Source organism: Anomaloglossus baeobatrachus, chromosome 5 (assembly GCF_048569485.1).
Source record: "Anomaloglossus baeobatrachus isolate aAnoBae1 chromosome 5, aAnoBae1.hap1, whole genome shotgun sequence".
Classification (NCBI taxonomy): Eukaryota; Metazoa; Chordata; class Amphibia; order Anura; family Aromobatidae; genus Anomaloglossus; species Anomaloglossus baeobatrachus.
The window spans coordinates 184205413-184493770 of record NC_134357.1 but is presented as its reverse complement, the minus strand read 5'-3'; the positions used below and the strand labels follow the sequence as shown (position 1 = coordinate 184493770).

General features: G+C 45.6%; 1 protein-coding gene across 1 annotated transcript; it reads left to right on the top strand.

Annotated features, from left to right (window-relative positions):
• The first annotated feature begins 49688 nt into the window (after positions 1-49688).
• On the top strand, positions 49689-275108 carry LOC142309851 (mannose-binding protein A-like). Its single transcript, XM_075347307.1, has 8 exons — positions 49689-49851; positions 115846-115935; positions 116043-116091; positions 117085-117102; positions 131536-131546; positions 205219-205233; positions 217975-218061; positions 274735-275108. Exons 1-8 carry the CDS (start codon positions 49689-49691, stop codon positions 275106-275108), a joined length of 807 nt encoding a protein of 268 aa, XP_075203422.1.
• Positions 275109-288358: the final 13250 nt, after the last annotated feature.

Below are 288358 nucleotides of genomic sequence, written 5' to 3'. Positions count from 1 at the left end.
CCTCTGCATGACACCCTCCTGCTCTGTTTTTAATAAGCCATAATGATAGCAAAAAATGCTGCCATTTAGTGGCATACAAGAACTGGCTGTTGCACTTTAATTAGTGTCCCACTGGTGCAAATCTATTTGCAGCACCTCTGCATGACACCCTCATGCACATTTTGCTACGCTAATTTTATAGCAAACTCAGGGAATTCCTTGCTGCACTTGATCATTCGGAGGAATAGAAAGTGAGGCTTCCTTTATCTTTTCCTTCTGTTCATAGACAGCATCTCCAAGTCCACACCCGAAGAGCAATTTCTCCTCCACGTCTAAGTGTGGAGAGGCAGCTAGTGCGCATGCGTGTGCCGATTTACCCCAGCCGCAGCCTAACTACAGTGTTTCGCCAAGTGAGTATGCTCAGCCTGACTGTGCCATTCCTGAGGCTAAGTCTTCATTTCGGGATACAGCGCATGCTCCCACACTTAGTGCGAAAAGCCTCTTTGCACAGGTACTTGCACTCCGTGCCGGGTCTAAGTCCTGTGTTGTGCCTTAACACCATGCTAAAGCTGATAGTCTTTTTTCAGAGACTGTATTTCATGCTACTGAGCATTCTCAGGCACTTACTGCATCAGAGACTAGGTCCGGTAATGAACTCTTTGGCACTGCCTCTGATGTGGGGGGCCCATATAGACCACAGGGCATCAGGTGTCCTGACGATGTGGCCAGGCCACTCCCAAATGGCTTGCAGAGGCCCGCCCCTATGACTTGTCACCTCATTATTGATGGTCAGACGATGACTGGTGAGGTGTTTGTGTCGTGGCAGCCATGAGGTCATTATTGAAGTTGTGGTTCCAAATAGGACGCTAGTTATGCCACTCATGACGTGTCACTCTGGCTTTGTCTTCAGGAGGTGCATTGTGGTCCACCCTGGTTTGGGGCGGACCCAGGTTATAAAACGGGCTGGAGCCAACAAGGAGGTGCACAGTCTTCTATTATGCTCCGAAAGAGCACACCTCCATGTGTTGAACCCATTGCGGCTTTAGACCAGAGGTAGGCAGGGATAGGGAGTCGATGCAGGCCGCCACCACAGTTGGTAACGCAGAACGGTTAAGACCTGCTCCTGTACTACAAGTCCTGCTTGTGCAGCCCAGTGGCATTAACATGCCTGCTGCTGCTGATGCGCCTGCTGTCCACAGGTGTGGCCCCAATGCACACGGTCAGCGTACTGAATGGCCCCTGTGATGTTAACAGGGAGTTCCTGGGCTGGGTGGGCGTGTGGACCCTGTGACGCTAACAGGGCTCCCAGTCTCCAGATCCGAGTGGCGTCTAACTCGGTTCAGGCAACTATTAGTTTCATATCACACAGATCTGTATCCTCCACCTAACCTTCCAGTTGCCAACCTCTCCTTTTCCATCTGGGAGCACGGTGGACATTGACTGCTGATGGGGATATATACCTTTCTCTTTCTTTTCTTATTAATTTTCGTTATATAGCGGTAACATAGTATATACCACCTTATCCAAATCTGCCAGTCCCACCGTAACAGATGGTGTTTCTTCATCAAATGTTACTTTTGCTTAAACACCAAACCCACGGACAAAAACTTTTTTCCCCTTTCCAACACAACTGTTCCCCTTTCCACCAGCATCTGTCCTTTTTCAACTCATTTGGTATATGACCAAAAGTGCAACTCTGCAGGGACACCGTACTCAACGCCATCTCAGCACAGCAGCCAGCCCTCGGTCCCTCAGATGTGGACAAGTAAAAGACCATTTCCTCCTATCCATGACAAAGCGTTGAGATTCACTCTGTGCAGCACTGGTGTTTACTGGAAAAGCAGATCTAAGAATCCGTACCACCTTCTGCAGATACTCCTGTATACGTGCGTCCCTTTCTATGGCAGGAATTATTTCGCCAAATTTTGTCTTGTACCAGGGATCTAACAGTGTGGCAACCCAGTAGTTAGCATTACTTCGAATTCGTACAATCCGAGGGTCATGTTGTAGGTAGTGCAGCAAGAAGGCGCTCATGTGTCTTGTGCATCCAGGAGGACCAAGTCCTTGGTGTGTTGGTGGCAAAGAGGTGAGAATCGTGCCTCCTTCCTCTGCCCTCTCCCCCCAACCTTGCACAACCGAAATGTGAGCAAGCTCTCACTCATCTGCTGAGTCTTTCAAGCCCATCGCCAGTTTGTCCTCCATTTCTTCATGGGCTCCTGCACCTTCCTCAACAATTTTTGCTGATACTATGCGCTGTGAGGTAGCGTGGTCGGCTGCGCAGCAGAAGACACGGGATCCAGGCATTAAGGTTCACAGCACACGGTTTAATGTCCAAACAAAATACACAACAATATACATGTGCCTCTCCAGCAGAGAACTCAGGGAGTTCTGTTCACTCCCTCACACCCGGCACACCTGCCCTTGTTCCTGTTTCCATTTAACCCTTCCCTCAGCCTGTAGGGAAACAGCATTAACCCTAGAGTGGATTTACTTTCTATCATGGAGTGAGCACAACCGGGGCGAGACCTACCGGCCGTCATAGATAACCCCGGTCACAGTCTCACATACCCCCCCCTCAGTTCAAGCGTGCGGGGTTGAACTCCCGCCATCAAACACGGGCCGCGGGACAAGGCATCGGCGTTGCCCTGCAACCCACCGGCCCTATGTTCAACCGTAAACCGGAAGTTCTGCAGAGAAAGGAACCACCGGGTAACCCGGGCATTCCGTTCCTTGGCGGACCTCATCCAGACCAGTGGAGAGTGATCCGTCACCAAGCGAAACTGCCGTCCCAGCATGTAATAGCGTAGGGACTCCAAGGCCCACTTGATCGCCAGGCACTCCTTCTCCACTACGCTATAATTCCGCTCGGGAGGGGTGAGCTTCCTACTTAAGAAGGTGACGGGGTGTTCCTCCCCCTGAACCACCTGAGACAACACTGCCCCCAGGCCGACCTCTGAGGCGTCAGTCTGTACTATGAACTCCTTCCAGAAATCAGGGTGTACGAGAATGGGCTGTCCGCACAGGACCCCCTTCAGGGCCCGGAAGGAGTCCTCGGCCTGCGGAGTCCAGTGCACCATGACGGACTTCTTGCCTTTGAGAAGGTCCGTCAAGGGGGCTGATAGTCCCGCAAAATCCTTTACAAACCTCCTGTAGTACCCCACGATACCCAGGAAGGCCCTAACCTGCTTCGTGGTCAGGGGTCTAGGCCACTTCTGGATCGCCTCAACCTTGTTAATTTGGGGCTTAATCACTCCTTGGCCTATCACGTAGCCCAAGTAGCGGGCTTCCGTGAGTCCCAACGCACATTTCTTGGGATTGGCTGTCAATCCGGCTGTTCGAAGCGCGTCCACCACCGCTTGTACCTGTTCCAAGTGGGTCTGCCAATCAGAGCTGTAAATAATGATGTCATCAAGGTACGCTGATGCATACGCCTGGTGGGGTTCCAGCACTAAGTCCATCAACCTCTGGAACGTGGCCGGAGCGCCATGTAACCCAAAAGGCAAGACAACATAGTGGAAGAGACCCTCCGGTGTAACAAAAGCGGTTTTCTCCTTGGCGGACTCCGTCAGTGGCACCTGCCAGTACCCCTTGGTCAGGTCGAGCGTGGTAAAATATCGCGCCTGTCCCAGCCTATCAATCAGCTCATCCACCCGGGGCATGGGGTAGAGATCGAACTTGGATATTTCGTTCAATCTCCTAAAGTCATTGCAGAACCTTAAGGAGCCATCGGGTTTTGGTATTAGGACAATCGGACTAGCCCATTCACTCCGGGATTTTTCGATGACCCCCAGGCGTAACATTGTCTTTACTTCCTCCGATATGGCTTGTCGTCGAGCCTCCGGTACCCGGTATGACTTCAGGCGTACCTTCAGGTGGGGCTCGGTGACAATGTCATGTCGTATCAGAGTGGTCCTACCGGGCAGCTCGGAGAAGACATCGGGGTTCTGCTGAACCAACCGTCTAGCCTCTCACCTCTGAGTCTTGGTGAGGGCTTCTCCAATCCTTACTTCCGGTTCGTCCTCTCCGGAGGTCGCTGGAGCCGGAGGTGAACGACCCGAAGAGGATGGAGATGGGGAAAAAACAGCCATCAGGCTTTCCCGTTCCTGCCAAGGTTTTAATAGGTTGACATGGTATATTTGTTCAGGTTTCCGCCTACCGGGCTGCAATACCTTATAGTTGACCACCCCGACTCTTTCCTTTATCTCGTAGGGGCCTTGCCACTGAGCCAGGAATTTACTCTCCGCCGTGGGGATTAATACCAACACCCGATCCCCGGGTTTAAAGGTCCGCACGGTGGCTTGTCTATTGTAGCGGCCGCTTTGTGCGGCCTGAGCCTCCTGTAAATGCTCCTTCACAATTGGCATGACCGCGCTTATGCGGTTCTGCATACCCAAAATGTGTTCAATCACACTTTTATGGGGGGTGGGCTCTCGCTCCCATGTTTCCTTTGCCAGGTCCAACAATCCCCGGGGATGTCGCCCGTATAACAATTCAAAAGGCGAAAACCCCGTGGATGCCTGTGGCACCTCATGGATGGCAAACATCAAATAGGGAAGCATCATATCCCAGTCTTTCCCGTCTTTTGAAATTACCCTTTTGAGCATGGTTTTCAGGGTTTTATTGAAACGCTCGACTAAACCGTCCGTTTGAGGATGATACACAAACGTACGCAACTGCTTGATCTGGAGTAGCCGGCATAGCTCTTTGGTCACTTTAGACATGAATGGGGTCCCCTGATCCGTAAGGATCTCCTTGGGCAACCCCACCCGGCAGAACACAGCAAACAACTCCCGAGCTATAAGCTTTGCTGCAGTATGTCTGAGAGGTATCGCCTCGGGATACCGGGTGGCATAGTCAACGATCACTAGGATGTGTTGGTGCCCTCGAGCGGACTTTACGAGGGGCCCCACCAGATCCATCCCTATCCGTTCAAAAGGGACTTCTATAATGGGTAACGGTACCAACGGACTGCGAAAATGGGTCAGGGGTGCGGTAAGCTGACACTCCGGGCAGGTTTCGCAGAACCGTTTTACCTCCCCAAAGACTCCGGGCCAATAGAACCTTTGCAATATTCGCTCCTGTGTTTTCTTGACCCCTAGGTGGCCACTCATCAGGTGTTTATGAGCCAAGTCGAGGACCCGCCGGCGATACGGCTGGGGCACCACCAACTGCTCTACCCCCACGCCCCGTATTTCATCTACCCGGTAGAGTAAATCCTGCTTAAGAGCGAAATGGGGGTACCTTACCTGGGCACCGAGCAGCTGTGCCACCCCGTCAATTACTGTCACCCGACTCCGGGCATGTATTAATGTAGGGTCCTGGAGTTGGGCAGTCCCAAACGTATCCGGGGACGCCTCCAACTCCGGGATGGGTTCGACCGTCTCAGCCTCTCCTGCCAATACCTCTAGGGGCGACCTATCGGGTTCACATTCTGTTGCTATCATGGGGACCCCTACGGCAGGTGTCCCGGATTCAGGATTGTAGGGCTCAGGTCCCGGACTGACCAATATCTGAGGAGACTTAGGGGGTCCCTTCCATAAAGTCCAAAAATAGGGCAGATCCCTTCCTAGGATCACGTCATAGGGAAGAGTGTTAAGAAGTCCCACCTCATGTTGCACCTGACCGCAAGGTGCTGTGATGGTGAAAATCCCTGTGGGATAGTCTCGGCGGTCCCCATGTATGCAAACCACCCCCAAGGTACGTCCTGTGGCCTTTACTTTAGCCTTCAAGGTGGATCGCACAAGGGTCACTAAGCTTCCGGAATCCAACAATCCTGTAACCGGACATCCATTCACCTGTATTTGGCACAAGTGGGGCTCCGTCTCTGGGGAGACCAGGTCAGCGGTACACACCACCTGAGCATACATTGAACCCCGCCGGGTAACCCCACAATCCATGGGCTCCGTGGTGAGTGGACACTGGGCTTCCATATGTCCCACCCGCTGGCATCGCCAACATCTAATGGGGACGGAAACCCCCTTGACGGGTTGTCGTTTAGGGTACAGAACCTTCCGGACCTCAGGAATGGCGGCCGTGGCCTCAGACGGGACGGTAGGGGACTCCTGCACCGGTGTCGGCGGTGGGTCCTTGGCCCTAGGCTTGGAGGGGCCGGACCGACGGGCGGTACGCAAAGTCTCAGTGTCCCGTATCAAGTCCTGCGTAGCCACATGCCGCTCTACCAGGGACACTAATTGGTCGAGGGTACTCGGGTCACCCTGTCCTATTCACCGTTGAACGGTGACGGGTAAAGTGCGCACAAAACGATCCACTACTACCCTTTCCACCATTTGCGCCGGGCTCAGAGTGTCAGGCTGCAACCACTTTTTTACAAGATGCAACAAGTCATAGGCCTGGGAGCGTGCGGGTTTGGCTTCCTCATAGAACCACTGATTTACCCGCTGAGCCCGTACATAGGTATTCACCCCCAACCGAGCCAGTATTTCGGCTTTCAGGGTCACATAGTCAATGGCGTCCTCGGTACAGAGGTCCAGGTACGCTTTTTGGGGTTCCCCCGTCAGATAGGGTGACAATACCTCAGCCCACTGGGGGGTCGGCAGCTTTTCCCGCTTGGCCACCCGCTCAAACACCGCCAGGAACGCTTCCACATCATCCCCCGGGGTCATCTTTTGCAACGCTTGTCTCACCGCTTTCCGGACGCTGCCGTCGTCACCCGGTCCCGGGGTTGTTGCTGCCGGTCCGGCCCGGATCGACTTGGCCAGGAGAACCATCTGTTCTTGATGTCTTTGTTCCTGCAATTGCAAGACTTGCTGCTGACGTGCATTGGCCTGAACCAGCTGTTCTTGGTGCCTTGTGTCCTGCTTTTGCAAGGATTGCTGCTGACGTTCCAACGCCCGGAGCAGGTGTGCATTGGTCTGTTGCTGCTGTGCATTAGCCTGAGCCAGCTGCTTTAGTATGTCCTCCATGGCGTCACCGGGTTTGGGCTGTAGTATAGCCGCTCGAATCCAGGACATGTGCTACTGGGTCACCAGGGATGGATGCTACACCTCACCGGCTGGCATGCCCGCCGATTCTCCACCATATGTGAGGTAGCGTGGTCGGCTGCGCAGCAGAAGACACAGGATCCAGGCATTAAGGTTCACAGCACACGGTTTAATGTCCAAACAAAAGTCCACAACAATATACATGTGCCTCTCCAGCAGAGAACTCAGGGAGTTCTGTTCACTCCCTCACACCCGGCACACCTGCCCATGTTCCTGTTTCCATTTAACCCTTCCCTCAGCCTGTAGGGAAACAGCATTAACCCTAGAGTGGATTTACTTTCTATCATGGAGTGAGCACAACCGGGGCGAGACCTACCGGCCGTCATAGATAACCCCGGTCACAGTCACACAGCGCCCTTGTTAATCCCTCTCCCCCACCATGACTGCCGGTCACCATCTGGACCTTGTAGATCTTATTATCCCTTCTGCATATGACTCCTCCTGTACTTCCTCCCCTTCCTCTTGGACCAACACCTGACTCTGAATAATGCTTACAGTGTGCTCCATCTTGTAAATGACCAGAATTGTCACGCTGAGAATGGTATCGCCAGTGCTAAACATCTTTGTCGACATTTGTAAACTGTGTAGAAGGGTGCATAGGTCCTTGATCTGACACCACTCCAGCAGCGTGATCTGCACCACCTCTGGATCAAGTTAGCCCAGGGTATACGTCAGACCGTATTTCAGCAGGGCTCTGCAGTGCTGCCACAGACGCTGCAACATGTGCAGATTCCAATTCCTGCATGTCGGAACATCGCATTTCCAGCGTTTAACCACCAGACCCTAAGACTTCAGGAGCGATGAAAGTTGTTGAGCTGCTGGGTGCGAAGGATGAAAGTGAGCACATAGCAGCGTGCCCGCTGCACAAGGCCATGTAGGCCGGGATGGTATTTTAAAAATTGCTGGAGAATCAGATTCAACACGTGAGCCATACAAGGCACGTGTGTCATTTTGCCCTGCAGAAGGGCCGCAGACAGGTTTGCATCATTGCCGCACACGGCTGTTAAGTCACCAACGTAGTCCACTCAATCAATTTGTACTCCGGTCGCCAGGTGACAACGTGTTCCTTTCGTGCATAGTGCTGATGATGGGAAAGGAGTCGATGCCAACGGCGCAGGTGGACGCAAGTTATGGTCACCCACTGGGTTGCGTTACCTTGACAGATACAGAACCACAGGCTGAATGTAGGTGGTGGGTATCTCACAGATGAAGTACCATCATTCAGCTACAACCAATGGGAAGACACCACACCCTTTTTTAGGCCCCTCCTGTCTGCAGACCACTGCCAGACAAAGCTATGAACCTCTTGTTACTGTTACCCCCAGTTCAGTTTTATGATTTTGTGTACTTGTTACCTGACTACTTTTCCTGCTTGCTGTTTATGTACCTCATTGGCCGATCCGCATTTCACCTCTGCTTGTTTTCTGATTAAGTCCTGGCCATCCCATTCTGTTCCTCTTCCTCAATTAATGTTTTTGACTCTGCATGACTACTATTCTCTGGAACTGCAGCCTTCCACAGGTATTGATCAACTTGGGCCCTGTGTAATTCCAAATCACTGCATAGGGGTTAAAGGGTTTCAGGGTTCTGGGTGTCCAGCTTGGTGAGTGGCTTGCCTCTAGCCTATCCTTTACAGCCCATCTGAGTGTGTCAATCCAGGCAGGCGTTACACCGTGCCCTCTGCAGAAGGCCACGTAGGCCGGGAGAGTGTTTAAAAAATTGCTGGACAACCAGGTTCAACACATGAGCCATACAAGGCACGTGTGTCACATTGCCCTGAAGAAGGGTCGCAGACTGGTTTGCATCATTGTCGCACCCGACCTTCCCTGGCTGCTGGTTGAGTAGAGACAACCATTGATGAAACTCGGTCTCACTCTCCAGAGCTTACCGTCCACAACTCCTCAGCGGTGTGACTCACATTTCCCAGACATTTCTAAGTAAAGAGTCGACCGCATCATGCTGTTGAGCTGTGCTGCCAGCATAGTAAGGAGGTGTGTGGGATTCCTTGGGCGCAGTTACAAGGAAGGGTGGCCTGACCACACAGGGTTTGGGCCGAGGTGGAGGACCCACACGAGGTTGAGGAGGCAGAAGCAGTGGAGGAACTTGTACATACAGAGGAAGGATTGACACACAAGTCGTGGGGACGGCAAGACTTCAACAGCAAACCCTTCTCCATCTCTCACCATAGTTACCCAGTGCCCAGTCAGCAACATGTAACTCCCCTGTCTATGCTTACTGGTCCAAGTATCTGTGGTGAAATACACCCTGTCACACACAGAGTTTCTCAAGGAATCGGTGAGGTTGTGTGTGACCTGCTGTGGTAGCGCGGGCACGCCTTTCTTGGAGAAGGAGTGACGACTGGCCATCGGCTCTTGGGGCACTGAAATCGGCATAAGGTCTCGAAAATCCTCGGTCTCAAAAGGGTGTAAAGGCAGCCTTTCTGTTGCCAACAAGTTGCAGATGATGAAACTCAACCTCTTAGGCATGTCATGCCCTTCGAAAATCATGTAAAACACAGCGAGGGGACTCCAACCACAGTCTCCCTCGTTTCCACTAATTGGGCCACACACACCCCACTTGACTGGCATCAGTTGACCGCCCTTTTGAAAAAGAAAAAGATGCTTTGCATGAAGCACTCTCAAAAATACGCATGCCTTTCAACACCCCTGGATGACCCAGGGGAAGAAAAGTCTTCTGAGAGCCATGACTTGTTCATCTTGGTTCTTTTACAAACACAGCGAGGGGACTCCAACCACAGTCTCCCTCGTTGCCACTAATTGGGCCACACACACCCCACTTGACTGGCATCAGTTGACCCCCCTTTTGAAAAAGAAAAAGATGCTTTGCATGAAGCACTCTCAAAAATTCGCGTGCCTTTCACCTCCCCTGGATGACCCAGGGGAAGAAAAGTCCTCTGAGAGCCATGACTTGTTCATCTTGGTTCTTTTACAAACACAGCGAGGGGACTCCAACCACAGTCTCCCTCGTTGCCACTAATTGGGCCACACACACCCCACTTGACTGGCATCAGTTGACCCCCCTTTTGAAAAAGAAAAAGATGCTTTGCATGAAGCACTCTCAAAAATACGCGTGCCTTTCACCACCCCTGGATGACCCAGGGGAAGAAAAGTCCTCTGAGAGCCATGACTTTTTCATCTTGGTTCTTTTACAAACACAGCGAGGGGACTCCAACCACAGTCTCCCTCGTTGCCACTAATTGGGCCACACACACCCCACTTGACTGGCATCAGTTGACCCCCCTTTTGAAAAAGAAAAAGATGCTTTGCATGAAGCACTCTCAAAAATATGCGTGCCTTTCACCACCCCTGGATGACTTAGGGGAAGAAAAGTCCTCTGAGAGCCGTGACTTGTTCATCTTGGTTCTTTTACAAACACAGCGAGGGGACTCCAACCACAGTCTCCCTCGTTGCCACTAATTGGGCCACCCACACCCCACTTGACTGGCATCAGTTGACCCCCCTTTTAAAAAGAAAAAGATGCTTTGCATGAAGCACTCTCAAAAATACGCGTGCCTTTCACCTCCGCTGGATGACCCAGGGGAAGAAAAGTCCTCTGAGAGCCATGACTTGTTCATCTTGGTTCTTTTACAAACACAGCGAGGGGACTCCAACCACAGTCTCCCTCGTTGCCACTAATTGGCCAACACACACCCCACTTGACTGGCATCAGTTGACCCCCCTTTTGAAAAAGAAAAAGATGCTTTGCATGAAGCACTCTCAAAAATACGCGTGCCTTTCACCACCCCTGGATGACCCAGGGGAAGAAAAGTCCTCTGAGAGCCATGACTTGTTCATCTTGGTTCTTTTACAAACACAGCGAGGGGACTCCAACCACAGTCTCCCTCGTTGCCACTAATTGGGCCACACACATCCAACTTGACTGGTATCAGTTGACCCCCCTTTTGAAAAAGAAAAAGATGCTTTGCATGAAGCACTCTCAAAAATACGCGTGAATTTCACCACCCCTGGATGACCCAGGGGAAGAAAAGTCCTCTGAGAGCCATGACTTGTTTATCTTGGTTCTTTTACAAACACAGCAAGGGGACTCCAACTACAGTCTCCCTTGTTGCCACTAATTGGGCCACACACACCCCACTTGACTGGCATCAGTTGACCGCCCTTTTGAAAAAGAAAAAGATGCTTTGCATGAAGCACTCTCAAAAATATGCGTGCCTTTCACCTCCCCTGGATGACCCAGGGGAAGAAAAGTCCTCTGAGAGCCATGACTTGTTCATCTTGGTTCTTTTACAAACACAGCGAGGGGACTCCAACCACAGTCTCCCTCGTTGCCACTAATTGGGCCACACACACCCCACTTGACTGGCATCAGTTGACCCCCCTTTTGAAAAAGAAAAAGATGCTTTGCATGAAGCACTCTCAAAAATACGCGTGCCTTTCACCTCCCCTGGATGAGCCAGGGGAAGAAAAGTCCTCTGAGAGCCATGTCCACATTGTCAATGAACAGACACGTGTGCTTATCTGCCAGCAGACCCCCAGCAGCACTGAAGACAGGTTTCGAGAGAACGCTGGCTGCAGGACACGACAAGATCCCCAAGGCGTACGTGGCAAGCTCAGGCAATTTATCCCGATTGGAAGCCTAAAATGAGCAGGGCTCAAGTTGCACAGTAATGGCATCGACGTTTCCTTGCATATACTCATATATCTGTGTCTTCCCCTCTTTTTCCTTATCCTGCTCTTTTGTTTTCGCATGAGTATATGTCCTTGTCACTTTCCCATGTGTTTGTGTTGTGTTGTGAGTTGTTTGTCACCTTTTGGACACCTTTGAGGGTGTTTTCTAGGTGTTTTTATGTGTTTGTGATTGCCTGCCATTGTTTCCTATGCGGTTCGAGTTCAGTTCGTCGAACGTTCGACGAACTGAACTCGAACGAGACCTCCGTTCGACGAACCGAACTCGAGCCAAACCACGACCGATTCGCTCATCTCTAGAGGCAACCCACAAAGAGTACATACTATCCGTTGTGGATTTTTTGTTGAAACACAATTTTTTTAGCTTCATCCATGAGTTTATTTACAATCAGTGCCCTATGGGAGCGAGTTTTTCTTGCTCGCTTCCAAATCTTTATATGTCATGGTGGGAAGAGAGATAAATACATACACCTCACAACTCATTTCTACCTAATATCAAATGGTATGCAAGGTACATTGATGACCTTGTTATGGTCTGGGGAGGGAGGAACACACATGATATCAGTGTTACTCTAAATGCATTTGAGAATTATATCAACAACAACAGCCTTAAGTTACAATTTACGTTGGATCGCCATACCAACATTGCACCCTATTTACACATTCAGCTAAAAGGGGAGGATGCAACAGGTCATATACACACTACTTTATATAGGAAGCCTATTAGTGGGAACACTATTCTACTTGCTAGCAGTAGCCATACTGAACACACTAGGCGAAATTTACCTGTCCACGAATTTTTAAGAGCCTGTTCAACTGACACAGCTTACTATCAAGAGAGAGATCACATTAAAACACACCTACATCAACGTGGATATTTCAATAGAGTTCTAAATAGAGCAAATAGAATTACTAATGGTAGATCCAGAACCGATTTACTCGAGGACAAACAAAGATGAAATCTTCGGAACAATAAAATCACTTTCTCTACTCCATATAGTAAAGACTTTGGGAGCATTAAACAAATTTTCCTAAGATTTACCCACATATTATATCAGGATCCTACTTTAGCCAAGATTTTGGCCAATGGGGTTAATGTGGTAGCAAGGAGATCCAAGAATATTGGTAATATTGTATCCCCAAGTCTTTACCGGGCTGAGAAGCCAAACAATATGTGGCTAAAGATGATCAGATCCGACAAATGTGGAACAAATCATAGTCATTTATGTTGTTATATGGACAAAACATTGTCTTTTCAAGATAATCAAGGCAATAACTATAACATCACTTCTTTTATTAATTGCTCCACGACATATGTGGTATATAAGGCCACATGCTCCCTATGTAATAATATTATGTGGGGTGTACCTCGAGACCCTTGCGGAGACGTATATTCGAGCATACCAGTGTTTCAGCATCTTCACACTTTGCGTTTCCGGACCAGGGAAAGAACAATACATCTATGTCTGGATTAACCAAGCATTTTAAAGAACAGCACAATGGAGACTTTTCCCATCTCAAAGTGGTCAATATTGAAAGGGTGAATAGCCCCCATCGGGGTGGTGATTGGTTCCAGCTATTACTTTATGCGGAAGCGAAGTGGATAATGAGATTGGATGCTCGGCAGCCAAATGGTCTAAATTATCGTTCAGATTTGCGATATATATATATATATTATAATTGCTGTGATACCTATATTTTTATCTCCTTCCCTCCTCTCCCCCTTTTTTTTTCTCTTAGTTTGCTTGATTGAATAATGGTCTTCCCCAGCTGTAATGCTCTGCTCCCTCCTAGCAGGAAATAGGTGTTTCCCTGTTTTCTCCAATGGCCTGTCTTAAGATATTTAACATGTGTCATTTTCATGCATACTCACCTATGATTAAGGACTGGTTTTTATTTCACGTTCAAAACGCGTAAGGTTTTCTTATGCATGTCCTCTCACCTTATGGATCCTTTGAAGATTTTCAATGTCCAATAAAGCTTTTTGAATTTTAATTTATGGATTCTCAGTGCATGGTCCACTTTTTTCAATCATTTTCAATATAAAATCCCCTGTCTTCAGACACACACCTCATGACCTCTCCTGCTCCCACCTACTAACACTCGCTGATTCTTTTCACTAGTGGTCTCCATATCTCTCCAACTGCCGGCCATCCTCACCACATCCCCAGAGTCATTGGAAGACCTCATCCACGATATACAATGACTTTCTACAACCTTTCTCAACTCATACCCATTCACACAGTCCCCATTTCCCCAGTACTTCTAAAAGGAGCTCTGTGGAACACACACACTCTCTCTGCAACAAACTTTTATACATCCATGATTTTTTCATCACAGCCTATCCCACTGCACTTTTTTTATGGTGGTTTCCATCTTTCTCACACCCCCTCCCCAACAACAAGAATGGTGGAGTAGTTGGTTTTCTCCTGTCGGATAACTGCTCCTTCAGCCCAATTCCACTGACACCTGCCTTTACCTAACATGAAACCTTCAAAAGGTACCTGAAGACCTAGCTCTTCCGACAAGCATACTGTAAAGTATTGTAAGCATACTGTAAGTAGAGATTTGATGTTCCTTTCCCCTGTGTGTCCTGATGAAGGGAGCAGAGTCACCTGAAACGCGTTGACATGTGCATGAAAATAAAGAAACATTAATCCTATCTCCAATCCTTTTTGGTCATTGGCGTGGTGTTGAAAACCCATCTCTATTACTTTCTGCTATCTGACAAGCATACTGTAGCGCCCTTGACTACATCAGGGTGCTACAGGAAACTGCATCCTGTCACCTCAGGGTGCAGGGCCTACCCCTCATGGTTCCAGGTTCCCATCAACAGTGTCACTGACATCCGTACTACAAATCCCAACCACACCTCACACCAGGGCTGGACAGACACACCACCAGTGGGTTGGTCAAGTTGAAGCACGACCGCCCACCTAGGGGTCAGGCAGACTGGTGGGAGGGAGGAAGTCAGTTAGGAGTCAGCTCTCAAAGTGAGAGGGAGTTGAGTGGTAGCCTTCAGAGAGTGAGGAGCAGGGGAGTTGGAGCTTCCAGGGAGGTGACAGGTTGGGTCGCAGACAGTGGTCCAGGACTACAGGAGTCGGGGACCAGTATTAGGAACACTGGACAGGAGTGTAACAGATGCAGTCTAGGAGGACTGTTGGCACCAGAAAGCCCAGCCACCATACCGGTACCGAGCACGGTGGGGTACAGGACCCTAGATCAGGGAAGAGCTTCAAGCACCTTGGTAATTAACCTGTGGAGGCACCAGCACACCGTGGGGGATGGGGTTCTCCAAAAGACACAACCTATTAAAATCCCAAGTGCCAGCCACCAATAGCACAGCTGCCATGCACACGGGTAGTGGGGCCTCGACAGCTTCAAGCCGAGGGGCCACAACGGTCAATCAATTTGTGCACGGAGACATGGCTCCGGACTTACCAATTGACACTGGTGGGAGCGGGACCTGGACGGGCTCCCCCGTAGAGACTGCGATGCCTAGAGACCTTTGTTTACCATCTGTGTGAGTGTCTGCTTAATCCACCTGATCCAGCACCACGAAACCATGACAGGGGTCAGTAATCTGACCCCTGCACCCTGCTTGTCAAGGCCAAGCCACCCGTTCACCAAATCCCCACTGTCCGGGGCCATCCCTACCTGCGGAGGGACTGACACCTGGCTGCCCCCACACCATCTGCCCCGGTAATCCCTTTACTGCAACCCGCAGGTGGCGTCACGAACATTCATCCCCTGTAAATACCCCCTTTACATTTGAAGTGGCCACGAGCCCCGGCTCCAGAGACTCTTGAGCCACAGCAACCCCGGATCCGAGCAGTTCGACTGCTGTTAGGGCGGCACACTACAACTTATAATAACCCTCAGTCCACCATACCGCTATATGACCAGCTCTACCCTCAACTACTGTATCGTAACCCATCCCCTGTAGACTGTGATCCCCCACGGTCATGGTTCCCTTTCCTTCTTTACCAGTCCGTGCCTTGTATTGTTAATAAGTATTGTACTTGTTTTATTATGTATACCTCTTTTTCACATGTAAAGCGCCATGGAATAAATGGAGCTATAATAATAATAATAAAAATAATAATAATAATAAAAAAAAAATAATAATAGTAATTTATGGGGCCAACAGATTGCATATGGGAGAGTAAAAGCTGTTAGTTGTGGCATGTGTAGGAGTAAATAATTTTTTACATGACCTTAACTGCAAGACAGAGGGCTGGCTGCTGTGCTGAGAGAGGGTGGAGTACGATGTACACTACAAATTGGTGGACTGTGAGGGAGGTGCACGTGGAGATGTTATGGTGTGTTGAGAAAGATATGGTGTGCTCTTTGTCTCAGATCAGTCAAAAACAGCAGGCATGACCACGTCCATAACAGCTAACAGGCTCTCACTCACCCCGGCTGTGTCGAGTACACAACTAGAGGTTCCGCGGCCGGAGACCTATGTGAGAACACTTGCCATGGTGACAGAGGAGGATGGGGTGGCCGATGGTTGGCGAGGCCCGCTAGGCCATATTTTAGAGCAGTAAAATTCCCTAAATAATCATGTTGCATGCGCATGTGCCGGTTCATGCATGGAAAACTCATATTATTGGAATTTGGACTTTCTAGGCTCTCCACCCGGACTCGGGCACAGGCGATACCGCAGATGTTACTGCAGGTAATGTGCAGTGGTGCAGGACTTAATTATCTCCCTTTGCTATACGTCTTGTTGTTTTTCGGTCCTTGTTGCACACTGCTTTATATTACCGGGACTTTGTGCTATTAGCGGTTTTCTTAAATACCTGCCTGTAAAAAGCCCTGTGTCATGGAGGATATGGAGAGTAGTGGAGTGGTACTGTCCACTACCACGGGCTTGTTAGCTGGACGTGCTGATGCTGGCTCCTTTTTTGGAGATTGTAATTTTAAAAAAGACACCGAAGTGTTGGGTGTGAAAACTCTGGAATTTCAGATTCAGAATCTGGCGGAGAAAGAAGTCAGACTGTTTTGGACTATACAATCCCTGCAATCATATGTGGATTGTGACCGTGTGCCGCGTGGACTCCGGGTTATAAAAACTCTTTCCCATTTTCAGGAGGATTCCACGTTTACTGCACAGTGGGAAGGCATTCAATTGGAATGTTCTAAAAAATTATTGCAGTTGGTTTTGGATAAGAACAAACATAATTATACCACCTTGGTTGCTGAATTAGACACATTGAAGCATGACACCCGGGCACGGATGTCTGCAGATGATTGGAATGTGTTTAATCAGAGGCTGGACAAACGATTGGTGACTGTGCAGACTGAGATTAAGTATAGGAAAAGAGAAAAGTTTCTTAGGGACAAGAAGAATTATGAAAAGAAACAGATCTTTTGTTGGACAAAAGATGGGGCACGGAATTATAGGCAGAGAGCACATATAAAAAAACGCGGTAATGTTGGCTCTAATAGGGGTTACTGGACCACGGACTCAGAATCAAGTGGTTCTGAGGACGTGGCCCCGGGCCCCTCTGGCATTAGTACCCATAGTGTTGCACCTACCACCCCTTTAGGAAGAGGATCCGACGGGGGGGTAGGAAGAGGCACAAGAAGTCGAGGCCACAAGAGAAAGTCTGTAACTTGGAGGAATTAGGTGTTCAACCTACTTCATGTCCACCTGCTGACACGATCATCAATTTAACATCCCATGTCCTTACCCCAGACATGATTTCTGTATTAACCAAGGGTTTTAAGTTTTGCATTCCTGATAGTTTTGATTTCGCTGAATTTAAGGTGGATCTTTTTAAAGCCATTAGAAAGATTCACCTATACAAACATTTCCAGGCAATGCCTGATATATCTACAGAAGTACCGGCTGGGCATGTTCCCTGTAGTATAGCTGGTCCCCAGGTTGGTTTGATGGGAGCTTTTGATTCTGATGTCCTTCAAGACGCTAGATTATTACTCAGTTTGAGTGATCCGGATTCTATATCTGATACTGTTAGTAGTAACACCGACCCAATGGTGGATAGATTTACCAAAGGGGTGAAATCAGATTTTTGTCCCCCTACTGTACCAGGAAATGTAATCGATCTATACCAGGAGGCTGTCTTGAAGGATATCGAATCTTTGGTGTATCCTAAACCAATTCTAAATTTAAGCCGGAATGAACAGGCAGCGATAAGTGTCATGCAGGGCTGGGAGGACACGGTGTTCCGGGAGGCTGATAAGGGGGGGCAACGTTGTCCTCCTGCCCAGGCATGATTATATCAAGGAATGCAATAGACAGTTGACGGATGAATCTACCTACTCTCCCCTCCCTGCAAATCCTATCCAGGGTTTTAAAAAGTCTTTGGTGCGGTTGTTGGACAAATATGTGGGGCTGGGATTTCTGTCTCGCCCACAGGCCGATAAGTTAATTCCTCCCTTTCCCACTAAGCCCCATTGGTACTACATACCAAAAGTACACAAGAGCAGGGATAATCCACCGGGCCGTCCAATAGTGGCTGGCATCGGCTCCCTTACGGAGCCGTTGTCGCACTATTTGGACTGGCTCCTTAGACCCATCATGTGTCATATCCCCTCTTATGTAAAAGACAGCGGTGACTTTTTGACACTGCTGAAGGGTATGTCTTGGCAAGAAGGCTTTTCTCTCACCTCGATTGATGTGGAGAGTTTGTATACCCGTATCCCTCAAAAAATGGGTATACAGACGGTTAAAGACATGGTGGCTCAGACAGGAAAAGACGCGTTGTTTTGCAATTTCATTGAGGAAGCCCTTGATTTCGTTTTGTCTAAAAACGCTTTTATGTTTTTGGACCGGTGGTACTTGCAGTGCAGGGGTACCGCTATGGGTACCCCTGTCTCTTGTGCCATGGCCAATATTTTTTTGGGCTCCTTTGAAAGCAAATACATTTTTTCTGATACTAACCCCTTTCTGAAATACATCCGCCATTTTCTGAGGTATGTGGACGACATATTCATAGTGTGGGCGGGCACTGAGACCCTCTTTGCTGACTTTGTGGCATACCTTAACATCTGCAACACTATGAATATGTCCTTCACCTCCTCGTTTGGTGGCGATATCCTCAATTTTTTGAATATTGAGGTTTCCATTAAAGATGGAGACATTCAGACACGATTGTTCAGAAAACCGACAGCGTCAAATTCCCTATTACACTATCAGAGTGCCCACCCACTCCACACTAAGACAGGTTTGCCCTATAGTCAATTCCTGAGAGTACGAAGGGCAAATAGTTCAGAGGAATCTTGTTTTCAACAGTCTCAGGAGTTGAAAACTAGATTGCAACAAAGAGGTTACCCAAAAAAACTAGTTGATTCGGCCTGTGAGAGAGCCAGATCCGATAGCACCACTGCTGCCCAAAAAAATCGCACCAAAAAAGGCATGGAGGTTGTGGATAGATTTGTCTTCAGCTTCAAATTTGGACCCATGGAGCACGCTATTAGGAATGCTCTTTGCAGAAATTGGCACATTTTAAAAAGTGATCCCGCCTTGTCTGAAAGAACAGGTTCCAATCCTGTGGTGTCGTTCAGACGATGCGGTAATTTGCGAGACAAACTTGTGAAGAACAGACTTACTAGTCCAGCAACATGGCTGAATAGATGCTGCCCACCGGGAAATTACCAGTGTGGTCAATGCCATTTTTGTAATTTACATTTAACTGGTCGTTCTTTACAGGTAGGCTCGCATTTGCACAGTGTCCACCAATTTATTTCATGCAAAACCAAGTTTGTGGTCTATGTAGTTCTCTGCCCTTGTGGCAGGTTCTACATAGGCAAAACTATCAGGTGCTTATATATACGATTCAGGGAGCATTATGGTTCAATAACATAAGGGAAAGAATCCCCCAGATTAATCACACATATCCAGGAATGTCATGACAGTAATCCTAACATTTTACGTTTTGCCGGCCTCAAGAGAGTCTCTCTCCCTTCTAAGGGGGGCGACCTGCATAAATTATTACTGCAAGAAGAGGCTAGATTGATCATTAATTATGGGGCACAAAGCCCACAAGGGTTAAACGACCGTGTGGATCTGGCTATATTCCTGTGATACATTTTTACATTTTTGTTTTCTAATACTTCTGGTGTCTATACATTGTTTGTTATTTATGTAAATTTTGTAAACTGGTTCATATAAAGTGACATATGTTTACATTTTATATTCACTTTTATATATACAAATCTCCTGTTGTTGTTTTTTTATGTGGCCTCTGGCAACCTGTGAGCACTCCTTTAAAAGGGGTGTTGCCGTAGCTCCACATGTGGACCCGTGGAAGCCCAATTTGTGGGCGAAACGGCCGTCGTCCAGTCTTGAGGAGCCAGCTCACAGTGTGCCTCCGGCTTTCTACTATGCACGTGTTTGAATAAAAGAAAATCCTTCACAGCGGACAGAGTGCGGTCATCCTTTATTCTCACCTTTATCCATGGATTTTGTTCTATGACGAGCACCCCGCTTCTGGATTGTTGGACTTTCTAGGCTCTCCACCCGGACTCGGGCACAGGCGATACTGCAGACGTTACTGCAGGTAATGTGCAGTGGTGCAGGACTTAATTATCTCCCTTTGCTATTATTGGAATTTCTGCCTCTACTGACTTGTTGTTTACAAAGTTGGAAGATAAAGTGAGTTAAGTCATGTTTTGCAGTCTCAAAAAAAGTCCAGGCTAGGCAATTCTTGCTGCCCATGTGAACTGCAACCCCGGAAGTGCTGCAGTTGGTTGGTGTTGAGGATGCAGTTCTTGTCATGGCTGCGTCACTCTTTGGCTGTGCGATAAGCCACAACGGAACCTTCTTGTCTTCCTCCTCCTCCACCTCCTCTGCTGAGGTACTCACGTTCATGCCTCTGGGTTCACACCCAGTGGGAGGTAGAACCTCATTGTCATCCTCTCTGTTATCCCACTCCTCACTCAGTCACCATCCTCCTCTTCCTACCCAGGCATTGCCACCAGTTTGGTAGTATGCTTTGGGTAATTGTCCATTTGGAAGACCCATTTTAGCCTAAGCTTTAAGTTCCTGGCTGATGTCTTGAGATAATGCTTCAGTATTGTTACATAATCTTCTTTTTTCTTCATGAGGCCATCTAATTTTTTTTTAAGTGCACTAGTCCCTCCTGCAGCAAAACAACCCCACAATTTGATACTGCTACCCCCATGTTTCACAGTGGGGATGGTGCTCCTAGGCTTTAAAGCTTCTCCCTTTTTCCTTCAAACATAACGATGATCATTATGGAAAAAGAGTTCAATTTTAAATTCATCAGACCACAGCACATTTCCAAAAATGAAGGGGTTTGTTCCTGTGTGTATTTGCAAACATTAACCTGGCTTTTTTATATTTCTTTTGGAGTTATGGCTTTTTCTTGGCAGAGTGGCTTTTCAGATCATGTTAATACGGTACTTTTTTCACTGTGGAATTATACAATCTTACCAGCTTCCACCAGCATCTTCACAAGGTCTTTTGCCTTTGTTCTTGCGTTGACATGTGAATGTCTGACCAAAGCATGTTTATCCTTGGTACACAGAACCCGTTTCCTTCCTGAGCAGTATGATGGCTGGACATTTCCATCTTTTTTGTACATGCGCATAATAGTTTGTACTGATGAACAACGGAACTTCCGGTATCTAGAAATTGTACCCAAGGATGAACCAGACTTTTGCAAGTCCACAATTCTCTTCCTGAGATCTTGGCTGATTTCTTTTGACTTTCCTTCCCATGATGCTACACAAAGAAGCAGTGTGTTTCAGGTGTGCATTAAAATACATCCACAAGTGTGTCTCTAATTAACTCAATAAACCAGAATCAGAAGCTTCCAAAGACATGGCATTATCATATGGGCTGTCCCACAGTGTTTAAAAACATAGTACTTTTAGTGTATGCAAACTTTTGAGTTTGCAAAAAGTAATAAAAATGCATTAAAACATTCTTTCTCTAATAATTCTGGCATTTAGCAAAGATCCAGATCTTCTGCTTCTTTTTCAAATTTGGGTACTGTTGAGCAGATTTGCCTCCCCCTGAGGAACTACCCAACTAGGATGGCTTTAATTCTGGTATGATGATAGCTATATTCAGCATGCAAATGAGAGTTGACTGAGGTGGGATTCCTGAAGACATCTGACTGTATCTGTGAATTTTCATCAACTTCAACAGTGATGTTCAGGAAGTCCACATTTTCTCTGCTGCTGATGTGAATCAATTTTAAAGTGAAATCGTTGTTGTTGAGCTGGATCATGAACCACTGCAGCTCATCCTCACTACTCTGTCAAATAAAGAAAATGTTGTTTATGTACCGTAACTGCATTTTCACTTGGTTCACGGTCTGTGCATCCTCATCTCCAAAAAATTCCATCTCCTAGTACCCCAAGAATATAGGAGGTTGGCATACAAGGGCACACACAGGCCGCGCCCATTGCGGTTCCCTGTTTTTGTACATAGAACTGATCCTTAAACACAAAATTATTGTGAGGGAGGATGAACTCCAACAGCTTGATTACTTCCTCACATATTTGGCCATTAAAGTTGCTGGTCCCCAGGAAGAAGCGGACCACCTCAACACCTTGTCTATGGTCAATGCAGGTATATAATTTTTGCCATCTGATGTCACTAGATGCATATCCTTTTCCAGGAATATACTATCAATTCTATTTAATAAATTGGTTGTATCTTGCTTGTAAGCTGGAAGCATTTCTGCTAAAGGCTTAAAATAATAATCAATGAACTTACAAACAGGACTAGAAACTAGAGACAATGGGCAGTCCTGGGGGTTCTAAAATTCTGTATTTTCAGAATGAAATATATTGTGAAAACCTTTGGGTGTTTAGTCATCAATCCCTGATATATTTTCTAGATGGTGAAAATGAAAAAAAAAATGTGTTTTTAGTGCGCTGCTGATCATGTACACTGGCAAAATTTCAGATGTAAAAACTTTAGATGTGAAAACTTTTTTTTTTGACAACTACGTATTACAAGGACGATCTGTTATCTTCCTCAGGTGTCTTTCTTTTTTTGTGTCATATATTTTCCTGGGGATAACTCCTTGAATGAAAACATCATATAAGATGGTATCCAATTTAGCTGAAAAGTCCCCTGTAGGGTTTGAAGTCAATTTAACATATGTTGCCTTTCCCTTCAAGTATTTAAAGCCTTCTCTTTGGCCATAATACATTGTTTACCTCCTTGTCTGCAGGTTTTAGGAGTACATTATCATATGATTGTAAATCTTTTTCTGTAAATTGCTTTGCTTTGAGCATAAGGTAAATAATCCGTCTAATTGAGATCTTCTTGAAGTCTCATGTAACAAGTTCAGTGAAGAGCTCATCAGCTGGACAAATCGACAAGAGGGGAAACGTCATGGATTTTGGATATACTGCCTTGGGGAATCTAGATTTGCCTCCTGTTATTCTTCCAGAAAAATTTCCAGTGCTTTTTCTCCTTGGTCTTCAGATGGGGATTCAGATGTTCCAGGGTCCTTATTATGTATTTTTTTCAAAATTAATTTTCTAGAAAATAAATTAATATCCTTAATTGCTGTAAATAAATCAAATTTATTAGTGGGAGAAAATGTTAATCCTCTCTATAATACTTCTCTGTGTGTTATTTACTTTTCTGTTCTGATAAGTTAATTACCTCTAATTTATTCTTGTTTTTATATCTTTTTCCCTGTTGGTTATACTGGTTCATCTTTTCCCTACCAAATTGTTTTTTCTGAGTAGATCTGAGAACCATGGAATTGGTGGGCTGTGGCTCAGTTGTAATTGAGCCCTCATTGGAAGTATATGATATGATAGACCCAGAGTTAGATGGTCTTCTCAATCCTTTACTACTTTGTTTCTGATGCCACCCGTACACACAATTTTGATTGAAATCACTTATATCCCTCTGAAATTTTTTTAACCTTCCTCTCACATATAGTTCTTTTCCATTTACGAAAATCTTCTTCAAGTTCCCCATTCAATTGACTGAGCTTCATGAGTGATAGATTTTTTTGAAGTTCCTCAATTTCAGTACCAATCTCCGATAATGTTTTTTTTTTTTATTTAATTGGACCAACAGTCCCATGAAGCCTTTTGAGCATGTATTTGCAGTAGCTTCCCACTTACCCCTGAAGGATTTATTAGTTGTATCAAAAGATGGGAAAACTTGCACCCTAAGGCCCCTAGGGATTACATTCTTTTCTAAGTATTTTTCTAAAAATGTCCTATTCCATCATACCTTCTCTGCAGCAATTCCTTACATCTATGAATAGAGTTATGAGCATCCTTGTTATCATGTGTTAAAACCAAAGCTGCATCATCACTGAAAACTTCGCTAATTTTGTATAGCCACACTTGTTCACGTGCTCGGTGATCTGTTTTTTGTTTAGTACTGGAGGCTGTGCAGAATACAGAAATAATAATAATATTACAAATTTGCATATTATTCATGAACTATAAAAATTAACAATTTTATTGAAAATGTATTTTAAAACTTTTTTTCTTTTTTCTGTGTATGAATCACAGTCTAAGTATGCTTCAGACCCCATGAAACAGACAAATATTACAATGTTTAAGAATCTTTTTTGAGATACAAGTATGGTATATCAATTCTCAGGAGTTTTCACTACAACTATTAAATAATGGTATATAATCTCCAAGTGGTAAAGGGACTTTCACCGTCAGAGTATCTTGGAGTTTTAATGTAAAATATAACCTTTATTATGTAAAATTTAAATATTAAATGTACCTATAGTGCACAATACAAGACACCAGTAAGGCTACTTTCACACTTGCGATGAATGGCATCCGTTGCATTGCGTTGTGTGACGGATGCAACGGATGCGTTGCATATAGTGGCACAACAGATACAACGGATCATACAAAAGAACGCAATCCATTATAGTTTTTTTTTTCTTGACTTTACACATCTGGGCATGCGCAGTTGTGTAAAGACGGTTGTGTTAACGGAATCTGTCAAATGACGGATTCTAACGGAATCCGCCACCATAGGCGTCCATTCCAAAAACAACGGACGCCAATGGAATCCTGCAGGTTGCATTTTTTTGACACTTCGTCAAGCGCAGAAAAACGCTACATGTAGCATTCCATCCACCAGGCGGATTCAACGCAGCGTCGACTGACAGATGCAACGCAAGGCCATCCGTTGCTATCCGTAGCTAATAAAAGTCTATGAGGAATAAAACGGTTTCCTGCAATAGTTACCATAATTCCTCAAGGTGGTGGATAGCAACGGATAGCAATAAAGACATGCCGTACATACCTTATTGTGAACTAAAGTGCGCGTATTTCTACAGCAGGTTGACGAGGCCAGGCCCAAAAATCGATCAATATGTCAATAAATGATAGTGGCTGGGCCAATATGGTCCTTAGCTGGGAAATTTAATCATTTGTTCTTATATGCCGGCATCAATTAATTTCTGGTAATGAATACATCCACCACAATTTCAATAAATATTGAGTACTAGTATGCCCAGCACTCACCTAACTAATTATTTTATAAGGTACTAACAGGACTGTTACAAAGACGCTATGCTGTAATATACTCCTTCTCTGTGAGTGCCTGTACACATTGGTGTGGCTCCCATTGAAATCAATGTAAACGGGGGTGTTGGTACATCCCACATTAATGCATTTTAAAAAACGCCCCGGTTAGTTTGCGGTGCATTACTGATTAGACCACCAAGATTGCCTAATATTGGGATATATCTCTCCTCTGCAAATGCCTGCAGGCAAATGCATGACCTAGATGTGAGATCCAGTCACAGATACTTGAACCCTGCTGCTATGTTCCAAATAACTAATTGCTGTGCCAACTAAAGTGCTTGTGCTCATGTGCTATGCCGGCGTCCTATCTACTAATATGCCATATATCTTATTAATAAGTATGACACGCTGCCCCAATACCCCTGATGATTCATGGCAGATATAAACAACATATTGAAGAAACGCGTAGGGCAGAGCACGTGAACACAAGTGTGACGCCCCTGGACTAGTCCAGGGTGTCACAGGGAACTGCACTATTCTCTATCCTTGGTGCAGGGCCCACCCTCCTTGGTTCCGGGGTCCGCAACAGTGATTCTGTACTAACAGCACAAATCCTAGTCACCCAAACACTACACTTGTCAGGCACACCAGGGGCGTGGTTCCAGCTGGGAAAGGAACCGCCCACCTATGAGTCAGACAGGCTGGTGGGAGGAGTCAGTTAGACAGTTGGTAGTAACTGAAAAAGAGAGAGGACCTGGGGATTAAGAGCTCCCTGAGGAGAGCCTGGCTGGGTCGCAGACAGTGGCCTGTACTTGACGGCTCAGAGATTAGCGGCGTCAGCACAGCGGAGGGATAGGACTTCCCACACAGAGCAGTCACAGAAAATCCCACGTGCCAGCTGCTAAGAGCAGGTCCCAATTAAAAAGAGGGACGGGACCGGAAGGTTTCAAGCCAACGGGGCCAGGGACACACACAGTATACAGTGTATGGAGGAAGGCTCCAGTCCACCACAGAATCACTGAAAGGGACCACCGCACGTGCAGTCACCGAGTGCAGCAGTACCAAGAGACTTTGTTTACCTCAGAGTCTGTGTCCACTGAATGCGTCATCACACCTGAGTGAATACCCTGGCTCCCCAGCGCCCTGCCGGCCCTATATCAATATAGGCTGTTCCTACCTATTCCCTACCCTGAGTCCCGGGGCCCCTACCTGCGGAGGGAATCACCACCAGGCTGCCCCAACACCATCAGCCCCGGCACTCCCATACAGCAGCGGCGGTATTCCTTATTACCGCACACCGCAGGTGGCGTCACAAATATTCTCCCCCGTAAAAAACCTTTTTGTTTTTCATCAAAGTGTCTGCCGAGCAGTCCGACTGCTGCTAGGGCGTCACACATTGATTTTTGGCGTCACGAACAGGATTGGACTGGACCCACTAACCTGGGTGACGTGCGCCTTCTCCAAAACTGTTGAGCCCAAAGTGAAAAAAAAAAAAAAAAATTCAGTTGCCGCCATCTTGCTGCTGAAAACCAAGGGGGCATAGAAAGATGTCGGCGCCGGGTGAAGCGAGCGCAGCGGCAGTTCCCCCTCAAGATCAAGGTGACATGGACGCACGAGCGACCGCGCAGATAATGCCAATGACTTTACCGTATGTGCCAGGCGCTACCTGGCTACCACAATATGATGGTTCCCCTGACACTCTGCAAGGATTCAAAAGAAAAATCCGCACACTCCTGGATATGTTTGGGATGAATGACCGGCAGCAAGCGTCTGTACTACTCGGCCAGTTATCAGGCGCCGCAGAGCTGGAGGCGGAGACCTGGACAGATCAGGACCGGGCCTCAGTAACTGCCATTTTTGAACGTCTGCGACTTTCCTTTGAAAACCGCACTGAGGCAGAACTCCGGATAAAGTTTTACAACTGCAAGCAGCGCCCACAAGAAAGCATTAGAGACTATGCTCTGAGGCTGCAATCAGCGCTACGGACTCTCAAACTAACCATTCCCATCAGTGAAGCTGAAGGAAACAAGGTGCTTGTTGAACAGTTTCTGCAAGGCCTGGGGTCAGTGGAGGACCGCAAGCAGCTACGGCTGTGGACTCTGGAATATCCTGCAATGGACTTTGCTGTTTTAAAAGACCGAGCCATCAAGGCTTTGCAAACCCCAGAGCCAACTGATTCTCCTGCTACGTCCTGGCAAGCCGGCACTTCTCCTCTACATGTGCCACCTCCTGTTAGAGCACTGCCAGAGCCAAAGACCCCAGCAGCGCCTGCAGGCGATACCAGTGATTTGTCTTTACAGGTGCAGCAGCTGAGCAGTGATGTTGCAAGGATCCTAGAGGCAATGCAGCTCAAGCCCAAGACCAAGCCGGCGGAGAAGATCCAGCTTGCTAACTGCCCAGATGACGTCCCTTGGATGAGAGGGAGGACCTCGACATACAGAGGAAGGAACCGTGACCGGTATGAAAACCTTGTTTGTTATAGGTGCAACAAGACTGGTCACTACGCCCGTTATTGTCCTTTAAACGGGCCACCCCTGGGGCCAAGGGCCACTCCCCAGGACTAAATCAACAAGGCCCAGCAGACTGGCGGGAGCGGTATGTTGGAGGAAGGACCATCGTTTCCATCACCTTGGATGGGATTCCGACTTCAGCACTTCTTGATACCGGCTCCCAGGTAACAACTATACCCCAAGTACTGTATACCAAATTCTGGTCAACTGAGGAACTCGCCCCACCGGACAATGACCTCACCATTTATGCTGTAAATGGTTTACCAGTAACACAACTCGGGTTCAAGGAGGTAACCATCAAGGTGGGCAGGGTGGAGTTAGCACGCCAAGGACTCATAGTAGTGCAGAATGACCCTAGTGACCGGAACCCTAAGATGATTTTGGGGACTAATGTTATTGAGAATTGTATGGGGGAAGTATTGTTTCTTCTCCAACAGCTCTCTGAAACTGCAGGAACGGGACGCCAGAGGGTCCTGCAAAGAGAGATTCGAGACCTCCAGCAGAGGCAACAGGTAAATTTGTCTGGTGGGGAAATTGGCGGTGTACGGGTAATGGATGCAGCTCCTGTGGTAGTGCCCCCACGGAGTGAGATGATGATATGGTGCAGGGCAGCTGTAGGCTCCCGTGGACAGAATTACCAGGCAGTGGTAGAGGCCCTACCTTCAGAGCACTGGTCTACAGTACTGACAGCCAGAGGGGTAGTCGATGTCCGTAAGGGGAGAGTGCCCGTGCGAGTGTTGAATTGCGGGGAGGAAGAGGTTAGACTGCCCAGGTATGCTACCATAGCCAAATTGTACACTGTGAGTGAGAATTTCATCCAGACAGTAAAGTCCTCAGCCACACCAGATCAGTCAGCCACAGACAGTTCCCAGATTCAGCAAGAACAGTGGTGTCAAGAGTTACATGTAGGTACTGACTCCACTCCACTACATCAAAAACAAGGGGTCTACAGGGTGGTTCAGGAGTATGAGCAAGTGTTTAGTAAACACCCATTAGACTTTGGGAGGGTGAAAGGGGTTCAGCATCATATACCCACAGGCATTCATCCACCTATAAAGGAAAGGTATAGGCCCATACCACCTGCTCACTACCAGTGTGCCAAAGACATGCTGAGAAGTATGAAGGAGGCTGGGGTCATCCGTGATAGTTGCAGCCCCTGGGCAGCCCCGCTAGTCCTAGTGAAGAAGAAAGACGGCACTATGAGGATGTGCGTGGACTATAGGAGAATTAACAACATCACACATAAGGATGCCTATCCACTGCCCAGAATTGAAGAGTCCTTGACTGCATTAAGATCTGCAAATTACTTCTCTACCCTTGACCTCACTAGTGGTTATTGGCAAGTGTCCGTTGCTGAGGAGGATCGCGAGAAGACCGCCTTTGCCACCCCGATGGGATTATGTGAATTTAACAGCATGCCATTCGGGCTGTGCAATGCACCTGGTACGTTTCAACGACTCATGGAGAGCTGTTTAGGCCATTGCAACTTCGAGACTGTCCTGCTGTACCTGGACGACGTAATTGTATATTCCAAGACCTATGAGGAGCATCTGGGACATCTGGCAGAAGTATTTGAAGCCCTTTCCAGGTACGGGATGAAACTAAAACCCTCCAAATGTCACCTGCTGAAGCCCAAAGTCCAATACCTGGGGCATGTGGTAAGTGCCGAAGGTGTGGCTCCGGACCCTGAGAAAATCACAGCTATCCAGAACTGGCCCAGGCCTCAGAACATCAAAGAGGTGCGCCAATTCCTGGGATTGATGGGGTACTACCGGAGGTTCGTGAAAGGCTATACCAAGATGGCATCCCCCTTACAAGATCTCCTAGTCGGACAAAGAAAGCACGGCAAGACTTCTGGCTCTCCATTCACATGGGGTGAGGAGCAGGAGAAGTCCTTCAAGTGGATGAAGTCAGCTTTGACAGGAGATGAGATTCTGGCATATCCTGACTATAACCTCCCATTTGTGCTGTACACTGATGCCAGCAACGTGGGGCTGGGAGCTGTTCTATCCCAGGTACAGGATGGCAAGGAAAAGGTGATTGCATACGCCAGCAGGAAACTCCGTCCAACAGAAAGAAATCCTGAGAACTATAGTTCTTTCAAGCTGGAGTTCTTAGCACTTGTTTGGGCAGTGACAGAGAAGTTTAAGCATTACCTGGCTTCTGCAAAATTCACCGTATATACAGACAATAACCCGTTGACACACCTGGACACGGCGAAGCTTGGAGCTTTGGAGCAGCGGTGCGTAGCACGACTGGCAAATTACGATTTCACTATAAAGTACAGGGCTGGTCGCAAGAACGCTAACGCTGATGCGTTGTCCAGGATGCCCCAGTTGTGTGATGATGGGAGGCATGAAGATGACCTGGAGGAGATTGAGATACCTGCTTTCCATCGCCCTACTGATAGAGTGAAACCCCGATATTATAGTGATCAGCAAGAGGCGACCTTCAACCCATTGCCCCACCATGGTTGGCAAGAAGCCCAAGATAATGACCCTGCAATCAGATTGATAAAGGCATTGATATCCGAGGCTGATTCACACCTTGAACCAGATGCTCCAGAAGAAGCTAAGAAATTGTGGAAAGAAAGAAGTCGTCTGTGTTTCCATGGAGGCAAGTTGTGCAGAAGTCTCATTAATCCAAAAACGCATGAGAGAATATGCCAGATAGTAATACCCACAGCATATGCACCAGTGGTGTTGGAGGCCTATCATGATAGAGCTGGGCACTTTGGTTGGAAGAAGTTGGAAATGTTGCTGAGAAGTCGCTTTTATTGGACTGGGATGAGAGATACCATAGAAGCTTGGTGCAGGAACTGTGGTCCATGTACATTAAGGAGAAAAGATAGCACCAGTCAGCGAGCGCCATTGCAACCAATAGTAACTACCCAGCCTCTAGAACTCGTTGCCTTAGACCACGTCAAGCTCACACCAAGCAGGAATGGGTACACCTATGCACTCACCATAGTAGATCACTATTCAAGATTCCTGGTGGTGGTACCTGTCAAAGATCTAACTGCCAGCACTGCGGCAAAGGCTTTCCAGGCACATTTCTGCAGACCCCACGGTTACCCAGATCACGTCCTAACAGATCAAGGTCCCGCTTTTGAAGCAGAAATCTTCCAGGAATTTTGTAAATTGTATGGGTGTAAGAAGATACGCACTGCCCCCTACCACGCACAAACAAATGGGATGTGTGAGAAGATGAACTATGTAGTCATCAACCTGCTGAAAACTCTACCCCTTGAGGAGCGGAACGAGTGGCCTGAAAAATTGCCAGATCTTGTGGACATGTACAATAGTATTCCTGTGAGTTCCACTAAATGCACACCCGCTTATCTCATGAGGGCTAGACCTGGGAGACTGCCAGTGGATCTGGAGATGGAAGTTGAGATGCCTGAAGTTTATTCCCCAAATGCAGATTGGGATACCAAGCGTAGAGCTCAATACAGGCAAATTCAAGAGTATGTCGAGGAGAATCTGGACCAAAGTAGGGAAAAGCAAGAAAGAAGCTTTAACAAGCAAGCCCAAGCCCCTCCATTTTCACCAGGAGAAGTGGTCTTAAAAAGAAAAAGAAAGATGCATAAACTGGACGACCAGTGGGAAAGAGAGCCATATGTGGTCCAGCCTTCCAATTTCAACAACCAGAAGACCTGTCTTGTCAGCAAGGACCAAGGAAGAACCACAGCTGTAATTTCCCGTGACCACTTGAAAAAGTGCCCTGAACCCCTGAACATCCAGAAGGAAGAACAGCCCCAACCTCAAGTGACTGAGAAAAAGAAGAGAGTGATCCACACCATCCTAGGTGACTTCCCGGAAGATTGGCCTATGTACAATGGAGCAGTGATTGTGCCTGTACTCACATTCCCGCAACCCGCGGAAGAACCAGAACCAAGGAGGCCTGAAATCATTGCACCTAGAGAAGTACCCATACCAGCACCACGAACACGTAGATTACCACCTACAACACCTAGCACCAGTAGTGGGGAACAGGTAGTAGCAAACACCACAGTACAAGGGTTAGAGGGAAGCCAGGAGCTGAGAAGGTCCACCCGTGTGAACTTTGGTCAGCCCCCACATAGGTTCAGAGATGAGGAATGGTAGCGGAACCCGGCTACTCTACCCTAATGTAAATAGTCTAAATATAGAGTAAATTTAAAAATGTTTAGTATTTTCCATGCTTTTAATTCTACTATTTTCCATGCTAAAGATAGTCATGTAAGACATGTTGATATAGAGTGTTGATAAGAAGAATGTTGATTTTATTTTAATTACCTGGATTCATGACCTGATTGACGACCAATGATAAATTTTATTGAAAATGGACCTTTGGCTACAGGACTGGTGGTAGCCAGCACGAACTGGTGCTATTGTAAATGGTTATTTCCCATTCATAGCCACGGACTGCATCCCCACCTACAGGAGAAGACACAGATGGAGGAGAGACCTGGGAGACATATGGTATATAAGTATAAGTCTGTACGCTATAAGGTTGTGGTTCTGAACACCTACTATATATCTTGTACTCATAGATCTTTGCATGTGCCTAATGCATTACCGTACTTTATCCTATATGTTTGGATTATTGGGACAGACTTTTTAATTGTGCCACTTTTCATAGCAGAGCTCCCAGAGTCTTTATCGCCATAATAAGTGAGGGATGTGTATTGATTTAGGTCCATGGTCCGCCGACTTCAGTTTCATTCTCTTGGCTATATATGTTGATGGTATGGGTCTTTCTGGATGTGCTGAATCAAAACCTCTATGATGGGTTGGTACTTAGATCGCGTCCCTGTAAAGGATACTGATGATAGTGTGGGCTGTTACCATGCATTTTTACTTCGCCGTCCGTAAATCCAGATCTGGTAAATCCTCAGGGTATGATATTTGCCACCTCGAAAATAAACATCTATACTTTTTCACGTATTCTTGCTATGTTGCTACCTCTGTACATTGTGTCCTTTAGAAGTATTCTAGTGAGGAAAGAGGGTTACAAGTGCTTATCCAACACTGTATCCCTTCCTGAACAGGTGATGGTTAATGTGCATGACTAGGTATGGTCTTTAGTCACTTATGGGGTATATACATTTCCCTAATGATATATCACTGTGCAATTTAACCAGCCTTCTCCTCTGCACATTCCCCATTCCCTGTGAATCTACTTGGATCCAAGGATTCCACAATGGATTTGGAATCCTTGAGATCAGTGGATATTCTGAAGGGTTAAATCCATTGTGTTATTTCTCTGACCTCTGACCATCTGTAATATACTGCTTAATCATTCATGGATATCATCCTATAACACAGTGTTATGATAACTTGCTCATGACGTTTAGAACTGATACAGCCTAAATGGCTAATTGTATACCGTCTTAAAACGCCGCTTCTGTATAAGCTAATACACCAACTGAATAACGCTATACGCTGTGTCTATTTGCACTTTGATAAGTGCTTAATACGTCTACATCCAGCGCATGCGCAGTAACGAACGATGGGCGGGGACCCACATGTCATGTGACTAAACCAAGATGGCGGCCGCCATCGGAACAGTGCAAACGCACACATCCCCTCAGCTGCTCTGGTGAGTGCTAATTTTCGTCCTTTATATGGGGCACACAAGGTAACTGTGCACTGCCTTTTTTCTTTTCCCCTGAGGAAGCCACCATTACAGGTGGCGATACGCGTGGGGTACCATGCCAGGACCCTTTTGACTCTCCTCCTTACCTGTACTTAACATTTCTGCCAGTTATTTCGGGTAGTAAGTATAGGTTTTTGCTCTGGGCAAAGAAACATTGCCCTAATCTGCCTTATAGGGTTGTAGTAGTTTTCTACCATCTATAGATAGGGCTGCTGGTAATTTATCTGAGTGTTCAGGACCCTGTTATGGGCCGTGTTACTTAAGCCTGTCCATCACCACCATTTATTATCGGCTGTTTGTGCACATTTTTGAGGGCAAGACTGGTATTGATAAATTGCCCTGCTTAACTGTGCTGCATATGTTAATGTGGACTGATATATCATTATGCATGTATGCAATAGGGTGCCGAGTATAAATTTTGCTATTGGCTCATGTATTGCATATTTATAACTGGTATCTGCACAGTCTAATTTGTATTGCATATATAACTACTGATTAGTGTGTACTATTAATATGGCTTACTAAACACCAAATATTGATTTACAACTATTGGTCCATTTATTAAGCAATTTATGGTCCCTACTTAAACACTGTACACCAGCATGTTTATACTATGACGGGACATTATTTTCTGTCTTTTGGAGAGTCTGACATTATTTAAATATACGTTGTGACTTTATTGTAATGTTTCCTGGCAGGTTGGTCATCATGCCTCTGGCTTTTTAAATGTTTTTATCATGTCTTTGTGTGCCTCACTTTTATGTGGGGATGTATGATACGTTTTTGTTGCAATAAAGAATCATTTCCTATTCATTCTATGGTGTTGTGATCCCTTCATGGTATACCTTTCTCGTTGTTAGTCTCCATTTCTTGTATACCAGGAGATCCCACCAGGTGGTGCCCTTCCTCTATTTATTGGTCTCTTCGCTGGGTGTCTTGACACCATTTCTGGAAGGAGGCACACCTTCACCAAATATTGGTGATATTCTCTCTTGTTTATATATTTACGAATTGAGGTAATTGATTCTTTGTTGCAACTATTTTAGTCACATGGACCTAGCAGCAAGGGAGGCGGCTTGGTCCAACCAGTCATCTGATATTTTTGGTGCTCATGTGAGCTCTGGAGTTAATAGTGGATCTGCCAATCCACAAGACGAGAACCAACAGCTCATGCAGGACCTAATCAACCTGCATAAAAGAGTAACCAAAGTATGGTGGAATATTAGAACTCTGGAGGAGTATAAAAAACTTAAGATCACACCCAGAGGCTTAAGAGTTCAGATATTCCCAGCATGGGAGACGGATGCACAGTTCAAAATTATTTGGGAGCAAGGATTACAAACATGCTCATATATCCTTTTGGACATGCTGATTGAGCATGACCGCTCATTGCTCACACAGCTAAAAGAAGAAATTAATAATAAAGAACACATATTACGCCAGCTTGATACACAGGCAATAGTGATACCTTTTCAAAATAAACTGAAAGGTATCCTCGATAGCTTCGAAAAGGACATAATTAAGGGTAAGCAACGCAAGTTTCAGCGTGACAAGGCTGATTACGCCGAGAACAGGGCCTATAGGTGGTCACATAAGGGTAACAGACGTAGACAAGCTAATCGGGAACCCGAGACTGCCCTGGTAGTGTCAGAACCCTCCACGAGTGATTTTTTATCCACCGACACAAGCGATCAAGAAGGCGTACCAGGAGGGGCCGTCGGAAGACAAAATACCAGGAGAAAGGGCCGGAGAGCTCATCCGTGGCAGTCGCCCCCCCAGAGGGAGACAAGGAGCAGGAGACGCAATTGGTGACAGGTAATATGAGTGATCTCCAAATAGTGAATCTCTCTGACTATCAATTATCTGAAGCCGAAAGTAATCTACTTGCCAGGGGCCTGTCTTTCGCACCCATGAATAGGATGGACAAATTTACTGTCACCAAAGATTTGTATCTTTTTTGCAGACAACTCACTTTTAAATACCTTTACAGCCGACCAGAACTTATTAACACGCTACCGCCCGAAGATCGGCAGGTGTTCAGCGACCTCCTGGAGCTTTTGGAGGAGAACGAAAGGGATATAGGTAAGAAAATTCCCTTTACGGGACGACTTTTGTCACAAGCCACACCCCCTCTAAGTCTCTGTCCCGCTGTGGGTATTTTCTTTAACAAAGTCTGTAAGGATATTGATAAGCTAAAACCTGATAACAACAGAGCCAACAATCTTACTATAGGCGAGAGACAGACCTTATCTAAATTAAGCAACCATAAGGAGTTCCTTATAAAGGAGGCAGATAAGGGGGGGAATGTGGTCCTATGGCCGACAGATATGTATGTGAAGGAAGCTAAGAGACAACTCTCTAATAGAGAGTGTTACATGGTGCTACCATCAGACCCCACTAGCACGTTCAAGCAGAATCTGGATAGATTCTTGTCCGCAGCCCATGAACAAGAAATTATCACCCTCAAAGAAAAGAATTTTCTAACAACTAAATTCCCGGTAACACCAACTTTCTACAGGCTACCTAAAATCCATAAGGGCCGCACAGAACCCCCGGGTAGGCCAATAGTTTCAGGGATTGGTGGCCTCTTTGAAAGGCCGTGTATTTATCTGGATTTTTATCTCCAGCCCCTGGCACAATCCTTACCCTCCTACATAAGGGACTCTACCCACCTAATTGAACATCTTGCTAAAATTGAAGTTCCATCTGATGTCTTCTTAGTGACTCTCGATGTCGAGTCACTATATACCTCTATCCACCATGAGTTGGGTTCACAGGCAGTCTCGTTCTTTCTAGATCACAGAACGACTGGCAATAGAAAGCACGATTCTTTCATTTTGGACCTCCTCCATCTGGTATTGAACAAGAATTACTTTCTTTTCGATAGAACTTACTACCGCCAGACGTCTGGGACCGCTATGGGGGCTTGCTGTGCGCCACCCTATGCTAATATCTTTTTGGGGTGGTGGGAGGAGACACATGTCTACATTTTGCAGTCCTATAAAACTCATGTGGTCCGGTGGCTAAGATACATTGATGACATCCTGTTCATCTGGTCGGGCGCTTTGACAGATTGTGAGGACTTCCTAGCTACTTTGAATGACAACACGCTCAACATTAAGCTAACCTACAACATAGCGATAGAGACAGTGGAATTCCTAGATCTTCAAATCTCCAGGGTTGGGACGACAATCGGTACCACCCTTTATCGCAAACCAACGGCCACGAATAGCTTATTGCATTATAGCAGCTTCCACCCTGTACATGTTAAAAATGGGATACCAAAGGGACAATTCATGAGAGTGAAAAGGAATTGCAGTGAAAACATCAACTTTGAATCTCATGCTTCCGATCTGACCAACAGATTTCGCAAGAGGGGGTACCCGAAGAAAGTGGTCGCCGAGGCTCTGCAGATCTGTAGAACTACCACACGGCAAACTCTACTACAACCGAAAAACCGACAAAAACAAACAACAGTGAGTATCATAACTCCTTTCAATAACCAGTGGCAAGACCTGTATGGGCTCTTACAGGACAACTGGGACATTTTGCTCAGTGACAAAAAACTGATTCCCTTCATTGGTGATAAACCGAGATTGGTGGCAAGACGAGCACAGAATTTGAGGGGGATACTCACAAAGAGCCATTTCAAGAGACCTACACAGAGTTTAGGAACAGGTGTCAGATTGAAGGGAACTTTTCCCTGTGGGTCCTGCACAGTCTGTCCCCACATGGTGGCTAATGATCATGTCTCCTTACCAATTTTTCCTAGGCGAATCAACTGTGGCGCCTATTACAACTGCCGTACAAGAAACGCTATCTACATCTTGATTTGTGGCTGCCCTAAAGTCTATGTTGGCGAAACAACTCAAGAGGTAAGGAGGAGGTTACAGCAACATTTTTCAAATATCAACACGGCTGATGCGGACCTGAAGAAGGGCAAAGTACTTACCTCAGTGGCTTCCCATTTTCTTACATACCACGGGGGACGCCATACTACGGTCAGGGTGATGATTGTGGATTCGGTTAGCCAAAGTATTAGAGGTGGGAACGTAACCAAGGAGCTGTTACGGAAAGAGTCTAGGTGGATTTATACACTTAGAAGCCTGGCTCCCCATGGCCTGAATGAAGAGTTACTTTACACCGGCTTCTATAACATCATCTGATATTTCCTTCATATGTCTCCTCATTCTCCAGGTCCTTTCCCAGTTGGAATTTGTACAGGAAGAAAAGAGAGTAATAACGACAAAAGAAGGAAAGGAAGAAAAAGGAAGTACATCAGGAGAAAAGGAGAAGAGGAGAATGAATATAAGATGAGAGGCAGAAGAAGAATGAGAGAGAGAGAGAAAAAAGAAATATCAAAGGGAGAGAGAAGGAAAAGAACCCAAGGATATCTGCTCTATTTTGGAGAAGAACTATCACCAAGGACTCTTGTCTAGGAATTGAAACTTCACGAATGGGTTCGATAGGTGAAGAAAATAGTTTGGGTTGCATTTCACAAGTCAGGATACTTATGGGAAGTAAACTAAGTACATATTTTTGTGTATATCTTGGCTGTGAGACTGGACACTGTACATAGTGTCTTTTGACATTGGTCACGGCCCTGTAAGCCTCTCAACCGGTAGCCTGGCTTAGCCGATATATCTCAAATGGAGCTTGACTGTCTTCTCTTCATATATTTTCCCTCAGTATAAGTCTGTACGCTATAAGGTTGTGGTTCTGAACACCTACTATATATCTTGTACTCATAGATCTTTGCATGTGCCTAATGCATTACCGTACTTTATCCTATATGTTTGGATTATTGGGACAGACTTTTTAATTGTGCCACTTTTCATAGCAGAGCTCCCAGAGTCTTTATCGCCATAATAAGTGAGGGATGTGTATTGATTTAGGTCCATGGTCCGCCGACTTCAGTTTCATTCTCTTGGCTATATATGTTGATGGTATGGGTCTTTCTGGATGTGCTGAATCAAAACCTCTATGATGGGTTGGTACTTAGATCGCGTCCCTGTAAAGGATACTGATGATAGTGTGGGCTGTTACCATGCATTTTTACTTCGCCGTCCGTAAATCCAGATCTGGTAAATCCTCAGGGTATGATATTTGCCACCTCGAAAATAAACATCTATACTTTTTCACGTATTCTTGCTATGTTGCTACCTCTGTACATTGTGTCCTTTAGAAGTGTTCTAGTGAGGAAAGAGGGTTACAAGTGCTTATCCAACACTGTATCCCTTCCTGAACAGGTGATGGTTAATGTGCATGACTAGGTATGGTCTTTAGTCACTTATGGGGTATATACATTTCCCTAATGATATATCACTGTGCAATTTAACCAGCCTTCTCCTCTGCACATTCCCCATTCCCTGTGAATCTACTTGGATCCAAGGATTCCACAATGGATTTGGAATCCTTGAGATCAGTGGATATTCTGAAGGGTTAAATCCATTGTGTTATTTCTCTGACCTCTGACCATCTGTAATATACTGCTTAATCATTCATGGATATCATCCTATAACACAGTGTTATGATAACTTGCTCATGACGTTTAGAACTGATACAGCCTAAATGGCTAATTGTATACCGTCTTAAAACGCCGCTTCTGTATAAGCTAATACACCAACTGAATAACGCTATACGCTGTGTCTATTTGCACTTTGATAAGTGCTTAATACGTCTACATCCAGCGCATGCGCAGTAACGAACGATGGGCGGTGACCCACATGTCATGTGACTAAACCAAGATGGCGGCCGCCATCGGAACAGTGCAAACGCACACATCCCCTCAGCTGCTCTGGTGAGTGCTAATTTTCGTCCTTTATATGGGGCACACAAGGTAACTGTGCACTGCCTTTTTTCTTTTCCCCTGAGGAAGCCACCATTACAGGTGGCGATACGCGTGGGGTACCATGCCAGGACCCTTTTGACTCTCCTCCTTACCTGTACTTAACATTTCTGCCAGTTATTTCGGGTAGTAAGTATAGGTTTTTGCTCTGGGCAAAGAAACATTGCCCTAATCTGCCTTATAGGGTTGTAGTAGTTTTCTACCATCTATAGATAGGGCTGCTGGTAATTTATCTGAGTGTTCAGGACCCTGTTATGGGCCGTGTTACTTAAGCCTGTCCATCACCACCATTTATTATCGGCTGTTTGTGCACATTTTTGAGGGCAAGACTGGTATTGATAAATTGCCCTGCTTAACTGTGCTGCATATGTTAATGTGGACTGATATATCATTATGCATGTATGCAATAGGGTGCCGAGTATAAATTTTGCTATTGGCTCATGTATTGCATATTTATAACTGGTATCTGCACAGTCTAATTTGTATTGCATATATAACTACTGATTAGTGTGTACTATTAATATGGCTTACTAAACACCAAATATTGATTTACAACTATTGGTCCATTTATTAAGCAATTTATGGTCCCTACTTAAACACTGTACACCAGCATGTTTATACTATGACGGGACATTATTTTCTGTCTTTTGGAGAGTCTGACATTATTTAAATATACGTTGTGACTTTATTGTAATGTTTCCTGGCAGGTTGGTCATCATGCCTCTGGCTTTTTAAATGTTTTTATCATGTCTTTGTGTGCCTCACTTTTATGTGGGGATGTATGATACGTTTTTGTTGCAATAAAGAATCATTTCCTATTCATTCTATGGTGTTGTGATCCCTTCATGGTATACCTTTCTCGTTGTTAGTCTCCATTTTCTTGTATACCAGGAGATCCCACCAGGTGGTGCCCTTCCTCTATTTATTGGTTATTTCCCATTCATAGCCACGGACTGCATCCCCACCTACAGGAGAAGACACAGATGGAGGAGAGACCTGGGAGACATATGGCCCAGGTCTGGCCACCAACAGGAGCGGTGGCTTGCCTCCTTTTGGAACTTTGGGGGTGGGATGAAGGATTGGGAAAGCGAAACGTTGGGTTCAAGTGCCTCCCCTGCGTGGGATGGATAGATATGTTTTTCTTATTAAAATGTTCACTTTTTGCAGATAAAAATAAACACTCTGGGTGCACTGTAGCTCGGGGACGAGCTACGTTTAACCAAGGGGGAATGTGACGCCCCTGGACTAGTCCAGGGTGTCACAGGGAACTGCACTATTCTCTATCCTTGGTGCAGGGCCCACCCTCCTTGGTTCCGGGGTCCGCAACAGTGATTCTGTACTAACAGCACAAATCCTAGTCACCCAAACACTACACTTGTCAGGCACACCAGGGGCGTGGTTCCAGCTGGGAAAGGAACCGCCCACCTATGAGTCAGACAGGCTGGTGGGAGGAGTCAGTTAGACAGTTGGTAGTAACTGAAAAAGAGAGAGGACCTGGGGATTAAGAGCTCCCTGAGGAGAGCCTGGCTGGGTCGCAGACAGTGGCCTGTACTTGACGGCTCAGAGATTAGCGGCGTCAGCACAGCGGAGGGATAGGACTTCCCACACAGAGCAGTCACAGAAAATCCCACGTGCCAGCTGCTAAGAGCAGGTCCCAATTAAAAAGAGGGACGGGACCCGAAGGTTTCAAGCCAACGGGGCCAGGGACACACACAGTATACAGTGTATGGAGGAAGGCTCCAGTCCACCACAGAATCACTGAAAGGGACCACCGCACGTGCAGTCACCGAGTGCAGCAGTACCAAGAGACTTTGTTTACCTCAGAGTCTGTGTCCACTGAATGCGTCATCACACCTGAGTGAGTACCCTGGCTCCCCAGCGCCCTGCCGGCCCTATATCAATATAGGCTGTTCCTACCTATTCCCTACCCTGAGTCCCGGGGCCCCTACCTGCGGAGGGAATCACCACCAGGCTGCCCCAACACTATCAGCCCCGGCACTCCCATACAGCAGCGGCGGTATTCCTTATTACCGCACACCGCAGGTGGCGTCACAAATATTCTCCCCCGTAAAAAACCTTTTTGTTTTTCATCAAAGTGTCTGCCGAGCAGTCCGACTGCTGCTAGGGCGTCACACAAGCACATTGGCACGGCACTTAGCACAGCACTTAGTTATTTGGAACGTAGCATCAGGGTTCAAGTATCTGTGGCTGGATCTCACATCTAGGTCATGCATTTGCAGGCAGGCATTTCCAGAGGAGAGATATATCCCAATATTAGGCAATCTTGGTGGTCAAATCAGTAATGCACCGCATACTAACTGGGGAGCTTTTTAAAATGCATTAATGCAGGATGTACTAACACCCCTGTTTACATTGATTTCCATGGGAGCCAAACCAATGTGTACAGGCACTCACTGAGGAGGAGTATATTACAGCATAGCATCTTTGCAACAGTCCTGTTAGTACCTTATAAAATATTTAGATACGTAATTGCTGGGAATACTAGTACTCCATATTTATTGAAAGTGTGGTGGAGGTATTCATTACCGGAACTTATTTGTTGCCGGCATATAAGAACAAATGAAGGTGTGTCACCCCAAGGGATGCCGCTCCAGCTTCAGGGATGCCACAGGACCTTCTTCTGTATATTTGGCAACAGGTAAGTTAGTTTTTATTATCGGGACACCACTCATGGTTTGCGGTCATGGTTATGGGTGACCGCCACTGCAGGTTTAATGAACGTCTGGGGCTGATGGGGTCTGCAGTCAGATGGTGTAGCCTCCCGTGAGTGAGGCTAGCCCCAGGGGCTTGGGTGTGTAAGGTAATGGGTCTCAGAGTAATTCAGGCAAAGTCCAAAAGTCTTTAACTGGTTTTTACTCACTTTAGTTGTTTCTGGGAGTTCACCCGGGCAATGTTGCAATAAACCAGGTAGAACCAGGTATCCTTTGGGCCAGTCTGAGGGTAACAGGTAGCTTGCCTTCCTAGCACTTCTGTTTTCGGATAACCCCCTGACCTGAAGTACCGTGGGGGTCTATCCAGGGAGTAGCTACTGCCTTTTCTCTCCTTTTTGGACCGTTTGCCAGCAGCTAAGGTGGACCAGGTGAGATGGCTTCTGTCTCTGTCTCCTTATGGGTCCCTGCGTTGCTGCTGAGGCTCAGACTCTGAAGGTTGGTGAGGTACTTGTAGTTCCCCTCACTGGTAGGTTTAGCAGATAGTTACACTGGAGTCTGCTCTAGTGACCTGTACCCCATGTGTGCCTAGTCACCAGGAGCACCTCTTTTCTCTGACTACCTTGGACCGTTCTCCCCCGCCAACTGTCACTACACCGCTCAGGGTCTGACTAGTGGCAGCGCCCGCGTCTCCTTGGCGACCGGCGCGCTCCACTGCCTGACTAGTTCCACTACTTTCTTTCTGACAACCTCTGCACTTTAGCTCTCAGCCCCTCCACTCCACCTCTTGAAAAAAATTGAAGGCTAGCCCTCCTCTGGAGACTACCCAAGGGTCCACTCTAAAGGTGTGGGAGAACTGGTTGCTATGTTTCTGTGCATGCACACCTCATTCTGGCCTTTAGGATTACCTGGAAGTACTGTCCCAGCATGGGTGCAGTACTCAGTGGTGCCTGACCAGGTCAGGGGCGCTACAATTACATTTCCCAACTAAGGACCACATTGGCCCAGCCACTATCGTTTATTGACCTATTGATCCATTTTTGGGCCCGGCCTAATCAACCTGCTGTAGAAATACATGTGCTTTTCTTCAGCAGAGTGTATGGAGGCATGTGACCAAACAGTTCCTTCATATATGGTGGTTTCCTCCACTCTGCTGAAGAAGCCGCCTACACGATACGTGTGTGCAGGACGGGTTGGTACATTACCATTGTGCCCAGTTACTTGGACTTTTTGATTGTCTTTTTCTATGGGTGAGTTGCTACATGCAGGGTATTTAACCCTTCACTACTGAATATATTTACTCTTGATAAATCACTCATAGAATATTATTTTGTGCTGGATTTAGTTATATACCAATACTTAATATTGAAGAACTATATTTATATATAGAAAACGGTCTATTTCATTAACCATCTTCACATCCAGTACAGGACACATGGTTATTCTCCCCCTTTTTAGGAGTCCCCTAAAATAATCATTTTTTGTAACATGATGTTTTTAAATGTTATTTTGTTTGTGAATTTTTTTAAAAAAATGTATACATTTTGAATATAGCACTCCTTGTGTGTGTATTTCATTTTTCATAAGTGGAGCCATATTGGCCTGGGCTATTCAGGCCTTTGTCTCACTTGTGGTTTGGCATCTAGGTGCTGGCAAGGAAGCATGTGAGAATCTTCTGCTACACTTTTTGGTTATCTAGAAATGATAATTAATTGCTAAATACTCTATATACAGTACATACACAATGTTTTATCTATCTGGGGATAGCTAATTTCAGTTACCTGCTCACATGAGGGGATGCTGTTGTTTCAATAATCCAAGCCTTTGAATCATAATTCATAACCCCATTAACAACAATTCCCATTTTGGCAAATACAGTTATAACATTCAAGCAAAATTCAATTCTACTCACATTTATTCGCTCTTATCTGATTGCTACATTTGGATTAGTAAAATAGGTGTGAAAAAAGTAAAATGGTAAGATATGTACTTATTTTTAAAATATATTTTTAAATATTGCCATTGTTGCCAAAAAAGGGAGATGACCAGCAATGGTTTGCAGGTATGAGGGTCTGCTGATAAGTCTTTGGCTTTACCCAGAAAGAAACAAGATAGGATGATGAAACTTTACATTTATTCCACATACTCTCCACTGATGCCAACACACTTCTTACATCGGCATTCCAAGTTTTGTAATCCTATCAAAAAGAAGGATTTCGGTTGTGCCTCAAACCAGGCATCCGTAGCAGCCATGGTATCTGTCACGCTTCCCGGTCCCCGTGCCCCGCTCTCCGGTCCCCGTGGCCCGCTCTCTTCCCGGCGGCGTCCCCTGCTCACCACTCCGGTCCCGGCCTCTTCTTCCTCGCCTGCGCCCTCCATGTGTCCTGCTTCCCGCTCCCGGCGCCTCTCTGCGACGTGGGACACTCACCCGGGCACTCCTGCTTCCTCTGCACCGCTCCCTGGACTGGCTTCCGGCACACGGGCCTTGCGCATGCGCATTAGGGCGCGCGCGCGGTCATTGACCCTCTCTTAAAGGGCCAGCACCCAGAAACAGGAAATTGCATAGACAGGTACAGGGTATATTAGAATTCTCTTTCCTGGTGGGCGGGGCCTGTTCTACGTGTTTAGTAAGCTAGGAGTTCAGGTCCCCGTATTGCTGTGTCCAGTATTAACCCCTGTCTGTCTCGCAGAGCCTGTCCTGCCACGCCAGCTGGTCCTGACCACGTCCGTTCCAGTACTACTGACGGTGACTTTGGCGGAAGTTCCACCACCTCTGCAGCTCCGCCAGTCTCCAGTCCCTGGCTCCGTTTGGTGACCCGTCTCCTCGCTCAGCAGGTTCTGGATTCAGTCTGACCCTTCAACCCGGCCTCGGACCCTGAGCCTCGTCACCCGGACTACCGTCTAGAACTCCGTGTTCTCAGCGACATCTACTTTCCAGCTCTCCTACGGACTGGCTTGCTACCAATAGTGCTTCGGCTGCCGTGCATCAAGACCCTTTGGCGGGGTGACCGGCCTGGCTGCCTCACCAGAGGAACCCGGTGTACGGTCCAGTGTTTCCACCACCCGGACATAACAGTATCAGAAATGGTGTGAAGTTTGGTACCCTTGAGGTGTTGTGTTTCTTCAGGTTTGGAAACAGATGATAGTTGGAGGGAGCTATATCTGGTGAATAAAGTGGGTGGTCAACCAGCTGGAAGCCCAGCTCTGCCAGTTTTGCCAAGGTCGCTTGTGCCGTGTGAGCGGAGGCGTTGTCTTGTAGGAACAAGATTCCTTTGGACAGCTTGCCGTGCCTTTTGACCTTCAGAGCTGCCTTCAATTGGTCCAAAAGTTCAATGTAATACCTTGCATTGTTGGTGGAGCCCTTTTGAAGGTAGTCCACTAGCAGCATGCCCTCCTTATCCCAGAACACAGACGCCATCACCTTCGTGGCTGATTTTTGCACCCTGTACGTCTTTAGACGAGGAGAACCACTATGCCTCCACTCTTTTGACTGCTCCTTGTTTTCAGGGTCATACAAATAAATCCAGGTCTCATTCATAGTGACCAGTCGATCCAGGAAGTTCTTATCAGTCTGGAAACGCTAACAAATGCACTAGGAAGTTTTCACTTGCATGCTTCTCTGATCTGTTGTCAAACATTTGGGGACCCACTTTGCAGATAGCTTCCTCATGTCCAAATGTTCATGGATAAAGATACAAACACGTCTACGGGAAATGCCCATGATGTCTGCTATTTGTTTAGCTGAAATTCGTTAATTCTCCAGTATGAGGTTGTGTACAGCATCGACGATCTCCAGAACAACAACCACTCTTGGTCGTCCAGGACATACCTCATCATTGGTACCGAAGTGGCCCGTTTTAGATTTAGCAACCCAGTTCTTAACTGTGGAATATGAAGAGCACTGATCCCCCATTGTCTGCGACATATCACCATGAATTGGCTCTGTGGACTTTCTTTGCAGAGACAAGAATTTCATCACTCCTCTGCTCTCAGTTGCTGTGAATATCACATTAGACTCGGCCATTTTGTTTTCCCGCGTGCGTAGAACACTGTTGCCATAAGCAACAAACACAAAATTTTGAAAACATATATTAGACACATAGGGCTTTCATGTGAAGTAAGATTTGTTACCATAGAAACAAAAAAAGATCATAAAGCCAAAGATTTATCAGCAGCCCCTCATATATGTCCCAAAAATTAGTACCTTCAACAGGGCTCTGTGTTGGTGTGTCATGTAAGGTTGTAAAATTGAACTATTAAAACAAGTGGGCTAAAGAATGAGAACATTTTGAAACACAAACACTTTGTGAGGAAGACATGCATTTAAATATCTGGAACATTGGGAATTTTATTTTTTATATTTTATGAAAAAAAACCTCATTGCTTATAACTGTGTTTTTTTTGTTATTTTATGCAGCACTGATGCCAAGTCAACAGCGCTGCAGTCAATCAGTGAGTTCAAGAGCTTTGTGTGGCATCAACTCAGGCAGAGTAATTGGCTCCGATGCTGTTGATATTACAAGATCATTGCAGAGAGTAACAGACAGCAGTGGCTGAGAATTAGCAGTGGACCCAGGAACGGTGATTAAAGCACAGTTTGTTTAAAAACACACTGCAGGAAGGAGTCATTAACCCCTTCACTACCTGTTTTTCTGTTTTTCGTTTTTCCCTCCCCTTCTTCCAAGAGCCATAGATTTTTTATTTTTTTTTTCAATGTAGCCATATGAGGGCTTGTTTTTTACAGGACAAGTTGCACTTTAGAAAGACATCATTCACTATGACATATTGTACTGAAAAATGGGGAAAAAATTCCAAGTGTGGTGAAATTACAAAAAAAGTGGATTTTTACTATTGTTTTTTTATTTATCATGTTTATTATATGGTAGTACTGACTAGGCAATATGATTTCCCAGGTCAGCACGAGTTTGTGGATAGCAAATATGTATAGTTTTACCTTTAGCTAAGTGGTGAAAAAAAATCTGAAATTTGTCAAAAAAATAATTGTGCTTTTGTTGCTTTTTTCCAATACTCATAGGATTCTCATTTTTTTTAACTGGGTCTGTGTAACTGGTTATTTTTGGTGCCTTGGGCTGATGTTTTGATCGTCTGTTATTGCATTTTATAGCAATATTGCAACAACCAGAAATCCATAATTCTGGCATTTTGTTTGTTTCTTGCTACGCTCTTTACTAATCAGATTCATTTATTTTAAATTGACATTTGTGATCACGGTGATAACAAATATGTGTGTTATTGTTATTGTCTTATTTTCAATGGAGCAAATGGGGGTAATTTGAACTTTTTTTTTATTTTTTCCTTTAAAAACTTTTTTAAAAAAACTGTTTTATTGATTTTACAACTTGAAGCTCTCATTGTCTAATTGCTCTGAACAGCAGAAATGCTGATCTCCTATGAGCCCGGGCACTCAGCCAGTATTCTGTGGAAGTTCATCATGACTGACAGGAGTCATCAGCTGACCTCCATCTGTCATCACAACCCATCGGCGCCACTTGATCACATCACAGGACCACTGATGGTGGCGTGGAATGGCGCTCTCTCTTCCGCAGAGTGTTAAATCCCGCTATCAGAGATTGGCAGAGTTATTCAACTACTTAACAGGCGAGGGGGGGTCTATGATAGCAGCACATGTTGACTGCTCAGATCAGCTGATATGTGCATGGAAAAATGTGGGCTCACCACGCAAGCCTGCATTAAAGTGGCAGACACAGCTTTGGACGTACAGCTACACGTCCAAGGTGGTGAAGGGGTTAAAATTGCAAATCATTTAGAGTGCTATATGAATTAAAAAATTGTGGTCTCATTAAATATGGAAAAAGTGGTTGACTGCAGTGTATCACAAAGGAATTAACTCATAGTGATGGAGACTTTGCAGACAGTACATCATCACTTATCTCTATCTTTCCCAATTGTTCACAGACTACCACTCCCATTTTCCATGTTCTTTGGAATTGCAATAGTATACCAGTTGAATACTATAAAACTGCCCTATTGGCTACATAAGATCATATGATGTCATTGCTGCAAGCCCGCACGGCAGAACCTGGCATCACGTGAGCCTGATCTCTGGCTGATGCAATCTTCAGCAATGTGTGAAATGTCAAGATTTGTGCAGATCAAATAAAAGTTATTTAAATGCCAAAAGCTACAAATTTTAAGAAAATTTACTAGAAGTAGTGATAGGCAAACTTGCACATATTCGGGATTGGCGGGACTAACCAGACTTTAAAAAAAAAAAAAATCAATTCCAGTCCAGAATTGATCCCGGATATCTGGCCAGATCTCCGTCCCCATATAAGTCTATGGGGAACAGAATCCAGTGCTTAAAGATGGTGGTAGAAGGGATAGAGTTATTAGAACAAGCGTGCTATACTTACTGAGTCTCTGGCACCACTGTAACTGCTTTTGGGCAGCTCACATTTTTTACAGGGCTACTTATTTACCTTCATGTGTATTCACTGCTTCACTGGTCAACCAGCAGTCCTCATATCTGTTATTGCTTGCTGTCAGATGCACCCCTACCCTGTTTGTTAGTGTCTGACTGCTTGTGATCACAGACCCTGTCTGTGTATCACTATTGTGGTATAAAAATAAATAAATTGGTGTAGAGTCCCCCCGTATTATGATACTCAGCCCAGATAAAGCATATGGCTACAAGCTACAGCCCCAAGCCGTGCACTTATCTTGGCTGTGTATCAAAACAAGAGGAACCGCATGCAGCTTTTTTAAATTATTTATATAATTCATTTAGAAAAGTGGTGTATTGTCCCCCTCAATTTTGATACCCAGCCAAGATAAAGCCCATTAGTTTTGATAATCCTGACACTTTACTCGGATATTCAAAATTGCCCAGGTGGGATGGCAATCAGGGTAATAAAGAGTTAATAACAGCCCACAGCTACCAGTAAGCCTTAGCTTGGTAATGGGAGGTGTCTATGATACACCCCATTACTAATCTGTAAGTGAAAAGAAATAAGCACAAACACTCAAACAATCCTTTATTTTTATTAGAATACAAAAAACTCACCCTCTAACCAATTTACTTACACCCAAAACACCCATGTACGACGTTATGTATACAAGGTCGCATGATGATTCCAGCTCTGCTACATCTGAAGTGACAGGGAGTGGCCATAGAACATGACCACCCGTTGTGAGCTTCAGGCAGAAAATTAATGACCAGCAAAATCAGCTGTGATATCTCAGGTTATTTGTGGTTACAGCTGGAGCTTCCCACTGTCCTCCACCTGTGATCACAGATTACCTGACTTCAGGTGACCTCAGTAAAGTCAGTGACCTCATCTCCAGTCTCGGGTCAGACACCCAGATACTTTTTAAACCGCGCGGATCTGGATTTTTCCAGTCCTGGTCTGCCCATCACTAACTGGACGTCAAGTCACTGTGGATCAATTCCATGATTTCTTATGCAAAGTAATTTTCATTTTTATATTTGTCTTTGCTTGACATGGTTTTAACTATTAACACACAAAATAGCATATTTAACTTTTTTTTTGAGTTTTAGAACATATAGTGATCTTGACCTTACAACGACCTGTGACATTTTTTCAAAGTATAACATATTTTTACAAAAAAGAAAAAAAAAATCCTTTTATTGACCTTTCCAGCTCAAAGTTCACCGAGATACCTAAAAGAAATCGATAATCTGCCATATAAAAAACAATTCTGTCAATCTACTTGTCACATTTGGGTTTGTTGCAGGTTAAGTTCTTAGTGGAAAATTTGAACAATATATATTTTTTTGTTTTTTTAAGTAAAGTAGCCAAAGCTAAATAGGGTATAGTTTATTTGATTTAATTGAAAATCCACAATAATATAAAATATTGTACAATTAATTAGATTTATTTCCATTTAGGTAAGCCATGGTTTTCCGTGGCTGGAACTTCAGCTTTATAGCTGCAATATCTATAATGTTATTCAATGGTTCTCTATCAGAGTCACCTGTGTGCTCTGTAATCCAAGGACTACCGGGTCTCAATGGACGGGACGGAAGAGACGGCACGCATGGATTAAAAGGAGATCGAGGTAAGAAATCTAGAGAGACTGAAATTGCAAATAGTCACTCTTCTTCTTTATCTCTTCTAGTTAAATACTTAAGAAAAGGTCCTAAAAGTCAAGTATGAGATATTGAGTGATGATCTTTACTTTTTGGCTATGTTTGAATTGTATCAATAACAATTTTTGCATCATAATTTTTATGTGCTAAAAAGATTGGAAAAAAATAAAATATATTCTTGTTCAACATACTTTGAATGTCGGAAGGTAAGCTATGTCACAGCTTTTTATACATGAATGTAAAGACTGTTTAGCCTGTGATAAGTAGTTTCCTGATTTTCTCTGCAAAGATTTAGTTGAAAAAATGTGAAATAACTAGCTTTCAATGGAAAACAAATTTAGACATTTGTTTAACCCTTTCGGGACCTTTTTTTAATTTTTTCCCTTTTGATTTTTCCTCCCCTGTTTGGAAGAGCCCAAACTGTTTTTTATTTTTCTATCAATATAGCCTTAGGAGAACTTGTTTTTTGTGACATAAATTGGAACCATGTACTTTAAAAAATCATGCGCTGAGAAATGTGAAAAATTCCAAGTGGAGTGATATTGTGAAAAAAAAAATACACTTCCATCATGGATTTTAGGGATTTGCTTTTGCGCCGTTCATTGTGCAGTAGAAATAATTTGATAACATGATTCTCCACGTCAATACAATTACAGTGATCCAGAACCTGAATAGTTTTTTTTCATATTTTATAGTAACAAATAGTAAAAAAAAATTGTAAAAATAAAGTTTGTGTTTTGAACTTCTGAGATCCTTAAAGTATTTATTTTTCTGTCAAAGGATGTGTTTTTTTTGTGTGCCAAGGATCTATATAATGTTTGGGGTATATATGACAAATTGAACACTCTCTATTGCAATTTTTTAACAACGTTCACTGGACACTGCAAATCTGCAGGGTTTTTTTTCACTGTCAGTATTTAACATGTATTTTAGTTTTATATTTTGATAAAATAAAGACTTATGGACATGGAAATAAATATATCTTATTTTCATTTAATTATTCATACATTTTTTACAATTCTTCCCACATTTTTAGTACTTTTAGGACACTTTATCCTACAATCCTTTATTCTCTTTATATACAGTATATATACAGTATATGTATATGCTGTACCACTGCATAGGTGTATATATAGTATAATATATATTACAATTTGTGTGCTCCTTTGAACCTCAACTTAAAGTGGGCCTAGGTCCTGAGACTCCCTTAAATAAATCACAAGACCTCTAAGAAGCCCACAACTCAAAAGACATGAGCTCAGAGAAAGCCCATGATCTTCTACTGCTGTGAATCTGCTCTCCTGTTGGTGAGACTCTCACCTATCTTCTCAGAATTAAAAAACCTAAAACATAGGGGTTTTTTTTGTTAAGTTTAGTTAAGGCCTCTTTCCCATGAATGTGTTTCTGGTGTATGTGACACCTGTTTTTGGTCTGTTGTTTTCCGGCTGCATGGATGACAAAGGCCAATACAAGTTTGTAGGTCTGTCTGTGAAAAACAGGTACAGCCCATGGGTGGCATCCATGAGCTGTAGGTGTTTAACATTGAAAGCATACTGTAGGTGAAGGTTTATAAGATCTTTATTTCTTTAGCAATCAGTGAAAAACACAGATAATACATGAATAACTCAAGGCTCATACACACATGCAAAATACTCTACTGTACAGATGGAAAAAAAGGACTGTGTCAAGCATACATGTTTTACACACATGTGTGAATGGGGCATAAAAGGAACCTGTTATGTCAAAAATTTCTAGTAACCTGCAGATATAATATTGACCTGCAGGTTAGCAATATTCTACAACTGCCCAGTCACTGCACTGAAAGCTATCGGGAGGAAATGAACTTTATCTCTTCCAACAACCTCCGCTTTTAGACATGCAAACCAGTTTCCCTCACTGCTCAATACAAGGTGAGCTGCAGTTGTAAGCATGTCATGGCACTAATTGACAGCCAGCTCTGTATTGCATCAGTACTGTCACTCAGTATCGGGATGTCATTTTAGAGCAAACTCACTACGTACTGAGCTGTGACTGAAGATGCTCACAATGCGTTTCTATGATTGAAAGTGTGAGGCTGTGTAAGGGGGTGTAAGGCTCGGCCACCCCACACCTGTGTGTCTACTGTGTGTAAAATGTAATGTTTAAAGTTTATGATATGGAGTAATTTATTTAAGCGGCCACTAGGTGGCCGCAATGTGTAAGATGCTTCCCTGGTACTCCTGGGCTAGAAAGAGTTGAGAGTGCTTTACACGCTGCGACATTGCTACCGATATATCGTTGGGGTCACATTGTTAGTGACGCAAATCCGGCGCCGGTAGCGACATCGTAGCGAGTGACACCAAGGAGTGACGATCAACGATCGCAAAATCATTAAAAAACGGTGATCGTTGACACGTAGCTCTGTTCCTTAATATCGCTGCTGCCATAGGTACGATGTTATTCGTCGTTCCTGCGGCATCATACATCGCTACGCATGACACCGCAGGAACGAAGAACATCTCCTTACCTGTGTCCACCAGCAATGCGGAAGGAAAGAGGTGGGCGGGATGTTACGTACCGGTCATCTCCGCCCCTCCGCTACTATTGGCCGGCCGCTTAGTGACGCAGCAGTGAAGTCGCAATGACGCCGAACGCACCTCCCCCTTGAGGGAGGGATTGTTCGGTGGTCACACCGACGTTGCTGTAAAAGTATGTGCGTGTGATGCTGCCGTAGCAATAATGTTCGCTACGGCAGCTATCACCAAAAGTCGCACGAGCGACAGGGGCGGGTGCTATCGCGCTCGCATCGCTAGCAATCGCTAGTGATGTTGCAGCGCATAAAGTACCCTTTAGTGAAGGGGAGGGGCTTAGTTTGAAAAAGAGCAGTTAAGAAGTCAGTTGGTGAAGAGAGAGTGAGAGAGAGTGATAGACTGTGTCTGTGAGAGACATGGTGAAGGAAAATCCTAATAACTTTAATTTGGCGTGAACTGGGATGAATCCGGCTACCAGACACACAGTGCAGCCCGGGAGGTGGCCATTCCCTAGTGGACACCTAACAAATCCCCTCAGTCAGCAAAAGGTCAGTGGGCCCATGAGAGAGAAGTAGGCCCTGATTGACCAGAAAGACGGTTGAGTCTGCTATGGATAGTGAAGCTGAAGGGAAGGAAGAGGAGCTGAGGGACCTCAACGGGAGCCTAAGTACCAGGGAAGTGATGGTCAGGAAATATTTATAAATTATCCGTTACTATTGGTAACCCCTTCAGGGAACAAGATTTTGACCACCTTAGGCAAGATAATAAACAGTACTTGATGATGACAAGTAAAGACGTTTGGTTGACAGAACCTGTGACTGTGTCAGTGCTTGTGACGCATGTAGAAAAGGTATGCTTATTACTGTATTGCACTAAAGTGGCGGTTGGGGTGCAGAGGAAGAACACTGGGCTGCGCAGCAGCCAAACAGCAGGCTCTGCCATGACTATAATGGCCCTCAAGTGTAAGGGGGTGTAAGGCTTGTCTGAACTACACCTGCGTGTCTACTGTGTGTAAAATGTAATGTTTAAAGTTGATGTTATGGTGTAATGTGTTTAAGCAGCAACTAGGTGGCCACAATGTGTAAGCTACTTCCTTGGTACTCCCGGGCTAGAGAGAGTTAGTGAAGGGAAGGGGCATAATTTGAAAAAGAGCGGTTAAGAAGTCAGTTGGTGAAGAAAGTCCCTGAGGGACAGCGACACACTGCGTCTGTGAGACGCGTGGTGGAGTAAAATCCCAATAACTTTAATTTGGTGTGACCTTCTGGGTCGAATCTGGGTGCCAGACACACAGTGCAGCCCGGCTGGTGGCCATTCACTGGCGGAGACCTAACAAATCCCCTCAGTCAGCGAAAGGTCAGTAGGAAAAAAATAAATAAACCTAAAGTATAAAGACTAGGGTACCTCACGCATATAGACCATAAACAACTAAATACCCATAAAAATATATATTTATTAGTATCAATTAAAAACTCTCAAATCCAACAGACAGTCAAAACATACAAAGTGCATGTAATGTGTAGGTACACACTCGGTGGAAAAGTATAGGAAATGTTGTAGAGGGGTCTGAGGTAGGTTTGTGGTGCCCCATTCCTCATCGGCTCGCCCTCACTGTTCCTAACTACCTAGTTATATATCCACCACCAAGATAAAGAAGTGCAAAGTGCAATAAAATCAGCACAAGATTATCAGACATAGCAACAATTATACACACAAAAATGGTTAGGACGGAAACTATTAAAGTAATGTATAGACTCTACCAACTGATATAGCTATATCCCAAACTAGGGACAATAACTAATATCTCGGGGTCAGTGCCTTGTATGTATTTGCGATGCCCTGGCAAAACCAGGTAGTCACAGTTAGGCCCCTGCATAACACCTTCCCTCATTAGGAAACACACAGCCAACCTAGAAACCCTAGTCACTCCCCCCTTAGGAAAAGATAGACACACCAGTGGGCATGACCAGGCAGTTGGAACATGCCCACCAAGGGGTCCAGACAGCCCAGGGCAGGAAAGCAGCAGTTCAGTTAAGCTTTGGAGTTCAGTTTGGAGAGGAGTGTGGGCTGGAGCTAGGGGTAGCTCCAGAAGTGAAGTCCAAGTTGAACGGTACCAGGGTAGGAGCCCTGGTGCCGCTGGCTAGGAGGCAGACGGTGATCTCCGTCAGTAGGAGATGGGAAGACGGCTCGGTGGAACTGAGGTGGACCGGGACAGGGTTGTAGCCTGCCGGTACCGACACGGGGAACCGAACCGGAAACCGTAGCACAAAGGGGGGTACTCAGACCCTGAAGCGAGGACCAGAAACAACTGGAGCTGGTTAATTAACCGATTGAGGCCAGGACTAGAGGTCCTGTCCCACCCAAAGTCCCTCATAGAAGACAACAGCCCACCGATTAGGGATAAGAGGTCACCACCAGGGCCCATAGATCCCACGGGCCAGCATCTGCGGGCACGACTCTTTAGGCCACATCCAGCCGGGAGCGGGCTCCTGAGTTTCACACTAGGAAAGTCTATCCTACATACAGCAGTGCAGGAAAATGATAGAGACCACCAGCCGGATGGGGGACCAGAACGCAACTGGCCGCGGCACCGGCCACCATCACCTTGGTTTACTAGACACTTGTGTATTTTACTAACTGTGAGTACACCAGCACCCCCTGCAGTCGCCATCCCCTGCATGCACTAACCGGGTCCCCGGGCCACCATCCCTGCCCACTGAGGAATTAACAACTTGCTGCACGACATCTCCCTCAGGTGCCCCGTAACAGCAGCGGTGGTGTCCCACCTCACCACACACCGTGGGTGGTGTCACGAACTTAATACGGCCCAGCCCGTACATATACGACCCCCCATTTATTCGGTGTGTCCGCGAGACCCCACCTCTGAAGGCCCGGATCCGAGCAGCAACCGGCTGCTGGAACGGGGCGGCACATATTTAATATTCACCCATCGTTCATCAAACGCATTTCCTCCCACTATTGGCTGGGGTTCGTCAGGGGAATTGAACAAAAGACAGCTGGGAGCGGTCGCATCCCAAACGTCATATAATGTAGCCTATAGAGAATAATGAGGAAAGACAGTAAGCCTTTAAATTCCTCCCAATAAATCTCAGAGTGCCAATTGTGTAGATATCTTACGTTAGATTGTTACTATGTCCAGTCACAATGTCCCGTGGGGCCCACTCATATGGGTTCAGGAGGTATATACCTCTTTCCTATTTTTGCTGCCGCCCACGCTTGTTTTCAAATGACTTAAAAAAGCTCCAGGGGCATTCTCACCCTGGAAACGCCCATGGCTTCTGGATTCCATCGCATGTAAGACGCAAGTCAAGCTCATCATGTAGTTACCTTCCCTCCGCACAAGGCGGGTCATGTGATTCCCAGATGAGGAGGTAAGCGGTTGGAACGCAAAATGCGTTCCAGCATCCGTGCAGTGGATGTTACCTCCTGTCACTCTTCCCGGTTCCCGTGCCCCGCTCTCCGGTTCCCGACGGCGTCCCCTGCTCACCACTCCGGTCCCGGCTTCCTCTCCCTCGCCTGCACTCCCCATGTGTCCTGCTCCCCGCTCCCGGCGCTCCTCTGCGACGCAGGACACACTGCCGGGCACTCCTGCTTCTTCTGCACCGCTTCCTGTACTGGCTTCTGGCACACGGACCTCGCGCATGCGCATTAGGGCGCGCGTGCGGTCATTGACCCTCTCTTAAAGGGCCAGCACCTAGAAACAGGATATTGCATAGACAGGTACAGGGTATATTAGGATTCTCTTTCCTGGTGGGCGGGGCCTGTTCTACGTGTTTAGTAAGCTAGGAGTTCAGGTCCCCGTATTGCTTTGCCCAGTATTAACCCCTGTTTGTCTCGCAGAGCCTGTCCTGCCACGCCAGCCGGTCCTGACCACGTCCGTTCCAGTACTCCTGACAGTGACTTCGGCTGATGTTCCACCACCTCTTCAGCTCCGCCAGTCTCCGGTCCCTGGCTCCGTTTGGTGACCTGTCCTCTCGCTCAGCTGGTTCCGGATTCCGCCTGACCCTACAACCCGGCCTCGGACCCTGAGCCTCGTCACCCGGACTACCGTCTAGAACTCTGTGTTCCCAGAGACATCTACTTTCCAGCTCTCATACGGACTGTCGTGCTACCAGTAGTGCTTCGGCTGCCGTGCATCAAGGCCCTCTGGCGGGGTGACCGGCCTGGCTGCCTCACCAGGGGAATCCGGTGTATGGTCCAGTGTTTCCACCACCCATACGTAACAGCTAGAACAGGCCATGGATCCCGCCGAAGCACTAGCATCCCAGCTGGCTGGATTGCAGCAGGAACTCGGACGACAACGTGAGACCCAATCCCGTATGTTGGCCTTCATGACATCCGTGGACACCCGCCTGAATACGCTGCAAGCGACTGCCACGTCTCTGGCGCCTCAATCCACGTCCGCAGCTCCCGTGGCAGCCTCCTCGGATACTTCCAAACTCCGTTTGGCCTCACCACCCCGGTACGCCGGAGATCCCAAGACCTGCAGGGGATTCATAAATCAGTGCTCCCTCCATTTCAAGCTGCTGCCGCACCTTTTTGCCTCTGACCAAGCCAAGGTCGTGTTCGTGATGTCCCATCTAGAGGGAGAGGCACTGGCCTGGATGAACCCCTTGTGGGAGAAGGAGGATCCGGTAACCACCAACATCCAGGAATTCCTGCAGGCTTTTCGTATTACCTTTGACGAGCCCGGACGCGCCTCCGCGTCCGCCTAATCGCTCCTCAGGCTACGTCAGGGGACTTTGACGGTGGGCCAGTATGCCATCCGCTTCCGCACCTTGGCCTCAGAATTAGGGTGGAACAATGAGGCCCTAACCGCCGCCTTCTGGGAGGGACTCTCGGGCCGTATTAAGGATGAGCTGGCTGGTCGTGACGTGCCTTCCACCCTGGATGCTCTGATCGCTCTAGCGACCCGAGTGGATCTTCGCTTTCAGGAACGATCCAAAGAGGTGTCCCGCGAGAGGCGTCCGATACGGCACTCCTCCCCACCACTGAAGTCCACCACTCCCCAGTCGGCGTCATCTGGCGCTTCTGCCCACGAGCCCATGCAGATCGACCGCCTGAGGCAGTCTGAGCAATGCCGAGCAGAACGACTAGCAAAGGGTCTCTGCTTCTACTGCGGAGATGGCACACACCTGCTACGCTCCTGTCCCGAGAAGCCGGGAAACTCCAAAGCTTAGGCTTGGTAGGAGAGGCCACCCTAGGTGCTGGGACTCTCTCAGACTCCGTTACATGGACTGTTCAAGTGACTACAGAAGAGACCCGGTTCACGGCAGAGGCGTATCTCAATTCTGGAGCAGCAGGCAACTTCATCCAGCAGGCTACGGTGGATAAGTACCAGGTGCCTGTTCTCCCACTAGAAAAACTGCTGGTGATCGCCTCTGTAGATGGGAGACCCCTCTCTGACACCGTCTCGTTGATCACCAAGCCTGTGGAATTACGGATCGGTGCCCTGCACACCGAGAAAATCACCTTCTATGTCCTCCCGCGCATGTCTCATCAGATCCTGCTGGGACTCCAATGGTTACGGGCACACGAACCGTCGGTCAGCTGGAGTACAAGTGAAATTACCCGATGGGGTTCCTCGTGTCATGATAGATTCCTGAAATCCATACAGCCCATCCGACGACCTCCGGTTCCAGAGTCTCTACCAGGACTGCCTTCTGTCTACTGGTCCTTTATGGACATTTTTGATAAAAAGGAGTCAGAGGTACTACCGCCTCATCGTCCCTACGACTGTGCCATCGACTTACTGCCGGGAACTACACCTCCTAGAGGAAGGATATACCCCTTGTCCCCTGCTGAAACACGAGCCATGTCTGCCTATATCACCGAGAGCCTGGCAAAGGGGTTCATTCGGAGATCTTCATCCCCTGCCGAAGCAGGTTTTTTCTTCGTCAAGAAGAAGGAAGGTGATCTGTGCCCCTGCATTGACTACCGGGGATTAAACCAGATCACTGTAAAAAATAAATACCCTCTGCCGCTCATCCCCGAACTATTCGATCGGCTCCGAGGAGCTCGTGTATTCACCAAGTTGGATCTCCGTGGTGCCTATAACCTGGTTCGCATTCGCTCTGGAGACGAATGGAAGACCGCATTCAACACTCGGGATGGGCACTACGAGTATTGTGTAATGCCCTTTGGTCTGTGTAATGCTCCGGCAGTCTTCCAAGAACTGGTGAACGACGTGTTCAGAGACCTACTCTATGTCTGTGTCGTGGTGTATCTGGATGACATCCTGGTCTTCTCTCCGGACCTACAGACCCACAGAGAGAACGTGCAGCTAGTATTCCAAAGGCTTAGAGAAAACTGTCTGTACGCCAAGTACGAGAAGTGCGTCTTTGAAAAGTCATCTCTTCCCTTCCTGGGTTATGTAATCTCTGACACTGGCCTGCAGATGGACCCAGAGAAAGTGTCTTCCATCCTCAACTGGCCTCCTCCTTCCAGACTGAAGGCCATCCAACGCTTCCTCGGCTTTGCTAACTATTATCGTCAATTCATCCCGCACTTCTCTGCCCTGACTGCGCCCCTCTCTGCCTTGACCAAGAAGGGAGCAAATCGTAAGGACTGGCCACCTGCGGCCGATGCCGCATTCTGCTCTTTGAAACAGACGTTTGCCTCTTCCCCGGTTCTCCATCGCCCTGAATTGAACCGACAGTTCACCTTGGAGGTGGATGCCTCCTCCTCAGGGGCCGGGGCAGTGCTAATGCAGAAATCCTCCACCGGGAGGATGGTCACTTGCGGATTCTTCTCCAAGAGCTTCTCGGCACCCGAACGCAACTACACCATCGGTGATCGAGAGCTACTGGCCATCAAGCTGGCCTTGGAGGAATTGTGCTACCTCCTGGAGGGAGCAGTATACCCCGTGATCATCTACACGGACCACAAGAACCTGGAGTACCTACGGTAAGCCCAAAGACTGAACCTGTGACAAGCCCGCTGGTCCTTGTTTTTTGCTCGGTTTGATTTCCAACTCCATTTTCGGCCCGCGGATAAGAACGTGCGGACAGACGCCTTGTCTAGGTCCTTCGTGCCCGTGGAGCAGGAGGAGGAGACGTTCCAGCCCATCATCAGCCCCAGTAAAGTTATTCCGGTGGCCCCTGTCACTCTGGCTCAGATACCCCCTGGGAAGACCTATGTCTCAGATACTGACAAACAAAGAGTCCTACACTGGGGCCATGCTTCAAAAATCGCCGGCCATGCTGGTCAGAAGAAGACTTGGAGTACGATTGTCCGTCACTATTGGTGGCCGTCCCTCCGTAAAGACGTCGCAACCTTCGTCTCAGCCTGCCCATCCTGTGCCCGGGACAAGACCCCCAAGCACCTGCCATATGGTCGTCTTCTGCCTCTGCCCATTCCCTCCGTTCCATGGCAACACATTGCAATGGACTTTATTACGGACTTACCCTTGTCCTCCGGACACAAGGTCATATGGGTTGTGGTGGACCGTTTCTCAAAGATGGCTCACTTCGTTCCCATGGGTGGGCTGCCCTCTGCCCAGGAGCTCGCTGACTCCTTCATACAACACATATTCCGATTGCATGGCTTTCCTGCACACATTGTGTCCGACAGAGGAACTCAGTTTACCTCGCGCTTCTGGAGGGCCCTCAGCAAACATCTGGGAGTATCCCTGGACTTTTCTTCGACCTACCACCCTCAGTCGAATGGCCAAGTGGAACGAGTCAATCAGATCCTGACCTCCTTCCTGCACCACTACGTCAACATCCATCACGACGATTGGTCCACGCTCCTTCCTTGGGCTGAATTCCTCTCCCTTCCAGGTCGTTTACGGACTTCAGCCTTCCGTCCCGTTACCAGTATCCTCGGCTTCAGATGTCCCTGCTGCAGATGCTCTAGTCCGGGACTTCTCAGCTATATGGAACTCTGTCAAGACTTCCCTTGAGCGTGCTTCCTTGCAGATGAAGAGACATGCGGACAAGAGGCGTCTGGATCCCCCGTGTTTCTCTCCAGGTGATCTGGTCTGGCTTGCCTCCAAATATGTCCGATTGAAGCTACCATCGTACAAGTTGGGTCCTCGTTACATCGGGCCGTTTAAAGTCATCAGCAAGATCAATGCAGTCTCCTACAAGCTGCAGCTCCCGGCCACGATGCGGATACCCAACTCCTTCCATGTCTCCTTGCTCAAGCCTGTTGTCCTTGGTCCCTTCTCCGCTGGTGCCAGTACCGCTCCCCCTCCCATCGCTGACGATGACATCTATGTGGTAAGGGATATCGTGGCCATGAAGACCATGCGAGGTCGGCAATGCTTCCTGGTGGACTGGGCGGGTTATGGCCCCAAGGATAGGTCCTGGGAGACCCGGGAGAATGTTGGCACTCCTCTGATACGTGCCTTCCTGTCCCGGTTGCGAGGAGGGGGTCGTGGGGGAGGGGGTACTGTCACGCTTCCCGGTTCCCGTGCCCCGCTCTCCGGTTCCCGACGGCGTCCCCTGCTCACCACTCCGGTCCCGGCTTCCTCTCCCTTGCCTGCACTCCCCATGTGTCCTGCTCCCCACTCCCGGCGCTCCTCTGCGACGCAGGACACACTGCCGGGCACTCCTGCTTCTTCTGCACCGCTTCCTGTACTGGCTTCTGGCACACGGGCCTCGCGCATGTGCATTAGGGCGCGCGCGCGGTCATTGACCCTCTCTTAAAGGGCCAGCACCTAGAAACAGGATATTGCATAGACAGGTACAGGGTATATTAGGATTCTCTTTCCTGGTGGGCGGGGACTGTTCTACGTGTTTAGTAAGCTAGGAGTTCAGGTCCCCGTATAGCTTTGCCCAGTATTAACCCCTGTTTGTCTCGCAGAGCCTGTCCTGTCACGCCAGCCGGTCCTGACCACGTCCGTTCCAGTACTCTTGACAGTGACTTCGGCTGATGTTCCACCACCTCTTCAGCTCCGCCAGTCTCCGGTCCCTGGCTCCGTTTGGTGACCTGTCCTCTCGCTCAGCTGGTTCCGGATTCCGCCTGACCCTACAACCCGGCCTCGGACCCTGAGCCTCGTCACCCGGACTACCGTCTAGAACTCTGTGTTCCCAGGGACATCTACTTTCCAGCTCTCATACGGACTGTCGTGCTACCAGTAGTGCTTTGGCTGCCGTGCATCAAGTCCCTCTGGCGGGGTGACCGGCCTGGCTGCCTCACCAGGGGAATCCGGTGTACGGTCCAGTGTTTCCACCACCCGGACGTAACACCTCCCCTCCATACCAGGGCGGGTCATGTGATTCCCAGATGAGGAAGTAAGCAGTTGGAACGCTATATGCGTTACAGCATCCATGTGGTGGATGTTACCCCACGTATCACGTAGGTGGGCTTTGATAAAGATCCCTGCCTGTAACAGTGACACATCACAGACGGTCCGGATCTCTAGGCATTAATTAGCATACATGTAATGAAATTAGTGAGTGCAAGTAGGCTATAATCAATCCATTACTTAAACATGTAAAAGGGCCATTCTAGAGACAGATGTAAAATCTGTAGAATGAAAGTTATAATATATAACAAATAAAGAGGATTTAGGTATAGGAAAGTCATATCTAATATATAAAGCTGAATGTGTTTGTGTGTGTGTGTGTGTGTGTGTGTGTGTGTGTGTGTGTGTGTGTGTGTCCGGGATTGTCATCTGCACCATCGCAGCTACAGCCACAAAATTTTGCACACTCACATGTCTGGACCCCGAGAGCGTCATAGGCTATGCTTTGAGGGGAAATTTTAACCCCGCTCTTTGCAGTTATTCACCAAAAAACCTGCCTCCATTAAAGCGAATGGAGCTGGGAGCCACAATGCAGCCAGAACTTCAGAAGAATGCGCAGCCACGCCCTTAAATGGAATGTTGGCGTGTCACAATGCAGCCAGGGAAAGAGACAGACAGGGAAAGAGGCAGACACAGACAGGGTAAGAAATAGACATAGACAGGGTAAGAGACAGACACAAAGAGACAGACACAGACAAAGAGACAGACTTACAGGGAAAGAGACAGACAGGGAAAGAGAGGGAAAGAGAGAGACAGATTAAGAGACAGACACAGACAGGTAAAGAGACATACAAAGAGACAGATACAGGGAAACAGACAGGGAAAGAAAGGGAAAGAGACAGACAGGGTAAGAGACAGACAGGGAAAGAGAGGGAAAGAGAGGGAAACAGACAGACAGAGAAAGAGACAGACAGGTAAAGTGACAGAGATAGATAGACAGACAGAGAAAGGGATAGATAGATAGACAGGGAAAGAGATTGAGACAGACGGAGAAAGAGACAGAGACAGTCAGAGACAGACAGACAAAGAGATAGAGAGAGAGACAGAGAGATATATACAGAGGGGGAGACAGACATTATAATTACATTTATATCTATTTGTTTTGTGGTTTTTGTGTGCAGAATACATTTTTGTTAATACATTCTATTTTGTTAACAGCAGTTATTAACCTGGGTCAAGCCGGGTAGTACAGCTAGTATTAAATAAAAAAACAAAGAATAGGGTAGGATATAAATGTTATATCCACTCTATACTCAATAGATAATTTATAACTTGCGACCCTCTCAATGGTATCATATAGCATTATAAACATAGAGATAAGATATCAATAAATTGAAAAAAACCTAGCATGTTTAATGTATATATCTTCAGGAGTTATCAGATATCATTGCCACTCCTGATATTGTTAAAGACCACTAAATAGGGGAAATGGCCGAAATTGCCAAAATAAAGGCTGGCATTTATGTACAACAATATTTTGTCAGTATAGAGATGGATATGAGTGAAGACAAGAATTTTATCATTAAAAAAAGCTGTGAAAGTTGAGCTGTTCATTCAGTCCATTAGGACTTACTGTGTTGAGCAAAAATGTCCATCTTGCCTTTATCTGGAGAATTTTCCTATTCCAATCTCCCCGTCTGATAGACCTCGGTACGACCTCTATTGCTTGGAAGGATATAGACTTTATATCCCCTTTATGTACTTGCAGGACATGGCGTGCTAGGGGAGTGTCCCGTTTGTGTCTTATGTCGCCCATATGTTCGCTAATGTGTACTCTAAACTTTCTCTTTGTTTTTCCTACATAGTTCAATGGACATTTGCAGGTATAAAGGTATACTATTCCTTCGGTCTTACAGGTTGCAAAGTCTCTAATCTGAAATCTCCTACCAATGTGTACACTAGAGAACATCTGAGACTGATTAATGAGTGGACAGAAACTATAGGAGCCACAGCGGAACGTTCCCATCGGTCTTCTATCCAGCCAAGTACCTTTCTTGTTAGGTGGAACAAAATGACTGTGTGTGACATAGTCTTTAACGGACTTACCCCTTATGTATGTCACACTAGGATGAGGGGATATGAAGTCTTTAATGCCGGGATCAGCCAATAGTATCCCCCAATGGTTTTTTTAGAATAGACTAAATACTGTCATTTTGACCGTCAAAGGTACCTATCAGACGGGTGATTGGAGAAGATTCATTCCCAGGTCTAGGTAGTAATACGCCCTCCCGATTGCTATGATTGGCAAATTTAAAGGTAGGCTCGATGACATCAGTCTGTATCATGAAATCTTTTTTAAGTGCTTCAGCTTTCTGGTGGAAATCTGATAAGGACGAAAAGTTCCTCCTGAGACGCAAGAACTGCCCCTTAGGGATACCCTTTTTCAGGGCCGGGGGATGATAGCTCTCCCATCTCAGAAGGTTGTTCGTTGCAGTAGGTTTGCGGTAAATAGTTGTTGATAGGGTTCGTGAAGGGTCTCTAATAATCTGGAGGTCAAGAAAGGCAGGTTTTTCAATCCCCACCTCATATGTGAATTTCAGTCCTATGTTGTTGTTATTCAGGTGTCCTATAAACTCTCCAAACAAGGGTAAACTTCCAGTCCAGAGGACGAGGATGTCATCTATGTATCTCCCCCAGAATGAAATATACGGGGTCCAGATGACATCCTCTTCACGGAACACTATTCTATCCTCCCACCAGCCCAAGAACACATTTGCATATGATGGGGCACATGAATTCCCCATCATGGTGCCCCTGAGCTGGCGGTAGACCTTGCCTCCAAAAAGGAAGTAATTATGATTCAAGATGAAATCAAGTAGTTCCAGAATAAGATGGCTATGTACCTTAAGATGGTTGCCCCTTGTTGCAAGGTAGAACGCATTTTGCGTTCCAACTGCTTACCTCCTCATCTGGGAATCACATGACCCGCCTTGTGCAAAGAGGAAGTAACTACGTGATGAGCTTGACTTGCGTCCTCCATGCGATGGGATCCGGAAGCCATGGTCGTTTCTAGTGTAAGAACGCCCCTGGAGCTTTCTTAAGTCATTTGAAAACAAGCGTGGGCGACAGCAACAATAGGAAGGAGTTATCTACCTCCTATACCCATATGAGGGGGCCCCACGGGACATTGTGACCGGGCATAGTAACAAGCTGAGGTAAGATATCTACACAATTGGCACTCTGAAATTTATTGGGAGGAATTTAAAAGCTTACTGTCTTTCCTCATTATTCCCTATAGGTTACACTATATGAAATTTGGGATGCGATCGCTCCCAGCTGTCCTTTGTTCAATTCCCCTGATGAACCCCAGCCAATAGTGGGGGGAAACGTGGTGGGTAAACGATGGGTGAATATTAAATACATTTATAAAACACTAGGCACGGCACTACTTTGTGCTAATAAGGATGGGAGAATCCTGATATTTGACTACTCCATTGTAACCCAGGAGGACTACCAACCAAAGTAGGATACCCAGTAGATTACTGGGGACGGTTTATTACATACCTCATATTGTTTTCCAATAAAACATCTAGTAATAATTGGTATTTTGAGCATTTACTTATTTTGCCTATGACTAATACTGTGGTAACTCTGAGAGTTTTGTACAATTTGTATCTATTCTACATATCTAAGAGAGGAGGAACTAAGGCACTGACCCCGAGATATTAGTTATTGTCCCTAGTTTGGGATATAGCTATATCAGTTGGTAGAGTCTATACATTGCTTTAATAGTCTCCTAACCATTTTTTTTGTGTGTATAATTGTTGCTGTGTCTGATAATCTTGTGCTGATTTTATTGCACTTTTCACCTCTTTATCTTGGTGGTGGATATATAACTAGGTAGTTAGGAACAGTGAGGGCGAGCCACCGAGGAATGGGGGTACCACAAATCTAGGGTGCTTAAAGCCCCATTGTTAGGTAGGACACAGATAAGGAACAGATATATCCCCTTTGGTCCATATAACATTAACCTATCTTATATACCTACCTCAGACCCCTCTACAAAATTTCCTATACCTTTCCACCGAGTGTGTACCTACACATTACATGCACTTTGTATGCTTTGACTGTCTGTTGGATTTGAGAGTTTTTAATTGATACTAATAAATATATATTTTTATGGGTATTTAGTTGTTTATGAAAGGTCAGTAGACCCTTGAGAGAGAAGTAGGTCTTGACTGACCGGAAAGACGGTTGAGTCTGCCGTGGATAGTGAAGCTGAAAGGAAGGAAGAGAAGCTGAAGAACCCCAACGGGAGCCTAAGAACTAGGGAATTTATAAATTATCAGCTGCTATTAGTAACCCCTTCAGGAAAAAAGATTGTGCCCGCCTCAGGCAAGATAAACTGTATGATCTATATAAAACTGTAAGTTTTATATAGATCAATAAATCTCCAAAGTATAGACAGTAAACTACCTATATCTCAATCACTGGTCTGTATCAAAGTGCCAGGTGCATCAAGTAACCACAAGGAAGAACATTGCTGTTTTTAGTGAAAATGTACCTACCATAAAGTGCAAGTGCCAGCAAAAAATGCCCAAATGACCGGATCACAAGGCAAAAGCTTCCCCCCAACCCACCAACACGTGTTTTGCCTTTGGGAGACCGTTTGTAGCTTTATCAGGGAGGGAGAGAAAATGTCTGAAAAGTTTCCTTGAATGCTCTCTCTTCACTAAAATAATGCCAAACTTGGGGCTGCTTACTGTGGGTCAGCACATTGTGGGCTCAGAAGAAGAGGGAGCATTTGGAAGTGCAGATTTCACTGAATTTTATTTGGGGGTGGCAGATGATGGGCCTGAGTGGGGGCTTGTTTTGTGTAGGATAAGTTTGGGTTTTTACTTATAACATTTTAGGGTATGTAACATTTTTTGATTGGTTTCAGTATACAGCTGGAATCACATTGTTCCGTGTTTCAAATGAAACCTCCAATGGAACCACTCACTTTAATGAGGCAGATGGAGACAACTCACTTTAATGAGGTAGATGGAGACACTTTGTACTCCGCTTGATGTCTGTTTCACTGGAATCCTTCTTTTTTAGGCATACACAGAACCATGGTCATCCATATTTGTGCACTAAAATGATGCCTAAATTGAAGCGGAATCAGACCAGACAAAGTCCAAAGTGGCATCATCTGCCTCATTACCTCAGATACCACTGAGACCAGATGAAGTCCAACGTGGCATCATCTGCCTCATTATAGTGAGTGGTTTTGTTGGGGGGTTTGTGTGATTCATGATTTTTGGGATTTACATGGAAACTCTGACATAAACGTTCAGCAGAGAGTGCAGGATAAATGTGAGCTAAAGATAATTTTGATTTATGAGAGATAGAATGAACAAACAGACAGCAGTACAAGAATAGTTCTTATTTTTATTATTGTGTGGTTCACTGTGCGCAATAAGAGATAAGATGGCTTTATACGTCAGGTAGACTCAATTACAGCGATATCAGATATATATTTTTTTATGTTCTGTTACTATCACATACTAAAAATGCTTTTTAAAATAGTTTTTCCGTCACAATATTTTCAGAGCTGTAGCTTTTTAATTTTTTTGGTGAACCCTGTATGAGGGCTTATTTTTTGTTCAACAATTTGGAGATTTTTTTAGTCCCACTTTGGGACAACATTTTTTTAATGTTTTTTATTCAGATATTTCAGATGCAGAATGAACAAATAACAGCAATTCAGTTAATGTTTTTTTGTATATTTTTTTGGGCTATTCACTGTGCAATAAAAGTGATAACACCAATTTATTCTTCGGGGTAGTATTATTTATATAGATATAATATAGATATTTATATTATATATTTATATTTTTTATACTGTGGTACCTTTACACACTAAAAACAATGTTTTACAAAATATTTTGTTTTGCATCGCCTAAGAGCTGTAACTTTATTTTTTCCCAATGAGGCATATCAAGGCTTGTTTGGTTTGGGATGGTTTGGCATTTTTTATTTAAACTATTTTTTTAACATATGACTTTTTGCACTTTGTACTAAATTTTTTGTGTGTCAGTATGATGAACAAGTGACATTTTTGGCATATTTTTGTGCTTTTTTTCCCGACTTTTTTATTTCACTCTCTTTACTTTTTCTTTTAAGGGTACTTTACGCGCTGCACCATCGCTAGCAATTGCTATCGATGTTGTGCGCGATAGCATCCGCCCCCATCGTATGTGCGATATTGTGTGATCGCTGGCGTAGCGAACATTATCGCAACTGCAGCGTCATACGCACATACCTTGACAGCGACGTCGCTATGACCGCCGAACAATCCCTCCTTCAAGGGGGAGTGGCGTTCGGCGTCAGAGACGTCACTGCCATGTCACTAAGCGGCCGGCTAATAGAAGCGGAGGGGCGGAGATGAGCAGGATGTAACATCCCACCCACCTCCTTCCTTCCGCATTGACGATGGATGCAGGTAAGGAGATGTTCGTTGCTCCGGCGGTGTCACAAATAACGATGTGTGATGCTGCAGGAATGACGAACAACATCATACCGGTGGCAGCAGCGATATAAAGGAAATGAACAACGTGTCAATGATCACCGTTTTGGAACGATTTTGTGATCGTTGCTCATTAGTGTTATACGCTGCGATGTCGCTACCGGCGCCGGATGTGCGTCACTAACGACGTGACCCCGAAGATATATCAGTAGCGATGTCGCAGCGTGTAAGGTACCCCTAAGTCCCACTGTGTGTCATAAATATTTTTCTCTTTGATCACTAGTCTCATACTTGTGTACTGTAGCACTTGAGACCTGTCAATGACTCACTGACAACCTATTAGACCCTTTTTATAGTAGGATCTAGCAAGTCACCATAGCACTGAATACATCAGATGACCTCAGGGTACCATGGCAACAGTTGGCACTTGTGATTATGATCACGGGAGGTTGACTATGTCAAAGGGGTTCTATTAACCATCTTTTAATTACTTAGATAATGACTGTGGTATTTAAAGGATTAATCGGCCACGAACAGTTCCAAAACCATTGGGGGCCAATGCCCAGAAATGTCAGCTGTCATATACAGCCATCACCCATGGGAATTTTGCCCGTTGGGAGCATGCAATTCACTTATTCCTCAGTGTTGTTAAAAAGCAGTGCTGAGGAATAATGCTCCAGAATAATTGCGGTTAAAAGGCGTATCGGCGGTCAGCAAGAGGTTAAAGATTGTGATTGTTCAATATAAAGCACAGATAAATCAAGATACCTAATAGGTGACATAATTTCTGATTGGAGCTTTTCTCATCCTTTATTTCTTCATCTGGTCTTGATACTATGATAACGTTTCAAAGTAGGGATCCTCTCTGCAGACTTCCCTCTTTTTTGTCTTGAACAGCACACCAGCACACCACAACAGGGTGATATTAACCCCTTACCAATATCCATTGTACATGTATGGTACAAATCAATAGCAGGTGGATAGAGGCTGCTCCTAGGAGACGCTCACCCAATATCTGACAAGTAATGACATTTAACAGAGCTCCGTCTGTGACTATTAACATGATAAATGCTGCTGTCAAGCTCTTGCATGGTGGTTTCCTCATTCTGCGTGCCCACTGGCGCTCTCGTGATGCGATTGTGTAGCACAAAAGAGTGGTTATGACAGTTGGGGGTCTGATAAAGATCTCCATGACTATCATTACAGAGATTCTTTGAAACCCAGCCTGTGGCCAAGATTCAAAGTATACTGTGATTTCTTATTTCTAATAAATAGGAATCTGTCTATTCTTTTGTCTTTATTTTTTGCCCCTTCCATAATCTTTGCTGGATAATTATTTTCTTTTAGCTGGTCACCTATTTTTGCTGAATTAAAAATATTATTCTTCTATACAGCTCCTCCTCATACTCATTATCTGGCATGTGCTGTGGCACTTTTGCATGTGCTGCTATCAGCTCAAGCTCTAGCTGCCAGATTTCGGAACAGAAAACATAATTATGGTCCCAACAATTATATAATTTTTATTCTTGAATTCTGCTTATTGCCAGGTGACCTTTCAGATAGTCATTGTCCACAGGAAGAGATCGCCTTTAATCCCTTCACGACATCTGCCATACCTGTATGGTGCAAGTCAGAAGCGTATGAATCAAGCGGGCTCAAAGGGAGATATTTAGAGCTGATCGAACCCCCAAAAAACTGGGGCCGGCGGATTCACTGACAGACTTAAAAATAAGTCCCATCCGCTCCGGAATCCGGTGCCCATATAAGTAAATGGGGACCGGAATCTGGTGACTAAAAACGTTTGTGGAGGGGATGGAGGATAGGAGCGCGCACGGTGTACTCAATGACATGGCGGCACACTTCTTCCGGGTCACACTTTTCTCTTCCGGAGCCGACAATTCAATATTCATTGATTTGACCGCCCACTGGCACGTGTCATTGGTTGCAGTTAGACATGCCCCCACCCTGAGTGGCAGGGGGCAGCTGACTGCAACCAATCACAAGTGGCAGCACGGCCGGTAGGCGGGGAAAGCAGTGTATCTGTCGCAAGTGTGACTCCGGCTTTTTTTTAAATTTTTTTTATTTAAATAAATAATTAAAAAACCCAACTTGTGGTCCCCCCTAATTATCATCCCCAGCCATGATAATGCCGGCTGGGGGCTGGTATTTCAGCCCGCAGCCGCCCGATATTGCCGCATCTATTAGATGTGGCAATCCCGGTACATTACCGGCTCTTCCCGGAGGCATGATGTGGTGCCAGTCGGGGTAATAGGTTTGTGATCGCACGGGCGTCTGTGAGATACCCGCATCACAAACCTGTAAATGAATGTAAATAAACAAACACAGAGAAAAATCCTTTATTTAGAATATAGTACAAACGCACCCTCGTTCACCACTTTATTACCCCAACACCCTGCAGCTCCAGCGTAATCCACACGTCCCACGGAGACACATCCTGCTCTGCTACATGTCACAGCTAGCAGCTGTAAAGCACGGCTGCCAGTTCTGAGTGTAAACACTGACTGAGCAGAGGCTGTGACAGGCTGGGCTGTGACATTCTCTCCTCTGCAGCTCCAACCCCTCCCCTCCTCAGTGCCGGCCCACCCCCCGCAGCAGAGGGCCGCTCTCACTGACCTCAGTGGCAGGGACACTCGGATGACACTCGGCTCTGCTGTACTGCCAGCGTGAGCCGTGTCATGCGAGCGAATCGAACCAGTGCACGCGGAGACAAACAGTGGAGGAGATGGGGAGAAAGTGCTCCTTCTGCAATTGCAAGATCGCATCACAGTCGCATGACCCTCGGCTGACACCCGCAGCAGGTACGCAAGTGTACAAGAGCCCTCAGAAGTGTGCGGGTGATGATATGTCAGACTCGTGCGGGTCTGACATGGCATCACCCGTCACAGTCTGCCACTATCTGAACATGAGCTTGCATGTACCTAGAAACACATGCACGCTCCTGTCAGAAGTGTGTGCGGATGATGCAATGTCAGACTCGTGCGGGTGTGACATGACATCATACTGCACAGTCTGCCACTGTCTTAATATGAGCGTGCATGTACCTAGAAACACATGTACGCTCCTGTCAGAAGTGTGTGCGGGTGATGCAATGTCAGACTCGTGCAGGTCTGACATGACATCATACCGCACAGTCTTCCACTATCTGAACATGAGCGTGCATGTACCTAGAAACACATGTACGCTCCTGTCAGAAGTGTGTGTAGGTGATGCAATGTCAGACTCGTGCGAGTCTGACATGACATCATACCGCACAGTTTGCCACTGTCTGAACATGAGCGTGCATGTACCTAGAAACACATGCACACTCCTGTCAGATGTGTGTGCGGCTCTGCTGTGATGTCAGACTTGTGGGAGTCCCTCGCAAGTTTGACTGCTGCCTAAGATAAGCAGCATGCATTTTTTTTGTTTTTTTTTTTAATTTAAATAATTTTTAAAAAAAAACAACGTGTAGTCCCCCCCAATTTTCATCCCCAGCCATGATAACGCCGGCTAGGAGCTGGTATATTCTCAGCCCGCAGCCATCCCGGTATTGCCGCATCTATTAGATGTGACAATTCCGGTGCGATATCGGCTCATCTTGATTGTCCTGGTGCGGTGGCAATCGAGGTAATAGCAGGGGTTAATAACAGCGCACGGCTGCTACTAAACACTAGGTTTGTGATCGCACAGGCGTCTGTGAGACACCCGCATCACAAACCTGTAAATTACAGTACATAAAGAAGACACAGAGAAATCCTTTATTTGGAATAAAGTACAAACGCAGCCACCTCCTTCACCACTTTATTACCCCAACACTCTGCAGCTCAGACGTAATCCACACGAGATCCAGCGAAGACATATCCAGCTCTGCTACATGTCAGAGCAAGCAGCCATAGAGCACGACTGCCCGCTCTGACTGTACCCTATTACTTAGATAAACTAGAAAAGAGAAACGCTGATAGGGTTTTACCAGATAAAACACACGGTTAGCAAATGGTAAATGCACTCACAGATTGAGGTTGTGAGAGGTCACAACCACCACAGATAGCATGAGATAATGGCAGCTGCAGCGGCCCCACGTGTTTCAGACTTCAAAGTGGAGAGGGAGAAGGGGTTAAACCTGCGCAATCCGCCAGTAATCCAGAAGGAGATGTTGATAAATTAAACAATCTTTTATTCCATGGGTCTATGCGTTTCAAGGTCTAAGACCTCTTCTTCAGGACCAGTAAATCCACACCAGGTGTTGATTTACTGGTCCTGAAGAAGAGGTCTTAGACCTTGAAACGCGTAGACCCATGGAATAAAAGATTGTTTAATTTATTAACATCTCCTTCTGGATTACTGGCGGATTGCGCGGGTTTAACCCCTTCTCCCTCTCCACTTTGAAGTCTGTACCCTATTACTGAGCCACGATAAGCGATGACTGTATGGCAGAGCTGTCACAGGCTGAGGGGCGCGTCAGCCAGGAACCAATCACAGATGAGAGGACGGCCGGTGGGCAGGGAAAACACGGAAAGCTGTGTGTATGCAATGGACAGTATAGAAAGTGAATGCGCGACCGGGAAGCAGTGTGCCACCATGATATCGAGTCTCGGTAAGTATGAAATGCTAATTTATTTCTGATTTTGTTCACTTTTTATTGATTGCCGAATCCGGATCGTGCACCCAGAACCCCGCGCCCGGGTGCAGCACAGATATAGTGCTGAAACCGCGCGGATCCGGACTTTTACAGTCTGGATCCGCTCAGCACTAGAGATATTGCTCCATACTTGGCATGTAATGGCTGTTTGTTACATCCAGGAACCATCTCAAACTTTACAACTGTGACAACGGCCTTTAATGTGACTTGTTCGTGGGATGCGGATGGCTTGGATAACAGCTTTGGGTGTGCTGAAGAACTCTCCACCATGGAGCTCCATTGCCTGGGGCTGGCTTCATAGGAGACCATGATTTAAACTACCGTATATATAGAAATGTTTTGGCATTGCTGTATAAAGCTTAAGCAAACCAATGACTGCAGGTTATAGTCTCCTAAGGGAACTCATAAATACAGTGAAAAGTAAAAAAATGTTTAAAAATATATTAAAAAAATACATTAACCCTTCACCCCCGGGCGATATTCCATTTGTCGTTTTCATTTTTTCAGCTCCTTTCAAGAATTATAACTTTTTATATAGTTCCGTCAAAATAGCCATATGAGGGCTTGTTTTATGTGGGATAATTTGTACTTTTGAACTACACCATTCATTGTGCCCCACATTGTCCTGGAAAACGGGAATAAAATTATTAGAAAAACTGCAATTGCACAAATGTTTTTTGAGTTTTTTATTTACTATGTTTACCATTTTGAAAAACTGAACTGGCAATATGATTTCCCAGGTCAGTACGAGTTTGTAGATACCAAAGATACAAAGTTTTACTTTATATTTGTGAAAAAAAATCAGAAGTTCATAAAAAAAAAGAATTGCACTTTTGTTGCCATTTTCTGAGAACCGTAGCATTTTCATTTTTCATAATCTGGGGTCAGTGATGACTTCTTTTTTCATCTTGAGTTTTTAATTATACCATTTTTGTGCAGATGCACTGTTTGATCGCATGTTATTGCATTTTAATGCAATGTTGCGACGAACAAAAATCTGTAATTTTGGTGTTTGGAATTGTTTTCTTCCTACACGGATAGCAATCAGATTAACTGGTTGTATATTTTGATAGATTGAGCATTTCTGAATGCGGCCATACCAAATACAGTATATGTATTTTTTATTGTTTTATTTTCAATTGGGCAAAAGAGGAGTGATTTCAGCATTTAGGTTTTTTCAAATATTTAATATAATTTATACTTTTTAAAACTCTTTTCTTTTACCTTTTTTACTGATTTTACTATTCCCCCTAGGGGAATGTATTGTTACACTATCCGATCACTTCTACTGATCAGAGTGATGTCAGTGCTCTGCCAGCATTAAGGGTATGTGCGCACGTTGCTTTTTACCTGCTTTTTACCTGCTTTTTTGCTGCTTTTTCTTCTGCGCTGTTTAATGCCAAAATGGATGTGTTCTTCTATTCAAGCAAAGTCTATGGGAATTTGGGTTTCTTGTTCACACTATGTTGGTCAAAATGCTGCCTTTTTGTGGCAGAACTTTGGTCAAAAACTCAGCTTTTCAAAGAAGCAACATGTCAATTGTTTTTGCCATTTGGGTTTTGCACTGCAAAGCTGAGTTTTTGACCAAAGTTCTGCCACAAAAAGGCAGCATTTTGAACAACATAGTGTGAACAAGAAACCCAAATTCCCATAGACTTTGCTTGAATAGAAGAACACATCCATTTTGGCATTAAACAGCGCAGAAGAAAAAGCAGCAAAAAAGCAGGTAAAAAGCAGGTAAAAAGCAACGTGTGCACATACCCTATCAGGAATAAAATCATGGCAGTGACAGAAATCATCAGCTGACCCCGCGCTGCCATGCCAATAAATTGGTGCCCCATGATCATGTCAAGGGGCTGCAAATGGTGGCGGGGAATGGCGCAATCCCCACATGAGCGCATTAGATTGCACTGTCAGAGTTTGACAGCCCGATCTAAGGGGTTAAAAAGCGAAGGTATATCAGAGATCCATCTGTGCCTGTTAGCCTCACATTTCTGCTGGTCAAATGAGCAGACATGTGCAGGGATTACAGCAGACTCGTAATTGACATACATGGCTAAGGACTTACCAGTACGTCCTTGGTCACGAAGCGGCTTAAAGTTTAAAACACATCCTCTTTCTTACATTAACCCTTTTAATGCCTAGCATGTTTTCACCTTCATCACCAGGCCATTTTTCCAATTCTGAAAATTCTTCACTTTATGAAGTAATAACTCTGGAACACTTTAACAGATCCCAGTGACTTTTTTTTGACATATTGCACATCATGCTGGTGGTAAATTTAGGACGATATTTTTTTTGTGATTATTTGTGAAAATATCTGAAATTTGGCAACAATTTTGAACATTTTGCAATTTTCAAACTTTGAATTTTTATGATCTTAAACCAGAGATATGTGTCACACAAGTTAGTTAATAATTAACATTTCCCACATGTCTCTTTTACATCAGTGCAATTTTTAAACTATGATTTTTTTTTTGTTAGGAAGTTAGAAGGGTTCAAAGTTTATGTATAATTTTTCCAACTTGTACAAAATCATTTTTTTAGAGACCACATCACATTTGAAGTGACTTTGAGAGGCCTAGGTAACAGAAAATACCCAAAAGTGACACCATTCTAAAAATTACTCCCCTCAAAGTACTCAAAATCACATCTTAATCAACAAGTTTATTACTCTTTAGATGGAGGAGGAGGAGATAAAGCAATATGGAAGTAAAAAATGAACATTTTATTTTTTCCCACAAAAATGTCACTTTAGCCCCAAATATTTCATTTTTACAAGGGTTACAAGACAAAAATGTACCATACAATTTGTTTTGCAATTTCTGTTGAGTACTATGATACCTCATATGTGGTGGAGATCTACTTTTTGGGCACACGGCAAGGCTTGGAAGGGAAGGAACACCATTTGAATTTTAAGTCTGCTTTACATGTTACGATTCTGCATACGATATCGTATGCGATCGTAACCGCCCCCATCGTATGTGCGGCACGTTCAGTTTTGTTGAATGTGCCGTACAAACGATTAACCCCATCGCACCTACTTACCCGTCCATACGACCTTAATGTGGGCGGCGAACGTCCACTTCCTGGAGTGGGAGGGACGTTTGGCGTCACATGGACGTCACGCAGCAGCCGGCCAATAGAAGCGGAGAGGCGGAGATGAGTGGGACATAAACATCCCGCCCACCTCCTTCCTTCCGCATTGCTGGCCGGGAGCCGCAGGATGCAGGTAAGATCTGTTCATCATTCCCGAAGTGTCACACACTGAGATGTGTGCTGCCCCGGGTACGATGAACAACCTGACGTTCAATTCATGAGGAATGAATGACGTGCATGCGATGAACGTTTTACCGTTCATTCGCAATCGCATGTAGCTGTTACACACTACAATGTACCTTACGATGCCGGATGTGTGTCACTTACGACGTGACCCTGCCGACACATCGTAAGATATATTGTAGTGTGTAAAGTGGGCTTCAGAGCTCAAAATTGTCTGGAATCGATAGCAGATGCCATGTCACGTTTTGAGAGCCCCTGATGTGCCTTAACAGTGAACCTCCACAAAATTGAACCCATTTTGGAAACTAGGCACTTCAAGGAAATTTTACCACAGAATTTCTATTTCAACCAGATAGCTTTTTCACAAAGGTAACAGGATAAAATGCATTATGTTTGGGCACATGGCAGTGCTCGGAAGGGGAGAAGTGCCATCTTACTGGAAAATTGGTTGGAATAGTTAGCGAACACCATGTCGAGTTTGGAGAGCCCCTGATATGCTTAAATTATGGAGCTCCTCCACAAATGACCCCCTTTTGAAACTAGACCCCTTAAAGAATATATCTAGATGGTTGGTGAGCACCTTGAACCTCTAAGTGCTTCACACAATGTTAAAACGTTAAACCATGAAAATGAAAAAATATTTTTTTTTACCACAAAATGTCGCTTTAACCACACAACCACAAATATTTCATTTTCACAAAGGTAACAGAAAATAATGGACCATATAATTTATTGTGCAATTTCTCCAGAATACGCCAATACCCCATATGTGGTAGAAAAATACTATTGAGGCACAGTGCAAAGTGAAGAAGAGAAGCTGTGCCATATTTGAGTTCAAATGGTTTGCGGGTGCCATGTCACATTGGCAAAGCCCGTAAGGTGCATAAATAATAGCACACCCCCACAAGTGAGCTTATTTGGAAACTAGAACCCGCCAGTAATTTATTTACATGCTTGATGAGAACCTGGAACCTACAGGTGCTTCACAAAATTGTATAACGTTGAGCCATGAAAATGAAAAAAATAAATTTTTTTAACCACAAAAAAGTTGCTTTAACCCCAAATATTTCAAATTTACTAGGATAACAGGAGATAATTGACCATATAATTTGTTGTACAATTTAAATTGAGAATGGCAATGCCCTTAACGTGGTTGAAAAATACTTTTGAGGCACAGTATAAAGTGAAGAAAAGGAGTGCCATATATCAGTTGAATTGATTAGGTGGTGCCATTGTCATGCTTGGTATGGGGAAGTGCCAAGCAAATGGTGAAAGGGAAGGGAAACCCTGTGTCTAGAAAAGGGAGAGATGGTGACCCCTGACCAAACCTACTGCTGGTCCCTGGGGTCCCTCACCAGTTTAGATAGGTTCTTTATTTATTAAATAATTCATAGTACATATAGATATATATTTCTTTTGCTGATATAACAGAAGTGTATATTTGTCTGTGTAATTCTGGTACTGCATTGCATCATGCAAGAGACAGAGCTTTCTAAGAAGAACATCACCAACTGTCACTTAACACTAGAAGTCCCAGGAATTTCGAGCTCCATAGGGTTCCAATGGTAGAAATGTTAAATGACCCCTCTCTGGAACTTCTAGCGTTAAAGCTATGAATACCTCACCATGTGACACACAGAGGGGCTCGCTTCACTCTGGAGGGTCGATGCTGCAGCAGCACTTGTGAGAGCTGCAGGAAGATTCTCGATGAAGCATATGTGCTAGACTTCATTAGGGCACTATGGCCTACACTATTTAAAGGATTCAAGCAAGGATAAATATAACTCAGCAACATGGGTACATAAAGGGTAAAAATCTTTTCTCATAGTAAGACTCCTAAAACTTAACTTTTACTGATAATAAAATCTAAAAGACCATCGGTCACATAAAAATACAAACATAAAAAACAACAACCACAGCCACATGGGTATTGGGTCACAAAGCTCAAGAAGGCCCAATCCCATGCGAGGCACATATAGTAACACAAATTCCCAGAGGCCACTATTCAATATCTATATATATTTTGTAGCACTCTTATAATATTTCCTAGGTACTTTCTATGGGGAACCTCCCCGTCGGAGAGAACCGGGATTCAATTGTGAGGAAAAAAGTGATAACTAAGCAATATCACTTTTTAGTAATGGAGTGAGAAAACATCATTTATATGGCAGACATCATTTATTACATACCATTCTCTGCTGTTAATGATATAGAAAGATCTCACCCAATTGTAGATTCATCCACTGATTCCCAGTATAGGACTACCGCATCAGGTTTGACCCTCTAATACATCAGTCATCACCTGTCTGTCCTTCCCAGGAAACAGTTTGATGTGAAGATCAAGATCGCCCCTTCTCAACACATTTTGTGCAGATTAATTTCTTTACTCCATTACTCCCAACGCGTTTTGTAGTTTATTACTCATTAGGGGAGTTTTGTTAATAACCTTTGATGATTAACAGCCTTTGATAATCTGCATACAATCTTGGGCTTCAATAGGGAAACAACAGGATTCCCAATAAGTCCAATATACCATTTTTGTGCAAATAAAGAATCAACAGCGTGTTCAAAATTCCACTTACCGCTCCTGTATCACATATTCATATGTATTCTGTGCCGCACTCGTGGCCATGGGCGCCGCCATTTTATAGGTATCGCTCATGCCCACTGAGCATCGATGTAGAAGGAGTTCTGTCCGGGATCTCACGTTCCAATCATGTGATCCCAACTCCTCCCACCTTGCCGTGTGATTTCTAGAGCGCGTCTCCTGCATCCTGCTCCAAGATAAGGTCACACTTCTCCCTTTGTCATAGGCGACGGCCCCCTCGCATCATCAGTAAGCAGTAGAGATGAGCGAACCAGTCCCGGTTCGGCTCGAGGTCGGTTCGCCGAACGGAGGTCCCGTTCAAGTTCGGTTCGTCGAACGTTCGACGAACCGAACTCGAACTGCATAGAAAACAATGGCAGGCATTCAAAAACACATAAAAACACCTAGAAAACACCTTCAAAGGTGTCCAAAAGGTGATAAACAACTCACAACACAACACAAACACATGGGAAAGTGACAAGGACATATACTCATGCGAAAACAAAACAGCTGGACAAGGAAAAAGAGGAGGATACACAGATATATGAGTATATGCAAGGAAACATCGATGCCATTACTGTGCAACTTGAGCCCTGCTCATTTTAGGCTTCCAATCTGGATAAATTGCCTGAGCTCGCCACGTACGCCTTGGGGATCTTGTGTCCTGCAGCCAGCATTCTCTCGGAACCTGTCTTCAGTGCTGCTGGGGGTCTGCTGGCAGATAAGCACAGGTGTCTGTCCACTGACAATGTGGACATGGCTCTCAGAGGACTTTTCTTCCCCTGGGTCAGCCAGGGGACAGGAAAGGCACGCGTATTTTTGAGAGTGCTTCATGCAAAGCATCTTTTTCTTTTTCAAAAGGGGAGTCAACTGATGCCAGTCAAGTGGGGTGTGTGTGGCACAATTAGTGGCAACGAGGGAGACTGTGGTTGGAGTCCCCTCGCTGTGTTTCTAAAAGAACCAAGATGAACAAGTCATGGCTCTCAGAGGACTTTTCTTCCCCTGGGTCAGCCAGGGGATGGGAAAGGCCCGCGTATTTTTGAGAGTGCTTCATGCAAAGCATCTTTTTCATCTTGAAAATTGGGTCAACTGATGCCAGTCAAGTGGGGTGTGTGTGGCCCAATTAGTGGCAATGAGGGAGACTGTGGTTGGAGTCCCCTCGCTGTGTTTCTAAAAGAACCAAGATGAACAAGTCATGGCTCTCAGAGGACTTTTCTTCCCCTGGGTCAGCCAGGGGAGGCGAAAGGCACGCGTATTTTTGAGAGTGCTTCATGCAAAGCATCTTTTTCATCTTGAAAATTGGGTCAACTGATGCCAGTCAAGTGGGGTGTGTGTGGCCCAATTAGTGGCAACGAGGGAGACTGTGGTTGGAGTCCCCTCGCTGTGTTTCTAAAAGAACCAAGATGAACAAGTCATGGCTCTCAGAGGACTTTTCTTCCCCTGGGTCAGCCAGGGGAGGCGAAAGGCATGCGTATTTTTGAGAGTGCTTCATGCAAAGCATCTTTTTCATCTTGAAAATTGGGTCAACTGATGCCAGTCAAGTGGGGTGTGTGTGTGGCCCAATTAGTGGCAATGAGGGAGACTGTGGTTGGAGTCCCCTCGCTGTGTTTCTAAAAGAACCAAGATGAACAAGTCATGGCTCTCAGAGGACTTTTCTTCCCCTGGGTCAGCCAGGGGACGGGAAAGGCACGCGTATTTTTGATAGTGCTTCATGCAAAGCATCTTTTCCTTTTTCAAAAGGGGGGTCAACTGATGCCAGTCAAGTGGGGTGTGTGTGGCACAATTAGTGGCAACGAGGGAGACTGTGGTTGGAGTCCCCTCGCTGTGTTTCTAAAAGAACCAAGATGAACAAGTCATGGCTCTCAGAGGACTTTTCATCCCCTGGGTCAGCCAGGGGACGGGAAAGGCACGCGTATTTTTGATAGTGCTTCATGCAAAGCATCTTTTTCTTTTTCAAAAGGGGGGTCAACTGATGCCAGTCAAGTGGAGTGTGTGTGTGGCCCAATTAGTGGCAACGAGGGAGACTGTGGTTGGAGTCCCCTCGCTGTGTTTCTAAAAGAACCAAGATGAACAAGTCATGGCTCTCAGAGGACTTTTCTTCCCCTGGGTCAGCCAGGGGACGGGAAAGGCATGCGTATTTTTGATAGTGCTTCATGCAAAGCTTCTTTTTCTTTTTCAAAAGGGGGGTCAACTGATGCCAGTCAAGTGGGGTATGTGTGGCACAATTAGTGGCAACGAGGGAGACTGTGGTTGGAGTCCCCTCGCTATGTTTTACATGATTTTCGAAGGGCATGACATGCCTAAGAGGTTGAGTTTCATCATCTGCAACTTGTTGGCAACAGAAAGGCTGCCTTTACACCCTTTTGAGACCGAGGATTTTCGAGACCTTATGCCCATTGCAGCGCCCCAAGAGCCGATGGCCAGTCGTCACTCCTTCTCCAAGAAAGGCGTGCCCGCGCTACCACAGTAGGTCGCACACAACCTCACCGATTCCTTGAGAAACTCTGTGTGTGACAGGGTGCATTTCAACACAGATACTTGGACCAGTAAGCATGGACAGGGGAGTTACATGTTGCTGACTGGGCACTGGATAACTATGGTGAGAGATGGAGAAGGGTTTGCTGTACAAGTCTTGCCGTCCCCACGACTTGTGTGTCAATCCTTCCTCTGTATGTACAAGTTCCTCCACTGCTTCTGCCTCCTCAACCTCGTGTGGGTCCTCCACCTCGGCCCAAACCCTGTGTGGTCAGGCCACCCTTCCTTGTAACTGCGCCCAAGGAATCCCACACACCTCCTTACTATGCTGGCAGCACAGCTCAAGGCCATCAGGCGGTCAAATGTTTACTTTGAAATGTAGGGGAAATGTGAGACACCGCTGAGGAATTGTGGACGGTTAGCTCTGGAGAGTGAGACCGAGTTTCATCAATGGTTGTCTCCACTCAACCAGCAGTCAGGGAAGGTCGGGTGCGACAATGATGCAAACCAGTCTGCGACCCTTCTTCAGGGCAATGTGACACACGTGCCTTGTATGGCTCACGTGTTGAACCTGGTTGTCCAGCAATTTTTAAAACACTATCCCGGCCTACATGGCCTTCTGCAGAGGGCACGGTGTAACGCCTGCCTTGATCGACACACTCAGATGGGTTGTAAAGGATAGGCTAGAGGCAAGCCACTCACCAAGCTGGACACCCAGAACCTTGAAACCCTTTAACCCCTATACAGTGATTTGGAATTACACAGGGCCCAAGTTGATCAATACCTGTGGAAGGCTGCAGTTCCAGAGAATAGTAGTCATGCAGGGTCAAAAACATTAATTGAGGAAGAGGAACAGAATGGGATGGCCAGGACTTAATCAGAAAACAAGCAGAGGTGAAATGCGGATCGGCCAACGAGGTACATAAACAGCAAGCAGGAAACGTAGTCAGGTAACAAGCACACAAACTCATAAAACTGAACTAGGGGTAACAGTAACAAGAGGTTCATAGCTTTGTCTGGCAGTGGTCTGCAGACAGGAGGGGCCTAAAAAAGGGTGTGGTGTCTTCCCATTGGGACCAGAGTACAAATTGATTGAGTGGACTACGTTGGTGACTTAACAGCCGTGTGCGGCAATGATGCAAACCTGTCTGCGGCCCTTCGTCAGGGCAATCTGACACACGGGCCTTGTATGGCTCACGTGTTGAATCTGATTCTCCAGCAATTTTTAAAATACCATCCCGGCCTACATGGCCTTGTGCAGCGGGCACGCTGCTATGTGCTCACTTTCATCCTTCGCACCCAGCAGCTCAACAACTTTCATCGCTCCGGAAGTCTTAGGGTCTGGCGGTTAAACGCCGGAAATGCGATGTTCCGACACGCAGGAATTGGAATCTGCACATGTTGCAGCGTGTGTGGCAGCACCGCAGAGCCCTGCTGAAATACGGTATGACGTATACCCTGGGCTAACTTGATCCAGAGGTGGTGCAGATCACGCTGCTGGAGTGGTGTCAGATCAAGGACCTATGCACCCTTCTACACAGTTTACAAATGTCGACGAAGATGTTTAGCACTAGCGATGCCATTCTCAGCATGACAATTCTGGTCATCTACAAGATGGAGCACACTGTAAGCATTATTCGGAGTCAGGTGTTGTTCCAAGAGGAAGGGGAGGAAGTACAGGAGGAGTCATATGCAGAAGGGATAATAAGATCTACAAGGTCCATACGTTGAGCGGCACCTAGGCGGCAGTCATGGTGGGGGATAGGGATTAACAAGGGCGCATAGTATCAGCAAAAATTGTTGAGGAAGGTGCAGGAGCCATGAAGAAATTGAGGACAAACTTGCGATGGGCATGGAAGACTCAGCAGATGAGTGAGAGCTTGCTCACATTTTGGTTGTGCGAGGTTGGGGGGAGAGGGCAGAGGAAGGAGGCACGATTCTCACCTCTCTGCCACCAACACACCAAGGACTTGGTCCTCCTGGATGCACAAGACACATGAGCGTCTTCTTACTGCGCTACCTACAACATGACCCTCGGATTGTACGAATTCGAAGTAATGCTAACTACTGGGTTGCCACACTGTTAGATCCTCGGTACAAGACAAAATTTGGCGAAATAATTCCTGCCATAGAAAGGGACGCACGTGTACAGGAGTATCTTCAGAAGGTGGTACTCAATCTTCGATCTGCTTTTCCAGTAAACACCAGTGCTGCACAGAGTGAATCTCAACGGTTTTTCCTGGATAGGAGGAAATGGTCTTTTACTTGTCCACATCTGAGGGACCGAGGGCTGGCTGTTGTGCTGAGATGGCATTGAGTACGGTGTCCCTGCAGAGTTGCACTTTTGGTCATATACAAAATGAGTTGAAAAAGGACAGATGCTGGTGAAAAGGGGAACAGGTGTGTTGGAAAGGGGAAAAAAGTTTTGGTCCGTGGGTTTGGTGGTTAAGCAAAAGTAACATTTGATGAAGAAACACCATCTGTTACGGTGGGACTGGCAGATTTGGATAAGGTGGTATATACTATGTTACCGCTATATAACGAAAATTAATATGAAAAGAAAGAGAAAGGTATATATCCCCATCAGCAGTCAGTGTCCACCGTGCTCCCAGATGGAAAAGGAGAGGTTGGCAACTGGAAGGTTCGGTGGAGGATACAGAGCTGTGTGGCTATGAAACTAATAGTAGCCTGAACAAACGTAGAGCCACTCGGATCTTGAGACTGGGAGCCCTGTTAGCGTAACAGGGTCCACACGCCCACCCAGCCCAGGAACTCCCTGTTAACATCACAAGGGCCATTCAGGACACTGACCGTGTGCATTGGGGCCACACCTGTGAACAGCAGGCGCATCAGCAGCAGCAGGCCTGTTAATGCCACTGGGCTGCACAAGCAGGACTTGTAGGACAGGAGCTGGTCTTAACCGTTCTGCGTTACCAACTGTGGTGGCGGCCTGCATCGACGCCCTATCCCTGCCTACTTCTGGCCTAAAGCCGCAATGGGTTCAACACATGGAGGTGTGCTCTTTCGGAGCATAATAGAAGACTGCGCACCTCCTTGTTGTCTCCAGCCCCTTTTTTAACCTGGGTCCGCCACAAACCAGGGTGGACCACAATGCACCTCCTGGAGACAAAAGCAGAGTGATACGTCATGAGTGGCATAACTAGCGTCCTATTTGGAACCGCAACTTCAATGATGACCTCATGGCTGTCATGACCCAAACACCTCACCAGTCATCGTCTGACCATCAATAATGCGGTGACAAGTCATAGGGGCGGGCCTCTGCTAGCCATTTAGGAGTGGCCTGGCCACATCGTCAGGACACCTGATGCCCTGTGGTCTAAATGGGCACCCCACATCAGGGGCAGGGCCAAAGAGTTCATTACCGGACCTAGTTTCTGATGCAGTAAGTGCCTGACCATGGTCAGTTGCATGAAATACAGTCTCTGAAAAAAGACTATCAGCTTTAGCATGGTGTCTAGGCACAACACAGGACTTAGACCCCGCACGGAGTGCAAGTACCTGTGCAAAGAGGCTTTTCGCACTAAGTGTGGGAGCATGCGCTGTAGCCCAAAATGAAGACTTAGCGTCAGGAATGGCACAGTCAGGCTGAGCATACTCACTAGGCGAAACACTGGAGTTAGGCTGCGACTGGGGTAAATCGGCACACGCATGCGCACTAGCTGCCTCTCCACACTTAGACGTGGAGGAGAAAGCAGCCAGCTGGACAACCCGAGGCACAGGCCTAAATGGCAGCTGATGCCTGGGCGCAACTGAAACAAGCAGGCTGCTTGCGTTTAAGGCATCACCGTTTTGTAACAACAAATAACATCAAAAAGAACAGGTGTACTTCTTCCCATGGATAACTGATATGATCCCTTTTTCATGGACACGACCATCGCTAACAAATGTAGATGAGGCCAAATCAGCAGCTGCTTCAATGGATCTGAATTGCTCCATAAAGTGGCCTCTCCTCCACCCCAATTTCAAGATCCCAAATACTCCATTCCTCTGTGGTGTCAATCCAATCGCACTTGCTTCCTAACAGCTCTCAAGTTTCCACCAGCCCTGCTGAGTATGGGGTGACAGAGATGGTTGAGTTTGCATAGCTGTTCAGTCGCACTATAGCCTGGGAATCAGAGGTCTGCTCCAAAGCTTCAATGAGTACAGACAAGGAAGTTATTATTATTTTTATTATTATTGATTTATAGAGCACCATTGATTCCATGGTGCTGTACATGAGAAGGGGGTTACATACAGAATACATATACAAGTAACTATAGACAGACTGGTACAGAGGGAAGAGGGCCCTGCCCTTGCGGGATTACATTCTAAAGGATTTTTGGGAGGAGACAGTAGGAGTTGTTTAGGTTGAGCGTCAAGTACGTATGGTGATGGTGTCATTGAAGGTTATAGTCATTTCTGAACAGAGGAGTTTTCAGATTCAGTTTGAAGCTTGCGTGTGTAGCATATAATCGAACGTGTTGAGGTAGCGAGTTCCATGAGACAGGGGAAATGATCTGCGCAGATAGCCTGAAGCTTTGTGACTGGGATCCAGGCCCCGATGAAGAAGGTGCTGTGCCTAATCTACACCCTCATTTCCAAAAATTAAATCCTCCTTGTGGAGACAATGGGGAACATGATGAGGAGCACAGATACCTGATTGGAAGGACAACTTTACTATTCGGTCAGGGCAGGAAGAGGTTGTCTCGGAGGACTCAGGACGAGGGGAATGAAAACACACAGGGTTATTGATGAGGTTGGAGACAACACTTACTGTCAAACCAAAGTCAGCCAGTCGATGAGGTCAGCAGAGGAGGTGGAGGAGGATGCTACTGACGACGAGGTTACGTTGCGTCTTCCTGGCCAGAGACAAAGTACTGGAAGCACGTCAACAACTGAATCCTGGACCACAACTTTGACTCTGAGCAGATGTCGTGTTGGCTATGCAGGTTGCATGGGCTGTAAGCCTTTCCTAGCCTGTGAATTTTTGGACATCGCAAAGGATCACCAAAGTCATGTAATCTGTAAGATTTGTCAACAATCTGTAAGTAGAAGGCAAAAACTCACACTTTTGAGTACTTCCTCCATGAAGTATCACATGGATATGAATTGACAGCGTGAAGGTGTATTGCTCAGCTTTAGCAACTGTCAACGCAATATGCTTATTTGTCGTTCATTGCATGCATTGTTGCAGACTACACACAAGGGGCTGCTGTTTTTTTGGATCTGCCTTTGGTCACTATAGCAATATAAAATTGCTCTTCGGGTGTGGACTTGGAGATGCTGTCTATGAACAGAAGGAAAAGCTAAAGGTGTGTGTTACAGCAAGGAGCCACCGCGGAAACACTTCGTTCAATTGTGAGGGGAGTTGTGTTGTACTTTGATGATGAGCACTGTAACGTCAGTGAGCAGCATCCTGTGCCACAGACCAACATTCTTACGGTGCTGTCTATACTGTTTACCGTGAGAGGAGCGTAAAGTCTGTATTTCTGGCAACTGGACATCACAGTACCCGGGTACGGTAGGCTGTGCCCAGACAATAATGCGGGCACGCAACACTTTGATTTATTAGCAAAACACATATCTGTTCTGGGTAGGCCGACTATATAGACAATAAGACTTGCTGCCTCTGCACTGTCAAATTGTCACGTACAGTTTAAATCATAGAGGGACAGCAACACATGTTTGCATTGACTGTTGCTTTTCAAGATTTCCATGACTGTGTTGCAGAGCTGTGTGGTTTGCATTCACACTGTTATCATCTGCAATATCTGTGAGGCTTCAGCTAACAAGGGTATTCAGGGGGGTCATGTGTTTTGTCTATGTTTAGGTAGATAACTTGTAAGCTCTTGTGATGCGCCACTGGTAAGTCGTGTTCGCACACACACACACACACACACACACACACACACACACACGCACAAACACACAATTACTGCTACACAGAGGGATTAGCAGGTAGTAGGCAACAGAATAGATTGTTCAATTATTTTAAATGTATGCATGGTTCTTATTGTTTGTTTTGGTAAAGTTAAACAATCATTTATCAACCCAACTGCCTAGAGTCCTTTTCCTTTTGCCTGGTTTTGCTGCATACTGGGGAGCCCACCCTGTACACGACTTAAAATGAAGCATAAGTCGCAATGTGAATTTCACTGTACTACAATGCGGCCTAGCGTGCCTGTGCAACCACCGCCTGCCCCATCAAGTGCATCTGCGTGCTCTTCATCCTCTGTGACTGTGGGGACAGCAGTCACACATGGTTTTTCACACTGAACTTCCACTCCTTAACCCGCAACAGGGAGTGTGATTGGCAGGTCATCACTTGTGTTGGAAGTGGAAACAGAACGTATTGTTGAGCTGTCAGACATCGAGAGAACCATCATTGGATGCAGGCTACATTATATCCACGCCTGCACCTTCGTCACAGATTGCCTGGACTACCTGCAGTTAATAATTGCATTCCAGAAATGGAAAGGAGTGTAGAATGCACATGTGTTGTACCTTGCTTGGCAGCAAAGGAACACTAACTTAGTATTCCAGACAATTTTCGGAAGGCAGAAAAAGAGTCAGCTCTTTGTGCAAATTAAATAGCGTGGCAAAAGTGGACAGATGGGTACAGTGTCCGTGTTCTGTGGGTACCAGGACAGTAAAAGAAGCCTCACTTTCTATCCCTCCTAATGATCAAATGCAGCTAGGAATTCCCTGAGTTTGCTATAAAATTAGCATAGCTAAATGTGCAGGAGGGTGTCATGCAGAGGTGCTAGAAATAGCTTGGCACCAGTGGGGCACTAATGGAATACAACAGCCAGTTCTATGATGCCACTAAATGGCAGTATTTTTTGCTATCATTATAGCTTATTAAAAACAGAGCAGGATGGTGTCATGCAGAGGTGCTGCACATAGATTTGCACTAGTGGGGCACTAATGGAGTACAACAGCCACTTCTTGTATGCCACTAGGTACACTGAGTGTTTGCTAGTATAATGGCTTAGTAACAATGAGTTTGAGTGTGCAATGCAGGCAGACGTGCTGCAAAAATCTTTGCACTAGTGGGACTATAGCAAAGTCCAATAGCCACGTTTAGGATGCCACTAGGTACACTGAGTGTTTGCTAGTATAATGGCTTAGTAACAATGAGTTTGAGTGTGCAATGCAGGCAGACGTGCTGCAAATATCTTTGCACTAGTGGGACTAGACAAAAGTCCAATAGCCACGTTTAGAATGCCACTAGGTACACTGACTGTTTGCTAGTATAATGGCTTAGTTAAAAAGAGTTTGAGTGTGCAATGCAGGCAGACGTGCTGCAAATATCTTTGCACTAGTGGGACTATAGCAAAGTCCAATAGCCACGTTTAGGATGCCACTGGGTACACTGAGTGTTTGCTAGTATAATGGCTTAGTTAAAAAGAGTTTGAGTGTGCAATGCAGGCAGACGTGCTGCAAATATCTTTGCACTAGTGGGACTAGACAAAAGTCCAATAGCCACGTTTAGAATGCCACTAGGTACACTGACTGTTTGCTAGTATAATGGCTTAGTTATAATGAGTTGGAGTGTGCAATGCAGGCAGAGGTGCTGCAAATATCTTTGCACTAGTGGGACTGGACAAAAGTCCAATAGCCACGTTTAGAATGCCACTAGGTACACTGACTGTTTGCTAGTATAATGGCTTAGTTAAAAAGAGTTTGAGTGTGCAATGCAGGCAGACGTGCTGCAAATATCTTTGCACTAGTGTGACTAGACAAAAGTCCAATAGCCACGTTTAGGATGCCACTAGGCACACTGACTGTTTGCTAGTATAATGGCTTAGTGAAAAAGAGTTTGAGTGTGCAATGCAGGCAGACGTGCTGCAAATATCTTTGCACTAGTGGGACTATAGCAAAGTCCAATAGCCACGTTTAGGATGCCACTAGGTACACTGAATGTTTGCTAGTATAATGGCTTAGTTAAAAAGAGTTTGAGTGTGCAATGCAGCCAGACGTGCTGCAAATATCTTTCCACTAGTGGGACTAGACAAAAGTCCAATAGCCACGTTTAGAATGCCACTAGGTACACTGAGTGTTTGCTAGTATAATGGCTTAGTTATAATGAGTTGGAGTGTCCAATGCAGGCAGAGGTGCTGCAAATATCTTTGCACTAATGGGACTAGACAAAAGTCCAATAGCCACGTTTAGAATGCCACTAGGTACACTGACTGTTTGCTAGTATAATGGCTTAGTTAAAAAGAGTTTGAGTGTGCAATACAGGCAGATGTGCTGCAAATATCTTTGCACTAGTGTGACTAGACAAAAGTCCAATAGCCACGTTTAGGATGCCACTAGGTACACTGAGTGTTTGCTAGTATAATGGCTTAGTTAAAAAGAGTTTGAGTGTGCAATGCAGGCAGACGTGCTGCAAATATCTTTGCACTAGTGGGACTAGACAAAAGTCCAATAGCCACGTTTAGAATGCCACTAGGTACACTGAGTGTTTGCTAGTATAATGGCTTAGTTATAATGAGTTGGAGTGTGCAATGCAGGCAGAGGTACTGCAAATATCTTTGCACTAGTGGGACTAGACAAAAGTCCAATAGCCACGTTTAGAATGCCACTAGGTACACTGACTGTTTGCTAGTATAATGGCTTAGCTAAAAAGAGTTTGAGTGTGCAATGCAGGCAGACGTGCTGAAAACATCTTTGCACTAGTGTGACTAGACAAAAGTCCAATACCCACGTTTAGGATGCCACTAGGCACACTGACTGTTTGCTAGTATAATGGCTTAGTGAAAAAGAGTTTGAGTGTGCAATGCAGGCAGACGTGCTGCAAATATCTTTGCACTAGTGGGACTATAGCAAAGTCCAATAGCCACGTTTAGGATGCCACTAGGTACACTGAATGTTTGCTAGTATAATGGCTTAGTTAAAAAGAGTTTGAGTGTGCAATGCAGCCAGACGTGCTGCAAATATCTTTCCACTAGTGGGACTAAACAAAAGTCCAATAGCCACGTTTAGAATGCCACTAGGTACACTGAGTGTTTGCTAGTATAATGGCTTAGTTATAATGAGTTGGAGTGTCCAATGCAGGCAGAGGTGCTGCAAATATCTTTGCACTAATGGGACTAGACAAAAGTCCAATAGCCACGTTTAGAATGCCACTAGGTACACTGACTGTTTGCTAGTATAATGGCTTAGTTAAAAAGAGTTTGAGTGTGCAATACAGGCAGATGTGCTGCAAATATCTTTGCACTAGTGTGACTAGACAAAAGTCCAATAGCCACGTTTAGGATGCCACTAGGTACACTGAGTGTTTGCTAGTATAATGGCTTAGTTAAAAAGAGTTTGAGTGTGCAATGCAGGCAGACGTGCTGCAAATATCTTTGCACTAGTGGGACTAGACAAAAGTCCAATAGCCACGTTTAGAATGCCACTAGGTACACTGAGTGTTTGCTAGTATAATGGCTTAGTTATAATGAGTTGGAGTGTGCAATGCAGGCAGAGGTGCTGCAAATATCTTTGCACTAGTGGGACTAGACAAAAGTCCAATAGCCACGTTTAGAATGCCACTAGGTACACTGACTGTTTGCTAGTATAATGGCTTAGCTAAAAAGAGTTTGAGTGTGCAATGCAGGCAGACGTGCTGAAAACATCTTTGCACTAGTGTGACTAGACAAAAGTCCAATACCCACGTTTAGGATGCCACTCGGTACACTGACTGTTTGCTAGTATAATGGCTTAGTTAAAAAGAGTTGGAGTGTGCAATGCAGGCAGAGGTGCTGCAAATATCTTTGCACTAGTGGGACTATAGCAAAGTCCAATAGCCACGTTTAGGATGCCACTAGGTACACTGAGTGTTTGCTAGTATAATGGCTTAGTTAAAAAGAGTTGGAGTGTGCAATGCAGGCAAAGGTGCTGCAAATATCTTTGCACTAGTGGGACTATAGCAAAGTCCAATAGCCACGTTTAGGATGCCACTAGGTACACTGAGTGTTTGCTAGTATAATGGCTTAGTTAAAAAGAGTTTGAGTGTGCAATGCAGGCAGAGGTGCTGCAAATATCTTTGCACTAGTGGGACTAGACAAAAGTCCAATAGCCACGTTTAGAATGCCACTAGGTACACTGAGTGTTTGCTAGTATAATGGCTTAGTAACAATGAGTTTGAGTGCTCAATGCAGGCAGACGTGCTGCAAATATCTTTGCACTAGTGGGACTAGACAAAAGTCCAATAGCCACGTTTAGAATGCCACTAGGTACACTGAGTGTTTGCTAGTATAATGGCTTAGTTATAATGAGTTGGAGTGTGCAATGCAGGCAGAGGTGCTGCAAATATCTTTGCACTAGTGGGACTATAGCAAAGTCCAATAGCCACGTTTAGGATGCCACTAGGTACACTGAGTGTTTGCTAGTATAATGGCTTAGTTATAATGTGTTGGAGTGTGCAATGCAGGCAGAGGTGCTGCAAATATCTTTGCACTAGTGGGACTATAGCAAAGTCCAATAGCCACGTTTAGGATGCCACTAGGTACACTGACTGTTTGCTAGTATAATGGCTTAGTTAAAAAGAGTTTGAGTGTGCAATGCAGGCAGAGGTGCTGCAAATATCTTTGCACTAGTGGGACTATAGCAAAGTCCAATAGCCACGTTTAGGATGCCACTAGGTACACTGAGTGTTTGCTAGTATAATGGCTTAGTAACAATGAGTTTGAGTGTGCAATGCAGGCAGACGTGCTGCAAATATCTTTGCACTAGTGGGACTAGACAAAAGTCCAATAGCCACGTTTAGAATGCCACTAGGTACACTGAGTGTTTGCTAGTATAATGGCTTAGTTATAATGAGTTGGAGTGTGCAATGCAGGCAGAGGTGCTGCAAATATCTTTGCACTAGTGGGACTAGACAAAAGTCCAATAGCCACGTTTAGAATGCCACTAGGTACACTGACTGTTTGCTAGTATAATGGCTTAGTTAAAAAGAGTTTGAGTGTGCAATGCAGGCAGACGTGCTGCAAATATCTTTGCACTAGTGTGACTAGACAAAAGTCCAATAGCCACGTTTCGGATGCCACTAGGTACACTGACTGTTTGCTAGTATAGTGGCTTAGTTAAAAAGAGTTTGAGTGTGCAATGCAGGCAGACGTGCTGCAAATATCTTTTCACTAGTGTGACTAGACAAAAGTCCATTAGCCACGTTTAGGATGCCACTAGGTACACTGACTGTTTGCTAGTATAATGGCTTAGTTAAAAAGAGTTTGAGTGTGCAATGCAGGCAGACGTGCTGCAAATATCTTTGCACTAGTGTGACTAGACAAAAGTCCAATAGCCACGTTTAGGATGCCACTAGGTACACTGACTGTTTGCTAGTATAATGGCTTAGTTAAAAAGAGTTTGAGTGTGCAATGCAGGCAGAGGTGCTGCAAATATCTTTGCACTAGTGGGACTATAGCAAAGTCCAATAGCCACGTTTAGAATGCCACTAGGTACACTGACTGTTTGTTAGTATAATGGCTTAGTAACAATGAGTTTGAGTGTGCAATGCAGGCAGACGTGCTGCAAATATCTTTGCACTAGTGGGACTAGACAAAACTCCAATAGCCACGTTTAGAATGCTACTAGGTACACTGAGTGTTTGCTAGTATAATGGCTTAGTAACAATGAGTTTGAGTGTGCAATGCAGGCAGACGTGCTGCAAATATCTTTGCACTAGTGTGACTAGACAAAAGTCCAATAGCCACATTTAGAATGCCACTAGGTACACTGAGTGTTTGCTAGTATAATGGCTTAGTTATAATGAGTTTGAGTGTGCAATGCAGGCAGAGGTGCTGCAAATATGTTTGCACTAGTGGGACTATAGCAAAGTGCAATAGCCACGTTTAGGATGCCACTAGGTACACTGACTGTTTGCTAGTATAATGGCTTAGTTAAAAAGAGTTTGAGTGTGCAATGCAGGCAGAGGTGCTGCAAATATCTTTGCAATAGTGGGACTATAGCAAAGTCCAATAGCCACGTTTAGGATGCCACTAGGTACACTGAGTGTTTGCTAGTATAATGGCTTAGTAACAATGAGTTTGAGTGTGCAATGCAGGCAGACGTGCTGCAAATATCTTTGCACTAGTGGGACTAGACAAAAGTCCAATAGCCACGTTTAGAATGCCACTAGGTACACTGAGTGTTTGCTAGTATAATGGCTTAGTTATAATGAGTTGGAGTGTGCAATGCAGGCAGAGGTGCTGCAAATATCTTTGCACTAGTGGGACTAGACAAAAGTCCAATAGCCACGTTTAGAATGCCACTAGGTACACTGACTGTTTGCTAGTATAATGGCTTAGTTAAAAAGAGTTTGAGTGTGCAATGCAGGCAGACGTGCTGCAAATATCTTTGCACTAGTGTGACTAGACAAAAGTCCAATAGCCACGTTTAGGATGCCACTAGGTACACTGACTGTTTGCTAGTATAGTGGCTTAGTTAAAAAGAGTTTGAGTGTGCAATGCAGGCAGACGTGCTGCAAATATCTTTTCACTAGTGTGACTAGACAAAAGTCCAATAGCCACGTTTAGGATGCCACTAGGTACACTGACTGTTTGCTAGTATAATGGCTTAGTTAAAAAGAGTTTGAGTGTGCAATGCAGGCAGACGTGCTGCAAATATCTTTGCACTAGTGTGACTAGACAAAAGTCCAATAGCCACGTTTAGGATGCCACTAGGTACACTGACTGTTTGCTAGTATAATGGCTTAGTTAAAAAGAGTTTGAGTGTGCAATGCAGGCAGAGGTGCTGCAAATATCTTTGCACTAGTGGGACTATAGCAAAGTCCAATAGCCACGTTTAGAATGCCACTAGGTACACTGACTGTTTGTTAGTATAATGGCTTAGTAACAATGAGTTTGAGTGTGCAATGCAGGCAGACGTGCTGCAAATATCTTTGCACTAGTGGGACTAGACAAAAGTCCAATAGCCACGTTTAGAATGCTACTAGGTACACTGAGTGTTTGCTAGTATAATGGCTTAGTAACAATGAGTTTGAGTGTGCAATGCAGGCAGACGTGCTGCAAATATCTTTGCACTAGTGTGACTAGACAAAAGTCCAATAGCCACATTTAGAATGCCACTAGGTACACTGAGTGTTTGCTAGTATAATGGCTTAGTTATAATGAGTTGGAGTGTGCAATGCAGGCAGAGGTGCTGCAAATATCTTTGCACTAGTGGGACTAGACAAAAGTCCAATAGCCACGTTTAGAATGCCACTAGGTACATTGAGTGTTTGCTAGTATAATGGCTTAGTAACAATGAGTTTGAGTGTGCAATGCAGGCAGATGTGCTGCAAATATCTTTGCACTAGTGGGACTAGACAAAAGTCCAATAGCCACGTTTAGAATGCCACTAGGTACACTGAGTTTTTGCTAGTATAATGGCTTAGTTATAATGAGTTGGAGTGTGCAATGCAGGCAGAGGTGCTGCAAATATCTTTGCACTAGTGGGACTATAGCAAAGTCCAATAGCCACGTTTAGGATGCCACTAGGTACACTGAGTGTTTGCTAGTATAATGGCTTAGTTATAATGTGTTGGAGTGTGCAATGCAGGCAGAGGTGCTGCAAATATCTTTGCACTAGTGGGACTATAGCAAAGTCCAATAGCCACGTTTAGGATGCCACTAGGTACACTGAGTGTTTGCTAGTATAATGGCTTAGTTATAATGTGTTGGAGTGTGCAATACAGGCAGAGGTGCTGCAAATATCTTTGCACTAGTGGGACTATAGCAAAGTCCAATAGCCACGTTTAGGATGCCACTAGGTACACTGACTGTTTGCTAGTATAATGGCTTAGTTATAAAGAGTTATAGTGTGCAATGCAGGCAGAGGTGCTGCAAATATCTTTGCACTAGTGGGACTATAGCAAAGTCCAATAGCCACGTTTAGGATGCCACTAGGTACACTGAGTGTTTGCTAGTATAATGGCTTAGTAACAATGAGTTTGAGTGTGCAATGCAGGCAGACGTGCTGCAAATATCTTTGCACTAGTGGGACTAGACAAAAGTCCAATAGCCACGTTTAGAATGCCACGAGGTACACTGAGTGTTTGCTAGTATAATGGCTTAGTTATAATGAGTTGGAGTGTGCAATGCAGGCAGAGGTGCTGCAAATATCTTTGCACTAGTGGGACTAGACAAAAGTCCAATAGCCACGTTTAGAATGCCACTAGGTACACTGACTGTTTGCTAGTATAATGGCTTAGTTAAAAAGAGTTTGAGTGTGCAATGCAGGCAGACGTGCTGCAAATATCTTTGCACTAGTGTGACTAGACAAAAGTCCAATAGCCACGTTTAGGATGCCACTAGGTACACTGACTGTTTGCTAGTATAATGGCTTAGTTAAAAAGAGTTTGAGTGTGCAATGCAGGCAGAGGTGCTGCAAATATCTTTGCACTAGTGGGACTATAGCAAAGTCCAATAGCCACGTTTAGAATGCCACTAGGTACACTGACTGTTTGTTAGTATAATGGCTTAGTAACAATGAGTTTGAGTGTGCAATGCAGGCAGACGTGCTGCAAATATCTTTGCACTAGTGGGACTAGACAAAAGTCCAATAGCCACGTTTAGGATGCAACTAGGTACACTGACTGTTTGCTAGTATAATGGCTTAGTTAAAATGAGTTTGAGTGTGCAATGCAGGCAGACGTGCTGCAAATATCTTTGCACTAGTGTGACTAGACAAAAGTCCAATAGCCACGTTTAGGATGCCACTAGGTACACCGACTGTTTGCTAGTATAATGGCTTAGTTAAAAAGAGTTTGAGTGTGCAATGCAGGCAGACGTGCTGCAAATATCTTTGCACTAGTGTGACTAGACAAAAGTCCAATAGCCACGTTTAGGATGCCACTGGGTACACTGACTGTTTGCTTGTATAATGGCTTAGTTAAAAAGAGTTTCAGTGTGCAATGCAGGCAGACGTGCTGCAAATATCTTTGCACTAGTGTGACTAGACAAAAGTCCAATAGCCACGTTTAGGATGCCACTAGGTACACTGACTGTTTGCTAGTATAATGGCTTAGTTAAAAAGAGTTGGAGTGTGCAATGCAGGTAGACGTGCTGCAAATATCTTTGCACTAGTGTGACTAGACAAAAGTCCAATAGCCACGTTTAGGATGCCACTAGGTACACTGACTGTTTGCTAGTATAATGGCTTAGTTAAAAAGAGTTGGAGTGTGCAATGCAGGCAGACGTGCTGCAAATATCTTTGCACTAGTGTGACTAGACAAAAGTCCAATAGCCACGTTTAGGATGCAACTAGGTACACTGACTGTTTGCTAGTATAATGGCTTAGTTAAAAAGAGTTTGAGTGTGCAATGCAGGCAGACGTGCTGCAAATATCTTTGCACTAGTGTGACTAGACAAAAGTCCAATAGCCACGTTTAGGATGCCACTAGGTACACTGACTGTTTGCTTGTATAATGGCTTAGTTAAAAAGAGTTGGAGTGTGCAATGCAGGCAGACGTGCTGCAAATATCTTTGCACTAGTGTGACTAGACAAAAGTCCAATAGCCACGTTTAGGATGCAACTAGGTACACTGACTGTTTGCTAGTATAATGGCTTAGTTAAAAAGAGTTTGAGTGTGCAATGCAGGCAGACGTGCTGCAAATATCTTTGCACTAGTGTGACTAGACAAAAGTCCAATAGCCACGTTTAGGATGCCACTGGGTACACTGACTGTTTGCTTGTATAATGGCTTAGTTAAAAAGAGTTTGAGTGTGCAATGCAGGCAGACGTGCTGCAAATATCTTTGCACTAGTGTGACTAGACAAAAGTCCAATAGCCACGTTTAGGATGCCACTAGGTACACTGACTGTTTGCTAGTATAATGGCTTAGTTAAAAAGAGTTGGAGTGTGCAATGCAGGTAGACGTGCTGCAAATATCTTTGCACTAGTGGGACTATAGCAAAGTCCAATAGCCACGTTTAGGATGCCACTAGGTACACTGAGTGTTTGCTAGTATAATGGCTTAGTTAAAAAGAGTTGGAGTGTGCAATTCAGGCAGAGGTGCTGCAAATATCTTTGCACTAGTGGGACTATAGCAAAGTCCAATAGCCACGTTTAGGATGCCACTAGGTACACTGAGTGTTTGCTAGTATAATGGCTTAGTTAAAAAGAGTTTGAGTGTGCAATGCAGGCAGACGTGCTGCAAATATCTTTGCACTAGTGTGACTAGACAAAAGTCCAATAGCCACGTTTAGGATGCCACTAGGTACACTGAGTGTTTGCTAGTATAATGGCTTAGTTATAATGAGTTGGAGTGTGCAGAGGACAGGAGGGTACAGTGCCAGGATTGTGGGGCTCTGGGTAGAGGAATGGAAGCCTGCCTTTCTATTCCCTCCTAATGGGGAAATGCAGCGACGAATTCCCTGACCTTAGCTATACAGACGCTGTCTGTTTTCAGGACCTGTCACCTATGGCTCTGACCCTGCCGGTACGAGCCCTGAAAAGGACTGATAGAAAGTGCTCTCCCTAAGCTGTCCAGCGCTGTGGATGGAGCGCATACAGCTGTATCGGCGATAGGATTTAGGACGGAGCTGCGCCAGTGATGTCTGACACCAAGGATGCAGAAGGCAGATAATGGCGTCCTGGAGGAAAATGTCCGGTTTTATAATGCAGGGACATGTGACATGGACATCCTATCACACATGCCGTTGCTTCTCTGGCTAAAAGTCCTCTTAGCTGTGTGTGTCTGGGATTGGCTGACATGCTGGCCCGCCCCACTATACGCGCGCGCTTAGGGAAGGAAGACAAGGAAAAAAAAAAAATGGCGATCGCCATTATACAAACAGCAGTGATCTGAAGGCGCTGTCCCCGCACACTATACACTGAAATTTCATAATAGTGTGAGTCACAGAGTGACTTACACTATTACAGCGGAAAGCCAGCTAGGAATTAGCTGTTTTTTTGCTGCTAGAACCGTTCTCGAACGTTTCTAGAACTATCGAGCTTTTGCAAAAAGCTCGAGTTCTAGTTCGATCTAGAACAGGCCCCAAAATCACTCGAGCCTAGAACTGGAGAACCTCGAACCGCGCTCAACTCTAGTAAGCAGCTGAGACGCAGGCTTGCATTTCACAGCCGTTCATCACTTGTATCGGCTTTATAAACACCACTTATGCCTATAATTTCTCATGCATTGGGATAAATTATAAATCCTTAAGTGCCATATCCTTTTCGAAACCTAACAATAGGCATATTTTCCTCTTTTTAGAAACACTGACAGTGCATAAATATATTCTCATCAGAACTGAGAACTCTAATAATCTATATAAAAGATAGGGTATAGCCACACTCATAGAGTGTAACCTCATACTCAAAAAACTCACTATATCTTCTAATATCCTAATCTAATCAGACTTTTATGTTTAAGTGGGCCTAATGGGCTATTGTCATAGTTTTATTAGTGTTTATACTGATATGAGATGTGCCTATATATATATATATATATATATATATATAGGAGAAACACCCAAACCAACACCACTATAAGTGAGCCCTCCATGCTCACCCTAAGGCTTCTGCCACACTCACGTGAAATTCACGCACGTGCCGAGAGACACGTATTTTCCCTGCGTGTTGCGTGCAGGTAAGTACGTGTCTCTGGTACGTGCGTGACACGTGTGTTCTACGTGTGCTATCCGCGATAGCACACGTAGAACCGGTAATTATTATACTCACCTGGTCCTTCCTGATGTCCGCGCTGCTGTCCGTGGTGCTGATCCTCGGTCTCCAGCCCTCCCGTCTCCCCGCTGCTGCTGCTGCCAGGCAGTGAAGTGAATATTCAATGAGAATAATGAGCGGCGGTCGGCAGCAAGAAGCAGCAGCGGCAGAGACAGGAGGGCTGGAGAAGGTGAGTTAATGTTTTGTTTTTTTTTCACTGACATGTGTGTTTTCTCCGGCGCGTGTCACACGGGACCACATCCACACTACACCCGTGTGGTACGGGTGCGGGCCGTGTGACACCCGTGCTGCCGGTGAAAAAACGGACATGTCAGCGCTTTGAAAAGCGCACACACGTACAAACACACACGGACACACGTTCCGTGTGGTTTTACGTGTGTGTGCCTGCTACCATAGGGTAGCATTGCTGTACGTGTCTCCGTGCCGCCGGTACGTGTAAAAAATGCCAAACACGTACCGGAGGCACGGATGTGTGGCACTAGCCTAAAACTCACATCTCCATGTAACCTAATCCACGGAGGTTGGCACCGTAAGACCTAACACGATAATGGCGCCCCCGCTCCTTGGCAGCTGTGCCTCCTGTACTTACCCTCCACAGCTAACATGCACCTACAAAGGGAGTAAAGGATAGATTCTCATTTAAACCTTTTGGCACCAATGTATTTAGTCTATATATCCAGAAACACTCCTTTCGCAAAAGGAGGTTGTCCCAGTTTCCTCCTCTACAGGGTGGCTCTATACAGTCAATCCCCATAATTGAGATAAGTGTGATGGGATTGGGAGTGTGCCACCCTGGCAAAACCAGGGTGTCACAGAGGTCTGCATACATCTTTTTGGTGCAGATCTCCCTCTCCCTTGGGGAGTTTCCCACACCAATACACACCAGCCAATCAGACCCCACTCGCTCCCTCCTCAGGAAAACAGGAGGGGGAGAGAGGAGCTTGGAGAGAGCAGAGTGTAGTTTTCAGTCAGTCTGCAGGAGGAGAGAAGTCTGGAAGCAGCTCCGGTGGGAGCTAGGAGAAGTGGTAGTGAGGGCCTCAGGAATAGGCCAGCCGCTTGTGGGACCCGAAGTGGACCGGGAGAGGGTAGTTGCCCCCCCGGTGCCGACTGTCGGGACCCTGTCCAGACCTGTGTACGGAGCAGACACAGACACCAGGCAGGAGTAAAACACATGAATTACACACACGGGTGTGGGACCCGTCCTCACAGCAGCCGTGGGCACCAGTTACCAGCAACTTGGTTAATTCTTGGACTCGTGTCAGTTATTGCCTTATACTGTGAGTACTCCTGCACCACCCGGTCCAAGCCGCGGACTGCACCCGTTACTCCCCAATCCATCACACCTGGGTCCTGGGACATCAACACCCTACCCGTGGAGGGAAAATCACCACCTTGCTTCCCATTACCATCCCCGGGATCCTGTGACCGGCAGCGGCGGTGCTCCATTACCTCACCGCACACCACGGGTGGCGTCACGGAACATAGACTACCAAATCTCCTCTGTATATAATCACCCTTTTGTTGTGGTGTCTGGGATCACAGACCGGGTCACGCCACCGTGATACCTTCAGAAGCAACCCCTTGGCCCGGATCTGAGTACCCCCTATCCCTGGGCGACATAGGAGGAGTTGGGATCACATGATTGGAACGTGAGATCCCGGACAGAACTTTTCCTACATTGGTGCTCAGTGGGCATGCGCGATACCTATAAAATGGCGGCACGCATGGCCACGAGCGTGGCACAGAATACATATGAATATGTGAGACAGGAGCGGTTGGCGGAATTTTGACACGCTGTTGATTCTTTATTTGCACAAATATGGTATATTGGACTTATTGGGAATCCTGTTGTTTCCCTATTGTAGCCCAAGATTGTATGCAGAATATCAAAGGCTGTTAATCACCGAAAGTTATTACCAAAACTCCCCTGATGAGTAATAAAATACGAAATGCGTCGGGAATAAAGGAGTAAAGAAATTAATCTGAACAAAATGTGTTGAGAAGGGGCGATCTTGATCTTCACATCAAACTGTTTCCTGGGAAGGACAGACAGGTGATGACTGATGTATTAGAGGGTCAAACCTGATGCGGTAGTCCTATACTGGGAATCAGTGGATGAATCTACAATTGGGTGAGATCTTTCTATATCATTAACAGCAGAGAATGGTATGTAATAAATGATGTCTGCCATATAAATGATGTTTTCTCACTCCATTACTAAAAAGTGATATTGCTTAGTTATCACTTTTTTCCTCACAATTGAATCCTGGTTCTCTCTGAAGGGGCATTTCCCCATAGAAAGTACCTAGGAAATATTATGAGTGTTACAAAATATATATAGATATTGAATAGTGGCCTCTGGGAATTTGTGTTACTATATGTGCCTCGCATGGGATTGAGCCTTCTTGAGCTTTGTGACCCAATACCCATGTGGCTGTGGTTGTTGTTTTTTATGTTTGTTTTTTTATGTGACCGATGGTCTTTTAGATTTTATCAGTAAAAGTTAAGTTTTAGGAGTCTTTCTATGAGAAAAGATTTTTTCCCTTTATGTACCCATGTTGCTGAGCTATATTGATATTGATTTATGGGAAATTGTTCTTTGAAACATCCAGCTGAATATTATAAGCAAGGATAAATGAAAGAAGAAACAAACATTATTGATTTAATAGAGAAATGGACTATTATCCACTAGAATCTCAAAGCTAAAGGACAAAACTATTTTTCCTTTTCTGTAACTGATCAACATACAATGAACTCTTTTAATTTTGTCAAATATTTTTATTCTATATAAAATACAACTATTTATTTTTAAATTTTAAGTCTATATTTCCTCTGCCTCATCACATACTTACTTAAAGGGAACCTGTCCTGTCAGGTCCAATATGCACTCAGACCACGAGCAGTTCTGGGTGCATATTGCTAATTGTATCTAGTAGCATAGATAAAGAGATCTTTAGAAAAAGTATTTCTAAAAATCTTATATCATATGCTAATGAGGCCAGCGACTAAGGCTATGTGCACATGCTGCGTTTTTTTGACGCTGCGTTTTTGTGCGTTTTTGGCCGCTAAAAACGCACAAAAACGCACCCACGGCAAATAAAGGCGGCAAAAACGCATGCGTTTTTACCACGATTTGGTGCATTTTTGGCTGCGTTTTGCTGCGTTCCTGATCTCTGCATTTTGCTGCGTTTTTCCAATGCATTGTATGGGTAAGTTCACACAGTGCGTTTTTCGCGGCGTTTTTGCGCAGTTTTCGGGTGCGTTTTTGCTCAGAAAACTGCATGACTTTGCTTCCCCAGCAAAGTCTATGAGTTTTCATTTTTGCTGTCTGCACACAGCGTTTTTTTTCAGCTGCGTTTTTGTTGTGCCACAAAAACGCTGCATGTCAATTATTCCCGCGCTTTTCACTGCGCTTTTCATCCATTGAGTGCAATGGGATGTTGAAAGACGCAATGAGAAACGCAAATAGGTGCGTTTTGGTGCGTTTTAGTGCGTTTCTAAGACCAAAAACACAGCTATAAACGCAGGAGGTGGGTAGTAAAGTGACATGTACAGGAAGAGGATTCCTTCTGTCAGTAAACACAGAAGCGTGAATCCTCCCGGTACCATCACCGCTGCGTCCACCTCCCATCCTGTGCATGTATGCTGCCGTGCGGCGCCATGTCTGGGCGGGAGGTGGAAGCGGCTGCGAAATCAAAAGTGAAAAAAAAGTAGAAAAAAAAAGTCATACTCACCTGTCTGCAGACTCCCGGTGCCATGCCCGCTCCCATCTCCTCCCGGTACCACCGCTCCGGGTGTGTGCAGTCTGCCCGGGTACGTATGCCTGCAGGATGCAGGACCTGGCGATGGATCACCTGATGCAGTCACCTGACGCGTCAGCTGATCTTAAGTCTCGGGGTGACGCCAGCGGCTGGCCGGTGTAACCTATCAGCGGATGCGTCAGGAGACTTCATCCCTGATTACCAGCAGCTCCTGCAGCGATCGGACGGGATCAAACTCGCTCTAGGAGCTGCCGGTAATAAGCACATAAGTGAGTATTTTTTTTTGCACCGATGCATCTGCTTATTGTATAAACGGCTTTTATACAATCAGCTGATCTGTGATGTTATTCAGGCACTTGAACCTCACACATCATCTGATCGCTTTGCCTTCCAGCAACCGATCAGATGATATTGGATCCGGATTGGACGGTGCGGGACCCTTGACCCAGGATAACTGCGGAGGGGGGTTCTTTATTTCAATAAAGATGGAGTCACTAATTGTGTTGTGTTTTATTTCTAATAAAAATATTTTTCTGTGTGTTGTGGTTTTTTTATCTTTACTAGAAATTCATGGTGGCCATGTCTAATATTGGCGTGACACCATGAATTTCGGGCTTAGGGCCAGCTGATAATATACAGCTAGCCTTAACCCCATTATTACCCAGTGAGCCACCCGGCATCAGGGCAGCTGGAAGAGTTGGATACAGCGCCAGAAGATGGCGCTTCTATGAAAGCGCCATTTTCTGGGGTGGCTGCGGACTGCAATTCACAGCGGGGGTGCCCAGAAAGCATGAGCACCCTGCACTGTGGATTCCAATCCCCAGCTGCCTAGTTGTACACGGCTGGACACAAAAATTAGGCGAAGCTCACGTCATTTTTTTTTTTAATTATTTCATGAAATTCATGAAATAATTAAAAAAAAGGGCTTCTCTATATTTTTGGTTCCCAGCCGGGTACAAATAGGTAGCTGGGGGTTGGGGGCAGCCCATACCTGCCTGCTGTACCCGGCTAGCATACAAAAATATGGCGAAGCCCACGTCATTTTTTTTGTTTGGGGGGGCAAATAAATCCTGCATACAGTCCTGGAAGGAGGATGCTGAGTCTTGTAGTTCGACAGCTGCTGTCTGCTCTCCTGCATACACTATTGGATGGAGGATGCTGAGCCTTGTAGTTCGACAGCTGCTGTCTGCTCTCCTGCATACACTATTGGATGGAGGATGCTGAGCCTTGTAGGTCTGCTCCCCCTGACTCTCCCTCCAGCATACAGTCCTGGATGGAGCATGCTGAGCCTTGTAATTCTGCAGCTGCTGTCTGCTCTCCTGCATACACTATTGGATGGAGTATGCTGAGCCTTGTAGTTCTGCAGCTGTCTGCTCTCCTGCATATACTTGTGGAGAATGAAGAACATATTGAAGAAGGAAATGACATCAGACCTTTTTTTTTTTGTTCACTGATAAAAAACGCATAAACACGCAGTGAGCAAAAACGCACCAAATCGCGGCAAAAACGCGTGCGTTTTGTGCCGCGTTTTTTGACGCGGGTGCGCTTTTGTGCGTTTTTTGACGCAAAAAACGCACAAAAATGCAGCGTCAAAAAAACGCAGTGTGTGAACCTAGCTTATGGGGGGAAAACGCAGAAAAACGCAGGAAAGAATTGACATGTCCATTTTTTTTTTTTTTTTTAAGCTCAAAAACGCAGCTTAAAAAAAAAGTTGTGTGCGGACAGCAAAAATGAAAACTTATAGACTTTGCTGGAGAAGCAAAGTCATGCAGTTTTGAGGCCAAAAACGCACCCGAAAAACGCGCAAAAACGCACTGTGTGAACTTACTCTAATCGTGAGGACGTTACTTCCTCCGACTAGAAGCCCTCTTATCATGTTAGTACTCTCACAGGGGCATGCTAACATGCTATTCAATACAGCATCACCAGCAGTGATTTACGTACCTGTGTCCACTGTGAACGCTGAGCTAAATGCTCGGCACTTCCGGTCATGCGCAATATGAAGCCGGCTTCAGACAGTGTGAGGCATTCAGCTCAGCGTTCACCACAGACACAGGTATGTGCATCACCTCTGGTGATTCTGCATTGAATAGCTTGTTAGCACGCTCCTGTGGGTGTACTAACATAAGAGGGTGGGTAGTTGGAGGAAGTAACGCCCTCACAACTAGTCATTGGCCTCATTAGCATATGATATAAGATCTTGAAGCCCTGTGCACATGGTGCATTTTCGTGGCATTGTGACCTCTTTTTTTGGGTGCAGTTTGTGGTCCTAAACTGTATGCAGTCCTTGCCCAGCAAATTCTATGAGACTTCAGAAAGACTGTGTGCACGTTGCTTCTTTTTTGCCTGCAGTTTTGGTTGTAGAAAAAAAAAACCAGCATGTAATTTCTTTTGGCCTTGCGTGCATGCTGCTTTTTTTGCAGCTTTTTTGGTGCAATTTTGGGTACAGTTTGTACAGTACTGTACTGTAAACTGCATGTATGACCTTTCCCAGCAAAGTCAATGAGAAATTCGAAAGGCTGTTTCTTTTTTGCCTCAAAGTTTGGTTGCAGAAAAAAGAAGCAACATGTCACTTCTTTTCTGCATTTTTCCCTGTGTTTTGCCATTGACAATGTTAAAAAACACAGAGGCAAAAACACACCAAAATGTGGCATTAGTTTTTTTATGCGTTTTTTTCGGCCAGAGATGTGTTTTTCTGCCAGAGGGTGCGTTTTTCGATAACAAACAAAAATGCAGTGTGTGCACAAACTCTTTCTGCTCTCTTTTTTTTCCTTGCATTTTGCCATTGAAAATGTAAAAAAAATGCAGGGGCAAAAATGCACCGAAAATGCGTCAAAAAAACATGTGTTTTTTCTGCTAGACTTGTGTTTTTATGCCAGAGGGTGTGTTTTTCGCTGGAGAAACTGCAGTGTGTAGATCTCTTTATCTATGATTACGTATACAGGGACTGTTTTAGGCAGGGATTAGCAATATTCACCCAGAACTGCTCATGGTTCTGGGTGCATATTGCACCTGACAGGTTCCCTTTAAAAAAATAAGTCATATATTTTTTAACAGCGTCGAGCCGGATGCCTGACACAAGGAGGACACACTGGGTGAAAATGCATGAACTACTTATACATAGATGACTCAGGTAGAAGTTCAGCAAAGTTTCAGCAATGATACTACAGATGAGTACAAGAATACAAAAAATTCCAAGGCACCGAGAAGCACACTTTTTTTCTTCTGTATGCTGGAACAAATAAAGATTTCTAAACGGAGAGGAGCTTCTCGGTGCCTTGGCATTTTTTGGATTCTTTCCAAAGTTGCAGCTGGTGGAGAGCTGCACCAAGCAGCATGAGCGGCGGAGTGGTGCATGGGATACTGTTGGTAATAGATGAGTACAAGCTACCTGCTTGCAACCAGAGCTTGAATGAACTGAATAATATCACCAGCACAAGTCCAGGGAATATGGAAATATTTAAGCACAAGGAGAATACTGATAATCAACAGCTGGATGAAATGAGAATACTGAAAATTAGCAGCTGGATGGAAAGAGAGCTCCTGAAGAGCAAGAGGCTGGGGCATCTCCCTGATCCTCAAATAGCTTCCTCTCCAGGTATGGGCACAAAGCCAAGATGTCCACCCCTTTCTGCAAAATGGGTAACGAATTCACATGATCACTACCATCAGGAAAGCTTTGGGATAATGCATATGCTTTGGCATTTTTAATCCCTAGATGGTAAGTGACAGTAAAATTAAACCTGCTAAATAACAAAGACCATCTAGCCTACCTGGGATTAAAAAGTTTGTCAGACTCAAGAAATAACTTTTTTATGGTCTATGATTACCGTAATGGTATGAACTGCCCCCTCCAGCTAATGGCACCATTCTCCAAAAGCTAACTTAATTGCCAAGAGTTCTCTATTGCCAATGTGGCGCCCTGGACAAGCCAGGTCGTCACAGAACAATACCAACACACCCCACACTCCCGGTCAGGCACACCAAAGTCAGACAAAAACCCTTGTTGCCTCCAGCCAGGGACTGATGTTCACACCAGGAGGTGGGCCAGGCGGTTGGTCCCGCCCACCGAGGAGTTCACAGTCCTGGAGGCGGGAAAAGTAAAAAGACTAGTTTTGGAAGTGAAAGTGTGAGGAGTGAAGTGGCAGTTAAGCAGAAAGAAGTTGGTCCGGGTGTGTGGCCCGGACGGATCAGCAAGGTTGGCAGACGGTGGTGACCGTCTGCAGGAGTGGCCTATTGGAGCTAACCGTAGGGACCGTGGACGGGCGGTGGCCCGGCGGTACCGGACCGGTACGCAAAGAGAAGCCAGCACCATCCGGCAGGGGCTTACGGACCCCGGCAAGGCTAGGAGTCGCCGTGAATTTGCCAAATCCGTTAGCGAAGGGAACCTCCTGGGTTTCCCAGCAGCCAAGTCCCGACAGAAGGCAACAGTCCAACCGAGAGAGGGAAACACAGTCACCGCCAAGGCTAAAGTTCCCAGGGCCAGAGCCTGCGGGCAAAAGGGGCTCCTTCAGCACCCATCCAAGCTGGGGAGCAGGTTACCGGTGGGAACCCATTGGAACCGTACACGTTACACAGGTGCAGGGAAAGGCAGTCACCATCAACCTGCCGGGAGGAGAAACACTGCAGCCGTCTGTGGGACCCGTCCATCCAGCCGTTTGTTTTACCGAAGACTCTGTGTACATCATTGGCTGAGTGAGTACCACCATGCCGTACGGTACAGCGCTGCTCCCGCGACCCTGCACTTCACCAGGCCCCGTAACCCGCCTGCCATCCATCCCTACCCCATCACCGGGCCCCGGGACAACCAACCCCCTACCCACGGAGGGGAGAACTAACATCCAGGCTGCTCCCTGTCATCGCTCCCGGGATGCCCCGTCCAGAGCAGCGGTGGTGTCACCAATCTCACCACAACCGTGGGTGGCGTCACGGACAATATCCAATCCCCACAATCCCCACCCTTTTCACTCACGGGCGAGGAGCGCCGCTCGAGTCCCCGGGATCCGGCCCACCGCTAGAGCCACCACCGAGCTGCGGCAGCCGCAGCAGCAGCGGCCAGACCCGAGCAGTGGGAAAGCGCAGCGTCCCCTCCCTCACCCGCGACACCAACATCATAGTTTATCTCAGCCGAGGACAATTTCTTGGAAAACAAAGCACATAGAAGCCTTTTACCAGAAGACAGACCATGTGATAACACAGCCCCAAACAAACCTCAGATGTATCAAGCTCCCCAATAAAAGGCTGCAAAACATCAGGCTGAGTATAGGTGCAGTGAAAAGGAAAAAGCCTGCAGGGTGGAGTCTGGCCATTTAGAGAAAGGCGATTTAGAGAAATCCAACCCTTTCTTTGTCATGTCAGTGAGAGGTTTTACAATTACAAAACAGTTTTGAATAAAGTTCCAGTAAAAATTGGTAAACCCCAGAAAGCACTGTAACGCTTTCAAGTTTGCTGGACAATCCAAGTCAAGTACAGCATGGAGCTTCCCTGTATTTATCTGATAACCTGAAGCAGACAACAGGTATCCAAAAATTTGCACCTCTTGGACAGCGAAAACACACTTCTCCAGTTTGGGGTACAGTTTGTTATCTTTCAAGATTTATAACACCTGTTTAATATGTACCTTATGTGTCTCCATATCGGATGAGTAGATCAAGATATTGTCCAAGTAAACCACCCCAATCTGCCCACCAAATGGTGAAAAATAAAATTCACAAAATGCTGTAAAATGGCAGAGGCATTATTGAGACGAAATGGCATGACCAGACTTTCAAAATGACGCTCAGGTGTATTGAAAGCTGTTTTCCATTCATCCCCTTCTCTGATTCTAACCAGATTGTAGGCCCCCCTTAAATCCAACTTGGAGAACCAGTTAGCTGCTATAATCTGGTTGAATAAATTCGGAATCAGAGAAAGAGAATAAGGGTTTCAGACGGTGACCTGATTCAATTCCCGAAAATCCAAACAAGGGCAGAGACCTTCAATCTTTCTTCTTAACAAAAAAGAACCTTGCTGCCACGGGCACAGAAGAGGTTCTGACGTGTCTCTTCTCCAGACTGTCAGCAATGTAATCTTTCATGTCCTGTCTCTCTGGGCCAGAAATATTATACAGTCTGTACTTGAGAAGTTTTGCTCTAGGAAGCAGATTAATGGGACCATCATATACACGATGGGGAGGAAAATACTGATACCCCCTCTTCGAAAATACATCCTCAATTCCAGACAAAAATGCAGGTAAGGTCTCTGTACAGACCGCAGAGAGAGAAGGGTTCGGGCAATTATCAAAACAGTATTTTCCCCACTCCACAATTCCCCTGAATTGCTAATCCACTACTGGATTATGTTTCACCAACTAGCATAGACCCAGTACAATGGGACTGGGAAGGCCTTCTAGGACATAGCAAGAAATTACTTCATAATGAAGTGGTCCTACTCTCAGATTTATATCATGTGCCATCTGTGTCGGACATCTCTAAGCAAGCATCTTTGAGTCAATGGCATAGATGGAGATGGGCTTAGCCAATGCACTGCAAGTAAGCCCATGAGTTCTTACAAACAGTGCATCCACTGAATTCTGCTACACTGCTCCACTGTCCACAAACAAATTTTCTCAGTCTTGCTCTCTAGGAGCACCCCTGCTGTCAGGACAAAGCAAATATTACATGTGGAAGACAAACACATACCTGATTGTCCATCTCTACACCACAAAGGGTAAACTGAGTTCCAGATGATTCTTAGAAATTGAGTGCCAGTCTCCAATAAAATTACCCTCTTTACCACAAAAAGCAACACCCCTTCTTTTTGCAGATTTTAGTGGGAACATGCAAAATAGTGACTCCCCCTAGCTGCATGGGCTCCTCCAAACCCATAAGTGCTGGTTCACCTCCAGATCTTTCCCCGACAATGGGATACTGCCCCAAGAAAGGATTTCTAGGGAGAATGGTCTAACCAGTGTATCCTGAAGTCGTCTGTCCACACATATAGCCAAGGACATGGCAGCCTCCAAAAACTGAAGAGAGAGAAATATGAAGGCATCTTTCAATTTGTCTGAAAAGCCTTGACAGAATTGGCTTCAGAGAGCTGAGTCATTCCATTTAGTGTTGTTGCACATCTACAAAATTCTGAACAATAAGTCTCTGCTGACTGATCCCCATGCTGGTGGCGACGCAGCCTGGACTCAGCCAAGGAGACTTAAAGCCGCTTTACACTCTGCGATATCGTTACCGATATCGCTAGCATGCGTACCCGCCCCCTTTGTTTGTGCGACACGGGCAAATCGCTGCCCGTGGCGCACAACATCGCTCAGACCTGTCACACTACTTACCTGCCTAGCGACGTCGCTGTGACCGGCAAACCGCTTCCTTTCTAAGGGGGCGGTTCGTTTGGTGTCACAGCGACGTCACTAAGCGGGCGCCCAATAGAAGCGTAGGGGTGGAGATGAGCGGGACGTAACATCGCGCCCACCTCCTTCCTTCCTCATTGTGGGCAGCCGCAGGTAAGGTGAGGTTCCTCATTCCTGTGGTGTCACACATAGCGATGTGTGCTGCCGCAGGAACGATGAATAATATCGTACACGCAGCAGCAACGATAATTGGGAATAGGCGGGGCATGTCACCGATTAGCGATTTTTAACGTTTTTGCGATGATTCAAAATCGCTCATAGGTGTCACATGCAACGACATCGCTAAAGCGGCTGGATGTGCGTCACAAATTCCGTGACCCCAACAAGATCGCTTGAGCGATGTCGTAGCGTGTAAAGCGGCCTTTAGTTGGGAATTACGATCATCATAGATGAGACTTAAGGTCTCAAAAAATTAATCCACCAACCAGAGACAACCAGAGCCATGTGGCAAAGAGAAGGCCCAGGATTGTCGATCCCCTTGCAAAAGTGAGATCACAATCCTCACCCACTGTTCCTCATCTATAGAGAAGTAAGGCTGAAGCATAAAGCGCAGTTTACAGGCCTCTTTAAAAACAAAATAAAATGTCATTACTCCCTGCAAACCTGTCTGGAAGAGCAATTTTGGGCTCCAGCTGAAACTGCCAACCCGCAAATTCCGCAACATTAGGAGTCATCGATTGCTGTTGCTATTGAAGAGCTGTCCAAAGCCCTGCTACATCTAGGGACAGACCCTGCAGCCGCTGAGCCAAAACCGCAACGGGATCCATGAGAAAAAAAAACACTTGAGGTTTTTTTTTATGTACGGCTGGTGACAATGTCACACTAAGTATGGGGAAGTAGCAAGCGAACAGCAAAAGGGAAGAAAAACTCTGTGTCCAGGGAAGGCGAAGATTGTGACCCCTAACCAAACCAACCGCTGGTCCTTGGGGTCCCTCACCACCCTAAATAGGTTACACACCTATGCACCAAGTTAGATACCTGACCTTAGGTATCCCTAGTGTGGGATCCTAAGTAGGGAACGGGTGGGATGAGCTCTTCGTCAACAACATTAAATGCTAAAGAAGACACAAGGAGGACACAAAGGGGAAAATGCATGAACTACTCATCCAAAAATGGCTCAGGTAGAAGTTCAGCAAAGTTTCAGTAACAATACTACAGATGAGTACAAGCCACCTGCTTGCAACTAAAGCTTAAATGAAGTGAATAATATCACCAGCACAAGTCTATAGCCTGCTTTACACCCTATGATCCAGCATACGATATCATATGCGATCGTACCCGCCCCCATCGTATGTGCGGCACATTCAATTTGTTGAATGTGCCGCACAAACGATTAACCCCCGTCACACGTACTTACCCGTCCATACGACCTCGATGTGGGCGGCGAACGTCCACTTCCTGGAGTGGGAGGGACGTTTGGCGTCACATCGACGTCACGCGGCAGCCGGCCAATAGAAGCGGAGGGGCGGAGATGAGACGTAAACATCCCGCCCACCTCTTTCCTTCCGCATTGCCGGCTGGAGCCGGGGGAGGCAGGTAAGATCTGTTCAATGTTCCCGGGGTGTCCCACACTGCGATGTGTGCTGCCACGGGAACATTGAACAACCCAACATGCAATTCGTCAGGATTCAACGACGTGTATGCGATGAACGTTTTAACGTTCAATTGCAATCGCACGTACCTGTCACACACTGCAATGTACCTTACGATGCCGAATGTGCGTCACTTACGACATGAGCCCGCCGACACATCGTAAGATATATGGTAGCGTGTAAAGCGGGCTTAAGGAAGATGGGAGCATTTAAGCACAAGGAGAACACTGGTAATCAGCATATAGATGGAAGGAGAGCTCAGCTGGGCTCTAAAGTGAAAGAGGTGAAAACCCAGCAGGAAAGCTACCTACGGTAGTACAATGAATACTAACAGCAGGAATAGAAAGTCAGGAAGCATTTTGCACAAAAACAAAATCAGATGACGGCCTGTCACACGTGACACACCTGTGACAGCGATGTCACATTGGCAGAGTTGCTGAGGTGCCAGAACAGCAGAAATCTCCCACAAGTGACATCATTTTACAAGCTACACCCTCAATGATTTCATCTAGGGGGGCATTGAGTATATTTACACCACATTTATGTCACAAAAGTTTACACTATTGGGTGGTTAACAAAAAATAATTACATCTTTACCACTAAAATATTGTTTTAACCCCAGATTTCCAATTTTCACAAGAGGAATAGGTAAAAAGGCCCCATAGTGTGTTAAACAATTTCTTCGGAATGTGAAAATAGTCCACATGTAACTGTATATTACTGTTTGACCGCACCACAGGGATTGGGAGGGAAGAAGCGCCATTTAATATTTAGAGCACAGATTTTCCTAAAATAGTATGCGGACTCCAGTTGCAGAGCTCTGAAGTGCCGTAAGAGAAGAAATCCCCTCAAATGATAACATTTTGGAAATTACACCTCTCTGGGAATTCATCTATGGTCATAGTGATAATTTAGTCTCTGGAAAACACCCATGGAGTAAAATGCAGTAAATATTGCAGAATTAGAATTTGCCAAAAAGTCCTTGTGGTGACCAGTACATTGTAGTGCCCATACAGTGTGCCCAGCTCGTGCTTCTGGAGACCTAAACCCCATTAATTAAGCAGACTCTGCTCAATACAACAATGGAAGATATGTGGATTTGAGAGTGCAGATTTTGCTGGATTTGTTTTTTGAGGATAGCCATAGTGTTTTTTGAGAGCCTTTGTGTTAACGTGGAAGCCCCATATATTTCCACTAACAGATTACTGACTTGAGTGAACACTTGTGTTTTTGTCAGTTGAGGTAAATGGTATTTGCTGACAAATTTAGTACAGAACATTTTGGATCAGTTCACATTTATGCTGTGATCTATGCTGATGACTTACATTAGGGTTTCCATCTACATCTCCAAAATACGTGAAACAGGTGAAACCCCCAATGGATCCATTCACTATAAGGCACGTACTGTACATGCTAAATTTCTGCAACGATTTGGCAGCACATGTGCGCTGCAACTCGCTGCAGAAACACTGCTTAATGGATGCAGTGTGTTTGCAGCATAGATACCAATTTCATGCGCTCTGGATGCTGCCTCTCCCATGGACAGAGTGGGAGTAGCATCCAAAGCGCACGAAAGACGTGACATGCTGCATTTTTAAACGCAGTGATTTTGTCAAATTTTTGACACTCAAATTGCTGCGTTCAGAAAAGCATCATGCGCATGGATTATGCACAATCTTCATAGATTGTGCAGGGGACACAGGACGCATGCATTTACGCTGCAATGCTAAACGCAGCATAAATGCATGTAATTATGCTACTTGCGCACATGTCCTTATGAGGCAGCAGTTACTCTGAACTCTGTTTGGCCTCTGTTCACTTCAGCAGTGTCCGTCTTTTCAAATGTACCTAAAATTGTTGATGATCATACTTTTGTGCACGCCTAAAATGATGGGTAAAAAGATGGACACCGTCGAACCACAGACCACAAGGGAGATCAAAGTGACATTCTCTGCCTCAGTACAGTGAATTTTCTGTTAGGAATTTTGTCTGAATCATGTTTTTCAGAAAATTAGAGTATGTGCCCACGATTTTCCCAAGCTGAATACTGGACAGATTGTCAGTTTACGTTGTGGAGAAAAGAAGCACAGTGAGCATGAGATTTCTATAAATCTCATATACTGTGCTTGTACTGCACAACACAGCATTTTGGATGCAGCAAAAACATGCTGCTTCCAAAACTCTATTATTCCTGATCATGGGCACACACTCATACACGTAATCCCCGGTGTTAGCGCTTAGCGTAGAGTGCAAGATAAATATAAGACACACCATACTGCGATCTTTGGGGGGCAGAATCAACATCAATTGAAGATTTGACTTTATTTATTTTTTACTACATTCACCTTACGGTATAAATGATTAGGTGGCTTTATTCATCCAGTCAGTACGGTTATAGGGATACCAGATTTATTTATTTGTTGTTAGGTTTGGTTACTATCATGGTAAAAATGCTTTTCTACAAAATAAAGGATTTTGCATTACTGAATCTTAAAGGCTATAGTTTGGGGTTTTTTGCCAACATAGTCATTTGAGGGCTTGATTTTTGCTCGATAACTTAATTTAATGGTACCATATTGGATTTTTAAAGGTACCACATTAGACCACATCATATATTTTGATTGCTTTCTATTCCACTTTTTGTAAAGCAGAATCAAGAAGAAATAGCAATACTGGAATATTTTTATTCTATGCAGTTTGCTGTACCGTAAAAGTGATAAAACAGCTTCATTCTTCCAGTCAGCTAGATTACAGCGATACCACATATATACAGTTTTTTAGGTTTTGCCGTTTTTACACCATAAAAACTATTTTATAGAGAAAAAACAGTATATTGCTGTTTTCTGAAAGCTATAACTTTTTTATTTTTTTGCTGATTTAACTGTATTGTGGCTTGTTTTTTGCGGAACAAGATGACGTTTTCAGCGGTACCATTTTGTTGTGTTTTATTCCATTTTTTTATCAGCTGTATGGTGAAAAGACCTTTTTTATTCACTGAAGGGGTTAAATATGTGACAGTTTTACAGATCAGGTTGTTATGGACACGAAATTACTAAATGTGTACTTTTTTTTTTTACACCAAATTATGTTTTTTTTTCTTCACTGCAATATCACAAAAAGAGCTGTAATAAGCGATCAAAGTGTCATATCTGTGCCAAAATAGCATCAATAATAAAGATCCCTCACCCTGCAAAAAAGGCCATCACACAACTTATCATAATTGTTTATTTTTTCATTTTATTTATTTATTTTTTTTTTACAAATCACTAAAATTCCTGATATGTTTGGCATTGCCGTAATTGTACTGATGAGGAGAATCATGTTAGGTCATTTTTACCACATAAAGTATGCCGTAAAAACAATTGCCAAAAAACAATGCCAAACTTGCATTTTTTCACAATTTCACGATTCTTGGATTTGATTTTTCATTTTGTTGTACATGTTTGGTAAAAAGAAGGGTATCTTTCTAAGTACAACTTATCCTAGAAACACAAGTCCTCAGACACCTCTGTATACAGAAATCTGGAAAAAAAAAACCATTTTGGTGTGGAAGAAGGTGAGAAAAAAATAAAAATTCAAAGACGGAAATTGCTCACTTCATTAAGGAGTTAAAGAGGTTGATGATGTATCTGTAGGATCACACCTGTCACCATAACTGATCAACTGAAATCTGCTCTGGGCCAGATAGTGTCTACTGGACTCTATAGGCCCCTTTACACACTGAGACTTTCTAGCGATCCCACCAGCGAACCCAACAACACAACAGGGATCCGGACCTGCAAAACGACCTAGCTAGTCATTGGGGACGTTGTAAAGCAGCTTTTTGAAAGGGAAGTCGCTAACGAAGTCGCTGTAAAGTCCCCTTTACACACTGAGACTTTCTAGTGATCATGCTGCACAGCGGGAAACAAAGGACCAAAGAATGGTCCTGAACGATTTGTAGCGATCAGCAACTTCACAGCAGGGCCAGGTCGCTGATGTGTTTCACACACTGCAATGTCGCTGGGGAGGTCGCTATAACGTCACAAAACCGGTGACGTTACAGCGATGTCGTTTGCGATGTTGCAGTGTGTAAAGCCACCTTATCTCTTGTTCAACTGATAGGTCATCTATTGTTTAATTCCAGAAAGATCTTTTATGGCACAAAGAACAACAGTTCTCCATTGATACTTACCATTGTTTCACTTTAAATTAGTAAACAATGGAATGGCTGGGAATCATGTTACTATTTTCCTCTAGTTTTAAATGATTTATCCTACTGTATGATATATGGTAAAGGTCTTAAAAAAAATCAAGTATAACATTTGTTTTGTTTAGGATCTCCCGGAGAGCCAGGAACTCCAGGAGTAAGGGGTAGCGCTGGACCTCCAGGAAAAGAAGGTCCTAAAGGAAATGCTGGATTTAGCGGTACCTTAGTATTTCAAAATATTTTCCCAATTTACACTCTATAACATAAAATACTGTAATTATATTTAATATAACAAATAATTTGACGTCTACTTTTATCTACCTAGGATTACCTGGGCAAAAAGGTGAAAAAGGAAGTACTGGAGCACAAGGTATGTACAGCTGTAGTAGTAATATGATGATAATTCAGTCAGAATAATGACAATGCGTAGACAGATATCAGACTACAGAATAAATATAACCAGGAACTTTTGTGGATTTTTCAACAATACTTATTACTTATCAAAAAAAATACTATTATTTGGGAGCCTCGCATTTTCTAGTTTAGGGCAATATTATACATGCCATAATTAAAGTCTCCAGCTGACTTTGTGCCCATAGACCAAGGCGCAGGGGTTAGACTTGGGCAAAATTGCTTGTGTGCAATTAAACACTACCTTTAACATGTAAACACAAGAAAATCCTATCCTTTAAAATAGCGATATATATATATATATATATATATATATATATATATATATATTGTTTTATATATATATATATATATATATATATATATATATATATATACAGTGCCTACAAGTAGTATTCAACCCCCTGCAGATTTAGCAGGTTTACACATTCGGAATTAACTTGGCATTGTGACATTTGGACTTGGACTATAGATCAGCCTGGAAGTGTGAAATGCACTGCAGCAAAAAAGAATGTTATTTCTTTTTTTATTTTTTTTTTAAATTGTGAAAAGTTTATTCAGAGTGTCATTTATTATTCAACCCCTCAAACCACCAGAATTCTGTTTGGTTCCCCTAAATGATTAAGAAGTATTTCAGGCACAAAGAACAATGAGCTTCACATGTTTGAATTAATTATCTCTTTTTCCAGCCTTTTCTGACTAATTAAGACCCTCCCCAAACTTGTGAACAGCACTCATACTTGGTCAACATGGGAAAGACAAAGGAGCATTCCAAGGCCATCAGAGACAAGATTGTGGAGGGTCACAAGGCTGGCAAGGGGTACAAAACCCTTTCCAAGGAGTTGGGCCTACCTGTCTCCACTGTTGGGAGCATCATCCAAAAGTGGAAGGCTTATGGAACTACTGTTAGCCTTCGACGGCCTGGACAGCCTTTGCAAGTTTCCACCCGTGCCGAGACCAGGCTTGTCCGAAGAGTCAAGGCTAACCCAAGGACAACAAGGAAGGAGCTCCGGGAAGATCTCATGGCAGTGGTTTCATTCATTCATTGGAGGACTCTGAGAAAGACTGGTTCAAGGTTCTCTGGTCTGATGAGACCAAGATCGAGATCTTTGGTGCCAACCACACACGTGACGTTTGGAGACTGGATTGCACTGCATACGACCCCAAGAATACCATCCCTACAGTCAAGCATGGTGGTGGCAGCATCATGCTGTGGGGCTGTTTCTCAGCCAAGGGGCCTGGCCATCTGGTCCGCATCCATGGGAAGATGGATAGCACGGCCTACCTGGAGATTTTGGCCAAGAACCTCCGCTCCTCCATCAAGGATCTTAAGATGGGTCGTCATTTCATCTTCCAACAAGACAACGACCCAAAGCACACAGCCAAGAAAACCAAGGCCTGGTTCAAGAGGGAAAAAATCAAGGTGTTGCAGTGGCCTAGTCAGTCTCCTGACCTTAACCCAATTGAAAACTTGTGGAAGGAGCTCAAGATTAAAGTCCACATGAGACACCCAAAGAACCTAGATAACTTGGAGAAGATCTGCATGGAGGAGTGGGCCATGATAACTCCAGAGACCTGTGCCGGCCTGATCAGGTCTTATAAAAGACGATTATTAGCTGTAATTGCAAACAAGGGTTATTCCACAAAATATTAAACCTAGGGGTTGAATAATAATTGACCCACACTTTTATGTTGAAAATTTATTAAAATTTAACTGAGCAACAGAACTTGTTGGATTGTAAGATTTATGCATCTGTTAATAAATCCTGCTCTTGTTTGAAGTTTGCAGGCTCTAACTTATTTACATCTTATCAAACCTGCTAAATCTGCAGAGGGTTGAATACTACTTGTAGGCACTGTATATATATATATATATATATATATATATATATATATATCCTTTGAATCCCTAACCCATCTCTGGGACTAGTCAGATGGACTCCTCTCATGTTTCTGTTAGTGTGCCTGAACCCACTGTCATGCTTATGGATAAATTTTCCGGGGAAGAGAACCAATTCCTGACTTTTAGGGAGAGCTGTGAAGCTGTAACTCTTGCAGGTGGGGATTGTCATGTCCTTGCTTAAGGGGGGTCTCCAGACCTGGGCTTTCTCTTTACTCCCTATGGCTCCCGAACGGTTTTCTGTGGACTGTTCCTTTGAGTCCTTAGGGTTAATTTATGACGAACTTGACCGGGTGCAGGTAGCTGAGGACAGACTCACAGGTCTGTTTCAGGGCATCCTCACTGCTGAGTTATACTGTTCTGAGTTCAGACAATGGTTAGCAGAAGTGCAATGGAATGACTCTGCCCTTCAGTGCAAATTCAGGAGAGGACTATCGGATTCTCTGAAGGATGCTTTGGCCCTCCATCCTCCTCCCAGTTCTTTAGAGGAGGCCATGACCCAAGCTGTCCCCATGGATTGGAGTCTTCGAGAAAGAGGGGTAACCCAGCGGGAGACCCGATCACTCCCGTTTAAGACTGAGGTTCCGCCTATTTCTGAGTCCATGGAGGTCAGAGCTACTAGTCCGAGTGAGAAGGAGAGGAGACGATACCAGCACCACAAGCTTTGTTTTTATTGTGGTCATCCTGGGCATCTAAGTCTGGGTGATGATCGAGGAGGTCACCCAGACTTCCAGGTACCTTTAATCTCCTCCAATAAGTTTTTTATTCACGTCGGTCTGCATTTCAGGAACTTGATTTTGCCTTTCCAAGCCTTCATTGATTGTGTATTTTCTATGAATTTTATTGACTCTAAATTGGTCTGGCAGTTAGAGATACGGACAGTAAGGTTAGAGAGACCCATTCAAATCATTCCGCTGATAAGACTCTGTTGCCTCAGAACCTGGTCCAGTTTGTTACGGAGGATTTCACTCTTGTGGTGTGGTCTCTCCATATGGAGAAAATGTCTTAGTTTGTTATTGATAATCTTCCCTGCGAGGCTGGTGTTGGGATTTCCATGGTTACAACTGCATAATCCTGTCATGGATTGTGGGTGCTGGGATATAGTCAAATGGGGCTCAAAATGTCAAGAACATTGTCTTCACTCCATACAGGTTTTCTCCACAAGTCAAGAGGGTCTTTCGGAATACCTGAAGGACTTCTGGGACATATTCTAGGAGAAAGAGGTAGAAGTTTTATCGCCTCATTGCCCATATGATTGTGCCATTGATTTTTTTGCCAAGTGCAAGTTGCACAAGGCCTGCCTTTATAATCTCTCAGGTCCTGAGCGGGCCGCCATGAAAAAATAAGTTTCTGATAGTCTATATAATGGGCACATATGTCCTTCTTGATCCCCTGTGGCTCTTGGATTCTTTTTTGTTAAGAAGGACGGCGGTCTCTCGATTTCCGAGAATTAAATAAGATTACCGTCAAGAATACTTACCCGCTTGCACTCACCCCCAATCCCTATATCTAACTTTCTGGGGCTCATTGGTTTAATAAGTTGGATCTTAGGGGGGCATACAAAAACAACAGCATTTCTCACATCAGAGGGGTTATTGGAGAACTTGGTCATTCCCTTTGGGTTAACTAATGCCATTTTTCAGAACTTCATGAATGTTGTCTTCTCTGATTTCATTGGGTGTTTTTTGGTGATTTATTATGATGACATTTTAAGTTTTTTCTGCTGATTCAGAGACTCATATTGAACATGTTTGCTCTGTGCTAAGTAGGTTATGAGAACACTTGTTGTTTGTTATACTTGAGAAATGTTCATTCGCTGTACAACATATCTCCTTCCATGGGTTTCTTTTGTCAGCGACTGGATTCAAAATGGACCCTGGTAAGGTACAGGCTATTGTCAATTGGGTACAACCCAGGGATCTCAAAGCATTACAATGCTTTTTAGGATTTTCCAATTGTTATAGAAAATGTATTCAGGGGTTCTCGCAAATCGTTAAACCATTAACCGATCTTACATGTAAGGGGGCAAATGTTAAGGATTGGCCACCGGCGGCTGTACAGGCTTTTCTCGAGTGAAAGAAACGTCTCATGACTGCTCCGGTTCTGATCCAGCGTGACCTCAAGAAGCCATTTATTGTGAAAGTGGATGCTTCGGGGTTAGGGGCTGTCCTGTCTCAGGCAACCTCAAGTTTAACTAACCTGTGGCCGTGTCCTTTTTTTTTCCAGAAAATTCTCTCCAGCGGAGAGAAATTATCATGTGGGTAACCGCAAATTATTGGCTGTCAAATTAGCGTTCAAAGAAAGGAGGCACTTTTTGGAGGGTGCAATTCATCAAGTTACAATTATTACCGATCACAAAAAACTTGGCATGTATAGAGCCTGCCAAACTGTTGACTCCCAGACAGGCTCGGTGGTCATTATTTTTTTCTCGATTTGACTTTTCAATCACTTTTCAACCTGGTCCAAGAATATTAAAGCTGACGCTTAGTCCCTGTCTTCCCCTGAACATCCCTCCTCCATTCTTTCCCAGGGGGTGGTGGTTGCCATCCTGTCTTCTGAATTGGAGATGGAGATTCATGCCACCCAACTATTGGCCCCCTCTTCTTTGCCAGATTCTAAATTGTTTGTCCACCTCCAGCTCCGGTTATAGGTTCTGTGTTAGTTTCATGAGTTCATGATTCGGTCCTTAGTGGTCACCGTGACATCACAGCTACTAAAAGGGCTGTGTCCCATCTCTTTTGGTGGCCTTCTCAGTCTGATTATGTTCCTAGCTTTGTGTCTGCTTGTATCACATGTGCGCTTGCCAAAGTTTGTCGTAACTGGCAGGCCCTGGAATTGGTTCCACTGCAAGTTCCTGAAAGGCCATGGACCCATCTGTCCATGGATTTCATTACAATTTTACCTATTTCCAATGGGATGATTGTCATTTGGGTGGTGGTTGATCGATTTGTAAGCAGGCGCACTTTGTACCTCTATCTGGACTGCCCAATACTGTGACGCTTTCCAGGCTATTCATCGAGCAGATGGTAAGGTTACATGGGGGCCTCAGTCTATTGTGTCTGATAGAGGAGTACAATTTGTCTCCAAATTCTGGAGAGTTTTCTGGGAAAGATTTGTTATTGCTTTAACCTTCTCTTCGGCTTACCATCCTGAATCCAATGGACAAACCGAGAGGACTAACCAAACTCTGGAACAAATCCTGCGCTGTTTGGTTAGTTTGCAGCTGGAAGAGTGGTGCTCGTCCTTGTCGCTGACAGAGTTTGCGTTTATTAGCAGAGTTAGCCAGTCCACGGGGACGATGCCCTTCTGTTACAACTATGGATTTCTCCCCCATTTTGGGGAGTTCTCCAGGTTGGATTCGGGGTGTTCGAGGGTCAATTCTATAGGATAGATAAAAAACAGCGGTGTCCAGGCGCTGCACAGAGTCAGGCTGAAACAGGATGAAATTTTAACCGTTTAATTAAACTAATTGCAAAACGCGTTTTCCGTGACGTGATGTTCCCTTCATCAGGTACTAATTAGGCAGTGTTGGATCCACCTTATATAAATAGTAATGATTAAAACAATTAATAACACAAACAATAAAGTGTGATGCCCTGGCCTATCAGGTCGTCACAGGGTATTGTGCAGTCTGCCCTTCTGCACGGTATCCACTCCTCCTTGGTTACGGATCCTGGTCCTTTGGTTTTGCTAACAGCTTAGCCAGTCAAAATCCTAGGAACACTTTACACCAAACCCACCAGACACATCATTGGGAGGTCTGAAGGGAATAGGGCCACCCATATCGGGGGTTGGTAGGGGGAAGTGAGAAAGTGACAAAGAAGTGAAACAGGAGTGAAAGGAGTAGGAGGTGGAAAGTGTCCGCGCGGACCCCCCTCGAGCCACCGCGGCTCCGGATCCAAGCAGCTCGGCCGCTGGCACGGGGGCGGCACACATCGAAAAACCTGGCGTCATGATCAGCATATGAGCAGTACCCACTTACCTGGGTGACATGCGCCTTGAAAGTCGAAGACTGCAGGTCCAGAGTCCTTTTCCCACCAATTCCGCCATTGTCCGCCATCTTTTCGTGCCAAAAAGCTGTCTTCATCGGAAAAGTGCGTAAAGCCTAAGCCTTGCCCTTTGTCTTCCTTGTGAGGCCAGAACCGGAAGTTCCCAGAGGGCCATGGTCAGCGAGAGTGTGCTGCGAAAAGACCGAGGGGGCGGGCCAGAATGTGTTACTAGCGGAAGTGGAGCAGGGACGCCAGGACTCTGCGACAATGTTCCTGGAAGACACAGTGGCAAGATGGCAGAGTGAGACTGGTCCCCAGAGCGTGCTGTCCCTGGGACCGCGACATGGATAGAGGAGGAAACAGAGCAGCTGTGCAGGAGAATGCGGACGCAATTCCTGTTCATTCTGAATCACTGGAGGGAAGAAGAGATGAGGAGCCTGGCGGTGGCGGTGCGAGCCCGTGAGATTGAAATCCCACGTGAAGAGAGGGTAAGCGGTTACCCAGTCCCTATTGATTGCCAAAATCCGGCCACAGCGGCTGAGGGATCCGGACCATCCCTGCTCGCGGTGAGCGCTCCACCATCAACTACCCTGTCCTCGGCGGACGCCGAGCTGCCCACACCAACCCCAGCAGCGGAACCTTCAGTGTATCTACAGGAAGCTCCAGCTGTAGAGATCAAGACCACAACCCTCATTCCAGTCATGGCAGCGGTCATCCAGACACCGACCAGACTAGACCCGGCCACATCACCTGGCCCGTCCTCAGATGCGGAGCACCCAGACCCTGCAACCTCGGCTGCGGAGCAGTCAGTTCATCAGTTTACACCTGCGGGAGCGGAACAAAGAAGTCCACCTGTTCCGCAACTGCGCAGCATCCCGACGGCTGTTGGGTCCGCCAGAGTCCAAGTAAAGCCAGAGCCAGATAGGGAGCTGAGGCCGGACGCTGATGCCCCCTACTGGGAACGACAACCACACCAGCGACAGATGACGCCAGTAATGATCATGCAAGAGCGACAACAACAGGAGAAGCCTGCCCTAACCTGGAAAGGAAAAAGAGTACCTAAGTAAGGCCACGTTCCATGTCTGTGGGCCGCAGCACAAAGGGTACGTCAGGCGGTTTAACCCTGAGAAGGGATGGGGTTTTCTATGGGAAGCGGATCTCTCCGAGGAAGTATTTGTCACGCGCCGAGGTGTTGAGCAACATCTCCCCAGTGGCCACCCAGGTCGTAACCTGGAGGCTGGAGAAGTGGTCAGCTACACCCGACATTGGGGTGAACGGGGCTGGTTCACCTTAGATGTGAAGCGGCTCACTATAGTCGATGAGTGAGTAGTAACAGCCGCCGCTGTCAATTACCTGCCTCCCAGTGAGCGGAGCTGAGTGTTATAAAAAATGTTACAGTACCAGTAGTTACGATGCCATAGAATTGTTAAGCATCGGTGCTTTCATTTGTTTTATTTCATAGTTTATATTCCATATAGAAAACGTTAGTAAATAAGTGCCTAATCAACCAGTTTTAATGAAAAGAGTGAAAGTTAACAGATTTGCAAGTAAATTGTTGAAAAGTGTACAACCGGTACATGGACTTCGTTTAGGTTTCTATGCATAAGTCAATATGGACCACGGTCACAGGACTGGCGTGACCAACATGAACTTGTGTTTTGTAGTGTTTTGTATGATAGTTGCACCTCCTGTGCCAACCAGAGTTGTCTAAAAGACAACACCCGGGACCTTAACCCGGTCACGAACCCACAATAGGTTTCCAGGGGGAACAGGTTGTTTGGGTGGCGGGTTATTGGGATCCGGGACATTGGGACTGGACTGTCGCAGGAAGCGGCTTCAATGGAGTAGGTTGAGCCTCCGTTACCATAGAAACCGGTAACGTCCCATTGTTGGGCACCAAACTCTTAATAATTTTAGTAACGTTTAAGTGAAGTGCCTCCCCTGTGAGGGATGGAACCCATTAATAAAAGTGCATAATGTTAAAATGTTCCTTTTTCCTTTTACAGTTAAAAAAACAAAATTAACCTCTGGTGTCCTGTAGATCGGGGACGGGCTACGTTAAACCAAGGGCGAATGTGACACCCTGGCCTATCAGGTCGTCAAAGGGTATTGTGCAATCTGCCCTTCTGCACGGTATCCACTCCTCCTTGGTTACGGATCCTGGTCCTTTGGTGTTGCTAACAGCTTAGCCAGTCAAAATCCTAGGAACACTTTACACCGAACCCACCAGACACACCATTGGGGGGCCTGAAGGGAATAGGGACGCCCATATGGGGGGTTGCTAGGGGGAAGTGAGAAAGTGACAGAGAAGTGAAACAGGAGTGAAAGGAGTAGGAGGTGGAAAGTGACTCTCCGAGAGGGAGAGGTCACTGGTCCAGAGCAGGGCTCCTGCAGTTTACTAGGTGGCAGACATTAATCTGGGCCTGGTAGGAGCTGAAGCCCCGGTCGCAGGGTATCGCGTCAAGGGGCACGGACTGCCAAGAAGGGCAGCCGGCGGCCCTGAGCCATCACCGGGCAGGGGCCAGGGCATGACGGGTACGTGAAGTAGCTTCACTCGTCCCAGTAATTTACCCGACTGGGGTGAAGACTTCAAGATTCATCCCCAACCGCTCCAAAATCGGTGTACTAGTGCACCGATGGGATAGGACTTTCCCAAATACAGTCCAAAGAAATCCTACGCATGAACCCTGAGAGCAAGCTCACTCCGTTAGCCATTCGGGTGAGCGGAACCCGAAAACTTTCAAGTTTGACGGTCAAACGAGTAAGAAGGTGCCACGGAAAAGGCCACAGGCTAGCAGCAACACCAAGGGCATGGATCTCAGCGTACTTCCTCCATGCTGCAGTGGTGCTCAGAATTCTGGTTTACCTTCTGTCGGTGTTATTATTCCTGAACTGAGTGGGTACGCTGAAAAGCCCCTTTTCTTCTACCCAAACACCAACACCCAACGGGCCCCGGGGCACAAACCCCCTACCCATGGAGGGGTTAAACATCCTGCTGCTACACCATCGCCACCGGGCTCCCCCAACAGCAGCGCTGGTCCTCCACATCACCACACACCGTGGGTGGCGTCACGAACTTTCTAATCCCCTGTACATACTCCCCCTCTTCTTTTAATTCAAGTGTCCGCACGGACCCCCCGGGTCCGGAGACCCCTCGAGCCACCACGGCTCCGGATCCGAGCGGCTCGACCGCTGGCACGGGGGCAGCACAAAATCAATGATAAATACAAACCCAGGCAAAATGATCAAAATAATGAAACATTAAAGTGTTTTTTTCCATGCATTTTTCATGCTGATGTTACAGCTGGGACCCGGATCTCACTGCTCTTAGTGGTACCAGTGCTAATCCCAGTAGTTTAACACTCCGAATGCTGCAATCAATGCGATCGCAGCATTCAGGAGGCAGGGGAAGGAATCGCTTATCTCTACCTGGCGATCAGGTCCCTGTAATGCGATCACAGGGAGCCGATCACATCACTGCCATCTCAAAACTGGGTCGTCACCATGATGACCCGGGTTAAAAAGCTATGGAGAGCCTCACACACCTTGCCAGATGCATGGTATGTGAGGCGAAGTGCCAGTTCCTCGAGTGCAACACTGACAGATATAATCCATTGTAGTGATCGAGTGTGAGCACTGCAGAGGATTATATCTGCAGAAAAATTGCAGAAACAATTGACATGCTGCTTCTTTTTTGTGCAACAAAATGTGCAAGGAAAAAAGAAGCAACATGGGCACAGCAAAACAGGATTCTCATAGACTTTGGTGGCATGCGTTTTTCCTTGCAGTATTGATTAAAATCTGCAAGAAAAAAAAAATGCTCCAAAAAAGCAATGTGTGCACATAACCTAAAGGTGTGTATGTGTGTCGCCCCCGCATCAGCAGCCTGCCGCTGCCGCTCGGATCCGGATCTGCGGTGGCTCGAGGGGTCTCCGGACCCAAGGGGTCGGGGTCGCGCAGCCACCCGGTATAAAGGGGGTTATTTACAGGGGTAGGTGTGGAAGGTTTGTGACGCCTCCCGTGGTGCGTGGTAAGATGGAGTACCACCGCTGCGATTGGGAGTACCCGGTGGCGATGGTGTGGGCAGCCAGGTGTTTAACCCCTCCATGGGTATGGTGAATGCCCCGGGACTCGGTGATGGTGTCGGGGAGGTGCCATCAGGACGGTAAGGGTTAATTGCGTACTCAGTCCGATAACGCTGACACTGACAACCGTGGTAAACCAAAGTTCTTGATGCCACTGCAGCAGGGAAGGAGCATGCCTGGATCCCGTGCTCGTTGGTGTTGCTTGTTAGCCTGTGACCTTGACCTTGGCACCTCTTTTCTGTAGTTGGTCCCTTTTAGCATAGAACTAAATGGGTCCTGCTCACCAGTATGGCTAACTGGGTGAGCTTGCTCTCAGAGTTCACGCTTGGGATTTTCTGGACTATGTAGTGGGAAAGTCCTATCCCCCTCATTGCACTAGTACCCCGATTTTGGAGCGGGTGTAGAACGGATCTTGAAGGCTCCGTCCTCGTCGGGTAAATTACCAGGACGCCTGAAGCTACTTCCTGGCCTGTGGTCCACGTACCCCGTCGTGCCCTGGCCCCTGCCCGGTGATGACACAAGGCCACCGACTGTCCTCCTTGACAGTCCGTGCCCCTTGTCACGATCCCCTCGACCGGGGTCCAGCTCCTACAAGGCCCAGACCAACGTCTGCAACCTATTAGTTCATGGAGCCCAGCTCCTAAACTCTCCTCTCGAGAGTCACTTCACAACTCACTTGGGACCTCTCCTCTTGAGAGTTACTTCTCTACTGACTGTCTCCTCACACTCCTGATCTCCTCTAACCAACCCCCTGTTCCTAGGGTTTTGATTAGCTTGTTCTTAGCAACACAAAAGATCAGGGACCCATAACCAAGGAGGAGGTGGATATCATGCAGAAGGGCAGATTGCACAATACCCTGTGACAACCTGATAGGCCAGGGAACCATTTTTGTACATTTTGGTATACTCTGCATTACAGGCTTATTTACCCACAGAACTGTTGTCAGTTGTTTTTCTGTGTGGTTGATTGCAACTGATTTACAAGAGTAAAGGCTGCTTTACACGCAGCAACATCGCTAGCGATGTCGCTCATGGAAGCACCCGCTCCGTCGTTTGTGCGTCACGGGCAAATCGCTGCCTGTGGCGCACAATATCGCTAGTATCCATCACACAAACTTACCTGCCTAACAACGTCGCTGTGGCCGGCGAACTGCTTCTCTTCCAAGGGGGCAGTTCTTGCGACGTCACAGCGACGTCACACTGCAGGCATCCAATTGAAGCGGAGGGGCAAAGAGCAGCCGCAGGAAAGTCACTCAAACCTCGTTGCCGGAGGACGCAGGTACGGTGTTGTTCGTCATTCCTGGGGTGTCACACGTAGCGATGTGTGCTGCCTCAGGAATGATGAACAACCTGCGTCCAGCACCATCAACGATATTTGGGATTTGAACGACGTGTCAACGATCAACGATTAGGTGAGTATTTTTGATCGTTAGCGGTTGCTCGTACGTGTCACACGCAATGACGTCGCTAACGAGGCCAGATATGCGTCACGAATTCCGTGACCCCAACGACATCTCGTTAGCGATGTCATTGTGTGTAAAGCCCCCTTAAGAAAACAGATTCTGTTTAATCACAATGGGTATGTGCCCAAGTTAAAAGGGGTTGTCTACCACTTGGACAACCCCTTCTGATTCCCTATATTCACCCCCATTAAAATAAAAACACTTACAGGTGCATCTCAATAAATTAGAGTAGCATCAACAAGTTAATTTATTTCAGTATTTCAATACAAAAAGGGAAACATATTATATAGAGTCATTACGCACAGAGTAATCTATTTCAAGTGTTTATTTCTGTTAATGTCGATGATTATGGCAACTCCAATTCCCTTGTTTGGAGGAAGAAAAAGGATTAGTATAACCCCAAAAACACAATCCCAACAGTGAAGCATGGGGGTGGAAACATCATACATTCGGGGTACTTTTCTGCAAAGGGGAAAGGACAACTGCCTTGTATAGAAGGGAGGATAGATGGGGTCATGTATTGCCAATTTGCCATAATTTGGTAAACAACCTCATTCCCTCAGTAAAAACATTGAAGATGGTTAATGGCTGGGATTACCTACATAACAATGATCTTAAACACAAAGCCAGGAGTGGCTCTGTAAAAACTATTTCAAGATCATTGAGAGGCCTAGCCAGTCTCCAGACCTGAACCCAATTGAAAATCTTTGGAGGGAGGTAAAATTCAATGTTGCCGAGCAACAGCCCGAAACCTTAAAGATCTGTATGGAGGAGTGGGCAAAAAACCCTGCTGCAGTGTGATCAAACTTGGTCAAGAAGTACAGGAAATATCTGACCTCTGTAATTGCAAACAAAGGTTTCTGTACCAAATATTAAGTTCTGTTTTTCTATTGTATCAAATCTTATTTCATGTAATAAAATGCAAATTAATTATTTGAAAATTATATAAAGTGATTTTTTCTTTTTTTTTTTGTTTTTTGTTCTGTCTGTTACAGTTGAAAAGTCTCTACGATAAAAATGACAGACCTCTCCATTCTTTGTAGACAGGAAAATTTGCAAATTTGACAGTGTATTAAATACTTATTTTCCACACTGTAATTCTTCTGAAATAGCCATCTTACCTCAATGTACAGGGAATTGCAACTTACAAGTGCATATCAATAAATTAAAATATCATCAAAAAGTTAATTTCAGTAATTCAATCTAAAAAGGCAAACACATAAATTATATACAGTCATTACACACAGAGGAATCTATTTCAAGTGTTTATTTCTGTTAATGTTGATGATTATGGCTAACAGCCAATGAAAACCCAAAAGTCATTATCTCAGAAAATTTGAATATTATATAAGACCAAATGAAAAGATGATTTTAAACTCCGCAATGTTGGCCTACTGAAAAGTCTGTACAGTAAATGCACTCAATACTTGGTCAGGGCTTCTTTTGCATAAATTACTGCATCTACGGCATGGAATGGAGGCGATCAGCCTGTGGCACTGCTGAAGTGTTATGGAAGCCCAGGTTGCTTTGATGGCAGCCTTCAGCTTGTCTGCATTGTTTAGTCTGGTGTCTCTCATCTTCCTTTTGACAATACCAGGCAAGTTTGCTGGCCAATCAAGCACAGTGATACTGTGGTTATTGCACCAGGTATTAGTACTTTAGACAGTGTGGACAGGTGCCAAGTCATGCTGGAAAATAAAAATTCCCATCTCCAAAAAGCTTGTCGGCAGAGGGAACCATGAAGTGCTCTAAAATTTCCTGGTACAGCTGGGCTGACTTTGGTTTTGATAAAGCACAGTGGACCTACCCCAGCAGATGACATGGCTCCCCAAACCATCACTGATTGTGGAAACTTTACACTAGACCTCAAGCAGCTTGGATTGTGGTCTCTCCACTCTTCCTCCATACTCTAGGACCTTGATTTGCAAATGAAATGTAAAATTTACTTTCATCTGAAAACAACACATTGGACCACAGAGCAACAGTCCAGTTCTTTTTCTCCTTGGCCCAGGTAAGATGCTTCTGGCATTGTCTTTTGGTCATGAGTGGCTTGATACAGAATGCGACAGTTGTAGCCCATGTCCTGGATACATCCGTGTGTGGTAGCTATTAAAGTACTGACTCCAGCAGCAGTCCACTACTTGTGAATCTCCCACAAATTTTTAAATGACCTTTTCTTAACAATCCTATCAGGGCTACATCATTCCAGTTGCTTACGCACTTTTTTCTACCACACTTTTTCCTTTCACTTAACTATCCAATAATATGCTTGGATACAGTACTCTGTGAACAGCCAGCTTTTTCAGCACTGACCTTTTGTGGCTTATCCTCCTTGTGGAGTGAGTCAGTGACTGCCTCCTAAACATCTGTCAAGTCAGAAATCTTCCCCATGATTTTATAGCCTACTGAACCAGAATAGGGGACTATTTTATTTGCTTAGGAAGCCTTTTAAGCTAATTTTCTGAGATAATGACTTTTTGGTTTTCATTGGCCATATGACATAATCATCAACATTAACAGAAATAACTCTTGAAATAGATCACTCTGTAATGACTCTATATAATAATGTGTTTCCCTTTTCACATTGAATTATTGAAATAAACTAACTTTTTCATGATATTCTAATTTATTGAGATGCACTTGTAACTAGATGTAAAGCAGAATGTACTGTATATAACAATAGAGAGTAGTAGCTCTAACAGAAGCAATATACAATCTCACATAGAGTGCTGGTCCCTGTGAGGAGGAGAATAAATGATTAGGCTGTAGCCTCACAACAAGCAGTTTTACTCCACAGCAGTGGTTTTTATGCTTCCCTCTCTGTAGATCATTCCATACAGCTCAAGGCAACCTACGAGAACTTGGATTTGTTTTTTGTAAACTTAAATATAAAGACCACGATTGGCAAGTGTGCGGGGATTTGAAAGTCTTGAGCATGCTGCTCGGGCAACAAGCTGGGTATACCAAGCACCCTTGTTTTCTGTGTCTATAAGACAGTTGTGACCAACAAAATCACTGGAGCAAGAAGTTGGCAGCTGAGAGTGCTCACAGTTGGTGAAACAAATGTCCTCCGAGAAACTTTGGTACATCCCCATAAAGTTCTTCTACCACCTCTCCACATAAAATTGGGATTGATGAAGCAATTTGTAAAATCACTTTTAAGAGACACAATGATTACGTGGAATAACCAAAACAGCGCTTGAAAGCATTTTTTCTTAGCGCAATGCTTACTCCCTTAGGCCTGAAACGCACACCCTTGAAAACCACGTGCCTGTAATACGGGTCATTTTTCGGGTCCGTTTTCCATTTTTTAGGTCTGTTTTTATGGTATGTGTGGTCTGCGTGTGTATCCCGTATGCTAGCCGTATGTGCGTGTGAAATGTCTGTGTGTGCGTGTGAAACTTAACTGACATGTGTTTGTGTTTTATGTGAGAAATGTTGCATGTGTGATGCAAAATGTCGTTACTACATGTCGGCTGACAGCAGACAGAGTTGCGCGATGAGAATGAACTCGGGTGAACATCACCCGAATTCATTGCCATGCTGCGGCTCTGTCTGTGTGCCACGTAATGATTAACGGTCACCCGTGGAAAATTCACCGGTGACCGCTAATTCCCCGAGTGACGGAAGTGAGCAGCCCTCTCTCATACTCACCGATCCCCGATCACCAGCGTGGCGCTGCACAGCATTCACACTGCTCTGGCGGCTTTTATTATTTTGAAAAAGCCGGCCGCTCATTCCCTGCTTTCCCCGCCCACCGGCAAATATGATTGGTTGCAGTGAGACACGCCCACACGCTGTGTGGTGACAGGAGCTGCAGCAGACACCACCACTCCTGACAGCTCCATGCAGCAACTGAAGAGAGTCGCGCGATCAGCGATGATGTCACTGAGGTTACTCGCGGCCACCGCTGGATCATACAACTGTGACAGCAAGTCACGTGAGTGACAGCGATGAAGTCACAGGTGAGTTGCTGTCACAGTTGTATGATCCAGCGGTGGCCGCGAGTTACCTGACTGACGTTATCGCTGATCGCGCGACTCTCTTCAGTTGCTGCATGGAGCTGTCAGGAGCGGCGGTGTCTTCTGCAGCTCCTGTCACCTCCATGTAGCAGAGCTGGAAGCGACGCTGGAACTCCGTGGATTATGACGGACATGGAGGGCTTTTTCAGGCTGAATAAAGTGGTGAATGAGGGTATTTGTTAGTGGTTTTTATTGCAAATAAAGGATTTTTTCAGGAGTGTGTGTTTATTTATTTACTGTAACTTACAGATTAATCATGGAAGGTATCTCGGGGAGACGCCTGACATGATTAATCTAGGATTTAGTGGCAGATATGGGCTGCCATTAACTCCTTATTACCCCGATTGCCAACGCACCAGGGCAAATCGGGAAGAGCCGGGTACAGTCCCAGAACTGTCGCAGCAAATGGATGCGGCAATTCTGGCCGGCTGCTGGCTGATATTGTTAGGCTGGGGGGCTCCCCATAACGCGGGGCACCCCATCCTGAGAATACCAGCCTGCAGCCGTATGGCTTTATCTGGGTGGTATTAAAATTGGGGGGGACCGCACGCCGTTTTTTTTAATTATTTATTTATCTGCTCCATAGTGACACGCCCACCGGCGGCTGTGATTGGTTGCAGTTAGACAGCTGTCACTCAGCGTGTGGGCGTGTCTCACTGCAACCAATCATATTTGCCGGTGGGCAGGGAAAGCAGGGAATACGAGATTGTTTAATGAGCGGCCGGCTTTTTCAAAATAGTAAAAGCCGCCGGAGCTTTTATAACAGCAGTGCAGCGCCACGCCAGAGATCAGGGAACGGTAAGTATGAGAGAGGGGGGGAACTGACCGACAGACAGCGAGAGGGACAGATAAGACAGAGAGACCGACCGACAGACATAGAGAGAGACCGACCGACCGACGGACTGAGGGAGAGAACGACACAGAAAAAAAAAAAAGACCGACATCACATGAAAAAAGCACAAAACGTACACAGAGCATACAGAGATGCGTCTGTGTCACTTAGGCGTGCGCACAGACCCATTGACTTTCATTGGGTCCGTGTGTGCGTGTTCCGTAATGAAAACGGACATGCTTCCGTGCAAAACGGAGACACAAACATAGGACGCACACGGACACACAGACCTTAATGAAAAACGCACATATGTCCTCAAACATTAAATAACATTGGTGCATGTTTGTCCGTGTCTCCGGTATATACGGAAATGGACCAAACTCGCACGTGTTTTACGGTTGTGTGTTGCAGGCCTTAGAAGCAGAGGAGTTACAGCTATTAATCCATATTGGATATGTGAAGTGGAATAAGTCCAGATCACAATCTTTTTTTAAAATGTATTTCCTGTATGAAAGTGAATTTCATTTTCGTTTTCCGTAATAGTGTCTTGATTTGAATGCGTTTGGCAGGCGAATTGATATCTTTTATGTTGAAACAGGCCACTGTGTTCGAGTCGGGTAGAGTCTTGTCAGTCATGGGTATTGTTTTTATACTGTGCTCGATGATTCCAGATCTCGCCTAAAAAACACTACAAATAAAATAAGCACAAAGGTATTTTCATCAGCAGCGTTGCATTCCATCATGCAGACAAAGTAGTCCAAGTAGTGACTACTACCCTATTCTCATTAGACAAAGAAGTACAAGAAGCAATGGGATGAAACTGAAAGAAAGGAGATGCAGATTAGACATTAGGAAAAACTGTCTGACAGTGTGAGCAGTCAGAGAGTTGAACAGGCTACCACGGGAGGTGGTGAGTTGTCCATTAAATGGAAGCTGAATAAACATATAGCTGGGAAGATTTAGAAAAACCTGCACTCACAGGATGTTGGACCCAATGGCCCTTGAGGTCCCTTCCAACACTACCATTTTATAATTCAACTTATACTATAAAATGAAAAACAAAATTTGATTTCTTGATTACTCTTTCCAGGAAGAAACTTAAAATATGGCGAAAGGGATTGATGGGAGGCAGTAACCAAACATCAGCTCCGTCCATGGTCAAACTAATATGTCTAGGGGGCACAGAACTAGAGAAAGGGGGAGGGGTGGGGGCAGGGGTTTAATATCTAATATCACTGGTTAAGAAGTCTCGTATTATAAAGACAAAGTCAAAAATAGTGATGACACAAACCGTGCTTCTTTGCCTTGGAAGAAGTAGATTTTTTTAACAGCCCGCTCCTCTGTTTTTTGCTGTAGAGGGAACTGCTATCAAGTATCTATTGTAATCCAAGAGGGTATGTCAACTGGGGATATTTTCAAAATGTTCCAAGCTTTGTGGAGATCCTCAGGCGTACATAATGTGATTTGCTCCCCTTCTTTGAAGATTCCCAGCCCAAAGGGGAGCAGCTATATGTAGTTCAATTTATTAATTGTTAGGAGTAGTAGGGGCTTGAGTTTCCTCCTCTTTGTCAATGTGGACGGAGAGACATCTTAACTTATCTGAATAGGAGATCCCTCATATGAAAAGGATGATTTTCCTCTAGCTCTTGCAAGGATTGCAGAGGTATCTACAAAGCTCAGCAGGCCACATATTTGATCTTGAGGAGCATAAAACTGTTTCGTTTTGGGTCTGAGAGCTCTATGAACTCTATGACAATTACATCTGCTCTGTCTTTCCCAAGTATGGAGGAAAACATTTATTTGGAGGCTTTTTCATAGCATTCTGCAGCAAAGGTTTCAGGAATTCCCTTTTGTTTGATGTTTTTACGTCTGCTCCTGTTTACTTGGTCTTCTACTGCAAGTATGGCAGAGTTAATTTTGTGTTGGTGGAAGATAGTCTGTTCTTTTAAAGACTTAAGGTCCAGTCACACTAAACAACTTACCAGCAATCCCAACAATGATAGGGATCGCTGGTAAGTTGCTAGGAGGTTGCTGGTGAGATGTCACACTGCGACGCTCCAGCGATCCCACCAGCAACCTGACCTGGCAGGGATCGCTGGAGCGTCGCTACACGAGTTGCTGGTGAGCTCACCAGCAACCAGTGACCAGCCCCCAGCGCCGCGTGGAAGATGCTGCCGCTTGGTAACTAAGGTAAATATCGGGTAACCAACCCGATATTTACCTTGGTTACCAGCGCACGCAGCTACACGTGCAGAGAGCAGGGAGCAGCACACACTGAGCGCTGGCTCCCTGCTCTCCTAGTTACAGCACACATCGGGTTAATTACTTGTTGCTTAGTGTGACGGGTTGTTGCTTAGTGTGACGGGGCCTTTAGGGGTACTTCACACACAGCGAGATCGCTGCTGAGATCGCTGCTGAGTCACGGTTTTTGTGACGCAGCAGTGACCTCATTAGCGATCTCCCTGTGTGTGACACTGAGCAGCGATCTGGCCCCTGCTGTGAGATCGCTGCTCGTTACACACAGCTCTGGTTCGTTTTTTTATTGTTGCTCTCCCGCTGTTAAGCACACGTCGCTGTGTGTGACAGCGAGAGAGCAACAATCCTGAATTTGCAGGGAGCAGGAGCCGGCTTCTAACAGCCTGCGGTAAGCTGTAACCAGGGTAAACATCGGGTAACCAAGGTGGTTACCCGATATTTACCTTCGTTACCAGCCTCCGCAGCTCTCATGCTGCCAGTGCCGGCTCCTGCTCCCTGCACACGCTAAGCTAAGCGGTGTGCACTGGTAACTAAGGTAAACATCGGGTAACCATACCCGATGTTTACCTCAGTTACCAGTGTCCGCAGCTTCCAGACGCCGGCTCCGTGCAAGTACAGCGTCGCTTGCACATCGCTGCTGGCTGGGGGCTGGTCACTGGTCGTTGGTGAGATCTGCCTGTTTGACAGCTCACCAGCGACCATGTAGCGACGTAGCAGCGATCCTGACCAGGTCAGATCGCTGGTGGGATCGCTGCTGCGTCGCTAAATTGTGACGGTACCCTTAGAGAAATCAATGAAGTCTGACTGGGAGGCTTCAAGGGATTTGACCCTGTGACCTATTTGCTTTAGATCTGTTCTGAGACCAGAGCTTTGTTTTAGTAGAGGCTTCAGAGCTTGGGCTAGAGATTTTTTCAAAGAGGTTCTGGAGATAGATGTGGCATCGTTGGCGTAAAGCTGGGGTGACACGGGGATTACTGCGATCCCCTCGCATGACACTTGGCTCACGCTGGCAGTACAGCAGAGCCGAGTGTCATGCAAATGTTCCTGCGACTGAGGTCCGATCGTGCGAGCGGATCTCAGCTGTGGGGGGCGGACCGGCACTGAGAAGGGGCGGTCTGGCACTGCAGAGGGGCGGGCCGATGCTGTGGAGGGGAGGGAGGGATTTATCTCCCTCTCTCCTCTGTAGCCGGCTATTGCCATTCTCACACTGCACTCGCGGTACACCAGTGTACCGCGAGTGCAGTGCGATTTTTCTCTCACCCCATAGACTTGAATAGGTGCGAGAGGAACAATGATCGCATTACAGTCGCAGCATGCTGCAATTGTTTTCTCGGTCCGATTAGGGCTGAGAAAATAATCGCTCATGTGTGCTGACACACAGGCTAATATTGGTCCGGGTGGAATGCGATTTTTTTATCGCACTCCACTCACACTGATTTTCATGCCGTGTGCCTTAGGCCTTAGAATCAAAGTTGAAGTCATCATTACTTGAGTCTAAATTCTCCATTTACACAGCGGTGAGAGTGAAGATGGTCTCTTGGAAGTGGTCTGCAGGGTATAGAGTTTCTTCCTTTGGATTTTGTCTAGTTCTCCTTGTTTGTGAGAAGTATTGTTTTCCGAAGCGTTTTTTGCACGCTCTTTATTTGATTTGATCATTTTTGTGTTTGAGCTTGCTCTAAAGAGGATTGTCACTTGTTCATAGTTTAGAGTCTATGTGTACAGTACATTCTTCTATTTTGTTGTCATGGGTTAAGTCAGTGACGTAGAATTAGTAAAGGTACAGCCTGTAACCATGAATGAGTGTAAGCAAATTGTCTCTTCAGTAAGGAAGTATACAAACTCCAGTAGGCAGGCCGAAACAGGATTATAGATGTAGTAATTCCTGATTGCCAGAAGATGGCAGTACCACATCAGTATAATCAGAGTTGAACTAGAATGTAGTTGATTGTAAAATAGATATAATAGAGAGAATCTTTTTTTTTTTTTTTTCTTTTTTAAACAAACTACAACAGTTATAAAATCTTGACTGCTGTTATAGAAACGAGAGCCGGGGAGCAGCAGTACAGCTTATTGGTACCAAGTCTCTTTAACAGAAGTTTAAAATGGCTGAGTTTGGAGTCAGGAAGGAGCAGTTAGTCAAAATCTCGGAATTTGGTTCCTAAAAAAATCAAGCCAGCTGATTGGCTACTTTTGTAATAAAGTGGCTCAATTACAGATTTAGCATTTTTACACCCTTATTACTATTTTTTATTTTATTTATTTCCATCATTGATCCTAAAGCCTCTATACCCCCTCTAACAGCAGGGGATAAGGCCTTTCACTAACCTGTCCTCTGGAGTGATCCTTGCCGACCACCTCACTTCGATTCCTATATCAGCATCTATGGCTTGAGGTAAACGGTCTTTGTGCTGCTTTGGCCCAGCAGAGGATTGGCAGGAGTTCCAAAGGAAGAGAAGCCCTGCACCTCATTCTGCCATTGCCCACTCGGCGTCTAGGTCTAAGAGCCAGAGTCTTCCACCATCCCGCGGCAAGCTCAGGGCCTTGGAGAAGCGCTGTGCCTCCGCTTTTGGTGAGCCTTTCACAGGTGGAGGAGGGAGAGGGAGAGGCTGGGTGCCGCAGTACTTCTACCAGTGTTCCCACTGAAGGATCAGTTGCTCCCACCAGAAATTATCACCATTTCTCAAACGCTAACATTATCAACAGTAATTCTCTGTTATCAATATCATAATTAGGTTTTCCTGAAGATAATTCCTAGCTCTTGCTCTTGCTCTTTCCAATTACCTGTCTTGTATTTTCCAGTCAACAGTGCTGGCGCCACCGGCCCTTTACCGCCACCGGCCCTTTAAATCACCACATGGGCTGCTTGGGTGAACCAATGGGCTCTCTCACTGTCCAGGGTTAGAATGCTCACCAGTGATGTCTGTGCCCCAAGCCCCTCTTGTGATGTCTGTGCCCCAGCCCCTCTTGCGTTGTGTATGCCTCCCCAACCCTTCTTGCATTGTGTATGCCCCCCAGTCCCTCTTGTGTTGTGTTTGCCTCCAGTGTTTCCTATGATGTGCATGCCCCAGCATCTCCTGTGACTTATACATCACATTGGAAATGCTGGGGGCATATACATCACAGGAAGTGCTGGGGGCAAACACAACACAAGAGGGACTGGGGAAATACACAACACAGGAGGAGCTGGGAGCATATACATCATAGGAGGGGCTGGGGGCATATACATCATAGGAGTGGCTGGGGGCATTTACATCACAGGAGTGGCTGTGGGCATTCAGCGTCTCCTGTGATGTATATACAGCAGTCTGAGTGTCTCCTATGTAATATATGTGCCTCCAGCGTCTCCTGTGATATATATATATATATATATATATATATATATATATATATATATATATATAGATATATATATACAGGGTCTATTATGTGATGCATTTGATTTACTAATCTTATTATCACAAAGAGTTGACTGCGCTCCAGACCGAGACAAACCTGGAAAAGCAGTTGTGAGAAGCAACATGATTAGTATCATCAAACATCACAGCCGCACCACAGAGAAGCAACTCCATCCACCACATTAGGGGTGAGTTAATTAATTGTTTGACCAAATATAGCAGGGTAATTTTCACATTGATAATTTAGTGTGACCCCCGAAGGTTGGTAGAAATATACAAATGGCCCTTGGCAGAAAAAAGGTTTCCACCCCTGGTCTAAGTGAAGACAACATCTGCCACCCTAAGTTAATGTTGGTAAATCTTTAATACACTGATGAGCAATATAGTTGCAAGTAAATTTATGTGTGAGATAGTTAAGATGGTTGTCTAGAAAATGAAGTAGTAGTGTAGTGGATCGTGAGCTATGGAGCCTGAAATTCAAAAGCTCAAAACACTGTTACCATTTTGCTTGTAAGTGTATGTCCCCTTTCTCATAATTATCAGACCTGTGAACCAGGTCCTCTTGGGCAAGTGTGGGTAGAAGATATAATTGAAATCTGCACCCAAGTGGAAATGTGAGCTAACCAGAATCTCCATGATATTGATAGAGTAATCTGAGACTAAATGGTAGCTCCGCAATGTGGAGAAAGGTATCCTGGGACAAGGAGCATTGCCCTGTTAGGGGTAGATTTTGGCATAGCTTTTCTTCTATAATGTTCAGAGAGACTTCTTGATGCTAAGATCAGGGACTGACTTCAAATGAATGTTTGGGGCCATTGTTTTTCTGCAAAGTAAATTTTTAACAAATCACATGCCTTCCTGATGATGGATAAATGTCTGCGTCTATTTCACAACATTGAAGATACCGTAATTCCTGATTAAATACCTTACTGCATCATATTTCGCTGTTGCTTGTGTCGCGGGTGGAGGGGACACGCTTGCCACGCTCGGGTCCGGGGTTTCTGCTGCTGCTGCTCGGTGGCTCGAGCGGTGAGCCGGACTTGGGGACTCGAGCAGCGCTCCTCACCCGTGAGTGAAAAGGGATGGTTTGTTTGGGGAGATGGTTCGTGACGCCACCCACGGGACGTGGTGATGATGGCACCACTGCTGCTGGTGCCGGATGGCACTGGTGTACTCACTCAGACAATCAATGACAGAGTCTCTGGTAAACCAAACGGCCGGATGGATGGGTCCCGCAGCCAGCTGCAGTGTTGTTGTGCTCTCCCCGGACGGCTGATGGTGGCTGTCTTTCCCTGCACCTGTTAGAATGTTCTGACTCCTGTGGTTGCCCACCGGTAGTCCGCTCCCCGGCGTATAGGTGCCGTAAGAGCCCGTTTTGCCCGCAGGCGCTGGCCCTTGGATCTCTAGACTATGGCAGTGGCTGTATATCCTCTCGGTGTGGACTGTTGCCTTCTGTCGGGTCTTGGTTGTTGGGAAACCCCTGGGGTTCCTGTCACACTCGGATTTGACTGTTGTCAGCGGCTCCAAGCCTGGTCGGGGTCCGATGGCCTGCCTGTGTGCTTAGCTTCACTCCGCTCCCCGGATCGGTACCAGCGGGCCAACGCCCGACCCCGGTACTACGGCTCTGTAGAGATTCACTAACTCCTGCAGACAGCCACCACCGTCTGCCAACCTTGCTGTCAGTGCCTGGGCTCCTACCCAGGCACACGCAGATGTTTTACTCCTCTCACTTTCACCTCCAAACTCAATCTGTCTGTTTTCCCGCCTCCAGGCCTGTGAACTCCTCGGTGGGTGGGGCCAACTGCCTGGCTCTGCCCCACCTGGTGTGGACATCAGACCCTGGAGGGAGGCAACAAGGGCTTTTGTCTGACTGGTGTAACTGTCTAGGGAAGGGGGTGTGTATGGTGTTATGTCTGTGACTACCTGGCTAGTCCAGGGCGTCACACTCCCCCTTGGTAAAATGCAGACCGTCCGCGGGCTGCCCGTCCACCACCGGTTTTATTTTTCTGTAAAAGATAAATTAACATGTAAACATTCAACATAAGCATATTTTCATTCTTCCCTTACGGGAGGCTCGGTACTTTAACGTTGCAAACGGTAAACATTTTTATTAAAATGGACAGGTTCATGGTCATCCGCTCCCCCACCCAAGCAACCTAAACCTTGATGCTGCCCCTAAGAAACGGGCAGCACCCCTTTACCCCAGTCCTGGTCCAGGTTACCCGAGCGGGAACGGGTACGGTGTCTCGCACCCGGCTGTCACTTCAGGGGACCCCACGTCCAGGGGGACCCCTGACCCCTGGAGGATGGTCAATGGTCCTGGTGGTGACCGGACCCCAGCCTACTCTGCTGTGGGTCCTTCCTCCAATCTACCTCTCCGGAGGCGGCAACGGAACGGAAAACGGCCCACAAACTATTTACAGGCCCACAAGTTCGTGGGTGGCCTGCTAGTTCTCGGCCATGTTCATGAGCAGTTTCTCATGTGGGCGGTAAACACAGAGTCCCTACGGGGACAACTTGCCGGCAACGGCCAGGATAATCACTGTTGACAATCAGATGAAAACTCGGTTTGATTTGTATTCATTCATTCAGCTATTTACACGATTAACATACGACACCTCTAAATGGTAGTTTCCCTGTACCTAAGTGGGGATCAACCTATGTTGGGGCGTGTGGACCTTCTGGGCCCAATGTCATCAGTGGAGGGCAAGGGGACAGTCAGTCCCTCTTCCCTTATGGCAGGTATGGTGCGTGGAGACCCAAGGGGAGGGGGTAGAGGTGCGTCCCTGGGCGCCTGTTCGAGTGGCTCACTGGCGGGCATTTCCGTCTCCATTTCTTCCACATTTCTTCCACATGTTGTGGGAACATTATCACCGGAACAATCACCGCACTGTTTTGCATAGGCCAATCTGCTGGAAAATTGCCCATTACTGTGTGGATCACCCTCTTCTCCTTTTCCCTGCTCGGCTTCGGAAGCGTAACTTCGGTTGTCACCCTCAAGGGGTGAGGACACTTCTTCAGATGGTCCCTGGAAACCGTAGTGGCAGTCTTCCCCTGGTCACGACTAATCACATAAGCCTTCTCATTCTCTCATTCAGTGGGCTGTATGACATACGGGGTCCTTTCCCACTGGTCATCCAGCTTATGGGTCCGTCTCTTCCGCTTCATCTCCCGGCTCAAAGGGGACGGCCGATGCTCGCTTATTGAAGCGTTGCGCCTGCTTCTCTCGGCTCTGACCGAGATTCTTCTCTACATACTCCTGGACTTGTCGGTATTGGATTTGCCGCCAAGTATCCCAGCCAGAAGTCGAAGGAAGAGCCCCAGGAGCTTCCAAGCCCATTTCTAGGTCTACCGGCAGCCGGCCCGGTCGGGCTCTCATCAGATACGCCGGAGTGCATTTGGTAGAACTACAAAGGATGTTATTGTACATGTCTACCAGGTCAGGCAGCTTTTCTGGCCACAGGTCCCGCTCTTCCAACGGTATCACCTTGAGGAGATCCAGGACCAGGTGGTTCATCTTTTCACACATCCCGTTAGTCTGGGCATGGTATGGCGTGGTCCTGATCTTCTTACAACCATACAATTGGCAGAATTCTTGAAACACCTCAGCTTCAAAGGCTGAACCTTGGTCCGTGAGTACCCTCTCCGGGTATCCATGCGGTTGACAGAAGTATGCCTGGAATGCCCTGGCTGCGGTACGGCCGGTCAAATCCTTGACTGGAACAACCACCATGAACCTGGAGTAGTGGTTCACGATGGTCAAGGCATAGGTATACCCATTCCAGCTGGGGGTAAGCTTGACGTGGTCCAAGGCAACCAACTCCAGCGGTTGATGGGTGATGATCGGCTGTAGAGGGGCTCTTTGGCTGACTTCATCCTTTCTTCTCAGCGCACAGGGGCCGCACTCTCGGCACCAAGCCTCCACAGATTCTCGCATCCCACTCCAATAGAACTGCTCTCTCAACAACATCTCCAGCTTCTTCCAGCCGAAATGCCCAGTACCATCGTGATATGCCCGTAGAACTTTGGGCACGCTGGCCTGAGGGACCACCAGCTGACGAACCTTCTCGTGAGTCTTCGGGTTGATCAGCCCTCGATACAGCTTCCCCTCGTGCAGGTACAGCCGGGCTCATTCCTTCCACAGCCGCTGGGCCTCAATCATGGTCTTGACCAACTGGATGGCAGGCACTTGGTCTTGGGCTTCTCGCCATCCCTGGCTGGCTGGGTAGCGGGTCTAGGTTCGCCTGTTGTTGTTTGACATGTAATTTTTCGACCGGTGGCCGATGGAACGCAGGCAACTCAATTTCTTCGAGGTCATCGTTTTCTGACCCCCCATCCGGCAGGTGTTGTTGCGGATCTGCATTTGATAGTGAAGTCATAATTAGATAGCCTGGCCACCCACCGCTGTTCCAGAGCGCCCAGTTTGGCCGTGTCCAGGTGAGTCAACGGATTATTGTCCGTGTAAGCCGTGAATTTTGCCGCTGCGAGATAATGTCGGAACCTCTCGGTGATTGCCCACACCAGGGCCAGGAGCTCAAGCTTGAAGGAGCTGTAATTTTCGGGGTTCCTTTCCGTGTGCCGGAGTTTTCTGCTGGCATAAGCGATCACCTTTTCTCACCCGTCCTGGACCTGGGACAGGACCGCTCCCAAGCCCACATTGCTGGCATCGGTGTAGAGGACGAACGGGAGGCTGTAATCAGGGTACACCAGGATTTCCTCTCCCGTCAAGGCCGTCTTCAGCTGGTGAAAGGATTCCTCATGCTTCTTCTCCCACACAAACGGAGATGCAGGGGACCTGTCACCCTTAGTCTGCCCCACAAGGAGATCTTGCATGGGGGCGGCCATCTTCGTGTACCCTTTGATGAAGCGACGGTAGTAGTCCACCAGGCTCAGGAACTGTCTCACCTCCCTCACTGTGGTCGGTCTCGGCCAGTCCTGGATAGCAGTGATCTTCTCGGGGTCTGGGGTGACACCTTCTGCGCTCACCACGTGTCCGAGGTACTGCACCCTGGGCTTCAGTAGGTGGCACTTGGAGGGCTTCAGTTTCATCCCATACTTGGCTAGGGACGCGAACACTTCAGCCAGATGTTCCAGGTGGGCCTCGTACGTCTGGGAGTATACGATCACATCATCCAGGTACAGCAGGACCGTTTCGAAATTGAGATGTCCCAGACGACACTCCATGAGCCGTTGGAAGGTTCCAGGGGCATTGCACAGCCTGAACGGCATGCTGTTAAACTCGCAGAGTCCCATGGGAGTGGCGAATGCAGTCTTCTCACGGTCCTCTGGTGCGACCGCTACCTGCCAGTACCCGATGGTAAGGTCAAGGGTAGAGAAGAAGTTAGCAGTTCTCAGCGTAGCTAGCGACTCTTCGATACGGGGGAGAGGATAGGCATCTTTATGCGTGATCTGGTTGATCTTCCAGTAATCCACACACATTCTCATGGCGCCGTCCTTCTTCTTTACCAGCACCAGTGGGGCTGCCCAGGGACTACAACTATCCCGAATGACCCCTGCCTCTTTCATCAACATGTCTTTGGCACATTGATAATGTGCTGGCGGGATGGGCCTATATCTTTCTTTAATGGGTGGAGGTACGCCTGTAGGTATATGGTGTTGAACCCCCTTAATCCTCCCGAAATCTAATGGGTGCTTGCTAAAAACCTGTTCATACTCTTGCACCACCCTGTATACCCCTTCTTTGTGATGCGTGGGGGTGGCGTCAGTGCCTACGTGTAGTTCCTGGCACCACTCCTCTAACTGTTCAGGGGGTATATGGTTACTGGCAGGGGATGCTGAGGTAGGAGGGACGGCTTCGTGAATGGTGTGAGGGTCTAGGGTGAGCAACTTGGCAAGGGTAGCGTAACCTGGGAGCCTGACTTCCTCCTCTCCACAATTCAGCACTCTTATAGGCACTCTCCCCTTTTTAACGTCAACCACCCCTCTGGCTGCCATCACCTTGGCCAGTGTTCAGAAGGCGTGGGTTCCACCATCGCCAGGTAGTTGCGCCCCTGGGGGCCTACTGCTGCCCTGCACCAAATCATCATTTCACTTCGGGGTGGCACTACCAAGGGGGCCACATCCATCACCCTTACTCCACCAATCTCTCCACCAGTTGAGTTCACTTGCTGCCGATACAGAAGGGCCCGGATCTCACGCTGCACAGCCCTCTGTCGACCTCCTCCTGCTGTGGCGCTCAACTGCTGCAACAGACTCAGCACCTCACTCATACAATGCTCCATCACATTTGGTCCCAAAGATTACTTTCGGGGTATGATCACTGGGTTCATTCATCACCACAATCATCCCTTGATTCTTTAACTCCGCATGTCCCACAGTCAGGGTCACTTGTTTGTATCCTACTTGGGTTAGCGGGAGTCCATTAGCTGCTACAAGGGTCAGGCTATCATCAGAGGGGGCAAGTTCATCAGTACCCCAATACTGCTGGTACAGTGTATATGGTATAGTGGTTACCTGTGATCCGGTGTCCAAGAGGGCCATGAGCGGGATGCCATCCACTGCCAGAGGGATGATGGGGCGAGCTCCGACATACCGGTCTCGCCAGTCGGGTGGACCATTGGTGTCTACTCCTGAGGATTGGCCCTTGGCCACAGGGGTTGCTCGTTTAACGGGCATCGCCTAGAGTAGTGGCCAGGCTTGCTGCACCTGTAACAAATAGGAGGCCCATACCGTGAGTCATTGGTCCTTCTCCGCTGCATCCAGGGGATGTCCTCCGGGCTGTCGGCGAGCTGGATCCTCCCTGGGGGCTTGACTCTCGTGGGAAGCTGGAGTGCGGCGAGCATCTTGGCTAGGTCTCCATCCATACGGCGGACCTGGGCAGCTAGCTCCTCCATCATCCCGACGGGCGCTGCAGGGGCCGGTAGAGCCGGGAGAGGAGGTGCCACCGTGATGGGAGCAGTTTCAGCCGGCCATTGGGCCGCCTCAGGAGCGTCTGGCGTTGGGGCCTGCAGGGCCTTGATGGTCCACTCCTTCAATACTGCAAAGTCCAGATTGGGGTGTTCCAGGGCCCACAGCCGTAGCTGCTTGCGGTCTTCCGCAGACCCCAGCCCCTGCAGGAATTGTTCCACTAGCATCTTATTGCTGTCCGCATCGTTGATAGTGTCCACCCGCTTCAGCGTACGGAGGGCTGTTTGCAGACAGAGGGCATAGTCTCTTATATTGTCCACAGGCGGCTGTCGACACTGATAAAACTGCATCCGCAATTCCGCTTCCGTGCGAGTCTCAAAAGCGATTTGGAGTTTCTCAAAAATGATAGTCACTGAGGCCCTATCCGCCTCGGTCCAGGTCTCCGTCTCCTGCTCAGCCGCGCCGGTTAGCTGCCCTAGCACTACCGCTGCCCGGTGCCTATCAGTCAAGGGATATAAATCGAGGACCGGGCTAATCTTTTTCCGGAACACCTTCAAAGCATCAGGCTTCCCATCGTACTGCGGTAGCCAGGTAGCACCGGGCACATAGGGCAGGGAGAACGGCATCACCTGGGTGACCGCTGGGCCCGCGGCCTCCCCCGCTCTTCCAGCCGGAGCATGGGCTAACCCGTTTCCATCTACGGGCGATGCTGCAGCTGCGACCGCCACTCCTCCAACGGCTCCGTCGGGCGCAGACATCTTTTTCCCGTCCCCCCCTTGGTTCTTTCTAGCACTTCCGCTTGTTGGGGGCGGGGTTTCGCTTTCGCGCCTTCCCTGCTCGGGGAAGACGCTCGAGTGGGAAATCTTCGCGCCAAAGATGGCGGCGCTTAAAATTTTTCGGCCGGACGCCGCCGGCGGAGACTGCAAGGCGCACTTCTACCGGTAAGTAGATCGGTTCTATCCTGTTCGTGACACCAAGTTGTAACGGGCGGAGGGGACGCGCTCGCCACACTCGGGTCCGGGGCTTCTGCTGCTGCTGCTCGGTGGCTCGAGTGGTGGGCCAGACCCGGGGACTCGAGCAGCGCTCCTCACCCGTGAGTGAAAAGGGATGGTTTGTTTGGGGAGATGGTTCGTGACGCCACCCACGGGACGTGGTGATGATGGCACCACCGCTGCTGGTGACGGGGATCCCGGGAGAGATGGTAGGGAGCAGCTAGGATGTTGTCCCCTCCGTGGGTAGGGGTTGGTGATCTCGGGGCCTGGTGGTGTAACGGGGAGGCTGGATGGCTGGGGGTGCAGGGTTGCAGGGACAGCGCGGCACGGTGCCAGATGGCACTGGTGTACTGTCACGCTCCCCGGGTCCCCTGCCCTGCTCCCCGGCTCACCTGCCACGCTCCTCGGCTCCCCTGCCTCGCTCCCCGGTTCTTAGGTCCGGTCTCCGCCGCTCCCCGCTCTCCAGCCTCCATTGCCTGCGCTTCCCAGGCGTCCTGGTCCCCGCTCCCGGCGCCCGTCGGCTTCTCAGCCCCAGCCCGGCTCTGCTGCTTCCTCCTCACAGCTTCCTGCTCTGGCTTCTGGCACCCGGGCCGCGCGCATGCGCATTAGGGCGCGCGCGCGGTCATTGACCCTTTCTTAAAGGGCCAGCGTCCACTGACAGGTAATGATGCACACAGGTACAGGGTATAAAAAGGTTTAGTGTCCAAGTGGGCGGGGCCTGTTCTTCGTGTTTCCCAAGCTAGGAGTCAGGTCTCCTTGTGTTCCTGTGAGATACTCACCTCTCTCTCTTCTAGAGCCGATCCTGCCTTGCCATCCGGTCCTGCCGAATCCCGCACCCCGAACGCTGCCTATCTGCCATCCTGACAGTCCGTACCATCTCTGATCCCTGTGGTGACCCGTCATCTCGCTCCAACGGTTCCGGACTCCGCCTGACATCATCTCGGCTTCCGAACCTGAGCTCCGTCACCCGGACTACCATCAGTGACTCCGTGGTCCCAGGGACTTCTCCATTATACTCTTGTGCACGGACTCTCCTGCTACCTGTAGTGCTCCAGCTACCGGACCCCTTACCATCATCAAGGAGTTCGGCCCAGTGGATCCACCTCCTGGGTCTGCCCGTCCACCTGGCCCTAACAGTAAGAACAGGCCATGGATCCCGCTGAAGCACTAGCGGCCTTGCAGGAGGAACTCCAACGCCAGCGTGAGACCCAGACCCGCATGCTGAACTTCATGACTTCGGTGGACGCCCGCCTGAACACGCTACAAGCGTCAATTACATCTTCAGCATCTCGGGCTTCCACTAGCCAATCCACGGCTCCAGCCCCCGTGGCAGCCTCTTCGGATGCTTCCAGACTTCGTTTGGCCTCACCACCCCGGTACGCCGGAGATCCCAAGACCTGCAGGGGTTTCATAAACCAATGCTCCCTCCATTTCACGCAGCTGCCGCATTTGTTTGCCTCCGACCAAGCCAAGGTCGCGTTCATCATGTCCCATCTAGAGGGTGAGGCACTGGCGTGGATGAACCCCTTGTGGGAAAAGGAGGATCCTGTGACCACAAACATCCAGGAGTTCCTGCAGGCATTTCGTGGCACCTTTGACGAGCCCGGACGCGCCTCCGCGTCTGCCTCATCTCTTCTCCGGTTACGTCAGGGGACTCTGACGGTGGGTCAATACGCCATCCGTTTTCGCACCTTGGCTTCGGAACTCGGGTGGAACAACGAGGCTCTAACCGCCGCCTTCTGGGAAGGACTCTCGGGTCGAATTAAAGATGAGCTGGCTGGCCGTGACGTACCGTCCACCCTGGATGCCCTGATTACCCTAGCGACTCGAGTGGACATTCGCTTTCAGGAGCGATCCAAAGAAGTGTCCCGTGAGAGACGTCCGGTACGGCATTCCTCTCCTCCGCAGAAGCCCGCCGTACTTCAGTCAACGGCATCTGGTGTCTCCGTCCACGAGCCCATGCAGATCGACCGTGTGCGGCAGTCTGAACAACGCCGAGCAGAGCGGCTCGCCAAGGGCCTCTGCTTCTACTGCGGAGAGGGCACACACCTGCTACGCTCCTGTCCAGAAAGGCCGGGAAACTCCAAAGCCTAGGGTTGGTAGGAGAGGCCACCCTAGGTGCTGGGACTCTCTCAGACCCGGTTATGTGGACTGTACAAGTGACAACGGGAGAGACGCGGTTCACGGCTGAGGCGTACCTCGATTCTGGGGCAGCAGGCAAATTCATCCAGCAAGCCACGGTGGACAAGTACCAGGTGCCTGTTACTCCACTCGACAAACCCCTCGTGATTGCCTCTGTGGATGGGAGACCCCTCTCTGACACCATCTCATGGATCACCAAGCCGGTCGAACTGCGTATCGGTGCCCTGCACACCGAGACCATCGCTCTCTACGTCCTTCCACACATGTCCCATCAAATCCTGCTGGGACTTCCCTGGTTACGGACACACGAGCTATCAGTCAGCTGGGGCACTGGTGAAATCACCCGATGGGGCTCTTCTTGCCATGAAAACTGTCTGAAGACCATACAACCCATCCGACGACCTCCGGTTCCAGAGTCCCTACCGGGACTGCCCTCGGCCTATTGGTCCCTCGCGGATGTCTTCGATAAAAAGGAATCAGAGGTACTTCCGCCACATCGTCCATACGATTGTGCCATTGACCTGCTCCCGGGAACTACACCTCCTCGAGGACGGATATATCCGCTGTCTCCAGCCGAGACAAGGGCCATGTCTACCTACATCACAGAGAGCCTGGCAAGGGGATTCATTCGGAGATCCTCCTCTCCTGCTGGAGCAGGCTTCTTCTTCGTTAAGAAGAAAGAAGGCGACTTACGCCCATGCATAGACTACCGGGGATTGAACCAAATCACCGTGAAAAACAAGTATCCCCTGCCGCTCATCCCCGAATTGTTTGATCGGCTTAGAGGAGCTCGTGTGTTCACCAAGTTGGATCTTCGGGGTGCCTACAACCTGGTCCGCATCCGCTCTGGGGACGAATGGAAGACCGCGTTCAATACTCGCGATGGGCACTATGAATACTGCGTGATGCCCTTCGGCCTGTGTAACGCACCAGCAGTCTTTCAAGAATTGGTGAACGACGTTTTCCGGGACCTTCTCTACGTCTGTGTGGTGGTGTATCTGGATGATATCCTTGTCTTCTCTCCGGACCTCCAGACCCACAGAGAGAACGTGCAGCTGGTTCTACAAAGACTGAGAGAGAATCGTCTGTACGCCAAGTACGAGAAGTGTGTCTTTGAGCAGTCTTCTCTCCCCTTCCTGGGTTACATCATCTCCGATACCGGACTGCAGATGGATCCAAAGAAGGTCTCCTCCATTCTCAACTGGCCTCCTCCTTCTGGACTGAAGGCAATCCAACGCTTTCTGGGATTCGCCAACTACTACCGCCAGTTCATCCCTCACTTCTCTGCTCTGTCTGCACCTCTCTCCGCCTTGACCAAGAAGGGGGCTAATCCAAAGGACTGGTCACCTGCGGCCGACGCCGCGTTTGGCTCTCTGAAGCGGGCATTTGCCTCCTCTCCTGTACTCCACCGTCCGGAGTTAAACCGCCAGTTCACCTTGGAGGTGGATGCCTCCTCCTCGGGAGCCGGAGCAGTGCTCATGCAGAAGTCCTCCTCCGGGAAGATGGTGACTTGCGGTTTTTTCTCCAAGAGCTTCTCAGCGCCTGAACGCAACTACACCATCGGTGACCGAGAACTATTGGCAGTCAAACTGGCTCTGGAGGAATGGCGCTACCTTCTGGAAGGAGCAGTGTACCCCGTTATTATTTACACGGACCACAAGAACCTGGAATACCTGCGGTCTGCTCAGCGACTGAACCCACGGCAAGCCAGGTGGTCCTTGTTCTTTGCCAGATTCGATTTCCAGCTCCATTTCCGACCCGCGGACAAGAATGTACGCGCTGATGCCTTGTCCAGGTCTTTCATGCCCATGGAGCAGGAGGAGGAGACATCTCAACCCATCATCTGTCCTAGTAAAATCATTCCGGTGGCTCCTGTCACCCTGGCCCAGATACCGCCCGGGAAGACCTATGTCTCTGAGACTGACAGGCAAAAAGTGCTACACTGGGGCCATGCCTCGAAAACAGCCGGTCATGCTGGTCAGAAGAGAACATGGAGTGCGATTGTACGTCATTACTGGTGGCCATCCCTTCGCACGGACGTCGCTTCTTTTGTCTCTGCCTGCTCCTCTTGTGCCAGGAACAAGACGCCCAAACACCTGCCATATGGCCGTCTTCTGCCTATACCCTAAGTTCCGTGGCAACACATTGCGATGGACTTTATTACGGACTTGCCATTGTCCTCCGGACACACAGTCATATGGGTCGTGGTGGATCGATTCTCTAAAATGGCTCATTTCGTCCCTATGACTGGACTGCCCTCTGCCCAAGAACTCGCGGACGCCTATATACAACACATCTTCCGCTTGCATGGCTTTCCATCACACATTGTGTCCGACAGAGGAACTCAGTTCACATCCCGCTTCTGGAGGGCTCTCTGCAAACATCTGGGAGTGACTCTGGACTTTTCTTCAGCTTACCATCCTCAGTCGAACGGCCAAGTGGAACGGGTCAATCAGATCTTGACCTCCTTCTTACGTCACTACGTCAACGCCCATCATGACGACTGGTCCACGCTTCTTCCTTGGGCTGAATTCTCCCATAACCACCACGTCAGTGAGTCCTCCTCCAGCTCTCCCTTCCATGTCGTTTACGGACTTCAGCCTTACATCCCTTTACCTGTATCCTCTTCCTCGGATGTTCCTGCTGCTGATGCTGTAGTCCATGACTTTTCTACGATTTGGGACTCTGTCAAGACGTCCCTTGAACGTGCTTCCCTGCGGATGAAGAGACACGCGGACAAGAGACGTCTGGACCCTCCGTGTTTCTCTCCTGGAGATCTCGTCTGGCTTGCCTCCAAGTACGTCCGATTGAAGCTACCATCCTACAAGCTGGGTCCTCGCTACATCGGGCCGTTTAAAGTCCTCAGCAAGATCAATGAGGTCTCCTACAAGCTACAGCTCCCGGCCACGATGAGGATACCCAACTCCTTCCACGTCTCCCTGCTCAAGCCGGTTGTCCTTGGTCCCTTCTCCGCTGCTGCCAGTTCGGCTCCTCCTCCCATTGCCGATGACGACATCTATGCGGTAAGGGATATCGTGGCCATGAAGACCGTACGGGGTCGACAGTTCTTCCTGGTGGACTGGGCAGGGTATGGTCCTGAGGATAGGTCCTGGGAGCCTCGGGAGAATGTGGGCACTCCTCTGATCCGTGCCTTCCTGTCCCGGTTGCGGGGAGGGGGGCGTGGGGGGGGGGGTACTGTCACGCTCCCCGGGTCCCCTGCCCTGCTCCCCGGCTCACCTGCCACGCTCCTCGGCTCCCCTGCCTCGCTCCCCGGTTCTTCGGTCCGGTCTCCGCCGCTCCCCGCTCTCCAGCCTCCATTGCCTGCGCTTCCCAGGCGTCCTGGTCCCCGCTCCCGGCGCCCGTCGGCTTCTCAGCCCCAGCCCGGCTCTGCTGCTTCCTCCTCACAGCTTCCTGCTCTGGCTTCTGGCACCCGGGCCGCGCGCATGCGCATTAGGGCGCGCGCGCGGTCATTGACCCTTTCTTAAAGGGCCAGCGTCCACTGACAGGAAATGATGCACACAGGTACAGGGTATAAAGGGGTTTAGTGTCCAAGTGGGCGGGGCCTGTTCTTCGTGTTTCCCAAGCTAGGAGTCAGGTCTCCTTGTGTTCCTGTGAGATACTCACCTCTCTCTCTTCTAGAGCCGATCCTGCCTTGCCATCCGGTCCTGCCGAATCCCGCACCCCGAACGCTGCCTATCTGCCATCCTGACAGTCCGTACCATCTCTGATCCCTGTGGTGACCCGTCATCTCGCTCCAACGGTTCCGGACTCCGCCTGACATCATCTCGGCTTCCGAACCTGAGCTCCGTCACCCGGACTACCATCAGTGACTCCGTGGTCCCAGGGACTTCTCCATTATACTCTTGTGCACGGACTCTCCTGCTACCTGTAGTGCTCCAGCTACCGGACCCCTTACCATCATCAAGGAGTTCGGCCCAGTGGATCCACCTCCTGGGTCTGCCCGTCCACCTGGCCCTAACATGTACTCACTCAGACAATCAATGACAGAGTCTCTGGTAAACCAAACGGCCGGATGGACGGGTCCCGCAGCCGGCTGCAGTGTTGTTGTGCTCTCCCCGGATGGCTGATGGTGGCTGTCTTTCCCTGCACCTGTTAGAATGTTCTGACTCCTGTGGTTGCCCACCGGTAGTCCGCTCCCCGGCGTATAGGTGCCATAGAAGCCTGTTTTGACCGCAGGCGCTGGCCCTTGGATCTCTAGCCTATGGTGGTGGCTGTATATCCTCTCGGTGTGGACTGTTGCCTTCTGTCAGGTCTTGGTTGTTGGGAAACCCCTGGGGTTCCTGTCACACTCGGATTTGACTGTTGTCAGTGGCTCCAAGCCTGATCGGGGTCCGATGGCCCTGCCTGTGTGCTTAGCTTCACTCCGCTCCCCGGTTCGGTACCAGCGGGCCAACGCCTGACCCCGGTACTACGGCTCTGCAGAGATCCACTAACTCCTGCAGACGGCCACCACCGTCTGCCAACCTTGCTGTCAATGCCTGGGCTCCTACCCAGGCACACGCAGATGTTTTACTCCTCTCACTTTCACCTCCAAACTCAATCTGTCTGTTTTCCCGCCTCCAGGCCTGTGAACTCCTCGGTGGGTGGGGCCAACCGCCTGGCTCCGCCCCACCTGGTGTGGACATCAGACCCTGGAGCGAGGCAACAAGGGTTTTTGTCTGACTGGTGTAACTGTTTAGGGAAGGGGGTGTGTATGGTGTTATGTCTGTGACTACCTGGCTAGTCCAGGGCGTCACTCTTGCACACACTCTTACTGTATACTGTATTGTCCAGCGGCAAACAATCTGTTTTCTCTTACAGCCAAATATTTCACATTTTGACTCACAATCCAGAATGTCTGCCACCATATTTCTACATCTCAGTGCCTTTGCTTTCAGATTGTAGGAGCTGAAAAGACAAAAGGCACAGATGGGGTCTTACCCGGGTGTGAGTTTTCTCCGGTTAGAGCGAGTACCACTCACCTGAGGCAGTTGTAAAAGTAACAACTACTATAGAAACATGAATACAGAGTATCCAGCTGCTCTGTTCCCAGCGGTTCCCATAGGATCAGTTGTGGAAATGAAAGGCTTAACACTGTGCTGGAAAGGAAAAAGTGGGAGTTGATGTCCTCCATTTTGATAGGATTTCTAAGGTGTCACTAGAAGGATAAGTTGCCTATACGTGAAGTATAACTCAGCCCAAAATAAAGAAACATTTCCCTCAGAGCTCTACCTGTCTGAAAGTGTGGGATCTTTCAACTGTAAAGGGGGCTTTACACGCTACGATATCGTTAATGTTTGATCGTCGGGGTCACATTGTTAGTGACACACATCCGGTGTCATTAACAATATCATAGCGTGTAATACTTACCAGCGACCTTAGGCGACCTCAAAAATGGTGAAAATCGTTCACCATGGAGAGGTCGTCCCAAACTCAAAAATCGGTAAGGGTTGTTTAGCGTTGTGGTTCATCGCTCATGCGGCAGCACACATCGCTATGTGTGACACCGCATGAGTGAGGAACGTCTCCTTACCTGCCACCGGCTCCAATGCGGAAGGAAGAGGTGGGCGGGATGTTTACATCACGCTCAGCTCCGCCCATCCACTTTGATTGGCCGGCCGCTTAGTGACGTCGCGGTGACGTCGCTATGATGCCGAACGTCCCTCCCCCTTGAAGGAGGGATTGTTCGGCAGTCACAGCGACGACGACGACCAGGTAAGTATGTGTGTCGCTGCGTAGCGATAATGTTCGCTACGACAGCAATCACAAACAATCGCATGCGCGACGGGGGCGGGTACTTACACGCTCGATATCACTAGAAATTGCTAGCGATATCGCTAACGTGTAAAGCCCCCTTAAGAGTGGAAAACACCAACCAGCTATCACCATATGTATATACAATGGAGATCAAAATTAGACAACAACACACAATTTCCTAAATGTTAAGGTCATTGTGTAGTCCTGAGTGATTATATCCTAACATGAGTAATCTAGCAGTTTTTTAAGCTTATTTCATAAATTGAATTTTTTTAAAAGCACATAATAAAAATAAGTGAGGTAAATAAAAAAGAACACTGATCAAAATTAGAGAACACTTTCAGACACCTGAAAGTTATTAGTGTTAATCTGGTGCCTGGTGCTAATTTCCTTGATTATCTGACAAACCCTATTTAATTACTGGCAACCTAAGGCTGCTTTCACACATCCGGTTTGAGCCGTGCGTCTCAATCTGGCTGTGAAACCTATGCAACGGATGTGGTGAAAACACCGCATCCTTTGCATAAGTTTTTTACATGCGGCCCGTCCGGTTTTTGCCGCTTGCGGCATGCTACTGAGCATGCACAGTGGACAAAAGCGCATGCGGCGGCCGGATGCGGTTTTTGCCACATCGCGCCGCATCTGGCGTCCATAGGGATGCATTGAAAAATGTGCCGCATCGGCCGGATGCGGCGCGATGCGGGTTTTTTTGCCGGAGCAAAAAACATGCCAGGGAACGTTCCATCCGGCCGCTGCATCGGCTAAATCTGCCGCGTGTGGCAAAAACCAGACGGACCGCAAGCCCATGCGGCACAATGCGGCGCCAATGCAAGTCAATGCTGGAAAAAACGAAACCGGCGGCAAAAAAAACGTTTTTTTCAGCAGAGCGCCGGATTGTGCCGCACTGCTACAGCCGGATGTGTGAAAGCGGCCTAATTTTCCAGTTTGCACCGACTTTGCAAAAATAGTGGGCCGTTTCAAAGTGACTGAAACACTCCAGCAGCATGTTGTCTAGATGAAGGCCAAATAGCAAGAGAAGTTGGTCATTCCAAGACTGTAATTTCGAGAATATTGCATCTTTACAACATCACAAACTTTTTCAAGTCCCCCAAGAAGACTGGTCGCCCTAGCAAGAGAGGACAAGATAATGCAGAGAATCTCCATGGGTAATCATTTCAAAACTGCAGCTGGAATTGCTTGCCAGTTCAGCACTGAAAAAGGTAAGGATCTGTCTCGTCATACGGTCACAATGTTTAACAACATTTGGACTGAAAGCCCACTCTGCAGTGACCAAACCTTTCATTAGCAGAAAGAATCAAAAGGCTAGACTCACCTTTGGTGACGAGCATGTTGTGTGGACAGAGGAGAAGTGGTCCACAATTAATTTTAGTGATGAAAGCAAGTTTAATTTATTTGGGTCTGATGGGAAACATTATGCTCGTCGACAAACTGGGGAAAGACTGAACCCAAAGTGTGTTAAGAAGTCAGTGAAGTCAGTGAAAGGTGGTGGAGGAAGTATCATGGTTTTGGGAATGTTTACTGCAGCAGGAGTTGGACCTATCATACAGCTACATGGCAGAGTGAATGCCAGTGTGTATCAGAAACTTCTTAAACAACACGTGGTTCCTTACATGCGTTCATCATTTAATCAGCCAGCAATTTTCAAGCAGGACAATGCCCCCTGTCACACAGCAAAATGGGTAAAGCAGTTCTTTGAATCAGGAAACATTGAAATAATGAAATTGCCAGCTAAGAGTTCTGATCTAAACCCAATAAAAAACCTCTGGAAAATCCTTGGTGACAAAGTTATGGCCAAGAAACCCACAACAATCAAAGAACTGTGGGAGAGACTGAAAGACAAGTGGACCAAAATCACACCAGAGCAGTGTGAGAGACTAGTGATATCCTGTAGCCGTAGATATGCTGAAGTCATTCAAAGCAAAGGCTGTACACTTTCTACTGATTGGTGACTGTTGTTACCTTCAGAAAATTTACTTATAATCTTTCTCTGTGCTACAGTCATTGTTGTTCTCTAATTACAATCATCACGTTTTGGGCAAAATAAAGGTTTTATGTTGATAAACCATGGATCTTTTGTAAAACACTGTTCTTGTGGCATAATGTACCCCTTACAAAAAACCTTCAAATGTTGAACAATGTACACATTATTTCTGAAAAAGCAAATGATCATATATTGTTCTTTAATTTTGATCTCCAGTGTAGTTATCCATCTTATTATCATCAGTAAAGAGACTGTTCATTTCCAAGGCATAGTTGTTTCCTCCATGATTTATAAATAACTGCACAAACAACTATCACCACCATCAGATTCTACCTGAGGGCAGCTACTGTGCAAACACTACATTCCCATTCTATTGGGGGACATTGTGTGTGTGTAATTTTGAGGGAACCACTGCGATAGTAAGCTCAGCCACCATAAGGCTAATTACAGACCACTAGGAGCATAACCCCTGCTGTGCACAACACGAGGTTACCACAATTTTACACTTGGACATCTTCCAATTTCAAAATAAAGTGTATATTATGTACTGCAATAGATTTTCTTGGTCAACATCTGCATCTGCAGTCCTCAACGTTGACCATTTGTTGGTCCTCTTTCAAAAGAGCTTGGAAAGCACATGTTAAAACCCAAGTATTTTTTGAAATCTTTACCTGGGAGAGACATGTCAGATGCAGTTTAGCCTCCTTAGCTCACACAGTCATCCTCTTTGGTAACTCAGTCTCCACAGCTCATACGTTTGACATCTTCCAGAGACTGCACACCATTACTCTTATGCCTCTGGGTGTGGCTACAAGCGAACTCAGCTTTCTCTGCATGTCTGACTTGGCTAAGACATCCGCTCTGTTGTGGCCTCAAGGGGTTTTATATTTTCAAACTGTGTCACAGATGATCACATGTTCTTGTCCCTCTCTTGTCTCTTTTCAACCAGGAATCAATTCTTCTTGTCTTAGCTCCTGCACAAATCTATGAGCTCCTACTCTTCCAACTCTGTTCAGTAGGTGGTGGTATTCATTCACATAGACTTCGCTTGAGCATTTTCTGATGCTGGAATCATCCATTTTCTTATATGTTAATGACTGTGTTTCAATCTACATACAAAAATTATGATCATTATCACCTGTTTGGCACAATTGGTTGCACATACACCTGAGTATAATTCTCCAAAATTACTGACTATTTGCATTTGTACCTAGAAAATAGATACTATTTTTTATACAAGGGTTCATTCCAAATATTGATTTCATGTAGATTTATGTTCTGGTGATTTGTTCATGCAGTTTGCATTTTATTAATTGCTAAATATAAATTATGAACAATTTTACTTTTGAATGCATTCTTAGGGGCCCACATGCACTCACCTGCCCTGCAACGTCGCTCTGGCTGGCAAACCACCTCCTTCCTAAGGGGGAGGGTCGTGCGGCATTATAGCGACGTCACACGGCAGGCGGCCAATAGAAGCGGAGGGGCGGAGATGAGCGGGACGTAAACATCCCGCCCACCTCCTTCCTTCCGCATAGCCGGCTGGGACGCAGGTAGGAGATGTTCCTCACTCCTGCGGCTTCACACACAGCGATGTGTGCTGCCGCAGGAACGAGGAACAACATCGTAACATCGGTCTTTCCCAAATCATGGGAATGTCCGACGCTACTCCGATGATATGATTACGACGCTTTTGTGCTCGTTAATCGTATCAAAAATGCTTTACACACTACGATGTCGACAGCGACGCCGGATGTGCATCACTTTCGATTTGACCCCACCGACATCGCACCTGCGATGTCGTAGTGTGCAAAGTGCCCCTTACTTTTGCAATATTTTTTCCACACCTATTTTTTCACAGTGTAGTGTATTTATAATATATATAGGAGACTGTTAGTTTAAATGTTGCAATCAGAAGTAAATGTTCGCAAGTACAAGTAAAGTGTTCCAAATATAATGATATTATTGCAATTTTAAGTAAAGTGTCACTAGTATCAGTTAACCACTACATAAAAGGAGTGAGATATTTTAACCCCTACTATGTTGCCTCATGAAAGTCTCAATACCCATTAAATTCATTGCCTCCTTGTAAGTTGTTGAGCTGACATACATGTACAGTATGTAACCCTATAGAAGAACGTGAGTATAGGAGCCAACCGCAAACAAAACAAAATTCAATAAAATTCTTTATTTTGTCATGATAAAAATAAAATTTAAAAGAGGAGATCACTTACAGTAAACCCACAAAAATTGTCAACAAGCATCAAAAAAACATATTGGTATCAAAATTGTATACACTGTATTGTTATTGTGTCCAGACTAAAAATATATTAAAGATAGAGCATTGACATAGTACGCTATCCATAAGATAATATGCTTGCAAAAACTATTATGCACAAAATAAATAGACATTCATTATATCTGCATGGACACATGCTAGAAAAAGAAAAAACAATTATATGTAAAAACAGCTGCAAGAATACAATGTGAATAGAAAGTTTTTTGGGAAAAATAACTTAACACAAAGTGATAAAGACAGAGCAAACCCTAATATCAAAATGATAGAAACTAGAAACATTGGTGTCCCTTCGGTGTCCACAAGATGGCGACAGATATTCAAAGAATAGACCATAGATACAGAATAGAGAAAAAAAAAAAAAACATTTGTTGTGGACATGAACACAAGCTGAGGAAACACAATATTATAAAGCTGAATGGAAACATATTAATATGGTCTTAAAACAAGGAGACAAATAAAATGTCAAGATAGTGGATAATAGATATACAGACAAAATGTCTGCAGGATAAAACAAAGAACACCGAAGGTGCATAAAAGCAGACACTCCTGAATTAAGAAGTGTCAGAGCAAGCCTAGAATAGGAAACAGGACATTTAGCAAGTCACAATCTGGTGTTTGAAGGTCCCCAACACACGTTTCACGTGCTGCTTCTTCCACTATCTTGACTTTTAATTTGTGTTTCCTTGTTCTTTCCTTGAAAGTACTATTTGCCAAAAATGATTTATTGGTTGTACTATTCAAAAAATTAAAAAGCAAATAGAGGAACATATAGCCAATACAAATAATAAGAATGGTTCATATTCAGGTGCGGTGACACTTTGTGATTGCACACAATGCAGACTTGTCAGGTTTTTCTTTTTATGCATTACAAAAAGTCTCTAATCCTACTAGAGGTGATAGTTTGCAAAAGGCATTATTATTGAGAGAGGCTTTTTGGATACTCACATTAGATATCAGCGTGCCAAGGGGATTTAACCTTAAAAATGACCTGTGATAAATATGTATTGAATTTTTTTATAGAATGTAGGGAATTGTTGGGTTAAAAATAAAATATAATAGCGTTTATATGCATAATAAGGAACTGATCATTTGTACAAAGTTGTTTTTTTTTTTAATACTATGTTAATTCTTCTATAAATAGTTTCCAGCACAAATGGTTTGGTTAACCCTATGTGGTGGGGAATATGTGCAATTGCTTAATTCATTCTATGCAATGATTGGTCTGCGTGTGTTTTTGGGATGCTTAATATATTTGTATATACTGTAAATGAGTTACTTCCATTTAATGTTTATGCTATGAGTAAGGGCACACGTTGCCTGAAACATATCAGCTTTAAAATGGATCCTGCTTAATTTTAATCCTTAAACTTTTGATTTTATTACCATACGGATTGTACTGGAAATTGCCTTTCTACTCTGCAACCGTCTACTAACAATCTCCTATGCAATCAGAAGTAAAAGGTCTAAAGTACAAGTAAAGTGTCCCAAATACAATGATATTATTGCAATGTTAGGTAATGTATCATGAGGGTCAGTTCACTACTACATAAAAAGATTAACCATTACATTCATGTAAGTAAAGTTGTTGAGCTGACATCCATGTACAGTATGGTTGCATTCTTTCTGCCATTCCTGAGTTGGGAACTATACTTTCATTTTTAACCCCTTCACCCTCGAGCCCACTTTCACTTTAATGACAAGGCCTATTTTGAAATTCTGACCAAAATCACTTTAACAGGTTATAACTCTTTAATGCTTCAATGGATCATAATGATTCTGAGATTGTTTTTTCGGGACTTATTGAAGTTCATGATAGTTGTAAAAATAGGCCAATATTCTTTGCATTTATTTGTGAAAATACCAAAACTTTGAGTAAAGTTTTGAAAATTTGAAATGTGACCATAAATGCCGAGAGTTATTGTGACGCCCCTGGACTAGTCAGGGCGTCACAGGGGACTGCATGCTCTTTATTCTTACTGCAGGACTCAATCCCTCTTAGTTACGGGTTCCCAACTTGAAGCACTGCCTCCATCAGCATCCAAAAATCCCAATCACACCTCGCACCAGACCCTGTCAGGCACAACAGTGGGCTGCTAAGCTGGAATAGGGCCGCCCACCTAGGAGTCAGGCAGAGAGGTGGGAGGTGACAAGTCAGTTAGCTCCACGGGAGAAAGGAGAGTAGTTGGCTCCAGGGGAGCAAAGTGTGAGGAAGCTGGGAGTTGGAGCTCCCAGGGAAGCTGAGGAGAATGTTGGGTTGCAGACGGTGGTCTGGACCCGGAGGAGTAGGAGACCCGGTTTTGGGATATTGGGACTTGGTGTCTGACTTAGTCTCGGAGGACAGTCAGCAGCAAGTATACTGGACCCCAGGTTGGGGAGAGGCTTCAAGCAACCCGGCAATTAATCTACGGAGGATAGGGCCTTTATGGACTGTCCCCACGAAGCTCAGAGATCGGGGGCACAAGTGCAACAAGGGGGATAGGGCTTTCGAACCAAAGCAGCTCACTGAAATCCCAAGCATGAGCTCCTGAGAGCACAGCTCCTTCACTCAAAAAAGTGGGGAGCGGGGCCCGGACAGCTTCAAGCTTACGGGCCACTTGGACACTACTAAAATCTGTGCACAGAGGCAGGCTCCGTACCATCAGGCAGTGCTGCAGGGGACGGCTACCCGGACGAGCTCCCCCAAAAGGGCAGCGGCACCCAGAGACTTGGTTTACCACATTGTCAGCATCTGCTTTCCTTCTGAGTGACTACCTGATCACCCCCTGCTTACAGCGAGTCTGCGTTCCCCTGCAACCCCACCATACAGAGTCCTGGGACCTTCCCTACCCATGGAGGGTAACGTCATCTAGATGCCCCATTCCATCACCCTAGGTACTCCCATCGGCAGTACTCCACGTTACTGCACACCATGAGTGATGTCACGAACTATCTAATCCCCTGTAAATATCCACCCATCACATTTTAGAGTGACCCTGAGCCCCCGGGTCCGGAGACCCTCGAGCAACGAGTAGCGACACCCGAATCCGAGCGGTTCGACCCCTAGTGAGGTGGTACACTTCTAAAATTTCTGTCATCATGAACAGCATACGGACTAGGCCCACTAACCGGGGTGACGTGCGCCTTGAAAATCCAAGCTGCGGTGTCAAGATCTCGTTCCCGCCATTTTCCATCTTTGGCGCCAAAACGCCATCTTCCAGACCAAAAGCGTGCAAAGCTGAAGCCCCGCCCTTTGTCCTGAGAGTGCGGCCGGAACCGGAAGTTCCCAGGGTTCCCTAGCACGAAAGTGAGTGGTTGGCGGAAACCAAGGGGGCGTGACGGGATGTAGCAGCGGAAGTGGAGCAGGGACGCCAGGACTCTGCCATAAAGTTCCTGGACACCGCAGAGGAAAGATGGCGGCAGCACGGGACTGGTCACTAAAACGAGCTGCTCCTGGGACCGCGACCTGGATTGAACAAGAGACTGAGCAGCTCTGCAAGAGGATGCGGACACTGTTCCTCTATATCCTGGACTATTGGAGGGAAGAGATGAGGAGCCTGGCAGTGGCGGTACGAGCCCGTGAGATAGAAGTCCCACGCGAGTAGCGGGTAAGCAGGTACCCAGTCCTGGTTGATCCGGTCTACCCAGCCACGGGATCCGACCACCGTCACCCTCGACCTTGGCAGATGCCGAGCCTTTACCCCTAACACCGACATTGGAACCTCCAGTCCCATTGTATGAAGCACAGGCTGCAGAACCCCTGACCTTACCACCTGACCAGGCAGCGACAGAGCTTGTCCCAACACCGGCCTGCCCAGACCCGGCTGCATCACCGGGCCCGTACCCTGATACAGAGCACCCAGACTCTGCAACCCCGGCTGCAGAACAGCCGGTTCCTCTACCCACCATAGTGGAGGCGGAGCCTGTGGAAATGCCAGCTCTGCCGCTGCACGGCATCTCGGCGGCTGCCGGGGCTGCAGCAGTCCACTTACAACTGATGCCAGTGAGGCAGACGAGGCCGGACGATGATGAAAGACAACTACAACAGCTACACAAAGAAATCAGTACTCAAGTACAGCGACGATGGTACATTGATGCCCGCACCAAACAAGAAAAGGAGCATCTGAGGAATGCCACCTTCCATGTCAGAGGGCCATGGTACCGTGGCCTAGTGGAGCGATTTGACCCCGACAAAGGATGGGGGTTCATCAAGGAAGCAGGCCTCACAGCTGGGGAATTCGTGTCCCGAAGGGACGTGGCAGAGCACCTTCCAAAGGGGTATCAGGGCTGTAACCTGAAACCTGGGGGGGGGGCTGTAACGGTAGCGGGACTGGCTATTTAGTTTCCATGTTATGTCTTTATTTTCTCTGAGTTTATTATTTTTCCAAGTTTGTTATTTTTGAAAAGTGCCAAACATGTTGATTTTCCGGGAAAGTCACCTGATGTTCTGCCAATTATTTAAAAGTTAACAATGGACCATGGCTGCGGGACTGGCAGCAGCCAGCACGAACTTATGCTTTTGTATATAGTTGGGCCCAGTGCGCCCACCAGGGTCGTCTTTTGAGCCTCCAGGACTTCAACCCTGTCACGGAACCAAGTAGGAAGCAGCGGGACAGGTTGTTTAGGTGGCAGGTTGAAGGGAGAGGGACAATGGGAATGGACTGTCGCAGGAAGGGGCTGCAGTGGAGTAGGCTGAGCCACTGACTACTGCTACAACCGGTAGCGTTCCCACAGTTCTGTAATAAAAGTGAACTCTGCTAGTTTATACTGTAACATTTAAGCAATGTGCCTCCCCTGTGAGGGAAGTGAAATTGTTAATTAAACTTGTTATCTTTTCTCTTTTGCCAAGAGGGCAGCAGCACCCAGAGACTTGCTATACCACATTGTCAGCATCTGCTTTCCTTCTGAGTGAGTACCTGATCATCCCCTGTTTCAGCGAGCCTGCGTTCCCCTGCAACCCAACCATACAGAGTCCCAGGACCTTCCCTATCCGTGGAGGGTAACGTCATCTAGCTGCCCCATTCCATCACCCCGGGTACTCCCATCGGCAGCGGCGGTACTCCCCATTACCGCACACCATGGGTGGCGTCACTAACTATCTAATCCCCTGTAAATATCCCCCCGTCACATTTTAGAGTGACCCTAAGCCCCCGGGTCTAGAGACCCTCGAACCACGAGCAGCGACACCCAAATCCGAGCGGTTCGGCCACTGCTGGGGTAGTACATTATCTATATATATATATTATACATTATACACAAAATAGTTACTAAATAACATTTTCCCATGTCTACTTTACATCAGCGCAATTGTTAAACATATTTTTTTTTTTAGGAAGTTAGAAGGGTTTAAAGTTCATCAACAATTTCACATTTTTTCAACATTTACAAAACCATTTTTTTAGGGACCACATTACAAATGAAGTGACTGAGAGGCCTAGGTGACAGAAAATACCCAAAAGTGACAACACTCTAAAAACGTTATATCTCACACTGCTCAAAACAACATCCAAGAAGTTTAATAAGCCTTTAGTTATTCACAGAAATCAAAGCAATGTGGAAGGAAAAAAAATTAAAATTTTACTTTTTCCTTATAAAAATGTTATTTTAGCCAAAAAATATTGCATTTTGACAAGGGTATCAGGAAAAAATGCACCATAAAATATATTGTGCTATTTGTTTTGAGTACGCTGATACCTCATATGGGATGAAAATCAACTGTTTGGGTGCACAGGAGGGCTCGGAAGGGAAGGAACGCCATTTGAATTTTTGAAAGCAAAATTAGTTGGAGTCATTAGCGGACGCCATGTCGCCTTTGGAGACCCCCTGAGGTGCCTAAACAGTGGAGTTCCCCCACAAGTAACCATATTTTGAAAACTAGACCCCTCAAGGAATTTATCTAGATGTTTTGTGAGCACCTTGAGCCCACGGGGGCTTCACAGAAGTTTATAACGTTGAGCCATGAAAATAAAAATATACATTTTTATCACAAAAGTGTTACTTCAACTGAATAGCTTTTTTTTCCACAAGGCTATAAGGAGAAGATGCACCATAAAATTTATTGTGCAATTTGTCCTGAGCATGCAGATACCTTATACAGTCATGTGAAAAAGTTTGGGCACCCCTGTTAATGTTAACCTTTTTTCTTTATAACAATTTGGGTTTTTGCAACAGCTATTTCAGTTTCATATATCTAATAACTGATGGATGCAGTAATATTTCTGGATTGAAATGAGGTTTATTGTACTAACAGAAAATGTGCAATCCGCATTTAAACAACATTTGACCGGTGCAAAAGTATGGGCACCCTTATCAATATCTTGATTTGAACACTCCTAACTACTTTTGACTGACTTACTAAAGCACTAAATTGGTTTTGTAACCTCATTGAGCTTTGAACTTCATAGGCAGGTGTATCCAATCATGAGAAAAGGTATTTAAGGTGGCCACTTGCAAGTTGTTCTCCTATTTGAATCTCCTATGAAGAGTGGCATCATGGGCTCCTCAAGACAACTCTCAAATGATCTGAAAACAAAGATTATTCAACATAGTTATTCAGGGGAAGGATACAAAAAGTTGTCTCAGAGATTTAAACTGTCAGTTTCCACTATGCAGAACATAGTAAGGAAATGGAAGAACACAGGTACAGTTCTTGTTAAGCCCAGAAGTGGCAGGCCAAGAAAAATATCAGAAAGGCAGAGAAGAAGAATGGTGAGAACAGTCAAGGACAATCCACAGATCACCTCCAAAGACCTGCAGCATCATCTTGCTGCAGATCGTGTCAATGTGCATCGGTCAACAATACAGCGCACTTTGCACAAGGAGCAGCTGTATGGGAGAGTGATGCGAAAGAAGCCGTTTCTGAAAGCACGCCACAAACAGAGTCACCTGAGGTATGCAAAAGCACATTTGGACAAGCCAGTTACATTTTGGAAGAAGGTCCTGTGGACTGATGAAACAAAGATTGAGTTGTTTGGTCATACAAAAAGGCGTTATGCATGGAGGCAAAAAAACACGGCATTCCAAGAAAAGCACTTGCTACCCACAGTAAAATTTGGTGGAGGTTCCATCATGCTTTGGGGCTGTGTGGCCAATGCCAGCACCGGGAATCTTGTGAAAGTTGAGGGTCGCATGGATTGAACTCAGTATCAGCATATTCTTGACAATAATGTGCAAGAATCAGTGACGAAGTTGAAGTTACGCAGGGGATGGATATTTCAGCAAGACAATGATCCAAAACACCGCTCCAAATCTACTCAGGCATTCAAGCAGAGGAACAATTACAATGTTCTGGAATGGCCATCCCAGTCCCCAGACCTGAATATCATTGAACATCTGTGGGATGATTTGAAGCGTGCTGTCCATGCTCGGCAACCATCAAACTTAACTGAACTGGAATTGTTTTGCAAACAGGAATGGTCAAATATACCTTCATCCAGGATCCAGGAACTCATTAAAAGCTACAGGAAGCGACTAGAGGCTGTTATTTTTGCAAAAAGAGGATCTACAAAATATTAATGTCACTTTTATGTTGAGGTGCCCATACTTTTGCACCGGTCAAATTTTGTTTAAATGCAGATTGCACATTTTCTGTTAGTACAATAAACCTCATTTCAATCCAGAAATATTACTGAGTCCATCAGTTATTAGATATATGAAACTGAAATAGCTGTTGCAAAAACCCAAGTTGTTATAAAGAAAAAAGGTTAACATTAATAGGGGTGCCCAAACTTTTTCATATAACTGTATATGGAGGAAATCAACTGTTTGGGCGCATGGCAGGGTTCAGAAGGGAAGGAGCACCATTTGATTGAAAAATTGGCTGGATCATTAGCGAACGCTATTTGTTAAGCTCCTGATGTGCTTAAACAGTGGAACTTCCCCACAAGTGATCCCATTTTGGAAACCAGACTCCTCAAGGAATTTACCTAGATGGTTGGTGAGCACCTGGAACTCCTGGGGGCTTTACAGAATTTTGAGCTGTGAAAATGAAAAAAATACATTCTTAACCTCAAAAATGTTGTTTTAATGACAATTTTTTCAAATACGCTAGGGTAGCAGGAGATAATGTACCTTACAAGTTGTTGTTTAATTTCTACTGAGTATGCTGGTACCCCATATGTGGTCAAAAACTACTTTTGAGGCACAGTACAAAGTGAAGAAGGGAAGGAGCGCCATATTGGAGTGCAGATTAACTTGGAATGGTTTGTTGGTGCAATGTCACATTGGCAGAGCCACTAAGGAGCCAGAACAGCAGAAAACCCCCACAAGTGACCACATTTACAAACTGTACTCCCCAATGAATTCATACAGGGGTGAAGTGAACATATTGACACTAGAGGTGTGTTACAAAATTTTATACTATTGGACAGTTAAAAATAACTACATTTTTACCATTAAATTGTTGTTTTAAACCCAGATTTTCAATTTTAACAAGGGGAATATGTAAAAAAAAAAGCCCCATAATGTGTTACAACGTTTCTCCTGAACGTGGCAATACCCTACATGTGACTGTACAGTACAGTTTGGCTGCACCATAGTGCTCAGGAGGGAAGGAGTGCCATTTGATTTTTTCAAGCACAGATTTTCCTAGAATATTTTGTGGATTTCATTTACTGAGCCCCTAAGTGCCAGAACAGAAGAAATCCCTCTCAAGTGATCAAATTTTTTAAATTACACTTCTCCAGGAATTCATCCATGGGTGTAGTGATGATTTAGTCTCCGGAAAACACCCATGGTGTGAAACAGTAAATGTTGCAGAACTAAAAATTGCAAATAAGTCCTTGTTGTGGCCTGTACATTTTATTGGCCGAACATTGTGCCCAGCTCGTGCTTCTGTAAACCTGCACCCTGTATATTTAAGCAGGCTCTCCTCACAACAACAATGTCAAACATGTGGATGCGAACTTTGGTTTAGGCACATTGTGGTGATCAGAAATGAGGGGGGCATTTAGGTTTTGGAGCGCAGACTTTGCTGGATCTTTTTTAAGCGGGGGAGCCAAAGTATGTTTTTGACAGCCTTTGTTCTACCAGTAACATGAGTGCCCCCTATATTCCATTAACCAATAACAGACCTGAGTGGGGACTTCTGTTTTTTGTGGGTTTAATTGAATGCTATTTGTTTGTTTTAATGTTTTATTTATTGATACAATTATAACATTACAGAGTGAACAATAAACACGGCAAAATTTAGCATCATCGCAATTAATCATATTACTTTTAGCTCTCCCCACTTTATTCAAATCTCATTAGTATATATAGACTCAGAACTAAAAATAGAGTAAAAAAACTTTCAATAGGATAGTGGGCAAAACCAGAGCAAGATCATTAACCTGTTTTCTGTATTAGTATGTATCTATTTTTCATAGTTAATCCAAAAAAATTGTAAGGCAGAAGAGACGGCTGAAATCAGAGAGAACATTTTAGCTCAGTAAGTTCAGCCCTGAGAAGAGATTAGTGGGTCAAGGAATTAGAGAAATAGTAGAAGATAGGAAAGAAGAGTTGGTCCAGATTCCATTCATCCAATATTAAGAATATTAAATGCTCTATCCTTGGCTCATTCACCCCCTTTGGAGAGAAAAGTGTCCCCTGAACCTCTATTCTGTCTCCTTTGCTGGGCTACTTCACATGCCCCCTTCTCCTCTGTGGTTGCTAGGAAATAAGGTTTAGACCTGTAGACTTGCCAAGCATTCCAAATTTGTGTGAAAGAGAGCATATTCTCTTGTTACATAGTTACATAGTTACTTAGGTTGAAAAAAGACCTAGGTCCATCTAGTTCAACCTTCCTCCACCAGTTCTACATTTGGTAACTAAGTCATTTATAACCAACAATGTTGTGTGTTCTGAGGAAATCATCGAGCCCTTTTTTAAAAGCTGTTATAGTATCTGCCATTACTACCTCTTGTGGTAGGGCATTCCACAGTCTGACTGCTCTAACTGTAAAGAACCCTTTCCTATTTAGCTGTCGGAATCGCTTTTCTTCCATTCGCAGTGTATGCCCCCTGGTCCTTAGTATTGTCTTTGGAAGAAATAAGTCATGTGCCAGTCCTTTATATTGACCACACATGTATTTATACATATAAATGAGATCTCCTCTGAGACGTCTTTTTTCTAAGCTAAACATATCTAACTTTTTCAACCTGTCATCATATGGGAGGCCTTCCATTCCTTGTAGTAGTCTAGTTGCCTGCCTTTGAACTGACTCTAACTTCTGAATGTCCTTTTTAAAATGTGGAGCCCAAAACTGGATCCCATATTCCAGATGTGGCCTTACAAGTGATTTATAGAGGGGTAAAAATACGTTGGGATCACGGGATCTAATCTCTCTTTTTACATACTCTAGAATCTTGTTTGCTTTTGCAGTTGCTGCCTGACATTGAGTGCTGCTGCTCAACTTATTTGTAATAAGAATACGCAAGTCCTTCTCCTGTTCTGTAGTCCCGAGTTTACTTCTATTTAATGTAAATGCAGCTATAGGATTACTCCATCCTAGGTGCATTACTTTACATTTATCAACATTAAATGTCATTTGCCAAGTATCTGCCCATTCTGAATTCTTATCCAGATCTTTTTGTAATATTGTACTATCAAGGTCAGTTTTTAATATCCTACATAGTTTGGTGTCATCAAAGACTGACACTTTACTATCAATCCCATCCACAAGGTCATTAATAAAGAGTAGAGATGAGCGAACCGGTCGCGGTTTGGCTCGAGTTCGGTTCGCCGAACGGACGTCTCGTTCGAGTTCGATTCGGTGAACCGGTTCGGCGAACCACTCGAACCGCATAGGAAACAATGGCAGGCAATCACAAACACAAAAAAACACCTGGAAAACACCCTCAAAGGTGTCCAAAAGGTGCCAAACAACTCACAACAAAACACAAACACATGGGAAAGTGACAAGGACATATTCTCATGCAAAAACAAATGAGCTGGACAAGGAAAAAGAGGAGGAGACACAGATATAGGCATGGCACGCCCTTCTAAAATCATGTAAAACACCGCAAGGTGACTCCAAACGGAGTCTCCCTTTTTTCCAAAAATTGGGCCACACACACACCCACCCCTTCAGTTGCAGCACTTGTGCCCCAGTTGTACACTTCACAGGTAGATTTGCATCAAGCACATTCAAAAATACGCCATACTTAACCGTCCCCACGATGATACCGGGGTAGGTAGCTAAGTCTTTCCTGATCCCAGCTCTGTTCATCTTGGATCATTTTTAAAAACACAGCAAGGGTTACTCCAAGAAGAGTCTCCCTTTTTTCCAAAAATTGGGCCACACAGACACCCCATCAGTGGCAGCACTTGTGCCCTAGTTGTACACTTCACAGGTAAATTTGCATCAAGCACATTCAAAAATACGCCATACTTAACCGTCCCCAGGATGACACCGGGGTAGTTAGCTAAGTCTTTGCTGAACCATGACTTGTTCATCTTGGCTCCTTTTAAAAAACACAGCAAGCAAGGGTTACTCCAAGCGGAGTCTCCCTTTTATCCAAAAATTGGGCCCCACACACACCCACCCCTTCAGTGGCAGCACTTGTGCCCCAGTTGTACACTTTACAGGTAGATTTGCATCAAGCACATTCAAAAATATGCCATACTTAACTGTCCCCAGGATGACACCGGGGTAGATAGCTAAGTCTTTCCTGATCCCAGCTCTGTTCATCTTGGATCATTTTTAAAAACAATGTAAGCAAGGGTTACTCCAAGCGGAGTCTCCCTTTTTTCCAAAAATTGGGTCACACACACACACCATCAGTGACAGCACTTGTGCCCTAGTTGTACACTTCACAGGTAGATTTGCATCAAGCACATTCAAAAATACGCCATCCTTAACCATCCCCAGGATGACACCGGGATAGGTAGCTAAGTCTTTCCTGATCCCAGCTCTGTTCATCTTGGATCATTTTTAAAAACAATGTAAGCAAGGGTTACTCCAAGCGGAGTCTCCCTTTTTTCCAAAAATTGGGCCACACACACACCCCATCAGTGGCAGCACTTGAGCCCTAGTTGTACACTTCACAAGTAGATTTGCATCAAGCACATTCAAAAATACGCCATCCTTAACCGTCCCCAGGATGACACCGGGGTAGGTAGCTAAGTCTTTCCTGATCCCAGCTCTGTTCATCTTGGCTCCTATTAAAAAACACAGCAAGGGTTACTCCAAGAAGAGTCTCGCTTTTTTCCAAAAATTGGGCCACACAGACACCCCATCAGTGGCAGCACGTGGGCCCTAGTTTTAACCCTTCACAGGTAGATTTGCATCAAGCACATTCAAAAATACGCCATCCTTAACCGTCCCCAGGATGACACCGAGGTAGGTAGCTAAGTCTTTCCTGAACCATGACTTGTTCATCTTGGCTCCTTTTAAAAAACACAGCAAGCAAGGGTTACTCCAAGTGGAGTGTCCCTTTTTTCCAAAAATTGGGCCACACACACACCCACCCTTTCAGTGGCAGCACTTGTGCCCCAGTTGTACACTTCACAGGTACATTTGCATCAAGCACATTCCAAATCCACAAGCATTTACTCTCCCCAGGATGACACAGGGGTAGTAAATTCCTTGTGGATACATGACTTGTTCATTTTTTTTTTAACTATATTTTTATTCAAATTTTTCAATAACATAACACTGGCATAAGCGAATTCAGCATTGTAAATTCAATTCAAAAACATTACATTGTCCTGTTTGATCATCCCAAATTCCATACCAATTTTTAAAATCAATAACCGTAACATGGCAAGATAAAGCAATGGAAAGCAGCAACCCCTTAACCCATCATTCTTATCATTCCCCCCATTGAACCCTTGTGAACATGGTAATGACATACAATAAAGAAGTCCCACTCAAATCGGTTATTTCCCAGTCTCCTTTTAGTCACCTTTCAGCCTTTCCTCCCCCACCTCCAAGCCATCCAATGTATCCTTCAATTTTTCAGTATGATACCAGACTGTGTCTTTGAAAGGTGACATAATCCTGACTATCTCCTCACGAGTACAATAGGCCAGTATGAATTTCTTCCATTTGTTAAAGTGCTGTCGTATTCTATCCGCCCTTCTCTCTGCATCCAATCCTTCTATTTCAAGAAGATGCATGAGCTGACCCAAGATCTCTTCAATCGTGGGGGCCCTAGACTCCAACCAATATTTTAGTATCTCTCTCTTGGCTGCCAGAAGTATCACATGTATAAGTCTGGGTGGGTTAGTCATCTTCCCTTTGGTATCGTTCCCCTCCTCCCAATGGTGAAAAATAGCGAACGCAGGTGAGAGCCGAACTTCAAGACCCCACACCTTTTGGATACAACTTTTGATCTGTGACCATAATGGACTCAAATGGGGGCAGGACCTGTCTGGCTTTGTTGCTGATGGAGGGAGATTAAAACCATAAATTGCCTTGTGCATAATTCTAAATTGGGTTTCTCGCCAATTCTCATTTAAAATTTGATTTACGAAGAGCATTCCACCCTCCCCTAATTTTTACCCCCATAGACGGGTCCTCAAATTGTTTTTCCCAAGATTTAAATAAACCTTCCGGGTGCTGTCCTATTAATAGATCACGCATGGCTCCATAAAGAAAAGAGATAGATGATGAAGTTATTGAGTTCTTTACCAGACAATCAAAAGAGTTAAATACTACCTCCTGGGTCACATCATGCAACTGACTCATAATACTACAGTTAGGTCCAGAAATATTTGGACAGTGACACAAGTTTTGTTATTTTAGCTGTTTACAAAAACATGTTCAGAAATACAATTATATATATAATATGGGCTGAAAGTGCACACTCCCAGCTGCAATATGAGAGTTTTCACATCCAAATCGGAGAAAGGGTTTAGGAATCATAGCTCTGTAATGCATAGCCTCCTCTTTTTCAAGGGACCAAAAGTAATTGGACAAGGGACTCTAAGGGCTGCAATTAACTCTGAAGGCGTCTCCCTCGTTAACCTGTAATCAATGAAGTAGTTAAAAGGTCTGGGGTTGATTACAGGTGTGTGGTTTTGCATTTGGAAGCTGTTGCTGTGACCAGACAACATGCGGTCTAAGGAACTCTCAATTGAGGTGAAGCAGAACATCCTGAGGCTGAAAAAAAAGAAAAAATCCATCAGAGAGATAGCAGACATGCTTGGAGTAGCAAAATCAACAGTCGGGTACATTCTGAGAAAAAAGGAATTGACTGGTGAGCTTGGGAACTCAAAAAGGCCTGGGCGTCCACGGATGACAACAGTGGTGGATGATCGCCGCATACTTTCTTTGGTGAAGAAGAACCCGTTCACAACATCAACTGAAGTCCAGAACACTCTCAGTGAAGTAGGTGTATCTGTCTCTAAGTCAACAGTAAAGAGAAGACTCCATGAAAGTAAATACAAAGGGTTCACATCTAGATGCAAACCATTCATCAATTCCAAAAATAGACAGGCCAGAGTTAAATTTGCTGAAAAACACCTCATGAAGCCAGCTCAGTTCTGGAAAAATATTCTATGGACAGATGAGACAAAGATCAACCTGTACCAGAATGATGGGAAGAAAAAAGTTTGGAGAAGAAAGGGAACGGCACATGATCCAAGGCACACCACATCCTCTGTAAAACATGGTGGAGGCAACGTGATGGCATGGGCATGCATGGCTTTCAATAGCACTGGGTCACTTGTGTTTATTGATGACATAACAGCAGACAAGAGTAGCCGGATGAATTCTGAAGTGTACCGGGATATACTTTCAGCCCAGATTCAGCCAAATGCCGCAAAGTTGATCGGATGGCGCTTCATAGTACAGATGGACAATGACCCCAAGCATACAGCCAAAGCTACCCAGGAGTTCATGAGTGCAAAAAAGTGGAACATTCTGCAATGGCCAAGTCAATCACCAGATCTTAACCCAATTGAGCATGCATTTCACTTGCTCAAATCCAGACTTAAGATGGAAAGACCCACAAACAAGCAAGACCTGAAGGCTGCGGCTGTAAAGGCCTGGAAAAGCATTAAGAAGGAGGAAACCCAGCGTTTGGTGATGTCCATGGGTTCCAGACTTAAGGCAGTGATTGCCTCCAAAGGATTCATAACAAAATATTGAAACTAAAAATATTTTGTTTGGGTTTGGTTTATTTGTCCAATTACTTTTGACCTCCTAAAATGTGGAGTGTTTGTAAAGAAATGTGTACAATTCCTACAATTTCTATCAGATATTTTTGTTCAAACCTTCAAATTAAACGTTACAATCTGCACTTGAATTCTGTTGTAGAGGTTTAATTTCAAATCCAATGTGGTGGCATGCAGAGCCCAACTCGCGAAAATTGTGTCACTGTCCAAATATTTCTGGACCTAAGGGCGGCTTTGCACACTACGACATCGCAGGTGCGATGTCGGTGGGGTCAAATCGAAAGTGACGCACATCCGGCGTCACTTGCGATGTAGTGTGTAAATCCTAGATGATACGATGAACGAGCGCAAAAGCGTCGTTATCGTATCATCGCTGCAGCCTCCGACATTTCCATAATGCCGGGGGAGCGACAGGTACGATGTAGTTCCTCGTTCCTGCGGCCGCACACATCGCTGTGTGTGAAGCCGCAGGAGCGAGGAACATCACCTTACCTGCCTCCCGGCTGCAATGAGAAGGACGGAGGTGGGCGGGATGTTTACATCCTGCTCATCTCCGCCCCTCCACTTCAATTGGTCGCCTGCCGTGTGACATCACTGTGACGCCGCACGACCCGCCCCCTAAGGAAGGAGGCGGGTCGCCGGCCAGAGGGACGTCGCACGGCAGGTATGTGCGTGTAAAGCTGCCGTAGCGATAATAATCGCTACGGCAGCTTTCACTATATATCAAACGTGCGACGGGGGCGGAACTATCGCTGCAGCATCGGTAACACATTGATACCGATGTTGCAACGTGCAAAGCCCGCCTAACTGTATATCTCACTTGGTCATATTGGATTAGCTGGTTAGGCCCCAAGCCATACTGCGCTATAATTTCGTTTCTACTCAACCATCTAGGCTCTGAGGTGTGCAAGAGATGAGCAGAGCAACAGTCCTTATACCCCTCACCTTCCACTCTTCAAACAGCTTATTGTTTGTCCCCTGCACAAACTCTGGATTCCCCCATATAGGCAAGTATTTAGATATTTTATGGGGAAGTTTGTAATTTTTCCTCAACGCCTTCCATGCTGCAATCGTGTCTTTAAATAAGGAAGAATGCTTGATTTTCACTGGGAGATTAGCCTGCCTAGTATGAAGTAACGCCACCAGATCCCAAGGTTGTGCATAGTCTCTCTCAAGCTCCAACGCTGAATAATGCCTAGAGCCTTTAATCCAATCCAATATATATCTAGTCAAACAGGCTATATTGTAACCCCGAATGTTCGGCAAACTCAGACCTCCATGAACCTTAGATGCCATCAACTTCTTAAGCCCTATACGAGGGCGTTTCCCCCTCCAAATGAAGTGTGACAAAGCTCTATTTAGCTGGACAATATCTTTATGCTTGAGAAGCAGGGGAAGTGTTTGAAGATGATACATTAATTTTGATATCAACATCATCTTAATTAGGTGGACTCTACCAATTAGGTTCAATGGAAGGTCGTGCCATCTTTTAAGATCTTGCTCTATTTGGCTCAGAAGGGGTGGATAGTTTAGACTATAGAGGGTTGCCGGAACCTTACCTATTTTAACTCCCAAGTATGTGATATATGACTTAGCCACTGTGATTCCTTCAAAAGAGTTCTGCTCCAGTGTTTGAACATTTGTCCCTCCCAGGTATAGGAGCTCGCACTTTGACGCATTAATCTTGAAGCCTGAGTACGCTCCAAACTCGCAGAATTTGTAAAATCTCGGGGACCTGCTGAGCTGGATTCGAAAGGAAAAGCAAAATGTCATCCGCAAAAAAAGCTGACTGAATTTGTCTATTATTTACAGAAATACCCTGGAAGGTGCTATGTGTAGATAACAATCGTACCAACGGTTCCAGAGCCAGATTAAAAAGTAATGGGGAAAGGGGGCAACCCTGTCTGGTTCCTTTCAGTAACGGAAAAGGGGCTGACAGATATCCTGGAATGTAAACTTGAGCCTTCGGATTTGTGTAAATTTCTCTAATGTAGGTATAAAATGACCCCGAAAAACGCATTTCATCTAGAACTCTATAAAGCCATGACCACTCAATATTGTCAAAGGCTTTCTCGGCATCTATTGTAAGCAAAGCGGGAGATTCTCCTTTCCGAGGCCGAAGGTTAACCCTATCCAGGACAAGAAGAAATTTTCTAATATTTAGTGTCCCTGATCTTTTCTGAATGAAACCGGCCTGTGCTGGGGAAATCAGTTGGGGAAGAATTATAGCTAGACGATTTGCCATAATCTTTGACATTATCTTCATATCGAGGTTGATAAGTGATATGGGCCTATACGAACCAGGTCCTTCCCCTGTTTTGGGATCAATTTTATATATGCCCGGTTATTATTTTGGAAAGACGCATTACCGTCTAGTATGCTATTATACAGCTCTAGTAATGTAGGTAAGATCTCTTCCTTTACTGTTTTATAGAATTCTCCCGTAAATCCGTCAGGGCCAGGGGCTTTATAATTATGCATGGAGTTGATTGTCCCCAATACTTCTTCCCCCGTAATTTTGGCATTCAGAAAAGTGCGATGCTCTTCTGTGAGTCGAGGTAGTGTCACTTTAGATAAAAGATTATTATCGGGAAATTTATCTCGCTTTTCCGACGAATAAAGGTTTCTATGATACGTGCCTAAAGTCTCAATTATTGTCTTAGGGTTTTTGTGTATCTCCCCCTTTTGATTTTTTATTTGCATGGGTCCCTGAGTTATAATCCTATTTTTCGCTAAGTTGGCCAGTATTTTCCTTGCTTTATTTCCAAAGCGATGTAATGTAGCTTCTTGCATTGACCTAGTGTTACGAACCGGCGCCGCCATAGCCGCAAGCAGCCTGCTGCGGTTCCTGTTGCGCCCAGGCGCCGGCTGCTGTTCTTGGCCGTGCCTCAGGTCGTCCAGTTGGCTGCTCCTTCCACCACGTCTAAGTGTGGAGAGGCGGCTAGTGCGCATGCATGCGCCGATTTACCCCAGCCAGAGTCTAAGCCCGGTGTTTTGCCTAGTGAGCATGCTCAGCCTGATTGTGTTATGTCTGAGACTAAGTCCTCAGTTCAGGCTACTGAGCATGCTCCCACAATTAACCTTAACAGCCTCTTTGCACAGGTACTTGGACTTCGTGCTGTGTCTAAGTTCTGGGATGTGCCTACTGAGCATGCTCAAACTGATAGTCTGCTTTCTATGATCTGGCACCTCACCATTGGTCGTCAGACGATGACTGGTGAAGTGTTTGGGGCGTGGCTGCCATGAGGTCATCAATGACGTGGCGGTTCCGGATAGGTCACATGTGACGTAACTGATGACATGTCACTCTGCTATTGGACCTTGGTGGTTCCACCCTGGGTTTGGGGCGGACCCAGGTTATAAAAGGGGTTAGACACAACATAGAGGTGCGCAGTCTTCATTTAGAGTTCTTGGTGGCATAAGCCTTGTTGGAAGCGGTAGGTAGGGCTAGGCGAACGGTGCCTGTCACGCCAAGATTCGTGGCTCAGCACATGAGGGTCAGGCGCCGTGCTTCCTTGCTACCGTTCCTGTTGTGCTAGAGCAGTCCAGTGGCGTTAACTGGGCTGCGGCTGCTGTGTCACCTGTTCAGTTGTGCCTCCTACGCACATGGACAGAATACCTGTTGCGTCACCTGTCCGAGAGTGCCCTCTACGCACACGGACAGTGTACCTGCTGCGCCACCTGTCCGGTTGTGCCCTCTACGTGCATGGACAGCGCACCCCAGAACCCCTGTGAAGTTAACAGGGTGTTCCTGGATTGGGTGTGTGAACCCTATTATCCTACTCGGCTTCCCAGTCAAATGCTACTGGTGTGACTACCTGGTCTGACGTGTCCTTTACACACGTGGCCAGTCGAGTGGTGGCCAGAAACGCTAATCAGAGGACCGCTTGGCCTGACGTGTCTTACACACGTGGCCGACAGGGCGCTGTCGCAGCGGTCTTCTCGGTCAACGCTAACTGGTTACCATCCGGCCTGACGTGTTCCTACACACGTGGTCGGAGTAGCGTCCGCTCCACCGAAACGCTAACTGGGTTGTCGTCCGGTCTGACGTGTCCCTACACACGTGACTGGTTCCTTGAGTTATCTCGGAGCCATCCAGCTCTATAGTCTCCGCCTAACCCACAGGGTGCCAGCAGCTCCATTACCATCTGGAGCACGGTGGGCCCCGACTGGCGATTGGGATATATACCCCTGGTCCTAATCTGTCGGTCCCCTGTAACACCTAGCCATTTGTTCCCGTTTTTCCGCCCACCCATTAAAAGCCCTTTGGGCTATTACCCATCTATCTCTATGGTCCCTATCAGGATGCTTTTGAAAAGAAGTATATGCTTCCCTCAATTTATGGGAGGTTTCAGTAAATTTAAGTTCAGCCTTTTTCTTCAAATAGGAAACATGTGCTATTGTTCTGCCCCGTAATACTGCCTTCACCGTGTCCCATAATAACATAGGTGTGTCTTTATGTTGATCATTATGTACCATAAATTCCGTCCACCATTCCTTTAATTTCAAGGAAAAATCTTCGTTATCTTTAAGGAAGGAAGGATATCTCCACAGATAGTCCGTTCCTCTGGGATAGATGTTTGCTAGGTCTAGCACCGCCGGGGCATGGTCAGAAATCACCAAATCCTGGATAGTAGCTGAGTGGAGCGCACGTACCAGGTTCCCTGAAATAAGAAAGTAGTCAATGCGAGACCAGGAGCATTTAGCATGTGAATAGTGCGTAAATTCCCTATCCTGAGGGTGCAATAGTCTCCACGCATCCCGTAAGGCCGTGGCATTTAACAGAGGACGCATAACTTTATCATGGCCGCGCGGTACATTTGGGGGGCCTTTAGCATTTTTCCGGTCCTCTAGCACAGATACCACCGAGTTGAAATCCCCCCCAATTATTAGATTAAAATGGGCATGTTCTAAAATTTTGGCCTCAAGTCGTTGAAAGAATGATTTGTTGTTTTCGTTCGGGGCGTAAATATTAAAGATTTTATAAATTCCTCCAGGGATCTCCACTGAGACCATCTGAACCCTACCTTCCGTGTCCGCATATGTTTCCAGGACTTGATATTGTAATCTCCTACTGACTAATGTAATAACCCCTGCTTTCCTTTTAACTGAAGATGACCCGTAGACTCCTCCAACCCACAATTTCCCCATCCTCAGCATGTCTGAACCTTCCAGATGAGTTTCCTGAAGGAGCGCAATGTCCAGTTTGAGGCGATTAAGGTGGCGTAATATCTTAATTCTTTTTTGGGGGGAACGTAACCCCTTAACATTCCAGGTGACTATTCTCATAAAGCACATGTAATAAATGGAAATCCTGCCTTTCGTTTCCCATGTTTTTGTTGCCCTCCCTTGCCAAAAAAAAATTCAACCAATTAGACAATTGAACATAGTGCTCACTTGCAATAACGAGAGTAGTAGTAATAATAATAACTCTGTGTAAAATCTTTGCTACTTCACTTGAATCCAAAATCCCCAAACATTTCAAACATCTCCCTCCCCCCCCCAACTATACCATAATACTCAGACTTCACTTTTTTCTGATCATTTTCCAAGCTCAGTCAACCTTATACTTGTATAGCATTTAACCAATATAAAGGAGTGTCCCACCTACAAAGAAAGAAAGAGAAGAAGGAAAAAAAAAAAAAAAAGATTCTCTTTCCTTTCCTCCTCCCCAGATTTCTTGAACTTTTTCCACTGCGGCTTCTCCAACCTAAATCAAAAACAGGTGTCCCACCTTGAACTTTACACATCCGACATTTGTCTATTTGCCTCAGGTTCCCTTAAGTTCCTTGTTTTGTTGTCTCCGGTCCTTCGGGGAAGCTGTAGCGAACTTCACAGAGCTCCCTTTGGTCACTCTCTGGTCCGGTGAGTCGTTGCGCCCTTGTCCTGGAGAATTCCTGAGGTCACGAGGACTGCTGATCCGCTCAATAAAGGCCTCTGCCTCCTTTGGGCTTGAGAAAGAATTGTAGGATCCATCCTGATGTCTGATAATCAACGTTGCCGGGTACTTTAACTGGAAGCGTATATTTCTCTTAAATAAGGCTGAGCATATGTATGAGAATGCTCTCCGCTGCCGTGTGACCTCCGTAGAAAAATCCTCGAAGAGCAAGATGCGCGAGCCTTTCACCTCCAAGGGATGTTTCAATTTCTTGTACGCCTGTAATATTTCCTGTTTATCAGAGAAGTCCAGGTATTTCATTATGACTTGTCTTGGGCGTCTGTTATTTTCACTCTCATCACCTCTCCTTGGCGGACCAATGCGGTGCACCCTTTCCACTTTTCTCCTTCCTGCTACTCCCAGGGTTGTAGGAATAGTTGATTCACACAATGTACGTAGCTCACCAACCGGGTATGTTTCAGGGAGGCCGACAATGCGCAAATTGCTCCTTCTGGAGTGGTTCTCCAGCTCGTCCACACGGTCCCTCAGGATCAGATTCTCCCTGGCCAGACGCATGACTGTAGTATGGTCAGAGCTGAAGTCCTCCTCTAACGTCGACATTCTGGTTTCCATAGCCGCAACCTGTTCCACCGTCTCATCAAGTTGGTTCTGTATGGCACTGAGAGCTGTTGCTATTGATGCTTTAATTGTAGCGGAAAGGTCAGGTAGCAAACGATTGGCGACTTCATCAGCCAGACGCTTATAATCCATACCCTTCATTGTTTTGAATACATCCGGGGTCCCCGGGGAATCCTCCATCTCCATCTGATGAGTATTTTCAGGTGACCGAGGGACACTTAATTCTGTATGGGAAGTCACAATCTCTTTTTCACACTGTACGCTGGATGTATGAGGATTTTGTGTTTTGGAGCTGCTGCGCAGCAGGTATCTTTCCATCAAGTAGTGAATGAAGGGACGTAAGTTTTGACACTGATTTAGTGTGGGTTGTCAGACAAATCTTGATTCTGCTCCCCCTTTTGTTTATTCTCACTTTCACCCCTTTCTCCCCCCTGCCAGAGTTATATGAATTCTCACTGTCCTGTAACTTTGCAGGGATGTATGTTTAAACTTCCCTCCTTCAGCTTCCCTCACTTTTTCAGGAGTGTTGCACTGAGTCTGTATGTCTAGAGATTCAGCCCCTGCTTGTTAAGCACAGGTCTGGACAGGATGGGGGAAGGGCCCAGGATTCCCTGCTTTTTAACTCTGCTCTTTGCAGAACTTGTCAGTAGCGTTGTTTGCTGCTGATATCTTATCAGGACTCCAGGAGATTTATTATTCTGCTGCCGGTTAACTGGTTAGTGCTGGGGGAGTGAGTGATCTCTGCAAGGTAAGCCTTCAGCTGTGTCCTGCTCTCTGTGCACAGATCTGATTTTAGTGCAGGGCAGGCTCCGGCGCCATCTTTATCACGCTGCCAGATCTTGAGAGGGAGGGGGAGAGCGAAGTTCACCGCCGCTGTTTCAAGTGATTATCTCTACGGCTCCCCATGAGCTTCCCTGCATGCAGCAACTTCACTCATCAGTGGTATGGAGCGGGGGAGGCTGGTGGGTTGTCCGGTATATATGTCAGAGCTGCAGGGAATGACAGAGCTCAGGCGTCCTGTGTCCTACATGATCAGCGCAGGATCCGGAAGTCATGACTTGTTCATTTTGATGAACGTTAGTCTGTCCACATTGTCACTGGACAGACGCGTGCGCTTATCTGTCAGCACACACCCAGCAGCACTGAAGACACGTTCAGAGACAACGCTGGCAGCTGGACACGACAAAATCTCCAAGGCGTAACTGGAGAGCTCTGGCCATTTTTCAAGATTTAAAGCCCAAAATGAGCAAGGCTCCATTTGCAAAGTCATGGCCTCGATGTTCATTTGGAGATACTCCTGTATCATCCTCTCCAGTCGTTGACTATGTGTCAGACTTGTTGTCTCTGGTGGCCTTGCAAAGGATGGTCTAAAAAAATTATGAAAAGATTCAATAAAATTGCTGTTACCAGCACCAGATACGGTGCTGCTGGTACGGGTACACTGTTGAAGATGACAAGACCGTCCTATGTTTGTCAAGTTACAAGATTCACTCCCTGCACCTGCATGGTTGTTTGGTGGAAAAGCCGAGCTAAGATCGAGTAACAGCTTCTGCTGATACTCCTGCATACGTGCGTCCCTTTCTATGGCTGGAATTATGTCACAAAATTTGGACTTGTACCGGGGATCTAATAGTGTGGCAAGCCAGTAGTCATCATCACTTCTAATTTTGACAATACATGGGTCATGTTGGAGGTAGTGCAGCAAGAAGGCACTCATGTGTCTTGCGCAGCCATGCGGACCAAGTCCACGCTGTGTTTGGGGCATAGAGGTGCTAACCGTTCTTTCTTCCTCTGACATCTCCCCCCAACCTCTTTGAACAGAAATTTAACAAAGGTCTCCCTCATCCGCTGAGTCTTCCATGTCCATGGACAGTTCGTCCTCCATTTCTTCATGTTCTCCTGCACCTTCCTCAACATTTCGCATGCTACCATGCGCCCTTGTTGATCCCTGTCCCCCATGGTCCCATGCCTGCCGCGTTGGTGATGATGAACGTCTGGACCTTGGTGATGTTGTTGTCTCTTGCACATATGAATCCTCCTGTAGTTCCTCCCCTTCCTGTTGTCCCACCCCCTGACTCCAAATAGTGTTTAGCGTGTGCTCCAGCATGTAAATGACTGGAATTGTCATGCTGATAATGGCATTGTCAGCGCTAAACATATTCGTCGCCATGTCGAAACTGTGCAGAAGGGTGCATAGGTCCTTGATCTGAGACCACTCCATCAGGGTGATCTGCCCCACCTCTGCATGTTGTTGGCCCAGGCTATACGTCATGACGTATTGCACCAGGGCTCGACGGTGCTGCCACAGTCGCTGTAACATGTGGAGAGTCGAATTCCAGCGTGTCGGCACATCGCATTTCAGGCGATGAACCGGCAGGCCGAAAGACTTCTGGAGCGATGCAAGTCGCTCAGCAGCGGTGGTTGAACGGCGGAAGTGAGCAGACAGTTTTCGTGCCCTGTTCAGAAGGCCATCTAGGCCGGGATAGTGTGTTAAAAATTGCTGGACAACAAGGTTCAACACGTGAGCCATACAAGGCACGTGTGTCACCTTGCCCAGGCGAAGGGCCGCACCCAGGTTTGCAGCATTGTCGCACACGGCCTTACCAGTCTGCAGGTTGAGTGGAGACAATCATTTATTAAACTCAGTCTCCAGAGCTGCCCACAACTCAGCTGCTGTGTGACTCTTATTTCCAAGACATTTCAAGCTATAGACCGCCCGATGCCGTTGTGCTCTGCTGCCAGCATGGTAATGAGGGGTGCGTGATTCCTTCTGCGCAGTTAGAACGTTGGTGGCCTGACCAGGCAGGCTTGGGGCGGAGGTGGAGGACCCAGACGAGGTGGAGGAGGCAGAAGCAGTGGCAGAACTTGGACAGACAGAGGATTGACACACAAGTCGTGGGGACGGCAAGACTTGTGCAGCAGACCCTTCACCATCTATCACCATAGTTACTCAGTGCCCAGTCAGAGACATGTAACGTCCCTGTCCATGCTTACTGGTCCAAGTATCAGTGGTGAAATGCACCCGCTCACACACAAAGTTTCTCAAGGAAGCGGTGATGTTGTGTGCGACATGCTGGTGTAGCGCAGGCACACCTTTCTTAGAGAAGTAGTGGCGACTGGGCATCTGGTACTGGGGCACAGTGACAGACATAAGGTCTCTAAAATCTTGTGTGTCCACCAGGCGGAAAGGCAGCATTTCGGTAGCCAAGAGCTTACAGAGGGATAAAGTCAACCTCTTAGCTTTATCATGGGTCGCAGGAAATGGCCTTTTATTTGTCCACATCTGAGGGACAGAGATCTGGCTGCTGTGTGTAGACGGTGTTGAGTAGGGTGTCCCTGGAACAATGCAGGTTTGTGAGGAAAGTGCAGGCGTAGACATGATGTTGCCTTCATCCAACGTTGGTGCTATCGATGTCTGAGAGAGCTGTACACACGCACTTGTTTCCCCTTCCAAACCAACTGACGACCTACCAAGCAAACTGCCTGTTGCGATTACAGTGGTGGAAGTTGTGCGTGGAAAACCAGGTGTGACAGCTGTCCCCACAGTCCTAGAAGATGAAGAGCGTGCGGATGCACTGGAAGGGGCAGGCGGTGGATGGTTCGCTCCGCTAGGCCGCATTGCAGCACGGTGTGCTTCCCACTGGGACATATGATATTTATTCATGTGACGATTCATGGAAGAAGTTGTCAAACTGCTGAGGTTTTGCCCTCTACTAACAGAATCACGACAAATTTTACAGATCACATAATTTGGGCGATCTTTTGCTATATAAAAAAGGACCAGGCTAGGCAAGACTTAGAGGCATGCGACCTACTGATCCACCCCGACTAGTGCTCAGAGGCAGAGTGGTGGCTGAGGATGCAGTTGTAGACGTGCTACCAGTGCTCCGACTCTGTCCAGGAAGGCGCACGGTAACTTCGTCATCGGTTGCATCCTCCTCCACCGCCTCTGTTAACCTTCTCGAGTGCCTGACTGTGGGTTGACAGTAGGTGGGATCTAGAACTTCATCATCAATTGTTGTGTTTGCACTCCCCTCACCCTCAGACCGAGCCTCTTCTTGCCCTGACAGAATATTTAAGTTGTCATCCCAATCTGGTATCTGCGTCTCGTCGTCATCAGTATGTTCCTCATTGTCTATAACAACAGGTGTTACAGTTTGTGAAAAAGGGTCAACATTATGCTCAGAAACTTTGTCCTCACGGCCTGAATCAGAGTCACAAAGGTTCTGGGCATCACTGCAGACCATTTCCTGGTCTGTACTCACTGTAGCTTGGGAGCAGACCTCTGATTCCCAGGCTATAGTGTGACTGAACAGCTCTGCAGACTCAGCCATCTCAGTTCCACCATACTGTGCAGGGTGGATGGAGACTTCAGAGCTGGGAGAAAGCAAATTGGGATGACAACTCAGAGGACTGGTGTTTTTTGGATGCGGTAGTTGAGGTGGCGGAGAGGGCACTTGTTGGACCACTTGAGATCCATTCAAGCATTTTCCGCTTTGGGCCATCATCTACCTTTGTTCCAGTTGTCTGTGTCCGTAAAAAAGGGAGCACATCGGATTGTCCACGGTAAGTAGTAGACATCTTACTTTTGCTGGAAGATGGTCTATCTTCAGCAGATGTTAATGGAGCTTTGCCACCTTCCCCACGGACAAACCCTTTTTTTCCTTTTCCAACACGCCTCTTCCCCTTTCCACCAGCATCTGTCATTTTGCCACTCATTTTGATTGCAACAAGATTGTGCACTTAAAATGTGGTAGTAAAAATTGAGAGGTGGTGTAGATTGCAGCGGTGGTCTATCTTTATTAACAGCAGAATAAACAACAATAACTATCCCTGACAATGCAACTACGGCCCTTAAACTGGCAGCATAGTTTGCTAGTATAATGGCTTAATAACAATGAGTTTGAGTGTGCAATGCAGAGGTTCTGCAAATAGATTTGCACTTGTGGGACAGTAATGGAAGTCCAACAGCCACTTTTAGGATGCCACTAAGTTTACTCAGTGTTTGCTAGTATAATGGCTTAGTAACAATGAGTTTGAGTGTGCAATGCAGAGGTTCTGCAAATAGATTTGCACTTGTGGGACAGTAATGGAAGTCTAACAGCCACTTTTAGGATGCCACTAAGTTTACTCAGTGTTTGCTAGTATAATGGCTTAGTAACAATGAGTTTGAGTGTGCAATGTAGAGGTTCTGCAAATAGATTTGCACTAGTGGGACAGTAATGGAAGTCCAACAGCCACTTTTAGGATGCCACTAAGTTTACTCAGTGTTTGCTAGTATAATGGCTTAGTAACAATGAGTTTGAGTGTGCAATGAAGAGGTGCTGCAAATAGATTTGCACTAGTGGGACACTAATGGAAGTCCAACAGCCACTTTTAGGAGGCCACTAAGTTTACTCAGTGTTTACTAGTATAATGACTTAGTAACAATGAGTTTGAGTGTGCAATGCAGAGGTGTTGCAAATAGATTTGCACTAGTGGGACACTAATGGAAGTCCAACAGCCACTTTTAGGATGCCACTAAGTTTACTCAGTGTTTGCTAGTATAATGGCTTAGTAACAATGAGTTTGAGTGTGCAATGCAGAGGTTCTGCAAATAGATTTGCACTTATGGGACAGTAATGGAAGTCCAACAGCCACTTTTAGGATGCCACTAAGTTTACTCAGTGTTTGCTAGTATAATGGCTTAGTAACAATGAGTTTGAGTGTGCAATGCAGAGGTGCTGCAAATAGATTTGCACTAGTGGGACACTAATGGAAGTCCAACAGCCACTTTTAGGATACCACTAAGTTTACTCAGTGTTTGCTAGTATAATGGCTTAGTAACAATGAGTTTGAGTGTGCAATGCAGAGGTTCTGCAAATAGATTTGCACTTGTGGGACAGTAATGGAAGTCCAACAGCCACTTTTAGGATGCCACTAAGTTTACTCAGTGTTTGCTAGTATAATGGCTTAGTAACAATGAGTTTGAGTGTGCAATGCAGAGGTGCTGCAAATAGATTTGCACTAGTGGGACACTAATGGAAGTCCAACAGCCACTTTTAGGATGCCACTAAGTTTACTCAGTGTTTGCTAGTATAATGGCTTAGTAACAATGAGTTTGAGTGTGCAATGCAGAGGTTCTGCAAATAGATTTGCACTAGTGGGACACTAATGGAAGTCCAACAGCCACTTTTAGGATGCCACTAAGTTTACTCAGTGTTTGCTAGTGTTAGGACCAGGATGACGGGTAGGCCCAGGAGGTGGATCCACTGGACTGAGCACCCCATCAAGGGCAAGGTGCCCGGTAGCCAGAGCACTACGGGTAGAAGGACAGTCCGTTCAGAGGAGTATAGTGTAGAAGTTCCTGGGACCACGGAGTCTCTGAAGGTAGTCCGGGTGACGGAGCTCAGGTTCGGAGGCTGGGATGATGTCAGGCAGAATCCAGAACCAGCGGAGCGGGGAGGTCGGTCACCACACGGATCCAGGGATCGGAGACGGTAGGGACTGACGAGATGGTGGACAGTCACCGTTCGGAGTTCTGGAACCGTCAGGACCAGTTGGCGAGACAGGAGCAGCTCTACAAGAGAGATAGGTGAGTACGGGACAAGGAACAGGGGGACCTGACTCCTAGCTTAGCAAACACGAAGAACAGGCCCCGCCCACTTGGAAAGGAACCCCCTATATTCCCTGTACCTGATTCTACAATATCCTCTTGGAGGACGCTGGCCCTTTAAGAGAGGGTCAATGACCGCGCGCGCGCCCTAATGCGCATGCGCGAGGCCCGAGTGCCAGAAGCCAGAGCAGGAAGCGGTGCAGAGGAGGCAGGAGTGCCGGGCTGGCTCAGCGTTGCCAACGGGCGCCTGGAGCGGGGACTGGGTTGCCTGGAGGACGCAGGTGAGGGAGCATGGAGGCTGTGGAGCGGGGGACCGGGAAGCATGGCACAGGAGCGGCGGTGCATTGCAGGGGAGACGGGTAGCGTGGCAGGGGAGCCGGGGAGCGTGGCAGGGGAGCCGGGGAGCATGGCAGGGGAGCCGGGGAGCATGGCACGGGAGCTGGGGAGCGCGACAGCTAGTATAATGGCTTAGTAACAATGAGTTTGAGTGTGCAATGCAGAGGTTCTGCAAATAAATCTGCACTAGTGGGACACTAATGGAAGTCCAACAGCCACTTTTAGTATGCCACTAAGTTTACTCAGTGTTTGCTAGTATAATGGCTTAGTAACAATGAGTTTGAGTGTGCAATGCAGTGGTGCTGCAAATAGCTTTGCACCAGTGGGACAATAATAAAAATGTCCAACAGCCACTTTTAGGATGCCACTAAATTTACTCAGTGTTTGCTAGTATAATGGCTTAGTAACAATGAGTTTGAGTGTGCAATGCAGAGGTTCTGCAAATAGATTTGCACTAGTGGGACAGTAATGGAAGTCCAACAGCCACTTTTAGGATGCCACTAAGTTTACTCAGTGTTTGCTAGTATAATGGCTTAGTAACAATGAGTTTGAGTGTGCAATGCAGAGGTTCTGCAAATAGATTTGCACTAGTGGGACAGTAATGGAAGTCCAACAACCACTTTTAGGATGCCACTAAGTTTACTCAGTGTTTGCTAGTATAATGGCTTAGTAACAATGAGTTTGAGTGTGCAATGCAGAGGTTCTGCAAATAGATTTGCACTAGTGGGACAGTAATGGAAGTCCAACAGCCACTTTTAGGATGCCACTAAGTTTACTCAGTGTTTGCTAGTGTAATGGCTTAGTAACAATGAGTTTGAGTGTGCAATGCAGTGGTGCTGCAAATAGCTTTGCACCAGTGGGACAATAATAAAAATGTCCAACAGCCACTTTTAGGATGCCACTAAGCTTACTCAGTGTTTGCTAGTATAATGACTTAGTAACAATGAGTTTGATTGTGCAATGCAGAGGTTCTGCAAATAGATTTGCACTAGTGGGACACTAATGTAAGTCCAACAGCCACTTTTAGGATGCCACTAAAGGCCCTGTCACACACAGATATAGATCTGCGGCAGATCTGTGGTTGCAGTGAAATTGTGGACAATCAGTGCCAGGTTTGTGGCTGTGTACAAATGTAACAATATGTCCATGATTTCACTGCAACCACAGATCTGCCAAAGATTTATCTCTGTGTGTGACGGGGCCTTTAGTTTACTCAGTGTTTACTAGTATAATGGCTTAGTAACAATGAGCTTGAGTGTGCAAAGGGCTGGAGGGTACAGTGGCAGGGTTGTGGGTCTGGGTAGAGGAAAGGAAGCTTCACTTTCTATCCCTCCTAATGGGGAAATGCAGCGAGGAAATCCCTGACCTTAGCTACACACGCTGTTATCTTGTGTAGCTGTTAAAATCTGTTTTCACGGACCAGACTGTCACCTATGGCCCTGAGCCTGCTGGTATTAGCCCTTACAAGGGCTAATAGAAACTTCTATCCCTATTCTGTATAGCGCTGTGTGTAGAGCGTATACAGCAGTATCGGAGACAGGAGCTACGCCAGCGGTGACTGACACCCAGACGCAGAAGGCAGATAATGGCGTCCAGACGGGCAGATGCCCGTATTTATAATGTAGGGACATGTGACATGGACATCCTATCACACATGCCGTTGCTTCTCTGGCTAAAAGTCCACTTAGCTGCGTGTGTGTCTGGGATTGGCTGAAAAGGTGGCCCGCCCCACTACACGCGCGTACTTAGGGAAGGAAGACAAGGAAAAAAAAAAAAAAAAATGGCGATCGCCATTATCCCAGCAGCAGTGATCTGAATGCGCTGTTCCCGCACACTACAAGCTGAAATTTCATAATAGTGGGAGTCACAGAGTGACTTACACTATTACAGCGGAAAGCCAGCTAGTAATTAGCTTGGCTTTTTGCTGCTAGAACCGTTCTCAAACGTAACTAGAACTATCGAGCTTTAGCAAAGAGCTCGATTTCTAGTTCGATCTAGAACAGCCCCCAAAATCACTCGAACCGCGAACTGGAGAACCACGAACTGCGAACCGCGCTCAACGCTAATAAAGAGATAAAAAAGAATCAGTCCTAGCACAGATCCCTGCGGCACCCCACTGCTGACTATAGCCCATTTAGAGAATGTACTATTTATGACTACTCTTTGTTTCCTATCTTTTAGCCAATTCCTTACCCAGTTGCATATTGTGTCCCCTAGTCCTTGCTTCTGGAGCTTTAGTATAAGGCTATTATGTGGTACAGTATCAAATGCCTTTGCAAAGTCTAAATAAATCACATCAGCTGCATTACCAATATCCAGGTTTGCACTTATCCCCTCATAGAACCCCAACAGGTTGGTTAGACACGACTTATCTTTCATGAATCCATGCTGTCCATCAGTTATTATATTATTTTTTTGCAATATATTTTTGCATGTCATCCCTTAAAATTCCCTCAAAAACTTTGCATACTACTGATGTCAGGCTTACTGGACGGTAGTTGCCTTGATCTATCCTCTTACCTTTCTTAAATATCGGTACCACATCAGCAATTCTCCAATCCTGAGGCACCAACCCTGTTACAAGCGAGTCTAAAAAGATGAGATACAGCGGTCTGTCGATTACAGAGTTCAATTCCCTCAATATTCGTGGATGAATGCCATCTGGCCCTGGGGATTTGTTAATGTTTAATTTACTCAGACATAGGCGTACTTCTTCTTCTTCTGTTAAATTAATTATATCGGGTGGTGAACTTTGATTTTGCTCTTGTTGAATGATCCCTGGTACAGTCAGATCCTTGGTGAACACAGATGAGAAATGTCTATTTAATATCTCAGTCTTTTGTTTATCCTCTATAACTAACTTGCCAATGTATGAAAAGCGCTGTGGAATTAATAGCGCTATATAAATGAATGAAATTATTAATTATTATTATTAACTTGTTATTATATTTTAAGGGACTGATACTATCATTTGTTTTCCTTTTGGCATTAATGTATTTATAAAAGATTTTGGGATTTATTTTAATGTCCTTGGCGATTTTTGTTTCAGTAGCTAGTTTTGCTTGTTTGATTTCTTTTTTGCATTTCCTATTGATATCTTTATACTCCTGAAATGCTATTTCTGTATTCTCAGCCTTCAAGATTTTAAGCGCCCTTTGTTTTTGTTTTATTATACTTTGTACAGTCTTATTTATCCATAGTGGGTTTTTTTTTATTCCTGGACATTTCATTACCAGAGGGTATACGTTTTTTACAGGACTCTAGCAGTATATCCTTAAACTTTCCCGATTTATGTTCAGTATCCCCAGTAGAGTTGAGCGCGGTTCGCGGTTCGAGGTTCTCCAGTTCTAGGCTCGAGTGATTTTGGGGCCTGTTCTAGATCGAACTAGAACTCGAGCTTTTTGCAAAAGCTCGATAGTTCTAGAAACGTTCGAGAACGGTTCTAGCAGCCAAAAAACAGCTAATTCCTAGCTGGCTTTCCGCTGTAATAGTGTAAGTCACTCTGTGACTCACACTATTATGACATTTCAGTGTATAGTGTGCGTGAACAGCGCATTCAGATCACTGCTGTTTGTATAATGGCGATCGCCATTTTTTTTTTTTTCCCTTGTCTTCCTTCCCTAAGCGCGCGCATGTACTGGGGAGGGCCAGCATGTCAGCCAATCCCAGACACACACACAGCTAAGTGGACTTTTAGCCAGAGAAGCAACGGCATGTGTGATAGGATGTCCATGTCACATGTCCCTGCATTATAAAACCGGACATTTTCCTCCAGCACGCCATTATCTCTTCTGCGTCCTTGGTGTCAGACATCACTGGCGCAGCTCCGTCCTTTGTCCTATCGCCGATACTGGATACGCTGGACAGCATAAGGATAGCACTATCTATCAGTCCTTTTAAGGGCTCGTACGGGCAGGGTCAGAGTTAAGGTGACAGGTCCTGAAAACAGCGACAGCGTCTGTGTAGCAAAGGTCAGGGATTTCGTCGCTGCATTTCCCCATTAGGAGGGAATAGAAAGGCAGGCTTCCTTTCCTCTACCCAGAGCCCCACAATCCTGGCACTATACCCTCCTGCCCTCTGCACACTCCAACTCATTATAACTAAGCCATTATACTAGCAAACACTCAGTGTACCTAGTGGCATCCTAAACGTGGCTATTGGACTTTTGTCTAGTCCCACTAGTGCAAAGACATTTGCAGCACCTCTACCTGCATTGCACACTGAAAACTCATTATAACTAAGCCATTATACTAGCAAACACTCAGTGTACCTAGTGGCATCCTAAACGTGGCTATTGGACTTTGCTATAGTCCCACTAGTGCAAAGACATTTGCAGCACCTCTGCCTGCATTGCACACTCCAACTCATTATAACTAAGCCATTATACTAGCAAACAATCAGTGTACCTAGTGGCATCCTAAACGTGGCTATTGGACTTTGCTATAGTCCCACTAGTGCAAAGACATTTGCAGCACCTCTGCCTGCATTGCACACTCCAACTCATTATAACTAAGCCATTATACTAGCAAACACTCAGTGTACCTAGTGGCATCCTAAACGTGGCTATTGGACTTTTGTCTAGTCCCACTAGTGCAAAGACATTTGCAGCACCTCTACCTGCATTGCACACTCCAACTCATTATAACTAAGCCATTATACTAGCAAACACTCAGTGTACCTAGTGGCATCCTAAACGTGGCTATTGGACTTTGCTATAGTCCCACTAGTGCAAAGACATTTGCAGCACCTCTGCCTGCATTGCACACTCCAACTCATTATAACTAAGCCATTATACTAGCAAACACTCAGTGTACCTAGTGGCATCCTAAACGTGGCTATTGGACTTTTGTCTAGTCCCACTAGTGCAAAGACATTTGCAGCACCTCTACCTGCATTGCACACTCCAACTCATTATAACTAAGCCATTATACTAGCAAACACTCAGTGTACCTAGTGGCATCCTAAACGTGGCTATTGGACGTTTGTCTAGTCCCACTAGTGCAAAGACATTTGCAGCACCTCTACCTGCATTGCACACTCCAACTCATTATAACTAAGCCATTATACTAGCAAACACTCAGTGTACCTAGTGGCATCCTAAACGTGGCTATTGGACTTTGCTATCGTCCCACTAGTGCAAAGATATTTGCAGCACCTCTGCCTGCATTGCACACTCCAACTCATTATAACTAAGCCATTATACTAGCAAACACTCAGTGTACCTAGTGGCATCCTAAACGTGGCTATTGGACTTTGCTATAGTCCCACTAGTGCAAAGATATTTGCAGCACCTCTGCCTGCATTGCACACTCCAACTCATTATAACTAAGCCATTATACTAGCAAACACTCAGTGTACCTAGTGGCATCCTAAACGTGGCTATTGGACTTTGCTATAGTCCCACTAGTGCAAAGACATTTGCAGCACCTCTGCCTGCATTGCACACTCCAACTCATTATAACTAAGCCATTATACTAGCAAACACTCAGTGTACCTAGTGGCATCCTAAACGTGGCTATTGGACTTTGCTATAGTCCCACTAGTGCAAAGACATTTGCAGCACCTCTGCCTGCATTGCACACTCCAACTCATTATAACTAAGCTATTATACTAGCAAACACTCAGTGTACCTAGTGGCATCCTAAACGTGGCTATTGGACTTTTGTCTAGTCCCACTAATGCAAAGACATTTGCAGCACCTCTACCTGCATTGCACACTCCAACTCATTATAACTAAGCCATTATACTAGCAAACACTCAGTGCTCCTAGTGGCATCCTAAACGTGGCTATTGGACTTTGCTATAGTCCCACTAGTGCAAAGACATTTGCAGCACCTCTGCCTGCATTGCACACTCCAACTCATTATAACTAAGCTATTATACTAGCAAACACTCAGTGTACCTAGTGGCATCCTAAACGTGGCTATTGGACTTTGCTATAGTCCCACTAGTGCAAAGACATTTGCAGCACCTCTGCCTGCATTGCACACTCCAACTCATTATAACTAAGCCATTATACTAGCAAACACTCAGTGTACCTAGTGGCATCCTAAACGTGGCTATTGGACTTTTGTCTAGTCCCACTAGTGCAAAGACATTTGCAGCACCTCTGCCTGCATTGCACACTCCAACTCATTATAACTAAGCCATTATACTAGCAAACACTCAGTGTACCTAGTGGCATCCTAAACGTGGCTATTGGACTTTTGTCTAGTCCCACTAGTGCAAAGACATTTGCAGCACCTCTACCTGCATTGCACACTCCAACTCATTATAACTAAGCCATTATACTAGCAAACACTCAGTGTATCTAGTGGCATCCTAAACGTGGCTATTGGAATTTGCTATAGTCCCACTAGTGCAAAGACATTTGCAGCACCTCTGCCTGCATTGCACACTCCAACTCATTATAACTAAGCCATTATACTAGCAAACACTCAGTGTACCTAGTGGCATCCTAAACGTGGCTATTGGACTTTTGTCTAGTCCCACTAGTGCAAAGACATTTGCAGCACCTCTACCTGCATTGCACACTCCAACTCATTATAACTAAGCCATTATACTAGCAAACACTCAGTGTACCTAGTGGCATCCTAAACGTGGCTATTGGACTTTGCTATAGTCCCACTAGTGCAAAGACATTTGCAGCACCTCTGCCTGCATTGCACACTCCAACTCATTATAACTAAGCCATTATACTAGCAAACACTCAGTGTACCTAGTGGCATCCTAAACGTGGCTATTGGACTTTGCTATAGTCCCACTAGTGCAAAGACATTTGCAGCACCTCTGCCTGCATTGCACACTCCAACTCATTATAACTAAGCCATTATACTAGCAAACACTCAGTGTACCTAGTGGCATCCTAAACGTGGCTATTGGACTTTTGTCTAGTCCCACTAGTGCAAAGACATTTGCAGCACCTCTACCTGCATTGCACACTCCAACTCATTATAACTAAGCCATTATACTAGCAAACACTCAGTGTACCTAGTGGCATCCTAAACGTGGCTATTGGACTTTGCTATAGTCCCACTAGTGCAAAGACATTTGCAGCACCTCTGCCTGCATTGCACACTCCAACTCATTATAACTAAGCTATTATACTAGCAAACACTCAGTGTACCTAGTGGCATCCTAAACGTGGCTATTGGACTTTTGTCTAGTCCCACTAGTGCAAAGACATTTGCAGCACCTCTACCTGCATTGCACACTCCAACTCATTATAACTAAGCCATTATACTAGCAAACACTCAGTGTACCTAGTGGCATCCTAAACGTGCCTATTGGACTTTGCTATAGTCCCACTAGTGCAAAGACATTTGCAGCACCTCTGCCTGCATTGCACACTCCAACTCATTATAACTAAGCCATTATACTAGCAAACACTCAGTGTACCTAGTGGCATCCTAAACGTGGCTATTGGACTTTGCTATAGTCCCACTAGTGCAAAGACATTTGCAGCACCTCTGCCTGCATTGCACACTCCAACTCATTATATCTAAGCCATTATACTAGCAAACACTCAGTGTACCTAGTGGCATCCTAAACGTGGCTATTGGACTTTGCTATAGTCCCACTAGTGCAAAGACATTTGCAGCACCTCTGCCTGCATTGCACACTCCAACTCATTATAACTAAGCCATTATACTAGCAAACACTCAGTGTACCTAGTGGCATCCTAAACGTGGCTATTGGACTTTGCTATAGTCCCACTAGTGCAAAGACATTTGCAGCACCTCTGCCTGCATTGCACACTCCAACTCATTATAACTAAGCCATTATACTAGCAAACACTCAGTGTACCTAGTGGCATCCTAAACGTGCCTATTGGACTTTGCTATAGTCCCACTAGTGCAAAGACATTTGCAGCACCTCTGCCTGCATTGCACACTCCAACTCATTATAACTAAGCCATTATACTAGCAAACACTCAGTGTACCTAGTGGCATCCTAAACGTGGCTATTGGACTTTGCTATAGTCCCACTAGTGCAAAGACATTTGCAGCACCTCTGCCTGCATTGCACACTCCAACTCATTATAACTAAGCCATTATACTAGCAAACACAGTGTACCTAGTGGCATCCTAAACGTGGCTATTGGACTTTTGTCTAGTCCCACTAGTGCAAAGACATTTGCAGCACCTCTGCCTGCATTGCACACTCCAACTCATTATAACTAAGCCATTATACTAGCAAACACTCAGTGTACCTAGTGGCATCCTAAACGTGGCTATTGGACTTTTGTCTAGTCCCACTGGTGCAAAGATATTTGCAGCACCTCTACCTGCATTGCACACTCCAACTCATTATAACTAAGCCATTATACTAGCAAACACTAAGTGTACCTAGTGGCATCCTAAACGTGGATATTGGACTTTGCTATAGTCCCACTAGTGCAAAGACATTTGCAGCACCTCTGCCTGCATTGCACACTCCAACTCATTATAACTAAGCAATTATACTAGCAAACACTCAGTGTACCTAGTGGCATCCTAAACGTGGCTATTGGACTTTTGTCTAGTCCCACTAGTGCAAAGACATTTGCAGCACCTCTACCTGCATTGCACACTCCAACTCATTATAACTAAGCCATTATACTAGCAAACACTCAGTGTACCTAGTGGCATCCTAAACGTGGCTATTGGACTTTTGTCTAGTCCCACTAGTGCAAAGACATTTGCAGCACCTCTACCTGCATTGCACACTCCAACTCATTATAACTAAGCCATTATACTAGCAAACACTCAGTGTACCTAGTGGCATCCTAAACGTGGCTATTGGACTTTTGTCTAGTCCCACTAGTGCAAAGACATTTGCAGCACCTCTACCTGCATTGCACACTCCAACTCATTATAGCTAAGCCATTATACTAGGAAACACTCAGTGTACCTAGTGGCATCCTAAACGTGGCTATTGGACTTTGCTATAGTCCCACTAGTGCAAAGACATTTGCAGCACCTCTGCCTGCATTGCACACTCCAACTCATTATAACTAAGCCATTATACTAGCAAACACTCAGTGTACCTAGTGGCATCCTAAACGTGGCTATTGGACTTTTGTCTAGTCCCACTAGTGCAAAGACATTTGCAGCACCTCTACCTGCATTGCACACTCCAACTCATTATAACTAAGCCATTATACTAGCAAACATTCAGTGTACCTAGTGGCATCCTAAACGTGGCTATTGGACTTTGCTATAGTCCCACTAGTGCAAAGACATTTGCAGCACCTCTGCCTGCATTGCACACTCCAACTCATTATAACTAAGCCATTATACTAGCAAACACTCAGTGTACCTAGTGGCATCCTAAACGTGGCTATTGGACTTTTGTCTAGTCCCACTAGTGCAAAGACATTTGCAGCACCTCTACCTGCATTGCACACTCCAACTCATTATAACTAAGCCATTATACTAGCAAACACTCAGTGTACCTAGTGGCATCCTAAACGTGGCTATTGGACTTTTGTCTAGTCCCACTAGTGCAAAGACATTTGCAGCACCTCTACCTGCATTGCACACTCCAACTCATTATAACTAAGCCATTATACTAGCAAACACTCAGTGTACCTAGTGGCATCCTAAACGTGGCTATTGGACTTTGCTATAGTCCCTTTAGTGCAAAGACATTTGCAGCACCTCTGCCTGCATTGCACACTCCAACTCATTATAACTAAGCCATTATACTAGCAAACACTCAGTGTACCTAGTGGCATCCTAAACGTGGCTATTGGACTTTTGTCTAGTCCCACTAGTGCAAAGACATTTGCAGCACCTCTACCTGCATTGCACACTCCAACTCATTATAACTAAGCCATTATACTAGCAAACACTCAGTGTACCTAGTGGCATCCTAAACGTGGCTATTGGACTTTGCTATAGTCCCTTTAGTGCAAAGACATTTGCAGCACCTCTGCCTGCATTGCACACTCCAACTCATTATAACTAAGCCATTATACTAGCAAACACTCAGTGTACCTAGTGGCATCCTAAACGTGGCTATTGGACTTTTGTCTAGTCCCACTAGTGCAAAGACATTTGCAGCACCTCTACCTGCATTGCACACTCCAACTCATTATAACTAAGCCATTATACTAGCAAACACTCAGTGTACCTAGTGGCATCCTAAACGTGGCTATTGGACTTTTGTCTAGTCCCACTAGTGCAAAGACATTTGCAGCACCTCTACCTGCATTGCACACTCCAACTCATTATAACTAAGCCATTATACTAGCAAACACTCAGTGTACCTAGTGGCATCCTAAACGTGGCTATTGGACTTTTGTCTAGTCCCACTAGTGCAAAGACATTTGCAGCACCTCTACCTGCATTGCACACTCCAACTCATTATAACTAAGCCATTATACTAGCAAACACTCAGTGTACCTAGTGGCATCCTAAACGTGGCTATTGGACTTTGCTATAGTCCCACTATTGCAAAGACATTTGCAGCACCTCTGCCTGCATTGCACACTCCAACTCATTATAACTAAGCCATTATACTAGCAAACACTCAGTGTACCTAGTGGCATCCTAAACGTGGCTATTGGACTTTTGTCTAGTCCCACTAGTGCAAAGACATTTGCAGCACCTCTACCTGCATTGCACACTCCAACTCATTATAACTAAGCCATTATACTAGCAAACATTCAGTGTACCTAGTGGCATCCTAAACGTGGCTATTGGACTTTGCTATAGTCCCACTAGTGCAAAGACATTTGCAGCACCTCTGCCTGCATTGCACACTCCAACTCATTATAACTAAGCCATTATACTAGCAAACACTCAGTGTACCTAGTGGCATCCTAAACGTGGCTATTGGACTTTTGTCTAGTCCCACTAGTGCAAAGACATTTGCAGCACCTCTACCTGCATTGCACACTCCAACTCATTATAACTAAGCCATTATACTAGCAAACACTCAGTGTACCTAGTGGCATCCTAAACGTGGCTATTGGACTTTTGTCTAGTCCCACTAGTGCAAAGACATTTGCAGCACCTCTACCTGCATTGCACACTCCAACTCATTATAACTAAGCCATTATACTAGCAAACACTCAGTGTACCTAGTGGCATCCTAAACGTGGCTATTGGACTTTGCTATAGTCCCACTAGTGCAAAGACATTTGCAGCACCTCTGCCTGCATTGCACACTCCAACTCATTATAACTAAGCCATTATACTAGCAAACACTCAGTGTACCTAGTGGCATCCTAAACGTGGCTATTGGACTTTTGTCTAGTCCCACTAGTGCAAAGACATTTGCAGCACCTCTGCCTGCATTGCACACTCCAACTCATTATAACTAAGCCATTATACTAGCAAACACTCAGTGTACCTAGTGGCATCCTAAACGTGGCTATTGGACTTTTGTCTAGTCCCACTAGTGCAAAGACATTTGCAGCACCTCTACCTGCATTGCACACTCCAACTCATTATAACTAAGCAATTATACTAGCAAACACTCAGTGTACCTAGTGGCATCATAAACGTGGCTATTGGACTTTTGTCTAGTCCCACTAGTGCAAAGAAATTTGCAGCACCTCTACCTGCATTGCACACTCCAACTCATTATAACTAAGCCATTATAGTAGCAATTGATGCTGCCAGTTTAAGGGCCGTAGTTGCATTGTCAGGGATATTTATTCTTTATTATTCTGCTGTTAATAAAGCTAGACCACCACTGCAATCTACACCACCTCTCAATTTTTACTACCACATTTTCAGTGCACAATCTTGTCGCAATCAACATGAGTGGCAAAATGACAGATGCTGGTGGAAAGGGGCAGAGGCGTGGTGGAAAAGGAAAAAAAGGGTTTGTCCGTGGGGAAGGTGGCAAAGCCCCATTATCATCTGCTGAAGATAGACCATCTACCAGCAATAGTAAGATGTCTACTACTTACGGTGGACAATCCGATGTGCTCCCTTTTTTACGGACACGAACAACAGGAACAAAGGTAGATGATGGCCAAAAAAGGAAAATGCTTGAATGGATCTCAAGTGGTCCAACAAGTGCCCTCTCAGCCACTTCAAGTACCGCATCCAAAAAACACCAGTCCTCTGAGTTGTCATCCCAATCAAACTTGCTTTCTCCCAGCTCTGAAGTCTCCATCAGCCCTGCACAGTATGGTGGAACTGAGATGGCTGAGTCTGCAGAGCTGTTCAGTCACACTATAGCCTGGGAATCAGAGGTCTGCTCCCAAGCTACAGTGAGTACAGACCAGGAAATGGTCTGCAGTGATGCCCAGAACCATTGTGACTCTGATTCAGGCCGTGAGGACCAAGTTTCTGAGCATAATGTTGACCCTTTGTCACAAACTGTAACACCTGTGGTTATAGACAATGAGGAACATACTGATGAAGATGAGACGCAGATACCCAATTGGGATGACAACTTAAATATTCGTTCAGGGCAAGAAGAGGCTCGGTCTGAGGGGGAGGGGAGTGCAAACACAACAATTGATGATGAAGTTCTAGATCCCACCTACTGTCAACCCCCAGTCAGGCACTCGAGGAGGTCAACAGAGGCGGTGGAGGAGGATGCAACCGACGACGAAGTTACCTTGCGCCTTCCTGGACAGAGAGCACTGGTAGCACGTCTACAACTGCATCCTCAGCCACCACTCTGCCTCTGAGCATTATTCGGGGTGGATCAACAGGTCGCATGGCCTCTAAGCCTTGCCTAGCCTGGTCCTTTTTTGACATAGAAAAAGATCGCCCAAATTATGTGATCTGTAAACTTTGTCATGGTTCTCTTAGTAGAGGTCAAAACCTCAGCAGTTTGACAACTTCTTCCATGAATCGTCACATGAATAAATATCATATGTCCCGGTGGGAAGCTCACCGTGCTGCAATGCGGCCTAGCGGAGCGAACCATCCACCGCCTGCCCCTTCCAGTGCATCCGCACGCTCTTCATCTTCTAGTACTGTGGGGACAGCTGTCACACCTGTTTTTCCACGCACAACTTCCACCACTGTAACCGCAACAGGCAGTGTGCTTGGTATGTCGTCAGTTGGTTTGGAAGGGGAAACAAGTGAGTGTGTACAGCTCTCTCAGACATCGATAGCACCAACGTTGGATGAAGGCAACATCATGTCTCCGCCTGCACTTTCCTCACAAACCTGCATTTTTACAGGGACACCCTACTCAACACCGTCTACACACAGCAGCCAGATCTCTGTCCCTCAGATGTGGTCAAATAAAAGGCCACTTCCTGCGACCCATGACAAAGCTAAGAGGTTGACTCTATCCCTCTGTAAGCTGTTGGCTACCGAAATGCTGCCTTTCCGCCTAGTGGACACACAGGATTTTAGAGACCTTATGTCTGTCGCTGTGCCCCAGTACCAGATGCCTAGTCGCCACTACTTCTCTAAGAAAAGTGTGCCCGCGCTACACCAGCATGTCGCACACAACATCACCGCTTCCTTGAGAAACTCTGTGTGTGAACGGGTGCATTTCACCACCGATACTTGGACCAGTAAGCATGGACAGGGACGTTACATGTCGCTGACTGGGCACTGGGTAACTATGGTGATAGATGGTGAAGGGTCTGCTGCACAAGTCTTGCTGTCCCCACGACTTGTGTGTCAATCCTCTGTCTGTCCAAGTTCCGCCACTGCTTCTGCCTCCTCCACCTCATCTGGGTCCTCCACCTCCGCCCCAAGCCTGCCTGGTCAGGCCACCAACGTTCTCACAGCGCAGAAGGAATCACGCACCCCTCATTACTATGCTGGCAGCAGAGCGCAACGGCATCAGGCGGTCTTTAGCTTGACATGTCTTGGGAATAAGAGTCACACAGCTGAGGAGTTGTGGTCAGCTCTGCGGTCCGAGTTTAATAAATGGTTGTCTCCACTCAACCTGCAGCCTGGTAAGGCCGTGTGCGACAATGCTGCAAACCTGGGTGCGGCCCTTCGCCTGGGCAAGGTGACACACGTACCTTGTATGGCTCACGTGTTGAACCTTGTCGTCCAGCAATTTTTAACACACTATCCCGGCCTAGATGGCCTTCTGAACAGGGCACGAAAACTGTCTGCTCACTTCTGCCGTTCAAGCGCCGCAGCTGAGTGACTTGCATCGCTCCAGAAGTCTTTCGGCCTGCCGGTTCATCGCCTGAAATGCGATGTGGCGACACGCTGGAATTCAACTCTCCACATGTTACAGCGACTGTGGCAGCACCACCGAGCCCTGGTGCAATACGTCATGACGTATAGCCTGGGCCAACGAGATGCAGAGGTGGGGCAGATCACCCTGATGGAGTGGTCTCAGATCAAGGACCTATGCACCCTTCTGCACAGTTTCGACATGGCGACGAATATGTTTAGCGCTGACAATGCCATTATCAGCATGACGATTCCAGTCATTTACATGCTGGAGCACACGCTAAACACTATTCGGAGTCAGGGTGTGGGACAACAGGAAGGGGAGGAACTACAGGAGGATTCATATGCGCAAGGGACAACAACATCACCAAGGTCCAGACGTTCATCATCACCAACGCAGCAGGCATGGGACCATGGGGGACAGGGATCAACAAGGGCGCATAGTAGCAGGCGAAATGTTGAGGAAGGTGCAGGAGAACATGAAGAAATGGAGGACGAACTGTCCATGGACATGGAAGACTCAGCGGATGAGGGAGACCTTGGTCAAATTTCAGTTGAAAGAGGTTGGGGGGAGATGTCAGAGGAAGAAAGAACGGGTAGCACCTCTATGCCACAAACACAGCGTGGACTTGGTCCGCATGGCTGCGCAAGACACATGAGTGCCTTTTTGTTGCACTACCTCCAACATGACACTCGTATTGTCAAAATTAGAAGTGATGATGACTACTGGATTGCCACACTATTAGATCCCCGGTACAAGTCCAAATTTTGTGACATAATTCCAGCCATAGAAAGGGACGCACGTATGCAGGAGTATCAGCAGAAGCTGTTACTCGATCTTAGCTCGGCTTTTCCACCAAACAACCGTGCAGGTGCAGGGAGTGAATCTCCCAGTTGTAACTTGACAAACATGGGACGGTCTCGTCATCTTCAACAGTCTACCCGTACCAGTAGGACCGTATCTGGTGCTGGTAACAGCAATTTTATGGAATCTTTTCATAATTTTTTTAGACCCTCTTTTGCAAGGCCACCAGAGACAACAAGTCTGACACATAGTCAACGGCTGGAGAGGATGATACAGGAGTATCTCCAAATGAACATCGATGCCATGACTTTGCAAATGGAGCCTTGCTCCTTTTGGGCTTCAAATCTAGAAAAATGGCCAGAGCTCTCCAGTTACGCCTTGGAGATTTTGTCGTGTCCAGCTGCCAGCATTGTCTCTGAACGTGTCTTCAGTGCTGCTGGGTGTGTGCTGACAGATAAGCGCACGCGTCTGTCCAGTGACAATGTGGACAGACTGACGTTCATCAAAATGAACAAGTCATGGATCCAGAAGGAATTTACTACCCCTGTGTCATCCTGGGGAGAGTAAATGCTTGTGGATTTGGAATGTGCTTGATGCAAATCAAAACATCATGTTTGCAACTAGGGCACAAGTGCTGCCACTGATGGGGTGTCTGTGGGGCACAATTTTTGGAAAAAAGGGAGACTCCGCTTGGAGTAACCCTTGCTTGCTGTGTTTTTAAAAGAAGCCAAGATGAACAGAGCTGGGATCAGGAAAGACTTTGCTACCTACCCTGGTGTCATCCTGGGGACGGTTAATTAGGCCGTATTTTTGAATGTGCTTGATGCAAATCTAGCTGTGAAGTGCACAACTAGGGCACAAGTGCTGCCACTGACTGGGTGGGTGTGTGTGGGGCACAATTTTTGGAAAAAAAGGGAGACTCCGCTTGGAGTAACCCTTGCTTGCTGTGTTTTTAAAAGAAGCCAAGATGAACAGAGCTGGGATCAGGAAAGACTTTGCTACCTACCCTGGTGTCATCCTGGGGACGGTTAATTAGGCCGTATTTTTGAATGTGCTTGATGCAAATCTAGCTGTGAAGTGCACAACTAGGGCACAAGTGCTGCCACTGAATGGGTGGGTGTGTGTGGGGCACAATTTTTGGAAAAAAAGGGAGACTCCGCTTGGAGTAACCCTTGCTTGCTGTGTTTTTAAAAGAAGCCAAGATGAACAGAGCTGGGATCAGGAAAGACTTTGCTACCTACCCTGGTGTCATCCTGGGGATGGTTAATTAGGCCGTATTTTTGAATGTGCTTGATGCAAATCTAGCTGTGAAGTGCACAACTAGGGCACAAGTGCTGCCACTGAATGGGTGGGTGTGTGTGGGGCACAATTTTTGGAAAAAAAGGGAGACTCCGCTTGGAGTAACCCTTGCTTGCTGTGTTTTTAAAAGAAGCCAAGATGAACAGAGCTGGGATCAGGAAAGACTTTGCTACCTACCCTGGTGTCATCCTGGGGACTGTTAATTAGGCCGTATTTTTGAATGTGCTTGATGCAAATCTAGCTGTGAAGTGCACAACTAGGGCACAAGTGCTGCCACTGAATGGGTGGGTGTGTGTGGGGCACAATTTTTGGAAAAAAAGGGAGACTCCGCTTGGAGTAACCCTTGCTTGCTGTGTTTTTAAAAGAAGCCAAGATGAACAGAGCTGGGATCAGGAAAGACTTTGCTACCTACCCTGGTGTCATCCTGGGGACGGTTAATTAGGCCGTATTTTTGAATGTGCTTGATGCAAATCTAGCTGTGAAGTGCACAACTAGGGCACAAGTGCTGCCACTGAATGGGTGGGTGTGTGTGGGGCACAATTTTTGGAAAAAAAGGGAGACTCCGCTTGGAGTCACCTTGCGGTGTTTTACATGATTTTAGAAGGGCGTGCCATGGCTATATCTGTGTGTCCTCCTCTTTTTCCTTGTCCAGCTCTTTTGTTTTCACATGAGAATTTGTCCTTGTCATTTTCCCATGTGTTTGTGTTGTGAGTTGTTTGTCACCTTTTGGACACCTTTGAGGGTGTTTTCTAGGTGTTTTTATGTGTTTGTGATTGCCTGCCATTGTTTCCTATGCAGTTCGAGTTCGGTTCGTCGAACGTTCGACGAGCTGAACTTGAACGGGACCTCCGTTCGGCGAGCCGACCTCGAGCCGAACCGGGACCGGTTCGCTCATCTCTAATCCCCAGTTACCATGACTTTGTCCCAATCTACACATTTAAGCTCTTCCCTTAATTTGTTGAAATCAGCTTTCCTAAAATTCCAGGTTTTAGCATTTCCCCTTTGAAATGTTCTATTGAATATTACGTTGAAGCTTACCATATTATGATCGCTGGTGCCCAAGTGCTCCCGGACCTGTAGATCTGAAATTGTATCCGGTCTATTTGACAGGACCAGATCTAGCAAATTATCTCCCCTCATCGGTTCATCTACCATCTGAGAGAGGAAATTGTCTTGAATAGTAGATAAGAATTTACAGCTTTTAGCACAACCAGAAGATTCTATGTCCCACTGTATGTCTGGATAGTTGAAATCCCCCATAATAAGAACCCGATTATTATTATTAGCTGCCTTTTCAATTTGTCCCAGCATTGCATACTGTATTTGTTCAGGCATGTTAGGAGGCTTATAGCAAACTCCAATTAGCATTTTTCCATTATTCCCCTCCCCATGTACATTTACCCATACTGACTCTACATTGTTGCAGTTCCCCCCAATGTCATCATTCAACACAGGTTTTAGGTTAGATTTGATAAATATACACACCCCACCACCTTTTTTGTCTTTCCTGTCCCTCCTAAATGTACTATAACCCTGTATGTTTGTCACCCAGTCATGGCTTTCATCCAGCCAGGTTTCCGTAATGCCCACCACATCATAATCCATGGTTGACATAAGAGTCTCCAATTCATTCATTTTGTTTGCAAGATTTCTTGCATTTGCCAGTAGACATTTAATACTATTAACACCTTTATTACTTCTAGCCTCCCTACGTTCCTTGCATGTCCCATCCCTTGTGTATGGCCTGAAAGTTTTTCAGCATAATATAATTGATCAATTTTCAAGAGAAGTTGTGAGAGGGTGGGAGTCTTTATTGTGCGCCACATTGAGGCAATAAGAAGCTTACAGGCGGAACCCACAAATGTCGCTAGTTTCGAGTTGGCCATATCTTTAGGCCACATTGGAAAATTTAAAAGTATTTGTCCCGGGTCCAGTTGCACCGCTTTGCCTGTGAGTTCAGACAAGAGTTGTGATGTATTCTTCCAAAGGGGCTGTAAAATTGGACATGTCCACCACACATGAAGATAAGTTCCTCTGTCCCCCACACATCTCCAGAATTGATCTGAGGAGGAGGTGGTCCAAGTATTAGATAATGTGGGAACAATGTACCATCTCGCAGCCACTTTAAACGAATTCTCCTGGACTCTAACACAACATGACGACCCATGTGAGGCACTATGAATTTGGTTCGCTTGTATATCAGTGAACGTAATGTTCGAATCCCTCTCCCATCCCAACAGATATGTTCTTTTCACTACCAGTTTTTTAGTAAGCAAAGTATAGATGAGAAAGTATTTTTTTTGGTGTCTTTGTTTGCGTGCAAAAGGATTCAAAAGTTGTTAGGGGTCTGTTGAGATAAGATTGTGTCAGTAATGGTTGGATCACATGTTTTATCTTCATGTAGTGAAGGAATGTAAGTTTAGCAAGGAGAAGAATCTTACACATATCCTTTTTAGAAACCAGAGAACCTTCGATCAAAAGATCTGTCACAGGGACTTTTGCGTTGCTTAGATAATTGGATTTTGTGGAGTTTGCTAGGTTTATACTGGCATCTAAGATATCAGAGATTGGGGTTAGGGGAGAGATAAGTGGGGCTAAGATCTCACTATTTTTATTCTAGTTCTTTAAGAGTGTCCTTGTTAGTTCATTGGAGTAAGTTCTTCTGTCTTTGTGGCAGGGGGGTGAGAATAATAAGGCTCGTAAAGGGGTAGGGGACAAATATTCCTCAACTGTCGTCCATAACTTATTCGGGGGACATCTAATCCAGTCTACTGCTCTAGAGAGAACAGCAGCTTGATAATACAGTGCCTACAAGTAGTATTCAACCCCATGCAGATTTAGCAGGTTTACACATTCGGAATTAACTTGGCATTGTGACATTTGGACTGTAGATCAGCCTGGAAGTGTGAAATGCACTGCAGCAAAAAAGAATGTTATTTCTTTTTTTTGTAAATTGTGAAAAGTTTATTCAGAGGGTCATTTATTATTCAACCCCTCAATCCACCAGAATTCTGTTTGGTTCCCCTAAAGTATTAAGAAGTATTTCAGGCACAAAGAACAATGAGCTTCACATGTTTGGATTAATTATCTCTTTTTCCAGCCTTTTCTGACTAATTAAGACACTCCCCAAACTTGTGAACAGCACTCAACCTTGAGACAAGAGACAAGATCGTGGAGGGTCACAAGGCTGTCAAGGGGTACAAAACCCTTTCCAAGGAGTTGGGCCTACCTGTCTCCACTGTGGGGAGCATCATCCGGAAGTGGAAGGCTTATGGAACTACTGTTAGCCTTCCACGGCCTGGACAGCCTTTGAAAGTTTCCACCTGTGCTGAGGCCAGGCTTGTCCGAAGAGTCAAGGCTAACCCAAGGACAACAAAGAATGAGCTCCGGGAAGATCTCATGGCAGTGGGGACATTGGTTTCAGTCAATACCATAAGTAACGTACTCCACCGCAATGGTCTCCGTTCCAGACGACCCCGTAAGGTACCTTTACTTTCAAAGCGTCATGTCAAGGCTCGTCTACAGTTTGCTCATGATCACTTGGAGGACTCTGAGACAGACTGGTTCAAGGTTCTCTAGTCTGATGAGACCAAGATCGAGATCTTTGGTGCCAACTACACACGTGACGTTTGGAGACTGGATGGCACTGCATACGACCCCAAGAATACCATCCCTACAGTCAAGCATGGTGGTGGCAGCATCATGCTGTAGGGCTGTTTCTCAGCCAAGGGGCCTGGCCATCTGGTCCGCATCCATGGGAAGATGGATAGCACGGCCTACCTGGAGATTTTGGCCAAGAACCTCCGCTCCTCCATCAAGGATCTTAAGATGAGTCGTCATTTCATCTTCCAACAAGACAACGACCCAAAGCACACAGCCAAGAAAACCAAGGCCTGGTTCAAGAGGGAAAAAATCAAGGTGTTGCAGTGGCCTAGTCAGTCTCCTGACCTTAACCCAATTGAAAACTTGTGGAAGGAGCTCAAGATTAAAGTCCACATGAGACACCCAAAGAACCTAGATAACTTGGAGAAGATCTGCATGGAGGAGTGGGCCAAGATAACTCCAGAGACCTGTGCCGGCCTGATCAGGTCTTATAAAAGACGATTATTAGCTGTAATTGCAAACAAGGGTTATTCCACAAAATAATAAACCTAGGGGTTGAATAATAATTGACCCACACTTTTATGTTGAAAATTTATTAAAATTTAACTGAGCAACATAACTTGTTGGTTTGTAAGATTTATGCATCTGTTAATAAATCCTGCTCTTGTTTGAAGTTTGCAGGCTCTAACTTATTTGCATCTTATCAAACCTGCTAAATCTGCAGGGGGTTGAATACTACTTGTAGGCACTGTATATGGAGATATTGGGTAGTCCCATGTCCCCTTTACCCCTTGTGAGGCTTAGTGTGTGGAAACTAATTCTCAGTTTATGCTTGTTCCAGATATAATTGGAAATTAAAGAGTTACTTTTGGAAAGAAAAGACTTGGGGATTGGTATGGGTAATGTGGCGCCCCAGGACCTGGTCGCCACAACAGCATTGCCCCTCCAAAGGGTTAATGCTGAGCCTGGAGATAATTGGGGAAATCATTGGCCAGTAGGTACCAACATCCAACGCAGTTTCTCCCTCAGGCCAGGAGAGGGAGCTCTGAACTTGGAGTTCCAGGGAGCATTCCTCAAGCCTGACCTGAGGGAGGAGTTAGTTTTCAGTCTGTTAGGGAAGTCTGGAGTGTGAAGACGCAGAGTAGTGCTGTCCTGTGGACTGGGGCCTGGAGCTGGAATAGCTTGGCCCAGTGAAGCAGGATTGGCAGAGAGGCACAGAAGAGACTTAGACATCGTATTCTGTGGTTGCCAGGGTGTAATACCCTTCTCTGGTAGCCGAATCCGAAGGGCAGGAGGACTGCAGGTCTTCTGGCCCCCCAAAGCAAACTGAAGGTACAGCTGCATCACCAGGGTCCGGTGTGTACTCCAGCAGAGAAGCATCAGAGAGGGCCTGCGCAGCCTACCACACAGGGAGAGGGACGTACCACCGGTCCCAGCAGCAAGAGGGCCATTGCTAACTCAGAGTGCAGGGTCCTATGAAAGCAAAGAAAGAACAGGGAGTAGACCTCATACACAGCTGGCCAAAAAGATACCTCAGTTACTTCCAGGCCAGCCGGAGCCCTCTACCACCTGTAACGGTCTCCCAGGACTAACCGTTTGCACAGTAAAAGAGGAGAAGGTAAAGAGACTGTTGTTTGTGTCTGGTCCTTTCACCGCCCTGTCGGCCCTGCATTACACCGCAACTACATCGACACTTACAAGCACCAACTGTTGTCCCGGGGCACCGCTCCACCTGTGGGGAGCAGGACCATCCAAGCTGCCATTCCACCAGCCTCGGAGGCCCCATACAGCAGCGGCGGTTTAAATGCCGCAAACCACAGGTGGCATCACGAATAATACAAACTTTAATCACCCCCAAGTCACCAGCCATATTAATTGACCCCACCAGGGTACGGAGTCGGGCCCAGCCACCACTGACGTCCCCCGGACTAGTCCGGCCCGGCATCGGGTGTCCCATAGCCCTGGCGTGGGCGAGTCAACCTTGGCGTCACGAACAGGATAACGTGCCCGGTCCCACCGGGTATTGTGCGCCTGAAAAGACTGTGTTTTACTGTTGAAAATTGCCGCCGGCATTAGCATTGCTGAGCGCAGGAAGAAAGGGGGCATGCCCAAAAAAGAGCGCAAAGGAAGCGCGCCATCAGAGCAGAGAGCCATTAACCCCGCGCGACTCTGAAGAGTTCTTGAAAAGGGAGCGGAGCCTGGTAAGGTCAACTAAGGGGGAGGAAGATGTCCGATTCAGAGGGAGAACAGGTGGCTGTGATAGCTCAAGACACAGCAGCACCGGCCCATGTGATCCCAGTCGCCGTTGCCCCAGCTCCTGCTGCAGCGCCTGTAATGCCGCTCACCATGCCATACCTTCCGGGAGCGGACTGGCTACCGCAGTACTCCGGGGAGTCACATACCCTGAGCGACTTCAGAGAAAGACTGCACAGCTTGTTTAGAGTGTATCCGTTGACTGAGAGTCAGAAGGTGGGCATATTAATGGGGCAGCTAGCCGGCGCGGCCCAGCGTGAAGTGAAGTCCTGGCCTGACACAGATAAAGGGACAGCAACCCAGATACTGGCTAAGTTAAGGAGTACTTTTGACACCCGCACCGCAGCAGAAATAAAAATGAGATTCTTTGGGTTCAAGCAACAGGCCACAGACAGCATACGGGACTATGCCTTAAACTTGCAGGAGGCCCTGAAAGCAGTTAAACAGGTGGACCCAGAGAGTGTACGTGAAGAAGACAAGCTCCTAACTGAGCAGTTCATAGAAGGACTCCTGTCAGACGCCCACAGGACCCAGCTGCGTATCATGGTCCTGCAGAACCCTGCTCTGGACTTTGCAAAGTTTAAGGACCAGGCCATCCGGGTACTGAGAGAATCTACACCGAATGACATGGTACCCCTCCGGCCTCTTGCTATCACATACCCAGAGGTGGTGCCTGCAACACGAGCCGCTGCAGGGGCTGAGGCGCAGACCCTAGATAAAGATCCCGCTGCGGAGCTGAGACAACAGTTCCAAGAACTGACAAAGACTGTAGCTGCCCTTGCAAAGACCGTGTAGTCTCTACAAGGGACCCCACCGCCGGCGAGAATCGAGTTGGCCTCCAGTCCAGATGACGTCCCGTGGATGCGACAAAGGAGGATTGCGCCGACCAGAGGAAAAGATACAGACCGGTATGATTCTGCTGGACAACCGATCTGCCGATGCTGCAGCCAGGCGGGCCACTTAGCAAGGCACTGTCCTTTAAATGGGCCGAACCTGGGGCCAGGAGCCAACCCCCTGGTGTAAGGAAGCCCGGCTCAACTCCCAGTCGCAGCAAGTATGTGGGAGGACGACCGGTCATTCCTATTGTGCTGGATGGGATCCCTTTGAATGCCCTCCTGGATACAGGGTCCCAGGTAACAACCATCACTTATAAACTGTACAAAAGATATTGGGCTGATTCAGACATTGACCATGGCCCAGATGATGATTTAACAGTTGTGGCCAGTAATGGTCAGCCCTTGCCTCAAATTTTGTATAAGGAAGTAACCATTAAAGTGGGGCGGGTAGAATTGCCATGTCAGGGGATGATAATTGTAGATATTGATCGCAAAGAATCTAACCCACTGCTAACAATTTGTACCAATGTGATGGAAAATTGTCTTGCCGAAGTGATAATTTTGTTGCAGCAGGCATCCGAAAATGCCAGCTCCGGGCAGCAGCGTGCCCTACAGAGGGAGATCAGAGCCCTGATGAGAAGGCAGCAGGTAGAGCTGGCCGGAGGAGAAATTGGCAATGTAAGGGTAAGTGACCCTCTCCCCATTGCAATTCCCCCAAAAAGTGAAATGTTGATATGGTGTCGGGCAGCAATAGGCCTCAAGGGTCAAGATTACCAGGCCCTGGTGGAACCTGTGTATTCAGACAGTAGGCCTGGAGTCCTGATAGCCAGAGGGATAGCAGACGTCCGCAAGGGAAAAGTGCCCGTCCGCGTCCTGAATTGTGGGGAGGAGGAGGCCAAATTGCCCCGGTACGCCACTGGTCTCTGTGTCTCAGGCCCTGGCACCGACAGCGTGCTCCTAGGCCTCAGCTGGGTTATGGATCCCAAAAGGTCTCAAAATAGGATTCCCCAGCAAGCAGTCTTGAAGTGTCGTTTAGGGAGAAGAGGGGAGCTTTGGCATGTGTTTTTGCCGGCTGGGGAAGGAGGATGCTGCTGGATGTGCTGGAGCTCCTTCACATGCGTCTGCCTCTGCCCACGGCCATTTTGGACTCAATTGAATGCTATTTGATGGCAATTTTGGTATAGAACATTTTAGATCGGGTCAAATTTATCTTGTGCTTTATGCTGAGCAAATATACAGTACAAACCAAAAGTTTGGACACACCTCATCTCTAGAACAACTGTTAAGAGGAGACTTTGTGCAGCAGGCCTTCATGGTAAAATAGCTGCTAGGAAACCACTGCTAAGGACAGGCAACAAGCAGAAGAGACTTGTTTGGGCTAAATAACACAAGGAATGGACATTAGACCAGTGGAAATCTGTGCTTTGGTCTGATGAGTCCAAATTTGAGATCTTTGGATCCAACCACCGTGTCTTTGTAGAAAAAGTGAACGGATGGACTCTACATGCCTGGTTCCCACCGTGAACCATGGAGGAGGAGGTGTGATGGTGTAGGGGTGCTTTGCTGGTGACACTGTTGGGGATTTATTCAAAATTGAAGGCATACTGATCCAGCATGGCTGCCACAGCATCTTGCAGCTGCATGCTATTCCATCCGGTTTGCGTTTAGTTGGACCATCATTTATTTTTCAACAGGATAATGACCCCAAACACACCTCCAGGCTATGTAAGGGCTATTTGACTAAGAAGGAGAGTGATGGGGTGCTATGCCACATGATCTGGCCTCCACAGTCACCAGACCTGAACCCAATTGAGATGGTTTGGGGTGAGCTGGACTGCAGAGTGAAGGCAAAAGGGCCAACAAGTGCTAAGAATCTCTGGGAGCTTTTTCAAGACTGTTGGAAAACCATTTACGGTGACTACTTCTTTAAGCCCATCAAGAGAATGCCAAGAGTGTGCAATGCAGTAATGAAAGCAAAAGGTGGCTACTTTAAAGAACCTAGAATATAAGACATATTTTCAGTTGTTTCACACTTTAAGTATTTCATTCCACATGTTTTAATTCATAGTTTTGATGCCTTCAATGTGAATCTACAATTTTTAGAGTCATGAAAATAAAGATAACTCTTTGAATGAGAATGTGTGTCAAAACTTTTTGTCGGTACTGTATATATCGGGATTTCCATCTACATCTTTGGAATATGTGATTCAGGTAAATCCCCTGATGGATCCATTCACTAATGAGACAGCAGAGTTATTCTGGGCTCCATTTGGCCTCTGTTCCATGGTGTCTGTCTTTTCAAAGGTGAACAAAACTGTTGATGACTGCAGTTTTCTGCAAGCTTAAAAAGATGCATAAAAAGATGGACACTGCTGTACCACAGCCAAGACGTGACTCCCTCTGCATCATTACATCTAATTTTCCATTTGGAATTTTGTCTGACTCACATTTTTCAGAGATTCATGGTATGTGCCTATGATCTGTACATGCTGCGTCCTGGACACAGTGTGTCTTCTCCTATCAGGATTTGGGACGCTATGGACTTTTGCCCTGTTTTCCAGCTGAGGAGACTTGCGTCTCCGCAGCATAAATTGACATGCTGCATCTAGGGAAGCCACACTGCATGTCAGTTTACGCTGCAGAGAATAGAAGTGCAGTGGGCATAAGATTTCTATAAATCTATACACTGAGCTTGTACTGTACAATGCAGCTGTTTGGATGCAGTGAAAACACACTGCATCCAAAACACTGCTATTCCTGATTGTGGGCACACACCCTTACTTGTAATGCCGGTGCAAGCTTACAATGTAGAGTGCAGGATAAATATGAGCCACGCCGATCTGTGATCTTTTAGAGACAGAATGAACAAATCAACAGCAGGTGAAAAATTAGCTTTATTTATTTTCTTCATGTGGTATAAGTAATTAGGTGTTTTTTTTTCCTCCAGTCAGTATGATTACAGCGATACCAGATTTATATTGTTTTTTTCAGGTTTGGCCACTATCACACTAAAAACGCTTTTTTACAAATAAAATGGGGTTTTTTTTGCATCACCAGATTTTGAAGGCTATAGTTTTTTTATTTTTCTGCTGACAGGGTCATGTGAGGGCTTGTTGCAGGATGAGTTGGAGGTTTATTGGTGCCATTTTTGTTCACATAATTTTGATCGCTTTCTATTTCAGTTTTTGTTAGGCAGAATCAAAAAGAAACAGCAACTCAGAAATATGGGTTTTTTTGTATTTTTTTTATACTGTTCACCGTGCCATAAAAGTGATAACAGTTTTATTTTTCAGTTTGGTACAATTAAAGTGATATCACATGTATAGTTTTTTTAAGATTTGCAATTTTTACACCATAAAAACTATTTTATAGGAGAAAAAAAGTTTTTGCATTGCTGTATTCTGAGAGCTATAGCTTTTTTTATTTTTTGGCTGATAAAGCTGTATGGCAGCTTTTTTTTGCAGGACAATATGATGTTTTTATTGTTACCATTTTTATTGACATATGACTTTTTGATCGCATTTTATTCCACTTTTTTTGACAGCTGTATGATAAAAAGACAGTTTTTGCTATATTTTTTAGTTATTTTTTTATGGTGTTTACTGAAGGGGTTAACTAATATGACTTTTTTATAGCTCTGGTTGTTACGAACGCAGCGATCCCAAATATGTGTACTTTTTTGTTTATTACACAAATATAACTACTTAGATTTTTTTTATTTTTTTGCTCTTTATTTTCTGTTTTTTTTAAATATTTTAACTATTTTTTTAAAACATTTTTTATTTTTTTTACTTAGTCCCTTTATGCAGAACATCACAGCTGTCAGAGCTTCACTGAGAAAGCCTATGTGATCATGCTGCAGGCATGATAACTTAGGCTTCCCATAGTCAGGTGACCCAGAGGTCATCGAGACGACCTGGAGTCACCATGACAACAATCGGGCTCTCACGATTACATCGCGGGGGTCCTGATCAGAGGTGAGCACCATCCCTCTCTTAATCTCTTAATCTCCTAAGTGCCGTGATCAGTCAAGATCACAGCAATTAGTGCTTAACCCCTTCAGCCCCAGAGCGTTTTCCGTTTTTGCAGTTTTTTTTTTTGCTCCACCTCTTCCGAGAGCCGTAACTTTTTTATTTTTATGTCAATCTTTCCATATGAGTGTAAGTATTACCATATAGTGTACTGGCAAACAGCAAAAAAAATCCAAGTGTGGAAAAACTGAAAAAAAAGTGTGATCACAATAGTTTTTGGGATATTTTATTCACCGTGTTCACTATATGGTAAAACTGATGTGTCATTGTGATGCCTGAGGTCGGTGCAAGTTTGTAGACACCAAACATGTATAGGTTTACTTGTATCTAAGGGGTTAAAAAAAATTCACAAGTTTGTCCAATAAAAGTGGCACACGTTTTGTGCAATTTTCCGAAACCCGTACCATTCTCATTTTTCGGGATCTATGGCTCTGTGATGGCTTATTTTTTGCGTCTAGAGCTGAAGTTTCTAATGGTACCATTTTTGCGTAGATGCTATGTTTTGATCACCTGTTATTGCATTTTGCGCAAAACTTGCGGCGACCAAAAAACAAAATTTTGGCGTTTGGAATTTTTTTGCTACTACGCCGTTTACTGATCAGATTAATTGATTTTACAGTTTGATAGATTGGGCGTTTCTGAACGTGGCAATACCAAATATGTGTATTTTTTTATTTTTTTAACCCTTCAATTTTCAATGGGGCGAAAGGGGGTGATCTGAACTTTTAGGTTTTTGGGATTTTTTTATATTTTTTAAAACTTTTTTTTTTACTTGTTTTTATTTTTGTTTTACTAGTCCCCCTAGGGGGCTATATAGATCAATAATCCGATCACTCTGCCCTATCTGTAGATCTCAGCTACAGAGCCAAGATCTGCCGATATGCTGCTTTACTTTCCGTGCTGGCACTGAGAGGAAGTGACTCATTTTAGCTACAGGCATCATCACAAGACCCTGTGCTACCATGTCAACCACTGATAGTCACGTTATGACGCACGTGACTTCCGGTGGGGGTGGCGATAAGTAAAAGTAATGGCCGCGCGCATATACATCTCGCTGCCAGAATTTGGCAGCGAAATGTAAGGGGTTAAATGTTGCGGGTGGAATGCGATTCCACTCGTAACATGCAGGCACACACGCCAGCTGTTGAAAACAGCTGATATGTTCGCGGTTCGCCACGACCTGACCACGGCAGGGGGCGGGGATTAACCTCACACGATCCATGATGGATACATCCGTCATTGGTCATGAAGGGGTTAAACAACCAGGAAGGCCACGATTTTGGATGCACAGCCCCCTGTGCTCCAGCAATTGCTAGGACGTACTGTTAATTCCTTGGTCGTTAAGTAACGTTAAGAAAGGACGATACAGTACGAACAAGGTCATAAAAAGGTTAAAGTAGTCTGAATACATTTTTTTTATTTTTTTTTTTAAAAAAGGTTGCATCATCTTTTATCACAAGAATACAACCAACGTTTTTACTTGAACAATGCAGTTGGGAAAATTATTATTATTATTATTTATTATTATATCGCCATCAATTCCATGGCACTTTACATGTGGAAGAGGTATACATAATAGGGACAAGTACAATAATCATAAACAATACAGACTGGTACAGGAGGATAGAGTTCCCTGACCACGAGGACTCCCAGTCTACAAGTTATAGGTGAGGATACAGGTTAGGGTAGAGCTGGTTGTGCGGTGCTATATCAGACTGAGGGTTACGGCAGGTTGTAGGCTTGTCGGAAGAGGTGGGTCTTCAGGTTCCTTTTGAAGCTTGTCAAGGTAGGCGAGAGTCTGATGTGTTGTGGCAAAGCATTCCAGAGTATGGGGGTGGCACGGGAGAAATCTTGGATGTGATGGTGGGAAGAGGAGATGAGAGGGGAGTAGAGAAAGATCTTGTGAGGATCAAAGGTTTCGTGCAGGTAAGTACCGGGAGACTAGGTCACAGATGTAGGGAGAAGACAGGTTGTGGATGGCTTTGTATTTCATGGTTAGTGTTTTGAATTGGAGTCGTTGGGCAATGGGAAGCCAGTGAAGGGATTGGCAGAGAGAAGAGGTCAGGGAGTAGCGGGGGGACAGGTGGATGGGCAGAATAGTTTAGAATAGACTGTAGGGGTGCGAGACTGTTAAAAGGGAGGCCACAGAGCAGGAGGTTGCAATAATCCAGGCGGATGATAATAATGGTATGTACTAGGGTTTTTGCAGCTTCTTGGGAAAGGAATGTACGGATCCGAGAAATATTTTTGAGTTGGAGGCGGCAGGAGGTGAAGAGGGCTTGGATGTGTGGCTTGAAAGAGAGATCAGAGTCTAGGATTACTCTCAGGCAGTGAGCACACAGCACTGGGGAAAGTGAGCAGCCATTGACATTGATGGATATGTCAGGTGGGGGGGTTGAGTGAGGAGGAGGAAAGACAATGAATTCTGTTTTGTCCATGTTCAGTTTTAAGAATCGAGCAGAGAAAAAGGATGAAATAGCAGACAGACATTGTGAGATTCTAGTTAGTAGGGAGGTGATGTCAGGTCTAGAGAGGTAGATCTGCATATCATCAGCATAGTGATGATACTGAAAGCCGTGGGACTCTATGAGCTGTCCCAGGCCGAAGGTGTAAATGGAGAACAGCAGAGGTCCAAGAACTGAACCTTGGGGGACACCGACAGATAGGGGTCGAGATGAGGAAGTGGTGTGAGAGTGGGAGACAATGAAAGTTCGGTTGGTTAAATATGAGGAGATCCAAGATATAATGCCAAGTCTGTGATGCCCAGAGGCGAGAGAATTTGTAGTATAAGGGAGTGGTCTACTGTGTCAAAGGCATAGGACAGGTCCAGGAGGAGGAGGACAGAGTAGTGTTGCTTGGATTTTGCGGTTAGTAGGTTGTTAGTGAGTGACTTTGTTTAGGGCAGTTTCAGTGGAATGATGGGGTCGGAAGCCAGATTGTAACCGGTCAAAGAGGGAACAGGAAGAGAGGTATGAGGACAGTTCAAGGTGGACATGCTGTTCCAGTAGTTTTGAGGCATAAGGGAGAAGTGATATGGGGCGATAGTTTGACACAGAGGAAGGGTCAAGGGAGGGCTTTTTGAGGATGTGTGTGATGGAGGCATGTTTAAAACATGAAGGGAATACATCAGTTGTTAGTGATAGGTTGAAGAGATGGGTTAGGGTTGGGAGGAAGACTGTGGTGAGACTGGGGATGAGGTGAGATGGGTTAGGGTTGGGAGGAAGACTGTGGTGAGATTGGGGATGAGGTGGGATGGGAGTGGATCAAGCAGGCAGGTTGTGAGATGTGATCTTGAGAGTAAAGTGGAAAGATGATCTTCTGTCAGGGTGGAGAAGCTGGATTTGGAGGAAGAAGGCTGAGTAGTTGTGAGGAGATGCTGTGGTGATTGTGGGCCAAAGCTTGCTCTGATGTTGTCAATCTTCTGCTTGAAGAAAGAGGCAAAATCTTCAGCTGAGATGTGAAGAGAGGGAGGTGGTGCTGGTGGACGGAGGAGAGAGTTGAAAGTGTTGAATAGCTGTTTAGGGTTGTGGGATAGAGAGGATATTAGGGATGAGAAGTAGGTTTGTTTTGCAGCAGTGAGTGAAGACTTAAAAGTGGTGAGAGCCTGTTTGTATGTAATGAAGCGCTCAGTGGAATGAGACCTCTTCCATCTGCGCTCACTCAGCAATTCTGGAAGCCCGTCTCAATTCTTTAGTCTGGCTCGTGTGCCAGAGTTGCCTGTTGATTGGGTCAGCTAATTCGAGAGCTGCAGAGATGGTGGTGTTGTATAAAGTGGCAGCAGCATCTGCATCGTGTGAAGAAGCAATGTCTGCAAGAGGAAAAAAAGACTGAGAAAGTGAGTGTAAGTCAAGGTGATTGAGATTTCTGCGGGGGTGTGAAAGTTTGTGGAGGGGGGTTGTGTACTTCGAGAAGAGAGGGAAGAGAATGTGGGTAGGTTGTGGTCCGACAGGGGGAGAGGTGCGTTACAGAGGTTAGATAGGGAACAGAGGCGAGTGAAGATGAGGTCCAGCGTGTGGACATCTTTGTGAGTAGCTGCAGAGGACCATTGGGTGAGGCCGAAGGAGGAAGCGAGTGTTAGAATTTTAGACACAGATGAGTGAGAAGTGTCAATGGGGATGTTAAAGTCACCCATGATGATGGTGGGGATGTCGGTGGAAATGTAATGTAGCCAGGTGGTGAAATGGTCAAAAAAGGTTGTGGCTTGCCCTGGGGGGAGTTAAATGACAGCCAGTTGTAGGTTGGAAGGGAAGTAGATTTGTAATGCGTGCACCTCAAAAGAGGGGAAAGTAACAGAGGGTGGTAGTGGAATTGGTGTGGCTGCCTTTTTTCATTGTCCAATTGTACAAGCCATATTTGCAAATACATAAACTTATAAATGTATTTTCTTTTGTAGAATTGTCTACAAATATCCAGAGCAAGTTATCGTCACTTGAAGCACAGCTGAATCAGTTGCAGCTTAGTGTATCAAAAAGGATAAAAGGTTTGTTCAGTTAGAAGTATATTTCTGCCATATACCAATGTTTATCATATGAAAAACTAATATAGAAACTGTAGTAGACATGAATTCATGTCCATCATATATTTTAACCTCTTCCTGATCTATGGCATACTGGTACATCATGTGTGGGGTACCTGAGCCTGCATCTTTCCAGGCAGATGATGAGTTACAAAAAACTGACTAACAACAGCAAGCGGAGCTGAGCTCTGCCCACTCCTGTAAATCACTTAAGTGGCACTAACAATCTCTTAAAGAGTCATTCACAGCTTGCAAATTGGTGGGGAGATGCATTTCTAAAGGCCCACAACCCACTACCCATCACAATTTACAAATACATTGGCATGGCAGCCAGGGACCTGATTATGGCCAACATGCTTACAATGGTGGTATACTTTTGAAGACCAATCTGTGGCTGGTATTCATGGGAAACCATGATTTTTACAATTCGCTCAGTACTGGGGTATTGCAGTACATCGCACACGCAATTAGAGGATCACAGGTTCAGGTCCCCTATAATGAGACTGAAAAATAAAGTAAAAACTAAAAATAGAATTTCTTAAAAATGTTAAAAAAATAATTCTGATCACTCGTCTTTTCTTCACTAAACATAAAAAATAATGCACATTAAAAAAAATAAAATATTAGGTACCTTTGCATCCAAAAAAGTCCCATATAGTCACATATAGCAATATAAAAAAAATTAGTTAACCCACTCAATAAATGGCAAAATATAAAAAAAAACAGAACAGTTTCTTTTGGTTGCCACAACTCTACAAAAAATGCAAAAAGAGGCAATCAAAGAAGTCAAATATACCTCAAAACAATATCAATGTCAATTCAGTTTTGGCATCAATAAACCAAATTCTCAAACAGCTCCATTAAACAAAAATGGAAACATTATGGGTCTCGTAAAATGAAAATACAAGTAAGATATGTATTTTTTTATATAAATTTCCAAATATTTTTTTAACCTTTTAGTAAAAAAAAATGTTTGGTATCTATGTAATAATACTTGCAGAACCATATTGACAAGTCATTTTTACCATAAGGTGGTAAAAAGATGTTGACAAAAAAAATTAAATTAAAATGTTATGGAAAAAGCAAAACTGGAAAATCGCTTAATTGATAAGTGATTAAGTCCTAATCCGAAAAGAAGACAAACAGTCCTCTCCTGCCAATACACACACAAGCAGGGGTGTACCTATAATAGTTGCAGGGGTTGCACTTGCACCTGATGTCTAGGGGCACCAAAAGGTCTCTTTGAACAATATGAAAAGATTATTGCTATTAAAGAGCTGCAATAGTTAGGGGCCCTATTCAAGATTTTGCATTGGGGCCCACAATCTTCGAGTTACGCCACTACACATTAGGACAATATTACTACTGTGTACATTTTAGATGATAAAAATAGAATAAAAAGTTTAAAAATGTGTTAACTTGATCAATGTGGCTAATGCTGCTTTATAACCTTGGTGCCGTTTGATAAATTTTATCACTTACTTTGGGGTGTTTAGCTTTGCAAAAGGATGTACAATATTGTGATTTTACTTCACTATGTATTTATTGATGTCTATTTTATATAATGACATAGTTTAGATAATATCCAGTTTGGTCTCTTCTTGGTAGTGACTACTTTTACACAGGGCCATAATAATGACTATTTTTTCATTAGATCTGTGCAGCAGTAACCCAGCCTAGAATATAATACGCTGCTAGACTGTCAGTATATCTCAGTAAAGATGGGTATTAATTCCTTAGTGACCAAGCCAATTTTGACCCTAATGACTAAACTAAATTGTTGAAATCTGACCAGTGTCAATTTATTTGGTAATAACTCTGAAATGCTTCATTGAATCCCAGTGATTCTGAGATTCTTTTCTTTGACACATATTGTACTTTATGTTAGTGGTGAATGAAGGTCAATATGTTTCGCGTTTATTTGGGAAAATATCTGAATTTTAGCATAAATTTTGCAATTTTGAAACTCAATTTTTATTTCCTTAAACCAGTTTGTTATGCTATAAAAAATAATTACTTAATAGCATTTACTATATGTCTACTTTACATGTGCTTTAATTTTCAAAAGTCATTCGATTATGTTAAGATGTTAAAAGTTTTGCAAAAACGTTTTGCAACATTTTCTCATTTTTTTCAAGAAATTTACAAAACCTGTTTTGTTATGGACCTATTCAGACTTAAATGGACTTTAAGGGGCCTAAATTTTAGAAACTCCACAAAAAGTGTTACCATTTTAAACACCGCATGCCTTAACTCCTTCCCGACCTTTTACGGATATATCCGTCATGGTGCCCTGGTACTTAAAGACCCATGACGGATATATCCGTCATGGCGAAATCGCAGCCCTGGAGCCCCAGTGACTGCAATCGGTTCACACAAACCGCAGATTCGGGAAGGAGGGGACCTCTGCCTGACCTCAGGAGGGGTGATGCCTCCTCCTCGGACCTACGGAGGCTGTGATTGGCTGACAAATGCCGCTCAGCCAATCACAGCCACTGTAATGTTTTAGCCATTGAAAATGGCTGAAACATTGAAATCCAGCCATGATCAGTGCAGCTATAGCACTGATCATTGGCTGAAGCTGGATGACCTCAGCTGGATCACCATCCCCCAGCTCTAAAAGCTCTTATTGGAGACAGTCATTGTGACAGATCTCTCCAATCACCGTGGATCTGGGGCCGGTGACCTGTAGGTGACTATCCCCCCTCAGCTTCACTATGTCCGTGGACGCTGAGGAAAGCGATCGCTGTGCCCCATAGGTAAGCTTTTTGCCAGTTTGGCGGTTCCGGTGCACACCAGTACAGTGTATACAGTACAGTGGCAGGGCGACAAGCATGTGACCCGGAAGTTGCCGCGCTGCCATTGTACTGTATCACACTGTACTGGAGTACGCCGGAACCGCCAAAGCCGGTGAAAAGCCGGATGTGGGAAACTAGCTCCCGATCCGCCGCCATTGCTCCCGATCCACCGCCCCCTCTCACCCCCTGCCCGCTCTCTCACCTCTCATCCCCGTGATCTGCTGCCCCCTCTCCCACTTCTCACCCCCTGCCCGCTCTCTCACCTCGCACTCTCGTGGTCTCCTGCCCCCTCTCCAACCTCTCACCCCCTGCTCACTCTCACCTCTCACACCCGCGATCTGCTCCTCCCTCACCCACCCTCCCCGATCTGCTGCCCCCTCACCCACCATCCCCGATCTGCTGCCTCCTTCATCTGCTGCCTCCTTAATCTCCTGTGATCCTGCTGCCTAGATCCATCCTGTAAGGTAACTATCCCTAATCTCACCTCCAACTCCCCTTACACCCCCCTTCCCCCCCATCCATCGCACCCTCTCCCATGCTCCACCGCTCCTGCATCCATTGCACCCTTTCACATCCTTTGCTGCTCCTCCATCCGCTGTGCCCTCTCCCAGCCGTCGCCGCTCCACCAGCCGACAACACCCTCCCACATTCACCACTGCTACACCCATCTGCTGCTGCCCTCCCCATCTGCTGCTGCCCCCCCATCTGCCTCCATCTCTCCTGTGATCCTGCTGCTGTTCTGATCCATCCTGTAAGTATTGTTCATGGCTGTTTTCTAACTATCCCCAATCCCACCTCCTACTCCCTCTCCACCCTCCCTCACCCCCTCCTGCTTGCCACCAAGCACTGATCAGCTACGTGATTGGCTGATCAGGTACGTAATTGCTCGTTTGCTTTTTTTGTGCACCCAAAATAAAAAAAAGGCCAAACTTAAACAATTAGGTACCTGATCAGCAAGCGTTCTGCAGCCGTACTCTACTTCTTTGGGCAGGACTTCTGTTTTCCATCCCGCCTAGTTTCCTCCCCCTTTTTGCAGCACATGCGTGCGTGCATCCTGATTTTTTTTTATGCCATGGTGGGGTCTAGTCTCCAAAATGGGGTCACATGTGGGGGAGCTCCACTGTTTCGGCACATCAGGGGCTCTCCAAATGCAACATGGTGTGGCTAACGATTCCAGCTAATTTTCCATTCAAAAAGTCAAATGACGCTCCTTCCCTTTGGAGCCCTGCCGTGCGCCCAAACAGTGGTTTTCTGCCACATATGAGGTATCAGCGTAGTTAGGACAAATTGCCCAACAAATTTTATGGTCCATTTTATTCGGTTACCCCTGTAAAACTTAAAAATCAAGCCTAAAATAACATTTTTGTGGAAAAAAAAAGTATTTTTTGTTTTTTATGGCTCAATGTATGAAGCACGTGAGGGTTCAAAAGTGCTCATTACCCATCTAGATTGAAGCCATGGGGGGTCTAGTCTCCAAAATATGGTCACATCTGGGGGAGCTCCACTGTTTCGGCTCATCAAGGGCTCTTCAAACGCAACATGGTATGGCTAACGATTCCAGCTAATTTTCCGTTAAAGTCAAATGACGCTCCTTCCCTTCGGAGTCCCGCCATGCGCCCCAACAGTGGCTTTTTGACACATATGAAATATCTGCGTGCTCAGAAGAAATTGCCCAACAAATTTTGGGGTCCATAAAATCCTGCTACCATTGTGAAAATTAGAAATGAGCGAACCGGTCGCGGTTCGGCTCGAGTTCGGTTCGGCGAACCGGTTCGGCGAACCACTCGAACCGCATAGGAAACAATGGGAGGCAATCACAAACACATAAAAACACCTAGAAAACACTCGCAAAGGTGTCCAAAAGGTGACAAACAACTCACAACACAAACACATGGGAAAGTGACAAGGACATATACTCATGGGAAAACAAAAGAGCTGGACAAGGAAAAAGAGGAGGAGACAAAGATATATGAGTATATGCAAGGGAACATCGATGCCATTACTGTGCAACTTGAGCCTTGCTCATTTTAGGCTTCCAATCTGGATAAATTGCCTGAGCTCGCCACGTACGCCTTGGGGATCTTGTCGTGTCCCGCAGCCAGTGTTCTCTCGGAATGTGTCTTCAGTGCTGCTGGGGGTGTGCTGACAGATAAGCACACGCGTCTGTCCACTGACAATGTGGAAATACTAACATTCACCAATATGAGGAAGTCATGGGTCACAGAGGACTTTTCTTCCCCTGGGTCATCCAGGGGAGGAGAAAGGCACGTGTATTTTTGAGAGTGCTTCATGCAAGGCATCTTTTTCATCTTGAAAATGGGGGTGACCTGATGCCAGTCAAGTGGGGTGTGTGTGGCCCAATTAGCGGAAACGAGGGAGACTGTGGTTGGAGTCCCCTCGCTTTTGAAAAAAGAACCAAGATGAACAAGTCATGGCTCTCAGAGGACTTTTCTTCCCCTGGGTCAGCCAGGGGAGGCGAAAGGCACGCGTATTTTGGATAGTGCTTCATGCAAAGCATCATTTTCATCTTGAAAATGGGGGTCAACTGATGCGAGTCAAGTGGGGTGTGTGTGGACCAATTTTTGGAAACAAGGGAGACTGTGGTTGGAGTCCCCTTGCTGTGTTTTACATGCTTTTAGAAGGGCATGACATGGCTTAGAGGTTGACTTTCAGCATCTGCAAACTGTTGGCTACTAAAATGCTGCCTTTCCAACCTTTTTAACCGAGGATTTTTGAGACCTTATGCCCATCGCAGTGCCCCAAGAGCTGATACCCAGGCGCCACTCCTTCTCCAACAAAGGTGTGCCCGCGCTACACCAGCATGTTGCACCAAATATCACCGCTTCTTTGAGAAACTCTGTGTGACAGGGTGCATTTCACCACAGATACTTGGCCCAGTAAGCATGTCGCTGACTGGGCACTGGGTAACTATGGTGATAGATGGAGAAGTGTTGGGAGGCTCCCTCTGGTGGCCAGGAATGGTTTGGACTTGGACCAGGTGTGTTGTGCAATGGGTGTTTCCTTTGCTATCTCTCTGCTTATTTAAATCCTGTAAAGTTAATAAACAACCCACTGCACATAGTAGGCAATATATCCCAATATATGGATAATACATCAGATTGATTAATTGTATAACATGTAACACCCACTGTGCAGGCCTGGACAAAAAGGGCTAATCGCTAGTTTAAGGCAGTGAAAAGGAGAGAGAAAACTATCAAACGCCCAGATAGTTGATAAAAGAATATTTATTATCATAGGTACACATGCAAAGGTGGAACAAGGACAATACAGGACTTAAAAGCCCCAAAGAAAGGTCACGGAGCCCTCCTATATTAGTGCCGTGTATACAATATAATTAACATCTTCACCAGACTATAGCAAGGGGGTCCACTAGATGTCAATAGAACATCAGTGGCAATCCCTATATGCAATAAGTTTAGACATGAGCAAGGGATTAAGGCAAAAACCACAAAGGTCCATATATTACCTGATACTGCCCACAAATCAGATGCTGGATGTCAGATTAGGAGAGGGAGCCGCGACCCACCCGACGGCCGTTTCAGCAACACTAGGTTGCCTTCGTCAGGGGGCGTGGTTAACTGGGCCAGGATGTGAGGTATATAAGCCAATAATGGACCAATCATCAGGCGTGCCTCCATGACTCATACAGTCGTGGGGCGTATAGCTCTGCCCCTGGATACCAGCCGCGTCACCAACCAAGCGGCCGCGGGTGTAAACACCCGCAACCACATGATCGGAACAGACGCGTCCGACAACCAAGGGGCAGACCGCCGCACCACGCATGAGTACCGGCATACCTAAAGCTGCAAGGATATGGGAGTGAGTCTGTGAACAAATGCCCTGGTGTTTGGACTAACGGTAAATCGTACTCCAACAACCACAGAGACACCATGTTCACAGGATCAAATCACCAATCCATGGAATATATCTGTGCTGCAGTGCAATGCATATAATATAAGCAATGAAATTAAATATAGCATAAATATACTAGCCAATACAAGTCAATGATTACACGCATGTATACAAGTCAGATATACAACCGGCAACATATAATATTTTTTACATATTTTTTACATATCAAATATAATACATTATAGAAAAGATTGCCAATGTATGCATGGATATTATACAGCATGTATAGATAATCATACTGCGCACGTAATAAATCATGCGCAAATAACCATATCTACCAATATAGGGGAATAATAAGAGGAGGGGTTGGAGGGAAAGGGGGGGGGGGAGAGGGAAGAGAGGAGGAATATTATTGTGAAGTATAATACACAAATCTGATCATAATAGCTCAAGAATATAGATATAATATATACATATCACAAAACTGTCCAATGCCTTTATATGCACATATAATTTCGCAGGGGGAAGGAGGGGGGGGGGAGGAAGAGGAGGGAAAAAAGGGGGGGTGGGCCAGATATCAATATTTCTTTGGGGCTTTTAAGTCCTGTATTGTCCTTGTTCCACCTTTGCATGTGTACCTATGATAATAAATATTCTTTTATCAACTATCTGGGCGTTTGATCGTTTTCTCTCTCCTTTTGCACTTATTTAAATCCTGGTCTTATTGCAGGCTGTGCCGGATGTCAGTTGTTCTTTGTATCACCAGCCTGCTTCATTCTGCTACACACCACATCTACTTATTACCAGCCCGGACACAGTATGTTGGTTGTCCGCCTCTTTAATGAAGTTGTTATTTCTTGACCACAGTCCCCTGAGGATTAAGATAAATTAAGAAACGCGTCGGGAGGTCTAAGAAAACATCAGGTCAGATTGTTGCCAGCTAAGGGGTATTGTGAGGCGGATTTGGTGCCCCCCCCTGTTACTGGACAACTAAAAACAAGTTTGTGTTTCAATTGACCATTTTGTTGGTTACTGATCGCTGCAGATTGCAGCTTTGGCATACTATTGCAGAGACAATAACGTCTTTCAGTCTCTGATATCGTCATCATAGTGGGACTATACCCACTCAAATGTTTGTCTATGCTATGGATTATTAATCTATATATTACATATGGGACAATTGTCTCAATTGGTGTTATTCCAGTAGAACCATCACTACTGGTTACACAGTGTCCTTGATTGGGTAATGATAGGGGCTTGAACATCAGCCCTAATTAGTTGGTTGGTTTTGCAACCCTTTATGGTGTGTGGTATAAAATCTTTTAAAAAAATTTAAATATTAAAAGTTAATTTTTAATTGTGACCACAATTTTAGTACTTTTGCTTTGCTAATTCTCCTACACACCACATCTACCCCAGATAAGTGCTTGCTCTTTATTTATTGTCTGGTTCTTTTGCTCTTATCTGGGTTTGTCATTTGCTGTGGTTGTTTTCAGCTTATTTGCATGCAGGGATTTTTCCCCTCAGTTATTTGGCTGGGGAACTCCCTGCAGTTCTGTTTGGAGTATAGCACCTTTGGGTCCATGTGTTTGTGGCTTGTTGAATTTGTTATGATTCTTGTTTTCAGTTTATTTGTATGACAAAAGCACCTGGTATAGGACGGAGTTCAGATCGTGCGATCTGAGGGCCTTTTTGTACTATCAGGAATTTGGTATTTTGCAGGGTTTTTCTCTGGCCACCATCAGTCCCTTTCCTGTCTTTTCCTATTGTAGTCAGTGGGGACCTCACCTTTTGCTCATCCTGTCATCTATCTGTGTATTGTGTTTTTCCTATATCACCCCAGTCTTTGAATGTGGGGGGCTTGCTATTCTTGTCTATTTTCTGAGGCAGAGAGTTATTCATCTTTCCTTCCTTTAGGATAGTTAGTTCTCCGGCTGGGTTCACGGTGCACAGGATGTTAGTTCACCCCTCGGCTACTTCTAGTTGTGATGGTTAGTAAGGGGATGGCGGCCAGATTAGTTGCCAATGCTCTTGTCACCTTCTATCAATGATTTGTGGTGGTCTTCCATGGTTCCGGATCATAACAGAGAAGTGTCTGCTGTACAAGTCTTTCCGTCCCCACGAGTTGTGTGTTTCAATCCTTCCTCTGTATGTACAAGTTCCTCCACTGCTTCTGCCTCATCAACCTCGTGTTGTTCCTGCACTTCAGCCCAAACCCTGTGTGGTCAGGCCACCCTTCCTTGTAACTGCACCCAAGGAATCCCACACACCTCCTTACTATGCTGGCAGCAGAGCTCAAGGCCATCAGGCGGTCAAATGTTTACTTTGAAATGTAGGGGAAATGTGAGACACCGCTGAGGAGTTGTGGACGGTTAGCTCTGTAGAGTGAGACCGAGTTTCATCAATGGTTGTCTTTACTCAACCAGCAGCCAGGGAATGCCGGGTGCGACAATGATGCTAAATAGTCTGCGGCCCTTCTTCAGGGCAATGTGACACACGTGCCTTGTATGGCTCACATGTTGAAACCGAATCTCCAGCAATTTTTAAAACACTATCCCGGCCTACATGTCTTTCTGTTGAGGGCACGGTGTAATGCCTGCCTGGATCGACACACTCAGATGGGCTGTAAAGGATAGGCTAGAGGGAACCCACTCACCAAGCTGGACCCCCAGAACCCTGAAACCCTTTAACCCCTATACAGTGATTTTGAATTACACAGGGCCCAAGGTGATCAATACCTGTGGAAGGCTGCAGTTCCAGAGAATAGTGGTCATGCAGGGTCAAAACATTAATTGAGGAAGAGGAACAGAATGGGAAGGACAGGACTTAATTAGAAAACAAGCAGAGGTGAAATGCAAATCGGCCAACGAGGTACCTAAACAGCAAGCAGGAAAAGTAGTCAGGTAACAAGCACACAAACTCATAAAACTAAACTGGGGGTAACAGTAACCAGAGGTTCATAGCTATGTCTGGCAGTGGTCTTCAGACAGGAGGGGCCTAAAAAAGGGTGTTGTGTCTTCCCATTGGTTGTAGCTGAATAATGGTACTTCATCTGTGAGATACCCACCACCTGCATTCAGCCATTGGTTCTGCATATGTCAAGGTAACGCAGCCCAGTGGGTGAGCATAACCTGCGTCCACCTGCGCCGCTGGCGTCAACTCCTCTCCCATCATCAGCAATATGCATGAAAGGAACACGTTGTCACCTTGCGACTGGAGTACAAATTGACGTAGCGGACTACGGTAGTGACTTAACAGCCGTGTGCGGCAATGATGCAAACATGGCAGCGTGCCTTTGTCAGGCCAATGTGACACACCTTGGGGAGATAAGGTATGCACACCAGTGACTATGTAAGGGGAATACATGGAATAGCAGAAACTGCTGTGTGAATACTGACTTGAAAAATCCAATAGCTATATGTAAGAGTGAAAATGTGAAAAATGGAATCTGCATTACTGCCATGAGCATATGAATCAAGAGAAATTTAGCTACTGAATTGATCAATGCAATAGAGCCCCAACACTACGCCAAAGTATTTCTCTACGTTGGGGTCCCTAGCTTATGTGTGTCCTCTCATGCAGTTAAAAAACTTACCGTGTATGGGAAGCTGAGACCCAGGCTATTTATACCTAAAAAAAAAAAACATCACTATGGGGAGATAAGGTATGCACACCAGTGACTATGTATTTTTCAAGTCAGTATTCACACAGCAGTTTATGCTATTCCATGTATTCCCCTTACATAGTCACTGGTGTGCATACCTTATCTCCCCATAGTGATGTTTTTTGTTTTTTTTTGTTTTTTTGTTTTTTTTTAGGTCTTTGCACCCAGTTCAGACTTAGAATGGTGTTCCAAACGTTATTCCTTATTTGTTAGTTGTTTTTCGTTTGTGAACCCTCCCCAACCACACCTATTGCCAATCCATATCATACGCATAAATAGCCTGGGTCTCAGCTTCCCATACACGGTAAGTTTTTTAACTGCATGAGAGGACACACACAAGCTAGGGACCCCAACGTAGAGAAATACTTTGGCGAACGATGGAAGTGAGCACATAGTGAGCGTGCCCGCTGTACAAGGCCATGTACGCCGGGATATTGTATTAAAAATTGCTGGAGAATCACATTAAACACGTGAGCCATACAAGTCAGGTGTGTCACATTTAAGAAATAACGTTTGGAACACCATTCTAAGTCTGAACTGGGTGCAAAAACCTAAAAAAAAAAAAAAAAAAAACATCACTATGGGGAGATAAGGTATGCACACCAGTGACTATGTAAGGGGAATACATGGAATAGCAGAAACTGCTGTGTGAATACTGACTTGAAAAATACATAGTCACTGGTGTGCATACCTTATCTCCCCATAGTGATGTTTGTTTTTTTTTTTAGGTTTTTGCACCCAGTTCAAACTTAGAATGGTGTTCCAAACGTTATTCCTTATTTGTTAGTTGTTTTTCGTTTGTGAACCCTCCCCAACCACACCTATTGCCAATCCATATCATACGCATAAATAGCCTGTGTCTCAGCTTCCCATACACGGTAAGTTTTTTAACTGCATGAGAGGACACACATAAGCTAGGGACCCCAACGTAGAGAAATACTTTGGCGTAGTGTTGGGGCTCTATTGCATTGATCAATTCGGTAGCTAAATTTCTCTTGATTCATATGTTCATGGCAGTAATGCAGATTCCATTTTTCACATTTTCACTCTTACATATAGCTATTGGATTTTTCAAGTCAGTATTCACACAGCAGTTTCTGCTATTCCATGTATTCCCCTTACATAGTCACTGGTGTGCATACCTTATCTCCCCATAGTGATGTTTTTTGTTTTTTTTTTAGGTTTTTGCACCCAGTTCAGACTTAGAATGGTGTTCCAAACGTTATTCCTTAAATGTGACACACCTGACTTGTATGGCTCACGTGTTTAATCTGATTCTCCAGCAATTTTTAATACAATATCCCGGCGTACATGGCCTTGTACAGCGGGCACGCTCACCATGTGCTCACTTCCATCGTTCGCACCCAGTAGCTCAACAACTTTGATCGCTCCTGAAGTCTTAAGGTCTGGCGGTTAAACGTCAGAAATGCGATGTTCCGACACGCAGGAATTTGAATCTGCACATGTTGCAGCATCTGTGGCAGCACCGCAGAGCCAAGCTGAAATACGTTATGACGTATACCCTGGGCTAACTTGATCCATAGGTAGTGCAGATCACGCTGCTGGAGTGGTGTCAGATCAAGGACATATGCACCGTTCTACACAGTTTACAAATGTCGACGCAGATGTTTAACACTGGCGATGACATTCTCAGCGTGACAATTTTGGTCATCTACATGATGGAGCACACTAAGTATTATTCGGAGTCAGGTGTTGGTCCAAGAGGAAGGGAGGAAGTACTGGAGGAGTCATATGCGGAAGTGATAACAAGATCTACAAGGTCCAGACAGTCAGCGGCACCTTGGCAGCAGTCATGGTACGGGGGGGGAGAGGGATTATCAAGGGAGCATAGTATCAGCAAAACAGTTGAGGAAGGTGCAGGAGCCCAGGAAGAAATGGAGGACGAACTGGCGATGGGCATGGAAGACTCAGCAGATTAGTGAAAGCTTGCTCACATTTTGGTTGTGCGAGGTTGTGGGGAGAGGGCAGAGGAGGGAGGCACGATTCTCACCTCTCCGCCACCAACACACCAAGGACTTGGTCCTCCTGGATGCTCAAGATACATGAGCGCCTTCTTGCTGCACTACCTACAACATGACCCTCGGATTGTACGAATTCCAAGTCATGCTGACTACTGGGTTGCCACACTGTTAGATCCCCGGAACAACACAAAATTTTGCGAAATAACTCCTGCCATAGAAAGGGACGCACATATGCAGGAGTATCAGCAGAAGGTGTTACACAATCTTACATCTGCTTTTCCACTAAACACCAGTGGTGCACAGAGTGAATCTCAACGCTTTTTCATCGATAGGAGGAAATGGTCTTACTTGTCCACATCTGAGGGACCGAGAGCCGGCTGCTGTGCTGAGACTGCGTTGAGTACGGTGTCTCTACAGAGTTGCATTTTTGGTCATATACAAACTGAGTTGAAAAAGGACAGATGCTGGTGGAAAGGGGAACAGGTGTGTTGGAAAGGGTAAAAAAGTTTCTGTCCGTGGGTTTGGTGGTTAAGCAACATTAACATTTGCTGAAGAAACAACATCTGGTATGGTGGGACTGGCAGATTTGGATAAGGTGGTATATATTATGTTACCGCTATATAAAAAATATTAAGAAGAAAAGTAAGAGAAAGGTAGACATCCCAATCGCCATTCGGTGTCCACCGTGCTCACAGATGGAAAAGGAGAGGTTGGCAACTGGAAGGTTAGGTGGAGGATACAGAGCAGGTTGACTCTCAAACAAATAGTAGCCTTAACCGAGTTAGAAGCCACTTGGATCTGGAGACTTGGAGCCCTGTTAGCGTGACAGGGTCCACACGACCACCCAGCCCCGGAACTCCCTGTTAACAACACAGGGGCCATTGGTTACGCTGTCCGTGTGCGTAGGGGACACACCTGTGGACAGCAGGCGCATCCGCAGCAGCAGGCCTGTTTATGCCACTGGGCTGCACTAGCAGGACTGGTAGGACAGGAGCTGTTCTTAAACGTTCTGCGTTACCAACTGTGGTGGCGGCCTGCATCGATGACCTATCCCTGCCTACCCCTGGCCTAAAGCCGCAATGGGTTCAACACATGGAGGTGTGCTCTTTCGGAGCATAATAGAAGACTGGGCACCTTCTTCTTGGCTCCAGCCCCTTTTATAACCTGGGTCCGCCCCAAACCAGGGTGGACCACAATGCACCTCCTGGAGACAAAAGCAGAGTGACACGTCATGAGCGGCATATCCTATTTTGAAACGCTACTTAAATGATGACCTCATGGCTGCCACAACCAAAACACCTCAACAGTCATCGTCTGACCAACAACAATGAGGTGACAAGTCATAGGGGCGGGCCTCTGCAAGCCTGTTGGGAGTGGCCTGGCCAAATTGTCAGGACACCTGATGCCCTGTGGTCTATATGGGCCCCCCACATCAGGGGCAGGGCCAAAGAGTTCATTACCCGACCTAGCCTCTGATTCAGTAAGTGCCTGAGCATGCTCAGTAGCATGAAATACAGTTTCTGAAAAAAAGACTATCCGCTTCAGCATGCTGTCTAGGCACAACACAGGACTTAGACCCGGCACGGAGTGCATGTACCTGTGCAAAGAGGCTTTTCTCAGTCAGTGTGAAGCCCCACAGGTGTTGTGCATTACTTTCAGGGACTCCACGTGAAGGAAGAGTCTGGTCACACATAGGTTGCTTCTTTATATGTATTTTTGTGACGCCACTCTCGGTATTGCGGTCAGTGGGAGCCGCCACTGCAGTGTAAGGGGACACCTGGGGCTGATGTTGGGTGCAGTTAGTTTTAGTGGCCTCCCGAGAGTGAGTCAAGCACCAGGGCCCTTTGTAAGTGTGTTGAGCTGCAGGTCGCAGAATGACTCAGGCACAGTCCAAACGAGCATGCGCTGTAGCCCAAAATTAAGACTTTGCCTCAGGAATGACACAGTCAGGCAGAGCATACTCAGTTGGGGAAACACTGGAGTTAGGCTGCGGCTGGGGTAAATCGGCACACAGGAAGGAGCAGCCGCGGAAACACTTCGTTCAATTGTGAGGGGAGTCATTTTGGAGTTTGGTGAGGAGTACAGTAACGCCAGTGAGCAGCATCCTGTGCCACAGACCAACATTCTTCCGGAGCTGTCTATACTGTTAACCATGATAGGAGCGTAAAGTCTGTATTTATGGCAACTGGACATCACATTATCCGGGTACGGTAGGCTGTGCCCAGACAGTAATGCGTGCACGCAACACTTTGTTTTATTATCAAAACACATATCTGTTCTGCGTAGGACGACTATATAGACAATCACACTTGCTGCCTCTGCAATATCAAATTGTCACGTACAGTTTAAATTATAGAGGGACAGCGATACATGTTTGCATTGAATGTTGCTTTTCAAGATTTACATGACTGTGTTGCAGAGCTGCGTGGTTTGCATTCACACTGTTATCATCTGCCTTATCTGTGAGGCTTCAGCTAACAAGGGTATTCAGGGTGGGTGATGTGTTTTGTCTATGTTTAGGTAGATAACTGGGAAGATCTTGTGATGCGCCACTAGTAAGCTGTCTTCGCACACAAACACACACAAACACACAATTACTGCTGCTACGCAGAGGGCTTAGCAAGCAGTAGGCAACTGAATAGATTGTTCTATTATTTCAATTTAATGCATGGTTCTTATTGTTTGTTTTGGGAAAGTGAAACAATCATTTATGAACCCAACTGCAAACAGTGCTTTTCATGTTGCGTGGTTTTGCTGCATACTGGGGATCCCACCAAATACAAGATTTAAAATGAAGCATTTGTCGCAAAGGGAATTTCACTGTGCTACAATGCGGCCTTGCGGGGCTGTGCAACCACCGCCTGTCCCATCACGTGCATCTGCGTGCTCTTCATCCTCTGTGACTGTGGGGACAGCAGTCACACATGCTTTTTCACACTGAACTTCCACCCCGTTACCCGTAAGCGGGAGTGTGATTGGCAGGTCGTCACTTGTTTTTTTAAGTGCAAACAGATGGTATTGTTGAGCTGTCAGACATCGAGAGAACCACCATTGGATGAAGGAAACATTATATCCACGCCTGCACCTTCGTGAAAGATTGGCTGGACGACCTGCAGTTAGTTATTGCGTTCCACAAATGGAAAGGAGTGTAGAATGCACATGTGTTGCACCTTACTTGGCAGCAAAGGAACAATAACTTAGTATTCCAGACAATTTTAGGATGGCAGAAAAAGTGTCAGCTCTTTGCACAAATTAAATAGCGTGGCAAAAGTGGGCAGGTGGGTACAGTGGCCGTGTTCTGTGTGTACCAGGACAGTAAAGGAAGCCTCACTTTCTATCTCTCCTAATGATGAAATGCAGCAAGGAATTCCCTGAGTTTGCTATAAAAATAGCGTTGCAAAATGTGCATGAGGGTGTCATGCAGAGGTGCTAGAAATAGCTTGGCACCAGTGGGGCACAAATGGATTACAACAACCACTTTTTGGATGCCACTAACTGGCAGCATTTTTTGCTATTATTATAGCTTATTAAAAACAGAGCAGGAGGGTGTAATGCAGAGGTGTTAGAAATAGTTTGGCACCAGTGGGGCACAAATGGAGTACAACAGCCACTTTTTGGATGCCACTAACTGGCAGCATTTTTTGCTATTATTATATATTATAAACAGAGCAGGAGGGTGTCATGCAGAGGTGCTAGAAATAGCTTCGCACCAGTGGGGCACAAATGGAGTACAACAGCCACTTTTTGGATGCCACTAACTGGCAGCATTTTTTGCTATTATTATAGCTTATTAAAAATAGAGCAGGAGGGTGTCATGCAGAGGTGCTAGAAATAGCTTGGCACCAGTGGGCCACAAATGGAGTACAACAGCCACTTTTTGGATGCCACTAACTGGCAGCAATTTTTGCTATTATTATAGCTTATTAAAAACAGAGCAGGAGGGTGTCATGCAGAGGTGCTAGAAATAGCTTGGCACCAGTGGGGCACAAATGGAGTACAACAGCCACTTTTTGGATGCCACTAACTGGCAGCATGTTTTGCTATTATTATAGCTTATTAAAAACAGAGCAGGAGGGTGTCATGCAGAGGTGCTAGAAATAGCTTGGCACCAGTGGGGCACAAATGGAGTACAACAGCCACTTTTTGGATGCCACTAACTGGAAGCATTTTTTGCTATTATTATAGCTTATTAAAAACAGAGCAGGAGGGTGTCATGCAGAGGTGCTAGAAATAGCTTGGCACCAGTGGGGCACAAATGGAGTACAACAGCCACTTTTTGGATGCCACTAACTGGCAGCATTTTTTGCTATTTTTATAGCTTATTAAAAACAGAGCAGGAGGGTGTCATGCAAAGGTGCTAGAAATAGCTTGGCACCAGTGGGGCACAAATGGAGTACAACAGCCAGTTTTTGGATGCCACTAACTGTCAGCATTTTTTGCTATTATTATAGCTTAGTAACAATGAGTTTGAGTGTGCAATGCAGCGGTGCTGCAAATAGCTTTGCACCAGTGGGACAATAATGGATGTCCAACAGCTACTTTTAGGATGCCACTAAGTTTACTCAGTGTTTGCTAGTATAATGGCTTAGTAACAATGAGCTTGCGTGTGCAAAGGGCAGGAGGGTACAGTGGCAGGGTTGTGGCTCAGTGTACAGGAAAGGAAGCCTCACTTTCTATCCCTCCTAATGGGGAAATGCAGCGAGGAAGTCCCTGAGCTTAGCTATACAGACGCTGTTATCTTCTGTAGCTGTTAAAATATGTTTCCACGGACCTGACTGTCACCTATGGCTCTGAGCCTGCTGTTATTAGCCCTTACAAGGGCTAATAGAAACTTCTATCCCTATTCTGTATAGCGCTGTGTGTAGAGCGTAAACAGCAGTATCGGAGACAGGAGCTACGCCAGCGGTGACTGACACCCAGACGCAGAAGAGATAATGGCATCCGGACGGGCAGAAACCCATTTTTATAATGCAGGGACATGTGACATGGACATTCTATCACACATGCCGTTGCTTCTCTGGCTAAAAGTCCACTTAGCTGTGTGTGTGTCTGGGATTGGCTGACATGCTGGCCCGCCCCACTACACGCGCGTTCTTAGGGAAGGAAGACAAGAAAAAAAAAAAATGGCGATCGCCATTATCCCAGCAGCAGTGATCTGAATGCGCTGTTCCCGCACACTATACGCTGAAATTTCATAATAGTGTGAGTCACAGAGTGACTTACACTATTACAGCGGAAAGCCAGCTAGTAATTAGCTTGGCTTTTTGCTGCTAGAACCGTTCTCGAACGTAACTAGAACTATCGAGCTTTAGCAAAAAGCTCGAGTTTTAGTTCGATCTAGAACAGCCCCCAAAATCACTCGAACCGCGAACTGGAGAACCACGAACCGCGCTCAACTCTAGTGAAAATGCAATATTTGAGGCTAAATTAACATTTTTGTTGCAAAAAGTAAAATGTTCATTTTTTCCCTTCTACATTGCTTTAGTTCCTGTGAAGCACCTGAAAGGTTAATAAACTTCTTGAATGTGGTTTTGAGTAACCTGAAGAGTGCTATTTTTGGAATGGTGTCACTTTTGGGAGTTTTTTTGTCATGTAGGCCCCTCAATATCACTTCAAAATGATGTGGTTCATAAAAAAGTGGCTTTGTAAATTTTGTTGTAAAAATGAGAAGTTTCTAATAAACTATGAACCCCTATAACTTCGTTATAATTTTTTTTCCCAAAATTGTACTGATGTAAAGTAGACATGTGAGAAATGTTACTTATTAAATTATTTTGTGTCATATGTCTAGCTGGTTTAAGAGCATAAAAATTCAAACTTTGAAAATTGCATAATTTTCAAAATTTTCGCCAAATTTCCGATTTTTTAACAAATGCAAGAAATATTGGCCTAAATTTACCACTAACATGAAGTACAATATGTTGCGAAAAATAAATCTCAGAATAACTGGAATCCATTGAAGCGTTCCAGAGTTATAACCTCATAAAGTGCCACTGGTCAAAATTGCAAAAAATGACCGGTCTTTAGAGTCAAAATAGGCTGGGGGCTAAAGGGGTTAAGTACTTAAAAACTGCGGTCAGGAACTGTTTTAACACTTCAGGTGCTATGAAGGAATTAAAGCAAAGTGGAATGGGAAAAAATTGTATTTTCTCTTCTAAAATGTTTCTTTAGCCTTAATTTTTTCACTTTTGCAATGAACATAACAAAAGATTTGACCCATAATTTGTTACCCAGTTTATTCTGAGGGCATTGATACTTCGTGTGGTCAAAAACCTTTGTTTGGACAAACGGTAGGGCTCAGAAGGGAAGGAGCACAAATTTGTCTAAAATAGATTGCGGGCTCTATGTTGCATTTGCAGGGTCCTTAGGGTGCCTAAACAGCAGAATCCCCCACAAGTGACCCCATTTTGGAAACTACACCCCTCAAGGATTTCATTCAGTGGTACAGGGGTATAGTGAGCATTTTAAACCTACAAGTACTTCACAGACTTTGATAACATAAGGTTGTCAAATTGAAAAATTGTTTGTTTTTTTCACAAAAAAAGTTACTTTAGCCCTCTATTTTATAATTTTGCAACAGGTAACATGAAAAAGAGGACTCTACAGTTTACCTACTGTTATTGGAGTGAAGTGATACCCCATATGTAATGAAATAGTAATAGCAAACTACAGAAATCAGAATGAAAGGAGTACTTGAATTTTGGAACACAAACTTGGCTGCCATGGATTGCAGGCACCATGTCGCATTTACAGGGCCCTGAAAGTACCTAAACAGTAGAAATAGCCTATCACTGATCCCATTTTGAAAGTGACACCTCAAGGGGTATAGTGAGCATTTTGAACCCACAGGCACTACACAGAATTTGATATAATTAAATCGTCATATTGAATATTTCAATTTTTTTCACTAAAATATTGCTTTAAACTCAATTTTTTTTACTTTTGCAAAAAGCAACCATAGTTTGTTACCCACTTTCTTCTGAGCTAAATGATATAACATATGTAGTCAAAAGTTCTGATTGGACTCACAGCAGGGCTTGGAAGGGAAGAAGAGACATTTGTTATTTGGAGTATAAATTTAGCTGTAATAGATTGCAGACACCGTGTCTCATTTGCAGAGCCCCTGAGGTACCAAACATTAGAATCCCCCATAAATGACACCATTTTGGAAACTAGACTCATCAAGGAATTAATATAGGGGTGTGTTCAGGATTATGAACCCATAGGTGATTCACAGAACTTTTTAAAATGTGAATGCTAACATGAAAATTACTTTTTTTTCTGCTAAAATGTTGATGTTTATTTAGCCCCAAATTTTCACAATTTATAATACAAGAAAACGGACACCATAATTTGTAGGGCAATTTCTTCCGAATGTGATTATACCCTATATGTGGTCAAAAACTGCTGTTTAGATCTCGGAAATCATGTTGTTATCTGAACCACAGGGCGGGTCCAGAGGGAACTTCCCTTATATGCGGAAATGGGAGTCTCTTGTGGGAAGGCACATTCTTCCTCAGGAGTGGGCAGTAATATGGAGTAATGCCACCAAGAAATCAGTATACACTTTGTATAAAGAAAATATCTACAAAATATTGATGTTCTGGTATCATACTCCGGACTTCCTCCATGGCTTGGACCCCTCCATCCCCGCTTGCTGCTGGAGGTGCAGGGAGAGCACGGGCAATACTTTTCACATATTCTGGTCCTGTCCGAAGATAACCCCTTTATGGGAGCTGGTCAGGGAGCTAATCCACAAAGTTTTGTACATAGAGCTAGACCTCGACCCCCTTATTTATATTATGGGTCTTGGGGTTAAGGGCATGGGAAGGGTGACCTCTAAGCTTCTGCCCCACAGCGTCCCGGTGCCTAATTGCAAGGAACTGGAGGCAGTCAGGGACCCTGTCTCTCCAGAGCCTCAGGAACAGAATATTGGATGTCAGACATATGGAGCACCTCACAGCATTACTAAACGCCACAGTGGAACGCTTTCAGGCAGTTTAGTCACCTATGGACTATTACACGGCCGGTGAAGGCCTGTAGAACTAAGTTCCAATGGTTCTACAAATTACACCCAGCTTTCTGCCCCCCTTTTCTTTTTTTTGTTTCACCATCTTTCCCCCTTCCACTTTCCTTAATCTCCCCTTCTTGTCTTGTCAGTGTACGTCTAGGTTCGTAGGTTATCGTTCATTTGTTTATGATCATTATAATTTGTATGGCACCCATCAGGCAATAGCAGCTATATGCCTCAGATTTGAGCATTTCGCCAGGTTCTCCACATTTGTTTGTGGGGTAGGTGTTACGGCAAAGAAAGTTACCAAACTAGTTTTGTAATTCTTACATGGTCATTGTCCTGATTGGGCACATTTGTAATGAGGATGTGATTTTTACTCTTTGTATGCAAAACTTTAATAAAAATTTTCAAGTTAAAAAAAAACAACTAAACTGCTGTTTGGGCACATGGCAGGGCTAGGAAAGAAAAGAGCGCTGTGTGATTTTTTTAGAATGTGAAGTTATCTGAAACGGATATGTGAATGCTGTGTTGCGTTTGCAGAGTCCTTGACATGCCCAAACAACAGAACTCTCCCACAAGTGACCACATTTTGAAAAGTAGACCCCCTCAATGAATTATTCTAGTACTATACTGAACAGGTGAAAAGATGAAACTTTTTAACATTTAGATGTGAAAAAAATGTTTCCATTAAAATACTGTTTTAGCATCAAATGATCAAATGTATCATTTACATTAGGGATAATAGGAGAAAAAAGACCTCACAATTTGTTATACTATTTTGCCTTAACACAGTGATATCCCATATGTGGTCAAAAATAAATGTTTGACGAAGTGGCAAAACTCAGAAAGCAAAGAACACAAATCAGAACCGCTGAGGTGCTAAAAAAGCAGAAATACCCACGTGACCTAATTTGGCAAACTAAACCCCATAATGAATTTATCTATTAGTCTGGTAACCATTTTTTAACCCATAAACAACACAGAATTTAATAAAAACTGAGTTTCTCTGCTAAAAATTTACTTTAGCCCAATGTTTTAATGCACGTGAAAGGTAATAGGAGAAAATGGACAGGACAATTTGTTATGCACTTTCTACTAAAAGTAGCTATAGTGCATATGTGGTTGCATACTGCTGTTTGAGCACACAGCAGGAATCGGATGGGAAGGAGCGCTACTTGGCTTTTAGAACACATTGCCTTGGAATAGATTGTGGGCTCCATTAGCCATTAGGTGTAAGATCAGCTGAAACCCACAAAAGTGACCCCCATACTGCAAACTTCACTTCGTAAGGAACTCAAAGAGGGAGGTGGTGAGAATTTGTAACCCGCAGGTGCTTCACAGAATTTTATAACATTGGGATATGGAAATATAACATTTTAGTGGTAAAAATGTATTTTTTTTTCTATTAGCTGCAAATTTGTCACTTAAGGGTACTTTACACGCTGCAATATCGGTAACGATGTATCGTCGGGGTCACGTCGGTAGTGACGCACATCCGACGCCGTTACCGACATCGCAGCGTATAACACAAATGAGCGACGATCAACGAGCACAAAAACGTGAAAAATCGTTGCTCGTTGACACGTAGCTCATTTCCTTAATATCGCTGCTGTGACAGGTACGATGTCGTTTGTCGTTCCTGCGGCAGCACACATCGCTGTGTGTAACACCGCATGAGCGACAAACATCTCCTTACCTGCCTCCACCGGCAATGCGTAAGGAAGGAGGTGGGCGGGATGTTTACGTCTCGCTCATCTCCGCCCCTCCTTCTATTGGATGGCTGCAGTGTGACGTCGCATGACCCGGCCCCTTAGAAAGGAGGCGGATCGCCGGCCAGAGCAACGTCGCAGGGCAGGTAAGTCTGTGTGACGGGTGCAAGCGATGTTGTGCGACACGGGCAGTGATTTGCCCGTGTCGCACAACCAACGGGGCCGGTACGTTCACTTGCAATCTCGCTAGCGAGATCGCAGTGTGTAAAGTACCCTTTACACGGGGAATAGTACGTGAAATTAAACCCCACAATTGTTCCTGAACACAGTAATGCCTTATGTGTCATCAGAAACTACTGTTTGGCCACATGTCAGGGCTGAGAAGGAAGGAGCGCTATTTGGCTGTTAGAGCACAGATTTTCTTAAAATAGTTTGTAGGCAACATTTGAAGAGCCCCTAGGCTGCTAAAACCAAAAGTGACCCCACTGTAGAAATTGCACCTCTCCATGAAATCATCTGTGGCTGCAGTGACTACTTTGTAACTTTAATGCCACTTTTTTTCTGGAGAATTTTAAACATGCCAGCCTAGTGCCCATACATTGTACCCAGATAGTTCTTCTGGAGACTTGCACCCTGTAAATTGCTAAATGCCCCCTCTCCCGGTATCACCCCGGACTGCCTGAGCCCCCTCACCCTGTATCACTCCAGACTGACTGAGGCCCCTCCTCCTATATCACTCCAGACTGACTGAGCCCTCTCCTCCTGTATCACTCCAGACATCACTCCAGACTGACTGAGCCCCTTTCCCCATATTAACCCTGATTTCACCCTCTCCCCCTGTATCACCCTGGACTGACTGAGTCTTCTCTCCCTGTATCACCCCTGACTGACTGAGCCATTTATTCCCTGTATGACCTCTTCCTGACTGCACCCCCTTACCCTGTATCACCCCTGACAGAGTACGCCCCCTTTCCCTGTTTCACTCAACTGCGACCCCTTGCCTCTTTATCAACCCTCACTGACTGTGTTCCCTTCTCCTGTATCACCCCTGACTGACTGACTCCCCTCCGGCACTACACATGGTTAATTTTCATGCAATGTACTTCAGGCACCTCACATGCAAATTAGCCATGTGGTGGCACCAGCATCAGCGGAGCAAAGTAGGGTGCATCATCCCGCGGCCCAACGTGCAGCCATGTGATGGGGTCATGATGAAGCTGCGACCTCATCACACTGCAACATACTTCTGTGAAGGTGGTGAGGACGCAGCACCTGGTGGGGAAAGGTAAGCGCTTTTTGAGCTGAAGACAGGAGTGGGACAATCACCGGGTGTGGTGGGAGGAAATGACTGAGCCCCTCCCTCTGTATCACTCCGGACTGACTGAGCTCCTCTCTCCATTTCACCGCTGACTAACTGTGCCACCTTCCTTCCCCTGTATCACCCTAGACTGAGTGAGCCCCCTCCCACTGTATCATCCTGGAATGACTGAGCCCCTTCTCCCCTGTAAGACCTCTGCCTGACTGAGCCCCTTCCTTTGTATCATTCATGCCTGACTGCATTGCCTTACCTTGTATAACCCCTGACTGACTGCGCCCCCTACCTCTTTACAACCCCTAACTGGGCCCCGTCTCCCCTTGTATCACCCCGTAACATGTTGCTGCCACCCATGTGTTTCACAGTTGGGATGGTGTTCTTAGCCTTCAAAGCTTCTCCCTTTTCCCTCCAAACGTAATGATGGTCATTTTTTTCGCCACTGGAGTGGTGCTTTTAACCCAAGGTCTCTACAACTGTCATATACTCACTATCTGGCATTTTCACCTTTTTTTTTTCCTGTGGTGTGACCTCTAGCTCCATGAAACATTGGAGCAGCCAAGTTACAAACTACAAACTGATAAGCTCGTTGGCACTGGAGGATGAAGATGCCAGAAGGGGAGTATAAGACTAAGGTCAGAGACCTTAGTTGAGAACCCCCACTCCAGCGGTAAAAGAAAAATACCCTGGAGAGGTGCTTTAAGAAATGTATTACCTTGTATTATACCCTGATATTAGCATGTTTTACCATGAAATTGGTGGTCTTATATTCATTTCTATGTGGCTACATAGTTTGCCCGTAGAATGATTTTCTCTGGTGGGCCCAGAGTACTCCAGTTGACACTGTACATAACATTTTTTTATAGCATTCAGTATCAGGCTGGGGATACATTCTTGTATTCTGCGCTGAACATTTACAACATGGTTTCTCTGTAAATGTCACAAAAATGCGATTCAGACAAAGCCATAAATTAAATCCCACTATTAGAGATAAGGGGACCTGTAAATTTTAGGGTTCTACAGGTTTGGCCGGATTTTAAAAAAAGTTTGATTCGGAAATCGGACTTGACCCCAGAGACCAAACGCCACATGTAAATGGGGACCCGAACTTCTATGATGAAAAATGGTTGGAAAATGGTCATAGTAAGTGATATAAGGGGCTGCTAAAGGAAGTAAAAAAATAAGCTAGAGCAAGGCATTTGTCTTGCAAACAAATATGGATAGGGAAATGACATAAGGGTTTTTTCACCATATCAATCATGGTTACATAGCAAGTAAATGAATAAACTAAAAATTTCAAGTTACTCCACAGAGACGGATTTCAGAGTTTCTCCACAGACCAACAATTTTAAAAAATGCCCTGCCAGAGTTTAACCGCAGAGTACAGATTTTAAATATTGGCCTCAATAGAGCCTCTTTTCAAAGTTGACCCACATAGCCAAGATTGCCAGAATTTAACCAGATGGTGTGGCATGCTGCTTATGAATTGGTGCCACATGGCCACCATGATGACCCTCCCTTCCAAGGTGGTTCCAGTGCAACAATTGCATTGGCCACTTCTTCTTCCTCCTCCTCTTCCTCTGCTTTGTTCTTCCACTGAGCCCCTGCTGTCTGGTGGAAACGTCATAAGTAGAGCCTTTACAAGTGTGCACCTACTGTATAATATTCACGTATTTTACAATCCTGCTCTAGTAGTAAAAGTAGCGATGCTATATTGTCTCTGTAGTGTGGATCCAACAGGCTGGCCATCTAGTAATAGTCACTGGTCAGAATCCTGTGATCTCACCGGTCGTTGCACAGGCACAATAGCATGTATTGGTTCAAGTTTGCCAGGCTACCTACAGGCAATGACAACCTGCCCTCAATTGCAGTAGTAGGTCCTCTATTACCCCAGTAATTTAATTACCAGACTGCTGTGGAGACAGTTCCTTTTCCGAAACTGTCCCCTGGCTGGAAAGTTGGGGACATGCCCACTGTCAGCCAGGAACCCAACCTCGGAGGCCTGTGAGACGACAGCCCAGATAAAAGTGACAAGGTTACCTTTTTCTCTTGCATCTCTTCCTTCTGTCTCACCACCTCATTCATGGTCTCAAGCATTTTTTCAAGCAGGCATAAAATCAGTATGGTAACAGTCATGATAGCGTCACCAACGATTGTAATGTTGATCTAGTATTTGAAGCAGTGCAAAATGGCACACAGGTTCTGCATGGTGGCCCACTCATTAGTAATGAAGTGATGTTCTTCTAAATTGCAAATCTACCATGCATGCAATAGCTTAAAACTATACTATTGTCAGCAGCTGCTCACACAATCTCTCCAGTGTGGCGCCCTGGACTAGCCAGGTCGTCACAGGTACTACAACATACACCCCCCACCCCGAGACAGGCACATCAGCCAGACACAAAATCCTTGTTGCCTCCCTCCAGGGGCTGATGTCCACACCAGGTGGGATGGAGCCAGGCGGTTGGCCCCAACCACTGAGGAGTTCACAGTCCTGGAGGCAGGAAAAAGGCAGTTCAGTACAGGAGAGGAAGGAGAGAGATCAGTTAGGGATGTGGAAGAGTGAGGAGCAAACTGACCGTGTCCGGGTGTGTGGCCCGGGCACCAAGAGCAAGGTTGGCAGACGGTGGTAGCCGTCTGCAGGAGAGGCAGATCAACGCGGAACCGTAGGACCGGGGATGGGCGGTGGCCCACCGGTACCGAACCGGGGAGCGAAGTGAAGCCAGCACACACAGGCAGGGCCTACGGACCCCGACCAGGCTTGGAGTCGCCATTAGAGGTCAAATCCGTCAGTGACTGGAACCCCAGGGGTTTCCTAACAGCCAAGACCTGATTGAAGGCAACCGTCCAACCAGCAGAAGGAAATACAGCTACCGCCACAGCTAGAGTTCCAAGGGCCAGAACCTGCGGGCAAAAGGGCTCCTTCGGCACATATATACGCTGGGGAGCGGGTTACCGGTGGGAATCCATCGGGACCGAATATACACAAAGGTGCAGGGAAAGGCAGCCACCACCAACCGTCCGGAAGAAACTACAGCAGCCGGCTGCGGGACCCGTCCATCCAGCCATTTGGTTTACCAGAGACTTTGCGTACATTTGTGGCTGAGTGTGTACAACCGTACCATCCGGCACCGCGCTGCGCAGTCCAGGCGACCCTGCACCTCACCAACCCTGTCTCCCCGTCACCTCACCGGGCCCTGGGACCACCAACCCCTACCCACGGAGGGGGAAAACAACATCCCAGCTGCTCCCTGCCATCGCTCCCAGGATCCCCGTCACCAGCAGCGGTAGTGCCCAACCTCACCACAACCCGAGGGTGGCGTCACGGACCAAATCCCCAAACCAAACCACCTCTTTCACTCACGGGCGAGGAGCGCCGCTTGAGTCCCCGGATCCGGCCCACCGCTCAAGCCACCAAGCAGCCATCGCAGCAACGCTGGACCCGAGCGTTAGCGAGCACAGCGGCGTCCCTCCCCGCCTACGACACCAGCACATGCAAAGTGGAGTTCCACCTTGTTGGTAAGTTGCATATGAGGTGGTGGGCGGGAAGGCCGAAGTGATCCTGTAGCGCAAACAGACAAAGCAGCAGCAGGGTGAGAACAACGAAAGTGTGCAGAGACTGCATTCACTTTCACCAGCAGCTCTGACATATGTGGGTTTTTAAGGAAGCTCTGTACCCCCAAATTCAGCAAATGTATCAGACAAGGGATGTGCGTCAAACTTTCTAAGCGCAAAACTACTACAAAATTTTGTCCGCATACCACCAGGCTGGGCTTCAGGTTCACCAGCAACAGCAACTCATCTGTCTGTTGTTTGATCCCGGTCCACAGTTCCTGCACGGTGTGGGATTTGTTTCCCCCAGAGATCAATTTCAGAACAGCCTGCAGTTGTTTCCCCCTTAGGCTATGTGCGCACGTTGCGTACTGATGTGACATATATTCTGCATCGATTTGGCAGCACATGTGCGCTTCAAATCGCTGCAGGAACACTGCGTAATGGATGCAGTGTGTCTGCAGAATAGATGCTGATTTCATGAACTCTGGATGCTACCTCTCCCATAGACAGAGTGGGAGCTGCATCCAGAGCTCACAAAATAAGTGACATGTTGCTTTTTTGAGCGCAGCAATTTTGTGAAAAATTTTGCACGCAAGACGCTGCATTTTAAAACGCAAGTGAGCATGGATTTTGCTAAATTCTCAAGACTTTGCTGGGGATCCAGAACACATGCATTTACACTGCAGTTTAAAATGCTGCGTAAACGCATGAAAAAATGCAACGTGCGCACATAGTCTAACTCTGTCCGGATAAGAAGGCAGAGGAAGTAGCAGAGTAGGAAGAAGTGATAACAGACATTTTCACCAATCGTAGGAAGTGGTAGAAAATGCACTTAAACACCTTCTGCCTCTGGCCCAGCCGTCACTACATTTACCCAGTGGGCAGTTAGGGAGAAAAGGTGGCTTTACACGCTACGATTTTGCTACAGCGATCTCATTGGGGCCACAGAATTTGTGACGCACATCCAACCGCTGTATCGATCTTGTTGTGTGTGACTCCTATGAGTGATTTTGAATCGTCGCAAAAACGTTCAAAATCGCTCATCAGTGACATGCCCCCCTATTCCCAATTATCGTTGCTGATACTTGGGCGATGTAGTTTGTCGTTCCTGCGGCAGCGCACATCGCTACGTGTGACACCACCGGAACGAGGAACCTCACCTTACCTGCGTCCCGCCAGCAATGAGGAAGGAAGGAGGTGGGTGGGATGTTCGTCCCACTCATCTCCGCCCCTCCGCTTTGATTGGGCGGCCGCTTAGTGACGTCGTTGTGACGTCGAACGAACCGCCCCCTTAGAAAGGAGGTGATACGTCGGTCACAGCGACGTCACTATGCAGGTATGTGTGACGGGGTGTGCGATTTTGTGCGTGACGGGCAGCGATATGCCCGTGTCGCACAAACAATGGGGGCGGGCACGCACGCTAGCGATCTCGCTAGCGAGAGCGCAGCGTGTAAAGCCCGCTATATCATGTCCATATCCATGCTTAGTGGTCAACGTATCCAGTGGACCTTTCCACTCATGGCACAATGGATTTGGTTTACAACATGTCTGTGCGGGGCTGGGAAGGAAAAGTAGTGGCAGCTGGGAATAATGTACTGCGGGACAGCCACCGACATCAATTTATTAAAACTGTCACTTTCCACCAGCTTGGATGGCGGCATTTCAAAGGCAAGCAATTTTGAAATGCTGTCATTCAGGGCCAAAGCTTGTGGATGGGTAGAGTGGTATTTCCTCTTTCTATCCAGGTTTTGTTGGATAAAGAGCTGAACACTTCCTTGGCACTGTGTGGAGATATTAGGTGACAATAGTGGTGGTGCTGCTGGTGCATCATATGTTTGCGGGGAGGCAGGTGGCCCTGGGGATCATGAGCAGGAGAAAGAAGCCAACACCATAGCTGAAGAGGGAGCAGGAGGAGCCTCATGCTTGGAAGTCAGATGATGTACCATGCAGGTGGTACACCCCACCTACTGTCTCCTCCCCAAAATCCTATAGAATGTAAGCCCGCAAGGGCAGGGCCCTCTTCCCTCTGTACTAGTCTGTCTATTGTAACTTATATATGTATTCTGTATGTAACCCCCTTCTCATGTACAGCACCATGGAATCAATGGTGCTCTATAAATACATAATAATAATAATGTTCAGATTTTTGCCTCGCTCATCTGATGGCACAGCACACACCAATCTCTTGTCATCAGCACATTCCTGGAAGAAATGCCACGCCAGGGAGCTCTTTTGAGAAGAATGGCTACAAAGACCCTTTTTATCATTACCCCTCACACAGCCTGGTGCAATGGACTAACAGAGCTTTTTGGGAGATTTAGGCCACAGAAACTCACAAAGGCCAATTACAGCTTGTTAAAATGACCACACAGGACCTGTTGACATGAAATTATTATTATTATTTTTTTTTTAAAAAAATGGTACAAAGTGTACACACATTACTTTTTGGGAGAAACAGGACACAGAAACTGCTGCACAGTGGCCAATTACAGCATTTTAGATTGGCTATGCAGGGCCTGCTGCAGTGAAATGATTTTTTTTTCACAGATTTACACCAAGCAAAATGGTGCACACTATACTGACAGCTTTGGGGAGATTCAGGCCACAGAAACTGCTGTAAAGTGGCCCAATACAGCTTGTTAGATTGGCCACACGGGGCCTGCTGCAGTGAAATTATATTTTGACAGAGATTAAGTCTGCCAAAAATTGGACACAGTGTACATGTACAGGTTTTTTGGGAGATTCAAGCAAGAGAAACCTCACCACAGTGGCCAATTAAACCTTATTAGATTGGCAAGGGGGTCTTGCTGCAATGCAATAAAAATAAATTCACAGATTGAGCCCATAAACATGTGGCACAGCTGCTCCACAGCATTTCCACGAGCTTTATTCGGATGACAAAACTGAATCAAAACCAGATGTACAGTGAAATGTCTGTGTTCATGTCCAAAACCCTTATTCCCGGTGTTCGGTACGAACTTCGCACTTTCCAGTTTGGGTTCGTTGATCACTACAATGAGGCAGATGGAGGCACTTTTACATCTTTTCCGGTGGTATCCATCTTTTTAGGCATGCACAGAACCTTGGTCGTCCATATTTCTGCTTTAAAAAGTTGCCTAAAATGATGGAACACTGCTGGGACAGAGACTAGATGGACTCCAAAGTGTCTCCACCTGCCTCGTTTCAGTGAGTGGTTCTGTTGAGGATTTTGTCTGAATCGTGGTTTTTGAGATTTACTTAGAAACCCCGACATAAGTGCTCAGTGGAGAACACAAGAAAAATGTGAACCAAGCCTTATTTTGATTTTTGGAACGTAGAATGAACAAATAGATGGCAGTACAAGAATATTTTTTTTCTACTTTGGCACAGTTCACCATGTGGCATTACTGATAAGATGGCTTTTTTTCTTCAGGTTACTGAGATTACAGCAATACCAGATTTCTATCTTTTTTGTGCTTTGCTACTATTGCACAGTAAAAATGCTTTTGTATAATATATTTGTATTTTCGTCGCCCTCTTCTGAGACGTAAGAGCTGCATCATTTTTTATTTTTTCGTGAACAGAGCTGTGTGAAAGCTTGTTTTTTGTGCAACGAGTGAAACACTTTTTTTGTATACTTTTGGTGTGTATGATATTTTTTTATCTTTTTTATTTGGATTTATGAGATGCAGAATTAAAAAAAAACAGCAGTTTAGTTGTTTCTTTTCTTTTGCATGGTTCACTATGCAGTAACAGTGATAAAACTGATATATTCTTCGGGTCAGTGCAATAATAGCAATAATAGATTAATATACTTTTTTTTGTAGTTCAAACTTCAATGTAAAATTTTATTGGGTGCATCACTAGAATTGCAATATATTATTAGGAAGGGTGAAGGAGATGAGCAGTGTGATATATGACTTGTTGTATTCATATAAAAAATATATTAATTCATCAAATAAAACTCTTATATACCCAATAAATTGCTGAGCATATATTGGACCACTGTTGTATGCTTGAGAATTTATATACTGTGTAACTAAGTGAGCCACTAAAGTCACTAAGAGCTGTTAACAGGTTATGAACCCCTTCACAGCCTATGATATACTAGATCATCATAAGTCGTGACCCTGCCTGTAATCTGATCAGCTGACATGTGCCTCTAACAGCGGCGAGTGGATTGGAGGATCCACTGCGGATGTTAACTAGTTAAATCCCACTGTCAATCTCAGTGGGATTAAATGTGCGCCATTCCCTGCGCCCATTGGTGGCCTCATGACATAATTGTGGGGGGCAGATGGGTTGTCATGATAGCTAGGGATCAGCTGATGAATGTGTCTGTCATGACGAACTTCCTGTGAATGCCTAATGAGAGCCGACACTCATAGCAGATGATTTCCGCTGTACACAGTGAAGCTGATGCACTGTACAGCACAAGAAATTAGAAGCTTGCAGCTTTAAGTCCCCTACGGAAAAAATCAAGTTTGATTCACCCTTTTGCCCCATTGAAATAACAATTTTTTTTAAAAATACACATATTGGTATCGCTGCATTCAGAAATGTCCGATTTATCAAAATACAGCGTAATGGGGAAAAAATGAAAAACTTTAGATTTACATTTCTTTGGCAACAATTAGAATAAAATTCAGTAAGAGGCGATTTACCCAAAAATGGTGTCAGGTAAAATAACAGCTCAGGGCACAAAAAAAAATAGCCATCACTGATCCCTATATACCAAACAATAAAAAATAAAAAACATTGTGGGTCTCAGGAGATGGCACCAAAAGCATTTTTTTTTTGTTTAAACTTCTACATTTTTTTCAAGTAAAATAAAAAAACTGTACATGTTTAGTATGTATGAACTTGTACTGACCTGGGGAATCATTATACAGGACAGTTTTACCATATAGTGAACACAGTAAATAAGAAACACAAGACACAATTGTGGAAGTTCATTTTTTTTGCAATTTTACCACACTTGGAAAAGGTTTCACATTCTTTTAGTACTCTATATGGTAAAATGAATTGCTTCAATCAAAAAAGTATCTTGTCCCATAAAAAACAAGCCCTCATATGGCTGTATTGCCAGAAAAAATAAAAGTTATGGCTCTTGGAAGAAAGGGAGTACACAAGAAAATTAAAAATCGCTGGGTAGGGAAGGGGTTAATGTAATAGACTCTAGCCAATATCCCCCAATAAATGTAATTGGTCGGGGGGGGGGGGTGATTTTTGTCTGATTGCCAGCTTGAATATAAAGCCAAGCAGACTGCTGTAATAGCATATAGGGTTACGCTACTGATCATGATTGTGCACTGCCATCAGTTTGTGCTCAGTGCAGTGAGGCATGTGGGATCGCAGGATAGGCCCCTTTCACACATCAATTTTTTGCCATCAGTCACAATCCATTTTCTTGACAGATCAGTCGCAGATTGTGGCAAAACTGATGCAACAGATCCGTTTTTCAACAAATCCGACTAGCTGGGGGCTAAATAATACTTGGAGCATACTTGCTCAGCTAAAAAGAACGGAATCTGTCGCCGGATTCCGTTGATGACAGATCCTGCGTCCATAGGCTTCCATTGTACCAAATGACGGATGGCACGGATCCGTCGCTATCCGTTTTTTCGACGTACACAAAAAAAGTTACTGTGGATGTCATCTCCGTCCAACGAACAAACATTTTTCAACGGATCCGTCGAACGACGGATGAAATGTGAGGTCATCCGTCGCAATCCGTCGCTAATACAAGTCAATGAGACAAAAACAGATCCAGCGGCATCAGTCGCTGAATCCGCTTTTATTCAAAATTTGACGGATTGTGACTGATTGTAAAAAACTGATGTGTGAAAGGGACCATAGGCGTCCTGTGCTGCTTTGTGGGAGCGAGTCCATGTCTGAGGAGATTACACAGGAGGCAGCTGTGTTGCAGATACTTCAGTTGTGCACATGCTGGGTCAGGGCTCACTCATGAATACAGGTGTCCCTTTGTATCAAGTGCCGATGGGTAGAGGGGAGTCCCTCACTAGAGCTGATCCGCACTCCCTTAATTGTTTGCTAATACCGTTACATGGTGCTACTTAGGAGAATAAGCAGGAGTAATGTCCTTCACACTGACTGCCCCTCTCCTCTAGCAGTGTGCTGAGGCTGACTGACCCTCACTACAGCTGACCCTCTCCTCTAGAGGACAGTGCTCTGAGGCTGACTGCCCCTCACTACAGCTGACCCTCTCCTCTAGCGGACAGTGCTCTGAGGGTGACTGCCCCTCACCTCTAGCGTACAGTGCTCTGAGGGTGACTGCCCCTCACCTCTAGCGTACAGTGCTCTGAGGGTGACTGCCCCTCACCTCTAGCAGACAGTGCTCTGAGGCTGACTGCCCCTCACCTCTAGCAGTGTGCTGAGGCTGACTGCCCTTCACTTCTAGCAGTGTGCTGAGGCTGACTGACCCTCACCTCTAGCAGTGTGCTGAGGCTGACTGCCCCTCACCTCTAGCAGTGTGCTGAGACTGACTGCCCCTCACCTCTAGCATTGTGCTGAGGCTGACTGACCCTCACCTCTAGCAGTGTGCTGAGGCTGACTGCCCCTCACCTCTAGCAGTGTGCTGAGGCTGACTGACCCTCACCTCTAGCAGTGTGCTGAGGCTGACTGACCCTCACCTCTAGCAGTGTGCTGAGGCTGACTGACCCTCACCTCTAGCAGTGTGCTGAGGCTGACTGACCCTCACCTCTAGCAGTGCGCTGAGGCTGACTGCCCCTCACCTCTAGCAGTGCGCTGAGGCTGACTGACCCTCACCTCTAGCAGTGTGCTGAGGCTGACTGACCCTCACCTCTAGCAGTGTGCTGAGGCTGACTGACTGCCCCTCACTACAGCTAACCCTCTCCTTTAGAGGACAGTGTGTGGAGGCTGACTACCCCTCACTAGCAGCTGACACGCCTCTGTAGAGCAGGACTCTGTATCCCTGACGAACAACCGATTTTTTTTTAGGCGGGATCGGCCGCACTCACTGGCTAGTTATGCACCATGTCAAGATTGACAGATGAGCCAGCCAATCAGAGGCTAATCTTCGATAACGCCTCTGATTCGCCCACCTGTATGTCTTGACAAGTGCATAAATAACCAGTGAATGTGGCAGATCACACCTCAAAAAGCCGGAAATCCAGCAAAACGCATGGTAGGGAGTGACACAGTCCCACGCTACAGATGAGGGTCAGCAGTGTGAGGGGCAATCAGACTCAGTGCACATTGTCCGCTAGAGGGAGCGGCAGCTAGTGTGATGGACATTACTGCTGCTCATCCGCCTGACTCTGCAGGAAGTGGCAGTCAGCATAAGTGAACAGCATAGGATCTGCTCTGGAACGGCCCGGGGGACTCCACTGTGCCCATCGGCACTTGACACAGCAGGATATATTCATGGGGAGCCCTGGACCATCGTGTCCACCTGCGGTATTGGAGGTGTCGGCAGCACAGCGCCGCTGTTACGGGGGGACCGGCAGATTAGGACCAGGGGGTATATATCCTAATCGCCAGTCGGGGCCCACCGTGCTCCAGATGACAAAGGAGCTGCTGGCACCTGAGGGTTAGGCGGAGACTATAGAGCTGGATGGCTCTGAGATAACCCAGGAACTCTGGGAACCGGTCACGTGTGTTGGGACACGTCAGACCGGACGACAACCCGATTAGCGTTTTGGTGCACCTAGCGCTACACCAACCACGTGTGCAGGAAACACGTCAGGCCGGGTGGTAACCAGGTAGCGTTGACCGGAAGACCGCCACGAAAGCGCCCTGTCGGCCACGTGTGTAGGACACGTCAGGCCGAGCGGTCCTCCGATTAGCGTTTCTGGCCACCTCTTGACTGGCCACGTGTGTGTAGGACACGTCAGGCCAGATGGGTACACCAGTAGCGTTGACCGGAAAGCCGAGGAGGATAAGGAACACCCTGTTAACTCCACAGGGGTCCTGGGGTACGCTGTCCGTGTGCGTAGGGGGCACAACCGGACAGGTGGCGCAGCAGGTGCGTTGTCCGTGTGCGTAGGGGGCACAATCGGACAGGTGGCGCATCAGGTGCGTTGTCCGTGTGCGTAGGAGGCACAATCAGACAGGTGGCGCAGCAGGTGCGTTGTCCGTGTGCGTAGGGGGCACAATCGGACAGGAAGCACAGCAGCCGCAACCCAGTTAACGCCACTGGGCTGCTATAGCAAGACTGGAATGGCAGGAGGGAAGCACGGCGCCTGACCCTGATGTGCTGAGCCACGAATCTTGGCGTGACAGGCACCGTTCGCCTAACCCTACCTACCGCTTCCCAACATAGGCTTATGCCGCAATGAGGCTCTAACATGGAGGTGTGCTCTGACTGAGCAAAAGTGAAGACTGCGCACCTCCATGTTGTCTCCAGCCCCTTTTATAACCTGGGTCCGCCCCAAACCCAGGGTGGAACAACCTAGGTCCAATAGCAGAATGCCATGTCATCAGTGACGTCACATGCGACCTATCCGGAACCGCCACGTCATTGATCACCTCATGGCAGCCACGCCCCAAACACTTCACCAGTCATCGTCTGACGACCAATACTGAGGTGCCAGATTATAGGGGCGGGCCTCTGCGAGCCAGTCCGGAGTTGCCACATCATCAGGACACCTGACACCCTCTGCCTTATCAGGGCCTGCCACCTCACGGACATGCTCAGTGAGGTCCTTACCGGACCTAGCCTCTGGTGCACTAAGTGCCTGAGCATGCCCAGTAGCCTGAGCAACAGGCTCAGAAAGCAGACTATCAGTTTGAGCATGCTCAGTAGGCACATCCCAGAACTTAGACACAGCACGAAGTCCAAGTACCTGTGCAAAGAGGCTGTTAGGGTTAATTGTGGGAGCATGCTCAGTAGCCTGAACTGAGTACTTAGTCCCAGACATAACACAATCAGGCTGAGCATGCTCACTAGGCAAAACACCGGGCTTAAACTCTGGCTGGGGTAAATCAGCGCACGCATGCGCACTAGCCGCCTCTTCACACTTAGATGTGGTGGAAGGAACAGCCAACTGGACGACCCGAGGCACGGCCAAGAACGGCAGCCGGCGCCTGGGCGCAACAGGAACCGCAGCAGGCTGCTTGCGGCTATGGCGGCGTCGGTTCGTAACAGTACCCCCTCCTCTAGCGGCCCTCCCACTCGAATGGTCTATAGTCGCCACAGATACCACTGAGCGACGGGCGGAAGATGGAGACATGCAGTGGGAGCTACAAGACTCGCTCCACTGCGTAATCACCCCAGACGACCAGTCGATATGTGGGGAATGTTGCTTCAACCAAGGAATACCCAGCAGAATATCATCTGCACCCTTAGGGAGAACCAGAAATGAAATGGTCTCTCTATGCCCAGATGACATGGCAAGGGTAATGGGCACTGTCCGCTGGTGAATTACCTTGGGCAACAAGGACCCATCCAATGCACGGACTCTCACTGGCCTTGGCATTTGCACCAGTGGGATGGCATGCCGCCGGGCAAAAGAGGAGGAGATGAAACTATCCCCAGCACCTGTGTCCACACTTGCCCTTGTGGACCATGTTGACCCCTTAAAGGAAATTGACGCGGGAAACGTCACCCTAATGGATGACGCAGAGTCCAGTCTACCTTCAGCTATGGTCACCAATCGCGGTCGCTTACCCTGACGCTTTGGGCAATGGTTGGCATAATGACCATACTGCCCACAAGCGAAACAGGAAATGCCCTTGCGACTCGAAGACCTAGCTACACCAACCCTAGCGATGTCCATAGGGACAGAGATGTCCTCTAAGGGTGGTGCAGTAGGAGAGACCACTACAGTGGCTGAACGACCCTCTGGCCTGCGCTCCATCTGACGTTCGGAGGTCCGCAGGTCAATGCGGGTAGCCAGAGTCATGAGACCCTCAAGGGTAGTTGGTACCTCACGCGACGCTAATGCGTCCTTCACGTGCGAGGCTAATCCTCTCCAGAACAGTGGAATGAGAGTCCTCTCTGACCACCCCAGTTCTGCAGCAAGTGTCCTGAAACTCACAGCATATTGACTTGAGGAGGTACGCCCCTGCTCCAAAGTCAGTAGCTGTAGGGCCGAGTCGTGAGTGACCTGAGGCCCCAGGAACACTTGTCGCAAGGACTCCAAAAACTCCTTAGAGTCCTGTACTACGGGGTCATTCCTCTCCCACAATGGTGTAGCCCACTCCAGTGCTCTATCAGAGAGCAAGGAGATGATAAACCCCACCTTCGACTTCTCTGTAGGAAACCGTGCAGCCAACAGCTCTAGATGGACTGAGCACTGGTTCACGAATCCCCTACATGCCTTGCTGTTCCCCGTAAACTTGTTGGGCAGCGAGAGGTGAGGGAGGGTTGGAGTAGGCTTGGTGACTGACACCATTGCAGCCGCTTGAGCCACCACATCATCCATATCAGCAGCAAGAGCAGACTTCTCCAGAGACCTCACTCTGGCATCAAGCTGCAGCATGAACTGACGTAGCTGCTCCATCTCCGCCATGCCAGCCAGACCCAGGTGCAGTCTTACTGTTACGGGGGGACCGGCAGATTAGGACCAGGGGGTATATATCCTAATCGCCAGTTGGGGCCCACCGTGCTCCAGATGACAAAGGAGCTGCTGGCACCTGAGGGTTAGGCGGAGACTATAGAGCTGGATGGCTCTGAGATAACCCAGGAACTCTGGGAACCGGTCACGTGTGTTGGGACACGTCAGACCGGACGACAACCCGATTAGCGTTTTGGTGCACCTAGCGCTATACCAACCACGTGTGCAGGAAACACGTCAGGCCGGGTGGTAACCAGGTAGCGTTGACCGGAAGACCGCCACGAAAGCGCCCTGTCGGCCACGTGTGTAGGACACGTCAGGCCGAGCGGTCCTCCGATTAGCGTTTCTGGCCACCTCTCGACTGGCCACGTGTGTGTAGGACACGTCAGGCCAGATGGGTACACCAGTAGCGTTGACCGGAAAGCCGAGGAGGATAAGGAACACCCTGTTAACTCCACAGGGGTCCTGGGGTACGCTGTCCGTGCGCGTAGGGGGCACAACCGGACAGGTGGCGCAGCAGGTGCGTTGTCCGTGTGCGTAGGGGGCACAATCGGACAGGTGGCGCATCAGGTGCGTTGTCCGTGTGCATAGGAGGCACAATCAGACAGGTGGCGCAGCAGGTGCGTTGTCCGTGTGCGTAGGGGGCACAATCGGACAGGAAGCACAGCAGCCGCAGCCCAGTTAACGCCACTGGGCTGCTATAGCAAGACTGGAATGGCAGGAGGGAAGCACGGCGCCTGACCCTGATGTGCCGAGCCACGAATCTTGGCGTGACAGGCACCGTTCGCCTAACCCTACCTACCGCTTCCCAACATAGGCTTATGCCGCAATGAGGCTCTAACATGGAGGTGTGCTCTGACTGAGCAAAAGTGAAGACTGCGCACCTCCATGTTGTCTCCAGCCCCTTTTATAACCTGGGTCCGCCCCAAACCCAGGGTGGAACCACCAAGGTCCAATAGCAGAATGCCATGTCATCAGTGACGTCACATGCGACCTATCCGGAACCGCCACGTCATTGATCACCTCATGGCAGCCACGCCCCAAACACTTCACCAGTCATCGTCTGACGACCAATACTGAGGTGCCAGATCATAGGGGCAGGCCTCTGCGAGCCAGTCCGGAGTTGCCACGTCATCAGGACACCTGACACCCTCTGCCCTATCAGGGCCTGCCACCTCACGGACATGCTCAGTGAGGTCCTTACCGGACTTAGCCTCTGGTGCACTAAGTGCCTGAGCATGCCCAGTAGCCTGAGCAACAGGCTCAGAAAGCAGACTATCAGTTTGAGCATGCTCAGTAGGCACATCCCAGAACTTAGACACAGCACGAAGTCCAAGTACCTGTGCAAAGAGGCTGTTAGGGTTAATTGTGGGAGCATGCTCAGTAGCCTGAACTGAGGACTTAGTCCCAGACATAACACAATCAGGCTGAGCATGCTCACTAGGCAAAACACCGGGCTTAAACTCTGGCTGGGGTAAATCAGCGCACGCATGCGCACTAGCCGCCTCTTCACACTTAGATGTGGTGGAAGGAACAGCCAACTGGACGACCCGAGGCACGGCCAAGAACGGCAGCCGGCGCCTGGGCGCAACAAGAACCGCAGCAGGCTGCTTGCGGCTATGGCGGCGTCGGTTCGTAACAGCCGCCTCCTGTTTAATCTCCACAGATGCTGATTTCCCTATGCTGACAGCTAGTCACTGTCCTGCGATCACTCATGCCTCACTGCACTACATGAGCACATGAGTTTAATGAATGATCATAGTGTACAATCATGATCAGGGTGTGCATAGAAATCATGGGGCCCCATAGGAAATGTATGAATGGGTACCCCTCCCTAAAAAAAAAAGATAATGGGGTGTTCCCATTTCCAAGATTTTATACCAATTTGTAGTAGGTTTAATAATAATTATATTAGCAAATTCCTCAAATTATAACTGTAGTATAGTTCTACAGATTCACTATGTCACCTCATGTGCAGGGCGTTAGATACCCATGGTTACAACCACGAGCAATTCACTGTCACTATATGCATGGTCGTAACCATGGATACCTAAGGTATGGCAATACCCTGCATATGAGGAAAGCAACATACTGAATCAGAAGAACTATACTACATTCTTAATTGTAGGGATTTACTAATATTATTACCTCTAATACATGCACGTCTAGATTTAAGAACACCTGTTATTTCCATCTCCAAGAGCCTATCCTAATATGTAGTAGGTGGAATAATCCACTACACATTAAGATGGAGTCTTGGAGATGGGAATAACAGGTGTTCTTAAATCTAGGCGTGCATGTATGTGAGGCAACACATTGTCCAACAAATTGCCTTAAAATAAAAGTTCCATGATAAATGGTGCCATGTGCCATTATACATGAAGCCATAATACATTGTGCCATGTGGCATAATACATTTTGCAGTGTGCCATAATAGATGGTGATATTTGCCATAATACAAAGTGTCATGTGCCATAATACTGTACATTGTACCATGTGCTATTATACATCATGCCATAATACATTATGCTATAAAACATTGTTTTATGTGTCATAATAATGTAGCTTGCCATGCCCCCCAAACAAAATAGATTTATTTCTAAAGGCAAGCTGTCACCCAGTGGTGTAATTAGAGTCCGATGGGCCCCGCTGAAAAGTTTGGACCTAGCTCCCCCACATGCTGGTCAGATGTATGTTCTATTGTAGCATTCTAAATCCTATAAAGACATATGAATTGCCCCCTTCATTATGTAGTAATGTCTTCCATCCTGTACTAATGTCCCATAACCTGTACGACTTCCCTGTAAATATGTCCCTTGGAAAACATGTCCCCATCCAGCACCCATCCTAGTATTTATGTCCCCATCCTGATATGTATGGACATATCTTGGTATATGTCCCCATCCTTGTTTATATGTCCACATCCTTGGCCCCTCCTGGTATGTTTTCCCATCCTGATACATAGACCTCATCATGGCACCATCCAGGAATATATGTCCCCATCCTAGTACATAGCTCTCATCATGGCCCCATGCTTGTACCGGGCCCTCATTATAGCCCCACCTGGTGTATTTGTCCCCATCCTGGTGCATGGCTCTCATTATGGTCTCATTCCGGTACATGGCCCCATCTTTTTATATATGTACCAATCATGCCGCACACAGTATATAAATGATTTACTCACATCCCCTCCGCTCTCCCAGTGCTCAGTGTTCACCTTTAATGTCCGCAACTGATTCAGCATGTAAGCGGCGAAAAACATCATGTCACAGTTATGTGCACCTACTTATAGCGGCGTCAGTTGCCGGCATATTTGCTACTCCCCACGCCTAAGATTATGGGTGTGTGGAGCAGTAAATATTCATTATCTTTTTAATAGCAGCACACGTGATCGCCCAGAAGCTGCAGCAAGCCATTGCTGGGTAATCACGTGTGCTGTTATTAGAAAATGAATATTCTGTGCTTCCCATATCCATAATCCCACCCACCTCTCAGCAGCAGCTTCAGTGCAGAAAATGGGCGGGATAATGGACATGGGGAGCAGTGAAAATTAATTTCCTTAATTGGCAGGCACATTTGCAATGCAGGGACTGACTGGTCTCTGTGCTACAATGCATTTCAGCTGGATGCACGCCCTTGGACGCACATCCAGCTGAAGCAGATGCTGGGGTTTGGCAGACCCCCCCTGCTCATGGGCCTCATAGCAGTTGAATAGCCTGCCTCCATTGGCAGTATACCACTGATCATGATCAATAGCGTAACCCTATAAATAGTGATGGGCGAGCATGCTGGGCACTGCTCAGTTCTCAATCTAGCATCAGGATGCTCAACACTATTTGGTGCTTGATCAAGTATCCTGGTACTCTGGTGGCGGCTGGGGACCGATTACCACTGAACAGCCGCACCATGAGGTTGAGGAAAGCCTGAGTGTCCACACGCCTAAACGCAAACATTTTCCAGGGCAAGGAGTCAGGATATACACACGCAAGTAGCATCCGGAGGACTTTCTTTCTCCATCTCCACCTGGTCCACATGCAAATCTTCCTCTTTAATTGAGTGCAGCGAGCATTAGTTGACACAGAAGCAGGATGGTTAAGCTGATTATGGTGTCATCGCCGCTAACCATCTTAGTTAATTCCTCAACGTTTTCTTGAACCACAGAGATATTAGATGTCAGACATCCATGCCCACTCGTTGGTTCTTATGTGAAGAGGCTGTCAGGAATGTCGACAGGCATGTTGTACTACTGTCAACTGCTGACCTCTGCTGCTCACAAAGCCTTGCAAACATGTGTAATGTGGAGTTCCAGAGCGTGGTCAGGTTGCACACCAGTCAGTGAGCTGGCATTTACAAGCACTGCTGCAGTACTGCCAGACTGATGGCAGCAATAGATGACTTGCAGAAACTGGCACACACACCGTAACTGGACAGTTACCTTAGGTAAATCTGGGTAGTTTTCAAAAAGCGCTGAACTACTAAGTTGAACACATGGCATAGTATGTATGCGAGCTTGCAAATTTCAGAGCTGCAACGTGACCATGTCTAGTGGTAGGTTCAATGGCGAGAGCCACAGTTATGTCTGGTCTGTTATACCTTTCAACATCTCTGCGGCAGTGTGCTGTTTGTTACCTAAACAAATTTAGTTTCAGCAGAGCCTTTTGCCCCTTCACTGAGCAAGTCAGTTTGCGACTGATATGGATGACGTTCTCCGAGATGACATATTTGGAGGAGGAGGGGGTGCAGAAACGTGTAGGATGCGGAGGAAAGTTTGTGTAACTAGGGCCCACAATGATTAGGGTAGCTCATGTGCCATCACAGGGTCTGAATCAGTCCCAGCCTCCACAAGTTTCACCCAGTGTGCCGTCAGGAAAATGTAGTGTCCCTGGCCACTAGCACTTGTCCACTTGTCACTTTTTAAGTGGCCCTTCCCAGTAACTGCGTAGGTCAGAGCACGGGTAATGTTATAGGACATGTTCTGGTGTAAGGCGGGGATGGCCCACAGTTTAAATAGTGGCGTTTGGGTACCGAAGGATGGCCTTCTAATAATTATGAGTTACGGCCTTCTGATTGTCCCCCAAAATGTAGAAGAGAGGGTTGCCTGATAGTCCACCTAAATGTATGAATGAGAGCAGCCTAAGTGCCCTCCTACATTTATGAATGAGGGCCACATAATGTCCCTCCAAAATTTGTGAGTAAGGGCCTCCTGATGGCCCTTTCAAATTTATGAGTGAGATCCACCTGATGGTCCTGTAAAAATTTGGAGCAAGGGCTGCATGTTGACCCTGTTGATATGATGAAGGAGGAGGTCAAGAAAAAAAAAACATGAACCATATACCTTTTTTTGGGTTAGAAAGAGTGCATGGGTATACACCAATGAAAAAAGTAACATTTGAATTTGCTTTATGTTTCAGACCATGTTCATTTTGATGTAAGTCAGTCTGTCAGCATTTTCAGTTGACAAGTGTATGCATCCAACAGTTATGCCCCCGGCCGGGACTAAAAGTCCACTCTCACTAAACACTAGCAGCAGGGCAATACAGCACCTCCAAGGTGTAAAGGGACAGTTCATGCCACCTGCCCAGCTTGGATACCCAATTAATGAAATTATCCCAGACCTTTGATAATGTTCTTCTGCCTCTGTTACACCTGGTGTATGTCTCTCTTGTCTCTTCTTTGGTGTTCCAAGGAACTATGACCTCTGCTGCCAGCATTGTCAGATGGGAAATTTTTGTACTAATTGTTCAACTAGGGCCTTCTGGTATTGCACCATTTTACTAGCCCTCTCCACTCAGGAAGGAGAGATGGAATGTTCTCCTTGTAGCATGGGTCAAGAAGGGTGAACATTGACCAAAATGTGTATAATGTAAGGATCATGGAAAAGGCAGGGGGACAAAAAGTTAGCCATATGTGCCAGACTCCCAACAAGCAAGACTTTCCTGTCCCCACTAGGTGGATAACTCTCCATCTCCTCGTCTGCCTCCTCCTCCTTCTCATTATCACCCAGCCTGTGTTGAGAAGATGAGATGAGGCTGGGCTTGGTAGTATTACCCTGTGTACTTGCTACCTCCAACTCCAACTGGTCCACATGCAAAGCTTCCGCTTTAATTTTTACCAGCTGGTGTTTCAGCAGAAACAGAAGCAGGATGGTTATACCGATTATGGCGTCATAGCCGTTCATCATCTTGGTTGATTCCTCAAAGCTCACAGATGTCAGACATACATGACCAGTTTTTGGTTACTATGTTCAGAGGCTAAGGAGAGTACCAACAGGCATGTCGTAGCTGGTATTCAACTACTGCACTCTGCTCACAAAGCCTTGCTAACTTGTGCAATGTCTAGTTCCAGTATGTAGTCATGTAGTACACCAGTCAGTGAGCTGGCATTTGCAAGTTTTGCCGCAGCACTGCCAGACCGGCGACAGCTATAGCTTACTTGCAGAGATGAATGCATATACGGCATACCTTCACAAGTAGCTCAGACAAATCTGGGTAGGTTTTCAGAAACCATTGAACCACTATATTGAGCACGTGGGCCAGGCATTGTATGTGTTACAGCTTGCCAAGTTTTAGAGCCTCCAAAAGGTTACAGCCATTATGATACACGACCATTCCTGGTTGTAGATTAAGCGGTGAGAGTCACAGTTCTGTCTGGTTTGTTTGTTTGTTTGTTATACCTTTCAACAACTCTGCGGCAGTGTGCGGTTTGTCACTTGTTAGTTTAAGTAGAGCCTGTTGTTGCTTCACAGAGAAAGTGCTTACAGCTTCCAACTGATATGAACAACGTGCTTGGAGATGACAATTCAGAGATGTAGGAGGAGGAGGGGGTGCAGCAACTGGTGTAGGAAGTAGAGGAACTACCAGAACACTACCATGGAAAGCTTCAAGAGGAACCTCAAGACCCACCTCTTCCAACAAACCTACAACCTACAATAGCCCTCAGTCCAGTAGACCACTGCGCAACCAGCTCTGTCCTCACCTATTGTACCATCACCCATTCCCTGTAGACTGTGAGACCTCGCGGGCAGGGTCCTCTCTCCTCCTATACCAGTCTGTTTTGTACTGTTAATGATTGTTGTACGTATACCCTCTTTCACTTGTAAAGCGCCATGGAATAAATGGCGCTATAATAATAAATAATAATAGTAATAATAATAACAAGCAGAACTCTTTGAACAAGGGCGTCAATTCCTTGAGTTTGATAGTATTTGTGCTGTCCAAGGGTACAACTCTGTACCGGCCTCCACAAGGCTCACCCAGTGTGCCGTCAAGAAAATGTAGCGATCCTGGCCACAAGCACTTGTCCATCTGTTGATCGTTAAACGTTCCTTCTTGGTCTATAAGATATTAAAAGAAAACATTTCACACACATTGACAAAAGTATTTAATTGTACATTGGAAAATAAAGTTTTATTAGACTCAAGAAACACGGCTTACATTAAAGTGCGATATAAAAACGGAAAACATGTAAATAATCCATCTTCATACCAACCAATATCCTTAATAAATCAGGATGTTAACCTCTTCACCCCCGGCCACTAAAACACCCTTATAACCAGGCCATTTTTTGCAATACAGAGAAGTGTCATTTTGGCAGGTTATAACTCTGGAATGCTTCAACTTGTCCCGGTGTTTCTGACATTTTTTTTCATGACATATTGTACTTCATGATAGTGGTAAACTTAGACCGATATTTTTGCATTTATTTGTGAAAATTTCGGAAATTTGGCGAAAGTTTTGAAAAATTTGTGATTTGAAAATTTTATACCCGTAAATCCAAGAGATATGTCCCAGAAAATAGTTACTAAATAACATTTCCCACATGTCTACTTTACATCAGTGCAATTTTCGAAACAAAATTTTATTTTGTTAAGAAGTTAAGTGTTCAAAGTTTATCAGCAATTTCTAATTTTTCCAACAAAATTTACAAAGCAATTTTTTTAGGGACCACATCACATTTGAAATGACTTTGAGAGGCCGAGGTGACAGAAAATACGCAAAAGTAACACCATTCTAAAAACTGCACCCCTCAAACTGTTCAAAACCACATCCAAGAAGTTTATTAACCCTTTAAGTGTTTCACAGGAACCAAAACAATGTGGAAGGAATAAATGAAAATTTTACTTTTTTACACAAAAATTTTACTTTTGCCATAAAATTTTGCATTTTCATAAGGTTATCAGGAATAAATGCACCTTAAAATTTATTGCACAATTTCTCCTCAGTATGCAGATACTTCATATGTGGTGGAAATCAATTGCCTGGGCACATGGCAGGGCTCGTAAGTGAAGGAGCACCATTTGACTGTTTGAAAGCAAAATTAGCTGGAATCATTAGCGGATGCCAGGTTGCGTTTGGAGACCCCCTGGGGTGCCTAAACAGTGGAAACCTCCCACAAGTGATACCAATTTGGAAACTACACACCCAAGTGAACCTATGTAGATGTATGCTGAGCACTTTCAACCTCCAGGTGCTTCAGTGAATTTTTTAATGTTGCGCCGTGAAAATAAAAAAAAAATTTGTTTACCACAATTATGTTCTCCTAGTCGCTTTTCTTTAATTTTCACAAGGGCAACAAGATAAAATGGACCTCAAAATATGTTGGGCAATTTCTCCTGAGTATTCTGATACGGCAGGGCTCAGAAGGCAAAAAGTGCCATTTGACTTTTCAAACTCAAGATTGTCTGGAATCATTAGCGGGCGCCATGTTACGTTTGAAGAACCACTGATGTACCTAAACTGTGGAAACACCCACATGTGACCCCCCCAAGGAACCTATCTGTGGGACATTGTGTAGAGTGTGTTGGGCGTGTGTTAAAAAACCTCAAAAAATTAAACTGTGTGTGTGTGTGTGTTTCTGTGAATCAAGTTTCTTTGAGTAGAAAAAAACCCAGATAGAAGAAGAAAAAACAGAAAGTAGATTCAAATTTGGTAACATAAAAAAGAAACATAGTAAATAAAGTTCAGTAAAAAAAACAAAAAAAATTCCTGACCAAAATGGAGCATGGATGCCGATCTGTGATGTGCATTATGGATCAGCGATCTGCGCCTGCAGGATGCACGGATGGATGGGGTGCAAAAAGCGACCTGGGATAATGGACAAAAAAAAATAATCCTGACCAAAATGGGGCACGGATGCCGATCTGTGATGTGCAACACAGATCAGAGATCGGCGGCTGCAGGACACACAGATGGATGGGATGCAAAAACCAACTTGCAATGACAGACAAAATAAAAAATCCTGCCCTAAATGGAGCATGGATGCCGATCTGTGATGTGCATCACAGATTGGCGGCTGCAGGATGCACGGACGGATGGGGTGCAAAAAGGGATGGGGGATGACAGACAAAATAAAAATTATACTCACAGGATCGGGAAAATCAGTGACCAGAGGAACTCTGCAACAGGCAGCTAGATGGATGACTGAAGCTAGGACCCAGGAAGGACCCAGTATTGGAGGGACTCACTGGCAGAAGAGTTCAGACAGATTAAGATCTCATGACCCAGCAGGAGGAACTGGACAGCGGCGGCAGCTGTCAAAGGGTTGTTGGAGGGGGACAGGAGAAGCCGAGGGGGGAGAGGAGGAGGGAATGGGGACAAGAAAAGCCATGGAGAAGAAGGGGGGATGGAAAAATCGGAGGGTGGGGGAATGGAGAGATTGGAGGAGGGGCAGTACTTACAGGCAGCGTATCAGAGATCGGGCAGCTCGGTGAAGATCGGACAGCGCAACGGGGATCAGGCAGCGGCGGAAGCGTGGAACTACAAGTCCCAGCAGGGGCACGGTGCAAGACTGGCTGAGGGAGGGCTCTCAGGCCAAAACAAGCCTTGAGAGAGACGTCACCGCCAGGTCAGCTACTACCCCCCCGCATGCTGATTGGAGGGATTGCACATGATTGCTCCAATCAGGGGGGCACCGTGTTTGCTGGCCTCCAGCCAATGGTCAGTGCTCCTGAAGCACCGATCATAGCTGGCTCGCACTATTTTAGGTATTTATTTTGTGTGAAACAGTGCGATTGCTGTGATTGGCGGTTCAGATTTGAACCGCCAATCACAACAATCATGGAAGGGGGATGGCGAGGCAACCCCCTGGGGTCAAGTAAAGGTCCCCTGCTGTAAGAAACAGCATGGGGCATCATTTGAAAGCCATTGCTATGGCCATGGCAATCAAATGAATTTTAGGCAGTAATTACGTCCCTGGTTGTTAAGTCACGTAAAAATAGGAAGTTACTTTACTGCCTGCAGTCATGAAAGGGTTAAAAGTCTTTCCAAAATACTGACAGATAAGTTGGCTCAACGACTCCCCACACTTATAGGGCCACACCAAGTTGGCTTCATCAAAAATAGAGCAGCAATTTTCAATATCAGAATGGTTTTGCCAGGACAGGATGGTATTAAGAGGGGAGGACTAGTCAAGGGAAGCCCAGCCTTGTTAGCCTTGGACGCCGAGAAGGCTTTCAATAATGTAGATTGGAAATGGCTTGACCTAGTACTTGACAAATTTGGGATAAAAGGGACATTCAGGAAGTATCTTACAGCAATTTATACGAATCCGCTGGCCAGAATATAGACCCAGGCTTCCTATCAGACCAAATAGCATTAAAAAAGGCACTAGACAAGGATGTCCACTGTCTTCTCTTCTGTTCGACCATGCACTAGAGCATTAGCGGAACACTTAATTAGGTCAAATAGCTATTTCAGCATTAAAGTAGGATAGAAAGAAATCAAATTAATATGTTTTGCGGATGACATGCTATTGTTTATATCTGACCCAGAGAGACAACTCAGACGAATATTGGAAATTTTTAAATACTTTGGATCCTTTTCAGGATATAAATTAAATATTGATAAGAGCCAATTGCTTTTTTTTAAACCAGTCAAAGAGTAGAGTCAGAGAGGGTTGGGAATTTAAAATAGCAATGCACCATATGAAATATAAAATAGGGAGAGAAGCCACGTCATTATACAGCCTCAATTACAGTCATCTGATAGACAAGATAGTAAAAGAACTAGACAGCTGGAAGGAGCTAACCCTATCCCTTTTTGGTAGGGCGCATTTAATTATAATGATTAGCTTTCCATGCCTGTTATACCAAATGCAAGCCATACCTCTACTCTTAAAACACACAGATGTACTAAGGGTTCAAACCACCTTTATAAAATTCTTATGGGAAGGAAAAAGTCTGAGAATCACGTACAAGAAATTGGCATTCTCGAAGTTGGAGGGAGTACTACAGATGCCATTAAGTAGAACTTATAATTTAGGGGCCATTTTCTGACATGTTAGAGATTGGGTCAACACATCAAATCCGTTTCAAACACAACCCTAGAGGTGGAGCTGGCAGCACCATATGATTTAGTGCCATTGCTACATATGAAAAGTGGGGAACTACCAAGTGAAATCTAGTGTGCTATTGAGTGACACCATCGCGACATGGAAAATTGTCTGCAACATATATAAACTCCCATTTGGAGCCTCAAAGTTCATCACAATATGGAGCAATCCATAAGTTTCCGCAAGCGAGTCAAAATAAACTATAGGCAAAATGGAAACAGAGGAATTGTTAAAGTGAGAGATTTGTTGGATATAGAGAGAGGGAGATTTCTAACGTGGTATGAATTCTCACAAAAATATAGTTTGGGTGGTCACTAAGTTTTCCAATATAATCAAGTAATGCAGCACTACTGCTCACTGGTAAATGATTTAGGTAAGGCAGAGAAACTGGGACAATTTGATCTGCTGATAGGCAGGACGAGAGGTTGACACTCATTGTCAGTAATATATAGTAAATTAAGGATGGAGATACAATCAGGCAGGAGTGAGGAAATCTTCTCGGGATGGGACAAAGCCATACAGGATCCAGAGTTACATGACAAAATTCTAGAAGGGTGGAATAAAGAAAGGAAGTTCATGATCAATGTGCAGTGGAGGGAAATGCACTTCAAAATAATAGATAACACGACATACACATTTAATCTTTAGTTACGAAACTCACCAACACACTACCTGCCTGCCCAAAATGTAGTTTAAGGAGAGCAAATCTATTTCACTGTCTATGGGAATGTCCAAACATTCAAAACATATGGGAAGATGTACTTGATTAAAAAAAAAATATCTGGAGTGTAGAAGTCCCTAAAATCTTTCAAATTGTCTCTCCAGTAAAGGAGACAAACTCTAGCACAGCGCCACCTATTGGAAGTAGCGATCCTAAAAGTCACAAGTGGATTTTCAACAATCCTTTGCAATATGACTCAGGATATATAAGCCAGATCAGAATCCCAATTTGCAGACACGGTGTTTCGGGGTGCTTGCCCCTCGTCAGTGCAAAGTATGGGGGTGTCTGATCTGGCTCATGAGAAAGCTATGTGGGGACCACGGGGGAACACTATTCTCCTTAAGGAGACTTTGCAAGCCAAAAATCTTTCAGGCCTGCATTTTGCATTCTGTTGCCACACGGGAGGGAGAGGAGGACAGAAGATGAAGTGTCCCCCTAATAATCCACATGGTATTGATGGTAGCAAGGAAATGCATTCTCAGACATTGGTTAGAAAAGCAGTTGCCATGGATATGAGAAGTAGTAGAGATGCTAGAGAAACTGATGATTTGATTTTTAACAAAATAGAGACGGAGAAGCAAAAAGAAAAAAATACAGAAAAATTCTTTAAAAAATAGAGAACATTTATTGAACATAGTACAGCGGGGTATAGTATTGAAGACCTAATAGGGAATTTAGGGACGTTACAAGTTACTTAGTAGGAAATAATGGGTAGGTAGTTCACAGTGTTATGAATAATGAAAATTTTGGTCATCAATGATTTTTGTAACAAAGAACACACATGATGACCCTGTTGATATGCAATGCACATATTTTTTTTCCTGACTGAAATGCAAAACTTCAACCTTTTTGAAAGAACGCTTTGTGTCAACATAGCTTAACCCCTTCACGACCGGCCGATTTTTCGCTTTCCGGGGTTTTTTTTGCCATTCTTTTTCTGAGAGACGTAACTTTTTTATTTTTTAGTCACTATGGTCATGTGAGGGCTCATTTTTTGCGGAACGAGCTGTATTTTTAAATGAGACCATCAGTTTTACCATATAGTGTACTAGAAAACGGCAAAAAAATTCCAAATGCAGAAAAATTGCAAAAAAAAGTGCGATAGCACTATGGTTTTTGAGATATTTTATTCACTGTGTTCACTATATGGTAAAACTGATGTGTGGGTGTGATGCCACAGGTTAGTGTGAATTCGTAGACACCAAACATTTATAGGTTTACTTTTATATAAGGGGTTAAAAAAAAATCGGAAGTTTGTCCGAAAAAAGTGGCACACGTTTTACGCCATATTCCATGACCCGTAGCGTTCTCATTTTTCGGGATCTATGGCTCAATGACAGCTTATTTTTTGCATCTCGAGCAGATGTTTTTAACGGTACCACTTTTACGCAGATGCTACGTTTTGATCGCCTCTTATTGCATTTTGCGCAAAAGTTGTGGCGACAAAAAAAGATCGTTTTGGCATTTGGAATTTTTTTGCCACTACGCCGTATACTGATCAGATTAATTGATTTTATATTTTGATAGATCGGGCATTTCTGAACGCGGCGATACCAAATGTGTGTATATTTTTTTATTTTTTAACCCTTTAATTTTCAAGGGGCGAATGGGGGGTGATTTGAACTTTTAGTTTTTTTTGGTTTTTTTAAATTTTTTAAAACTTTTTTTTTAACTTTTTTTTTATTTTACTAGTCCCCCTAGGGGGCTATTGCGATCAGCATTCCGATCGCTCTGCAGTATTTGCTGATCACAGCTACAAGGCTGTAAACAGCAGATACGCTCTCTTTCTCTTTTGCTGTGCCGCTGGCATAGCGAAAGTGAAAGCAAGTCAGGTGTAGTACAGGAGTCATCACATGACCCTGTGCTACCATGACAACTATCGGGAGTCACGTGATCGCGTCACGTGACTTCCGGTATTGGGCGGTAAGTAAATGTTTACCGCGATCGCGCTTATAATGGCGCTGTCACATATTGACAGCGCCATATAAGGGGTTAAACGGCACGAGCAGATAACGATTCTGCTCGTGCCTAGCAGGCACACATCTCAGCTGTGAAAATCAGCTGAGATGTGTGCCGATCGCAGCATGATGCTGCCGGCAGACCGCGGGCAGTAACATTATGACCGCAAGGACGTAATTTTACGGCCCGCGGTCGTTAAGGGGTTAAGGGGTGGAGGAGGCGTTTTCTTTTTCTTTCTCTTTTTAATTTGCTTTATATAAAAGTTGTTATACAGGAAAGAATGTTTCCTAACGTATTTTTCTGTAAAATGCATTTTATCTTTGGTTTTGTATGTTTTATTGTCAGTCCATTAAAATGGTGTAATACTCTGACAACATTGTTGCCAGCAGTGACCTGGGAGTCAGAGATGTGTCCAAGCATCTTTCGAATGCTGTTTCCATTCCATTTGAGTGCTGTTTTCATTTATTCAGTGATTTTCCTTCCCCCAGCATTCCTGAGATGGTCTTCTGGAAAAATGCTCGAATTTCCCACTGACTTCCATCATACACGTTACTCGAGTTGAGCACCCAAACAGGCCAACATGCTTGATTCGAATAATGAGCACCCCAACATTTTAGTGCTCGCTCATCACCACCTATAAACTATTACAGCAATCTACGTGGCTTTCTATTCAAGTTGATAATCAGATATAAATTAACACCTACCACTGACCAATTAAATTTATTAAGAGACATTGCTTAGAGTTTAATACATCAACCCTGTAAACTACACTTAGGGACTTTAGTGGCTCATAATTGAATACTGTACAACTTCTCTAGAACGCAACAATGCTCCCTAATATACTCAACAATTAATTGGGTATATGAGAGTTTTAGTTTACAAATGAATACATTTTATATACAATTAATAAAAGTTCTATATTATTCTCACTGCTCATTATTATTATTATTTATTATTATAGCGCCATTTATTCCATGGCGCTATAATAATTCCATGCTCATCTCCTTCCCCTTTCATTTTTTTTATACTATGCTACTTTTGCACATTAAAATCTATATTTGACAAAAATGAATTTGTTTTGAGAGTGGAAACTTTTTTAATTTTTGCTGAATGAGCCACATTAAAGCTTTTTTTTGCAGGACAGTTTGGTATTTTCATTTATACAATTTTTTTTTACATATGACTGCTTTTTATTCCATGTCTTCAGTGTCGGTATGATGAAAAGCAACTTTTTTTGCATACTTTTTATTATTGTTTTTTACAGCGTTGGCCATATAGAATAAATAACATGACCATTTTATACATCAGGTCATTCCAGATATGGCGATACTCATTATATGAACTTTTTTGTTTTAACACAAAAGCTGCTTTTTTTTAGTGGTGAAACAGGTTTTTGTGTGCTTTTTTCCTGTGGTTTTTTTTTACATTTTTATTTAGTTATTTACTTTTTCACTTAATTCCACTGTGGGACATTAATATTTTTTAATTTGATCGCTCATCTCATGCATTACAGTACTATTGTACTCACTCACTGACTCAGCCTCTTAGTCTATGCTCATACCATGATCCAGCAGGCCATGGGGTCATCAGATGACATAGGGGTAACATGGAAATATTTGTCACTTGTGTTTACAATGGCATTGGGCCAATTCTGCAAAGGGTGTGTTTTCTCCCCCCCTTTTAACCACTTAGATTTCTGACAGTGTTATTTAAAGGGTTAATCGGCCCTGACCAGTTCCAAAACTGGATGGAACCAATACTACAGGGTTTCTGCTGTTTTGGACAGCTGTCAACACTGGGATTTAGGCTATGACCGCACTTTGCGTTGTGCTACTTGCAGTTCAGAACGCACGTTTTTGCCTTAATTGATTTGACCAAAGTTGCCTTTTCCAGATATTTAGCGCTAAAAACGCATATGTATTTACCGCATTTTAGATGCGTTTTCAGCGCAATTTACATGCTTTTTCACCTGCGTTTTGACAGATGCATTTTGAACATCAAGACACTACTAAATAAAGATTAAATAGTCAAATAGACTGAAAAAAGAGAAAAAAAAGCAAAACATAAATAATTTTTGAATTAATAAAGGAAATAGTTATATTTCATGAAAATATAGCGGTTTTATAATATTTATTGCTAAAATAGCAATAAAATAATAATTTTCACAAATTTAATTGTCGGATTATGTGTGTGTGTAAAGGGACATATTATTCCATTATTTTAATGTTTGAAAGCATGCGTTTTTGAAGTAAAAAACGCAGTGTTTCTGCAGCTAAAAAGCATGTAAAAAGCAGGAATTTTGATGCTGGTTGCTTTTTGATACTTCTCATTGACTTCAATGTTAGCAAAACGCTGCAGAAATGGCAAAAACAATTGACATGCTGCTTCTTTGAACGCATGGTTTTTGCCACAAATTATGCAAATTAAACGCAGCGTTTTAAAACGCAAAGTGCGGTCTGGAAATCTACATCTTCCATAGACTATTATGGAAATGCAAAACGCATGTCTTTTGGCATGAAAACGCTGCAGTTCAAAACGGACCTAAAAAGCAGCTGAAACGCAGGTTGAAACGCAAAGTGCGCACATACCCTAAGGGCCACAGTGACGCACTATTCACTTATTCCCGATCACTATTTTTTGAGTCTTTGGATGCAGAAATTTCTGCATCTCACCCATTTTGCTGCATTTTTGTCAGGATTTTGATGCGTTGTTGCATGCATTTTTCTAGCGTTTTTGGACACTGATGAATGCTATAGAGATAGATAGAGATGGATGATAGAGATAGACAGGCATATATATTGACATACAGACATATAGACATAATTACTCAACCCCCTGACTGACATATATGAGAATATTGCACCCTGTGGAGTTTATTGGACAGCTTTTTATGATTAAATAAATAAATGATATAAATGACGTTTGGTCCCCCTATTTTTGATAACCACCAATGGTAAAGCAGAAATCTGGGAGCTAGTCCCGATTGCCCTGGTTCAGTGTTGATGGTAGTTGGGGTTGATGTCAGCTGTGTAGTGTCAGCTGTGGCATCAAGCCCTGGTATTAGAACTGTCACTCACTCTATCAAATATCTATCTCTGTAGATCCAACAGAAATAAAGAGACTCCCTTCTCCAATGATTATTGTAAAGATCCTTTATTGGTACAACACTTCAAAGGGATATACATATTAAAAAGCATTTAAAAAGAGAAAATAGGGAAATGTGTAGGATGCAAAAAACAAAAAAGATCCAGGGCACAATATAAAAACATTGTTGTCTGAATTAAACCAGCATATTGGTTGTATAAATAATATAAATTATAATAATATTATAAATAAATAATATTTAAATAATGAATAGTAGTGTGATGCACAGGGTCCCTAGGTAAACATGTACACTATATATAAAGAAAAAAAAAAGTAAACAGGGTGTGTGAGTAATGGCTTCAAGGTGTGAACGTATGGTAGCCTCACAAAGGGAGAACTAAGCCAGTGCAAACAAATGAGGAGATCTAGGTTGAAAATCAAATAACCACATAACCACAGGTTATCATTATAATATGTTTAATACACTTGTAACCAACAGAGGAGCATTTGACACTCCCATTGATACTGAGCCAAAAAGGCTTTGCTTATTTATCTCTGTAGTATTCACTGCTGTCTAAAATGCTTGCAAAAAGCAATATAAAACACTACAAAAAGGCAGCAAATATGCATTAAATCCAAAATCATTTTATACTTGCATTTTTGATTGACTTCATTGAAGTCAATAGGTGAAAAAATGCCACAGAAACCCTGAAATTATTGACATGCACACATTGTTTATTTGTGACTTGCAGATTTGGTGCAGAAAATAACCTGCAGCATAACACTTCAGGATTCTCACTGACTTTGCTGCCCTCAGGATTCCCTTCAGGTTTTGTGACAAATCTGCACTCAAAAATGCACCACAAAATGTGATAGAAGCGCAATGTGTGCACACAGCCTAGTAGGTCACACTTTCTTTTGTGCTGAAAAAATTCCCAGGAGATAAGATGGATTAATGCGGTTTATTGTCGACCGCTTTCAAAGTCATCTGACTTCTTCATCTGGACAAGCGACATTCTAGCATTGACAATAAACCGCAATAATCCAGCTCATCTGTGAATTCTTTGAGATCTCTTTCAGCAGCGCAGAAACTACATTTATTTTCTGCTGGCACAAAATTGACTGTAAAACTGCTGGCAAAGCCACATCAGGCAAGTGACCATCCACTTAACTTGAGTAAAAATGGCAGCTGCGCTGGCATCTAAAAGGCATGCCATAACAGTCACAGCCACTAATGTTCCGCCACCTCTCTTTGTTCTGCTCTATATCTTCTGGTGTCCTTTTATATTAGAGATGAGCAAATTTGGCAAGATTCAAGTGTACAAAATCAGATTTTTTTGAGGAAATTTGATTTGAAACAAAATTATTTTCTGCATATAAAATGTCCTTTATTATATTCTGGGGACTCTCTAGACAACAGAGCATAATAAATACAAGATGTTCGGTATGCTCTGGGGTTGCTCATCTCACAGCTTACCTGTCCATCTCCGCCACTCCTCATTGCCCACTTTCTGTTCCTCAGAGCCACTTCTTTTCTCCTCTTCTCCCAGATAAGGCGTTCAGTTCCAAAGAATGGGCAGAAATCAGTACTACCCACTGTCTGGTCCTCTTCTTTGCGCTATCACGTCTTTGACCTGTTCACAACATGTATGCACATGTATGCACAGTGACTTTCAAATCCTGATCGCATTCTGAAAAAGTAAATAGGCCAGGAGATGTGGTTCATGATGGGGTAAATAAGAGCAGGTTCTGAGGACTGGACAATGATCTGCAAGCAGTGGAGGGGCCAGACAGGTCAGCGTTGCGGTGAGAATGTTTTTTTGTGATTTTTTTTTTTTTTTAAAACCTTTGCCATCCGTCTAGATTTCTGCAAACTAGTGACCAGTCAAAGCAAATTTAAAAGATCTTTATTCTCAAAAATGCTGTTTCTTTTGTATATTTGAGTAGAATTCAATTCCATTTAAACTTGGACATCGCTAATGATTTTTTTTTTATTGCCATGATTGATTGATTAAGCCCATAGAATTTTGACTCATTCAGAGACAGTTTTACATTTTCAAATCAGATATATTTTTACATATAATTGACATTTACTTCAATTTGTTTCATATATTTCAGCCTTACTGTTTGCTAGAGGAGCCATCGCTGGAGAAAAAACATTTGTTACAAGTGGGAAAGAGCTAAACTACGATGAGTCAAAAGCACTATGTCTGAAAGCTGGGGGCGAGTTAGCTACACCAAGAAATGCTGAAGAGAATAATGCTGTTTTAGAAATTGCACAATATTACAACCTGTTTCCATACCTTGGAATTACTGACATTCAAACAGAAGGCACTTTTCGGTACCCAGATGGAAAATCAATTAGTTATAGAAATTGGAACCCTGGAGAACCCAATCAACATGGGGATGAAGACTGTGTTGAGATTAATCTAAATGGGAAGTGGAATGATAAATCATGTCAAGAAAAAAGATTAAATATTTGTGAGTTTTAACAGAAGATGAATGTTGGAATAATACATGACGAGTAATTATTCCTTTTGCCTAGTCGGGTAAACTCTTAGGTGCCTAATAAACGTAATTACTAGTGAAAACTTGACAATTTGATAGTATTTGTGAAAGTGGTATAATCCATCTGAATTATAGGTTGCATTTTAAAGGTGGCAAACATCATATGGCTCCATCACACCCACTGTACGAGATCAGAAGCAGGATGGCTGTAATACAGTGGACGATGGAGAAGCTACAGTTATTTTCCCTATATAATATTGCATAGGCTACTGTTAGTAATAATGAAGAGGTTCTTGTGGATGCCTTGTGAAGAGCGAATTACAAAAGAATGTACATTTGGTGAACACAGATGTTAGTAAAATTGAGCAGAATTTAATTCCACTCAAATTTTTTCGCTCACCTCTAGTAAGCACAAGACTAATTTTGTCCATGTTATGTACGCTTTATAACGGAAAACAGCCATTTACATTGTTTAAAGTATCATCTTCTTTATCAGAATATTTTGAGTAAAAGACTGGTGCATTTTTGGCATACAAAGTGCATTAAGTCTAAACACATTGAATTATGGGAACATATTTAAAGACAACTTTGACCAATCATGTGTGAGTACACTTTAACCCATCACAAACCAAAATGCAAAATACAATAGTACGAAATTATATTTAAATGATCCTTCTGATATTTTGTTAATCTTTCACATACACAACAGAAGCTTTCTCCTATTCCTGTTGCATGAATCAAGTCTGAGACATAACATAATATACATATATTCATAAGCAAAAAAAATGAAAAACAAATTGTGTCTAAAATTCATACCATTTGGTAGCCCGGAGTATAATATTAGCACCCACAATGCCTCTCTGACGAAGAACTGTCTCTGCCAATTTCTTTTGCTGATTGGACAGTTATCGCTTTTTACATCTAAAAAAATCTTAGATTAATTAAATCTCTATTTGTGATGTTGTTATAAAAAGTTTAGTTCCTCATGAGTATGCTGAATCCTTTTCATAAATACTGTATGTATGATATAGATGTTCCGCAATCCTTTTTTATGCTTTCTAATCCTACAGCCTGTATACAGTATATAATAAAAGTGAGTACATCCCTAACATTGTTGTAAACATTTTATTATATCTTTTCATTTTATAACACTAAAGATATGACACTTTGATACAATGTAAAGTAGTCAGTGTACAGCTTGTATAACTGTATAAATATGGTGTGCCCTCTAAATAACTCAACACACAGCCACTAATTTCCAAACTGCTGTCAACAAAAGTGAGTACACCCCTAAGTGAAAGCTGCCAAATTGTGCTCACCATTATTTTCAAGTGCTGCCTTAACTCTCTTTAAATGGAGTTCACTAGAGCTACACAGGAGCTGCTGGAATCCTCTTCCACTCCTCCATGACAACATCACAGACAGATCTGGTGGATATTAGAGACCTTGCGCTCTTCTACCTTTCATTTCAGGATGCTCCACAGATGTTTAATAAGATTTAGATTTGGAGACATGCTTGGCCAGTCCAGCACCTTTACTCTCAGTTTTTTTTAGCAAGGCAGTGGACATCTTGGAGTTGTTTGGGGATATTATCATGTTAGAAGTTTTCAAAGGGTGGGGATCACCTTTCAGTATGTCAGTACACGTTGGCCTTCATAGTTCCTTCAATGAACTGTAGTTTTCCACAACTGGCAACACTCATGCATCTCCAAGGCATGAAACACCCACTACTATGTTTGACTGTGTGCAAAACACACTTATCTTTGTAATCCTCACTTGATGCCACCACACATGCTTGACACTATCTGAACCAAATAAGTTTATTTTGGTCTCACCATACCACAGGACATGGCTCCAATAATCCATGGCCTTAGTTTGCTTGTCTTCAGAAAACTGTTTTTGAGCTTTCTTGTATATCATCCTTAGAAGAGGGTCCCTTCAGGGATGACAGACATGCAGACCAATTTGATGCAATTTGCAGCGTATGGTCTGAGCACCTACTTAACCTCTGCAGCAGTGCTGGCAGCACTCATAAGTCTATTTTGAAAAAACAACTTCTGGATATGATGCTGAGCACGTGCACTCAACTTCTTTGCTCGACCATGGCGATGCCTGTTCTGAGTGGAACCTGTCATGTTAAACTGCTGTATGGTCTTGGCCACTGTGCTGCAGCTTAGTTTCAGGGTGTTGGCAATTTTCTTGTAGCCTAGGCTATCTTTATATAGAGCAACAATTAATTTTTTCAGACCCTCAGAAAATTATTTACCATGAACTGCCATTTTGAATTTTAAGTGAACAGTATGAGAGAGTGTAAATGCAATAACACATAATTTAACATACCTGCTCCCCATTCACACCTGAGATCTTGTAACTAGTGATGGACGAATAGTAAAATATTCAGGTTCGGATTATTTGTACCTAATACTAAGCACTATTCCTGTATTCATCAAGAATAATGAACAAATGGGAAACACAAGCATTTTTCGTAAAGATTTCTCAGAAAAATGCTAGGATTCCCCATTGCTTTGCATTCGATTCTTTTTTTTTTTTTTTCAAATACTGGAATAGTACTAGTAACAATTAAAGAGAGAGAGCCAGCACTACTTGATAATGGCATGCAACAAATAAAAAGTGTAAATTCACAAATTATTCCAATTGTACTATATTGCAAAATGAGATTTTTAGCAAACAATTAATCAATTTTTTGAGCCACCCCTGCAACGTCACTGTAAAACTCAATAGGAGGGTCCTACTCTATATTTTATATTTTCCTTGTGCCATGCGGCTTCCTAAATTCATTAAAAGTAGAACCATATTGAAGCAATACATATACCTGTAACGTTTCAGAATCGCTTCCATGTTGCAAAGACAGGCAGCTGCGAATAAAGGCAAGGTCCCAGCATGTGCTGCAGATGCCACACACACCAAGACAATGTCAGAATTGGCCCTCACAGTGCCTGATCAGCAGCAATGAATGAAGGCAGAGCAGGCCCAAGTAAATGGTGCTTAATTAAAGAAAGCTGTCCAGTTACCAAAACTTTTTTTTCTCTTAAATTTTGCTATTATGTGCCTCTCCACACATCTATTATGTTGTTTCAGCAATATTCCCTTTTATCATGCTGTAGCAGCATATCTTCATTGCCGGCTCCAGGTCTGATGGGGTTAATCGCTCTCCTGACTTCCTTGGTTCAGTTCCTACAACTTCTATTATGCTTTGCGTGGGCTGTAGGACTATATCTAACACACCCACTCAGCACTCCACCCAACCCCTCCCTGCCCTCTTTACTGTGTCTGCATGTTATGGAAGCACTGAGAGAGATCACAACAGTGACAGCAGCAGCTCCAAGCTCTACACAACCAGGGAAAGAAAGCATCTATCATCTGCTTGTTCTGATATAGTTCATCGTGTGTGTGTGTGTGTGTGTGTGTGCACAGAAATTATGATTAGTCGGCGCAACATGTAAAAAAAAAAAAAATTGGGGAAAAAAATGATGGGGTCATGAGACTGCTTTTTCCCCTCTTGCCAAGTCTCTGTGTGTTGTCCATATCATCCGTGTGGCATGCATTTTGCAGGCTACTTTCACATCAACATTTTTTTGCCTGTAGGCAAAAAACTGGAAACCGCATATGACCGGATCCTGTGGATTGAATGTGCAACGCATACAATCACAATTGTTATTTTACCGGATCCTTCTACTTTTACTTTTTATGGCTGCTGCGATTGATGCAGCAGGACACAGAATTTATCGGCTGGCACTGAAGTCAACTGATCAGGAGTCAGCTGAACTCCTGATCTTACAGCCCGCACACGCTACGATGGATGCAGGTTAACAGCAGTCACAGCCTGCTGCTGATCACATGTGACAGTGTGCGGGCTGTGTGGTCAGGAGTTCAGCTGAGTTCAGATCAGCTGACTCCAGTGTTGGCTGATTACTTGTTCTGTGTCCCACTGCATCCATCACAGAGTGTTCAACTGAGTTCAGATCAGCTGTCTCCAGTGCCAGCTGAACTCAGCTGACCTCACAACCCGCACACACTGCGATGGATGCAGTGGGACACAGAACAAGTAATCGTCCGACACCGAAGTCAGCTTTTCTGATTACTTGTTCTGCTGGCTGTGTGATCAGAAGTAGGGACGAGTGAGCAGTAAAATGCTCGGGTGCTCGATATGAGCGAAGCCCATGTCAATTTTTTTTTTTTTGAAACATAAAAAAAAACAAAAAAAAAACAAAACCCCAAACACATAACCCAAACCCTAGGGTTAGGGGTAAAAAAAAAAGTGTGGGCTCCCGCTGCATTGTCTATTGCTAATTGTAACCCAAGCAGCTACTGGCTGCTAACCCCCACTGCTTGGGGTTACCTTCATTAGCAATGGAGGATCTAGGGAAGCCCTTTCTTTAAGTTTTTTTCTCAAAAACTAAAAAAAATAATGTGGGATTCGCCATATTTTTTGTATGTTAGCCAGGTACAGCAGGCAGGTACGGGCTGCCCCAACCCCCAGCTGCCTATTTGTACCCGGCTGGGAACCCAAAATACAGAAAAGCCCTTTTTTTTTCATTATTTCATTAAATAATTAAAAAAAACAAAAAAAACAACGTGGGCTTCGCCTATATTTTGTGTCCAGCCAGGTACAACTGGCAGCTGGGGATTGGAATCCGCATCGCAGGGTAGCGCAAGCTTTCTGGACCCCCCGCTGCGAATTTCAGTCCACAGCCGCCCCAGAAAATGGTGCTTTCATCGAAGCACTATCTTCTGGCGCTGTATTCTACTCTTCTAGTGACCCTGGTGCCGAATGGCACGCTGGGTAATAAGGGGTTAATACCAGCTTTGTTTTACCGGCTGGTATAAAGCCCGAGATTCTCAATGTCAGGCCAAGTTTGACCCGGCCATTAAGAATCTCCAATAAAGGGTTAAAAAAAGGACATCACACAGAGAAAAATTACTATCTTAGAAATAAATACACAGACACACTTAGGGACTCTATCTTTATACTCCCTCTCACCCCTCCACAATCCTGGTCTTCTATTTGATAGAGAGAGAGAGATTTCTGTACTGACCATGCCAGGAGACAGAGAGAGGGGAGAGAAGAGAGAGAAGGAAGAGAGAGAGGGAAGAGATAGGATGATAAGAGAGAGGGAAGAGAGAGAGAGAGGGAAGAGAGAGGGAAGGGAGAGATATAAGAGACAGAGGGAAGAGAGAGGGAAAAGAGAGAAGAGAGGGAAAAGAGAAGAGAGAGTGGGTAGAGAGAGAGTGAAAAGAGAGAAGAGAGGGAAAAGAGAGGGAAGAGAGGTGTTCTGTCACATGCTGCATGCAACCAACTTACTCCACTCTGTGACTTGTTGTGCAAGTGACAGAGTGGAGAAAGTTGGTCCAATGCAGCAGAACAAGTCACAGTGTGCAGTAACTTGACAGATCTTAACAGCTGAGCAGAGCGGGCAGCTGTGCTGGATAGTGTGATCAGATACTTGCGTGACAGGGAGGGTATCAGCTGAAGAAACCCTCCCTGTACGCCACACTGGCGCCCCGTACCTCACAAATCTGCCAGATGATAAGCGCTCTTCACGTCCCACACTGTACCATCCTACGGATCCTCCCCTCGATGCTGGGCTGTGACGTGTGATAATCACCGCCCACAGCCCAGTCAATCAGTGTGAGTGGCGCTGGCAACCCCTGATGTAACGTCAAGTCTGAGAGCCCGGAGCTTGATGTGACGTCAGTGGATACCAGGGACCACAGCACCAGGAGCCATATGACCGGCACTGAGCATGCAGGATAGCGCCGCTCAGTGCCAGAACTGGAAATTAAAGCCAATTAAGAAGAGACGTGAAATAGTACGTTGCACTCATAGAGAAAATTAAAAAAATGGGTGAACCACCCCTTTAACAATTCCTGTTAAAAAGGGTGAGGTGGCTGAGTGTGAAAAGCCACCAAAATTAATTTTGATAGAAACAGAAGGAATATGCAAACCAAAACCAGGCATGTGTGGCATGGTGAGGGTCAGCTACCCAACCAATGAGTAACAATTAAAGAGGGAAAGCCAGCACTGCTTGAGAATGGCATGCAACAAATAAAAAGTATAAATTCACAAATTATTCCAATTGTACTATTGTACGGCAAATCTCAATAGGGGGTTCTACTCTATATTTTATATTTTCATTGCGCCATGCAGCCTCCTAATTACATTAAAAGCAGAACCATATTGAAGAAACACATATACCTGTAACATTTCAGAACTGCTTCCATGTTGCAAAGACAGGCAGCTGCGAATAAAGGCAGCCCAAGTCCCAGCATGTGCAGCAGATGCCACACACACCAGGACAATGGCAGAACTGGCCCTCACAGTGCCTGACCAGTAGCCATGAATGAAGGCGGAGCAGGCCCAAGTAAATGGTGCTTAATTAACAATGCCTGTGAAAAAGGGTGAGGTGGCTGAGTGTGAACAGCCACCAAAATAATTATTTGTAGCATGCCATTCTCAATCAGTGCTGGCTGTCCCTCTTTTTTTGGAATAGTACTAGGTATTCAGTACAAATAATTTGAATTCTAATATTTTACTATTCGCCCATCATTACTTGTAACAGTAATGAGTCACATGACACTAGGAAGGTAAATGGCTAATTGGGCACAATTTGGCCATCTTCACTTAAATATGTTCTCATGTTATACAAGCTGTACACTGAGTACCTTACATTGCATCAAAGTGTCAGCTTCAGTGTTATCCCATAAAACAAAATAAAGTATTTACAACATTGTGAGTGGTGTACTCATCACAGGTAACAAATGTTAACACTTTTTCTTAACTACCTGCTAGAAACACATCAGTCTGTTACTTATAGTACATGTTTTTTTACACCTTTTAATGAAACTGTAATAAGCAAGATGTAGTATTTTAATCATTGAGGATGTACCATTTTCCTATATAAAGTGTATATTGAGTATTAAAGGTCTATAATGGGACTGGCACCTACAGATCCAAGACCGTATTTAAGTGATTTAAACAGGAATTTAGTAAGCCCAACTAAAGAGTTTGTCATTCTGTTAATATTAATAATAATAGTATTTTTGATAAATCATCAACACAAAAAGTGACACTTTATGTAATCTTTGTATTCATGACAGCAAGAATATAATAAACAAGGTGGGTACATAAAAGTGTATCTGCATAGCTCTATAGGAGGAATGAGTAACAATACAGTTTCCAAGAATAAAAATTAAAAGCAGAAATTGACTGATGGGGATCCCATTAATGAGATGAGAAGGATGAGAGGAGGACACATGTAATAGAGAGTTGACCACTATACTCTTTCTAAAGACCTCAGTGTTGAGGAAACCATCTTCACCCTTAAAGATTTAAAATCCTAAAATACTACTGATGTTTGATTGGTGTAGAGAACTGATACTCATTTGGTTCAGGTTTAGAGAATGAATAAAAAGTTTTAGGTCCATTTTGGATCCTTGCGAAATGATAAAGATGTCATCAAAAAAGCTGGTCCAGAGTAGGACTTGATCAATTAGCAGGAGTGGATTAGTGAAGAAGTCCCAAAGTTCTAAAAAAAAGATTAGCGTATGAATGAACAAAACACACTCCGATCGCAGTACCCTGCATCTGCAAATTTAAATTGTTCTTAAAGATTATAAAGTTTTGTGTCACAGCAAACTCTAGAAGGGTGAAAAGATATTGAGATAATAAATAGGGAAGAGTGATTATATTCACCACTATTCGGTATCCGGCAGATAATGGAGTATTCGAGGTATTCGGTATCCAGCGGCTAATATGGTATTCGCTCCGATACTTTCATTTTCATTTCTGGACTTCCTGGTACCTTTTTCCAGCCAATGAACACATCTGACGTTGCTTGCCCTCACAGTAACGCTGCAGCCATCTTTGTTGTGGTGTTACTGTTATTGGCTTGGCCACACAGTGTCATAGGGGCTATATAAGGCTGCCTCCATTTTGTGTGCACGCATTCATTCCTGAGCTGCCGGTGTAGTGAGACTGTACTGTGTGCGGTACAGCGTTTTTCCAGCCAACTAATACTAGTCCTTGTAAGGGCTGAAGATAATTTGCATTAGCTGCTAGCGGCTGTGTAAATCATAGAAACAGGTATAGGGACAGTGCAGTGCATTCTATGAGATAGTGTTCCTGCTGCAGAATCCAAAATAGTCCTTATAAGGGCTGAAGACAGTGTCCACTGCGCACTCCGTGCTAGCTGCTGTGTAAATCATAGAACTGCTGCAAAAAAAAAAAATCCTCTGATTAGGGCTGCATACGGTCTGTTACTGCAGTGTGTGATATAGGGACAGCTTATTCACAGGCTGTCCTGACATCTGCTATTAATAATCAACAATCTCAGCACTGCTACATCCCTTGTGTCTGTTATACTGGCAACAGCTATTACAACTTGCAAAAAAAGGTCCCAAAATTGTAAAAACAATGGGTTCAGGTGTAGTGTAGTGCCTGTCAGCCACCATCTCAATTCACAGTCTGAGTGTTACCCAATTTTTATTAATACTAGGTGTCAGTGGCACAACTTGTGCCTGAAGCAAAATACCTTCATACCACCAAACTAGCGTAATTTTGGGGGCTTCCTATCTTACAGAACCTACATAGTGGCTTGCTCTTATTAAAATAGTCTCAGTGTTACCCAATTTTTATTAATACTTGGTGTCAGTGGCACTACTTGTGACTCAAGGCCAGTACCTCCTAGCAGCAACCTAGCATATTTTGGGGGCTTCATATCTTACAGAACTTAGTGGTTTGCTGCAACTAACACACAGTCTTAGTGTTACCCAATTTTTATTAATACTTGGTATCAGTGGCACTACTTGTGCCTCAAGGCCAGTACTTTGTTATCAGCCACCTAGTGTAATTTGGGGGGCTTCATATCTTACAGAACCTAAATAGTGGCTTGCTCTTATTAAAACACAGTCTCAGTGTTACCCAATTTTTATTAATACTCTGTGTCAGTGGCACTACTTCTGCCTCAAGGCTAGTACCTTCCTAGCAGCAACCTAGCATACTTTTGTGGGCTTCATATCTTACAGAACTTAGATAGTGGCTTGCTGCAACTAATACACAGTCTTAGTGTTACCCAATTTTTATTAATACTTGGTGTCAGTGGAACTACTTCTGCCTCAAGACCAGTACATTCCTAGCAGCAACCTAGCGTACTTTTGGGGGCTTCATATCTTACAGAACTTAGATAGTGGCTTGCTGCAACTAATACACAGTCTTAGTGTTACCCAATTTTTATTAATACTTGGTGTCAGTGGAACTACTTCTGCCTCAAGACCAGTACCTTCCTAACAGGAACCTAGCATACTTTTGGGGGCTTCATATCTTACAGAACTTAGATAGTGGCTTGCTGCATCTAACACACAGTCTTAGGGGTACTTTGCACACTACGACATCGCAGGTGCGATGTCGGTGGGGGAAAGTCGAAAGTGCCGAACATCCGGCGTCGCTGTCGACATCGGAGTATGTGAATCATTTTTACTACAGTTAACGAGCGCAAAAGCGTTGAAATCGTATGATCGGCGTAGCGTCGGTCATTTCCATAATTTCGGAAGGACCGATATTACGATGTTGTTTCTCATTCCTGCGGCAGCACACATCGCTGTGTGTGAAGCCGCAGGAGTGAGGAACATCACCTTAACTGCGCCCCGGCTGCAATGAGGAAGGAAGGAGGTGGGCGGGATGTTTACGTCCCGCTCATCTCCGCCCCCCTGCTTCTATTGGCCGCCTGCCATGTGACGTCGCTGTGACGCCGCACGACCCGCCCCCTTAGGAAGGAGGCGGGTTGCCGGCCAGAGCGACGTCGCAGGACAGGTAAGTGCATGTGAATCTGCCGTAGCGTTAATTTTCGCTACGGCAGCTATCACAAGATATCGCAGCTGCAACGGGGGCGGGGACTATCGCGCTCAGCATCGCTACCATCGGCTTGGGATGTCGTAGTGTGCAAAGTACCCCTTAGTGTTACCCAATTTTTATTAATACTTGGTGTCAGTGGAACTACTTCTGCCTCAAGACCAGTACCTTCCTAGCAGCAACCTAGCATACTTTTGGGGGCTTCATATCTTACAGAACTTAGATACTGGCTTGCTGCAACTAAAACACAGTCTGAGTGCCAAAAAACAATACTAAAATAAAAGGGTTGTCAAACCCTGTTTTCTTTTGGGGCTGAAAGACATTCACAACATCTTTTTCGACTCCTCCAAGTGGTAGTTTGTCCAATAAAGGTACCTTTTGGTTTTTAAACCTACAGAAACAGCTATCATGAGAAACTATTCACACAAGTTTAAAAACCAGGCATAAGTGTTGTTCCACTGCCTGTACAAAAGGTCACATTACAGTATTCACCTTCAAATAATCAAACCAAAAAAATGGGAAAAAGAGGGGGTAAGGGCCGTGGACGAGGTGGTAGTGACAGTGGTGGTCGCCTAAGCAGTATGATCGAGCCAAAGAAAAAGGTTCCTGGTTTATCTACCTCTGCCTTCCTATCCCAATTTTCTTGTCCATGTGGGAAAGCACTCTTGCACCTGAACAGTGCGAACAGGTAACGAGTTGGCTAGCAGAAAATGCCTCCAGTTACTTGTCGAGTAGCAAATCCCAAAGGTCCACACAGACAGACTTGAGTAGCCCAGTGGCTGGCCCATCGAATCCTCACCCTGGTCATCCTTCTTCACAACATCAGTATTCTAAGGAAACATATGACACCAAAGCAGGTTACTCTGATTAACTGTTTACGGGACCCTTTTACCTTTCTTGCCTCTCACCTCACAACACAACCAATGCAGGTGAGGAAGTGGTGTGCAGTGATGCACAGATCCTTGAGCACCCAAGGCCAGAAGAAAGCCATGTTGTTGGCCGTGACATGCTGGGCAATCAGGTGGAAGTGTTGGAGGATGATGAGACACAGTTGCCCTCAGGTCAGCCTGAAACCTCCATTCCCGAAGATATTGACCTTCAGGAATTTGAAGACGACCTTGTCGATGATGAGGTGACTGATCCAACATGGACGGGTGGCATGGATTGCGAGAGCAGCAGTGTAGAGGAGCATGTACCCATAGTCCCCCATAAGGCTGTAAGACATAGAGTTTCGACCACTGCCAGAGGTCAATCAACTGTGCACATGACACCACCACCTGTGGAATCTCAGAGTCCAAGGGTCCGTGCACCACCTCAGCCATCTCAGAGTCCAAGGGTCCGTGGTGCAATTGTGTGGGAGTTTTTTTCCAAGAGTCCTTCGGACCAAATGGTTGTCATTTGTCAAATCTGTCAGACGAACCTTACCAGATGCAGAAATACTTCCAGCTTGGGCACCTCCAGCATGAGAAACCATGTTAGCCAAGCACACCATTTGGTGGTTGACAGCTTTAGGTGAAAATCACAATTTCTAGACTCAAAACTCTGCCACTTCCCCTGGACTGCCTGATTCCCAAACTGGTGTGCAAAAAGGTGGCGCTGAGGCCTCCTTCTCCCAGACTGATGTTGGCCAAACTCAATCATCCATAACATCAGCTTCGATGTCCCAGCGTTCCGTTCAGTTGTCCTTACCACAGACCTTCGAAAAGAAGCGAAAATACCCCGTTACGCACACCAGGGCAGAAACCAAAACTGCACACATTGCACGATTGATAGCGCTTGAGATGTTGCCGTATTGGCTTGTGGGAACAGAGGCTTTCCGCGACTTTTTGGCGGTGTTAGAGCATCGGTACTCTGTGCCTAGCCGCCACTATTTTTCTTGTTGGGCTGTCCCCGCGCTCCACAATCACGTGTCTGTAAACATCAAACGGGCTCTCACCAACGCCATAACAAGGAAGGCCCACTTAACCACAGACATGTGGACAAGCAGAAGTGGACAGGGACGCTACATATCACTGACGGCACACTGGGTAAACCTGGTGACGGCTGGTACAGAGTCTGAGCCGGCAACATCCCATATAGTTCCCACACCCAGAATAGCGGCGCACACTTCAATCACAGTTTCAGTAGCCTCCTACACAGCAACAACTCCCTCCTCCTCCTACTCTCCATCTGGCTCCTGTGCATCCTCCTCAACATCTGCCGGTGTCCAATCGTCGACATCATTCCCCAGCTGGGATCTCTGCACCACTGCCTCGGCTAAGCGGCTACACGCTCTACTGAAGCTCATCTGTATCAGTGAGAAATCGCACACGACACCTGAGCTTTTGAAAGCAATAACTAAGCAGAAAGATGAGTGGTTTGAGCCTTTGGACCTCCGTCCAGGGATGGTAGTGTGCGATAATGGTCGTAATCTGGTGGTGGCTTTAAAGCTTGAAAAGCTTGTACACATTCCTTGTATGGCCCACGTTGTAAATTTAGTAGTTCAGCAATTTCTGAGACCCGCAACACACATCCGTTTAATTTGTACGTGTGTGGTACGTATTTGCACATACCGGAGACACGTATACATGGAGACCCATGTTATTCAATGGTAGATGGCACACACACGTAAAATCACACGGAACGTGTGTCCGTGTGATAAGTACGTGTGTGCGCTTTTCTACACGGACAACATGTCCGTTTTTGGCCGGCATCACGCAGGCACGGACCCGCTAAAGTCTACGGACTGCACACGGAGTATGTCCGTGTTCAGCATGTTTCGTGTGTGTGCGTTTTTACACTAGCGATCTTATTTTTTTTTTTTTTAAATTAAATTCAGTATACTTACCTTTTTTTCTGCTGTTCTCAGTCATACTTACATTGGCGCTAGGTTTTTTTCTTCCCCCGGCTCATACCGTTCCCCGATCACCAGCGCGGCGAGGAACAGCTGTGCAGAGAATACGCGGCAACAATTACTTTGAAAATGCCGGCCGCTCATTAATCAATCTCGTATTCCCTGCTTTCCCTACCCACCGGCGCCTATGATTGGTTGCAGTCAGGCACGCCCCCCACGCCGAGTGACAGCTGTCTCACTGCACCCAATCACAGCAGCCGGTGGGCGTGTCTATACTGTGCAGTAAAATAAATAAATAAATAATTTAAAAAAACGGCGTGCGGTCCCCCCCATTTTAATACCAGCCAGATAAAGCCATACGGCTGAAGGCTGGTATTCTCAGGATGGGGAGCCCCACGTTATGGGGAGCCCCCCAGCCTAACAATATCAGTCAGCAGCCGCCCAGAATTGCCGCATCCATTATATGTGACAGTTCTGGGACTGTAACCAGCTCTTCCCGATTTGCCCTGGTGCGTTTGCAAATCGGGGTAATA

Coding starts and splice junctions, on each gene's coding strand:
- LOC142309851 (XM_075347307.1), top strand. CDS start 49,689: ATGGTTTTCCGTGGCTGGAACTTCAGCTTTATAGCTGCAATATCTATA. Junction 49,852..115,845: donor TGGATTAAAAGGAGATCGAG/GTAAGAAATCTA, acceptor TGTTTTGTTTAG/GATCTCCCGGAGAGCCAGGA. Junction 115,936..116,042: donor AGGAAATGCTGGATTTAGCG/GTACCTTAGTAT, acceptor TTATCTACCTAG/GATTACCTGGGCAAAAAGGT.